General features: G+C 39.6%; 1 protein-coding gene and 1 pseudogene across 2 annotated transcripts; one reads left to right on the top strand and one right to left on the bottom strand.

Moving 5' to 3' along the window:
• Nucleotides 1-103,123: 103,123 nt before the first annotated feature.
• KLHL14 (kelch like family member 14) lies at nt 103,124-203,502 on the bottom strand (the record flags this gene model as incomplete). The annotated part of the gene is made up of 9 exons (XM_079717449.1): nt 203,338-203,502; nt 200,981-201,952; nt 173,617-173,738; nt 124,578-124,667; nt 116,381-116,459; nt 108,962-109,152; nt 108,722-108,880; nt 105,557-105,714; nt 103,124-103,264 (listed from the first exon to the last, which is right to left on the bottom strand). Exons 2-9 carry the CDS (start codon nt 201,907-201,909, stop codon nt 103,124-103,126), a joined length of 1,869 nt encoding a protein of 622 aa, XP_079573575.1. The 5' UTR covers nt 201,910-201,952; nt 203,338-203,502.
• Nucleotides 203,503-265,658: 62,156 nt separating this feature from the next.
• LOC307062074 (large ribosomal subunit protein P1-like) lies at nt 265,659-266,038 on the top strand (annotated as a pseudogene). Its single transcript has one exon. The product of its transcript is annotated as a large ribosomal subunit protein P1-like (transcript).
• Nucleotides 266,039-288,358: the final 22,320 nt, after the last annotated feature.

Here is a 288,358-nt window from a genome sequence, read left to right on the forward strand (position 1 = left end):
TCCCTCCAAAATTCACATTAACCTAGGCTTAAAAGGAGTTTTACTGCTGTCACAGAATAGTATCTCTGGTTTTGCCTCTAATCCTCCATGTAAACCAGCTTTACCTTTAAAGGGACCATCTCCTACATTTTGGTCCATTACCTATACTTCCTTTGTAAGTCTAATTCTTCTTAATCAGTCTTTCTCTGAAGATAATTCCTATCTCTTTGGGTATTAAAAAACAAAGCAAATACCAAAAACAATGTACATCATAAGATTTCATCAATAAAATTGATTCTAGCTTCTGTTAAAAAAAAAAAGTCCTCCAGTAAAGTATTAATTCCTGTCTATATTTCTTGCATGCTTTAAAGACAATTTCTAGGCATTTTGCTTCTTTGTATACAATTGTGAATGAATTTTTTTTCTGTTCCTGTTTCTGATTATTGCCTTCATAGAGAAAAACTGGGTTTATATCTTAAATCTAGTACATCATTAAATTACGTTATATTTATTAGTTCTAATAGCTGCTCAGTTAATTATTTTAGATATTTTTAGATGGATAATTATATAATCTGTGTAATGATACTATTGTCTCCTTTTGTTTGTTTGTTTTTGCATGGTGTAAAAGTTTATTAATGGTATGAAATCCCCAACACACATACATTAAGATTATATGATGCTGATCAGGGAGCAAAACATATTCCTCCTTAGTCTCATTTCCTCTTCCCTGTCACAAGTAAAAGGAAAGCAACTGGAGAGGCATATATAACATGGTAGAGCTCTCCATATTATTATGGTATTTGTGGCATTTTAAAAAATGTTGGTTGTGATGAAATTGTATGCACTATTGATTCAAGCTTTAGAAGAAAAGAAATCCTCCTGTGGGATGTTAGGACATTAAATTGGGGGTGTCTGAGAGGGAAGGACAATATTATCTGAGGTCGGGCATGGTCATGTGTCATGAACAGTTGTCTTATATCTGGCAGTCACTCAACAAAGAGTGGTTGAGAGTGTGAGTTCTGAAGTAGTATTCTGTACTATCTATTGTCTCCTTTTGAATAAATATTGGAATATGGGTGTGCAGCAAATAATGTGGAATAGAAGTATTATTAGCTGGCATTATCATTCAGCTCATAATTTTAATGTGAATGCTTCCAATATTTCACTTTTAAGTAATACGTTTGTGATATATTTCTGTATTATAGCCTTTGTCAATTTTAGTAAGTTGCTTCTATTTCTAGTACTCTGTAAGTTTCAATCAGAATAAGTGCTTAATTTACAAAGTGCTTTTGGAATTTAGCAAGATCATTTTATGTAATTTCATTTGTAATATGTTATTATAGTGAATGACCTGAAAACATTTCCTTATATTAAATCATTTTTCTATTCTGTGGTTAAACATAGTTGAATCATAAATAGTACTTTTTAATAAATTGTGGAAGTTAATTTGCTACAGTTTTAGTTAGGATTTTCATAAGTTATTTTGATAAATAGGATATTTTTGGTATTCTCATTCACCTGGAATTGGAATCAGAATTATACTATTCTCAGGGAATGAGGTAGGAAAGCTTCCATAGTTTTCTATGTTTTGGAACAATTTAAATAATATAAGGATTATGTTTTTTTAATTGATAGAAATTACCTGTAACTGAACCCAAGACTTATGCATTTTACAGGAATAGAAATTTGACCAACTTTTACATTTCTTCTCTGATTGTTGATCTGTTGAGTTTTATGGTTCTTTTTGAGTTGTTAATAGTTTGTATTTTCTTTAAAAATGGTGTCTTCTACATAAATTTTCAACTGGGGGGTATATTTCTGCATGCTTCCCTTTTTTATTTCAAGCATTTCTCTATATTTGTATTTATTTACCCTTTCACATTCTTATTGTTTTTTCTAATTTGTATTTTCTTCCTTCTTTTCCTAATAATGTGAATATATTTGTAAAAGGCATACATAATTGATCTTTTATTTATTTTATTTTTTAAAATTAATTTTTATTGGAGTGTGGTTGCTTTACAATGTTGTGTTAGCTTCCACTGCACAACAAAATGAATCAGTCATACACATACAGACATCCCCTCCTTTTTGGACTTCCCTCCCATTTAGGTTACAGTGCATTAAGTAGAGTTCCCTGTGCTATACAGTATGTTCCCATCAGCTGTCTATTTTATACGTAGTATTAATAATGTATATGTGTCAATCCCAGTCTCCCAATTCCTCTCACCCCACCCTTTCCCTCCTTGGTATCCATACATTTGTTCTCTACCTCTGTGTCTTTATTTCTTCTTTGCAAATAAGACCATCTATACCATTTTTCTAGATTCCATATATATGCATTATTATACAATATTTGCTTTTCTCTTTCTGACTTACTTCACTCTGTATGACACATAATTGATCTTTTAAAAGAACCAGCTTTTTGTTTTTCTGATCAAGTTTACTTAAAAAAGTTTCCTGTATCATTAAATTATCTCTTTACTATGAATTCCTTCATTTACTTTCTTTAGGGTTATAGGTTATTCTCTTTTTATCTTCTTGGACTGAATATTTAACTTCTTTATTTTCAAAGTCTTTTATTTTCTAACAAATTTAGATCACATTTTTCTCTTTGTCCACATCGTACATGTTTGGATCTGTGTGCTTTTATTTATTTTTTAAAATTTCTAAATAAATTGCAGTTCAGTCTTGATTTCCTCTTTAAGAATTCTTTAGGTATTGTTTGAAATATTACTAGTGACTGAATTTGTTAATTTTTAATTTTACTGCAAATGTGGCTTACATGACTCCTGTAATTTTTACTTGAGTGGAATTTATTTACATTTTATTTGTGGGCTAATAACGTTTTTTTTTACTACAGTAAAAACATTGAATGTGCTATCTACCCTTTTAACAATTTTTTAAGTGTACAATATCATATTGTTAAATATATGTACAATGTTGTAAAGCGGATTTCTAGAATGTACTCATATTGTATAACTGAAGCTTTATTCCCATTGAATAACAACTCTCTATCTCCTTTCCCCCATCCTCTGGTAACCACCATTCGACTCTCTGCTTTTATGAGTTTGACTATTTTAGGCACTTCACATCAGTGGAATCATGCAGTATTTGTCCTTCTGTGACTGGATTATGTCACTTGGCATAATGTCCTCCAGGTTCAACCAAGTTGTATCATAATTCAGGATTTCCTTCTTTCTAAGGCTGAATAATATTCCATTGTATATATATATCACATTTTCTTTACACATTCAGTGGATATTTAGGTTGCTTCCATTTCCTTGTTATTGTGAATAATGCTGCAATGAACATGGGAGTGCAAATATCTCTTGGAGATCCTGATTTCAGACTAACAGATTTTTGAGTTTTGTAAATTTTATGGGTCTTTTGAAGAGCACCTGGAAGATGGAGAATGGAGATGGGGAAACTATGTAGAGAAAGTTTTGGGGGAGATAAGGAGCTCAGTTTTGGACATTAGTGTTTGAGATATCTCTTAAACATTCAAATGGAGCTGCAAAGTAAGCAGTTAGACATACAAGTCTGGAGCATGGTTTTGAAATCTGGCCTGGAAATACAGATTTGGGAGTCACCATCCTATGGATGACATTTAAAGCTACAAGATTAAATGAGCTCACCAAGGATGTGGGTGAAAACAGAGAGGGAAAGAAGATCAAGGACTGAGCCTTGGGTTTCTGCGACATTAAGAGATTGGAGGGAAGATGGGGAAGCCAACCAGAGAGACTGAAAAGTAGCTACCATTGAGGGAAAAGGAAAACTAAGAAACTGTGATGTTTAGAAGATTAATGTAGAAAGATTACCAAGAGGGAAGGAGAAATCAATAGTTCCAAACGCTGCTGATGGGTCAGGTAAGAAGAGAACTGATTATGGACCACTGGCTTTAGCAGTGAAGGAGTCACTGGTGACTTGACAAGCATATGCCTTGCTTCACACTTTGAGCCTGCCTAGGTGCTTTGCTATTTACCTCTGTAGCTAAATTACATTTAGCCAGCAGTTGGTAAATGTCTTAGTCTGCTCTGGCTGTTGTAACGAAATACCACAGACTGGGTAGCTTAAACAATAGACATTTGTTTTCTCACAGTTCTGGAGGCTTAAAGTTCAAGATCAGGGTTCAGCCAATTTGTTTTCTGATGAGGGCTCTCTTCCTGGCTTGCAGATGGCTGCCTTCTTGCTATGTCCTCACATGGCCTTTTTCAGTGTGTCTGGGGGTGAATGTGGCGCACTCTCTGGTGTCTCTTCTTATAAGGATACTAATTGTTTTGGATCAGGACCTCACCCTTTACGACCTCATTTAACCTTAATTATTTCCTTGGAGTTCCCATTCCCAAATACAGCTGCATTGGAAGTTGGAACTTCAACATATGAATTGTGGGGGGACACAAACTTTCAATCCATAACAGTAATCTATGGTCATGGGTCAAATCTGATTCACTGATTGTTTTTGTAAATAAAGTTTTATTGGAACACAGGAATGCTCATTTGTTTATGTGTTGTTTTGGCTACTTTCACACTACAATGGAAGAATTGAGTAATTGCAACAGAGACCTTACAACCCACAAAGCCTAAAGCATATATTTACTATCTGGTCCTTTACAGAAAAAATTTGCTGACCCCTGCATTTAGCTTGGCACATGCCTTACTTCCTCTGAGACTAGACTGATTACTCTTCTGAACTCCTGTGGTATTTATTTTCTGGTACAGTCATCTGATTCTTCTAATTCATTATCACATATTGTTATTTTTTAGGTGATGCTATCTTGCTTCCCAATTAGATTAAAATCTCTTCAAATGAAGAAATTCTGTGCTATTTTTTTTGTTTGTTTCCACCACAATGTTATACGCATGCACACAAAAAGATATAAAATAAATATCATTGATTTATTTATGTTATATATTTGCAGATTTCATTGCTTGATGTGCCCACAAATGAGAGATATTTTCCGAAGCTTGGCAGAACACACTCATCAGGATTCTAGATCCCTGGGGAGCAGGATCAGAATCTATAGTGACCTTGTTCATTTGGAGGAGAGATTGGAAACACAGACTTGAAGGATAGTGTTAATCTGCAGGAGAAATAAAAACAACCTTTTAAAACAACAAGAAGCCAAAAGCCAGGCTATGTGAAATATGCCAGAAAAGGCAATAATGGTGGAACAGAGGCTGGATCTGAGCCAGCCAAAAAGTGAGGTGGTTGAAAAGTAAAATTAATTCAAAGACAAACACAAGCAGAGCATACTGACACTGGAGAAAAGGTTTCCTTTGTACTTAACATAGTCAAATTCAAACCAATAAAATGTAGTCAGTGCGTATTTGCTTATGGCACCCTTCTAAAAAAATATGATTTCTGTTTTCCAGGCTTATAGGCTAAAAGAGGCAACATTCAGATTAGCTTCTACATAAAGAAGACTTGAAGTGTTTAATACAGAAGCTTAAGTACAAATAAAACGTTGTAATACTTTAGAAAAACTGTTCTGTTAATTTTTAAAAGTAACTTCAGTTCTCTCTTGTTTTTAATGACAGCCAAGCAGACTCTGGAGATGGAGGTGGGTTCAGAATCTGGCTGTTCTCACGGGCTGGAAGCCTGTGGATGAGCTATTTAGCAACTCTGATTCTTGGTTTCTTGATTTGAAAAATCAGGGGTGATCGCCACCCTGCAAAGCTGCCACTTTCAGACCAGGCTTGAGAGATTACATTTGCCAAAGTTACACTGCTCCTTATTCAGTGGCTCAGTTTCCTCATGTCTAGGAGCCTCTTTGCTCTTTAGAGTTTGTGATCACCTGGGTAGAGGCTGTTGCTTACAAGAGAACTTCAGAGTTTATTTGTGGTTGAAAAATACACAATGAAATGTTAAGGGAACCAGGAGGAAAATACGCGGTGAGGTAGTAAAACTTGATTAGCTCAAGTTCCTTCAATTCCTTTGTACTTTAAGTTGGGGGTATTGGGGACAGTGGGCTGCAAAGGGGACAGTAGTTGTTTATTTTTTAATTTTTTTGAGATGGTTTCTAACATTACTTCCAGCTCTAACATTTGATGATTCTCTAAGACCTGGAGCAAATTTAATTTTTCCTTGACACTGAGGGTTCTTGCACAAAAGACAGTGGCCAGCTTTAATACATCTTTCTTGAGCATTGAATTAGGGGAACCAGATTGTACAAAACCACTCATGATTTAGGTTAGAGATAAGGAAAACTTTCCAGACTGTGGGAATTGTTTACTGTTGTGAATTAACAAGGGAGGATGGGACATTCTAGCAGGATGGATTTCTTTCTTTCTTTTTTTTTTTTTTGCTTAGTACATACTCATTTGAATACATTTTCACAGAACAGGACGATACTGTGCATAATGTTTTGTGAACCAATTTATATTAACAAAGTCTGAACAATTTCCATGTCAATACATATATTTTGTAGCTGACATAACATTTAATTCTTTTATGTTTTTATCTAAGTGGTGTACATAATAAGAAAACAAACACACATAAGTCTTCCAACCAACATAAAAAAACATGTTTGGGGCATTATCAATATTACTGACATTAGCTCTGTATTCATACACAATTCCTATCCTAAATTTTTCTAGCAGGATGGATTTCTATCTCTCCCTGGACAGTGTAAGATTCTGCACGTGAAGACGAGGTTTCCAGTGGGCCACAGAGGGTGGGAGGAATGTGAGGTGGGGAAGCAGATGAAGAAATTAATGGCCTTTCTCTGCCAGCTGACTTGTAGTCCCGGGTTTCATGGAGTTAATGTTCCCTGGAGTGCAGGCCAAGCTTGGTGATGATCAGTGAGCAAACACAACTATCAATGTGCTTTGCATTGGGGCCCAACTAAACGGTTAAGGAAGGGATTAATTAGCACACAGAACAGACAGGCCTAAGTGTCAAAATTCCTGGTTCTTTTTTACCACTCTGGTTGAGAGGACAGTGAAATTCTGGAGGATGGTAATGTTCTAAAAGTGGTCAATCTGGAGGCTAACAAAACAAAACAGCCAATCCTCTCCCCCTCCACGCTCCCAAATAAAGCAAGCAGAGCATGTGGTGTGGTGACACCACAGGTGGAACACCGTCGCGCTGAGAGGGAGGACCTGGACATGCTGTGAGCGTCAGCATCGCAGGCTGTGCTGCCAGCCCTTTGAGAAAGGCCCCCCGCCCCGAATCCCCTCATGATGACGGCGGTTTTCTCAGATATATTTAGACCCGATAACCACTTTCATGTTTCTCTTCTAATCTTTATTTATTATTTTATTTTATTTAAATTTTATTTCCTACTGTCTCCAAGTTCAGTTTCTCTGTATTCAGCCTCATTGGCTGAGCTTCAATTTTTTGTTGTCGTTTGTATATTTTTTGCATGATGGGATTTTTTTATAGAAAAGATTGCATTATATCTCAAGGCATTCTTGTGGTGTATTATTTTGTTTGCATTTGTTCTCAGCCAATCTGATTTCTACTCGAAACTACTGTCGCCCCACTAGGGGGCCACAAGTGCCGTAGTCTGAGCCAGCCGTTGGCTGCTTTCCCAGCAGAGTGCTAGAAAGTTAAGACTGACACACACTTTAGGAAAGACAAAGTATCACTGTGACCATAGTGAGATGCAGATCCCTTTGTCCTGATACTGAAGCAATTGTATGGTCAGAAAAAGAGAAGACATTAAAAAAAACCCCAAAAGCTAAGCTTGCTATTTTAAATGTTGTTGGATACTTGAGAGCATTGTTTTCTTTCAGAAACAGAGAGGAAATTTTAGGAAAAGACTATTTGTCTAGGCAACGTGGTGTGGCCTTGTGAGATGCTTGAGAAAAGTTGCTCAAGGCTTTTAGGATTGGCTCATATGAAACTCTCCTGCGTCTATTCTCTCTCCATTTCGATTCGTCTGATCCACTACTGACAGATGAATCTTGCATAAAACTATGCTGTCATCACATCACTGCCTGTCTCAGGAATCACCAACCATTCCACATTATCTAGACACAAACTTCCAATCTTTCAGAGTAATAAGGACTCCTTTTAATATATAAATATAAGGAACAGTCACATGATATTTTTAAATTAATTCACTGTACTTTTTTTTTTTTTTTTTTTTTTTTTTTTTTTTTTTTTTTTTTTTTTGCTGTACGCGGGCCTCTCACTGCTGTGGCCTCTCCCGTTGCAGAGCACAGGCTCCGGACACACAGGCTCCGCGGCCATGGCTCGCGGGCCCAGCCGCTCCGCGGCATGTATTCACTGTACTTTTAAGTGAATTTGTATTTAAGTATTCACAACAATATCTACGTACTTTAAAAAAATGGTACAGGTGGGAGAAGGTATTTATTCCATCAGCTTATAATGATTGGCTCACCTCTGGATTCCTGAACCCTTTGAAATAACTCCAGGGTGCTATGAGCCTTGGGTCGGAAGTGTTAGCCTGGAGGACCACACTCTTAAGCAGTGCCAGGATGTTCTCTGATTCTGTCCATTCTCCTAGGGGGGAAGGCTTTCTGGGTATATCCTCCCTCCTGTAACCCCCTGGACCATTCTCCCTCACTTCTGTATTTCTAATCACTCCCCCCACCCCCTTTTTTTTTAAGAAGATGTTGGGGGTAGGAGTTTATTAATTAATTTATTTTTATTTTTGCTGTGTTGGGTCTTTGTTTCTGTGCGGGGGCTTTCTCTAGTTGTGGCAAGCAGGGGCCACTCCTCATCGCGGTGCGCGGGCCTCTCACTATCGCGGCCTCTCTTTTTGCGGAGCACAGGCTCCAGACGCGCAGGCTCAGTAGTTGTGGCTCTCAGGCCTAGTTGCTCCGCGGCATGTGGGATCCTCCCAGACCAGGGCTCGAACCCATGTCCCCTGAATTAGCAGGCAGATTCTCAACCACTGCGCCACCAGGGAAGCCCCTCTAATCACTCCCTTTTAATCGACACTTGCCTTGCAGCTCCCATATATGCTCAAGTATCAAGTTATTTAAAATATCCTCCCTAATTCGTAGCTCTGTCTCCTTCCCTTCATAACCACGGCTCCTCTCTGGGCCAGTAAACGCTCATTTGTTGAATTCCTATCCACACTTCAGTCTTACAGTCCCTGCTTTATTTCAGTCATTCATCATTTCACACTTGTCTCCAATTATACAAGATTTCGATATTATAAGTAACCTTACAATATTTTTATAATAGATATAACACATAAAAACTGTGTTAATGATAGAACCTGAGGATAGAGTCTTAAGCAAATAAACAAAAAGCTTTCATGGTGATATAATTTGTAAGAGTAAAAAAATAAACTGAAATTGAGCTCACTTGGTTTGTGGCTCCCTCCTGTTCTCTACCTGATGTCTGTGGGTAGCCTTGCCTGCATGGGGCTCCTATACCTTATTTTAATCTATGCTTTTCAAACCCACTTTGTCTTTAGCGCTCCAAAGAGGACCATCTTGGGAAAATGGAAGCTGCTTATAATCTACCAACTAGTAAAGAACAGCCTTTTCAATGATCAAAGTATATTTCTTATAATGCCGTTTCATTTTGGTAAAAGAAAAACAACAAAAAAGTTGTCATCTTTGTCCTTTAAATAGTAAATTCAACCTTGTCATTGTTCCTGGAATATAGTAGGTACTCTATATGTATGTATACCTTGTGGTATGGCAATCAATCAACAATTATTCTTTCAGTTCCTATCTCTTTCTTCATTTATTTGGTTATTCAACCAGTGATTATCAAGTGCTCACTGTGTGATGTGGACCAAGCACTTAGGGGATGATAATAAACAGGCTAAACATGGTTATGACCCTCAGGGGTGAACATTCTGGTGGGTGAGACAGATGAGTGATAGACAGTTATCATACAGTGAGGTGAGAGCTATGATAGAGGAAGGGCAGAGACTATGTGAGCACTTGGCAAAGTCCCTTAACTGAGGGGGGTGGAAGGGAGCTCAAGGAAGGCTTCCTGGAAGAGGTGACATCTAAACTCAAACATGAAGAAGGAGTAGGAAATTTAATTTAATTTAATTTGGAATGGCAGTCTCCGAAGAGTTAGTATGGCTTTGAGTCATAAGGCCACCTATTGAAAGCTTTAGAGATGTTGCTTGTGGTAGGAAAAAAAGATGGTGCTAGAAATGACTCAAGATTGCATGTGATGAGGAATATTGATTCTGATATTGATACCTTGGAAACAAGTAAACTTAATGAACTTTAATTTAAAAGTTCTTTTTAAAAATAAGTTTATTTATTTATTTTTGGCTGCATTGGGTTTTAGTTGTGGAGAAGGGGGGCTACTCTTCGTTGTGGTGTGGGGACTTATTGCGGTGGCTTCTCTTGTTGCGGAGCAGGGGCTCTAGGCGTGCGGGCTTCATTAGGGCACATGGGTTCAGTAGTTGTGGCTTGTGGGCTCTAGAGCACAGGCTCAGTAGTTGTGGCACACAGGCTTAGTTGCTCCGCGGCATGTGGGATCTTCCCGGACCAGGGATCGAACCCGTGTCCCCTGAAATGCCAGGCAGATTCTTAACAACTGCGCCACCAGGGAAGTCCCTGTAATTTAAAAGTTTAATTTCCGGGAATAGTGAGAAAAAATTCACTTTATTACAAACATCCCTGAAAAAGATTACCTTCTCTCTTCCTTATTCATGTAATTTGTGAATTAAAAGCAGTTTCGTCATTTTAATTTTAAAAGTTCAATAAATATTTGTTGAATGAGCAAGTCTTTTCTGTCTCCTTAGTATTTCTCAGATCTATAAATCTTGCTTCTCTCTATGTCATCCTTTAAAATTTTTTTTTAGAGCCCTTCAGGGTCTATCAGAAGACACTCTCAAGTGGTCACTCATGAAAGGGGCACAAAGGCTCATCAGGACACGGCCCCGCCAGCTTTCTGTCTCACCCCTCTGAGGTCCCCTCCAGCACACTTGCAGGCCTCCTAAGGTTCCCAGCTTTCTTGTCTCAGGATGTTGCATGTCCCCCCTCTGTCTGTAATGCCCATTTCCCCTTCCACCCCAGCCTTCAGAGCTCTTTTACTGTGCACCGACCTTGTCTCATCAAGGCCAGGTTAACTGTCCATGTATACAACTGCCCCTTAGAATCCCATCCAATTCCCTCCCAACAGCTCTCATTCCACTGCACTGTCCTTTGTTGCTTTCCTTTGTTAGACTGGAAGCTCATTAAAGGAGGGACTGTGTCCTGTTCATCACAGAACCCCCCGTGCCTAGCACAGTGCCTGGCAGATAGTAGACACTCAGTATATATTTGTTGAATTTCAGTAATTGGGCAACAAACTACATTTTCATGGGACTTTATTTACATCTATTATCACTTTGGCTTCTCAGTCCAGGCATACCTTGGAGATATTGCAGGTTCAGTTCCAGACCACCTCAATAAATTGAGTCACATGAATTCTTTTTGGTTTCCCAGTGCATATAAAAGTTATGTTTACACTAGTCTATTAAGTGTGCACTATGTCTAAAATAACAATGTACATACCTTAATTTAAAAATACCTTCTTGCTAAAAAAATGCTAAGAATCATCTGACAATGCAGAGTTGCTACAAACCTTCAGTTTGTGAAAAACACAAAATCTGTGAAGCACAATAAAGTGAGGTGTGCCAGTACCACTCTAGTACCTAAGTATCATTATCCCTATTTCACAGTGGGAACCTGGGCACAAACAGCCAGACTTCCATAGCTACTTTGTCCATAGCTTCACTCCCAAGTAAGAAGTTTTCATGGGTAATTCAGGAAGTGGTTACTTTCAAATATCTGGATGTCTTGATTGTGGCATCTTACAGAAATCAACTGTCACTTTCCCCCCTGATTATTCTAAAAATGCCAAACATATTATGATGTTAATTCTCTTGGGAATAGTCTGAAGCTGTGTCTACTGTCAGAGGGGGAAGGGTAGGAAACTCTTCTAAGGTGAAAGGATCCTCCACAAGCCTGTTCAAGCCAAACAGTCCAGGCCAAGTAAAATGAAATGGTGGTGAGATTTTGCCAGAATTTGAATATTACCTTATCTGTGAGCCACAAGCTCTGAGCAATTTGAAAGATAAAGCAACTACCTACCCACTAAAATAAATATGTGGTCTAAATAGTAATGAAATTGAAAAAAATCTAGAAAAAGATACAGTTAGTCAATCTGGCATTAGGCTCTTGATATATCTAACTAAAGCAGAAAAAGTTGCCATGCCCGGGGCTTCCCTGGTGGTGCAGTGGTTGAAAATCTGCCTGCCAATGCAGGGGACATGGATTCGAGCCCTGGTCTGGGAAGATCCCACATGCCGCGGAGCAGCTAGCCCCATGAGCCACAATTATTGAGCCTGCGCGTCTCGAGCCTGTGCTCCGCAACAGGAGAGGCCGCGATAATGAGAGGCCCGCGCACCGCGATGAGGAGTGGCCCCCACTTGCCGCCAACTAGAGAAAGCCCTCGCACAGAAACGAAGACCCAACACAGCCATAAATAAATAAATAAAATTAAAAAAAAAAAAAAAGCAAAAGAAATCTGAATGAAGTATGGTCTAAAAAAAAAAAAAAAAAAAAGTTGTCATGCCCGAGCTAACATATTTTGCGCTGGGGAGAGATCTATAGGTGATGATAATTTACATAAAGAAAACTGATTTAAAATTTCCCTTCAGAATTTGCCATTTTCCCTTCATATTCCCTTTGCTCCCTTTTTTTTTTTCCTTGCTGCGCTACCGCTTGTGGAATCTTTGTTCCCCTACTAGAGATCAAACCCACGCCCTCAGTGGTGAAAGCACAGAGCTCTAAACACTGGACTGCCAGGCCGTTCCCCCTTTCCTCCTCTTTATTATCCTTCCTCCCCCAACTCCTCTTTTTAAGTACTATGGACACCTCATATTCTCGGGCAGCTCCAGGACATGTCCGGTTTCTAAAGATGGTGCTGTGGCTCATTGTTTATTCTAGGGATAAATGACCCAATCTCTAATCTTCTGAGATATTTTAAAGATGATTGCTTAGAAAGGCCAATGCTTAACCCAAAGGAAGAAATCCCCTCAAAGTAGAAAGTAGATTACCAGGCACTTTGTTTTGACAGGCAAGGATGTTTTGGGGTCAGGAGACTTTCTTCTGCCCTTTCGCTTATACCATGTAAATAACAGGCTGTCCTGAGTATACATAAGGCAAGCTTTTTCTAGGGATATGAACACCCTCTACCAAAATTAAGACTAATCCAAGGTGGGTCACAATCTGGAGAGCTTCCTGAAAGCTGGAATACTACATAGAATTGACTACATTCAGGTTGATTCCAGTGTGGTTTAGGAAGTCTTGGATTAAATTAGTCAAGATGGAATCATTTAGATGGCCATTGAAATGATAAACTTTCCAGCTTCTCAAATCAGCTTCAATGGTAAGGAGTAGGGATTACATTAGCCTTTCATTTCAATACTGTTGAGTTCCTATGTGCTAAGATTTATTAGTGAGCAAATAAATGGTTAGGCAGCAAGTCTGTAATCCATCCTCTCAAAATAAGAGGGAGATGGCCCTGGGGAAAAAATAAGGTGACTTGGTCTAGTAATGGTAGAATTCTTCCAAACAAAATAATGGTATTTGCTAGCAGGAGAGTCCTTAACTGTGAAATGCTTTTAGCAGAATGAACCTGGTTGTCTGGGATTCCTTATGGTAAACCAATCTAGAATCTATGGATTATGGGAATGGCTTCTGGAAAATGTCACGTAAATAATGTAACTAACTGAGGGCAACATAGAAGTGCTTCATGACCAAAATGGCCCCTTCTGTGCAAGTGACTGGATCAAATACCTCACTTAGTGATATCACCTGGTAGATCTGGGCCCAGAGTGCATTCAACGTGGCAAAAACTATAACCTGGGGAGCTGAACTGATAGGGCTGAACCTGCTTTACTTCAGTCTTACTTATATCCTTATTATTAGTAAAGTTTGATACTGTGGGTTAGATATTTCTTTTGTGTGAGTCTGATGTGATAGTCTGACCTTTTGTGTTATCCCACCTAATCACTTTTGCTGGGATGTAATCAGTTGGTAGTGTTTTGGATTAGCTTTAGCTCCATTAACTGATTAGGCTTTTTACATCACTTTAGTGTACAACTTAACTCTATCACAGCTTCTCTTTTTGTGAAATGAGATTGATAAATACCCGTACCAGATTTATCCCACTTCCGGAGGGAAAACCTGTGAAAGTTCATCAAATAATTATTACAATGATGTTTGTTGTTTGGGGGTGGATCCTTAAAGGAAGGAGTAATGTAACATGAATTGAGTCATATTTTACTAGTGTTTAAGATCCCCAAGAGGAGGTTGGGCCCTGTGACCTAAATCTGACTCCATTTCATCTTTACTCTTCCATGCCAGGGCTCATTTTGGGAAATTTATAAAAACTGCCTCTTATAGAATAATTTATTTCTAAGAATTAAATGTCCTTCAACACACCCTATACTAGTCATTTTCCTAGAAAAGTAGGGCAGTAGAATTAAAGAACTCTAATGGTACCATGGTAAAAGAGGTAATTTAGTCCAATACTCATCCTTTTTGGATGTTGGAGCTAAAATTCAGGAAGGTTCTGGTACTTTCCAAAGCTTCTTACACAGCTATTGAAGTTACAGCTGGGTCTTGAACCTTCCTTCTGATTACAGAATTCGCCATCCTTTATCCTTTTGGGAATGCCTCCCTTCCCCTATTCTCACTTAATGTGGTTCTGAGGGGCTCCAAAGGTGGGTATGTGGCTAAAACCTAGTCAGTCAGAGTATTCCATCTACCTAAGGGTTCAGGGATGGATTGGAGACCCAAGTTGGGCCAATGAGAGTCACACTGGGACTTTTGCTGGAGCCAGTGGTGAAGAGGAGTTCTGTTCATGCTGACACTGCTCAATGGGGATAGCAGTGGATGTTCCTGGCGTCAGTGAGGGGGAGAACAGGCCTGACAATCAAGCACACACAGAATAAAGAGAGAGGGAAATGGGGAGAGAGAGAGAGAGAGAGAGAGAGAGAGAGAGAGAGAAACTGACCTTGTTAAGCCAGCTGAACTCTGATTTCTCCATTACATGAGGCAATGAATTCTCTTTTTGTTTAAGTGAATTTGATTTGAATTGCATTTCTAATATAGTAAGAACAGTTCTAACTTATACATTGTGTCTTATGATTTCAACTCCTATTACAGACATTTCTAACGTTTTTATTGGTATGAAAAATGTTCAGTTTTTCAAGAAGACACAATGTAACAGTACCTTTTTAACTGTGGATTCAAATATAACTTTTCAAGAACAAAGTAGATTCAGTCTCTCCAGCTGATCCTGGCAAGAGAATTCACCTCTACTCCGTTCCTGTATGGCTTTCTATTGTAAGAATTATGTGATTGATTTTCTCTGTTCCCATAACCACCCCACACTAGATTGGAAGCTTCCTGAGGACAGAGGCTGTGAATTTTCATCTTTGCATCTCTAGTAACCACTAAAAATAATATTGATAATGCCTAACACTTGTTGAGTGTTTACTGTGCGTGCCAGAAACAGATTAATATGTTTTATTTATTTAAGCCTCACAATAAACCTAGGAGGTGGGTACCATTTTATAGATGAGAAATGTACTCATGCTTGCAACTCATCAGTGGTGGAGCTGGGATTCAAGCCTACACAGTCTCTTAAACAGTGCCCTGCACTGCTTTTCCTGATGTGTAGTTTTGCTCTGTAAATACATGTTAAGTGAAAGAATAAATAGCTCTGACATTGCGATGGGAAACTTCTATGGTCCCAGTTTTACATTTGGGGAAACTGAGTCAGAATTGAGTGTAACTAAAGCCTGCACCTCTTAACTCCTACTGGGGCACTCGTTCCATTATCCAGTGCATACCTTTGGGTCAGAAATATAGGTAAGTATTTTAATTTGAAGTTCCAGGTAAGATTTTGTGTTTATCAGTATAACTAACATTTTTGCAATAGACTATCATCGTCTACAGTAAAACATTCAAAACAGTATCTTCTTATTTAATAAATAAAATATAAGAATAATAATGAGAAAACCACTTAAAATACAAAAATATTTCTAAGTATGTTCCCAAAGAATGAAGTAAAGAATTAATATGGTTGAGCAGTTCTCCATAAATAAAACAGGTGGTGGCATTACTTATGTTGCTATACATCATGTTAATAACTTGAAAATAAGCTAAACTGAATATAAACTATTTCTTTTATTTGTAATTTAGAAAGCCTAGAATAAGGGGCTCTGAGACAAAGATAGGCCATGTTCTACATGAAAGATTCCTGGAAACTGAAAAATAAGGTCTTTTAACATTTTGTGATATAACTGTTTTTCTTGGCTTAAGCGTAGGTTTTAAAAAATGGTGCTCATTGTTTTGCTTCTCGTTCTTTTATGCATGGACAACCATGCTGATGATGCATTCAGTTTCGGAGAATTTTCCAATTGAAAAAGTGCTCTGGAGAAGTTTAAGCGCCATGAATCACCCAAACCTCATCTAAGTCTCGTGAAGGCAGAGGCTGTGAAAGGCAGTCACAGAGGGAAGACGTATTGTAGTTGTGCTGCTTGATTCAACTAAATAGAAAAATATTTTGTAAAGACATGAGAATTTCAGGCATCTGACAGACTGGTAAGGATAAATGTCACATTCTGTCAGAAAGGCAAAAATGAGTGACCTGCCACTCACCCTCCCTCCTCCTCTTTTCTCTCTCACGAGGGGCAGACTTGGAATCCCAGTCTCAATTCTACATAAAACACAAACCAAAAGTCTCTTATTTACATTTAGGAAAGCACTGGAAATGCGAGGTGGCATTTTCCACCCTTAATTATTTCCTAATGGCTTTTGGACATTCAAACGGTTTGATCAGGTGAATAAATCAATACATTTTTCCAGGGTGAAGGAAATAGGTTGTTAATAATAATAATAATAATAATAATAATAATAATAGCAGCATCAGCAGCAAATGTTTTCTATTTAGCAGGTTGGCTGTCTCCATCCTCATCTGCCCAGGGAAGACCAAGAGAATAGAGTGGTAGAGCTTTTTCCCATTTGCCTGCCCTGTAAACTAGTATTTAATTCTGAATAGAGTACATATGTTACTCTTTCTCAATTATTAGGACATGGTAAATGTGTTGGATGCCTGGGTCCTCTTCTTCTCAACTTTACTAACCCTTAATATTTCTTTTAAAAATATTATCATGGGGCTTTGAAGTCTTTCTCTTCTCATGTCTCTGAGTCCTAGCTCCATTGAATGAGAATTCTCAGTCCGGGAAAATATCTAAATGGTGTGGGTGCTCTGATGGCCTCGTGAATCTCTCAATGGGAAGTTATATAGTGAGAGGTTTTACTTGTCTGTCCAACTTTCTCTGTATCCACTCTGTTCCCAGAAAAAAGGAAAATGTGGACAATGTGATCTGTTATGCATGTGACTTGAGGACAGATTTGCAGTCTTTTTTTTTTTTTTTTTTAGCATTTTCCTTCCTCCTCTACCCACCTAGGTAAGCAAAAACAGTGTCCAGGAGGATACTTTTGCGAAGCACCCAGTGCATTCTCCAGAATTTGGAAGGTACTTCTCTGAAGGGGTGTGTGTGTGTGTGTGTGTGTGTGTGTGTGTGTGTGTGTGTACAGGGCTATTCTGAGCACCAGATCACTGGGCAGGCTGAACTTTAGCCCTTTAAAACTCTAGTCCAGTATAGCCTTATCTCTTTAGAGCCACTCACTTTGGGGCTGAGTAGCCAATGGAGCAGCTAGTGAGCAGAGGCTGTCATACTTTGTCTTCCTCAGTCTGACAAGTACTAGCTCATTTTTTTGTTTTGTTTATTCCACAGGGGTTCTCTTGTTTGCCATTAACAGCTATTTCTTATTATCATCCCTTAATTCCTAGCAAGTGATCTTTTTTTTTTTTTTTTTGCGGTACGCGGGCCTCTCACTGTTGTGGCCTCTCCTGTCGCGGAGCACAGGCTCCAGATGCGCAGGCTCAGCGGCAATGGCTCACGGGCCCAGGCCCTCCACGGCATGTGGGATCTTCCCGGACCGGGTCACGAACCCGTGTCCCCTGCATCGGCAGGCGGACTCTCAACCACTGCGCCACCAGGGAAGCCGTATAGCAAGTAATTTGATTGTTTCCAAAGGACAAATAAAAATGGCATTACTTTAAAGGGTAAAGTAGGGACTGGAAGTTCAAATCCAAATTTTACTGGTTGTAGGCAATCATTGACCAGGTCAACGTGGCCTCGAGTCTACTTAGGTACCTTGACACCCTAAGCCTACCTAGATTCACCATTCGAATAAGTCTAAGTCCTACAGAGATATCTAAACATGAGCCAATAAACCCCTGGTTGAGGACCGATTACGTGCTGTGGGTACAGGCAATAAAAACGATGTTGGGACTGTTCCTCTGTAAGTTCTCCGCTGATTCTCTTGACCTTTCCTTTTTCTGACATGTATCTTCAGCACTAAATGGTGGTATGGCTGTACTACATACTGATGTGCAGATGTACTCCAAACTGCAAGCTTAATTTTCCTTTGCTAATGAACAAGTCACATCTCTTTCTAGAGTGTGCTACCGGTATGCCCCAACTGTGAAATGATTTAAGCAGTGATGGTTTGTTTACACAGCATCAATGTTACTCAGTTTCATGTATGTCAACTTTGTTTCCCCAGATAAAACTTCCTCTACTTTCCTGTTCCTGCTGTCCAGAGTTGGGAATACAACCTGCCTTTGCTAGATGCTTACTGAACAATGGGATTCTTCTAAATTGTTGTTTGTGCAACAAAGACACACATATCTTCCTTTGAGGATTTGGTTTTTAATAGTAATCGAACTTAGTGGATTATGAAATTGAGGGTCAAGATTGATGTACTAATAAAGGGGAGGGGCAAAAAGAGGTAGGAGAACCACAACTTACCTGAAAAGCCATAATGTGATAGGAAGAGCAAGCTGCATCAAGGGTCTGGTTCAACTTGAAGTGATGCCATTGATAGGCTATGAAGCCTCATCAAGTTGCTTCCTTTTTAAAGCTCTAAATTCCTCATTTGGGAATAGATATGATACCAGTCCTTATCTCACAGTGTGAGTTGTAAATGCAAAGCAAATGAAATAATGCCCCTGGAAATACTTCATAAAATGTAAAGTACACCACAAGTGAGGTGATTGTTATGACAGTTATTTTTGGAATGCTCTTAGTCTAATTGTTCTTTGACTCTCCTCTGCCTGAGAGAGATCCTTTGTATTTCTAATAAGAACTTGGGAGAATTCAAAGACGACTTCCAACTATAATTTTCCCCAATCCTCCTCACTAATATCTATTCCTTTCCCCTTCTATCTTATCTCTAAAAAAGTGAAACTCACATGAGCCTGTTTGTTTTCTTTCATTAAAGGTGAACTATGTGTTAGCATCAATAAGTGCAGTTGATTCCTTTTATTCACAATAATTATAATATGTTTTATAAAGTTGCCAAGAACACTAAATTAATGAATACTCTGTTGCTCCTAGGGGAAATAAGGGGTTAGGTTCCTGTGAGCCTCTGGTCACATTTTTGCTAACCCATTAATACATAACCTTGTTTTATATGTGTCTTTTTTTAGACACCTTATTTATTTAATATATAGTTGGTTCATTACCATTGAACTCATGGCCAATACCATTATAATTCATTCCTGAACAAAGCTTCTGTAACACATGTAATCTCTCTGTAAGGCATATCATAGCCTTCTTGTGTTTAGGAATACTAGACAGCACTATGATTCGGGGTTATTTTAAATAGTGAAATCATCAACAAAACACAAAAATGCAAAAAAAAAAAAATGTGGCCTTAGTAGACCACAAAAGGACACTTGTATATAACACGAGAGCTGGAACAAGAAGGCAGAGCATCTCCTTGTTTGGTCTCAACTGGGAATGTGCATGTTTTGACTCAGATTTTGTGCCACTGTGTACATGTCCACAAATGACCACAGAACTGTTGGGGCTACTGATTTTGAGGTGAATTTGCAGATACAAATCCACAAACCATAAGACTCAGCTGTATCTCTGGAGGGCAGAGTTAGGACTGACTGATGGAAATTACAGAAGAGCAGTTTTCAGATCACTTCCAAAAAAGTGTTCCCTGATAATTAGACAATTATAATTGCTCAGCAAGAGAACAAACTTGCCAGCGAACACCTAGCATTGTGCAGGTTCTAGAAGAAAGGGAGTGATTTAGACTGACCTGGGAAGAGAATATAGGTCCTGAGAGGAGGCCACATAGGCTGTAAGATGAGCCATGATTGAAGAAAGAATAGAAAAAAGCCAAATACAGTTACCATCGTGATTGATCGCTCCCTGAAATCCATCTACATTCTTTCATACCCAAAATGGAATTTCAATCAGGCCAATATATAGTGCTTAAAAAAAAAAAAACCAAGAAGCAGTGCTCTTTTAAATGGGAATATGTGCATAAGTGTCCTTTATTCTTGTAAGCTGTCAGATGTTAGAAGCCACAAGCAGCACTTAGTAGATTATAGAGCAGTGAGAGGAAAATGCTTAGAGTTAAGGAAAGGTTTTTGAACTGGAGGAATAACTTCTTCCGTAAATCATCAGAAGAGAAGACAGAGAGATCTCTGGTAAGAAGTCACTTTTAAAAATTCCTAACCAAAGCAGGAGGAGAGAGTGCATCTCCACGAAGGATTGAAGTATCCAGAGATCTCCATTAATGGGAAACAACTCATGTCCTTTTACTTACAAATAAATAACAAAATGATATCACCTCCTCCAAATAAAACTAACCATTTAATAATCAGACAATTTAAGAAAAATGCAGAAAAACCTGATGCTTAGGCTTAAAAAATATTTTTAAAGGTTAAGTTAGGGAGGAGAGGCTATAACCACCTTTAAGTGTTTTCTCCCCTCCAGTTCCTACAAAGAGGCTAGGGAAATTCCAGGGACATTCAGCTGAGAGCTGAGAATTTTTTTTTAAGCAGAGCCAAATAAAGTAGCAGTAAATCCCCTCATTTGTGCCCCAGTCTGGCTTGTCTTCTTGTGTCGGATGGTGGAGGTGCTCCTGTGGGCCTCATTCCCAGGCCCTTTTGCTGGGATTTTATGGATTCTGGGCTGGTGGGGACCGAGCTTATGTCCACTCATATGGCTGGGCTGGGTTTCTGATTTCTCCCCCTTCCTCCACTCACATCTCAGAGCAGACAGCTGGCAACTGTGCTGATTCTGTGAGGTTGAGGTCGTTTTGTTTTGTTTCATTTCCACATATGGAGAGTCTTTCTTGGGTCCCAGAAGGTAAATCCAGCTGCCCCATTTGCGGGGGTCTAGGACTCACCCCCTCCAGCCCCCAACATCTATTCCTGGTTTGGATGTCCCTGAGCTGTTCAGTTCAGTTTCTATTTATAACACTTTGCCTTTAAGTTCTGTTATTTCTGGAAGATGAGCTTTCTTTTTCTTGCTTTCAAGAGTAGCCAGGTATTAAGGAAAAGAATTTTTTATCTAGAAATTTTACATGTTCAGAAAAGGGACACGACGGCTTCCTGTTCCTGCCCCATCTGCCATAACGAACAGAAGTCAGAAAATGGTACTCCCAACCCAAACTGTTAATTTTGAAAAATGTCAAGCTTTCCCAACAATTGAACAAGTGGTTCAATGGCTACCCATGTACCCTTCACCTAGATTTATCCAATTGTTAACATGTTACCACTTTCCCTCTCTCTCTATGTATATTGATATTTTGCTGAAATATTTAAAAGTAAGTTGTAGATATCACACCACAAGTCATAAATACCTCAGCATACATTTCCTGAGAAGGACATTCTCCTTCATAACCACAGTACCGTTATCACAAAATTGACAATAATTCTTTGTATTCTACTATACAGCCCATTTTTTAACGTCCCTGATTATCAACCAATTATCCTTCATAGCTTTTTAAAAGGAAATCTAGATTCAATGCAAGTTCACCCATGGATTTAGTTGTTGTGACACTAATCTAGCTAAGTCTCTAGAGCAATCCCTCCAGCTTTTTATGTTTTTCGTGACACTGCTCTTTTGTAATAATCCAGGCCCACTGTCTTGCAAAATTTTTTTTTCTGATTATTTCTTCATGTTGAGATCTTTTTTATTGTCTTAAAATATACATAACATAAAATTGACCATTGTAACCATTTGTGAGTTTACCATTGTGAGTTCAGTGCATTAAGTACATTTATGCTGTTGTGCAACCATCACCACTAGCTATCTCCAGAACTTTTACCCCATTCTAAACTGAAATGCTAGACCCATTAAACACTAATTCCTCATTTTGTCCCAACCCAGCCCCTGAAAACCACTATTTTACTTTCTGTAAATTTGACTATGAATTTGACTATGACTGTAAATTTTTCTATGAATTTGACTATTCTAACCACTTCTTATAAGTGGAAACCAATAATCTAGTTCCCAGTTTAAGAACTTAGAAAAGAAAAGCAAAATAAATTCAAAGAAGATAGAAAGAAGGAAGTAACAAACATAGGAGCAAAAAAATCAGTGAATTGAAAACAGAAGACAATAGAGAAAATCAATGAAACAAAATTCTCATTCTCTGAAAGATCAATAAAAGAAATATCTCTAGCAAGTTTGAAAAAAAAAAAGCAGAAAGAAAACTCAAATTACTAATATCAGGAATGAAACAGTGGGTATCACTACAGACTCTGAAAGTTATCAAAAAGATAACAAGAGAATACCACAAAGAAACACGACACATATAAACTTAACAACTTACATGAAGTGGACTAATTGCTTGAAAGTGCAAATTACCATAATACCTAATATGAAATAGATAATTTGAATAACCCTATAACTATTGAAGAAATTGGATTTATAATTCAAAAACTCCTGAAAAAAGAATCTATAAGTCCAGGGACTTCCCCAGTTGTTAAGAAATGGGTAGAGCTGAGAGTGGAGGGAAAGGGAGAGGAGGGGAGTGGGTGTGGCCATGTGGGATCCTGGAAGTGATGTAAACATTCTAAACAATTTTTACTGTATCAATGTCAATGTCCTGGTTGTGATAATGTACTACAGTTTTGCAAAATGTTACCATTGAGGGAAACTGGATAAAGGGTACATGGGATCTCTATTATTTCTTACAACTGCATGTGAATGTACAATTGTCTCAATATAAAATATTTAATTAAAAGTTTATATTTGTAGATCCTACTCCCAGAGGTTCTGATTAAGTAAGTCTGTCAAGGGACCTAGGAGTCTGTACTTCCAGAATACCACATATGATTGGTGTATGTAGGGAGGCCATGGAGCTCACTCTGTGAAACACTATTCTATGCCATTTCAGTGGAAGTAGGTAAAAAATGTCCTTCTGATATTTCCAATTCAAATGTAACACCACAGTATCATTTTCTTTACCATCCTTTAGTTTATATTTTTATGTTTTTTTCCCTTACAGTGAAAATCTATATTCCTAATAACATTAATGAATTTCCTTATTTATTTTATCCTAAAATATACATAAAGCAATTAGAAAAATTATAATACCAATAGTACTCTAACAATGAGTCCACTAAGTAAAGCATAGGTTACTTTGTAGTTCTTTGTGTTTAGAGTATATTGTATAAAAGTTTATGGTCAGAATACTATGCTCAAAATTTACTTGAATTGATTCTTTCCTCTGTGAGCTTATTTTATTTTATTATTTAAACTCAATTTGATATAAATTTAGTCTCCTTTGTTTTTGTTTCTATCTAGAATAGCATGTACTTTTTTCATCCTTTTTGATTGAATTTATTTTTTAAATGTATAAAATGTTTACTTAATTAAAAATTCAAAATAATATAAAAAGGTATATTTAGTGAAGTCTCACTCCCATCCCCTTTTCTGACACCTCCTGTCTTCCACCCTCATTACAGGTCTTCAAAAGTATTAGTTTCTGGTTTATATTTCCTGTATTTCTCTTTGGCAAAAATTTAATGTATTCTCATCATATATATTCTTTATTTTAAATATTTTTATTACACAAAAAGTAACATGCTCTATACATTCGTTTGCATCTTGCTTTTTAAATTTAAAAATATATCATGAAGTATATCAGTTTATAGAAAAGATACATTCTTAATAAATATTTGATGATTGAAATCTGATGAATATTCTCTCAGGGACTTATGAAAAAAATACAGAAGGGTGAAATCCAAACATGTTGCATTGGAACTCTGAAGTATATTAGTTTATTCTCTGCTCTATTCCATAAAAATTTTAATACAGCTAACATACTATGGGATAAATTTTAAGAACAAGATAGTGTCCCTAAGCTATCGGGTATCCTTTGCTGGTAAAAGGTTTCATTTTAAAGCAAATGAATTTTACACAGTTTGCATTTCATTATTTTGCAAATATTCTAGGTTTTTTCTTCAAAATCTTCAAGCAAATCCTTCAAAATAATTTGTAGCCTACTATGTATAGGTTTGGGCTTGTGTTTAACTTGCGCCTTTGGGAGCATCTATCCCTGAGCAGTGAAATCTTTCCTCTTGTCATGAACTCCAGGGCAATCTCAAAATGCTTTTCATGGCTGACTTGTGTACTCTGGGGTCTCTACAGGCAGGATTGCTTCACAAGAGCCTTTTCAAGTAGCAGATCTCCTGGGAAAGCTTGATACCACTCACAGTTGGGGTGGTTAGAAAAGTAGTGGTAAAACCTGTAGAGAATCAGTTTTGGATATGCTTGCTTTGTTTCAGTTTTCAAAGCAAAAGAACCAGATCTTACCAGTTGGATGCAAAATGTGTGTCAATTAACAGGAATATACAACTGATCACTGTTACTTTAAAAAACCTTTGTACAGAGCAGGGAAAATATCAAAATGTCTATAAATTGCATCTTAGTTAAATTTACAGAGAGGAAACATAAAGAATGAAAAAAGACAGTGAAAATCAGGGATGTTACCCCACCTTGAACATCATTGTTCAATCATAGGACCTTGCTACTCATGTAACATGAGGATTCCATGATGCTTGCAGAGCCCACATGCAATGCTGAATATTTTCTGAGTAGACGTTCATAAACAAATACAGTAGTTTAACAATTATAATCGGGTAAAATAATGCTAGTGGCTGTTTTATATTGATGATCAATACAAATTTCTTTTTATCTCTTATTTTTTCTCTAGGATTTTACACTTCAGTCCTTTCCTACACTAGTATATTTTGGCTTCACATACATACATTTTGCAGCTAAAATCCATAGCACTACATTTAAGTTGTGCAAATGTGTTCAACTGCAGTCAGAATAAAGATATTTATTTGATAGGCATTTAAGTTAACCTATAAAGCAGTAGTGTGTGTGTGTGTGTGTTTAGCCAAGTGCTTTACATGCATCTCATTTACTCTCAAGTTTATCCTCAGATGAATAAACAGGCTTAGAGAGGTGAAATAACTTTTCCAAGAAGTTGGACACATATTAACACAGCTCATAAGAGGCTGTATGGAGATTCCAAATGCCTGAAGACAGCATCCTGAAAGCCCCAGGCAGGTCAAGCTGTCATATTCTTTAGAATATCAATTTTCTATTCTTTGCATGCTCATTATCATTATACAGGTCAAAGGGTAATTGTTTTTCAAATGTGTATATATAAATATAGCTAGTTCCAAGGGGCAAGCTGTGGGAGACTCAATCTCAATCAGTAGATCATGCAGCTCAATTTCCTTGGCCAAGCATGAAAGAAGAGGCCAGTGAAATAGCCTAGTTGATGGGAAAGCCAATGGACAAGAAATAGAAGTGATTCTCCTCCATCTTTCCTTACTAGAAAACTGTTCTAAAGTGCAGGATATATATATTCCAGGCAGGATGGCATCTTTTCCCCTATTCCAGTTACACTTGTTTCTGTTATAATTACAGATAACCACAAGTTATCGTGGTAGTTGTTCAAGCCATCAGCTCTCTCTCTTTTGTTGTGACATTATTTGCTGGAGATAATGAGTGGATAAGGACTAGAAACTAGCATATAGTACAATGTCTGAGACACACACCTAAAAAGCTATCTTCATGAGGCTGGAGCATGTGCTTGGGGGAATGGAAAGATGGATTCAACAGTTGGTAGCAGGAAATCCAGCCAGACAGATAAAGTTATTCAAGGTGTATAATGACAGGCAGCAGGTAGCAATCCTGGAAGTTGGTCTCTGCCAGGATGGTGCAGAAAAGGGTCATAAGTAAACTGAACAGAGCATCATGCCACAAGTTTTGAAGCAAGAGGTGTCAGACCTAGAGTCGTTTATTTCCTTACATGCTCATTAAGCATTAATTAAGTACCTTCTATGGGACAGCCACTATACTAAGTGTTATGAATATAAGATGAATAAAACATGGCCTCTTCCTCACAATCCAGTGATGGAAACAAAATCTAACAATTGCAATACAATGTGTTGTGTTAGAATATAGGTAAACGTGCAAACTTTTATGAGCCCGGGAGAAGGAACTGACAAAATCATACTGGAAAGACTTCACAAATGAGGCAAATAAGGTAAAAGTTGCCTGTTCCTTAAAAGGTTCATAGGATTTGGTTGGAAGAAGGAGAAACATTACAGATATAGGAACAGCTTATAAAAGGGTATTAAGAGAAAAAAATGTTTCTTGATTTGTAGAATGAAAACTACTTTTAGGGGATCAGCGTACAGATATGTCAGGGGAAGTGAAAAGGTATGTGACTGCAGTGATAACCATATAGGTGTTCATAAAATACTTTGAATATCATCATCCCCCAGCTGGTGGGGAGCCACTGAATGTTTTCATCACAGGATTAGCATTTGCTAGACATACGTTAACCATGAAACTGGTGATGTTAAAGCTCCAGGGTCCCTCTTACTTCACTCAGTCTGACAATCTCTAGGTCCATCTATGTTGCTGCAATTGGCATTATTTCATTCTTTTAATGGCTAATATTCCATTGTATATGTGTACCACATCTTCTTTATTCATTCTTCTGTAGATGGACATTTAGGTTGCTTCCATGTCTTGGCTATTGTAAACAGTGCTTCAGTGAACATTGGGGTACATGTATCCTTTTGGACTATGTGATATCACTTATATGCAGAATCTAAAAAGAAATGATACAAATGAACTTATTTACAAAACAGAAACAGACTCACAGACTTAGAGAAAGAACTTATGGTTACCAGGGGGGATGGGTGGAGGGAAGGGATAGTTAGGGAGTTTGGGACCGACATGTACACACTGCTATATTTAAAACGGATAACCAACAAGGACCTACTATATAGCAGAGGGAACTCTGCTCAATGTTATGTGGCAGCCTGGATGGGAGGGGAGTTTTGGGGAGAATGGATACATGTATATGTATGGCTTTGCTGTGCACCTGAAACTATCACACCATTGTTAATTGGCTATACTCCAATATAAAATAAAAAGTTAAAAAAAAAAGCCCCAGGGCCCCTCATTTGCATAGGTCTTTCCAGGACCTTGGGAAGATCCCAAGCAATGTGTCAATGGACATAGGTTTTTGCAAAATTTGAAGAATAAATCTTTTATTTTATAGAGTATTTTATAGAGGACCTTCTAAATGGGATCACCTTCAGGATCCACAAAGCCTGGATCTGCCCCTGGCATGACCTGTGACTCAGAAAGCTCTCCCTGACAATGAGTTGGAAGATGGAGTGGCGAAGAAGAGTCTGGAAGGAGGCTCTTGCAAAGGCCTGAGAGTTGTTGAGAACTGAACTAAGGCAATGTGGAGATGGTTGAGAGAAGGGGCAGGTTCTTAGGATGTAGAATCAACAGGATTTGTGACAGATGAATATGGGGATAAAGTGGATGGAAAGAATTCTTGGAAGATTCAGATTTTTTATGGGTGCCTAAAAGGATGGTGTTGCTGTAATTGCAAAATGGAAAATATATTTGAGGGCTGGAAAGATGCTGAATCGACTTCGGTAGGGGAGAGGATTCTGAAAGAGGGGTGTTCTGCAGTGATAAATACTGGAAAAAAAGATGGAGTAAAGTGAGAATTAAGGATTGTCTATTGAATTTTGTAATTAAGAAGTCTGTGGTTACCTTAAGAAAAAACGAGGAACAGATTCACTGGGTGCTGTGGGTGGAACCAGATGGGAGCAGGAAGCAGATTATCATCTTTCTTGTACCATTTACCAATTTCATGAGTTCAGCGGTAGGACTGTAGTTTCTTTGGGGGAGTGGGTGAGAGATGACCTATCAAATGAAAGACAGGTTCCAGTTCAAGAGGAGTGGAGGAGGTGGGCAGGCTGTGGGAAAGGGATTCAGCCACAGGAGAAACAAGCAGAGGCTCAGTAGTGGAGCTTGGGACTTTTGGAAGCAGAAGCCCAGTTACTGGCAGACAAGGTCCTAGAAAGACTAGAAGTTAGGCTGCGTTAACGCTGAAGGAGTCCAGTACTGCCATAAAATGCCCCAAGTCCCCCTGGATAAAGGTAACGTTGTCCGCAGAGTCCAGGGCATATCTAAGCCTGCAATTTTGGGGCAAGATTGCTCAGCGATATAGCAAGTGAGATGAAAGGATCAGGGAATCAGGAAGAGATAACCAGAAAGAATAATTTATGGTTGGGGAAGGGATGCAAGGCGGCCCCTCTTGCCTCCAGGTTCAGGAATCTGAAGTCAGCACTTTCTGAACTCAGAGGAGAGATTCAGGCCCATTGCCCTTTGTATTTCTACCAACAGTACCACAGTCTTTTGAATTTATCATGTGATCATTCTAACATTTCAGAGACAAAAAACTGAAGATTTTGCTATAAAGATTCCTAAGGGGAATCAAGAAAGACATAGTATTGGTTTGTGGACAATTCACTAAAGTACTCCTGGCAGCAAAAACCCAAAGAAACACAGCTGGAATCATTTTATGAATTGCAGGCAAATTGTAAGATTGAATTCAGTCAAGATAATTGGTTTATAAGTATGTCCTTTTCTCTTTCTCCTATTTGATATTATTAACATGAGGTCTTTTGAAATGTCAATAATTGAGATGTAATTTGATTTCTTTAATGAAATTGTTTAATATTTTGAGAATGTAAGAATAGCTTTTGAGCAGCAGCAGAGGATGACAGAAGTGAGGTCGGGGTGCTCAGCCTCCGAGGGCAAGGAAGGTATCTTCCATCTCTCCAGGATGACCCTGACGCCAGGGGACTCCCTTTGAAAGTCCTCTGTTTTAAGTTCCCCCGGCTGAATGTAAGAGGACTGCATGCCAAGGGCCATTCAGGAAACGTAAAGGGTATTAAAATAGGCAGCGATCCAATAGTATTGGATACCGTTCCCCTGCCCAGAGAATGCTAGGATTTAAGCAAAGCTGGAATCTGGAAAACAGATTGGACTGTCATAGCCCCGTAGCCTGGTATTTAAAGACCTCCACAATTTACTTTTTGCAAAAACACTGAATCAGATTCAACTCTGAATCATTTTCAACTTTTTTTTTTTTTAAAAAAAACACAAGTCTGAGTTTCTCTATCATGTAATTTATGAAGTTAAACTTTTGGAACCTGGAACCAAGTAGAGGATTTTATATTTATCCCTATTTAATGTGATCTTGTGATTTTGAACAGCACCGAGTTTCCAGGCTGTTCAGAACTTTTCGAATACTAATCCAACCATCTACTGACAGTGTGTTACCTGTTTCTCCCAGCTTTGTGCCATTTGCAAATACAATAATTATGCCATTGACACCTTCGTCCAGAAAACTGATTGAAAGTGTGGAGAGGACAGGGTTTGAGGACAAAGCTCTCTAAGCCCTAATTTCCTGTGGTTGACAACAATTAATTAATGGGGGAAATGGGAGGAAAACAACTTCTACGGAATATCTATCATGTATGTGATACTACCAATGATTTCTTGCATATATTAACACATTTAACCTTGAATCATGGTAACACAGTTAGCAAGTCCTGAACTTGATTTTTGATTCTACATCTCTCTAACTCCATGCTGTTACTAGTAAACCATATTGCCTCTAATTTATCAAAGTTCTTTACTTGGTTGTTCGGTCTCCTACCAATCCACCAAACTGTGTTTTCTTCCAGCCCAAATTTTGCATCTTGTCCATGAGGACACCAAGACAGGCTTTATTAAACATGTGGCTGAAATTCAAATACACTACTTGAATTTCTCTCAATCATGTTGAGACTAAGACAGTATTGGTTGCAGTTGTAAAGGAGATGAAAGAGGACAGCCTGAAGTGATAAGGTTTGATTTTTACACAAGATGGTACTTATATTTGGTTGGTTCCTTTTTTGATAAGAAATATATTGTATATGACACTTAAATATTAGAATAAATAGAAATGTGGTTTTTCATAATATGTGTAGTATCATGTAGCATGTTCTATAATTTTTCTACAGTTGCTTTTTTTTTAGAGTTTGGAAATTTGAGGATCCTGTTATAATGGGAATTCTGTGACATCTGAGGATATTCTCCTCAATACTTCCAGCTGTGGTGATAACAGGAAAAATAATAATAACATTTAAATGCTTATTCTGTATCAGACATTGTGTAAAATACTTTACGTGTTAGGTATCATATCACTTATATGCAATCCTTTGAAGTGCTTCCTATTATTATTTTCCTATTATTATTATTATAGATTGGGAAACAGACTGAGATGTTAAGTAATGTACCCAAGAGTTGTGGTTTGAACCCAGAAAGATGGGCTCCTTCAGTGCCCCTGGCTTTAGTCACTGCTGGGAGAGAATTGTCTAAAGATTTCTTGCATTTCTGTTTGTCTTGGGAGCAGAGGGACTGAATGTCTTGTTCTGAATTATCTTTTCAAGGAGTTTAAGTAATGAATAGCCTTAGGAGACACAGTGTCCCCCCCACAAAATAAAGGGCAGTTTTGTTTACTGGCCAGTATAATAAGATAATGTCTCTCTCTGGCCCAAAGTTTAAGCAGGCTTACTGTCCGCTATAAAAGATGCAGGTTCCCTAAGCTCAGAATTCCTCTCCTGTAATGCAACTCACTGTGTGTGCAGACGTCACCTGGCCCTCATAGCATCACCTTGTGGGAATGAGGGTAGGGTAACTGGTACAAATGCTGATCTTCTGGCTATTGCTATTACTGAGAGTAATAAAATCCTTTATCTCTGACCCAAGATTCTCATGTTTTATTCTACAAAACTGTAGCAAGCTCACCTGTTAGCTTGCTAGTAAGGTAAAAATTTCAGACCCTTCATGGTTCTTGACTGCCTCTATCTCAAGAGTATATGATTATCTCATCTATAGCCCAGCAACACTATCCAAAAAAATGTGACATTATAAGAGAGAGCTAGTTGCCTTCCAATGATCCAAACATCTTTGATGAGGTATTTCCCGGTAATAAAACCCTGGTCGTGGCCTCTCTTCTCCCTCTCTAAGATTAAAAATAAAACATATGAGAATCTGACTCTCCTTAGGTAGCCTAAAAGTGTAGTTCTGATTAAGAATATTTTGAAGCAGAGCTTCTAATTTAAGATTGCAGACTAGAAGGGCACTTTGCTGGGCTGCCTTTATTGGTTCCCTTAAGGGATGTGGACTCATTTTGATGGAAAAAATAAACACAGAGAAAAATCATCCAATCTGGTTTCATTATAACTGTAGAGCTTGACATGCATCTATCAACAGCAGACTGATCTAGTGTCAAGAGGGAGAGTATTTCTGGAAAAGAGCCATTCTGAAATAAATAACACTTGTTTGAGAAAATCTTAGATGTTTCTTGGAGAAACTACACTTTTGGTTACTCCTCAGCAAGAGAGGCCGCGATAGTGAGAGGCCCGTGCACCGCGATGAAGAGTGGCCCCCACTTGCCGCAACTAGAGAAAGCCCTCACACAGAAACGAAGACCCAACACAGCCAAAAATAAATAAATTAATTAATAAACTCCTACCCCCAACATCTTCTTAAAAAAAAAAAAAGCACTCTGTGTCTGAGAGATCCTGGTGATTTGACCTTGGACAAATAACTTAAAAAAAAAAAAAAGAGTAGTAGGTGCTTTGCTTACCCAAGGGCTCAAGCGTTAAAGACACCCAGTTTAAGCAGTCTAAGGTTGACAGTACTAACAAGAGGACATTCTGAAAAAGCACATCAGGACATGGCAATTGAGTCTGGCAGCCCTAGGAAGAAGCGCATTACTGTGGCTGGAGGTTTCTGGTACAGTGATCAGCAGTGAAATGATTAACAGTGTTGGCATTTAAGTGATCATAATTAGGTTTCAAAGTTAACAGGCCATTGAGATAAATAGTGGAAGTTCACACCTCTCTCAGTGCTATTGTTTATCAGACTGTCAAGCTGCAGATTCAGGAAGACAACATTAATGTGGCTTTGGACACTAATTGCCCAAAGCCAAGTTCCATCCACCTGCGAGGGTCCTTTGGGTATTTGTTCAACTAAAATGTCAGGGAATATGCAGTGCTGGGGTTCTGCATTGCCTATCAGCATACAGCATAGCACTGATATTTTGATGCATAGAAGGCAAATGATACAAGAATATGCTGTAATGTTTGGGAGGAATCTTCTGGTTTCATGGTATATTTTTGCCTCAGTTTCTCCTCTCAGATGGTAGTGAAACTGCTCACTTGGACAAAATGGTTTCTGAGAGAAATTTAATGATTTCAACAACAACAACAAAACCCTTTGCTCACATGAATTAGATTTCATAACCCATATTATTGTCCTAAAGGAGTTACAAGCACATTCCATCAATAGAAGAACATGGTGAGCATAATTAAATTAATTTTCATAGAATTCTGGACTGTTTGTTCACAGTTAAGTTTACACGCATGATTGTATGCTGCCTGAGCCTCAATAAGGGTGGAGACTGTACAGTTTACGTTTGCAAGGTATTAATTTTCTTTTTCAAAGGACATTCAGGGCTTCCCTGGTGGTGCAGTGGTTAAGAATCTGCCTGCCAATGCAGGGGACATGGGTTCGAGCCGTGGTCCTGGAAGATCCCACATGCCACGGAGCAACTAAGCCGTGTACCACAATTACTGAAGCCCACGCACCTAGAGCCCGAGCTCCGCAACACGAGAAGCCACCACAGTGAGAAGCCCGCGCACCGCAACAAAGAGTAGCCCCCTCTCGCTGCAACTAGAGAAAGCTGCACACAGCAACAAAGACCCAGTGCAGCCAAAAAAAACAAAAACAAAAACAAAAAACACCAAGACATTCAATAATTAAAGGCAGAAAAACTGGGGAAAAAGCACTCCCAAGCTTTAAAAAAAATAGTAGTGGTTGTCTTTTAATGAAACAAAATTTCATAAAAGACCAAATCATTGGTAGTTCATTATTGTTGTCAACATGAAATAATTTTTGAACATGGTTGAAAAAACTACACCATCAAATAAACTTAAGGAAAACTGAAGTTTAGAACTTCCCACTTCTTACCATTTCACCTTGAACAGAATTTTTCTTGTCTTTGTTTTTTTTTCTCCATCCCTCTACTGACAGGTTAGAAAATGGATCATGGCATTCCCTTTAACCGAGTGCTACCACTGGACTTAACAAAGAGATGAGGAGGGGACCCAAAGCATGAAAAGGCAGGAGAAAAGGAAAAGAAGAGAGGAAAAGAGAGGTAGAAAGGCAGAGTAGAAAAGAAGCACAGGAGCAAGAATGCATAATAGAAGAAGGGATTAAAATCAGATACACTGGAGAATAGGGAGGGATCATCAGTTACCTCAGGTGCTGGGACCATTGTTTTCTTACATCTCAATTAGAAACAGACATCTAGCTTCTGCTGCTTTGAAGGAGCACCGCCTGGGGAAACTTCATGAAAAGAATTACACCAGAAAGAAATGGCTGTAATCTTTCTGAAAGACTAGGAGATGTTTTCATTTCTTACTATTTTCCAACTGGTAAACCCTGAGGTTCTGAAGCCGGTCAGTAGAGGCTATTTCCACAGTCAACTGAAACAGGGTGGGCTGTAGGGGAGACCCAGACAGTCAGTGATGTCTCTCACTGTACCCTGGGGAAGAATCGTGTTTTCTTGTTGTGTAAATAGGAGTACACTAGGAACTCCCTGAGGCCAGGTGTTGTGCCTTATTAATTTTAACATCCTGCATCTAAACTCAAGGCCTAGTACATAGACTTTTTTTTAAGGGTAAAAGCAGAATTTATGACAGATGCTTTAAAATACATACATTAATCCTCATCTTTCTTTAGGAGAGATGAAAAGCCACTGGGTAACTATTATACTCATAATTTTCATATCACACATTCAAAAGTAATTTACATTTTTCAAAATGCTTCCACAGTACTTTTGGACCCCATTGGCTATCTTGCAATCTTAATACATGTCGGTGTCAAGGACAGGAAGAAAATGCACTCCGTAACATAAACCGTGATGTCACGGACAATTTTGTGTGTCAACTTGGCTAGGGTACAGCCAGTTATCCAATCAAACACTAATCTGTGTTGCTGTGAAGGTATTTTGTAGCTGTGACTAAAATTTATCATCAGTTACTTCAAGTATGGAAGTTTATTTTATATAATTTGGGTGGACCTGATCCAATCAGGCTTTACATGTAAAACAGGCTTCCCTGAGGAAGAAGAAATTCTCCTTGTGGATGGCAGCTCCAGCTCCTACCTGAGAGTTCCAGCCTGCCCTTCCCAATGGCCTGCCCTACAGATTTCCAACTTGCCTAGTCAGCCTCCATAAGTGCGTAAGCCAGTTACCTTCAATACAGTTCTTTCTTTAAAAAAAAAAAAAAGCTTTATTGAGATATCATTTACATACCATTTAAAATATACAGTTCAATGGTTTTGATTATTACATTATTAACTTTTAAAAATTGTGGTAAAATAGATATAACATGAAATTTGCTGTTTTAACCATTTTAAAGTGAACAATTTAGTGGCATTAATTACATTCACAGTACTGTGCAACCATCATCACTATTTCCAAAACTTTTTCATAACCCCCAAAACAGAAACTCTAGACATTAAGCAGTAACTTCCCATTCCCTCCTCCTCCCCAGCCCCTGGTAACCTCTAATCTACTTTCTGTCTATGGGAATTTGCCTATTCTAGATATTTCATATAGTAGAATCATACAAAATTTGTCATTTTGTGCCTGGCTTACTTTACTTTGCATAAATTTTCAAAGTTCATCCATGTTGCAGCATGTATCAGTACTTCATTCTTTTTTATGGCTGAACAATATTCCATTGTATGTATATACTGCATTTTGTTTATCTATTCGTCAGTTGATGGACACTTGGGTTGTTTTCATCTTTTGGCTCTTGTGAATAATGCTCCAATGAATATTGACACACAAATATCTGTTCAAATCCCTACTTTCAATTCCTTTTGGTAAATTCTGAGGGTCATATGGTAATTCTATACAATAAGTCTATATATCTATATCTATCCCATCTATCTGTTTATCTCTTCTACTGGTTCTCCTTCTTTGGTTGAACCTTCGCTGATACAAAGTCATGAGATGGGGGAAAGTGAGAGAAAGAGAGAACATGACACATTTGCAGAACTGAAAGTAATCTATGGCCATGTTTGCTATATTTGCTTCAGTTAAAATATGTTTTTAGATATAACAGACATAGTTAAAGCTCTTACAATCCCATTCTTCACTCCCTGTCTCCACCTCACCTCTCTAGGTAAAGAACATTCTACATCTGGTGTGTACCCTTCTGATCCATGTTTACACATTTTCAGATATGTGTAAATGAACATAAACTGCTGAGTATTATATTTTGAGTTTTAGAAATTTACATAAATTCTATAATACTTTATCTTTTTGTAACTTACTTTTTTCACTACTGTAATGTATAAGACATTCATACAAATTTATACACATAAATCTAATTCATTTATTTTAACTTCCGAATAGAATTCCATTGTAAAAATGCACCATTATTTTTCGTACCCTTCCTTATTCGTTCTAATTTTTCACTATTTCAAACAGTGCTAAATGGACCCTTTTGCTTTTTTTCCTTCTTGTGCAAAAATTTAACATATAATGAAAAATGGAATCTTTCTCTTTTATCTGTGTCTAACCTGATGTTTATGACATCCACTGAGTTTTTAATTCCAAAACTACTTTTTTTTTGAGAAGTTTTACTTGGCTCTTTTTTCAAATTCACCTTTCTTTTTTTATAAATTTAGTTATTTGTTTTTTTAATTTATTTTTGGCTCCATTGGGTCTTCTTTGCTGCACATAGGCTTTCTCTAGTTGTGGTGAGCGGGGACTACTCTTTGTTGCGGTGCGCGGGCTTCTCATTGCAGTGGCTTCTCTTGTTGCGGAGCATGGGCTCTAGGCACGCGGGCTTCCGTAGTTGTGGCTCACGGGCTCAGAGCGCAGGCTCAGTACTTGTGGCGCATGGGCTTAGTTGCTCCATGGCATGTGGGATCTTCCAGGACCAGGGCTCAAACCCGTGTCCCCTGCATTGGCAGGCGGATTCTTAACCATTGCGCCACCAGGGAAGCCCCCTCACCTTTCTTTATTTTACATATTTTCCTATCCTATCATTAGGCTATTTCCTTCACTCCATGTAAAGGCAATGGTATGAAAAAGAGAGAAGATATTTTAAAAAAGAAAGAAAGTAGTATTGGAAGGACTTGGTAACTGATTAAAGATAGGAAGTAAAGAAGAAAGAATACAAGATGAAACAATGAACATTTACTGAGCACTTAGCATGTGTTGGGCACTGGGCTAAATATATTACATGCATGAACTCATTCACGTTCCATGAAGTAAAAGATTTGGCCCTTGACAGCTTTGGGGCTGTTAAGAGTATCTTTGTTTACTGGGAGACCTTGGACTATGCCAGGTAGTCTGTGCTAACATGTGACTTATGGTGAGAGCTTTGGGCTACGTAGTATCAGTCTGACCCCTGGAGGGACTGGAGAGTAAGGTCAGCCATGCAGGTGGTTGGCCATGTCTATGTGACCAAACCTCATGAAAACCTCTGGACACCAAGGCTCAGGTGAGCTGCCCTGGTGGGCAATAGTTCATGGTTGTTACTACACATTGTTCCTGAGGGAAGTTAGGTGCTGTCTGTGTGACTTCTGGGAGAGGACAGCTAGAAGCTTCCTGCCTGGTCTTCCCTGGACTCTGCCCTATGTGCCTTTCCCTTTTGTTGATTTTAGTCGGTATCTTCCACTGTAATAAACTGTGATTGTGAATATCATGGCTTTTCTGAGTTCTGAGAGTTTCTCTAGCCAACTATTGAACCTGAGGGTGTTCTGGGGGGACTCTGGAATTGCATCCTCACAAAAACCTCTTCAGGTGGATATTATTATTTTCATTTTTATGGATGAGGACAAAGAAGTTCAAAGAAATTAAGACATGATGAAACTTCAATGCAAATAAAGACCTCCCTGATTCCTGTAGTTCCAATCCTAAACTTCCTAAGCTAAAGAATCCTATACTTCTGGCTTGGGTAACTGGGTACAATTCACCAAGAATGGGACTTGAGAAGGAATAGATTTGGGAGGAAGATGCTGAGTTTGTTTTTGTGGCAGTTGGATATATGAGCCTAGAGCTCAGAAACCAGGTTTGGGCTGGATATAGATTGAGGAGCATTAGGTGGATGTTGACATTACAGGAATGAATGTCGTCACCAAGCTTGAGTATATAAGGAGAAAAGAGAGAGACTGAGAACAGAATCCATGATCTACCAGTGTGGAAAGATGAGATTAAAAAAAGGAGACAGTAAAGGATACCAAAAAAGAACAGTCAGCAGGAAAGGAGGAAAACCAGGCAATTATGCCAAGAACACCAAGGGAGAAGAATGTAAAGAGGAAGGCACGGACAGTGGTGTCAAACTTATATAAGATAACAAGTAAATAGTGTCCATTGGGTTTGGAAACCAAGAAGCTGTGGCAGGAGCAATTTTACGTGAACAGTGGCGACAGAAGCAAGGCTTCAGTGGACGGAGTAGAAGGGAGTGTGGGCATGGCAATGGGAAGGTAGACAGCTTTCTTTTTCATCTGTATTGTCATGTGTCATTCCCTTGATTCTTGGGAATGTGACTTTTCATCTGCTGTGGGACTGTGGGCTCCTTCAGGGCACATAGCCTGTCTCTGATGCCTGGGTCTGGCCCAGTAATGAGTCCACTGCAGATGCAAGTTCCTATTTCATAAGAGTTGGTACGCTGAAGAGGGGAATCATGGGGGTGGTGGGCAAAGGGGATCATTCCTGGTGGGGTTCAGAGCACACCAGGGTGGGCAAGGTTCATGGGGTGCAGTCATGCTTGGGAGTTAAGCTCTGGGTCAGACAGACCTTGTCTCAGATCCTGGCTCTGGTACTTTCTGTGTAACTTTGAGCAACTCTTCTAAGCCTCCACTTCCTTATCTGTCCAAAAGGTATATTAGTTTGGCGGGTTGTCAGAACAAAATACCCGCAGACTGGGTGGCTTAAACAATAAGAATTTATTTTCCCACAGTTCTAGAGACTAGAGGTCCAGGATCAACATGCCGGCAGGTCTGATTTCTCCTGAGGCCTCTGCCCCTCTGCTTGCAGATGGCCGCCTTCTTGCTGTGTCCTCACATGGTCATCCCTCTGTCTGTGTTGCCTATGTTCTAATCACCTCTTCTTTTTTTTTTTTTTTGCGGTACGGGGGCCTCTCACTGTTGTGGCCTCTCCCGTTGTGGAGCACAGGCTCCGGACGCGCAGGCTCAGCAGCCATGGCTCACGGGCCCAGCCGCTCCACGGCATGTGGGATCTTCCCGGACCGGGTCACGAACCCGTGTCCCCTGCATCGGCAGGCGGACTCTCAACCACTGCGCCACCAGGGAAGCCCCTCTAATCACCTCTTCTTATACGGACACCAGAAACACTGGATTAGGGCCTACCCTAATGACCCCACTTTAACTTAATTACCTCTTTAAAGTCCCTGTCTCTAAAAATAGTCACATTCTGAGGTATTGGGGATTATGACTTCAATATATGAATTTGATGGGGACACAGTTCATAACAAAGAGGATAATCTTAAAAGCTATTGCATATGGGCTTCCCTGGTGGCGCAGTGGTTGAGAGTCCGCCTGCCGATGCAGGGGACACGGGTTCGTGCCCCGGTCTGGGAGGATCCCACGTGCCGCGGAGCGGCTGGGCCCGTGAGCCATGGCCACTGAGCCTGTGCTCCGGAGCCTGTGCTCCGCAAGGGGAGAGGCCACAACAGTGAGAGGCCCGCCTACCGCAAAAAAAAAAAAAAAAAAAAAAAAAAAAAAAGCTATTGCATATACTTTGGGGAAGAAGAATTGAGAAAATATATAGAACACATTTAGCACAGTACCTTAGTGACTACTAAATAAATGACCTAGAGAGAAGAAAACATGCAGACTGATCAAGGATATGCTTGCCTAGCTCTAGACGGAAGTAGAGAGGAAAACCCAAAGTTCATTTTCTGAGGCATTTCTCCTGGAACACAATCCCTGACCAAGCCCCTCACCTACAGGTGTGTCTCCTCTCAGCTCTGGTCCTGCCTACTTCCATTATGTCCCTCCTCTCATGACTGTTTTCCCCCATGATGATGAATTCTCCAAAGGCAGAGATTATGTCTATCTTGTCTGTATCATCAGTATAGAAACAGGACAACCTGCACAAACATATTTATTGAATAAATAAATGACTCTCAACATTTTTCTGAGATAATGCAGTGATTCCTCCCACCAGCCCATTTTTACAGCACTGGTGTACATAAAATAGCGAGGATTTAAGAAGACTAGAAACATTGCTTTGATTCATGGGTATTTTGAATCTGCTTTTATTCAATGAAGTTGCTGTTTAAGTTTCCCCCTTTGAGTAAAGGAAAACCTGATACATTTTCAGGGCACGCAATCCGTGTGCCGTTATGCTTTCTTAATATTTAGCTAGCTTTCTCTCTCTTTCTCCCCACTGCCCTGGAGCAAATGCTGAATTTTAATTTTGTCATTTTGTGTCTAAATTTTAGCTATAGCCTTTACACAGTTATGAATATGTCGACCCCCTCCCCCCAAAAAGAGAAACATCAAAACTCAAAACACGCTTTATGTAAATTTGCCTTCTCAACTTATGCACCTGAGTTCAATGAGGCTCAGAAGAACGGCTGCAATTTGGTTAATGTTTTCCTTCTGACACAGAATTTCAATTTGGAATTGTGTTTCTGCAAAGGCAGTACAATTTAGGAGGCTGACAATTTAGGAGGCCATTTAAGATGAGGCCTTCTCTATTAAGGGTGGTAGGAGGGCTTCTGCTGGAGGGATTAACTGGGCCAAAAGTTCACCAAGGTCAGAGGGCAACAAATGTCCTTGACACTGTAAAGGTCTGTTTGGAAATCTGAGAAGTATTCAGAGCCCCAGTTGTTTTTTTAATGCTGTTAATGGGAGACAGAGTGCTAATTAGTCAGATTCACTAAGTGGCTGAGTCATGCTGTAACCCTTCTTATAAAAGAAGTGCCCATTTTAAGATGCTAAATGAGGCCATAAAGGCAGCCAACCATGCCATTCCTGAAACATAAGAAAGAGGGTACCAATGAGGCTGTTAATGTAGCCAGTGAATTGAGTTTTGTGTGTGTATCTAAATCTATATGCATATCTGTCTATTTATCTATCTATCGATTGAGGAGTCACATCTAGGGCCTACTCTAATAAGCACTTAAATAAATCCTGTAATAAACTTAGGTTTCCAAGACATTTAATCAGATCAATTTATTCTTAAGGAAAATCCATGCACAATTTTTATTTGGAAAACAAAATCCTAAGGCTTAAGATTTAAACAATTTTCCTGAAAATTGTGGTTTTGGGATTATCAGTAGAGGGGCCAGAATGGTAGAGGCAGGTTCTGAGGCACATACAGGAATAAGACATGGGAATTTCAGGGTTTGGCCACACCCTCTTGGGAAGGTTATCTTAGCTGGGCTTTCTTAAGCTTTCTTCAGGGGAATTAAATTTCCAAGCTACCTATTTGCTTATTTTACAGCCTTTTGCCCCCTTCTCTCGGTTGGTTCAACGGTTACCCAAATAAAAGATTTTAACTAGAATTCCTTCCAGAGGTGTTGGTGGACAGCCCTGAATGGTGTTTGTTCTTCACAACTGGGACTGTGTTTCAGTTTCTCCTATTCCTGGCACAGTAGGATTGTTAACAGGAAAACCAATGCAGGGTTACTGGTGCCTACGGACTGGAAACAAAATACACAGGAGAACTTGAGAGAGCGTACCTCTGAGAGGATGAGCAAATCATCAGGTGTTGTCAATTCTCCCAGCACACTGACTAGTGACTGAGAAACCAATGGTTTTTGCTTGGGATGATCTAGGCTAAGGGTATGATTAAGAAATATTTTTCCTTCTTTCTCCCGCCGTATCTTTAACTCCCTCTTGGGAAAGGAAGTACTTTCATTTTGTCAAAAGCAAGAGAAGAAAAAAAGCATGGAGCTGGGACACGCTAGTTTTGGTGACAGTAGATGGTGGTGTGTGCCGTGGGAAGGTGTCTTCACGAAGGTGAACCCAGGAGACAGCCTGTGGTTGGTATCACTGCATCGACCTCCCGCACTGACCATGACTTGGCGTGGACCTGACCCTGCTTCAAGTTTCCTCTGATGGGAAAAGAATGCCTGGAGAGAAGATGAGCCTGAACTGGCACAACGGGGGGTGAAAACAAAACAAAACAGCAAAACACATTTGGCAAATTATATACTATGTCCTTGTATAAACCATTTGGATTCTATTTAGGGGTAAGTGAGGTTCTCAGTCAACATTATTTTGAGTAAAGGAATGATATACTCAAGTTTGAGAAAGATCATTTTAGCAGCCAGCAGAGCAAAGAGCTTGAAGCAGGGAACACAGAGGGAGGGAAACCAGTGGGGAGGTGGGGAGGTGTCCCTGGCCAGGGACTCTGACCAGGTGCCTGCTGTTACTTAAAGGGTGATGGCCTCCCCCCACAGCAGTACAGACATCACCTGGGAGCTTGTCAGAAATGCAGATCCATAGGCTCTGCCTGATGAGCATATCCAGATCTCTGGGGATGGGGTCCAGGAAACTCTTCACACACTCTCTAGTAGATTCTTTTTTTTTTTTTTTAAGTTTTCTATTATATTTATTTTAAATTGATACATACATCACACAGAAAGATGAAAATTATCCTCCAGTGCCATCTTTTCTATATATTCAGAATACAAAGGAAAGCACTACTTCAAAATAAAACAAAAAAAGATTTAAGTAAATTGCTATGTCTCTTTTAGCGTTTAAGAGGCCAACATTTCCTCTCTAGCTTAGAAAGTTCATGGTTAAGCTTGGGCATGGAGTTATTCAACAATGGATCAGTGGTTCTTAATAAGTCCTCCACCACACCCTGATGGGTGGCAACCCTCCATGGCCATATCAGCAATCTGTGATCCAAGAGTGAAATGTGTCTGGGTTAAAATCTCTAGTAGCTTCCTAATGCACGTTCAAGTTTGAGGATGCTTCTGGACAAGATACCATGGGGAAACGCCAAGTTCTTTGGTCACCTGCTTGTGTACCTGGACCCACCCCTGCATTCCTGCCCTGCAGACGCGTACTCTGCAGGGTTAACTTTCTATCTTTTTTTTTTTTTTTTTTAAATCAGTGTTGTTTTATTTATTTATGGCTGTGTTGGCTCTTCATTTCTGTGCGAGGGCTTTCTCTAGTTGCGGCAAGTGGGGGCCACTCCTCATCGTGGTGTGCAGGCCTCTGACTATCGCGGCCTTTCTTGTTGCAGAGCACAGGCTCCAGACGCGCAGGCTCAGTAATTGTGGCTCACGGGGCTAGTTGCTCCGCGGCATGTGGGATCTTCCCAGACCAGGGCTCGAACCCGTGTCCCCTGCATTGGCAGGCAGATTCTCAACCACTGCGCCACCAGGGAAGCCCTAACTTTCTATCTTGATGCGACAAGGGAATGCCTTTCAGCCTTCAGGGTTCCACTTGGAAAACCACAACTTCCAGGGAATAAATCAGGCCACCTGGGAATAGTTTAGTCCCTTTACTTGAGTGTTTCATCAGCTTTGATTCATCAGAGGATCTGGCCTGTATTGTAATAATAATCATTTTGATGACAACCAGCACTTGTTTAAGGGGGGATGGATGATGGCAGGGTATGGAGGACTTCAGTGTTGAGCAGCAATAAATCCTCTCTCTTTGTCTTCGTGGGCTAGGATAGTACTAATCATTTTCTTCCTTCCTTCCTCTCAGGGCTCAGCCTGGGCAGAAAAAAGCAGGCAGCAGCTTAGTGGGGGTGATCTCAGGGATACCACAAAGACCTCCAGGAAGGCCTAAAATCCTTCCTGTCTGCCAGTGTTCCCCATGTACTGGTCACTCTGATATTCTATTGCTTTCTTTTCCTATTGAAACCTTAGTTATTTAAACTATGAATTCCCTCTGAGTGGGTTGTAATTGAACAGTACCCTTTAAAAGACTTGGAGGAGGACCCCAAAAATCTTTATCTTAAAATATACATGTACTATAGTACCAACATTATATATATTATACTAATGCAAACATAACAATGAAAATATAAATGTATATAAATGATATTTTTCCCGACCCCCGATGGATTGGATGGCAAACCCTGCTTCACAGATTCCTGCTCTAAAATTGAAGGTCTGGGGACTTCCCTGGTGGCGCAGTGGTTGAGAATCTGCCTGCCAATGCAGGGGACATGGCTTCAAGCCCTTGTCCGGGAAGATCCCACATGCTGCGGAGCAACTAAGCCCGTGCACCACAACTACTGAGCCCGCGTGCTGCAAATACTGAGACTGTGCACCTAGAGCCCATGCTCCGCAACAAGAGAAGCCACCGCAGTGGGAAACCCGTGTACCTCAACGAAGAGTAGCCCCTGCTCACTGCAACTAGAGAAAGCCCGCCCACAGCAACGAAGACCCAGTGCAGCCAAAGATAAAAATAAAAATAAAATTGAAGGTCTTAATCTGGGGAAATCCATGAATGGGCTCCAAATGGTCAATCATCTCCCTGACGTGTACGCAAAATCGATAAGCATTTTTCTAGAGAGAAGGTAAACCTGTAGCTTTCTTAGAGGGGTTTTTAAACTCAAAGAGTATTATATAATCACAGGTAAAAGAAAGAAGAATCTACAAATAGGATTCTGCATGGGGTGGGGGAGAAAGACATGAATGGAAGAAATGGAGTTATTTAATGAGCAGCTGCTATAAATTAGATACTGTCTCTGAAACCCTGACTTACCTTCCCTCACTTGATTTTCACAAGTCTTGCTGAAGGAGCCATTGCTATGTCTGTTTTATAAATAGGCAAACTGGGACTCAGGGAAATTACATGATTTCCTCAGGTCTTAGCGGGAATGGGATGGATCTGGGATTCAAGGAGGTAGAACAATGGACACCTGGATTTAAAGGGCTTCAAACAGGGAGATTAGGGACCTCAAAGAGACACTTCCCTTCTGGTCTCTGAGAAAGGTGGAGTGCTCCCCTTACCCAAGGCCAACCCCTCCAGCTATGCCGTGGGTTCTTCCTTCTCCTGGCTCTTCTGGGCCTATCTCTATCAAGTATTCTCTCTCCTTTTTACACCTTCAGTCTCTCCTGCTGTCTTTCTTTTTTTTTTTTTTTGCGGTACGTGGGCCTCTCACTGTTGTGGCCTCTCCCGTTGCGGAGCACAGGCTCCGGATGCGCAGTCTCAGCTGCCATGGCTCACGGGCCCAGATGCTCCGCGGCATGTGGGATCTTCCCGGACTGGGGCACGAACCCGCGTCCCCTGCATCGGCAGATGGACTCCCAACCACTGTGCCACCAGGGAAGCCCCCCCTAGTACTTTTAAAGCACAACTCTGTTCCTATAGCTTTGGTGCAGCAACACCTTTGGTTAAAGTACAGATAATGAGATTTGTTGTCTACCTATCTTTCTCCTTCAATAGACCATGAAGGTCTGGAGTAGTATGTTATCTTGGTTCCCTGGGCCTGACAGAGAGCTGGGAACAAAGCACGGTAATGCACGTATGGTGAAGGAATGACTGGATTCCACTGTTGAAAATCACAAATCAAATTCCATGCTTTACAGGGTGAACAACTATCGTGGTATTCCCAGGGCTAATGGGTTTCTCAGAATGCAGAACTTTTAGCACTAAAGCTGGGCTGAATTCGTTGCCTTACGTCTTGACCTAATGGTCCAGACTCAGTATGATCTGGCCCCAAGAAGCTTTTCCAAGTCAACTGGCATTCGTTCCTTACAGACATCCTATGTTTCCAAGGAGAAAGAACAAAGCATGTCCTTGAAGTCCCCTGAAGATGGATCATTTGCTAAACCTGTGATGTGAATGCAGGGCCTCAAGCCAGGTATCATGAAAGGGGGGGTGGTTTGCTATTTTGGTTGCACTTGGTTCAGTTTGCCACTGGAGGTCGTGTGAGTGGAACTGACCCAGATGGTAAGGAACAGGGCTATTTGGATGGGGGTGGGGTGTAGGGAGTGGGATGGTTAGGAAGGAGTCTGGTGTGGTGCAGGAGTTCTCCCAGTGTGGTCCTTGGACCCGCAGCATCGGCCTCCCCTGGAAAGCTGTTAGAAATGCAAATTCTCAGGCCCTACCCCAGCCCTACGGAATCAGACATTCTGGGGGTGTGCCCAGAATTCAACAAGCCACCCAGGGCACTGTGATGCACACACAAATTTGAGGGCCACTGTCAGGTGAAATGAACACTTTAGAAGGATTCAGAAACCTGGATAGTTGGGCCAGTTGTCACAGATTATCCGTGAGATTGTGGGGCCTCCAAATCTCTAGGTATTAACTGAGGGGGGTGGAAGGGATGATCTCTGAAGTGTGAAGGAAAGTCCTTTCCCCCCAGTATCTCTAACTTCCTCTTACTATCCTATGAGCAACTATAATCCTGTAATCTCAGCCTGTGTCAAAACCTTGATTTAATTCATGTTTGCCCACTGCTCCTTGGATGGCTGTTGCTGTGCTGGGTGCTATCCTGGAGGGATGCTGTGAACTGACCTAAGCTGATTCGATCAGCCCTATAAAGGTCTTTGGGGACCATATTGGTAGCCTGGTCAGGGTGCTAGATCTCTTGGATTGGGACAACCGTGACACCAAGTTTTATTTTTCTTTCTTTCTTTTTTTTTGGCCAGCACACCCCACAGCTTTCAGGATCTTTGTTCCCCGACCAGGGATTGAACCCTGGCAGTGAAAGCCAGAGAATTCCCTAACACTGGACTGCCAGGGAATTCCTGACACCAAGTTTTAATGATAGCAAGGCTCAGACCAAATTCTGCCACCCATATAAACATTTTAAGTCAGGAGACACAAAGGAGTCATATAAGCTGTTCTATGAGCTTGAGAAAGTCCTAGCTCTGGGTCCCTTTGAGCAGCGGTCCCCAAACTTTTTGGTACCAGGGACCGGTTTCGTGGAAGACAGTTTTTCCATGGACGGGGGTGGGAGGGGGTTGGTTCAGGCGGTAATGTGAGCGATGGGGAGCGGCAGGTGAAGCTTCGCTCACTCCTACCCACTCACCTCCTGCTGGGCTACCCGGTTCCTAACGGGCTGCGGACCGATACTGGTCTGCAGTCCGGGTGTTGGGGACCCCTGCCTTTGAGTGTTCCGACAGCAACTTGCCCGGAGGGTTCACTAGAGGCAAAGAGGCAGTCATGGAGCAGCAGGACTCAACTAACATTCCAGCCAGATTCAGACGAGGAGCATCCTCAGAGCCAGCAGCTGCACCCAGGACAATTTCCGCATCAAGGCTCAGGCACAGCTCCTAATTGCACAGGCTCTCGGGCTCAATGGATTCTTAGCCCTGTTCACGCATGAGTGGGATGCCTGTGCAATATTTCAGTCAATACACACATCTTGATCACCACTCGTTTCACCAATGAAAAATCATTTCTCATATCCATTACTCTACAAAGAAAGCCTCTGGGGTTGATCATCCCTGAAGAGAGCTGAAGTGTTGCTAGAGCCTCATGTGGAGGGCAAAGTTTCCATTAGAGTCTTTCAAATTCTAACCACCCCCAGAGAGAGTCAATGAGGGTGCTGACCTTCCTCCCTCCAGCTAGATGAAAACTACCCAACAAATATTGTCTATGGGGGACTACACAGAGAAACATAATATTACAGATTTCATACCATATGAAAATGCTGTATTTTAAGGTCAGAAATTTCTGGTTGAGGTTGGTAATTTTATATGATTCAACCTAAAGACATAGTCCTTGAGCATCTCTGAATACCTAGTGCTATCTGTTTTTCTTACCCCATCTTTGCTGGTCTCCTTGAGTGCCCCACTGCATCTCCCCGCCAGACATTGACCTTGGTTCTCCACCTGAGATGGTTCCGTCTCAATCTTTTTTCTGCAAATGCCAATCTTATCTGAGATATCACCTTATACAAGGGGCTCTAGGCTCCTCACAAAAACCAGTGCCCTCCTAGGACATTTTAAATATGCTGTGCTAACTGCCTTCTGAGCACCATATTGTAAATCCTTTGTTAATTCCTTTGTCCTGGCCTGTAGGTTGTGAGCTCCCCGACAGCTGGGGCTGGACCTACCTAATTGCCAGGACGGAGCAGAAGGCAGCCAACAGTGCCTTATGCTCCACAGCATGTCTCCTTGAGAAGTTTTCTTGGGAGGGCAAATGAGCTTAACCTACATGACAATAATGTCCTCAGCGGACAATACAAGGCAGATTACAATTAGGTGCTAAATGTGGAGATATGGTCTGTAAGTGCCATAAGCAGTTAGGGATAGAAGACTGAAGGTGAAGCTGATGGAAAGCCAATCGAAGACATTTAGGAGATGGAGATTTGAGCACTTGTCTTAAGTTTCCTGGTCATAAGGGACTACGGAGGAGAACCCAGGCCACTCTGATTCACCCACGGGGCTCACCCTGGACCATTCTCTGTGGGACAATGAGGCTCCCATGAACCTGAGAGAGAACTCTCGGCATGACCAGATCTGTGCAAGGGTGACAAACAGAGGGATGGGGAAGGAATAACAATGGCAGTTACACCAATTAAAACAGAACTGATATCATCTGGGATCACTCAACCAATTAGCATACAATTTAGTGTAATAAGAAATCAGAGAGAAGAAGAGAGAGGGAGAGAATGAGAACACAAACATATGCACCTACCAAGAATAAGTGAGGAAGCAAAAGACCAAACCTGCTGGGTTTCAACGTTGGGTAGATCTCTCATTTGCCAGCAAGAATTCCACCCAAGAAGGAAGATGACTGTGTCCTAGCCATCTTGGAGTCCAGCATATTATCTATTGCAGATTTTGACATCTTACTTAGGCTCTTGCCAGTCTGATTTTAGGAAGAGTGTACATTATTTACATGAAAACAAATATGAGCTTTAGGAGGCATTTTTCCCCTGCGTGCAATTCCTACTAAAGAATTTACATTCTTCTAATTTGCTGCTTTACTGCATCACTTAGTATCCGCCTGAGATGAGCACAATGTCCTCAGCTGGGACGGTGCAGAAGAAATTTACCCTTTTTGCACTGAATCACTTGCTCTCCTCCTTGAAGCCACCAAATTCTTGCTCACTCGTAATGCCCTTTTCTAAGCACATGTATTGTTCTGCAGGTATCAGCTGATCCCCAAATCACGATGCAGGCTTGGGAAGACGTTTGATTTTAACATTTCATCCTGAGTGTCCTGTTGCTGTATTTTTCCTCCGATTGAAAGTGGCCTTTTTAATAACCAATGCAGAGGCATGTGTTTTATCGACGTTGCCACTGATGGATTCGTCTTTGGAATGGGGATTCTGAGTGAATTTTAGCAACACACAAATGTGAACACCATCTGGTGAGCTGTTTCCTGCAGAGTTAGGATAAACATCATGAATAGCATTAATGTAAACCACACGTATTAGTGGTACCCACCCTACCAGCTCAATGGACGTACAGACTGAAACTGAACCAGAAATGGTCTTAGGAAACCAAACATTGAACTCCTGTGTTCCTCTAGGAAAAGGAAGACAGATTTAGAAGCTTGGTTTAAACACATAGGATTTCTAACACCCACGCTTTTGCTTGTTGCATTTAGATATTTAGGACTAACAGCAGTCCAAGAGGCCAACTCTGAAGGCAGCTTTTCATGTGATTGTGGATGTCTGTCACTTGCCAGTTCTATTAAAACTGAAAGAAATACAAACAAATCATTGAAGGTCTTTGAGGCATTGTGGCCCCGTACATTTGCAGCTATGCCCATTGCACTTAACCTGAAAGAATATTGGCTCATGAAGAGTTTTTGTGTTTATCAAAGACAAATTGCAGAGGTGATGCTGATCTTCACTGGGACAGGGCAAAGGGCAATGGAGAGCCTTCTGGAATCACGTTAATGGAGACTGATCTTTGTAGCTGTGTTTTATTTTCAAATATCAGTAGGGAGCAAACTTCTTGGCTGTGTGGCTTTTGCTCAACAGTTTCTTGATATAATATGGTTTGGCTGGATTATTATAATTATAATCTATGGGGGCTGTATCCATGACGGCAACCTAGATTTTGAAGTCTTTTCCAAAGGGTTTTTTCTATCATTGGGTCTGTATCCTGCTGTTTAAATCCCTCACAGATGTAGGGAGATGGGAATAGGATATTCTTTGCTCTCCACTGTCTATCCCTGTCTGCCTTCTTATTTATTGTCTTTACTACGTGCCAGTTGTTGTGCTACTTGCTTTCCATTGTCCCTTCATTAGCACTGCTCCTATTTTGAATTCCACATCTCCTATTTAGTTGCCACTGTTGACCATGGCAAAGGGGACCTCCCATCCCTTTCTTGGTTTTACCACCTTCTCCCATTTTCCTTCTTCACACTAAGACCTCCCAATGTCTTGGTGACAAAATCCATGTTGATAAGATTGACCATGAGTTACTAATTGTTGATGCTGGATTAAAGGTATAAAGGGGTTCATTATACTATTTTTCTACTTTTATGTAAGCTTGAAATGAAAAGTTAAAACACTTCATGTTGATGACCCTTCCAAAATCCTAGACTTAGGGTTCTTGAATATGGTCTTTGCTTCCATTTCAGCTACCATGGGCAAGACCACATGCTGGACTTCAATATCACTTAGACTGTTTCTCCCCCAAGATCTCCAACCATGAAATTTCCTTATTTGGATTCACTTTCCACCTTGCCCACTACTACCCCATCTTTCCTACGAAGTTCATTATTGACCAACACCCAGATCTCAAATCCCCTTACTACTCTCAGTTCTTAGAATTCATTTGTTTTCATTTTGGCTTCAGTTAAGCTCCTGCCTAGCCTAGGTCCCTTGGATTGGACAATGAGATGATTCTCATACCACCACCCTAATTCAATACTCACTTGTCTTTATATGACACCTGTTCTTCCAATCTTCATCCATAGAAGCCCCACTACACATATTTTCTCCTGCTTACTTGCTAGCAAATATACTCCAGACCCCATTACCTGGGTACAGTCCATATGCCAGAAAGTAGCAAATATTATGGAATATATTATTATTATGGAATATTCCTTTATGGAATATCTTATGAGTTTCCATCATCCATTTATTTTTAACTCACATCTTAGCCATCCAGAGCAGCACTGTCTACTAGAACTATCTCTGAAGATTGAAATGTTTTCTGAATCACTACTGTTCAAAATGGCAGCCACAAACCACATGTCCTATCTATCAAGCACTTGAAATGTGACTAGTGAGATTGAGAAACTGAAATTTAACTGTATGAAGTTTCCATTGATTTAAATTTAAATAGCCACATGTAGCTAGTGGCTACCATGTTGGACAGCACGACTCCAGAGCTTTAGGGCATTTTTCTAATTTCAGCACCATTGTTGCTACCTGGAGAATCTTCCTACCAAGGTGGTATGTTCCCTTCTCACCGCAAGGGCAGCTCTTCTGTACTGTGGATACTTTCTCTCTTTCTGGTGCTTTTGTTGTTGTCCCTGGGGTAGCCTGACTTGATGCTGGGTACAGAGATCGAAAACTCTGGGTTGTTGGCCCCTGCCTAACTCTCTCCTTCTGCGAGGCCATCTTTCATGCTTTATTTCAGCACCAAATGCCTGGAATTCCATTGTCTGTTTCCTGAACCCCTGTAATGAAATGGCCTCTGGCTAGTTTCCTTGCCACCATCTAGGGTCCATTCTTCACCCAGAAGATAGAATGAATGTATTAAAATGAAATTCATACTTCCTTTTCTCCTCTTTTGCCACTTCAGGGGTGTTATGTATGCCTTAGCCTAAAATTCTCCCTTCTGCTTTTTGCAGAGCTGGCTCCCATCCTTAGAATCTCAGCTTAATTGACACCTTCTCAGAGAGGTCTTCTCTGACCTGTCTAAAAAACATCCTCATCTTACTGCCTGTCTCAGGCCCTGTTTTGTCCTTTGTAGCATTTATTGCAATTTGTTCCTCTTTTATTTGTTTGTTTAATTGTTTTCTCCTATACTATGAACAGTCTACATAGATAGGGATCACGGTAGTTTTTCCTTCCTCCCCATTGGATCTCTACTACTTAACATGGGATAGAGACTCAATAAAGAATTGTTGGATGAATTATTGAGTAATGTCCATTTTCTTCCTAAGGGAGCATGATAGGCTATCCTCTTCCTTCTTAAAGTCTGGTCCATGGACTGGCAGCATGGCACCACCTGGACTTTTGTTAGAAATGCAGAATTTCAGGCCCCACCCCAGACCCACTGTATCAGAGTTTGAGATGGAGCAGCGCTGTTCTACCAGACTGACTGGGAGAAGAGAGTGGGGCGCTTCCTGTCACTGTCCCCTGCGTTCCACCACTGGCCCCAGACCCATCTGTGGCCCTAGTAGTGGTTTTCTTTCTCTTCAAGGGGAATAAGAATGTCTCTCCAACAACAGAAATGTACAAAGTCTCCTGACTATTCCCGGAAGTGGGGATTTACATTTTTCACGTCTGTTTGTCAGCTGCGTGGGCTCATTTGAGGCTGGACTGCAGGGCTGTACTGAGGACAGAATTGCTGGTTGAAGTCCTGACGTGTTGCTCACTGGCTGTGTGAGATTGGGCGTATTACATAACCTCTCTGTGTCTACTCAGTACCTGCGTTAAAAACATAGCCAGGTGGTACACCAGACAATGGAATATTATTCAGCACTAAAAAAAAAAAAGAGCTATCAATACATTAAAAGACATGGAGAGGGCTTCCCTGGTGGCGCAGTGGTTGAGAGTCTGCCTGCCGATGCAGGGGTCGCGGGTTCCTGCCCCGGTCCGGGAGGATCCCACATGCTGGGCCCGTGAGCCATGGCCGCTGAGCCTGCACGTCTGGACCCTGTGCTCCGCAACAGGAGAGGCCACAATAGTGAGAGGCCCGCGTACCATCCCCCAAAAAAGAAAAAAGACATGGAGAACCTTAAATGCATATCCCGAAGTGAAAAAAGCCAATCTGAAAAGGCTACATAAGGTAGGATGCCAACTATATGCCATTCTGGAAAAGGCAAGACTAAGGGAGACAGTAAAATGATTGTTGGTTACCAGGGGATGGTGGGGAGGAGAGGGGTGAATGGGTGGAGAATTTTTAGGGCAGTTAAAATACTCTCTTTGATACTAAGATGAGCACATGTCATTTGTCCAAACCCATAGAATATGCACCAAGAATGGACCTTAATGTCAGTGTAAGTTCATGAGTTGTAGCACAGGTAGCACTCTGGTGGGGGATGTTGATAATGGAGGAGGCAGTGTGTATGTGTGTGGAGGTGGGGATATATAGGAAATTTCTGTATCTTCCTCTGGATTTTGCTGTGAACCTAAAACTCTTTTAAAAAAATTGCCTTAGTAAAAAACAAACAAACAAACATAGCCAGCATTTATAGAGTGCTTACAATGAGCCAGGCCCTGCACTAAGTGCTTTACTTCACTTCATACTTAACACTCACAAAACCCTATTAGATGCCTTTTTTTGATCACTGTAGTGTAGATGGAGATTTGGGGCTCCGAGAGATGGAGTACTTTGCACAAGGTTACATAGCTGGTAAATGGCTAAGCTGGAATTCAAACCCAGGGCTGCCTATCTCCAGACTCTGATCCTCTGGGACTGTGCAGCTCTGGGATGACAGTGCTTGGGGTTCTTGTGACATCCCAGTGAAAGAATAGTGTTGATAGACTGTGATTAAGTCTTGTGTAAATGCTAGTTATAATCTGGAGTGGAGACAAATGGCCATGTCCCTCAACACATGACCAGCTTGTACATATGGTCCTGGCTGGGAGTGTCTCAGCCAGCTACACCATCTCTGCTAGTGTCCAGACTTCTGGCTCTTCCCTGGGAGGTGCAAGACGTGGACTGCTGGGATGTACCCCTCTCCCTGGACTAGGGAGATGATCTAAATGAGAAGCAAAGGGAGGATTGCTCTTCTTCAGGTACTGCACACAAACCCAAGACCTGGACCCCTGCAGGATTCTAGCTGCTCTGTCGATCTGTTCCTTATAAGTAAGAGGAGAAGAACCAGAAAGTGCTCAGACCCCCAGAACCAAGATCACAAAATGCTCACTAGGTATCCTATTCTATGCACTTCCGTCATCTCTGCAAGCAACACAGAACAGAAAACTCATCCCCTTATTACACCTGGGGAACAGAACAGAAGTAGAAAGAGATGAAATCATTTGCCTAAGGTCATAGACTTCATCATGCTTAAGAGCAAGGACCAGGAACTTAAACATTTCTTTACTCCAAATTCAGAGCTTTCTCTAGCAGATGTGTCTGCCGAAAAAGCTGGCGTTTCAGTTCTTTTATGCTCAGTTCCATTTCAGCATTTCTTCTGATGTATGGTCCAAATTCTGCTTCAGTGCATCTTGCTCAAAACTCATTTCTTTGGTAAACCATCTTCTAATCTTATATGACCACAGGCTCTCCTTATATGGAAGTTCCTAAACAAGGTCTTTGAAAAATGACATCATAATCCTAAAAAGAAAGGAAGGAAATTGAAACCAATCTTTGTGACATACTGTTTTTATTTGGGTGCTTGTGCTATTTAGATGAAGGGGCTGCAGATAGGAACTATATCTTTTCCATGTTTTATACCATGCTTAATAAGTTCACAGAATATAATAAATGTTTCACAGGCCAATGAAAACTTCCAAAACACATAACCTAGTGGGGAGGTTGTAAAATTATTCGTGACTGACACTGATGAGAGGATCAGAGTTTTTACCCTACAGGGAGATGACACCTTGACACCCAGAGAATCTAGGAGTTATTCTTAGGAAAACCAGATACAGAGTATTTCAATAAAACCTATTTCCAGCATGAATGTTATTAAGATATGTACAAATGTGCATAATAATAAGGTGCTAATTTATGCCACTCTATGATATAACTAATAGTTGGTGCTTGTTACTTATCATATGATGCACTCATTTTTTTTTTTTTTTTTTGCGGTACATGGTCGTCTCACTGTTGTGGCCTCTCCCATTGTGGAGCATAGGCTCCGGACGCGCAGGCTCAGCAGCCATGGCTCACGGGCCCAGCCGCTCCGCGGCATGTGGGATCTTTCCGGACCGGGGCACAAACCCGTGTCCCCTGCATCGGCAGGCAGACTCTCAACCACTGCACCACCAGGGAAGCCCTGATGCACTCATTTTAATATGATTCTTCAAAGAGGATCAATAGTGCTGATAGAATGAGATAATATATGTGTAGGAGAGCATATGTATAGTAAATATCATATATGTGTAAATGATTATCTTAATAATGGAATCATTTCAGATGTCTGAACAACTGAATGAGCATTGTGGAATTATTGGAAAATGAAAGTTCAAAGATGCTGGACAAATAAAATTTGAAATTGAACCATCCACACTGTATGACAGTTATGTGGAGTGTCAGAGAAAAGATTATCTAGAGTGAGAGGAAGGAAAAAAGATTATCTGGAATAGGAGGGAGGAGAAAGTCCTTTAGCAGTTTTTGAACATTTGCTTCCTCAGTTTATCTGTTGCAATGTCCTGATAACAATTTTTATTGCAAATGAAACCATTTCCTAATGTGTGTATGTGTTACTGAAAGGCTTAGTGCTTATGTATCCTGTAATAGTCCAAGCATAGCTATAGAAGAGGGTGAATGAATACAGAGAAATTTGGGGTCAATAAAGGAGTGGGTACATAGCACCCTTGGGAAGTAGAGGCTGTGAGGGGCTCAAGTCCAGGTCAATGGTCAAGGCTGGTATGAGTGGGTGGGAGCAGACTGACCTGGAGGAAGGTGTCCTCAAGTAAGAGCGAGGCAGGGGGATGGCCTCTCATAGTCTTGTGAGAAAGACTTTTAAATTAATAAATGCAGGGCTTCCCTGGTGGCTCAGTGGTTGAGAGTCCATCTGCCGATGCAGGGGACATGGGTTTGTGCCCCGGTCCGGGAAGATCCCACATGCCGTGGAGCGGCTGGGCCCGTGAGCCATGGCCGCTGAGCCTGCGTGTCCGGAGCCTGTGCTCTGCAACGGGAGAGGCCACAACAGTGAGAGGCCCGCGTACCGCAAAAAAAAAAAAAAAAAAAAAAAAAAAAAAAAAAAAAAAAAAAAAAAAAAAAAAAGTTAATAAATGCAAAGTGCTAGGTGCTGTGATGATGATGATGAGGATGACTTTTTTGATCATTTATTGGGTATCAAGTGTATATTTTACCTGCATTTCTATGTATCGAAACACTTTATGTGAACACTCTGACAGATAGGAGTAATTACAGGATGCTTTGAAATCCCATAAGAGGGATTTCTAACCTAGTCTAGGAGGATTAGTTTAGGTTTGCAGGAGAAGATGAACATCTTAAATCAGAGTGGAGAGGAGATGGAAGTACAAGAGGGGAGAAGGGTGGAGAGAGGAGGGAATTCACGTGGCACATCAGAATGGCAAAAAGTTAAGCTCATTCCCTCTCTGCCAGACTTTAGTCCTTCTCGTCAGGGTTATCTATGAAGTAATCGCTGGCGAGAAAGTCATCCCGTATATAATCAGAAAAACTGAGTTCCCCCTCCAAAGCTGCACTTACTGTTTATGGTAGATATTGTTCTTGTTCACCAATATATCTGGTCTCCTCTCCAGTTGCATAGAAGATTAAATTTCCCTTATCCCCAAAGACATAGCCACGGATTTGCTTTGGCCAATGACTTGTGTACAGAATTGAATTGGGTGGAGGCACATAAACGTTGGTGTGCTGTTCGCCATACTCCTCTTTGTTTTATTGAACCAGATCATGTACAGCTGTAAGCAGGTGGAGCCTCTGTCAGTTTGGATCCTCACTCAGGGTCTGAGAAGGACTCCTGAGGGTCACCTTGACTCACAGCAAGTTTCGAGTGAGAAATAAATTTCTGTTCTGCTAAGTCGCTAAATTTTTGGGAGTGTTCATGAGTGCAACATAACATTTTCTGTACTGTTTGTCTTTTTTGCTGTTGAAAACATTTTTGTTTTTAGATTTGCATTTTGTTTTTGTGTCCTTTGACTCACTTTTACCATAAAGTATTGTCTATGGGCTCTTAATGGCATCTATATTTTTTGCTGGAATGAAATGACCTTTGAAAATAACATACTATTATTTAAAAATCTTATGGTGAATTTAAGATGGGGGTTTGAGTTAAGAATATAAGAAATGCTTCTATTAACGAAGTGAGAGAGTGGCATGGACTTATATATACTACCAAATGTAAAACAGATAGCTAGTGGGAAGCAGCCGCATAGCACAGGGAGATCAGCTCAGTGCTTTGTGACCACCTAGAGGGGTGGGATAGGGAGGGTGGGAGGGAGGAAGACACAAGAGGGAGGAGATATGGGGATATATGTATATGTATAGCTGATTCACTTTGTTATAAAGCAGAGACTAACACATGATTGTAAAGCAATTATACTCCAATAAAGATGCTAAAAAAATCCTATATGGGTAATATTCTGCGAAACATACTCAATACTGTACTATTACTGTCAATGTTTTGATGCTTGTTTTTTCTTTCTACTGGTGTAATACATTCTACATTTTCCCTATCATCACTAATTAAAGAGAACTTAATTTTCAGGTAGCATGACGTTCGTATATTTATTAGGAAACCAACTCCTTAAAAATGGTAGTTGTGGGTTAAATCCATATATCCTTCTGGAACTATTTTTCTTTTTACAGAGAATGTTTCCAGTACATTGCTAGACCTCACGGTTTGCGTTAATTAAAATATGCATTAATACACCTCACTGAAGCCAGAATTTCAATGTTAGACACTTTCGGATGGTATGAGAAAGTTGGACCCAAACTTACAAGTTTGGCCTAGTTTATTGCTTAGAGTCTGCTATCAGTTTTGTTTCCCAAAGTAATTCAAAGGCAAAGGTAAAACAGGTTAATAAAAATTCAGGTGCAACTACATTGGTAGACTAGATGATTAAGATGAGAGGCTGACCTGAAACAAGGGCAAAATTTCCAGTGAAATTCTGTTTATTATGTAATTTGCAAAGGATAAGGGGATCATAGTCTTTTCTGGGGTGTTTTAATTTGGAGACTCAGAAAAAAAGGGTAGGAGATTATAAGATTTCTTCCTGTAGAAGAGCTTGCTTCCCACCGAACAGAAAAGATTGCTCATTAGAGTTTTTTTTTTTCTTTCTTCCTTCTCTTCTTTTAAAGAAAAACAAAACAGTATTTTTATTGTAATATTTCATAGTATCTTATTGTAATTTGAAACATACCATGGGATTTATAGAGTGAGCTGCCACCCACTGATAACTTTTCAGAACCTAAAGGATTTTAATGAGATGTCTTAAAACCTTACTGTGACAGCATTTACATAAGAGCAGTATTATAATATGGTTATCCTCCTGGACCCAGAGAGTTTAGTTACTAAAGAGATAAAGTGATTTGTTTGCTTTATTGATGAGACTCATCTTACCTATAAGACAGTGTTCTATGACGATTCAAGGACAGTATTCAGAAAAATTTCCAATATATGTGTACATTCTTTTTTTTGTACCTGTTTGTGCCTTTTTGTACCATTTATTTGACTTCATTTTCTAATTTTTAAAATCTATTCCCCCCTTCCTTCCTTCATAGGCTGAAAGAATGGTCTTTGTTCTGAGTCTGTCTACACCTTTTTCTTCCAGATTCTGTTACGTTTCTGCACATAGTTCTTTATGTTTCTCTCACACCCCCTTCCCTGCCCTTTCCCCCCATTTCTTCTCCCCCCTGATGCGGTCCTGCCTGACGTCCACTATCATGCTTGTTCTGCCTCTTAGCTTCTTGGGGGAAATAGGATGAGATGTTTTAAACTTCCTTTGGCAGAAAGAGACATACTTTCTGATAATCCTTTCCCGACCCTTTGACTTAGCAGGTATTGGGACTTGTTTTAATATTTCCACAACCATTGTCATGCAGGTTACATCATCCAATCACCTCACCAAGTTGGGCTCTGAACAAAGAGATATAAAAAATGGGAATGATAAGACCTACCATGGCAAAACAATTTAACACCAGACTATTTCACATAGTGCATAACTTACTGCTATACACAAAGGTTAAATTACGTGGTAAGATAATTATAGGTTAAAAATTGTGCCTTAGAGATAATATGTGCAAAATAAAGTAGAATAAAGAGTGATTCACTTGAGAGCAGAATTACACCATTACCAGAAAAATTAAATTCTACACCTTGAGATTCAGCTTTCCCTTGTGGGATTCATCCTGAGTGCACTTGTTTCTCTTTCATTTGGTTTCTCTTTCCTGTTCAGTGTCCTCTGATAAATCACTGTCTTATTCAGGTAGTTTGCTAGCGGCGTCTTTGGCGCTCTGAGCAGGAAGTCACAGTCAAGGGCAGAAATTGGATCATCAAAGATGGAGAATTGGTGGTCTCCCCATTTCTCCTCCAGTGTTCATTTCCAGTACACTAGGTGGTCTGTAATAGCTACTTGGTGGAGTAGAATCAAAGGTTTTAGGCTTCTCCACAGGTTGGAGTGTGCACACACACACGTGGACAGCAATCTTTTACATGCAAATGCACGTATTCAATTACTTCAGGGTCTACGCATGTTTACCTTTCTGATTCATATATATATGAGCACACACATGATATCCTGTTACCAGACTTCTCTGTACAGGTAGAACACCTTGTATGTTTTCTTTTGTTTTCACCTTTGTAGATGACTTGTTTCATTAATGAACTGTCTCCATCAGCTTAATATGCACCAGGACAACAGAGCCAAGAATCCTCTCAAACAACTTCTATTAGGGTGTAGAATGTACTATAAAAGTGATGGTGAAAATTCGTTTATATTTCCTGAGCATAATACCAGCTGAAGTTGAAGGAAGGTGGTCTAGGATTGTATTGAGTGCAAAGGGAAAATGAGGTGGAGAAAAACTTGCCTTGGATAGGAATTTCCTTTTTTGTGTGGTGGTAGAAAGGGGATTAAGGAGGACTATGAGCACATTGATAGCTTACTTTTTTATTACAAAAATTTACCCACCTGATTTTTTATTATAGGAACATTCACAACTTATTTTTTTATTAGAAAAGTAGGGACTTCCTTGGTGGTGCAGTGGTTAAGAATCCACCTACCAATGCAGGTGACATGGGTTCCAGCCCTGGTCCGGGAAGATCCCACATGCCATGGAGAAGCTAAGCCCGTGCGCCACAACTACTGAGCATGCACTCTAGAGCCCGCGAGCCACAACTACTGAGCCCACGTGCCACAACTACTGAAGCCCACGGGCCTAGAGCCCGTGCTCCACAACAAGAGAAGCCACCGTGGTGAGAAGCCTGCGCAGCGCAACGAAGAGTAACCTCCTCTCGCCGCAACTAGAGAAAGCCCGCGCACAGCAACGAAGACCCAATGCAGCCAAAAATAAATAAAATTAAAAAAAAAAGAATAGTAAAACATACTTTATAGGAAAAAGAAATGCAAATCAGCACACCCAAAAATTCACCTCAGTTTAAAAATACATTGGGATTAGATCTGCACTGAAGGATCTGTGCCACCTATTAAGAGTAGTTATCCTTGGGGAGGGATTGCTAGTTCAGTAATTTCATTTTTATGGTTCCTTTGGAGAGAACCAGAGAGTTGCTTTAAAAATGCTGTTAAATTAGACCTGTGTGAGAGACAACTGTAAACTACTTGAAAAAGAAGAAAAACAACAAAAAATCTGTGAAAACCTAGAAATGTGAAAACCTAGAAATTAGAGAGAATGCTAATCATGTCCCAAGTTCTATAAGTTTTTTTTTCCCTTTAAAGAGCCAGACTGAAATGGTAGACAGCACTACATAGTGCTACTGGCATTTGATACTCAGAGAAGAGCCCATGGCTTTATAGCAGCAGATTATCAAATAAATGTGCATTTGTATATTTTACATTGTGATAAAATCTTTAAGGTACTTTGTATCTTTTTTTTAAACTTTAATTGACTGTTGGACCACTTGTCCTACTCTTTCTTTCCACCTTTCATTCTATAGAATAGTACAAAACATAATCTAATCAACCCGAGCAAACTTCATCACTTCTGGTTTTCTTAGACTTTCAGATTTTTTTTTAAGACTTTCAAATTTTTTAAAATTAGATTTTTTAAGGTAAGGTAACTGTAGATTTACATGCAGTTGTAAGAAATAATGCAGGTAAGCCCTGTGTCCTCTTTACCCAGTTTCCTGCCACGGCAACATCTCGGAAAACTATAGTAAAATATCACACAGGGTACTCATGATGATATAGTCAAGAAACAGAACATTTCACCCCCACAAGATCCCTTCTGTTCCTTCTTTTCTCCCACCCCATCTCCTCCTTAATTCCTGACAACCACTAATCTGTTCTCCATTCTTTTATTTTGTCATTTTAAGAATGTTATATAAATGGATTCATATAGTGTGTAACCTTTGGGGATTGGAATTTTTTCACTCAGCCTAATTCTCTGGAGAACCATTCAGGTTGGTGCATGTATCAAGAGTTCCTTCCTTCTTATTCCTGGGTAGTATTCCACGGTATGGATGTACTGCACTTTGTTTATCGTTCACCTATTGAGAGATATTTTGGCTATTTCCAGTACTGAGTTATTATGAATAAAGCTGCTGTAAGCATCAAATACAGATGTTTGTGTGAACATAATTTTTCATTTTTCTGGGATAAATGTCCAGGAGTATACTTGTTGTATTGTATGGCAGTTGATCACTTAGTTTTTCAGAAAGTGCTAAATTGTTTTCTAGAGTGGCTGTGCCTTTTCCCATTCCCACCAGGAAGGTATGAGTAATCCACACCCTTGCTAGCATTTGGTGATGCTGCTATTTTTAAATTTTAGCTATTCTGATACACGTGTAATGCTATCATTGTGGTTTTAATTTGTGTTTCTTTCATCGTTAATGATGTTGAGCATCTTTTCATGTGCTTATTTGCTATCCGTATGTCTGTTTGTGCCTTTTGCCCATTTTCTAATTGGGTTGTTTACATTTTTACTGTTGAGTTTTGAGAGTTTTTTATCCTGGATACTAGTCCTTTGTCAGATATGTGCTTTGTAAATATTTTTTCCCAACCTATACATTGTCTTATCATTCTCTGAACAAGGTCTCTTATGAAGAAAAGTTTTAAATTTTGATGAAGTCCAACTTAGCAATTTTTCTGTTTATATGTCATGCTTTTGGTGTCACATCTATGAACTCTTTACTTAATCCTGCATCCAAATATTTTCTCTTGTTTTTTTCCTAAAAGTTTTATTTTCTATTTAAGACCAGGATTCATTTTGGGTTAATTTTTATAGAAACTGTAAAACTTAGGTTGAGTTTCTTTCTTTCTTTCTTTTTTTCTGTGGATGTCCAATTGCTCCAGCACCATTTGTTGAAAAGGTGGTTTCTCCTCTATTTTTGCTTTTGTCCCTTTGTCAAGAATCAGTTGGGTGTATCTGTGTGAGTCACTTCTGGTCTCTCTGCTCTGTTCCACTCACCTATGTGTCTATACCTCAGCCAATACCACACAGTTTTCATTACTGTAGCTATATAATACATCTTGAAATTGGGTACATTCTTGCCTCCCTAAAATGGAAAAACTCAGTATTTTTTTCCTATGTAGGAAAAAATCCCAATTCTTCCCTGTGAGTCTTCTTTACTACTTACATAAAACCCTTTACTTGTGGTCATCGAATGTGTATTTCCCCACACCAAGCAATTCTCTGCAACACCAGCTGGTATCCTACAACTTAATTCAATTCTGACACAATCTACCTGGAGTTAGCATCAGATCCCACAGGTGAAGGGCTCAGACACCCAAGACGACCCCCACCACAGCCAGATGTCAGTCGCAAGCCTAGGTTTCTACCTGTGCTTCTGAGCAACCCGCTATAGATTGGAGGTGCCAATGATCCCCTCCTTGGGTTTGATTAATTTGCTAGAGCAGCTCACAGTACTCAGAGAAACACTTACTTATGTTTACCTGTTTATTAAAGGGTATGATAAAGAATACAGATGAATAGCTAGATGAAGAGATACATAGGGTGAGGTCTGGGAGTGTCCTGAGTACAGGAGCTTCTGTCCCTGTGGAGCTGGGGTGGGTCACCCGCCCAGTGTGGATGTGTTCACCAACCTGGAAACTCTCAGAACCTTTTATTATTGGGGTTTTATGGAGGTGTCATCATGTAGGCATGATGGATCATTTACTCCATTTTCAGCCCTTCTCCCTTCTCAAGAGAATGGGGGGCCAGGGCTGAAAATTTCAAGATTCTGGTCATGCTTGGTCTTTCTGGTGACTAGTTGCCAATTCAGGAGCCACCTAGGAGTCACCCAGAGTCTCCTCATTCAAAAAAAGATACTCTGGGCTTCCCTGGTGGCGCAGTGGTTGAGAGTCTGCCTGCCAATTCAGGGGACACGGGTTCATGTCCCGGTCCGGGAAGATCCCACATGCCGCGGAGCGGCTGGGCCTGTGAGCCATGGCCGCTGAGCCTGCGCATCCAGAGCCTGTGCTCCACAACGGGAGAGTCCACAACAGTGAGAGACCCTAGTACCGCAAAAAAAAAAAAAAAAAAAAAAAAAATAAGATGCTCCTAGTACTCTTACCACTTAGGAACTTCCAAGGATTTTAGGGGCCCTCTGTCAGGTACGGGGTCAAGGACAAGTATTAGAACAAGGGTTGCTCCAAGTGTTCTCATAACTTGGAAATTACAAAGGTTTTATGAGCTCCATGCCAAGAACCGGGGGCAGAGAACAATATATGTATTTTCTATTATCTCACACTCTCACTTTATTTTTCTTTTCAAAATAGTTTTGGCTATTTTAGCTATTTTGTCTTTTAATATAAACTTTAGAATAATCTTGTCTATATCTATAAATCATCTTGGAATTTTGATGGGAGTTGCATTGAACTGGTATGTCAATTTGGGGTAAGTGACATCTTTACTATGCTGAATCTTCTGATCCATGAACACACTATGTCTCGCCATTTATTTAGAACTTTGTTATCTTTCAACAGTGTTTTATAGTTTTCAGGCCTGTGTATGTTTTGTTAGATTTACACCTAGTATTTTATCTTTTTTGAGTGACTGCAAATGTATTTTTTTCTGTGTCCATGTGCTTACTGATGTTATAATATATAGAAAAAAAGTGTTTTTTTGTGTGTTTCTGTTGTGTCTTGTGACCTTGCAGAACACATTTATATATTCCAAAATTTTTTTCTTGTAGATTTTTGGAATTTTATATGTAGACAATCATGTTTGGTACAAATAAGACAATTGTATTTCTTCCATTCAGATCTATATGCCTTTCCGCCCCCTTTCTTGTCTTACTGCATTAGTTACAAATTTCAGCACTATGTTGAATAAGAGTGGTGAGAGTTGAAATCCTTGCATTGTTCTCAGTCTTAGGAGGGAAGCATTCAGTTTTTCACCATTAGTGGGTTTTTTGTTTTTGGTGTATTTTTTTTTTTTTCTGGTAGCTGTTCTTTCTTAAATTGAAGTTCTACTATGTCTATTTTTCTGAGAGTTTTTATTATTAATGATTGTTAAATTTTGTCAAATTCCTTTTCAGTTTCAGTTGATATGATCATATGTAGGATTACTGGTTGTTCTTTACCCTCCACTACTGAGAAGGAATTCATTCTTTAGGACCATGACATATATGGCTACTGCTATCTGCCCTGAAGCCAACGGTCCTGCAATATTGTCTGGTTATCAGGTCCTTGCAGGTCATTCTACATCTTTCTCAGGACACTTGCTATTCAGTTCTAACAGTGTTCTTTCAACTCCTTTTGCTTTTTAAGCTCTCTTGGGAGTATAGAAAAATCTAGAGGCTCTTCTACACAACTATGGGGCTAGGACTCTTTGGTGTTTATTGGGGTAGCATGGTAAGGGTGGAGAAACCAAAATTCTATTAAGAAGTCTCAATTCAGGCCTGTCCTTGATATGTGTGGGATATGAAGGCCTCATATTATAAGTCCAACTATACAAAAGCTATTAAAGCAACTATCAAATTCTTAAAGATATGTCCAACCTTCTTACCTTAATAAAATAACTCTATAATGACAAAAAATAAAAATATGCATAAAAATATGGTTTGTATATGACTGAAAGTCAACAAAATATCTAAGGTGGCTGAATTTAATTATTATTTTGCATATATGTGCATTTTATTGATGGACCAATGAGGTTTACATAAGTAATAAGATAAAGGCACACATAATTCATATATTAGTATATCTTTATTTCATAAAACTTGTTTTTTTGTATACTCATTTCAGCAAAATCACTAGTTAAGTTGTTATTACCAAGGTTTTCACATAATTTGTATTCTATTGATACCAAGGCTAAATTTTACAGTCTTTTCAAATGCATAGTGCTTCTCATGTAGTTTTTCATTAATTTCAATATGGATAAACTTTCTTCTGCTGAGACAATAGTAAATGAAATTATCAATAAAAAATTTTAAGGATATATTTATATGTCCACATTTCAGTGGAACCCTACCTTATATGCCGACAAAATAATAATTTGTAATATGCAATATTATTGCCATGTTTAAAGGTGATATATAAAATTTGTGTTTACTGCCTAATTGGATTGTTTTGCCCCTTGAAGTTTTGCCCCTTGAAGATACATATATATGCCTTCAAGGGGCAAAACTTCAAGAATTGAGTGCCAATCCTCTTTACTCAAAGGGGGAAAAATATATATATATGTATATGTTTTATACACATAAAATATAAAATCTCGAAGGATTGTTTCTGAAATTGTGGGAGTTGCTAGGCAAGTCTGAAATCCATATAGTAGGCTGTCAAGAAGAGCAGGCTGGAACTCTCCTGCACCAGCTGAAGATGAAATCCACAGGTGGAATCTCTTATTTTTCTTCTTCCTCCTTCTTTTCTTAGGGCATTTCAGCTGACTGAATCAAGTCCAGTCCAATATCTAGAATAATATTTCTTACTTAAAATAAATTGATTATAGACTTTAATTACATCTACAAGATACCTTCACAACAACACGTAGATTAGTGGTGGGATAACTGGGGTCTTCTTGTCCTCCATAATTTCATGAGCCAATTTCTATAATAAGTCTTCTCATATATATATTTCTCATCTTCGCTCTGTTTCTCTGGAGGACTCCAACTAGTACAGCACTTTTAAGAACGTATACATATTACATTTACTCTATAAAGTTTCTATGGAGTTATAGAGTACATTGCATCAAAACCCAACTTTGGGAGTAAATTCTATTAGTCCCATTCATCCATTTTCTCTGCCAATCTTGGAGCTCTACAAGGGAGACTCTGAGTTTTATTCATTTTTGTATTCCAAAGCTCATCACAGTCTTGCTGATAAAGGACAAATTCAAATTTCAATAAAAGAAAATGACCATAGTTAACATTTACTGAATGCCTAAAATATTCGAGGCAAAGTTCTAGGAACTTCATATATAGCCGACCCAGTGTCTTGGTTTGCTGGGACTGAGGGGTTTCTGAGATATGACACTTTGAGTGGTAAAACTGTAAAGATCCTAGGCAAATTGGGATGGTTCATCATCCTGTCACATGTAATAACTCCAAGCAAACTGTAGAGTAATTTACAGTCTTTAAACAATAAAACATTGCGGACTTATTATTGTCCTCAAATTACAAGAATACTGAGAAAAGCTCATTAGCTGTCCTTAGTCCCACTGAGTCTTCAGGTTTTCAGTAAATTCCTTACAGGCAGCAAGTTCTTTAAAAGTGCTTTTTTAAAAAAAAACCCCAAACTTTATTTTATATTGGAGTAGAGTTGATTAACAATGTTGTATTAGTTTCAGTTGTACAACAAAGTGATTCAGTTGTACATATACATATATCTATTCTTCTTCAAATTCTTTTCCCAATTAGGTTGTTACATGATATTGAGCAGAGTTCCCTGTGCTACGATAGAAATATGATATCGCTTATGTGCGGAATCTAAAAAAAAAATGATAGAAATGAACTTATTTACAAAACAGTAACAGACTCACAAACTTAGAGAACGAACTTATGGTTACGGGGGGTGGGGGAGAGTGGGGGAGGGCAGGCGGGAAAGATAGTTAGGGAGTTTGGGATTGACATGTACACACTGCTATATTTAAAACCAACTCAGTGCTTTGTGATGACCTAGATGGGTGGGATGGAGAGGGTGGGTGGGAGGGAGTTTCAAGAGGGAGGAGATATATGTATACATATAGCTTATTCAGTATGTTGTACAGCAGAAACTGACACAACATTGGAAAGCAACTATACTCCAACAAAAAAAATTTTTTTTAAAGGATAACCAACAAAGACCTACTGTAAAAGTACTTTTTAAAAAAAATTACAAAATCTGTGTTTTCCTCAAAACGTACAATAGGACAGGATTACAGAGCATTCTATTTCTATACTTGGGAATATAGTTACTATTGGTAGAGGTTTTTTGGGTTGTTTCATACATTATCTCATTTAACTCTGACAACAAATTTTGGGGGTAGAAATTACTATTCTCTTTTATAGATGAGGAAATGGAGGCTCAGAAGAGTAAAATAATCTACTTCAAGTCACAGACAAGTGGCAAGGAAATGAACAGTGCAATTGCAGCTCTTGCCCTTTCTAAGGCTGCACAAACTGTCTCTCAAATAATAGAGAAATCTGATGTGAAGAGGGAATGTCCAAACTGTATATGCCAGTGGTTCTCTAACCAGAATCCCACCTCCAGGCTTCACCAGGATAAAGAAAGGCACTGCTCTCTGGTCCCTAATCCAGTGGGGACACATATTAGGTTTTCCAAGGATGCTCTGGCTTTTTGCTCTGGAAGCAGGACAGGGCAGGCTCGGTGTTCTATAGAATGCACATACCTTTGGGTAGAAAGTAGAGATCTCAGCTTCCATTCAATCAACTGGCTCCAATTTCCATGAGTGTTTGGGGAGAAGTAAAGTGCCTCAGCGCTCTCTACTACAAATTCCCTTTCAAGGTCTCCCCCTAATTAATTCATAGTCTTTGCTTTCAGAAGTGTTTGAAGGTTATAAGTCACTGGACCCTTTTGCCTCCTCAGCAAGACCTCTGGGAATATGACCCTCACATAGAGAAGACGTGGTGTAACTTTCATGAAAACGTGCCACTCTGAGCTCCTGCTGCAGGGAGCTCACTTGACTGACAGCACCAGAGGCTGTGCTCTGAATCTGTCCCTGTTTGTGCCTAAGTCACGGCTCTCATGGACTACTCCCAGCCAACGACCATGTGTGTCAAGGGTACTGAGACAGGCCTGTTCCTATCAGGTGGGGAACTTTTCTGAAGAGTGGTGTTGGCTCCAGAACTTTCGACTGGCCTTCTTCAAACCTCAGAGGTTAGGTGGAGGCTGAGAATCTTCCTACCCAGCTTTCCTTTTTCCCTCCCCCCTTTACCACGGTCAGCCATGAAATCATTCTTAAGATTCCTCCTGTCTCCCCTGCTGCCTTCCCCTTTTCCCTAATAGGGCTTTTCCTCAATACATCTCTTTCACGTCTACACCTGTCTTGGTGGTGTTTGCTTCTCAGAGAACCTAAACTAACACATACAGGTACTGAATACCCACTGTCTTCAGTTTTGAGGACTTTTAGGCAAAATTCTAATCTGAGACAATAGGAAAAAATTGCATTTAATATCCTGCTACACATGCCATGGGTTCAAATTTTAGAGTATTTGATTTAATACCAGATATCTGAAAGCAAAGCATTTTTGGCGGTGGGGGGAGGTGAGTGGGATGGAGAGTATATTTGTATCAATAGAACATTTGAGGAAAAATCATTTAGTCTGGACAATTCCCCAGTTTTCTAGCTCGGTTTACTTGTATAAATGGAAACCATATGGGCCTAAAGAAAACCAAACAATAATAGAAGAGGGTTGTTTTGGGACTATGAAGGCAATTATGTGGCTTCTGAATTTATCTCTTTCTCTTACTAATGATGGTTTTGAATACAACCCTTCATCTCTCTGCATTATGCTGTCTTCATCTGAAAAGTATAAAATTTTTTCATTATACCCAAGAGAAAAATATTATCACTCCCATTTTGCAGATAATGAAACTAAGGCTGAGAGAGAAGAATTGAACTTGCCCAAGTTAACTCAGCTAGGAAATAATAGAATCAAGATTTGGATAGAAGTGTTGGTGGCTATAGTCTTTGCTCTTTTCATCCATTTAAAACCCTATTCAGTAATCTTTAATGTGTTTCCAATTATTTATTTATGGATTTATACACTTGAAATTAAAAGATAACACTTTGCCTAAAAGTACATTTTAACTGTGCATGGATTTTCTGTCAGTGAAAGGAACTACCTTATTGGACAATTGTAGTTTATTTTTCATTGGCTGCTTTACTGAGCCTCATCAAATGTATTTGCTTTGCAGAGCTGCAGTGGATTAATCCTGAATAAGTAATTTGGAAATGTTTTTATTCATTTCTATGGAAACCATCTATTTGGATTTTCATATATCAAGATCATAGAGATTTGTCCCAGTCCAATTGCAATCTTAGTTACAGCAGTGTCGGCTTACATATGAAGGGTATAGTTTTGCTCTGATGGCCCTTCAGAAATCTGTAATTGGTGTGGAACACTGACACTAACAGAATGTGTCTTATGAGGTCCTGTGAGTTAGGCTGCTGCAGATTAGTGGAATCTTTCTTGATGGAACAAGTCCTTTGGAATTTATTAACACTCTCTGCTTCGTCCATTAACTACTCACTTCTCACACACTCCATCTGGTCTTCCTTTGCTAGCGTTTCAAACCTGAATCTGAGACTTAATTGACATCCATGGTGATATATACCAGACATATTCCTTGGCTTTTTATCCCCAAACAGGACTTTTTTTTTTCACTTTGGGATAACAGTACTACTTTTATATATTTTACTTCTACAGAGTAAGCTTCTATCTCTTTATTCTCAGAATACTTTATCTTGCTTCCAGTGTTACTTTACTCCCTACCCACTCACCCCGCCAATGGTCTTAGGGCTTTTGGAGCCACAGTGTCTCTTTTCTTCTGCAGATTGCTGAGAGAGTTGTGTGTTTGTGTGGGGGTGGAGACTGGGGCTGTGCACGTGCAGACCACCTGGAGATTATGAACTGTATTTTAAGAAACAATACTGTGAGGGAGGACCTATAGGTCTAAGAATTACATTAGAATTTTAAGCCACAGATATGAATCCTGGGAGAGTGTAAAATGAATATGCAAGAAGACATGTCTATTATCTATTTATCTATCTATCTATTTTTTTTATCTATCATCTATCATGTCCATTTGCCTATTTATCATCTCTCTTTTTCTCTTTTTTCCTTTATTCTTTCATGTGCAATAATTTCTTAAATTTCTTAAAAACATTGATTAGCTACAACTGATTTATAATTTGTAAAACAGCATCTAATATGCCAAAATATTATCAACCCAGAAATACTAGGCTTTTAATGTAGAAAGAACTCATGCCCATTTACATGAGAACTTCGTTTATTCTGTTTTTTTTTTTTTAATTTTTATTACACCTACTGGTAGTATAGCTACATCACCTTTCTTCTGGTATATCCTTATATTTAAATTTTGTCTCCTGTTAGGATCATCAAATGAGTTATTTTTAAACCAGTCTGACAACCTTATTGTTTTACTTGGTGTATTTAGTCCATTTATCTTTAATGAAATTACTGATGTATTTGGTTTTATATCTCTCATCTTACTATTTGCTTCTAATTTGGTCTGCTTTATATTTTCTTTTCCCTCCTTTCTTGCTTTTTATAGAATTGATTAAATATTTTCAGTATTCCATTTTCCTCCTATTCATTTGTTAATTTTACAGTTATTATTATTATCATTAGTAGTTGTATAATGGTTAACCTAGAGACCACAACATGCCTTGACTTATTAAAATTATATTTTATCTCTTTCCTAATACTGCTGGAAACTTAGAACATTGAACTCTATTTACCACTCCCTCCTGTCTTTTGAATTATTCTTGTTATACATTTTAATTATCTATATATTTTAAATTTCACAATAATTCACAATTATTTTTTGTATGGTTAATACTCATTTATATTTACCCACATATGTATCCTTTTCTGGATTCTTAATTCTTGTTTTTTTCCATGTTTCCATCTGTGATCATTTTTTTTTCCTGAAAATCTCTCTTTGGTATTTTTTTTTAGCACAGACCCATGGTTAATAAACATCCTCAGTTTTTATTTGTCTGAAATTATCTATTGTTATTTTCAATTTTGAGGGAATTTTTTTTTAAGAGAGATAGAAATCTGAGTTGGCTTTTATTTTCTTTCAGCACTTTAAAAATGTTATTATAGGGGCTTCCCTGGTGGTGCAGGGGTTAAGAATCTGCCTGCCAATGCAGGGGACATGGGTTCAAGCCCTGGTCCGGAAATATCCCACATGATGCATAGCAACTAAGCCCATGTGCCACAACTAATGAGCCTGTGCTCTAGGGCCCGTGAGCCAAAACTACTGAGCCCATGTGCCACAACTACTGAGGCCTGCATGCCTATAGCCTGTGTTCTGCAACAAGAGAAGCCACCACAATCAGAAGCCCACACACTGCAACAAAGAGTAGCCCCTGCTCGCCACGACTAGAGAAAGCCCGTGTGCAGGAAAGAAGACCCAACACAGCCAAAAATAAATAAATAAATTTATTTTTTAAAAATGTTACTATAAAATATTTTGGTTTCCATCATTTCTGTTGAGAACTAAGGTGAAAGTCTCACCATCGATCCTTTGAAAACAATATAACTCTCTTCTCTAGCTGTTTTTAAGATACTTTGTCTTGGAGAACTTCAAGATAGTGGAGGAATAATATGTGGAGATCACCTTCCTCCCCACAAATACATCAGAAATACATCTACATGTGGAACAACTCCTACAGAACACCTACTGAACGCTGGCAGAAGACATCAGACTTCCCAAAGGGAAAGAAACTCCCCACGTACCTGGGTAGGGCAAAAGAAAAAGGAAAAAACAGAGACAAAAGAATAGGGATGGGAACTGCACCTCTGGGAGGGAGCTGTGAAGGAGGAAAAGTTCCCACACACTAGGAAGCCCCTTCACAGGCGGAGGCGGCAGGTGGGCAGGGGGGAAGCTTTGGAGCCATGGAGGAGAGTGCAGCAACAGGGGAGCAGAGGGCAAAGGGGAGAGATTCCCGCACAGTGGATCGGTGCCGACCAGCACTCACCAGCCTGAGAGGCTTGTCTGCTCACCCGCTGGGGTGGGTAGGGGCTGGGAGCTGAGGCTCAAGCTTTGGAGGTCAGATGCCAGGGAGAGGACTGGGGTTGGCTGCATGAAGACAGCCTGAAGGGGGCTAGTGTGCCACAACTAGCCAGGAGGGAGTCCAGAAAAGAGTGTGGAACTGCCGAAGAGGCAAGAGACCATTGTTTCAGAGCATCGCCTAAATGAGCTCCAGAGATGGGAGTGAGCCACGGCTATCAGCGTGGACACCAGAGACAGTCATGAGAAGCTAAGGCTGCTGGTGCAGCCACCATGAAGCCTGTGTGCAAGGTCACTATCCACACGTCCCCTCCCGGGAGCCTGTGCAGCCCGCCACTTCCAGGGTCCCGGTATCCAGGGTCCCGGGATCTGACTTCCAGGGTACCCCGGGAGAACACACAGTGCGCCTCAGGCTGGTGCAACATCACGCCGGCCTCTGCTGCCCGCAGGCTCACCCCGCACTCTGTACTCCTCCCTCCCCCCCGCCTGAGTGAGCCAGAGCCCCCTAATCAGCTGCTACTTTAACCCCATCCTGTCTGGGCGGGGAACACATGCCCACAGGCAAACTACATGTAAAGGCGGGACCAAATCCAAAGCTGAAGCCCAGGAGCTGTGCAAGGAAAGAAGAGAAAGGGAAATCTCTCCCAGAAGCCTTAGGAGCAGCGGATTAAATCTCCACAGTCAACTTGATGTACCCTGCATCTGTGGAATACATGAACACAATGAATCATCCCAAAATTGAGGCAGTGGACTTTGGGAGCAACTGTAGACTTGGGGTTTGCTTTCTGCATCTAATTTGTTTCTGGTATTATATTTATCTTAGTTTAGTATTTAGAGTTTATTATCATTGGTAGATCTGTTTATTCATTTGGTTGCTCTCTTCCTCCATTTTCTATATATAGGTATATATATATTTTTTCCTTTATCTCTTTTTCTGAGTGTGTATGTGTATGCTTCTTTGTGTGATTTTGTCTGTATAGCTTTGCTTTTACCATATGTCCTGTCTGTCTGTTTTTTGTTTTTGTTTGTTTGTATTGTTCTTAGTATAGCTTTTAGCACTTGTTATCATTGCTGGATTTGTTTTTTGGTTTGGTTGCTCTCTTATTTCTTTTCTTCTTTTATTACTTTTTAATTTTTAATAATTATTTTTTATTTAAAAATTTTTATTTTACTTTTTTCTTTCTTTCTTTCTTTCTTTTTCTCATTTTCTTCTGAGCCATGTGGCTGACAAGGTTTTAGTGCTCTGGGCGGGTGTCAGGCCTATGCCTCTGTGGTGGGAGATCCAAGTTCAGGACATTGGTCCACCAGAGACCTCCCAGCTCCACGTCATATCAAATGGTGAAAGGTCTCCCAGAGATCTCCATCTCAACGCTAAGACCCAGCTCCACTCAATGACCAGCAAGCTACAGTGCTGGACACCCTATGCCAAACAACTAGCAAGACAGGAACACAACCCCACCCATTAGCAGAGAGACTGCCTAAAATCATAATAAGGTCACAGACACCCCCAAAACACACTACCGGAAGCAGTCCTGCTCACCAGAAAGACAAGATCCAGACTCATCCACCAAACACAGGCACCAGTCCCCTCCACCAGGAAGGCTACACAACCCACCGAACCAACCTTAGCCACTGGGGGCAGACACCAAAAACAACGGGAACTACGAACCTGCAGACTGTAAAAAGGAGACCCAAAATACAGTAAGTTAAGCAAAATGAGAAGACAGAGAAACACAGAGCAGATGAAGGAACAAGGTAAAACCCCACCAGACCAAAAAATGAAGAGGAAATAGGCAGTCTACCTGAAAAAGAATTCAGAGTAACGATAGTAAAGGTGATCCAAAATCTTGGAAATAGAATGGAGAAAACACAAGAAACGTTCACATGACCTAGAAAAATTGAAGAGCAAACAATGATGAACAACCCTATAAAAGAAAAAAAAATTCTCTAGAAGGAATCAACAGCAGAATAACTGAGGCAGAAGAACGGAGAAGTGACCTGGAAGATAAAGTAGTGGGAATAATAACTGAAGAGCAGAATAAAGAAAAAAGAATGAAAAGAATTGTGGACAGTCTTAGAGACCTCTGGGACAACATTAAATGCACCAACATTCGAATTATAGGGGCCCCAGAAGAAGAAGAGAAGAAGAAAGGGACTGAGAACATATTTAAAGAGATTATAGTTGTAAACTTCCCTAATATGGGACAGGAAATAGTCAATCAAGTCCAGGAAGCACAGAGAGTCCTATACAGGACAGGAGAAATCCAAGGAGAAACACACCAAGACACATATTAATCAAACTATCAAAAATTAAATACAAAGAAAAAATATTAAGAGCAGCAAGGGAAAACAACAAATAACATACAAGGGAATCCCCATAAGGTTAACAGCTGATCTTTCAGCAGAAACTCTAAAAGCCAGAAGGGAGTGGCAGGACATATTTAAAGTGATGAAAGCGAAAAATCTACAACCAAGATTACTGTACCCAGCAAGGATATCATTCAGATTCAACGGATAAATTAAAACCTTTACAGACAAGGAGAAGATAATAGAATTCAGCACCACCAAACCAGCTTTACAACAAATGCAAAAGGAACTTCTCTAGGCAAGAAATACAAGAGAAGGAAAAGACCTACACTAACAAACACAAAACAATTAAGAAAAGGGTCATAGAAACATACATATCGATAAATACCTTAAATGTAAATGGATTAAATGCTCCAACCAAAGGTATAGACTGGCTGAATGGACACAAAAACAGGACCCGTATATATGCTGTCTCCAAGAGACCCACTTCAGACCTAGGGACACATACAGACTGAAAGTGAGGGGATCGAAAAAGATATTCCATGCAAATGGAAATCAAAAGAAAGCTGGAGTAGCAATTCTCATATCAGACAAAATAGACTTTAAAATAAAGAATGTTACAAGAGACAAAGAAGGACACTGCATACTGATCAAGGGATCGATCCAAGAAGAAGATACAACAATTGTAAATATTTATGCACCCAACATAGGAGCACCTCAATACATAAGGCAAATGCTAACAGCCATAAAAGGGGAAATCGACAGTAACACAATCATAGTAGGGGACTTTACCACTCTGCTTGCTCCAACGGACAGATCATCCAAAATGAAAATAAATAAGGAAACACAAGCTTTAAATGATACATTAACCAAGATGGACTTAATTGATATTTATAGGACATTCCATCCAAAAACAACAGAATACACTTTCTTCTCAAGGGCTCATGGAGCATTTTACAGGATAGATCATATCTTGGGTCACAAAGTCAAGCCTTGGTAAATTTAAGAAAATTGAAATCATATCAAGTATCTTTTCTGACCACAACGCTATGAGACCAGATATCAATTACGGGAAAAAATCTGTAAACAATACAAACACATAGAGGCCAAACAATACACTACTAAATAACCAAGAGATCACTGAAGAAATCAAAAAGGAAATTAAAAAATACTTAGAAACAAATGACAATGAAAACACTATGACACAAAGCCTATGGGATACAGCAAAAACAGTTCTAAGAGGGAAGTTTATAGCAATAAAATCCTACCTCAAGAAACAAGAAACATCACAAATAAACAACCTAACCTTACAGCTAAAGCAATTAGAGAAAGAAGAACAAAAAGCCCCAAAGTTAGCAGAAGGAAACAAGTCAGAAAGATCAGATCAGAAATAAATGAAAAAGAAATGAAGGAAACAATAGCAAAGATCAATAAAACTAAAAGCTGGTTCTTGGAGAAGATAAAAAAATTGATAAACCATTAGCCAGACTCATCAAGAAAAAATGGGAGAAGACTCAAATCAATAGAATTAGAAATGAAAAAGGAGAAGTAACAACTGACACTGCAGAAATACAAAGCATCATGAGAGATTACTACAAGCAACTATATGCCAATAAAATGGACAACCTGGAAGAAATGGACAAATTCTTAGAAAAGCACAGCTTTCCAAGACTGAACCAGGAAGAAATAGAAAATATAAACAGACCAATGAGAAGCACTGAAATTGAGACTGTGATTAAAAATCTTCCAACAAAAGCCCAGGACCAGATGGCTTCACAGGCAAATTGTATCAAACATTTAGTGAAGAGCTAACAGCTATCCTTCTCAAACTCTTCCAAAGTATAGCAGAGGGAGGAACACTCCCAAACTCATTCTACGAGGTCACCATCACCCTGATACCAAGACCAGACAAAGATGTCACAAAGAAAGAAAATTACAGACCAATATCACTGATGAACATAGATGCAAAAATCCTCAACAAAATACTAGCAAATGGAATCCAACAGCACATTAAAAGGATCATACACCATGATCAAGTGGGGTTTATCCCAGGAATGCAAGGATTCTTCAATATATGCAAATCAGTCAATGTGATAAACCGTATTAACAGATTGAAGGAGAAAAACCATATGATCATCTCAATAGATGCAGAAAAAGCTTTCAACAAAATTCAACACCATTTATGATAAAAAGCCTCCAGAAAGTAGGCATAGAGGGAACTTACCTCAACATAATAAAGGACATATATGACAAACCCACAGCCAACATCATTCTCAATGGTGATAAACTGAAACCATTTCCACTAAGATCAGGAAGAAGAAAAGGTTGTCCACTCTCACCACTATTATTCAACATAGTATTGGAAGTTTTAGCCACAGCATCCAGAGAAGAAAAAGAAATAAAAGGAATCCAAATCAGAAAAAAAGAAGTAAAGCTGTCACTGTTTGCAGATCACATGATACTATACACAGAATCTTAAAGATGCCACCAGAGCTAATCAATGACTTTGGTAAAGTTTCAGAATACAAAATTAATGCACAGAAATCTCTTGCATTCCTATACACTAATGATGAAAAATCTGAAAGAGAAATTAAGGAAACACTCCCATTTACCACTGCAACAAAAAGAATGAAATACCTAGGAATAAACCTACCTAAGGAGACAAAAGACCTGTATGCAGAAAACTAGAAGACACTGATGAAAGAAATTAAAGATGATACAAACAGATGGAGAGATATACCGTGTTCGTGGATTGCAAGGATCAACATTGTGAAAATAACTATATTACCCAAAGCAATCTACAGATTCAATGCAATCCCCATCAGTGGCATTGCAATTGGCATCAATGGCTTCCCTGGTGGCATAGTGGTAAAAGTACACTTGCCAATGCAGGGAACACAGGTTTGAGCCCTGGTCCGGAAACATGCCACATGCTACGGAGCAACTAAGCCTGTGCACCACAACTACTGAGCCTGCTCTCTAAAGTCTTCAATGCGCAACTACTGAGCCCGTGGGCCACAACTACCGAAGCCTGCATGCCTAGATCCCATGCTCGGCAACAAGAGAAGCCACTGCAATGAGAAGCCCGTGCACTGCAATGAAGAGTAGCCCCCGCCCTCCACAACTAGAGAAATCCCGCATACAGCAACAAAGACCCAGCACAGCCAAAAATAAATAAATTTATAAAAAAGAAAACAAAAACTACCAATGGCATTTTTCACAGAGCTAGAACAAAAAATTTCACAATTTGTATGGAAACACAAAAGACCCCGAATAGCCAAAGCAATCTTGAGAAAGGAAAATGGAGCTGGAGGAATCAGGCTCCCGGACTTCAGACTCTACTACAAAGTTACAGTAATCAAATCAGTATGGTACTGGCACAAAAACAGAAATATAGATCAATGGAACAGGATAGAAAGCCCAGAGATAAACCCACGTACATATGGGTACCTTATTTTTGATAAAGGAGACAAGAATATACAATGGAGAAAAGACAGCCTCTTCAATAAGTGGTGCTGGGAAAACTGGACAGCTACATGTAAAAGAATGAAATTAGAACACTCCCTAACACCATACACAAAAATAAGCTCAAAATCGATCAAAGAGCTAAATGTAAGGCCAGACACTATAAAACTCTTAGAGGAAAACATAGGCAGAACACTCTATGACATAAATCACAGCAATATCCTTTTGGACCCACCTCCTAGAGAAATGGAAATAAAAACAAAAATAAACAAATGGGACCTAATGAAACTTAAAGGATTTTGCACAGCAAAGGAAAACATAAAGAAGACAAAAAGACAACCCTCAGAATGGGAGAAAATATTTGCCAATGAAACAACTGGCAAAGGATTAATCTCCAAAATTTACAAGTAGCTCATGCAGCTCAATATCAAAAAAACAAACAACCCAATCCAAAAATGGACACAAGACCTAAACAGACATTTCTCCACAGAAGATATACAGATTGCCAACAAACACATGAAAGGATGCTCAACATCACTAATTGTTGGAGAAATGCAAATCAAAACTACAATGAGGTATCACCTCACACCAGTCACAATGGCCATCATCAAAAAATCTGCAAACAATAAATGCTGGAGAGGGTGTGGAGAAAAGGGAACCCTCTTGCACTGTTGGTGGGAATGTAAATTGATACAGCCACTATGGAGAACAGTATGGAGGTTCCTTAAGAAACTACAAATAGAACTACCATACGACCCAGCAATCCCACTACTGGACATATACCCTGAGAAAACCATAATTCAAAAAGAGTCATGTACCACAATGTTCATTGCAGCTCTATTTACAATAGTGAGGACAATGAAGCCACCTAAGTGTCCATCGATAGTTGAACGGATAAGGAAGATGTGGCACATATATACAATGAATATTATTCAGCCATAAAAAGAAATGAAACTGAGTTATTTGTGGTGAGGTGGATGGACCTAGAGTTTGTCATACAGAGTGAAGTAAGTCAGAAAGAGAAAAACAAATACCGCATGCTAACACGTATATGGAATCTAAAAAAAAAAAGAATTCTGAAGAACCTAGGGGCAGGACAGGAATAAAGATGCAGACGTAGAGAATGGACTTGAGGACATGGGGGCATGGAAGGGTAAGCTGGGATGAAGTGAGAGAGTGACATGCACCTATGTATACTACCAAGTGTAAAATAGATAGCTAATGGGAAGCAGCTGCATAGCACAGGGAGATCCACTTGGTGCTTTGTGATCACCTAAAGAGGTGGGATAGGGAGGGTGGGAGGGAGACGCGAGAGGGAGGAGATATGGGGATATATGTATATGTATAGCTGATTCACTTTGTTATAAAGCAGAAACTAACACACCATTGTAAAGCAATTATACTCCAATAAAAATGTTTAAAAAAAATAGAATGTGAAAACACTTTGCACCTTGTAAACCCTGAAGGAAAATACACATTCAGCTATTACGATGAAATGAGTAAATCCAACATCTAGCCTGGCAAAGATACATTAAAATCTGGCCTCAGCCTCACTTTCGAGTCACATTTTTCTTTGCTACTCTGTTCATTGAGCAATGTGAATCTTTGCTTTTCCACAAAAACAGCTATGCTTTTCCATCTTTGCCCTTTTGCTTGCACAATTTCTCCACAGAGAATGCCATTTCATGCTCCACACAATCTATTAAAATCCTGTCCTTCAAGGTCGCATTCAAACTTCACTGCCTTCATTAAGCCTTCATGATCACGACAGTCCTACGTGATGTTTTTCATCTGACTTCCTGTGGCTCTCCTACTTTATGTATTCCACACTACTTGTAAGATTTTATGTCTTACTCCCTTACTAGATTCAGTGTTCTTTGAAGGTAGAGATAATAAACAATGTCTGAAAAATCCATGAAGTCATGAAATATTTATTGAATAAAGGTACTATGTTTTTAAATTACTAAAATAATATCATCAAGTTATGGACATTTTAGGAAATACAAGGGGATGAAAGAAAATTACCTTTACTCCATCATGCAGCACAATAACTTTCCAAACTCTTCCCAGTCTTTTTCACTTGCACTTTTGCATTCTGTACAGCTGAACTTATATCTTTATCTCTTAAATTTTTAGCATTTCATGAACATGTTTCCATGTGACTAGGTAGTCTCTATGGTAATTTTTAATAACTTCATAGTATGCTAAACAAACATTCAAATATTGGCAAATTTTGATTTATGTACTTGTGTCACCTACAATCCTCAGACAGCATTCTTCTGTGTTCTTTCTGATTCCCTCCCACTAATTTCACTCCATAGTTCGTGCTCTACTCAACTATTAATATGGTTTCACCATAGCAAACTCTCTGAAATACATGAAAGCTCCTGGCTCTCCAGAGATATTGTTTATTCAGTCATCTCTGTTCCTTTTCCTCATTTAACATTTCTAGTGAGATTTCTGCAACTCCCCCCCACCGACCTCCAAGCTCTGCCAGAATAGTTGTGGTACATTGTACTCTCCTTGTGAAAGGACTTAGACCACCACCAAGATCTCACTTCAGGCCAGATGGCATTCATATAGTTTGGCAGGAAGTTCTTTACTTGTTCTTACAAGTTTGTCTTAAAAGCAATTCAGACTATTAAAACCAGCTGGGGTTGGATGCAATATTAAATTTATTCATTTATTTTCCAACATGATTGGCCATGTTAAACCAACTCTTAGGAATGAAAGAAAAGGAAAGAAAGAACTTTAAAGCCAAAGGCCCTTGAGGTTATGTGTCTGATGAGAAAATGTAAACCAAGTCTCCCTAGACCATCCCTAGGGTGGTCATCTCTTTTCTAAATCCTTAGAATTTTTACTATCTATACTGTTCACATAGCACCTATCACATATTTTATTATATTGATGATGTTGTATAATATTTATTATATTGATGATGTTGTATAATATATTTATGGATAGTTTAAAGTAATCCCCTTGGTGTAGAATAGACAATGCCTGAAATGGGATGTTTTCCCACAATGCTTTGCCCACTGTGGAGCTCAGTAAATGAGTAGTGGTTGATTTTAGAAGTATTAGAATCCCTGGAGTAGCAGAGTCATTTCTGACTCCGGAATTTTATGCTCATAATCTTGAAAATGTAAGTTGTACATGGATTTTCTCAAAGACTACTCTGACGGCTGCCAATAGGACAGACCCTGCAAATAGCCTTTGACTGTGTGTGCAAGCTAGTTGCCTTTGTCATGTTAACCATGTTTCCCTTATTTAATGACTGTGAAAGCAAGAATTTGTATGCAGAATTCTTTGTATAAAGACCTCACTATTATGAAATTCTTTGCCCCAGTACACAAATGGGATAGTACTGGTGTAATTTTGGCCCCCAGCTCAGAAAACATACACAAATATTGCTTCCTGAGTGATCTCTTCACAAGCAGCAAGGATGAGTATGTAGGAACTCTCTTGGTATCCCCAGAGCGTCATTACGTTTTATACTGTCAGTCTTTTGTTCATTTATTCCTTCCACTGTGGACAAAGCTCTGTGATGTTCCCTGGAAGAATATAAATATATGTAAGTAACTATAATGCAAGGTAGAAGTATGATAATGACATACAAATAAGGTGATGTGGGAACTCCAGAAAGGAAGAATTTATGTCCAACTAGGGGAATCAGGGAGTCAGACTGCGGCAGAGGAAGTATATAAAGTCAGTCCTGAAGAATAAGTAGAAAATAAACGGATTTGTTTTCAATTAATGTTTGTAAGATAATCCTTGAAAATGCAGTAAATAACAACTAAGCCAATTTCATATGGAAAACTACTAGATAAAAGATTTTATAATCATCTCTAGATTAGTGTATTGAATGGTGGTATAATTGATGAAGAAAATGAAAATGTGTGAGGGCAAGGACTTTACATGTTTAGAGAGAATGACTTAATCCACAGCAGGCCAAGACTTCCATATTTTTCAAGGCGTTAGAGAGCTATAAAAGCAATTAGGACTAGGTGAACTAAAGATCTAGAGAGGGAAGCAGCATTCTAAGGTGAGCTGATGAAGGCCAGTATTTTTTTTCTCTGGGGACATTTTCAAGTCCTGGCTATGCATTGATCAGCTTTGGCCCAGGCAGAGGACCAATCCTGTGTGAAAGAGAAGCCAGCTAACTTTAGCTGTCACACAGAACTGGTGTGATACAATGAAAACTTGAGGAGCCCTAAACACAGAGCCAACTTTCCCTGGAGGGAAATTTCTGGAGTTCTGGTGTGGTACAGGAGGATTAGGAACTAGGTCAAAACTTCTAGAAAGCAGGAAATTGTTCCCACAATCTCACAGCGCTTAGGAATTCAAGACTTGCCAGGTAAAGAGAACTGCTTCAAATACATGACTGCCCACCCCCTTAAGACATTTGCAAATTTTAAAGTTGTATGAGTTGGGAGGATAAAAAATTAAGTTGAAAAGTGCTAAAGGGAAGAGCTGAATTTTCCCTGGACTTCAGGGCCGAGGAGACAAAGAGCAGAGTCTCAGCCAAAAGCCTAGGAAGACCTGCACTAGGAAGATGGACCCCAGCCAAGCTTGGTCCATATTGAATTGAGATAGTCACCTCCGCATTCTATCTGCATAACAGAAAAAGAGGAAACCTGCTCTAATGGAAGATAAAATTATATCCAGTCACTACAGTACATTATTTAATACACAAAACAGTGTATTCAGTCAAAAATTCCTAGACTTGAGAAAAATAGAGCACCATATGCTTTATAACCAATAGAATAAAATACAATAGAAATAGACCTTCTATTGATCCAGATTTTTGAGTTAGCAAACAAATTACTATGATCAATATGTTAAATAAAATATAGGAAGGGTGAACAAAGTAAATGAAAGAATGGAGAATTTCACCAAAGTACTAGAATCTATTTTTTTAAATTTATGCTTTCCAGGAATTCCCTGGCTGTCCAGTGGTTAGGGCTCCATGCTTCTACTGCAGGGGGCATGGGTTCGATCCCTGGTAGGGGAACTAAGATCCTGCATGCTGTGCAGCCAAAAAAAAAAAAAAATAAATAAATAATTAAAATGTTTTAAAAAATAAATAAACTATGGTTATCAAAGGGAAAATGTTGAGGGGAGGGATAAATTAGGAGCTGGGGATTAACATATACATACTACTATATATAAAATAGATAATCAACAAGAACCTACTGTATAGCACAGGGAACTCTATTCAATACTCTGTAATAACCTACATGGGAAAAGAATGTGAAAAAGAATAGATATATGTATATGTATAACTAAATCACTTTGCTGTACACCTGAAACTAACACAACATTGTAAATCAACTATATTCCAATATAAAGTAAATATTTAAAAAAAAGAATCAAAAGTTTATTCTAAAACTAAAAAAATATTAATATCTTAAAATATGAACTCAGTGAATGGAGTTGACAGAAATTTAGACACAGCAGAACACAGGACTGAAAAACCTGAAGAGAGATTAATAGAAAATATTCAAAAGGAAGCACAAAGAGAAAAAAGAATAGGAAGAACATGCATATAATAAAGTGAAAGAGACTTCTGGTACATGCTTACAATGTCTAACATATGTATCATTACAGTCCCAGAAAGAAAGAGAGATGACAGAAAAGCCATATAGGGCTTCCCTGGTGGCGCAGTGGTTGAGGGTCCACCTGTCAATGCAGGGGACACGGGTTTGTGCCCCGGTCTGGGAAGATCCCACATGCCACGGAGCGGCTGGGCCTGTGAGCCATGGCTGTTGAGCCTGCACGTTCAGAGCCTGTGCTCCACAACGGGAGAGACCACAACAGTGAGAGGCCTGCGTACCGCAAAAAAAAAAAAAAAAGAAAAGCCATATAATAAGGTATATTGGCCAAGAATTTTCCAAAACTGTTAAACAATATCAACCCACAGTTTCAAGAAGCTCAACAAACTCCAAGCAGGATAAATAAAAAGAAAATGACACAGTACATTATACTAAAATTCCTGAAAACCAAAGATAAAAAATCCCTTTTTTTCATTGTATGATTTTCTTTTTCAAATTTCCTTTTCATTGAAGTATAGTTAATTTACAATGTTGCATTAGTTTTAGGTGTAAGCAAAGTGATTCAGTTTTACATACGTGTATATCTATTTCTTTCAGATTCTTTTCCCTTGTAGGTTATTACAAAGTATTGCGTCTAGTTCCCTGTGCTACATAGTAGGTCCTTGTTAGTTATCTATTTTATACAAAGACAAAGTAAACGTTTTTTTTTAACATCTTTATTGGAGTATAATTGCTTGACAATGGTGTGTTAGTTTCTGCTTTATAACAAAGTGAATCAGCTATACATATACATATATCCCCATATCTCCTGCCTCTTGCGTCTCCCTCCACCCTCCCTATCCCACCCCTCTAAGTGGTCACAAAGCACCAAGCTGATCTCCCTGTGCTATGTGGATGCTTCCCACTAGCTACCTATTTTACACTTGGTAGTATACATAAGTGCATGCCACTCTCTCACTTCATCCCAGCTTAACCTTCCCCCTCCCCATGTCCTCAAGTCCATTCTCTATGTCTGCATCTTTATTCCTGTCCTGCCCCTAGGTTCTTCAGAACCCCTTTTTTTTTCTAGATTCCATATATATGTGTTAGCATACGGTATTTGTTTTTCTCTTTCTGACTTACTTCACTCTGTATGACAGACTCTAGGTCCATCCACCTCACTACAAATAAATCAATTTCGTTTCATTTTATGGCTGAGTAAAATTCCATTGTATATATGTGCCACATCTTCTTTATCCATTCATCTGTCGATGGACACTTAAGTGGCTTCCATGTCCTGGCTATTGTAAATAAAGCTGCAATGAACATTGTGGTACATGACTCTTTTTGAATTATGGTTTTCTCAGGGTATATGCCCAGTAGTGGGATTGCTGGGTCGTATGGTAGTTCTATTTGTAGTTTCTTAAGGAACCTCCATACTGTTCTCCATAGTGGCTGTATCAATTTACATTCCCACCAACAGTGCAAGAGGGTTCCCTTTTCTCCACACCCTCTCCAGCATTTATTGTTTGCAGATTTTTTGATGATGGCCATTGTGACTGGTGTGAGGTGATACCTCATTGTAGTTTTGATTTGCATTTCTCCAACAATTAGTGATGTTGAGCATCCTTTCATGTGTTTGTTGGCAATCTGTATATCTTCTGTGGAGAAATATCTGTTTAGGTCTTGTGTCCATTTTTGGATTGGGTTGTTTGTTTTTTTGATATTGAGCTGCATGAGCTACTTGTAAATTTTGGAGATTAATCCTTTGCCAGTTGTTTCATTGGCAAATATTTTCTCCCATTCTGAGGGTTGTCTTTTTGTCTTTTTAATGTTTTCATTTACTGTGCAAAAGCCTTTAAGTTTCATTAGGTCCCATTTGTTTATTTTTGTTTTTATTTCCATTTCTCTAGGAGGTGGGTCCAAAAGGATATTGCTGTGATTTATGTCATAGAGTGTTCTGCCTATGTTTTCCTCTAAGAGTTTTATAGTGTCTGGCCTTACATTTAGCTCTTTGATCAATTTTGAGTTTATTTTTGTGTATGGTGTTAGGGAGTGTTCTAATTTCATTCTTTTACATGTAGCTGTCCAGTTTTCCCAGCACCACTTATTGAAGAGGCTGTCTTTTCTCCATTGTATATTCTTGCCTCCTTTATCAAAAATAAGGTGACCATATGTGCGTGGGTATATCTCTGGGCTTTCTATCCTGTTCGATTGATATATATTTCTGTTTTTGTGCCAGTACCATACTGTCTTGATTACTGTAGCTTTGTAGTAGTGTCTGAAGTCCAGGGGCCTGAGTCCTCCAGCTCTGTTTTCCTTTCTCAAGATTGCTTTGGCTATTCGGGTTCTTTTGTGTTTCCATACAAATTGTGAAATTTTTTGTTCTAGTTCTGTGAAAAATGCCATTGGTAGTTTTTTGTTTCTTTTTTATAAATTTATTTATTTTTGGCTGTGCTGGCTCTTTGTTGCAGTGTGCGGGATTTCTCTAGTTGTGGAGGGCGGGGGCTACTCTTCGTTGCAGTGCATGGGCTTCTCATTGCAATGGCTTCTCTTGTTGCCGAGCATGGGATCTAAGCATGCAGGCTTCAGTAGTTCTGGCCCATGGGCTCAGTAGTTGCAGATTGCAGGCTCTAGAGAGCAGGCTCAGTAGTTGTGGTACACAGGCTTAGTTGCTATGCAGTATGTGGTATCTTCCTGGACCAGGGCTCAAACCCGTGTTCCCTGCATTGGCAGGCAGATTTTTACCACTATGCCACCAGGGAAGCCATTGATGCCAATTGCAATGCCACTGATGGGGATTGCTTTGGGTAATATAGTCATTTTCACAATGTTGATCCTTGCAATCCACGAACATGGTATATCTCTCCATCTGTTTGTATCATCTTTAATTTCTTTCATCAGTGTCTTCTAGTTTTCTGCATACAGGTCTTTTGTCTCCTTAGGTAGGTTTATTCCTAGGTATTTCATTCTTTTTGTTGCAGTGGTAAATGGGAGTGTTTCCTTAATTTCTCTTTCAGATTTTTCATCATTAGTGTATAGGAATGCAAGAGATTTCTGTGCATTAATTTTGTATTCTGAAACTTTACCAAAGTCATTGATTAGCTCTGGTAGCATCTTTAGGATTCTCGATGTATAGTATCATGTGATCTGCAAACAGTGACAGCTTTACTTCTTTTTTTCTGATTTGGACTCCTTTTATTTCTTTTTCTTCTCTGATTGCTGTGGCTCAAACTTCCAATACTATGTTGAATAATAGTGGTGAGAATGGACAACCTTGTCTTGTTCCTGATCTTAGTGGAAATGGTTTCAGTTTATCACCATTGAGAATGATGTTGGTTGCGGGTTTATCATATATGGCCTTTATTATGTTGAGGTAAGTTCTTTCTATGCCTACTTTCTGGAGGCTTTTTATCATAAATGGTGTTGAATTTTGTCGAAATCTTTTTCTGCATCTATTGAGATGATCATATGGTTTTTCTCCTTCAATCTGTTAATATGGTTTATCACATTGACTGATTTGCATATATTGAAGAATCCTTGCATTCCTGGGATAAACCCCACTCGATCATGGTGTTTGATCCTTTTAACGTGCTGTTGGATTCTGTTTGCTAGTATTTTGTTGAGGATTTTTTTTTTTTTATTTTTTTTTTTTATTTTTTTTTTATTTTTATTTTTTGCTTTATCACAAATTTAATCAGTTATATGTATACATATGTTCCCATATCCCCTCCCTTTTGCGTCTCCCTCCCACCCTCCCTATCGCACCCCTCCAGGCGGTCACAAAGCACCGAGCTGATCTCCCTGTGCTATGCGGCTGCTTCCCACTAGCTATCTACCTTACGTTTGGTAGTGTATATATGTCCATGCCGCTCTTTCACTTTGTCACAGCTTACCCTTCCCCCTCCCCATATCCTCAAGTCCATTCTCTAGTAGGTCTGTGTCTTTATTCCTGTCTTACCCCTATGTTCTTCATGACCTTTTTTTTTCTTAAATTCCATATATATGTGTCAGCATACAGTATTTGTCTTTCTCTTTCTGACTTACTTCACTCTGTATGACAGACTCTAGGTCCATCCACCTCATTACAAATAGTTCAATTTCATTTCTTTTTATGGCTGAGTAATATTCCATTGTATGTATGTGCCACATCTTCTTTACCCATTCATCCGATGATGGATACTTAGGTTGTTTCCATCTCCGGGCTATTGTAAATAGGGCTGCTATGAACATTTTGGTACATGTCTCTTTTTGAATTATGGTTTTCTCAGGGTATATGCCCAGTAGTGGGATTGCAGGGTCATATGGTAGTTCTATTTGTAGTTTTTTAAGGAACCTCCATACCGTTCTCCATAGTGGCTGTACCAATTCACATTCCCACCAGCAGTGCAAGAGTGTTCCCTTTTTTCCACACCCTCTCCAGCATTTATTGTTTCTAGATTTTTTGATGATGGCCATTCTGACTGGTGTGAGATGATACCTCATTGTAGTTTTGATTTGCATTTCTCTAATTAGTAAAGATGTTGAGCATCCTTTCATGTGTTTGTTGGCAGTCTGTATATCTTCTGTGGAGAAATGTCTATTTAGGTCTTCTGCCCATTTTTGGATTGGGTTGTTTGTTTTTTTGTTATTGAGCTGCATGAGCTGCTTATAAATTTTGGAGATTAATCCTTTGTCAGTTGCTTCATTTGCAAATATTTTCTCCCATTCTGAGGGTTGTCTTTTGGTCTTGTTTATGGTTTCCTTTGCTGTGCAAAAGCTTTTAAGTTTCATTAGGTCCCATGTGTTTATTTTTGTCTTTATTTCCATTTCTCTAGGAGGTGGGTCAAAAAGGATCTTGCTGTGATTTATGTCATAGAGTGTTCTGCCTATGTTTTCCTCTAAGAGTTTGATAGTGTCTGGCCTTACATTTAGGTCTTTAATCCATTTTGAGCTTATTTTTGTGTATGGTGTTAGGGAGTGATCGAATCTCATACTTTTACATGTCCCTGTCCAGTTTTCCCAACACCACTTATTGAAGAGACTGTCCTTTCTCCACTGTACATTCCTGCCTCCTTTATCAAAGATAAGGTGACCATATGTCCGTGGGTTTATCTCTGGGCTTTCTATCCTGTTCCATTGATCTATCTTTCTGTTTCTGTGCCAGTACCATACTGTCTTGATTACTGCAGCTTTGTAGTATAGTCTGAAGTCAGGGAGCCTGATTCCTCCAGCTCCATTTTTCGTTCTCAAGATTGCTTTGGCTATTCGGGGTCTTTTGTGTTTCCATACAAATTGTGAAATTTTTTGTTCTAGTTCTGTGAAAAATGCCAGTGGTATTTTGATAGGGATTGCATTGAATCTGTAGATTGCTTTGGGTAGTAGAGTCATTTTCACAATGTTGATTCTTCCAATCCAAGAACATGGTACATCTCTCCATCTATTTGTATCATCTTTAATTTCTTTCATCAGTGTCTTATAATTTTCTGCATACAGGTCTTTTGTCTCCTTAGGTAGGTTTATTCCTAGATATTTTATTCTTTTTGTTGCAATGGTAAATGGGAGTGTTTCCTTGATTTCACTTTCAGATTTTTCATCATTAGTATATAGGAATGCCAGAGATTTCTGTGCATTAATTTTGTATCCTGCAACTTTACCAAATTCATTGATTAGCTCTAGTAGTTTTCTGGTAGCATCTTTAGGATTCTCTATGTATAGTATCATGTCATCTGCAAACAGTGACAGCTTTACTTCTTCTTTTCCAATTTGGATTCCTTTTATTTGCTTTTCTTCTCTGATTGCTGTGGCTAAAACTTCCAAAACTATGTTGAATAAGAGTGGTGAGAGTGGGCAACCTTGTCTTGTTCCTGATCTTAGTGGAAATGGTTTCAGTTTTTCACCATTGAGGACGATGCTGGCTGTGGGTTTGTCATATATGGCCTTTATTATGTTGAGGAAAGTTCCCTCTATGCCTACTTTCTGCAGGGTTTTTATCATGAATGGGTGTTGAATTTTGTCGAAAGCTTTCTCTGCATCTATTGAGATGATCATATGGTTTTTCTCCTTCAATTTGTTAATATGGTGTATCACGTTGATTGATTTGCGTATATTGAAGAATCCTTGCATTCCTGGGATAAACCCCACTTGATCATGGTGTATGATCCTTTTAATGTGCTGTTGGATTCTGTTTGCTAGTATTTTGTTGAGGATTTTTGCATCTATGTTCATCAGTGATATTGGCCTGTAGTTTTCTTTCTTTGTGACATCTTTGTCTGGTTTTGGTATCAAGGTGATGGTGGCCTCGTAGAATGAGTTTGGGAGTGTTCCTCCCTCTGCTATATTTTGGAAGAGTTTGAGAAGGATAGGCGTTAGCTCTTCTCTAAATGCTTGATAGAATTCGCCTGTGAAGCCATCTGGTCCTGGGCTTTTGTTTGTTGGAAGATTTTTTATCACAGTTTCAATTTCAGTGCTTGTGATTGGTCTGTTCATATGTTCTATTTCTTCCTGATTCAGTCTTGGCAGGTTGTGCATTTCTAAGAATTTGTCCATTTCTTCCAGGTTGTCCATTTTATTGGCATAGAGTTGCTTATAGTAATCTCTCACGATCTTTTGTATTTCTGCAGTGTCAGTTGTTACTTCTCCTTTTTCATTTCTAATTCTATTGATTTGAGTCTTCTCCCTTTTTTTCTTGATGAGTCTGGCTAATGGTTTATCAATTTTGTTTATCTTCTCAAAGAACCAGCTTTTAGTTTTATTGATCTTTGCTATTGTTTCCTTCATTTCTTTTTCATTTATTTCTGATCTGATTTTTATGATTTCTTTCCTTCTGCTAACTTTGGGATGTTTTTGTTCTTCTTTCTCTAATTGCTTTAGGTGCAAGGTTAGGTTGTTTAGTCGAGATATTTCCTGTTTCTTAAGGTGGGATTGTATTGCTATAAACTTCCCTCTTAGAACTGCTTTTGCTGCATCCCATAGGTTTTGGGTCGTCGTGTCTCCATTGTCATTTGTTTCTAGGTATTTTTTTATTTCCTCTTTGATTTCTTCAGTGATCACTTCGTTATTAAGTAATGTATTGTTTAGCCTCCATGTGTTTGTATTTTTTATAGCTCTTTTCCTGTAATTGATATCTAGTCTCATAGCATTGTGGTCAGAAAAGATACTTGATACAATTTCAATTTTCTTAAATTTACCAAGGCTTGATTTGTGACCCAAGATATGATCTATCCTGGAGAATGTTCCATGAGCACTTGAGAAAAATGTGTATTCTGTTGTTTTTGGATGGAATGTCCTATAAATATCAATTAAGTCCATCTTGTTTAATGTATCATTTAAAGCTTGTGTTTCCTTATTTATTTTCATTTTGGATGATCTGTCCATTGGTGAAAGTGGGGTGTTAAAGTCCCCTACTATGATTGTGTTACTGTCGATTTCTCCTTTTATGGCTGTTAGTGTTTGCCTTATGTATTGAGGTGCTCCTATGTTGGGTGCATAAATATTTACAATTGTTATATCTTCTTCTTGGATCGATCCCTTGATCATTATGTAGTGTCCTTCTTTGTCTCTTCTAGTAGTCTTTATTTTAAAGTCTATTTTGTCTGATATGAGAATTGCTACTCCAGCTTTCTTTTGGTTTCCATTTGCATGGAATATCTTTTTCCATCCCCTTACTTTCAGTCTGTATGTGTCTCTAGGTCTGAAGTGGGTCTCTTGTAGACAGCATATATATGGGTCTTGTTTTTGTATCCATTCAGCCAATCTGTGTCTTTTGGTGGGAGCGTTTAGTCCATTTACATTTAAGGTAATTATCGATATGTATGTTCCTATTCCCATTTTCTTAATTGTTTTGGGTTCGTTATTGTAGGTCTTTTCCTTCTGTTGTGTTTCTTGCCTAGAGAAGTTCCTTTAGCATTTGTTGTAAAGCTGGTTTGGTGGTGCTGAACTCTCTCAGCTTTTGCTTGTCTGTAAACGTTTTAATTTCTCCATCAAATCTGAATGAGATCCTTGCTGGGTAGAGTAATCTTGGTTGCAGGTTTCTCTCCTTCATCACTTTAATTATGTCCTGCCACTCCCTTCTGGCTTGTAGAGTTTCTGCTGAGAGATCAGCTGTTATCCTGATGGGGATTCCCTTGTGTGTTATTTGTTGTTTTTGCCTTGCTGCTTTTAATATGATTTCTTTGTGTTTAATTTTTGACAGTTTGATTAATATGTGTCTTGGCGTATTTCTCCTTGGATTTATTCTGTATGGGACTCTCTGTGCTTCTTGGACTTGATTAACTATTTCCTTTCCCATATTAGGGAAGTTTTCAACTATAATCTCTTCAAATATTTTCTCAGTCCCTTTCTTTTTCTCTTCTTCTTCTGGAACCCCTATAATTCGAATGTTGGTGCGTTTAATGTTGTCCCATAGGTCTCTGAGACTGTCCTCTGTTCTTTTCATTCTTTTCTCTTTATTTTGCTCTGCATTAGTTATTTCCACTATTTTATCTTCCACCTCACTTATCCGTTCTTCTGCCTCAGTTATTCTGCTATTGATCCCATCTAGAGTATTTTTCATTTCATTTATTGTGTTTTTAATCGATGCTTGATTCATCTTTAGTTCTACTAGGTCCTTGTTAACTGTTTCTTGCATTTTGTCTATTCTATTTCCAAGATTTTGGATCATCTTTACTATCATTATTCTGAATTCTTTTTCAGATAGACTGCCTATTACCTCTTCATTTGTTAGGTCTGGTGGGTTTTTATCTTGCTCCTTCTCCTGCTGTGTGTTTTTCTGTCTTCTCATTTTGCTTATGTTACTGTGTTTGGGGTCTCCTTTTTGCCGGCTGCAGGTTCGTAGTTCCTGTTGTTTTTGGTGTCTGTCCCCAGTGGCTAAGGTTGGTTTAGTGGGTTGTGTAGGTTTCCTGGTCGAGGGGACTAGTGCCTGTGTTCTGGTGGATGAGGCTGGATCTTGTCTTTCTGGTGGGCAGGTCCACGTCTGGTGGTGTGTTTTGGGGTGTCTGCAGACTTTTTATGATTTTAGGCCACCTCTCTGCTAATGGGTGGCGTTGTGTTCCTGTCTTGCTAGTTGTTTGGCATAGGGTGTCCAGCACTGTAGCTTGCTGGTCGTTGAGTGAAGCTGGGTGCTGGTGTTGAGATGGAGATCTCTGGAAGATTTTCGCCGTTTGATATTATGTGGAGCTGGGAGGTCTCTTGTGGACCAGTGTCCTGAAGTTGGCTCTCCCACCTCAGAGGCACAGTACTGACTCCTGGCTCCTCAATTTGGGATGATTTGTTGTCTATTCATGTATTCCACAGATGCAGGGTACATCAAGTTGATTGTGGAGCTTTAATCCGCTGCTTCTGAGGCTGCTGGGAGAGGTTTCCCTTTCTCTTCTTTGTTCTCACAGCTCCCGGGTCTCAGCTTTGGATTTGGCCCCGCCTCTGCGTGTAGGTCGCCGGAGGGCGTCTGTTCTTCGCTCAGACAGGAAAGGGTTAAAGGAGCAGCCTCTTCGGGAACTCTGGCTCACTCAGGCCGGGCGGGAGGGAGGGGCACGGAGTGCGGGGCGAGCCTGCAGCGGCAGAGGTCGGCGTGACGTTGCACCAGCCCGAGGCGCGCCGTGCGTTCTCCCAGGGAAGCCGCCCCTGGATCCCGGGACCCCGGCAGTGGCGGGCTGCTCAGGCTCCCGGAAGGGCGGTGTGGACAGTGACCTGCGCTCGCACACGGGCTTCTTGGCGGCGGCAGCAGCAGCCCCAGCGTCCCACGCCCGTCACTGGGCTCCGCGCTTTCAGTCGCGACTCGCGCCCGTCTGTGGAGCCCCTTTAAGCAGCGCTCTTAATCCCCTCTCCTCGCGCAGCAGGAAACCAAGAGGGAAGAACAAGTCTCTTGCCTCTTCGGCAGCTCCAGAGTTCTCCCGGACTCCCTCCCGGCTAGCTGTGGCACATTAGCCCCCCTCAGGCTGAGTTCTCGCCGCCAGCCCCAGTCCTCTCCCTGCGCTCTGACCGAAGCCCAAGCCTCAGCTTCCAGCGCCGCCCGCCCCGGCGGGCGAGCAGACAAGCCTCTCGGGCTGGTGAGTGCCGCTCGGCACCGATCCTCTGTGCGGGAATCTCTCCGCTTTGCCCTACCCAGGTATGTGGGGAGTTTCTTGCCTCTTGGGAGGTCTGGGGTCTTCTGCCAGCGCTCAGTAGGTGTTCTGTAGGAGTTGTTCCACGCGTAGCTGCATTTCTGGTGTATCCGTGAGGAGGAAGGTGATCTCCGCGTCTTACTCTTCCGCCATCTTACCCGGAAGTCTCCTTGTTGAGGATTTTTGCATCTATGTTCATCAGTGATATTGGTCTGTAATTTTCTTTCTTTGTGACATCTTTGTCTGGTCTTGGTATCAGGGTGATGGTGACCTCGTAGAATGAGTTTGGGAGTGTTCCTCCCTCTGCTATACTTTGGAAGAGTTTGAGAAGGATAGCTGTTAGCTCTTCACTAAATATTTGATACAATTTGCCTGTGAAGCCATCTGGTCCTGGGCTTTTGTTTGTTGGAAGATTTTTAATCACAGTCTCAATATCAGTGCTTCTCATTGGTCTGTTTATATTTTCTATTTCTTCCTGGTTCAGTCTTGGAAAGCTGTGCTTTTCTAAGAATTTGTCCATTTCTTCCAGGTTGTCCGCTTTATTGGCATATAGTTGCTTGTAGTAATCTCTCATGATGCTTTGTATTTCTGCAGTGTCAGTTGTTACTTCTCCTTTTTCATTTCTAATTCTATTGATTTGAGTCTTCTCCCATTTTTTCTTGATGAGTCTGGCTAATGGTTTATCAATTTTTTTATCTTCTCCAAGAACCAGCTTTTAGTTTTATTGATCTTTGCTATTGTTTCCTTCATTTCTTTTTCATTTATTTCTGATCTGATCTTTCTGACTTGTTTCCTTCTGCTAACTTTGGGGCTTTTTTGTTCTTCTTTCTCTAATTGCTTTAGGTGTAAGGTTAGGTTGTTTATTTGTGATGTTTCTTGTTTCTTGAGGCAGGATTATATTGCTATAAACTTCCCTCTTAGAACTGCTTTTGTTGCATACCATAGGTTTTGGGCCGTCGTGTTTTCATTGTCCTTTGTTTCTAGGTATTTTTTGATTTCCTATTTGATTTCTTCAGTGATCTCTTGGTTATTTAGTAGTGTATTGTTTAGCCGCCATGTGTTTGTATTGTTTACAGATTTTTATCTGTAATTGATATCTAGTCTCATAGCGTTGTGGTCAGAAAAGATACTTGATATGATTTCAACTTTCTTAAATTTACCAAGGCTTGACTTTGTGACCCAAGATATGATCTATCCTGGAAAATGCTCCATGATCCCTTGAGAAGTAAGTGTATTCTGTTGTTTTTGGATGGAATGTCCTATAAATATCAATTAAGTCCGTGTTGTTTAATGTTTCACTTAAAGCTTGTGTTTCCTTATTTATTTTCATTTTGGATGATCTGTCCATTGGTGCAAGTAGGGTGGTAAAGTCCCCTACTATGATTGTGTTACTGTCGATTTCCCCTTTTATGGCTGTTAGCATTTGCCTTATGTATTGAGGTGCTCCTATGTTGGGTGCATATATAATTTTTATACCTTCTTCTTGGATTGATCCCTTGATCATTATGTAGTGTCCTTTCTTGTCTCTTGTAACATTCTTTATTTTAAAGTCTAATTTATCTGATATGAGTATTGCTACTCCAGCTTTCTTTTGATTTCCCTTTGCATGGAATATCATTTTCCATCCCCTCACTTTCAGTTTGTATATGACCCTAGGTATGAAGTGGGTCTCTTGGAGACAGCATATATAGGGGTCTTGTTTTTGTATCCACTCAGCCAGTCTATGTCTTTTGGTTGGAGCTTTAATCCATTTACATTTAAGGTAGTTATCAATATGTATGTTCCTATTACCATTTTCTTCATTGTTTTGGGTTTGTTAGTGTAGGTCTTTTCCTTCTCTTGTATTTCTTGCCTAGAAAAGTTCCTTCATCATTTGTTGTAAAGCTGGTTTGGTGGTGCTGAATTCTCTTAGCTTTTGCTTGTCTGTAAAGGTTTTAATTTCTCCTTTGAGTTTGAATGAGATCCTTGCTGGGTACAGTAATCTTGGTTGTAGATTATTCGCTTTCATCACTTTAAATATGTCCTGCCACTCCCTCTGGCTTGCAGAGTTTCTGCTGAATGATCAGCTGTTAACCTTATGGGGATTCCCTTGTATGTTACTACTTGTTTTCCCTTGCTGCTTTTAATATTTTTTTCTTTGTATTTAATTTTTGATATTTTGAATAATATGTGTCTTGGCGTGTATCTCCTTGGATTTCTCCTGTCCTGTAAGGGACTCTCTGTGCTTCCTGGACTTGATTGACTATTTCCTGTCCCATATTAGGGAAGTTTACAACTATAATCTCTTCAAATATGTTCTCAGTCCCTTTCTTTCTCTCTTCTTCTTCTGGTGCCCCTGTAATTCAAATGTTGGTGCATTTAATGTTGTCCCAGAGGTCTCTAAGACTGTCCCTAATTCTTTTCATTCTTTTTTCTTTATTCTGCTCTGCAGTCGTTATTCCCACTATTTTATCTTCCAGGTCACTTATCCGTTCTTCTGCCTCAGTTATTCTGCTGTTGATTCCTTCTAGATAATTTTTTATTTCATTTATAGTGTTGTTCATCATTGTTTGTTTGCTCTTCAGTTTTTCTAGGTCCTCGTTACAGGTTTCTTGTATTTTCTCCATTCTATTTCCAAGATTTTGGATCACCTTTACTATCATTACTCTGAATTCTTTTTCAGGTAGACTGCCTATTTCCTCTTCATTTTTTTGGTCTGATGGGTTTTTACCTTGCTCCTTCATCTGCTCTGTGTTTCTCTGTCTTCTCATTTTGCTTAACTTACTATGTTTGGGGTCTCTTTTTTGCAGGCTGCGGGTTCGTCTTTCCCATTGTTTTTGGTGTCTGCCCCTAGACAGCAAAGGTTGGTTTGGTCAGTTATGTAGGCTTCCTGGTAGAGGGGACTGGTGCCTGTGTTCTGGTGGTTGAGGCTGGATCTTGTCTTTCTGGTGGGCAGGACTGTGTCCAGTGGTGTGTTTTGGGGTGTCTGTGACCTTATTATGATTTTAGGCAGCCTCTCTGCTAATGGGTGGGTTTGTGTTCCTGTCTTGCTAGTTGTTTGGCATAGGATGTCCAGCAGTGTAGCTTGCTGGTCATTGAGTGGAGCTGGGTCTTAGCGTTGAGATGGAGATCTCTGGGAGGGCTTTCACTGTGTTATTTTACTTGGAGCCGGGAGGCCTCTGGTGGACCAATGTCTTGAACTCAGATCTCCCACCACAGAGGCACAGGCCTGACACCCGGCCAGAGTACCAAGGCCCTGTCAGCCACACTGCTCAGAAGAAAATGTAGAAAAAAAGAAGGAAAGAAAGAAAAAAATAAAATAAATGCTTAAAATAAATAATAATTATTAAAATTTTTTTAAAATTAAAAAGTAATAAAAAAAGAAAAGAAAGAAGAGAGCAACCAAACCAAAAAAGAAATCCACTAGTGATTACAAGCACTAAAAACTATACTAAAAACAAAACAAACAAGCAAAATGAAGAAACGAAAAACAGACAGACAGAACCCTAGGACAAATGGTAAAAGCAAAGCTATACAGACAAAATCACACAAAGAAGCATACACATACACACTCACAGAAAGAAAAAAGGAAAAAAAATATATATCTGCATATAAAAAAAGGAGGAAGAGAGCAACCAAATGAATAAACAAATCTACCAATGATAATAAACTCTAAATACTAAATTAAGATAAACATAATACCAGAAACAAATTAGATGCAGAAAGCAAACCCCAAGTCTACAGTTGCTCCCAAAGTCCACTGCCTCAATTTTGGGATGATTTGTTGTGTATTCAGGTATTCCACAGATGCAGGGTACATCAAGTTGATTGTGGAGAGTTAATCTGCTGCTCCTGAGGCCGCTGGGAGAGATTTCCCTTTCTCTTCTTTGCTCGCACAGCTCCTGGGATTCAGCTTTGGATTTGGCCCCGCCTCTGTGTGTAAGTTGCCTGAGGGTATCTGTTCCCACCCAGACAGGACGGGGTTCAAGGAGCAGCTGATTAGGGGGCTCTGGCTCACTCAGGCTGGGGTGAGGGAGGGGTACGGAGTGCGGGGCAAGCGTGCGGGCAGCAGAGGCTGGCGTAATGTTGCACCAGCCTGAGGTGCGCCGTGTGTTCTCCCAGGGGACCCTGGAAGTGGGATCCCGGGACCCTGGATCCCAGGACCCTGGAAGTGGTGTGCTGCACAGGCTCCCGGGAGGGGAAGTGTGGATAGTGACCTGTGCTTGCACACAGGCTTCATGGTGGCTGCAGCAGCAGCCTTAGCATCTCATGACCGTCTCTGTTGTCCATGCTGTTAACCATGGCTTGCTCCCATCTGTGGAGCTCTTTTAGGTGGTGCTCTGAATTCCCTCTCCTCATGCACCCCGAAACAATGGTCTCTTGCTTCTTCAACAGGTCCAGACATTTTCCCGGATTCCTTCCCGGCTAGCTGTGGCGCACTAGCCCCCTTCAGGCTATCTTCATGCAGCCAACCCCAGTCCTCTCCCTGGCATCTGACCTCCAAAGCCTGAGTCTCAGCTCCCAGCCCCTACCCACCCCAGCGGGTGAGCAGTCAAGCCTCTCAGGCTGGTGAGTGCTGGTCAGCACTGATCCTCTGTGTGGGAATCTCTCCCCTTTGCCCTCTGCACCCCTGTTGCTGCACTCTCCTCCGTGGCTCCGAAGCTTCCCCCCTGCCCACCTGCCATCTCCACCAGTGAAGGGGCTTCCTAGTGTGTGGGAACTTTTCCTCCTTCACAGCTCCCTGCCAGAGGTGCAGGTCCCATCCCTATTCTTTTGTCTCTGATTTTTGTTTTTTCCTTTGCCCTCTCCAGGTAAGTGGGGAGTTTCTTGCCCTTTGGGAAGTCTGAGGTCTTCTGCCAGCTTTCAGTAGGTGTTCTGTAGGAGTTCCACATGTAGATGTATTTCTGATGTATTTGTGGGGAGGAAGGTGATCTCCACGTCTTACTCCTCCGCCAACTTGAAGGTCTCATCTCCACATTCTTTACATATGATTTTCCCAGTAATGTTTTGAAGATGAGATTATCACTCCATATACAGATGACAAAACTGAAGTTGGAGAGACTAAATGATTCCCCAAGGTCACAGAGCAAGTTCCTTCCCCTGCTCACTCTTCCCAGTGGTTCATTCAGAACAACAATATAGCATTTGCCATAATGCACCATCATTAACTGTTCACTTTCCCCTCCAACACATCCTATTTGCATTTGGAAATATCAGTCAATCTACCAGAAATTCCTATGAGACTTCAAATGATTAAGAAATTTATTTTGTGAGCAGGAGAGTATGGTGGTTTGAGGTGGCCTAAGAGTAAACCCTTAGTTTGAATCCTTGCTCTGCTACCTATGAGCTGTTTAACTTTATCAGATAGTTTACCCTTTCTGAGCATGTGTCCTTACCTTTCACATACAACTAACATTTACCGTATAGAGCTGTTTAAAGGAGTAAATAAGAAAACATGTATAAAATGCCTAGTAGAATGCCTGGCCCATAATAAACGTGAAGTTAGTGGAAGTGTTATGTTGTTTGTTATAATATTGTTGATATAACTTTGAATTCATAATTAAACCCTATTCCTTTATTCTTTTTCCCTAATTTAGTTCAATCACCTCCCAAATGGCCCAGATTTGAGGGACTTGATGGGAAGCCAGGAGCCTGCCTTCTCTGTAAATGTAGGATGCCTTCGTCCTGCAGCCAAATGTTCACTTTCCCTCCTGCCTATTGCCATATGTCATTTTTTTTGTACGTAGGGGATTTGGAAGGTCACAGAGGAAGAGTCCACTTAATAAGTGAAAAAATGGAAGGAGAGGTCACAATCAAGGATCACTTTGCCTGAAGTGATATAATTCCCCTGCGCCTGAATAGACAGTCTTAAATGTCAACTGACTCCAGCCATCTTGTTTTGAACATCTTCAGTGAGCTGAAAACACTAAGGTAATGCTGCTACTCGTGCTAGTGTTAAGAACTGACATTTACCAAGTCCTTAATATATGCTAGGCAACAGCCTGGAATAGAATGGAATAAGCCATTCAAGCTTCAATTTGTAGAAGACTTTTTCCTTAGTCCTATCCCATTGTGCTGCATTCTTGAAGCACATTATCAGGACCTATCTCTAGAACTGAACCCTGTGTTTTTGCACCAAATAGAGCCAGCCAATATCGCCATTAAGAAACCCCACCCAATATGTGGCCCATATTTAATGCTTGATGCAGAGCAGCACTTTACAGCTGTACAAATCAAACAGACTGACTACTTGGATATTTTCTTCTTCTTGTTTTTTTTTAAAATAAATTTATTTATTTATTTTTGGCTGCATTGGGTCTTGGTTGCTGTGTGTGGGCTTTTCTCTAGTTGTGGTGAGCGGGGCCTACTCTGTTGTGGTGCGTGGGCTTCTCATTGCGGTGGCTTCTCTTGTTGTGGAGCACAGGCTCTAGGTGCGTGGGCTTCAGTAGTTGTGGCACGTGAGCTCAGTAGTTGTGGCTTGAGGGCTCTAGAGCGCAGGCTCAGTAGTTGTGGTACACAGGCTTAGTTGCTCCGTGGCATGTGGGATCTTCCCTGACCAGGGCTCGAATCCGTGTCCCCTGCATTGGCAGGTGGATTCTTAACCACTATGCCACCAGGGAAGTCCTATTTTCTTCTTATATTGACCTTTCTTATTGCCATTTTTTTTTTAAGCTTTATTCTTTTTGTTTTTTTTTTTTTGCGGTACGCGGGCCTCTCACTGCTGTGGCCTCTCCCGCTGCGGGGCACAGGCTCCGGACGCGCAGGCTCAGCGGCCATGGCTCACAGGCCCAGCCGCTCCGCGGCATGTGGGATCTTCCCGGACAGGGGCACGAACCCGTGTCCCCTGCATTGGCAGGCGGTCTCTCAACCACTGCGCCACCAGGGAAGCCCCCTCAAGTGATTCTTGACTCAGTTTAATTGATCTGAATGAGTAAGATGTCAAGTCCCCCAAACTCAGATGAACCTGTGATAAAACCCACACAGCTTAGGATTTAGAATTGCTTTTTCAGGTGTGCAGACTCTCAGGCAGCTGTGTGGGGTGGAATGGGTCTTGCCATTTTATTTTCCACCGAAGTTCCAACATCCTCTAGGTCAGGCGCTTCTAGAAAGTCAGGCTTGATCAGTCATGGTCTTCCTCCTACCTCATCTATGGGAACTCAGTCTGTTAAGATACCCAGCAGTGTGTATTAATTGGCTTTGGTATGCTTTACCAATCTTATTTTAGCTGGTTTGCTTGTTCATTTAAAAATATTTTAACCTAGAGAACCAGATTTAATCAGAAGCCTGGCATTTACAGTGATGCCTTCTGGGATATGTTCAATAAATACTTACAATGTTAATAATGATGAGTTTGTTAAGTGATGTAAGTGTCAAGCAGCTGGGAAAATAGAAATTTGACCCTTACAGGGGAGAACAAACACAGGTACTAATTTTAAGACCACAGACACAGCCTAAGTAATTTAAAAATCTGTTCCTATACTCACTCCTCCAAGTTTAGCCAGTTATAGTTTAGTTATGAACTTAAAATAGGTGGTCCCTTGGGATTAGGAAAAAGCCAAGTATATTTGCTTAACTGATCATGATAACTGGTCAGCACTAGAGCTTTCGGGGCTTCACAGTATATGAAAGAAGTTCTGCAACAACTAGCCATTGGCTCAGGATAAGAAGCTACTATAGAGAAGGACCTTTTCTTCTATGCTACACTAGCATGGAGAGCTGAAGATTCAGTGGGCAAAAGAAACTCCATTACTCTTGCTTCTGTAGAATACTACAGAGGGTCAAATGACCCTCTATCAGTTTAATCATTAATAATGGAATATTTGGCTGGGAAGCGTTAAATTCTTTCTAGCTTTCAGGCTCTTTACCTGGAAGCTTGCCAAAACCTGCAGCCACGTGCCTCAGTTACTCCTATTGTCTTCCATAGCCCAGTCCTTTCCTTGCCCTGCACAGCTTCTTTTTCAGATTTCTAAAAAGAAAATAAAATGGAACACTATATATTTAGATAATTGACCTAATTAAATATGTAATTCATTTATCCTAAGTGTACAAGTATTGTTTAATGCATATGGTGCTTCTAACAATTTCTATAAATACTTGGTTATCAGATCTTAAGTATGCCTTATTGCAACACTCTTACAGTAGAAAAACCAGATTCAATTCATGATTTTTAACTCACAACACTTTTCTCTGAAACATTCCATAATTTTTAACATTGTTCATACTACATACATACTACATACTGCCAGGAAGCTAAATAAACTTGTAAAGTATATCTGCAGAATAAAAATATTTATGCATTTACCTATTACAAACCTTCAAACAATTTAATGGGTAGATTTATACACATGCTTTATAAGTCAGAATAGGAGAGACAGTTGAATTAGTACATAAAGTTTTTATTTAAAGTTTTCCCCTTCCAAGCAAGCTTCATTTACACATTCTAATACTGTACAAAATTTACATTCTCTGTGACTTATTTATTCACTTTTCACTTTCTAATAGTGTGTGCCTTTCTGAAATACAGAAAGCTTTACTTATAGTTCTCATAAATGCTTTTATTTATTTTGGCTAGAAATAAAAAATAAATGAAGAACAAGTCCAAGGAAAGCAAATACCCTTGTATAAATGGTGACTTTCAGAAGAAATGGGGACCGTTGACATTAAAGGTTTTGAAGGAGACCTTGTATTCTTCATGACGTCAGATGGGATTTTCTCACAAAGTACTGTAACTTTTCTTTTTTTCTATATACTCATATGCGATCAAGGAAAAAAGAAATGAAAGTTGATTGCACTGGATATATATATATACATATATATATATTTTTACAACGGATCCTTTGGATCTGAACATACAAATAAATACAAAAACAACAAAGATTGCACTTTACTGTAGAAATGGCATTGGATTCTAGTACACCCGTCCGTCTGGACATGCTCCACAGTGAAAACTTATCACGAAGACATTTTTAATCTGTGGCTTCCCTGTGAGGTTGTTTTTGAAAGACACACTTGTTGAGGGATTCAACAACATCTCTGGGTGATTCACAAAATATTTTAGGCTTTGATTTATTCCTAACTATTGTTGTGCCCGCTCTGAAGAGCTTGAAAAGCAAATCCGTGTTCCTGCTAGTTTTTCTCTTTTGATGGGCCGCATTGACACTGTCTCATGCTCTCCTGGCCTTCTGCTCTTAAACTCCTCATGCTTCTCAAGACAGCTAGCTATTGCTCGCTTAACTGAGCCCAGGCGTCTCTGGTGATAACAAAGAAATGTGATGAGTTGGGGGAAAGAAGGAGGGTCCGTCATGGGCTTTTCTAGAGACACATCTAGAGCTTTTTTTAGAGCTGAAGGTGAGGAAGAGGGGGAGATATTTTGTTAGGAGCTACGGTTTGCTCCTGAGGCTCTTCAAGTTGTGTGCTTTAGGGACAGAGAGAAAAGGGGACAGTTCTTAAGAGAAATCTGTCTTTTCGTCCCTGAATTTCCGAAAGCAATCATTCAGTTTTCGTTAGGGGTTAAGTTTGGGTCAGATGTGCTATTTACAGAATATTCAATATTGCATGACTGTCTTTGTCAGTCCTATATTTTTGAAGCAAAGACCAGGTATATTCATGACTTATATGCTGCTCCAAATGAGAAAGCGTGAGCCTCTATAAACTGAGTAGTGACACAGCGTATTTTGTCTTAATCTTTCGGATAAAACTGAGGACACAGAAATTATGACTCTGGCTAGCCTGGAACCTACAGGGCAGAAAGCAATTGCTACAAGAGCCAATATCTTTCTCTTCTACATTCCCACGAGGTGCTGATATGGGCAGAAGGTATACGAAATGAAGTTATATGGAAACAAAAATGTTCCTCTTTAATCTTTTATGATTTTCTATAACTGTGTTGCCTATGGAATCTGTGAAGTAGCCACAGGTTAGGAATATAGAATCAAGTGGGAATTTCTGTAATGCAGTGTGAGTATTTTGGTGGGTCAAATTTTGAATCATTCATGAACACAATATCCTCAAAACTTCAACATAGATCACATGCAGGTAGACTACAATGCACAATACTGATCTTAGGTCTCTCTGGGGGGCACTCTCCTGTATTTTATCTTTCTCCTTTTGAAAGTTGAGGTCCATGTGAGGAGTTTTTATAAAGCTGGGGCAAGTTAAAACCAGTCTGAAATGGAAGAGTCTGTCACCACAGGAAGTTCGGTGTAATCCGAGTTACAGACAGAGTACCTGTTCAAGGACAGGTCTTTTTCTTTTGTAGCTTCTTGTAAATCATCAGAAACCAAGAATGGAGTTTCGGCAGTTGTACCATTAGGATGTATTGTTCCTATTATAATAGGGATGTCCCTGTCATTGCTTCCTAGAATGTGATACTGTTCATTCCAGGGTTTCCTGGTGTTATTTGTTGTAAGGTACACAGGCAGGCAGGATAACTGTTGCACAGGCTGGGCCTGCCAGTGGTTCTGCTACGTCTCCTTCAAGTTCTGTCCAGCTGCCTTTTTCTGGACAATAGCATATTGTAGATGACTTGTAGGCTCCCTGGAATGGCAGAGCAGAGAGCCTTTAGAGAATTACCACAGCAAGCTTATTTATCACATTTACATTAGGAAGACAATATTTTTTCTCTGCTCTTGCTAAAAACTTCCAAATGAAAGCAATGGATTTTAAACCATTGTGCTCTAAGGGAAGATTTGGGATTGGCAAGATTTCAAAATCTGGGGTTTTGTATGTGTGTGTGACTAATAATAAAAGTCAAGCACCTACAACACCCAAATGATTTATAAATCCCTTATGATAACTTACCTCAAGTTGGAAATTATCCCTCTGGCTTAAGTTTAAAAAAAAGGAAAAATTTATCTTTTATATTCTTTTTTTTTTTTTTCACTGTTGTGGCCTCTCCCGTTGTGGAGCACAGGCTCCGGACGCGCAGGCTCAGCGGCCATGGCTCACGGGCCCAGCCGCTCCGCGGCACGTGGGATCCTCCCGGACCGGGGCACGAACCCGTGTCCCCTGCATCGACAGGTGGACTCTCAACCACTGCGCCACCAGGGAAGCCCTATCTTAAATATTCAAATAAAAGAAGTAAATTGGATTTTAGATTGTCACCTCACTTTTCCATTTTTATCTTACTACTATAGAGAATCAGAGATGGGGTTCAAAACCAGTTTAAAATAAACTGGAAATGAAGACATGCCAACTTCTTCACACATTGACGTATTTATTTTGAAAACGCCACATGAGAAATAAAAAATGTCTTTAATCTTGTTTCCTTTGTCAACCTCTGAGGCTAGTGCTTGCATAATATTTCCCTTCCTAAACCAAAGCAGTTTTGTTTTGACCATAGGCAAGAAACAAACAAAAATCCCAACCAACGTAATCGTTTTCTGAAAGTGTATTCCTGGTGTCTGGTTCCAAACATACATACTCTTGCAGCTATCAATTTCCACTAGCAAAAGAGCACATGTACCAATATCTAGTGATATATGTCAATACACATTCACTTCCAAATAACTAATAGCTTTTTAAAGCTCCTCCAAACTTTATCTAACAATCTTGTTGGATGCAAAAGAAATAAAACTAATTAATATTATTAAAATCCCAAATTAATCTTATAAAACCAACACATATAAATAGGAAAATATAGGAATGGTCATCATTTAAAAAGTGACTTGTAGACCATTAGACCCTATGTGTCCTCTGATGTGATGTTATTTGAATTACACAGCCACCTCCTTACGTGTTCTCACTAAAATAAATAAATAAATAGATAGATAGACAAATATATAAATAGATAAATAAATAAATGGTACATAAATAACAAAAGAATTTAAAACAGAGAAAAGCTGAACTTAAGTCCTTATCTCTAGCTTCCAGTCTATAGGAAATAGGGAGATAGAGGACTATTTTTAAATGACAACATAGGAAATCATTAGGCAATTCGAGAGCATCAGATATTCTATAAGATAACTGACCTTGTTTTTTCAACAAGACAATGGCATGGGACAGGAAGAGGGGCGGGAGTAATTCTCCAGATTGTAAGAGATGTATGAGATATAATAAACAAATACAAGTGAGAATTTTTGGATCCTGATTTGAACATATCAATTTGAAAAATACATTTTTATTCAAGTCAATGGGATAAACTTGAAAATGGATTGCATATAAAAGAATTATTGTTAATTTTATTCAGTGTGATAATGATAGTGTTTACATAAACAAGTGATTTTTTTTAGAGGAATACTGAAGCATTTAGGGTGAAATAACATGTCTAGAATTTGCTTCAGATTGATTCAACCAAAATTTTTTAAAGGGAGGATAGATGAAGTAAGTACTGCAAAGCACTGATGGATGTCAAAGTTGGATGGTGCTTTAACAAGGGCCCATTGACCCCTCAGTTTTTTTGTATGTTTAGAAATTTTCATCATAAAGAGAGAGGAAAGTGGAAAGCAATGGCAAATTACATAATCCTAAATAGAATTTGTGGGTAACTGAACAATTAATTTCCATTTTTTATGCTTAGCTGGTCAGAAACTTTTCACTCTCCCAAACAGTTTTAATAGAACATTTGTAAAAACCACTTCAGTCTTTTAGTTGGAAAGCATGGGGGTGGGAGGGAAGCAGAGACCTACCGCATTCTGCGATACAATTGACCAGATAGCAAGACAGCTCTACAGCGACCACACTGAGTCTATTTTACAGCTTAAAGCAATTTACTGCGTGCATATAAACATGTTACTCTTAAAAGGTACTTGTGTGGGTGGTAACACATTTGGAGAGAAACAAAAAGGAAGCACAAATAAAAAGGAGGAGGAGGTAAATGTGGACACTTACCATACTCCAGCTGTAGCCTCCCACAAGGTAAATGCTGTCATCTAGCACTGCACAGCCAGGACCACTGCGACCCTCCAAAATGGGAGTCTGTAGAATATTCCACTGGTCACCTTTTGGGTCATAGCATTCCACGAGCATTACATCAAGGTGGGAGAAACCTAAGTGACATAGCAAAATGGAATCACCAAAGAATAAACTCTCAGGGTCCCAATTTAAGGCTAGGGCTTCTTTTTGCAAAAGGACTAGGGCCAAGAAGTAGATAATTGTGTCTTTGAAGACACATGTGTAAGCTGACTGGTGAAATTGGGAGACATGTCAGAAAGACCTAAGAAACAGACAAACAAACAACCCTTCCCCCCCACTCCACCTCGCCACCGACACTCCAACCCTGTATGCTTTGGATTACTTTAAAGCAAAAATGCCTGGCTAGATGTCATTGGTAAAAGCTGATTTACCTTGGAGTATCAGTAAAGGTTTATTTAAACCTTATTTAAAAAGTTTAAAATAGTAATAGCTAAAGCAAGCATTTTTTTTTTTTTTTTGCGGTACGCGGGCCTCTCACTGTCGTGGCCTCTCCCGTTGTGGAGCACAGGCTCCGGACATGCAGGCTCAGCGGCCATGGCTCACGGGCCCAGCTGCTCCACAGCATGTGGGATCTTCCCAGACCGGGGCACGAACCCGTGTCCCCTGCATCAGCCGGCGGACTCTCAACCACTGTGCCACCAGGGGAGCCCTAAAGCAAGCATTTTATAGACTGCTTACAATAAGCTGGTTGTTTTCTAAGTGCTTTGTATAAAGGAGCTCATTTAACCCCCTCAAGCATCCTGTAGATACCATTATATTCATTTTATAGAGGAGAAACTGAGGAACAGAGGGAGTTAATGACCTGAGTTAGTCATACAGCCATTAGATAGGCTGAGATTTGAATCCGGGTGAACAGGCTTCAAAAGTCACACTTTTACAGACTAAACTTTATTGTTTTTCTTAAGTGAATATTCTGTTCTCTCAAAATCTTTTACTTTTTTCTTTTTTTTTTACAGTCTGACTATATGTATAAACAGCTGTGATGATGTGAATGGTTTCTAGTATCTACTAAGGATCCAGGTTTAGAGTAGGGGGCTATCGTCCTCTGAAAGACTTTTCCCACTTTTGATAAAATTTCTCAGTAGCTGGAGCAGTAACTAGGTTGCAGAGAACAACTCATTTCCCCAGACTCCACTGAAGCCCTGCCTTTCATTTAGGGAGTGAAAAATCCTTAATAGGAGATTCAGGGTCACCGAGCAGATCAAACCTTTAAGGATTTTTTTTTAAATTGTTAAACACATGCTATGGATGTTTGCTAGCTGACAATCACAACACATATGGTAAATTAGTCAACATATCAGTCTCTTCAAAGTAATTAAGGAGATAGACCAAAAATCAGAAAAATTTTTACTCTTGAAGTGGTGGACAGACTATTTCAGGCCACTACCTTTTTACATAAAATAAATCACATAAGGGAGCAACAGAGCAATGTGCTTACTGCGACCCTGTGATATAATCCTTTCCTTTAACATTAAGAGTTTGATGATAATTGTTGAAGCATTTATATGAAATGGGGATTTGGGCAAGTTTCCCTAGTGGCATCTATGAGGATATGTGTGCCTTCTCTGTATCGAGTACATACGTTGATTATAACCCTCACAATTACCAAGGAAAGGATAATTACCCCTTTTTTACAGACATGAGGTAAATGTCTAGAGTAAGATCACACAACTCTAAGTACATAACTGGGATTCAGACCCAGGCTTAGATGCAAAATCCATACTCTTTCCTCCTTTCACAATGTCTTCCTGAGCTAACCTAATTCTGATGTGCATGTGCTATTTTTCATTTAGGTTGTCATTACCTAAGTCTTTTCTGTCCAAGTATAAGCTTAAATACTAAAAGTTCCTAAAATATTAGGCATTCTTGTGCAAAAGAAATTAGTAGAAGTCATATTTTAATGCAGAAAGCTACAAAGTTAATATAAAATACGTTGATGTAAAGGAATGAATGGTGTATGGACTGAAATGAAAGAGCACCAGTGAAAGCAAAAAAGAATGAAAAGGGAAGAGTCTGAAGCAGTAAAGATAAATTCCCTTCCACTGAGGAGACCTCTAAGGTGAGAAGCAGATCTAGACCAGAATATTGACATTTCTGATTGAATATGAACTTGGAAATACTTACTTAAAAATTACACTTGTCCAATATTTATTACATTTAGGGGTAAATAGGTATTTTGAAAAAGAGAAAAAATGTCTATATCTAACTCATGGTTTAAGATGGGTATATGATTGGAAAATAAATGCACAGAATCGCCTTATGTGTCATACCCAGATGGCCTGTTTCTCATTTTGTTCAATTTCAAAGATCATGGACAGTCAGAGCTGGAAGAGATTTTAGAGAACAACTTGACCAACTTCTTCATTTTCAGATGAGAAAACTGAAGCTCAAAGCAGTTCAGTAATGTTCTCAGAATCATAGGTCTCTCCGCTTTCCTGTCAAATTCAGTGTTACACACATGCACACAAACTACAAAAAAGTTGCAGTCACATACATACACAAGGAGGGAAACAAGCCAAAATATGGCTCTAAAAAGACTATGCTTTAAATGTTACTGATTTAAAAAGCAAATGGAAGGAACTTGAGAATCATAGATGGTTTGATATTCAACTCTTCAAAGAAATAATTCTAAATTTAGACATGAAATTCTACTGTTTTCTTTAAGAAAAATCACATACACGCTTCTTTGTGCTTCTCTGACTAAAGTTCTTTATGATTATTACAAAAACAATTTTCTGGAAAAAATCCATTACTATAATTTTGGTGATAAGGAATAATTTATTTTACTGAATTCATTGTTACAACAAATCGTTTGTGCTTTTCAGTTATTAATGCTCTAGTTTTTTAAATTTTCTGTAGACATCATTATTCATTTCTTTAATGTATGTGGTAACTTCAAAATAATCCTATCTGCAGGAGAGCCAAAATAAGTGCTTGCCCAAGGGTACTGCTAATTTGCAAAGAGTAGATTTTATTTGGTCAACCTTTTTACTTGGTTAACTATGATTATCTAATGAGAAACCCCCTTAGCAAGAAACATGAGATGCAAATGTTATTGTGATTAAAAGAAAAAAAAAAGACCTTTTAAATGATTTCCTCCAATTGCATACAAGCGATCATTCATTACAGCCAAAGTGTGGATGGCACGTTTTGTGTTCATATCTTGTTTTCGAGCCCAGACATCCATGACGGGGTCATAGCAATATAGCCATGGGACATATTCTCCATTGTGTACCCCCCCTGTGAATTAAGCATAGACACACAAGTCAAGAAAATGCCTTGGAACTGAACTTTGTAACACAAAGTGGATGAATGACTTGCCTGAAATGTATATTTTCCCATTGTGCACTGCTCCCGCATGAGCTGCCAGAGGCTGTGGCAAAGGGGACACATAACGCCATTCATTTGTTTCTAGGTTATAGCACTCCACGCTGGACAAGTAGCCAGTTTCATTCCGTCCACCAATAACATATAAATGTTTGTCCAACCGACATGCGTAGAAACTGGCTCTTCTACAATGAAAAAAACCAAAAAACAAAACAACCCAATGTAAATCACAAAAGGAGCCCAGTCAGTCATGGGAAGTGAGGACAGCCTGTTTCAGAAAGGGGTGCAGACCTTTGGATATTACACATATAGCTCCCTTCTAAATCTGAGACCTTGTACAGCAACCATCTGCAGTGCCCATGCTGGTTAAGATTATTGATACTAAAGTCACAGTAGAGGAGAAATTCACAAACTCTTTGTTTCAGCTCTTTTTATCTTGCTTTTTATACACTGTTAAAGTGTTCACTAATGTTTGGGATATTTGGTACCTTTTAAGGATATCACAGCTCAGTAAGACAAAGTGAAAAATGAGGTAGATAATGCAACAATAATAAATTATCTTGACATTCACTTTCTTTATGGTCCTTCAAGGGTCATTGTTCCCAATTTATAAGAGAACTACATCATCAAAATTTTTCTTCAATTATCATTTTTTTCTTTTTTCCTCCCAGTATGACTGCAAACAGAGAAACTTTTTCAACTGAATATAGTGTTGAAATCTTGCTCTTATATAACCCATATTAGGAATTTCATCTATGTAGCTTTTGGTGTTGATTCTTATGAACCTATAACGTTATTTTAAAGTCTCTTTTCAAGAGAGACTATTTATTAAGTTATCCCACCTTCCATCAAAGGCAAAAGACATGCAAGCTGTGTTGAAAGGACTGGAGACAGGGAGGCCAGTTCTGAGGGAGAATATAATCTAGGAGTGAGAGATTGAGGACTTGAATTAGAATTTTAGTAGAAGACATGAAAAGAGGTGATGCAAGATATTTTAAAGGAGGATGTAAGGCTTAGTTACTAATAATATATGAGAGCTGAGGGAGAAAAGAGGTTGGAAGAGGACTCAAAGATTTGGAGTTAGGATGACTAGGTTGAAATCTTAAGCAAGTCTTTGACCTTTTGTTTCTTTTTTTCTCATTCATGCTACTGGAATAATAATATTTCATAAGGAAAACATATGGTTCAATACTGAAAAAGTACAATCGTGAAGTGCCAAGCCCCTCAGAGAACATAATTTATGTTTATTGAATTAATGGTCTTTATAAAAATTGATGCCAAGACTCTTGGGCAATGTCAACAGCAAAATGAGGAGCTCTAGAGGTTTTAAATCAGGTAAACCTATATTGTTTGGAGATTTTCCAAGTTGTGTTTACTAAGTGTCAAAACCTCTGGGAAGCAGTATATAGCATCTTGATGAACAGTTTGTTCTCTGGAATCAGATTGCCTGGCTATATGACTTATTGGGTGTGTGGGCTTTGACATGTTACTTAACCCCCTCAGCCTCAGATTGCTCATCTGTAACATAGAGATTATGATGGTACCTTCCTCATGGGGTTATTTGTGAACACATGCGTAAAATGCTTGTCATAGTGTCCAACATTTTGTTCATGCTCAGGAGCTATCAGTTGATATTATTTGGGTAAAAAGGTTTTAAAAATCAGCTATCAGGATGTTTGCATATAAACTTTTCTGAATAGTATTTTAAGTGATGACTGAATTCTTTAGTGTTTTTATATAATTTATACCATAAATGTATGGCATATGTTATGGATGGTGATATATGAAGTTTTATTTTATTTTTTCCAGCTTTACTGAGGTATAATTGACAAAACTGTAATACACGTAAAGGGTACAATGTGATGATTTGATTTGTGCATACACTGTAAAATGATTTTCACGATCAAATTAATTAACACATCCACCAGCTCATGTAGTAACATTTTTTCTTGTGAGAACACTTAAGATCTACTCTCTCAGCAAATTTAAAGTGAACAATACAGTATTATTAACTATAGTTACCATGCTGCACATTAGATCCTCAGAATTTACTTATCTTATAATTGAAAGTTTGTACCCTTTGACCAATCTCTCCCCACTTTCCCCACCCTGATCCCCTGGCAACCACCATTCTAATCTGTTTCTTTAAGTTTGACTTTTAAAATAAGATTCCACATATAAGTGATATCGTACAGTATTTGTCTCTCTCAGTCTGGCATTTCACTTAGCATGATCACCTTCAGTTTCATCCATGTTTGTCATACACATGGCAGGATTTCCTTCTTTTCTATGGCAGAATAATATTCCATTAAATATATTCACCACATTTTCTTTATCTATTTATCTGTCAACAGACACTTAGGTTGTTTCCATATCTTGGCTCTTGTGAATAATGCTGCAATGAACATGGGAGTGCAGATATCTCTTCAAGTTACTGATTTTGGTTCCTTTGGATACAGTATATGTGAAAGTGGGATTGCTAGATCGTAAGGTTCAGTTTTTCTGGATAGTCCTAGAATTGTTAGCATCATTGATAGTTTGAGAGTAATATTTTGGCAATGGTTTTTTTTCCTATATTTTCTTGATGGTTTTGAAAGACATATGTGTTGTGCAAAACACAGAAAGATGATGAAAGGAAAAAGAGAGAAGGATAAAAGTAGGAAGGAGAATAAAGAGCAAGTGAGATAGATTTCATTAAATAAGGGTTGTTGTTATTCTGGGCCCTTGTCTTCTGAGGGATATATGAAGCTCTGAAATTGTAAAAAGAATTTTTAAATAAAATGTCATATATTATATATATATATGTATATATGTGCATTTTTTGGAATATGTTTGGTGAAAGATTTTGGGGGGAAGTTTTTAATCATATTATTAAGGGGATTAATAACATAAAAAAATTGGGATTTCCTGGTGTAAAGAAGTAAGAACTCATCTAAATATAAAATTAGTTTTAATAACAATAGCAAAATTAAGTGCACACAGATGGACCACTGGTTCCTTCCATTTCTCCAACCAGATTTCAATTGCTCTCTTATTGAATATGATAGGTCAAGGTTATTTTACTAGCACTTTTACCTTCTCAAGTTAAAATATTTGATTGAAAAGACTGACTCATGTCTACAAAAATCTTTACTAAAGTAACACAGATATTTCTTTGCATCGTTGACACCAGGGTAGATCAGTATCCCTCTTCCATATGATTCTATGACAGGTTTTGGAGCGTCTGAAATAATTAATTTACTAATTTTACTAATAGGCCATATTTAGTGGGCCAATCCCATAGTTTGGACCATGTGGGTAATGTACTATATTCTGAGTTCTTCTATGTATTATGTACCATATTCTGGTTTAGAAGAGAAAAATGTTAGTCATGACAGGTATGAAAATCCTCTATTTAATGAAGTTTAGATAGTGGAGAATAAGAGAAAGATCTTCTTTTGGCAGTGTGAACTCCTTTTATCTTGTCTAAAGTTGTTTTCTCACTCTTTCTGTTCTGGTTCCTTCCTTCCTCTCTTAACCCGAGGGAGCCTGTCGGAACTCTATTTTTAGCCCAGGCATTCCTAATCTGATGCTCCGTGTACTCCTAGCTTTATCCACACAGTGTCACTGTTAGGTTCTGAACGGGGGGAAAAAAACAATCAGTAGGTTTCACTTCCTGACTAAAAGTGCATTTTTATGCAGAAATTTTAATAGCGAAGGTTCTGAGTCTCTGATTTATTCCCTTGCATGCCCAAAGTGAGAATTCACGAAATGCATTATAGAAACACTGGATAGTTAATGGTCTATCAGCAACTGTGAACATTTGCTCGAGGCTAAAATTTTACGTACCAGATCTCTCCTGGGAATGCTCCCTGCCCCACCTACCCACACGAAAAGCACACCTGATTAGGCTGTTTTATTTTGGGGAAAAAGGAAGCTCAAGATTATTGAAGATTTTTTAATGGAATTACACTATTTGTATTACAAATTGTTCTTCTCTCCCTCCTCCACCCCTCCACCCCCTGTCCCAATGCCAGAGAGGAAATTCAATGAATTGAGATAAGTTTAAAAAGACTACCAATGACCTCTACAAATATATTTTGAACCTGTGTATTGTAGAGATCTTTAAAAGTTCTTTCTGACCCGTAGGTCAGAAAACTGAAATTGTATCTCAGTTTCAACTTTTGACTTCTACAATCAGGTTAAAAACAACAGATTTTTTAAAACACAATATTGTCTCCAATTGTTTCTCGTAAGGCTGCTAGAAACACAGTATTTAAATTTGGAAACATCTTTGTTGTATGTGCTTCCAGCTTTTCACCTAGTTTGCGAAACTTAAACTTTGTTACTGGTGCTCTCCAAATGGCTTTTTCTCTCCCTCCCTCCCTTCTTTTTCTTTTCTGTTTCCAAGACTAGCTAGGGGGTAATATCTCCACAAGAATAATACCTAAAATGTCTACTTTTTTTGAAAACAGCATTAAAGTCACCAAAGCATTTTTATTGATCCAAGTGTTCATTTTTGCCCTCTTCTTACTGAAGAATCAAATCCTAAATCTGAGACCAAAACAACTCATCAGCTTTACATTTATCTTTGTACTTTTGTCTAATCACTTCTGTCAGTAACCTCATAGGCAGCAGGCATACAATTCATGATTGACCTATGGTTGAATAAGCCTGGAGGTCACGTGCCCATTTCTCTGCTGAACTGGGAGGGTGTACTGAACTTTTATTATATTCTTTTGGAAGCTCTGATCAGGTAAGATAATCCTAGGAATTTGCCCAGCCAGCTCTGTTAAGAGTGGGTGACCCCAGAGGTGGCTTTCAATGTTTCTATTATTCTCAATCAGTTTAGTAACTTCTCAGCATAATAACTTCTCAGCAGTTAGGGAACAGCTAATGGAAGGAGGGAGGTGGGAAACTTCTGGTGAGTTTGACTCATGATCTATACAATGAAAAATTAACTCAATTAAATGTCTCAAGAAACCTCTTTTCTGATCTGAAGAGTATTTCATATATTTTAGATTTTTTTCCCTTCTTTGTTTAATCACCAATTAAACCATGCTGGTAGCTAACTGTACTTGCTATGTTGAATGCAAGCTCGGCAATGACAGAAAAATTTCATTTTAAGTTATGGATTGCTGCCTAGGTCAACCAACCCATAGGAGATATGGAGCTAGAAGATTGACTGGGCATTTGTGAGATCTGCCTTTTCCCATTCAGCTCTGGAAGGAGCTCTTTATTTGGTCTATCGAGCTGATTGTTCTAAATCTAAAAAAAAACTTCTTTTACTAGAGACCTGACATGATATACCATAATGACTTCGAAAGAAACGTTAAACAGTCCATCCTGTCAATGGTGGCTGCCGGGCGCCGACAGACCATGGCAGGTCTTTTTATCAGGTCAATGAGCTGCTAAAAATTGTCTAAGTAGGACCCTGCCATGATAGGCCATAGTGCCTCAGAGGAAGTCATTATAGAATATCAAGTAAACAATACACATTTTAAAAAATTACTAATTAGGTTTTGCAGCAATACTTCTCATCCTTAGGGGCTCTACAGTGAGATAATTGACCGCGACGTGAGTTATGCCTCCCAAACCCAAGGCGTGAAGGTTAATTATCGTGGTGAACAGCCCCCAGCAAAGGCGACCATAGTGATGAGATGCTGACATTTCAAACATGTTATTGATGTGTATTTTTAAAATGTTTTTTTAATAAAATCTTTTGGAATAGTTTTGATTAAAGGGTAAAGTGATGCAGCTACAATGACAGCAACTAGAAAATAACCCCAAAAGGAGAGAAACAAGGTACTTTGGAGAAAGACATCAGGAGAGGCTTTTATACATACATGTATACACAACAGGAGGATTGAGAAGTTTGTCAGGATATTGATTGACTCAGAATAATTTCTTGAGGTACCTTGCAACTAGACATTCCTAACAGTGTCTATGGTCCTTAGACTATATTGTGCCTCATCATTTTCAATGTATAGCTTTTAGTCTCCTGAAAGAGAGTTTTAATATGCTTATATGGAATGGGAAGTTAGATATTGTTTCTTTATAGCAGAGATTCATACTCTCTTTCTGTAGTAATGTACCTTTTTGAGGAATGGTATGATGTGAAAATTTCCTTTTAACTTTGAATTTATGATTTAGGATTTAACTTGATCTCAGTGTAATCTGATTGAATGTTTAAAGAAGGAGATGTTAAGGTTATGAAGGAAATAAGAAAGAAAATTATTTCTTAGTCCAATTGAGAAGAGGAAACAGGTTGTAGCTTATCGTTACTATTATATTGGAAAATTTGCTCAAGAGGATGTTGAGATATTATTTGAAAAGAACCAAGTGTTCAAACATTAGTATGTGAATTTACATGTGTATATTAAGAAATGGTGTCCTGCCTAAGTAACAGTCAGGAGAACTGAATATGTATAAACATAGTTGCCTTATTGTCCTTTGATACAAGGAGAACTGGGTTAGATAAACACTGCATACATTAAAAATGAGGGGACACTTTGCAAAACTCTTTTTTTTGTAAGCTGACAAATCTATTGATTTTGAATGTATGATGGGGAGATATTTGAGGAGGTAAATGCAATGAATTTGAGATTGTGAGACCTGAAAACTTCAATATTGAAATTTCTGCATCAAAGTATATACATATCATTGTGAGAATGGTGTTTTATATTTCAATGATAAGATTTAAATATATTATAACTAAGAAGAGTGGAATAGCCAGTGAAATTGTAGCTCTGCTTGTCAAAAAGAAAACAAAAACAATTCAACGTGGAAAAGGAAGACAAGTCATGGAGGGCATTATGCTAAGTGAAATAAGTCAGACAGAGAAAGACAAATACTGTATGATATCATGTATATGTGGAATCCAAAAAATACAACAAACTATTGAATATAACAAAAAAGCAGCAGACTCCCAGATATAGAGAACAAACTAGTGGTTACCAATTGGGAGAGGGAAGGGGGGAGGGGCAAGATAGGGGTAGGGGATCAAGAGGTACAAACTATTAGGTATAAAATAAGTTACAAGAATATATTGTACAACACAGGGAATATAGCCAATATTTTATAACTATAAATGGAGTATAACCTTTAAAAATTGTGAATCATTATATTGTACACATATATTGTATAGAAACTATACTTCAATAAAAAAGTGAACTTTAACTAGTAACAAAAAAAGGAAGACAAGTCATACAAATTTTTTCTTCCTCCATTGGGACAAATAATTGACTTCTTTGATTATTTTTTCCATTGAGTTAATAAGGCAGTTAGTCTAAGTTGGCCAGGCCAGGTTTTGTATTTGACTCCTGTGACTTTCACTGGCTCTGTTTAGCGTACCTTATCATGGAAAACCATTCAGCATCCTTGCTTCCAGCAAAGCAGCCACAAATGTTTCAGACCTAAGAAATAGACACTTACCTTTCTTGCATGGGTGGAAGTTGTATCCAGCTATTAAATCGGGGATCATATCTGCTGACAAAATTTGTACTGTGTTTTCCTGTAAAAATATATTTGAGACACTTAAAACTTAAATTCTTTTGTTGTTTTGCACATTTAAAAGTATTTTATAAGATGCCTCTGTTCTCAGGTTTAACAGATGAATTAAGTAGAGGGACTATCTAACACAGTATGAGAAGTGATAAGTCAGAAGAAAAATTTATGTGCCCCTTCAAACGTTTTTCCTTTTTTTCTTCTTTTCTCCTCCACTTTTTCTGTGGGGTGGGGATGAGTTGGAATAAAAATAAATCAACCATAATAATAAAAGCAAGTATGTTTATCAGACTAGTTTTATCCCAAAGTTAGGGTAAAATTTCTGTATTTTGGTGTTTATAGGTTTTAAAAACATGAAGTTATTGTCTATACATAATCAGTTCCAGAGACTAACTTGTGTGATATCTCTGGATAGAACCTTTTTCTAAATGATCCAAGAATTCTAGCAGTGGAAGAGTCTACTCTGTCTCCAGGGAAACAATAGCAATCACTACAATAAGAGTTTGCATTAGGAAATCAGTTGTAGGCTATGACTGTCATGCAAGTTCTGTTTGTGCATTTGGGGAAAGCACAGTTGCTGTGATGTATCACAAGTACATTTACTGAAATGGGAAACATGCGTCCTCAGAGCTGGTTAACCAGCTTATCTCCTCTGTTGAGCCTAAGAAACACAGTAATGCCTCCAAGGTATTAAAATGAATCTTGTTTTACATACAGATTGACACCAAAGCAAGAAATAGGAGCAAAAGTGTGTATTCCATTTTCTGTGAAGCAACTGAGATGACAATCATCTAAAGCACCTGAAGTTTTAACTCTAAAAGTCTGTTTTTCATTAATGTATGTGTAACTAACCATTGAAATATAGGTACCAAACTTCACCACAGGAATAAACAGATAGGATTGTATGTATGTGTGTGTGTGTGTGTGTGTGTGTGTGTACATGCACTCACATGGGCATGTATACACAACACAATTATTAATTGCAAGAATATATATTGAGTGCTCACTATGTGTCTTATGTGTTCTAGGTTCTGGGAATATGTTGGTAAACAAGAAAGACAAAGTCCTCGTTCTTGTAAATAAATAAACACAGACTTGTAAATAAATACATATATAATAATGCTATATTTTCTTTACCAAATGCCAGAAAGAAAAATAAAGCAGGGATTGATAGAGGGGAAGCCGGTTTCAGTAGGATGGTCACCTGCTCACAGATATCTTCTGCAAGCCATGCAAATATCTGCAGAATTAGCATCTCAGGCAGTGGGGAAGGTGAGTATAAAGTCCCTGGGCTGGCCATGCATTCAAAACCAGCAAGAATGCTGGGGTGACTTGGACAGAAGTCGAAGTATATCAAGGTCCAGACATGGTGTGTCTTGTGGACTGGTGTCAAATTTCATCTTTTGTCATAAGACAATTAGGAAGTCACTGGAAAATTTTGAGCAAATGAGAAACATGGCCTAATTTACCTCTTATCATGATCACTCTGGCTGTTGTGTAAAAAACTAGACCATACAAGGGCTGCTCTGGAAGTGGGGGACCTGTCACGAGGCCATCGCAACAGTCAAGGCAAGAGCTGGCTTGAGTGGAGGTGGAGGCAAGATATGGTCAAATTTGGGATCTATTCTATGGGCACAGCCAATAAAATTTTCTGATAGATTGAGCACTGGTATAAGAAAAAGTGAGTAATTAAAGACGACTGCTAGGTTTTTAGCGAGAGGAACTGGATGGAAGGTCATGCAATTTCCCAAGGTGGGGAAGACCAGGCAGGGGTAGTTGGGGGGTTAGGGAGAGAAGCCATGAGTTCTGTTTTGGACTTAACCTTGAGAGGACTATCGGATCTCAAAGCATAAGTGGCTGGTAGGCCACTGGCTAAATGAGGCTGCAGGTGCAAATTTTGGAGTCATTAGTCAAGAGATATTGTTTAAAATCAAAGAACAAGATGAAACTCTTTAGGGAAAGGGTATGGAAATGGAAGATAATGAGTGCTGGAATTGAGCCCTGGGGGAGAAGAAGAAAAACTAGCAAAGAAAAGGAATTGTCAGAAGCAGGAGGAAAAGTATGGTGGTATTTAGAAGCCACGTCAAATAGTGTTTCAAAAAGAGGAGTGAGCAACAGAGAACTGACCATAGGATTTGGAAACATGAGGGTTGGTGGTGACCATGACAAGCATTGTTTCAGTGGACAGGAGGGCATGAAAGCCTGAGTGGGGACGCCTCAGGAGAGACTAAGATGTAAGAAAGCAGAGGCAAGAGGATAAGCAATGCTTCTTAGGACTTTTGACATAAAAAGAAGATTATAGCAGGAAGATGCAGCATCGAGAGGAAATTTTATTTAGTTCTTGGTTGTGTTTTTCAATTCAGAGGTACTCCAAAGTCCTTGAGTAGGCAAAAGGGAATGAGGAATAGGCTTTAAGTTGGAGCAGAAACAGTAATAAGGGAGATATGTTTTATCTAAAATATATGGGTAGCTATGGATTTGGTAGCAGCAAGATGCAGATTTTATCTTTTGATTGCTCCTGTCCTCCTTGGACTAAGAAGCAAGGCTATCAGCTGAGAGTGAGGAGGGAGGTTTTGGAGAAAGGTATGTGAGGAGAGAGAAGGTGTGAAATAACTAACTCAGAGGGTGGAAGAGTGCATTGACCAGGGAAACTTAGTGGAGTTGGCTAGTAGCCAGCATGGTTCATTAGTAGCCAGCATGGCCGTATGGTTTTCTATGTCCACATTTAGTTGCTCAGGGGGAGGGGAGAGGTGGAAGAAAGTTGGGTTTAACCAGGACCAGGGCTTTACCAGGCAAGCATAATAGGAGAGAAGGACACGAGGGCTGCAGGCGTATGCACTAATGTGATTATAAGGATGGGCAACAGAATATAAGCTCAGTAAGGAGGGAAGTAAGGGCATGAGGGGATGATGGACAATGAAAAAGTGGTAGGGTAGAGTGAAGGAGGTGGCATTTCCAGGATAACAGTGGGTAGCTGCCACATAAAGGGGCAGCAGGTGGTAAAATCTGAAGACATCCTTTAAAGTGGTGAGTTTTAAGAATGTGGGAGTGGCAATGAAGAAGATGTAGAAAAGCTCTCGGCCTCCAATAATGTGAAATATAAGGGTGGGGGTGGGGAACAGAACATAGTCCCCATTGAAAAGGGTGGCTGGGAAAACAGTCCCCTCAGAGAATAGCCAGGTTTTGATTAGAAAAGAAGCTGAAGGGACCATTTAGGGAAGAGTTTAAGGATTATAGTGATCTTGTTGATGTGAGATCATGAGTTCCAAGGATTGCATGGGAGGGTTTGGATGGCCTGGTTGGGTGGTAAGTCAAGTTTTATTTGGGGATTACAGAAAGAGTTGAGGATTGCAGAAAGAGTTAAGAGTGCCAGGAGTGAGTATGACCCAAAAGACTTGGATCCCACAAAGGGAGGCTCCAACCCAAGGAAGGATGATGTCTAGAGTTGGTTTATAAGAAAGTTTTTGTAGAATTTGCAATCATCTCCCTGTAGAAAAAAGCCATTCTTGATAGTCAGGTTTCAAGGTTAATTCCCAAATGTATCTGAAGATCAGTGTTGTTAAGAAGAATGTAGAATATACACACCATGTATAAAAGTGTTTCTCTGTGAAGTTTGGTTTAGAATTTCCATTTAGAGGAAGACATCTGCCTCCTTTCAGCAATGGGACAGATGCCTTCACATGCTGAGCACTGGTGGTGGAAATCGGCTATTTGCTTTGCTTATTGTTGGTAATGCCAGTGGCCTTCACTCAGAGAAAAGGCTAAGCAGGGACTGGTGTGATTTCGATGGAAGATGAAGAAAGGGTTTCCAGAGGCAGAGTCAATGGTGTGAAAAAAGGGCAAGGATGGAGGATGGGAAGATAAAAAGAAGAAAAGTGTTCTAAAGTTGGCAAAGGATGTGCAGAGGGGATAATAAATCTCAGAAGGAATGAGTGTAGTAGAGTGAGGAAAGTGAGATAAAATGGGGACATTCATTTCTTCCTTGTGGCTTCCATTGACACTACTTAGAAGCTTGCGTGGGGTAGCCACATGCAATGGAATTTTGGAATACTCTTCACTCCTTTAGTTTCTTCTCATCTTTTCCATTTTCTTCTAACCCTTCCTCCACTTCTTCCCTTTTTTGATGATGTCCTGTCACCAGACCCTGTTGTTGACTATCATTTGGGAGATAGGTAAAATGGGGCAGGGGCGGCAGTTTTCAGCCAGTGGTGGAGGGGAAGGAAGCAGGAAGACAGGGAAATCCCCCGCGGGCAGTTTTTTTGGGAGTCAATCATCAGTAAGTGACAAATGTAAATTGGTTCTCTGTAAGTTGGGGCACTGAAGGAATATATGCATGTATATTAGCATATTACAATGCAGTCTATCACTAATGACAAGAAGGGAGTTAATAGGAGTTAATATCTATAGCTGAGTAGGAAAAAAATGTATGTATCCTGCTTATATTTCCAGTAACTCATATGTTTTATGATTTCAAATTTTGGTCCTGTAATCAAGATAATCAGTAAATAAAATTATATTTGTATTTTATGAGTACATATTTGTGTTTTATGAGCATGTATTGAAATGTACATTTTTGTATTTCATTCAAAGACATGCATCTCAGGCACCAATTTCATAAGAACTAAAGTTTAACTTAAGATTTCATCTTTGGAACTGATGTATACATAACATTTAAACTCATAGATTTTTAATTTTTCCTCCCTGTCAGTAGTGAAATTAAAGCATGTTGTATATTATTATAGGATTGCTGTTCTTTTTTTTTTTGTGTGTGTTACGCGGGCCTCTCACCATTGTGGCCTCTCCCGTCGCGGAGCACAGGCTCCGGACGCGCAGGCTCAGCGGCCATGGGTCCAGCTGCTCCGCGGCATGTGGGATCCTCCCAGACCAGGGCACGAACCCGTGTCCCCTGCATTGGCAGGCAGACTGTCAACCACTGTGCCACCAGGGAAGCCCAGGATTGCTGTTCTTTATAAGTTTTGGTATTAACTGCTTCCTTTTTAGTTGTATGAGGTATTACAAAATGAAAATCCTATATTTTTGAGATGATGGTGTCCCTTCATGGTTTTCTAAATGGGGAATAATGAAGAGCTCTTTGGAAGCCAGTAAGAGCCACTGTCCATGGTGATACAATACTGATTTAATTTCACAAGATCAAAGGCAAATGCACAATTGTTTAATATCTAATTAAATACATATGTTTATGTGAGGTGGGGAGTGTGATACACTGGTTAAAGGCTGAGGCTCTGGAGTCAGACAGGCCTACGTTGGAATCACTCATCTTCTTGCAAGCTGTGTGTCCTGGCAAGTTGTTTAAACTCTTAGGGCTTAGACTCCTCATAGTAAAACTAGAGCAATCATGCAACAGGCCTCATAGGACGGTCGTGAGGATTAAGTGAAATGATGCAGATGAGTGCTTAGCAAAGTTCCTGGGAAATAATGAGTACTCAATAAATACTACGACTAATACCAAAATGGTCAGCTGTGGTTAACCAGATGGATGGAATATGAAGCTCCATGGAAACCATTTAAGGGATGGTGGTGGATGTGTGTTTTGGTACCTAGCTGAGATACTTTTACCAGATTGGTACACCTGTTCCCTACCTGATGCTTGTTGGTTGTTCATGGTCACAGCTGCTCCCTCTCTAGAGAACTGCCCTCAGCTGAACTGGCCACTTCACTGCTCACCCTCACCCCCACCTGGGGGAAGGCCTCAGCCAATGACTGATTGGTTGACATGAGGTACAAAAGACTGGCCTGCTTGCCTCACAGTGTGACCAGTTATCCTCTGCTTAGGAGATGCTAATCAGTGGCTCATCAGCATTTACCCAGATCTATACTAAATGATCTCAAAAGCGAAACAAGTCAGGGACGGAATGACTCAGATTTGCAGGTGGAACTCCCAAAGTTCTAAATAAGGGTCTTACAGAAAGAGAGTTGTGAGCTGCTAGGCCCATATGGAGACTAAAAGTAAACAATATATAGTAATTAAAGTTTTACTAAAGTTCAATTTTGAGCCTCCTGGCGGCTAAAGCAAAAGAGACACATTAAATCATATGATTGGCGTTAGAAGTAATTGTTCAAAGCACACCATGCCTCGGTACTTTGGTTTGACAAGGACTTGTCACGCAGGTCTTCACATAGAGCACACTGAGTGGTGGCAGTGAAAGGTGCCCCCGCAGGAAATGCAATGCTGTGCTTTCTGTAGTCTTTTCTCACAGCATATTTGTTGAGGGCTTTAAACTGAATCACTGCTCCTCTCAGGGGTCGGGGGGGGAGGCAAATCAGTGAGGTCCAGTGGCGTAGTTTTATGGGAATCTGAATTAGCTCAACGATAAAATCTCGATTCTCTAGACTAGAGGAAGGAATATGTCCCTTACACTCGCCCCTGATCCCCCCAGCCATCCTCTCGGTTGTGTGTCTGATAGAAGTTGAACAGTAAGCAGTGGCGGGTTATTTTGGGCAGGGGTGGGGGTGCAGGGGTACACCCAGGGAGCAGGTTTTCTGTGTTGATGATTAAGGTCTGTCTCACAGGAATGGGAGGTTCATAGTGATTTGTGAAAACTGAGTTGTCGCCCCAAGACTGGTCTTTTAGCAGAGGCTTATCCCACGTGGGAACGGAGGTGGGCTGAGAGAGCACCATCATTAGAAACAGGACTTTCCATGGGACTTCCCTGGTGGTCCAGTGGTTAAGACTCTGCGCTTCCACTGCAAGGAGTGTGGGTTCTATCCCTGGACAGGGAACTAAGATCTCATATTCCGCGCGGTGCGACCAAAAAAAAAAAAAAAAGCAAAGAAACAGGACTTTCCAGCCTTCTCTTGTCATGTGTTAGTTTTCATCTGGCCTTCAAGAAAACAAACAAACAAAACCCCCAAAACGAAGTTCTGCAGATTCTTTTTTAGATAAACCTGCTGGCTGTGTACTGTTTCCTTACAAACGCTCTATTCTGTTCAAATCACTTCCTCGGAAGAAGAGATTAAACAGGAAATAGAGAGTTTACAGTGGGTTGTATATTGGCCAGGGTTTTTGTTTTGTTTTGTTTTAATATATCAAATCAGTCATTGCAAAGATAAGTTAGAGGAGAGATATTACATATTTTTGTTCCTGATCCAAATCTGTTTCTCCCAAAGCCCCGGAACCATCTTTCCAAAACTGAAAGATATGAACCAACAAAGCTGATCTTGAGAAAGAATGTCCCCTTTTCTTCAAAGAAATGTTCTTGGAGGGTGGCCTGGGTTGTTTTCCTTTAAGATTTTCTAGGGTGAACAGATGTAACAATTTTCTATAATTTGCCTTTGTGCAGATGCTGAAAGAGAACATTCACCATAAAATATATGCAGTTTATGTAATTTCAGCTGGCTGTTCTGGGGTTTTAAAGCAAAAATGTGTACCTGCAAGCTGTTTATGGTTTCTCACTCATAATGATCTCTGTTACACAGAAGGCTACAACTGCAACCCCTCCTTCACGTGCAAGATTTCCAAAAATATCTTGATAATTTTGTGTGTTCTGCAAGGCGCAGTGTTCTCCCTACATTAGGCTTGGGAAGTGTATTCAAATGTTGCCTTTCTCTTTGTGATACAATTATGAAGTAATTGCATCAACAGGGAAGATGGTGGATAATCTGTGGACAAAGCCCTTGCAGGAGATGCAGCAGCCAGAACAGGTGTCAAGTAATGAACGCTGCAAAGGAACTTCAGCTCAGGTCATGTACAGCGCGACAGCAGATAACGCTTATTTATTGAAACTGCATATTATTATCCTGATAAAATGGGAGAAAAGTGGTGGAGAAGGTGGTGAGAATTCTTAATAGTTGTCGCTTGCTACCTCCCTTGAGGGAGTCTGGGCTTACGCTGGTGGCATTTCTCAGGGGATGGATCAGGAGAGGGGCTGGGCGTCACGGTGAAGCCAAATCCCCAGACAGTCCATGAGTGAATGCACTGCTGCGTGTGTCCCCTGCCAGCTCAATTGTGGACCCTCCCTCTGTCAGCCCACTTCACCGACTACTTCGTTTGTCCCTGCTGCACAGAAATATGTTTTCCACGGTAATTACAAAATGGACTGCCGCTGGCACCTCTCATCACACACAGACTTGTTGAGCACCTACTGTTAAGTGGTTCAATAGTTACCATTAGGGTTCCATTGGTCCTCTCCGCCCAACACAAACAGGAAGTTTTCCACCTCCACAACGCAGTGATGGGCACTGTTGTATGGCATAACTGGAATTGAGAAAAAAAAAAGACGTATAAAATCTTCCATCTTCGGACTTGATACCTTGGCTCACTAGTTATGTGATTTCCCCAAAATGTATAAAACGTGAGACTAAGTCAGAAGGAAGAAAAGCACATAGACAAGCAGAGTGGGGCACCCACCAATCCACGGTGGCTCAGCGGTGTGTTCCCAGCAATTGCCAACCCCACCCCTTTTGATTAATTTTACATAATGTTATTCTGCAAATTAGTCAAGAACAACCTGTCGGGCTGCTTTCAATTCTTAAGTCCTCCTCATCTGCCTGATGATGGGGATCATGCAGTCTACAACCATGACGGACACTCCCAAATGGTCAGGGCTGGGGCTTACTTCTTGGAAGAAAGAACCCAGCATCCACTTGGAGCCATTAAGCTGCTCTGCCCAAACTTGGCTTGCTGGCAATCTTTCCATAAACAGACTCAGGGTGCTTGGTTGCTTTCTATTCCACAGCAATGAGCAAGCTGAATTTCCATACAGTTTTAAGTTTTTAAATTAAGGTCCTGCTGATTTAATGCCTTCTCCAAATGTATACGCTTAATTTCCTGTACAATGTCATTAGCAGCACAATCACACATTTTCTATCTATCTGCTTAAGAGCTCTTCTGGAACAAAGATAAAAACTGTCAGGAACATCATAAATATCCATTCCCCTCGTCTTGCCCTGCTCTGCCCTAAATGTGGTGGCTGTGAGGAGGGCGGCGTGATTCAGAAACCCACCAAAGGTTTCGCTGGATCTGTTCTCATTTACATTTTCTTTGGGGACACACACAACGAGAATAGGACACCCCTGTCGCCCCGTGTGCAGTGCAGTGTTAGTCTCTGCTATTATTACATCATATGGTGAATGTAAACTTACACAGCATTTAGTTATCATATCACAGGCAGTGGTTTGGGCCCAGTGACACCAGTAGGAAAAATGATGTCCTTGTTCAGCTCATCATATGGGCACCTTAAATCTAGGTGAGGACAAATGGGGAGGTGATATGCATGTTCAGGCAGGGAACTTATTGCTTGACACGGATCAACAGAGCATTTAAGAAACCAGTGCAGTGGGAAATCAATATGAGTCAGGGCCAGCGCGTACTCTGTACTCCTTTGCCAATGGAGAGAGAGAGAGAGAGAGAGAGACAGAGAGAGAGAGAAACGAGCCTATCTTATACCCAATTTACTTTGGATGATATATAACTCATTTCACTTTGTTTTTATTATCTTTTTTCTCAGAATGCACTTATGCTGGCTAAGATATGTAAACAAAAATAAGGAGAAACAGGCATAGCTTTGAAACCTGTAACACAGCTTCCAAAAGAGCAAATCAGGTCGTTTAAGCTTCATATTAAAAGATCTTAGGGGGCTTCCCTGGTGGCGCAGTGGTTGAGAGTCCGCCTGCCGATGCAGGGGACGTGGGTTCGTGCCCCGGTCTGGGAGGATCCCACGTGCCGCGGAGCGGCTGGGCCCGTGAGCCGTGGCCGCTGAGCCTGCACGTCCGGAGCCTGTGCTCCGCAACGGGAGAGGCCACAGCAGTGAGAGGCCCGCGTACCGCAAAAAAAAAAAAGATTTTAAGAATTTTCATTATTTTATTATGTATTCACTTTTACTGTGAATATTCACTATTTTCGAACTTATAGCCACGAGGGAGAAGACATTGGTGTGGAAACCCTGGATTTCTGGGATCATGTAGAAAGTGGGTGTGCCGTGGATTTGCGTGGCCCATGAATTAGGTCAATTGATGTAGGGAGTCACCTCGGCAACGTCCTTCTGCCCGTCACCCCTTAGTTATCTCTTTGGAAAATGCTTTTAACCATATAGCTCCTGCAGGCATCACTTCTCAGAGTCCATTGGGGCAGAGTATATGTTGAGTTCATGCAGCAACTAAAATTGGGTGACTGGATACGTTTTGAACATCTGTTTTTCTTTTCTTAAATTAACTCATCATTGTTTGGATTATACCAAACACAAAACTATGCTACCCATATATTATGTATAGTGTGTATTTTGTGAACAGCCTGGTGCTACTCTGGTTTATCACAAGGCCATCTGGGCAGTAAACTTACAGCATTGTCACCTGTAAGCATATACTCATAGGAGACATGCGTGTAGGAACAGCGGTCACTGATACAACCAACTTACTTTATGACTACCAGTCTTCCAATATTTATTTAAAATTTTTGGTCAGTTCAATTTTATAAGTAATTTTATAAGTAATAAAAAAGTAATAAATTTTATAAGTAATTTTTATAAGTAATAAAAAATCGTATTATCTTCTTTTTAACCGGAAGTCCAGCTTTATAATAAAGCACAGACTCTGAAAATAGAACAACAGTTGTGTTTTGTTCTTGTCATTTACTTGCTCCCATTCAGTCAGAAATTAAGTGAAGAAAAGATTCTTAAGCCTCTTTCTCATTTGATTACCCCTATTGTTATGCTTTATGCAAACAAATGAAACTATTGCACTAAACTAACTATTGAAACCTTCAAAATACGAGAAGGTCTTTGAAATGCTAATATAAAGGCTGCTTGAAGATATTCTCATTTATCTACCCATTTTTACTCTTGTTTTAAAACCTTGTATGCTATATTTCTTGGCTCTTTCAGCATTTTCATTCCTGAATTGTTGTCTTTTCTGATTTATTACTGTGAATTGAGAGGCTATAAATATACACAAATAACTTTTTGGGATTATTCTGAATGTAAAACGCTCCAAATCTATTAGAAAAAAATCAATATGAAATCAATGTTTGAGTTTTACAAAAGACCTCATTTCTTTGACTTCTGATTAAACCTGAACGAAAGCAAAATAAAGAGGGCAGTGATCAAGAGAAAACATCTGCTTAAAATGGCACTGGGTACCGCAATTATCGATTATCTTTTAAATAACAAGGAAGACATGCCCTCTCCCTTCCAGATTTCTCTAGGGATGCACGCTGGCCTCGCCCTCACAAGCAGGTACCGGAGGAGAAGTTTGTACTCCCTGTTCATATACAGCCCGGTGTGAGTTTTCAGCGTGTCAGTCAGTGAGTTACAGGGAAAGGGTAAAGAGAAGCTAATCAGGATGAAATGAGATTAAAGGCTGTCTAATTTTACAGCAACTGTGATCCATCAGCCACTGTGAAAGTGACAGTGGAAATGAATGATGGAGACAGACAGGTGGGGCTGTACATTTCACTGATTTATCCTCAAATGCACTGGGCCTTATTTTATTGAGTGAACATGACCGCATTTATCACGACTGTCATCTAAACCCACTTCCCTCCATTTAAAAAGGTCACTTTACTCACAGGGAGTAGGAGAGAGGCACTTTCAAATCAGATTTAAAGTCTAATAACACGTGTTCATAAGGCCCTTTGTGAAAGTTCTCAACTTTATTAAACAAACTCGAAGTGCTAGAAGGAAAGGGGAAAAAAAGCCAGAAAACTGAAAAGGAAGAAACCTTTGGTCATCCGAGGGAGCATATTCATTTAGTCTCTAAGTTTGAAGCAATTTGTACCATTTTTGCCTTTCCCACTCCAAATACCTGCTATTCTATTCTAGTCTGGGAAATTCAATAAAACATTTACATTTAATATTTTTAATTAAGAAAGTAGGAAGCAGGCCATCCTTGGAGAGGGTACTAAGTCATAGTATTTACTCTGCCGAATGACTAATCATCATACACTCAATAGATGTTAGCCATTGTTACAAGCTGAATCTCTGCCACAATTCACTTACATACCTGTTAATTGTTTTCCCATAATTTTAAGGCCACAAAAATCTCAGTGACACAAATTCTTTTACCCCTCCCTGTACAGTGACATGAAATGTACTGGCATGGTGTGCACAAAATTGGTCTTTGTGGATATGAAAATGAAGAGTCAAACTCTCAGAGTATTTTGTGTTACTTTTCACAATAGGAACCACCATTTACCAAACATTTACTATGTGCCAGGCATTGTGCAGGTGCTATATACATATGCGTATATGTAATTATATTTATATATAGTTACCTATATTATATCTCTGAAAATATAACAGCACTTATGATTCATTCTTACTCGCTCCTAATCAGGCAGAAATTACATGAAGGAAATAATATATGATATTATAATACATGATAAAATATAATACATGATAAAATATATCTATATTTTATTTGCCTATATCTCTCATTTAATATAACTAACTATTAGGGAGGCATTGGTCATTCATTTTATTTCTGTAAGAAATACTGAGGCCTTGAGAGGTTAAGTCACTTGTTGAAGGTCAGATTCAGCTAATGAATGGCAGAGATAGAGTCCAAACACAGGGATATCTGGATCCCAACCCATGCTCTCATCCATTTCACTCTACTGATTTTCTTTTTTTTTTTTTTTTTTTTTTTTTTTTTTTTTTTTTTTTTGTGGTACGCGGGCCTCTCACTGTTGTGGCCTCTCCCGTTGCGGAGCACAGGCTCCGGATGCACAGGCTCAGCAGCCATGGCTCACGGGCCCAGCCGCTCCGCGGTATATGGGATCCTCCCAGACCGGGGCACGAACCCGTATCCCCTGCATCGGCAGGCGGACTCTCAACCACTGCGCCACCAGGGAGGCCCTCTACTGATTTTCAATAGGTATGTTCATCCGACCAGCAAGTAATTACCGAGTACCTGTGTGTTCAATGATGGTGTTCTTGAAATTTCTGTATAATTTTTTGTTATTGAATCACATTTTAAATGTTTCTTATTTTCATATTTAAAAAAATCCGTAATAAAGCAAGTGGACATTCCTTTACATTTTTTTCTATAAATCCACATATTCAAATAGTGGATTTTCTTAAAGTAAGACACATTCACATGTATTTGATGGAGCCAGAAAAACACTGACCAAATCAGCTAGTTAAGGATGGGTAGAGTCTATTGGCAGAGGGTTTTTATTTATTTGTTGAACAGTGAGGGCATATTTCAACCTGGCAAGCAGATTCAAAGTATCTTGGGCACAGAGGCCCTTTTCCTGGCATATAAAATGTGCAGGGGTCTTGCTGCATTTACAAAGGACTTGTTCTGCTTAAGATCCACACTCCTGTTTCCTCCCATATTTTATATCTAAGGAATATATATACCCCTTCCAACAGAAAGTATAGGTATCCTTTGCAACCACAGATTTGCATGAACATCCAAACAAGATTGCATAGGGCTATGGCAAGTTTATAGGATTGCTAAATACATGGCTGTTGAATGTTTATCATTTCAAGTAACATTTATGAGGGCCTTGATTTCCTTTTGGCTTCAAATACATAAACTTACAAAACTGTCAAATATGACATAATTTTTTGGAAAAAGTAATTAATGCCCATGTTTTGTAAAAATACAGTCTTATAAAAAATAATGATATACAGGAACAATAAGTTTTCCTCTTATGCCTCTCAGCCTTGCATTTCCCTACTGCAGAAGCTATCCCTGTTATTGTGTTCTTGGATTTTTCTTCCAGAGAGATTATATATACAGGTCATTTTTTTTTAATACAATTGACACAGCATTCTATGGGCACACTGTTTAGTACCTTGCTTTTTTTGCACTCAAGAATACATTCATTTATTCATTCCTCACCAATCAAAGACCTGTTCAGCTGCTACTGTATGCCAGGCAAGGTTCTACCTGCTGGGGAGGTCATGACAACATCAAGGAACGTTCTAGTCAGGGGAAGCATGTAATAAACATGGACACAAATAAATAGGCACTTTTGTTTCAAATGATAAGTGCAATGAAGAAAAGTAAAGCTGGGTCCAAGGAGGGGAAGGGACAGGGTGAGGAATTTTGAGAGTAGTCAGGGAGGGCTTTCTGAACAGATGACTTCTGAGCAGAGAATTGACAGAAGTGAGCAAGGGAGCCATGCAGGGGTAGTGGTAGGCATAGATGCAGGAATAGCAAGTGCCAAGGCCCTGGGGCACAGGTGTGGAGTGTAGCAAGAACAGCAAGAAGACCAAGAGCAGAAGGATCTGAGAGGAGGTCTCGGAGGGAGACCGAGGCCATATCTGTGCAATGGTGCAGTCTTGGTCGGAGGATGACACTCAGATTGTCTACCAGCCCATTCTTTTCAACAGCCATACACTGTTTCATCTGATGGGTGTCCTATAATGTGCCCCATCCCCTTCTGATGGCCATTTATTAATTCACTCAGCAAACATTTACTAAACACTCATTATGTGCAGATTCTTTTCTGGTTGCTGGTAATAAAGCAATGAATGAAGCTGACAGCGTCCCTGCTCTCCGAGACCTAAATGACAGGGAAAAGAAGAATGTAAACTAATACACAGTGGAATGCACAGGAACACAGCCAGGCGATGACAGACAATGTAAAAAGGAAAAAACAGGACAGTGTGTTAGAGAGTGAGTGCCTGGCTATCGCTCTAGCTGAGGTGGTCAGGGAAGGCCTCTCTGGGGACTGGCATTGAAGGTAAATTTTGAAGGGTGAGAAAGGGCCATTGCGAGAAAATAAGGGGAAGGGATCCATGCAGAGACCCTGAAGCATGAATGAGCTGGATGTGCCTGAGCAGCCCAGAGAAAGCCTCTGTGTCTAGAGCACCGAGGGTGAGGGCTAGAGAGGCATGAGAGAAGTCAGGAAGCAGGCAGAGGCTAGGTAGATGGGTCTTTAGAAGCCAGGATAAGTGGTGTCGATTTTATTCTTAGCATGGAAAGGCATTGGAGGGGTTTTAGCAGCAGCAGGACATGATCTGATTTATGTTTTAAAAATATCACTCTGGCTCCTAGGGATGTTGTAGGAGTGAAAGAGGGAAAAGAGGAGGATCAAGCAGGGCGCCCCTCCTGTGGTCCAGATGAGGGATGATGGAGGCTGGATGAGGTAGGGGCGCTGGGGCTGGAGGGAAGGGGATGTGTTGAAGGTTGCTGCTGTTACAAACAGTGCTCTGCCGAGTGTCCTCATGGGTCCACAACACGCATACACGTGCATTTATCTGTAGGATTAATTCCTCCAAGTGAAATCTCTGGGCCCAAGGATGGGTGCGTTTTACATTTTAATGGATATCATCACATCATACCCCTTTTTATATCTGTACCTTTGCCAACACGGTAGGTGAACAACTGGTGTCTAGTTAAAATTTAAATCTCCATTCATCTGTGATAGAGGTTGAGCATCTTTCCATATGTTTCAAATCCATTTGTATGGTATACATTTTTCTGTTGGTTTTTGACTTATTGATATCATAAGTTGCCTATAGTTACGTGATTGCTGTTCTTAAAGTGTTCTTTTCTATAGAATTATCTAAACTGGCAAAATAAATGATATTTTGGAAGCATGGTATTGCTAGAATATATATTTGTGCAATATTTACTCATTAAAACAAATTCAAATAGTAATTACATGCTGTTGAAAACAAATATAACCTGAAAGAAAGGTGCCTCAGTCTAATGACATTGAAAGAGTATTTCTTGCCATAGGATTGTAGAGAAATTTTTTTCTTACATTTTCTTCCATTTTATAGTAAGTATAATTGAGAAACATAAATGTTTAAAAATTTACTAGTTTAATCCTACCATCTTGTCTTTCTGCAAAGATCTAGAAATTTGGCCAGTGCTTCTCTGGAGGTAGAAACAGACACATAGTCAAACATTTTACAAGAAGCAAGTGCTTGATACATATTATTGAATAAATAATGCACAGAAAAGGCTCTGTTACTTTTTTCTCTGTTGTATATGGATGGTTACTATCCCTGTAAGCTGCAAATAAATGGAAATGTTTTGTGCATTTGGGAATGACTTGATCATTATGGACAGTGAGTCTGGAAAACCAAATCCCATAAGAAATTCACATGGTCTGAATCCAGTGATGAGTTGGTGAAGGTTCTGAATTAACCCCAAGGTGGCCAACACCTTCTCCTCACTCCCAACTTATTCTGCACACACAGAGCTGGGTTCCCACAGTCCCACTGGAGACAAAGCTGTTGAAGTGAGTTCGAAATGTATAAATCTGAAAAAAAGTGCCCATGCGTTAGGTTTTGGAGGCTATGCAAGAACAAGAGAGTTTGCTTCTCTTTCATAACACAAAATTGTATCTAAGGGAGAGTTTTCCTGATGAGTATTGCTTTGTGACTCTGTCCTCTGTGCCACTATTGTAGTAAATGCATGCCTTTACCCTATACTTGCCAAATCATGATACAGTGTATTAAAATCATCTGTCCTTTGTGTGTCACGCCCTAAAGGATCTGTAAGCTCCTTGAGTCCAGACTGTGTCATTTCTATAGCTTTATGCCCACCACAATGCCCAGTACATAAGATAGTAGAGCCTTAGTCATCGCTACAGCTTTTATGCCTAATACAGTAATTAGAAATATTAATGAATCAATAAATGTTAGTAGCATGAATGAGTGAATGCTAACTAAGAGAGACTGTGGCATTTACTTCTTTGGAAGGTGTAAAAAATGTACGGGTACCAGAAGATGTGAAGGAGGGAAGAAGTGAAAGAAAGGGAAGAAAGGGAGAAAGATATATGCCTTAGATCAGGATTCTATGGCATCTAGGATGGATGTCACCCTATATGCAATACATGTGTTAAACAAAGGAGGTTTGTAAGTTCTTCAAAGACTGTGACATATTTCTTTAGGATCTATCATAGGCCTAATTGTGCCAAGGTCAAAGGTTTTCAATAAATCCTTGTTGATTTACAGTTTTAGCTCTGAGCACTTAAATGGAGGGAAATGCTAACAACCAGCGGAGGCTGAGGGGACTTAAAATAAGACTTCTATTAGCTGTTCAAGCAAAACTCACTTTTCAAATTACGACTCTATTATTATAATGCGGTGTACCAACTATTTTATTTTGTTTAGTTCTTGATATGTTAGTTAGAATTTTTTTTTTTGCGGTACGCGGGCCTCTCACTGTTGTGGCCTCTCCTGTTGCGGAGCACAGGCTCCGGACATGCAGGCTCAGTGGCCATGGCTCACAGGCCTAGCCGCTCCGCGGCATGTGGGATCTTCCCAAACCGGGGCACGAACCCGTGTCCCCTGAATCGGCAGGCGGACTCTCAACCACTGGGCCACCAGGGAAGCCTCCTCCTCCTGTTTTTTAAAGTGTGTTTTCAGAGACACATTGCTAGTGCTTTGATGTTTGTCCTTTCCTAAGTGCCAATACAGTCAGTGTGTTCCTGATCATGCCCTGGGGGAGTGAGAAATTGCACTTTTCATTGTTCTACACCTAAAAAGCCTCAGTAAAAAAAAAAAAAAAATCAACTCTGTAAATGAATTAAAGTAGTAGATCAACTCATATTATTTAAACGTGTGAAAATAAGATCCTTGACAAAGGTCAAAGGAGCCAGTACTACTTATACTGTGAATGATATGGCAACAGGATAGCAAAAATGATTGTAAAACAGCTTAAATTCTCTTAGATGATGGCCCCATAGTTACTGACGGCGGGAAGAAGGAAATGGATATGGTTCGTAGAATGAGGATTTGTAAAGAAGCATTTTCTGATGTAGATCACACATACTCAGTATTGGAAAGTGAACTCTAGTGGTTCACTTTAAAATCCAGGAGACAGCAAAAGAATCTACCAACCTCTTCATTCACTTTTTCATTCAAAAATTTGTATTGAGGAATTAGTTACTGTGCTAAACTCTGGGACACCATTCCTATATTTCAGAGCTCACAGTGCAGAGAGAAAGAGAATGTGTAAACAGAGAAATAGAATACACAGTGTTCTAGAAGAACAACAATGGAAGCACCAGGGAGGAAGCGACTGTAACTTCAGGGAGAAAGTGACACTTAAGATAAATCATAAAAAGACGGGATTTTCCAGGTTGTCACAGCAGCAAAAGTCATTATCAGTAAAAGGAACATGGATTCAACAAATGCTTATTGAGCTCCTACTATGTGCCAGATCTTAGGCTAAGTTCTAGGGATATATTTTAATTGGATTATTTTTATAAAAATGATTATTAAAATTAGATCAATTTCCAAAATGTCCTTAACACTATGATCACTATACTATATCCGCTATTATGTTAAGGCCAGAGAAAATGTGTTTGGGGAACATGAGAGCAAATAAAAAGGGCGGACTCTTACTTCCACTGTCCTTTTGGGCAGCCTACTCCTCGACTCAAATTCCCTCTGGAGCACTCTCTCCTTAGACAACAAGCAGTCATGGCCTCTACCCTAATTGAATTTCTCCTGATATTTGGAGCCACCTGATGGTTCTGGAAGCGGTTGGTAGGATTATCAGAACAGTGAGCAATACCATCGTCCCTTTCAGACCACCCCTCATGGCATCTGCGCTTGCAGTTTCAGTACGTCATTGTGCTATTGCACTTATTTGATTTCAAAGGACATTTCGTTGCAAAGATCCAGAAGGATTTGTTATATACTCCTCCACGGTCATTTCATGGTGTATGCATGTGTGCCTTCCCATGAACCCATGTGTATGTGTTGGATCTGGGAAGCACGAGGGCAGGAGGGCCAGGCAATGAAGACTGCACTGAGTCAGTAGCTTATAACACACAGGGGAAATGAAAGTGCCATCCATGATCTTAGGGGATGAGCCCCTGGTCTTGGCCATGACAAGGCACCTAGAACCATCTCTTTTTTTTTTTTTTTTTTAATGTTGGGGGTAGGAGTTTATTAATTAATTAATTTATTTTTGCTGTGTTGGGTCTTCGTTTCTGTGCGAGGGCTTTCTCTAGTTGTGGCAAGCGGGGGCCACTCTTCATTGCGGTGCGCGGGCCTCTCACTATCGTGGCCTCTCTTGCTGCGGAGCACAGGCTCCAGACTCACAGGCTCAGTAGTTGTGGCTCACGGGCCTAGTTGCTCCGCGGCATGTGGGATCCTCCCAGACCAGGGCTCGAACCCGTGTCCCCTGCATTAGCAGGCAGATTCTCAACCACTGCACCACCAGGGAAGCCCCTAGAACCATCTCTTGAGAAAGTTCTGAAATCTGTATTGCTGGAAAAAGTAGACAACTTTTTGGAGCTGTGCAGATCCAAACAGGGAAACATAGGCAATATGATGAATAGTGAAGTTCCATTTTCTCTTTTTTTGGCACCATTTTTTACTGGTAAAGCTAGATAGTCATTGAATGTTAAGTGATATTTACTTATGAATATACTTATGAACGTTCATGACTATTTGGCACTTTTCTTGTCTTAGAATTTAGGTTGAGACCCTAAGGCTGAAGCTAATCTAAAGAGTTGTGTCAGGCCTTTTGGCGGGTAAGTGCTGCATGAACCAGCCTCTGGGAGATTGACCATCTAAGTTCTTGTTACTCAAAGTACGTTGCATGGACCTGCAGCATCAACCTCACCCGGGGGATAATTAGCAATGCAGAATCTCAAGGACCCCCCTGGACAGCCTGAGTCAGACTGCATGTTACAGACCCCATGGGTACTCTAAAGTCTGAGCATCCCTGAGCTAGGACAGGCTGGTCCAGACCACCTGCATTGGAATCACCTGGGCCCCATCCCAGACTCCTGGGTCCTAGGCCTGACCTTCTGAGTCTGAATTTCTAAGGTTAGGTCCAGGAACCTGAAATTTCAGTATGCTTCTGAGATTATTCTTAGGCACATCGACAGTCACACTAATCCCAAAAAGACTTGGTCCAGTCATGTTTAAATTGGGTCAGAAAAACTGAACTCCTTAAACTGTTTTGGTAAATTACTTCCTTCCGTTTCTATGGGAAGCAACACTTTTGTAAGTCAATGTCTGGCAGATAGTTGGTGCTCAATAAATGTAGCTTTGTTTAAAAAAAAAAAAAAAAAAAGGTCTGTGCCAGGCCATTGATGTCAGACTTTCTAAAAGTGGTTCCTAATCTGTGTCTCACTGGTCATGTGATTGTGCACACACACGAGTGCACACACACACACATTTTGCCTACATATACAATGATGTGGAAGACTATTAGTGGGTAGGGATTTTTTTTTTTTTAAGAGAGTGGTTGTGGGAGACTGTGGAACCACTGGGCATTTTCCATCCACGGGGGAACAGAATTCTCCTCCCATCCTCCACCCCAAAAACAAAAGCAAAGGCTAGTGGAAGAATCTTGGGCCAGATGTTTCCGTGCTTCCTGGGGCTTGGCCAGCAAAAGGAGAAGTCACGACAAGAGGCTGGTGGGAGCCGTCTGTGATGGGAGTGTGAAGGGAGACAGCGGGGGCAGACGTGGCCTGCATTTCTGGGTTTGGTGGAACAATAGCACCCAGCACCTCCCTGTGGGCTGAGTTGTGGGTTTGTTTGGTTAGAACTGCCATGAAAGGACCCCCCCACACAAGAAGATTAATTGCTAGTTCAAGATGACCTTAACAGAAGCTATGTGGTAGACAGTGGGAAGTCTTCAGAAAAAGGTTCACAGCAGAGCCCATAAAGACAGCTCATGGGAAAACAAAGTCAGCTTTACTGCATTTACCTCCTGAAAGCCAGGTTCTAAAAACACCAGGCAAATAAGAGCTTTTCTCCCTTTGCCTTCCCCTCCTCCAGCTCTATCTCTGGTTGAACCAGACTACTTGCATGGCTGATTTCCATCCAAGGGTGGGTCAGCCTTTCTTACCCTCATGTCAACGTCAGTGTGCAGGAAAGATTTAACACAGCAGGCCTGAAACCGCTATCCTTAGAAAGGCCTGGCCTTTCCTAGAAAGCTTGGACTTTGGCTGATGTTAAGGGACTTAGATTTCAAGAGTGTTCCCACATCCTTAACTAAGAGTGGCTGTCTGTGCCCAAGTTGTACAAAAAATGGGATTTATGCTGAGCGCCTGCTTTTCTTCTGGGAGTATGGAGTCTTGGTGTGTGCTAGGCAGATGTCTACCTAACCAGCCCTCAATAAAATCTTTGGGTACTTAGCCTCTGATGAACTCCTCTGGTAGACAACATTTCACAGGTGTTGTCACAATCGGACACTGGAGGAAATAAATGCATCCTGCGTGACGCCACTGGGAGAGGACCCTTGGAAGCTTGAGCCTGGTTTCCTCTGGACTTTGCTCCATGCACCCTTTCTCTTTGCTGATTTGCCTTATACTTCCCCCCTGTAATAACTCATAGCTGTGAGTATGACTACATGCTGGTCCTGTTGGTTCTCCTAGTAAATCACTGAACTTGGGGGTCAATAGGAGACAGAGAAACTTCAAGTGTATTTAGAGAACAAGGTTTCTATTGAACATCCCAAGATATCTGGGGCTGCTTTAAGCACTTCCTGAGGTGTAGCCACAGGGAAAGATGAGACATCCAATAGAGAGGCTTTGGAAAATCTGTGGTTGGAAAAAAATGAAGTTGTTTTTGGTTGGCTCCATACGTGAAGCTCTTTCAATAAACTGATCGTGGATATACGTATGCATGACATGACTGCTTCTGGACTCTGGGTAAGCATGGGCTCCACATTTCCTCTGGTTGGAATCATGTGCAAATCGCCTGAGAATCCGCTAGTGCTCAACACTGTCTCATCATAGGTACTAGAGGCTTTATTGGATTATTTAACACTATGGCCCTTTTTATTTTCTTGGGAAATGTGCAGTCACTATATTACTTGAAACACTAATACAGACACATAGGAGACCATCTGTCAGGAGTATACAGTGGTCCAGGAGCTTTGTGGCAGAGAAATCCTGAGAAAGGAGCAGTCACTGGGCCTTGGCTCCGTCAGGTAGCAATGCACAATCTTCAATCTCTCCCTAGCCATTACATCCTTCTGCTGTCTTCACAGGGTGCTTTGCCTTATCCCTTTTTTAAAAAAAACAAAAAACAAAAAACAAAACACAGAAAATGCAAACTTCTTTATCCCGCTGCTCCTTCCAGGTATCCTTAGAGCACCCCATCCCCTGGGCTCATAATCACAGTGCCGGGAACAGTGAGCGATTGGTCTTGAGATGGTCCCATGACCCAGCCAGGCCCTTCAGCGGGGGTTGCACCCTTGCGCTGACAAGAAGAAACCTTTCCTTTCTGACCACAGATCCTGGAGCTGCTTGGGGCAATGGAGAAGCAGGTCTGAGCAAAGAGAAGTGAGGAGAAATGAGAGGAGAGGAGGAGTGAGGAGAAGTGAGATCACAGTTTTGAAATTTTTTTTCTGCATCATCCATAAGGCCAGTCCCTGCCCTCCTGGTTATGTGGCCCATGTATCCGTTTCCCCACTGGACTTTTATGAAAGCCCCCTAACAGTCTCCTTGCTTTCATTCTTGTCCCCTTTTGGCTTAACCTTCACAGAGCTCTTAGAATGATCCTTCAAAAACCAAATCAGATGAGGACATTCACTTCTTGTCAGTCCTTTCCTTGCTTGCCATCTACCTTAAATAAACTTTAAAGTTTTCAGAATGGCCTACGAGGACCATATGGCCTGGCTGTTGGCCACCTTTCCAACTGCCTTTCCTACCACTGTCCCCTCCCCAGTGGTGCTCCGGTCATATTCCTTCCTTGGGAATCTCCCCAACATCCCAAACACATTCCTGGTTGAGGGACTTTGCACTAGCTATCCTCTGCCTCCTATGGTCTTCCTTTGTGTATTCCCATGGCTCACTCCTTCACTTTACTTCACTTTACTCCCTCTACTAGAAAGGGAGATCTTCTCTGACAATCCCATTTAAAAAGCATCCTTGTACAGCAAAGTAAATCAGTTATACGTATACATATATCCACTCCTTTTTAGATTTCCTTCCCATTTAGCTCACCACAGATCATGGAGTAGAGTTCGCTGTGCTGTACAGTAGGTTCTCATTAGTTATCTATTTTATACAGAGTAGTGTACATATGTCAACTCCAATCTCCCAATTCGTCCAACCGTCCCTTCCCCCCTTGGTAACCGTAAGTTTGTTCTTTACATCTGTGACTCTATTTCTGCTTTACCAGTAAGTTCACCTGTACCATTTTTTCTAGATTCCACATGTAAGTGAAATAGTTAAGCAAGTATACTCCAATAAAAATTAATAAAAAAGAAAAAGAAATAAATAAATAACCCTTTAACCCAAAGACCAAGTTGGAGTGGATCTGAGATTTGTCTCCCACTCCCTTGCTTGGTGCCCTGCAAATAAATTCTGACTTTGCCACAAAAAAACAATAGTAAAAAAATAAAAAGCCTGCCCTTTCATTCACCACTCCTTCACCCTGCTGTACTATTCTTAACAGTTCTTAACTGTTCAACAGATCTTTTGTTTATAAAATATTTTCATACTAATATATTAGCTGCGTAGGTAGGCAATATACTAATATATTAGCCATGTGGCTGCATGACTGACTTGCTCACCACTGAACCCCTAAGTGCTTTGAAAAGTGTTTTGCACACAGAAAGCTCCCGATAAATATTTGTTAAGTTGATGACAAAATAGTGAAGTTATATTGAATTGGATTTCTGTAACTTGCAACCAATACTTTTAAATTTCAGATGGAGAAAGTAAAGTAATTTAGTTAAGGTAGACTAACAATGTAATAAGCATGTGGCTTTAGCTCCTAGGTTCAATATTGGAGACTTATGTGCAATTTGCCTTTTAAAATGGAAGACAGTAGAGTGTCATACAGATCTAGGTTTGATATCATTTAACTGTGTGAGTTTAGAAGTCATGGTTTTCTTCATCAGTAAGATGTGGATCATAATATCTACCTCATAGGGCTATTGGAAGAATTCAGTTAAATTGGATAACTTAGGGAATGCACCAGGCTCATTACAGACAAACTATAAAAGTTAGTTCTTTTATCGTCCCCTTTCCTTTGTTCCTCCTTCAAATATTCTTACATTGTTTTACTTTACAAAGGACAAAAACAATCTGCAACAAGCAAAATTCCTTCACTTGCAATATTAACTGGTTGACAAAAGCATGAAATTGGTAAAGCATGGATTTGATATGGAATGGACTTTAAAACATAGTTTTGGCTTATTGGAGTAGAAATGTATGGTCCCCAAAAGATTCACATTTGGATTGTGGCTAGGATGAAGTGACACAGGTCCCCATATTATCAAGAGGTATGTTGATGATCCTTATGTGGTTTAAACTAACTTCTTAACAACACATGTTTTGTGAAGATAAGAGATTTCATTTAGTTTTTACTTAATATATATCAGACACCTACTGTGTGCTGTGTATAAAACAGGGAAGAATCCAGGGGCTCATGTCCAATGGAGGAAAAATTTATGTGTACATGAAAATATAATGCAAAGTAGACTGTAGTTAATGACATAAGTCCAAAGTACAGAGAAGGATGAGGCAGATGAAGAGTAATTTTTTTAGTTGTCTTGGAAAATAAGAGCTAAAAGGAGATTTGTGATGGGTCCTTGAAGGAAGGATGGGAGATGGACTGATGGAGATGGGCTCAGGGAATTCCAGTCAATGCCATCTGTGTGCATAGAGGCATGGTGGCTGGGGAACTGTTAGGGAGCTTTGTGGGGCTGGAGTGTAAAGTAAGATTTGAAAAGCAATGGGATGTAAAGTTGGGAAAGTAGTGCGAGAGAAGGTCAGGAAGGTCCTTGAATACCAAACAGTAAATGACTCTCAGTAGAGAGGCCGTGAAGGTTTCAGGAGGGCAGTAAAGCCTTAACCAAGTGAACAGGGGATAGATCCTGTGCTTAGATGGTGCTAACATTCTTTCATCACCTGCGTAATGATTCTACTAAAGTAAAGACAAGACATCATCTTAAAGATCATAAACACAACAAAAAAGAGAAAGGTCTAGAGGGAGAAAAAAGCAGACTATAAGCACCTTTAAGTGTCGACCCAGAGAAGGTAAAACATAACCACATGTAAAGGCTAAGAGGTGAAGACAAGGAAAGAGGGAGACATCAAGAGGGGAAAAAAAGACCGTTAACTAAAACATGACAATGGATATATGGATTATTTGTGGAGAAGGACTAAGCAAGAACATTTTTATAATAACATAGGGGAAGAAGAGAGGGAGTAGTCCTAATAACTAAAAAATTAGATATTATTGTAAACAAGACTGTCCTTCAAACACAGTGTCCATGTCGATGTGGATTCTCCTTCCCTTCCAGTTGATAAAATGGGGAGTAGCATTATGTCTACCCCACAGAATAATAACTACTCTAAGCATTGTTACTCTATAATGTATGAACCACTGTTTAGCTCTTACTCTCCAATAAAATAGCCAATGAGTTGTTGTCTTCCCTCAGGAAAAGCATCTGAGCATCAAAGGCTAGTAGTGAGGCCTAAATCCATTACCTTCCTCTTTTCCACTGTCCCTCATACCCCATAGCCCTCATGTCCTTACTTCCTTCCTGACTCAGCTTAGATTTCAATGTTCACCTTGTAATAATTTCCTGGCACACACTCTCAACTCTCTTGCTCCGTTCTCCGTTCTTCACACTTGTGTAGAAAACCCAAATCTTGGTTATATCCAGCCCCACACAACTGCATGTGGCTGGTGATATTTATACTATCATTTAAAATTCATGTTATTGTTGCCTGAAATTCCTACTGTGTTCCCCTATACCATTTATTATCCCATCAAGGGTTAACAAACTACTGTCTAAGGGCCAAATTGGGCCCGCCACATGTTTTTGTAAATAAAGTTTTATTGAAACACAGCCATGGCCATCAGTTTACATTTTATCTACTGCTGTTTCCTTGCTGCAATGGCAGATTTAAATAGTTGCGACAGAGACCTAATGGCCTGCAAAGGATGAAATATTTACCACCTTGCCCTTTAAAGAAAAAGTTTTCTGACCTTTGTCCTAAATGACTACTCCATACCTTGTTCTCTCTCCTCAGCTCTCTTAACATCTGCTCCCTGATTTACTTTTAGCTGATAACCTTGTTTTCTATTTCACTGAGAATATAGAACATTTAGAAAAGAACTCCCGCAGGCTCCCAGCATTGTACCTACCAAATTACCTGCATCAGTATTATCTATACTTGCCTTTCCTTTTGTTATTAAGGATGGATGGACCATCCGCACTTATTTCTAAAGTCAAGCCCTCCGTTTGTGTCCCATTCCCTCTTGACTATTCAAGGATATTTTTCTGAGCAATTTTATCATGTCTTGTGTCTTTAATTTTTTCCCTCTTTATCAGATCTCTCCTATCAGCAGAGAAACATGCTGATATGTTGCCACCTTAAAAAAAAGTTCTTGAATCAATATCCTTGTTTTCTTCCCTATCCCATTTCTCTGTTTTCTCTTACATAAATAATTCTCAGAAGAGTTGTCTTTACTGAAGGTTTCCAATTTCCCCCCCCCCCATTTTCACGTAAGCTTTTTCAATTAGGCTTTTAGCGTCATCATTTCATGGAAACAGCTGTTGTTAACATCCATGTTGCTCAAACCAATGTCATTTCCCAGCGCTCATCTCATGAGATCTCTTCGCAGCATTTAGCACAGATCACTCTCTACCTGTGTCCTTCTGGGAGACCATTCTCTCTGGATCCTCCTCTACCTGACTGCTGTTCTCTAGTTTGACTCGTGGCTGGCTGCTTCTCATCAACTCAATCTGTAAACGTCGGCATGCCCCCAGAGCTTGGCCTCGAAATCTCTTCTCACCTCCATCACTCACTGTCTCGGAGATCTTCCAGCCACATGACTTTAAAAACCTCAATACAGCTCCACTTGGGTACCAAATGGACTCTCCAACTCAACATGCCTCCAAACAAACCCCTGGCTTTCCCATCCAAACATTTCCACCTAAGTCAGTGTCAACTCTAACCTTCCACTTGCTCAGGACAAAAACTTTAGTAGAAGAATCCTTTATTCTTTTCTTTCTCTTATAGTATGCTTGATAAAAATAAATTGTTCATTTCTCATGGGATAAAAGATATCCTTTTAGACTTTTTCTTTGCCTACTCATAAATACATAAAAATGGTATGCATATGATATATATGCTTTCCTAATCTGCTCTTTTCACCTGTAAATGGTATTTTCATTTTCAAAACAGTATAGATATTCATTGGTCATTTTTAATAGTGGTATGCTATATTTTCTGGTATGGATAAACTAAAAGTTACTCAGCGACCCCTAATTGTTGAACACCTGAGTTTGGTTCTTATTAATTGTTCTTATAAACAATACTGATGTGAATATCTTTGAACATGTGAATGATTATTTCCTTAGAACAAATCTCAGAAGTAGCACTGCTGAAGTCAGGACCATTCTGTTTCTTAAAAGTCTATCTTTTATGTAATTTACATATAACTGTATAAAAATAAATAAATGCATTTTCTGGATTCCTAGATGAGCATGATATACTAATCTATATAGATGAAAATCACGTAACAAATAAACTACTGATAATTTAGTAATGTTCTTTTACCAATTACATTTGAATTGCAGTTGTGAATCCAGTGTATGTAAAAGACATTGTACATTTGATTTTTAGAAAATGTGCCTTGTGACTGTGGATTCAAGGTTCTGTGGTAGTTGCATGGCTCCCCAGGAGTTCATAGACTGGCAACCACAGCTTTGGTAGATGATTTAGAGAAGCAATTCACTTAGCATATGATCATAAATGGAACCTATTTCCTCTCCCATCCAAGTTGATCACTTCTTGACATAACAGTTTTACAGTAGGAATATTAATTCTGGTACTAAACAGGCAAGTAAAAAGTTCTCATTAAAGCAGAGTGATTACACATATGTAGTCAGAATAGAGTAGGATTTTAACTGTGGGCTATTTAAATTAACTTCCTTGATCGAATCTTTTTATGTGCTGTGAGGGCTTCCCTCTGGAATTCATGGCAACCCCTTCAGCGTTCCTCAGGCACTTGGAGAAATGTGGAAGTCAGTCTGCTGATTGTCATTGGCTGCACTCTGCTCAAAAGCCTTTCTTGCACTGCTGCAAGTTTGAACCAAGCCACTAGATGGTGTACACTGTTCTTTGCTTGCTCCCCAGAAAAAGCATCAAGAACTATGCTCAGTTATGGCTCTAAGTAAGACCAACGAAAACAAAGAGGAAAACTACAACGGTAAGACAAGATTTGGGGGATCTCTTTAAAACTCTGGTGTCCTTTTTTTTTTTTCTCTGATGCAGACCATGCTGATTTAGAGAATAATATAAACGTATTTCCTTTACTCCATTTCTCCTAAGTAATTCCAAATATTTGAGCTGGACAAAATCTCTCATTCTCTAGCTATTCATGGTAACCTACTTTTGAACTTCATACTTCAGTGCGGAAAGCAATCTAAATAGTTTATTTTCTCTTTTAGAGACTCATATGGACAAATACTTAGCAGAGACATCCTATGCCGATATTGTTAAAGACAGATTTTTTAAATAGACCAGATTTTCCAATAACTTAAAAGATCTGCAGGTAAGTCCTTTAATACAGTAAAAGTTGCTTTCAGTTAAGAAGCAAACATTTTAGTGAAGAAGTTGAAAGAATAAAAAAGTCATCTTCCTTACCTTAAAGTAATCCCCCAGATTTTATAAATAACATGTGCATTTAAACTATGGATGATCCTTTTTGGATTAAGTAGTTTCACCACATTTTCTACCCTTTCTTGTCATATTAACCATCTTGCCATATTAAACATAAGGCACAGTAATTCTTGCTTTCAGCCTAGGAAGGTAGACATTTATTTTAGTTATTTATTTTTGTTTCATATTTAGACCTTTTGTCTCAAAAGGTCTTATGTGAATCACAGCCCCTCATCTCAAGTGGTAGTTAACTTTCTGAATCCTTAATAGTCAAAGATGACTGTAGCAAATCAATATGATCATCCTTTGTGGGGAAATATCATTCAAACCAACTGGGGTCTTTGAGCTGACAAAAACTGTTCCAAGTTCATTTCCACTACACAATAATGAGATGCAAAAATGTCTGTATGCGCACCGTCAGTTGGAAAATCGAAAAAGTCAGTGAAATTACAAAAAGGCTTTAATGGTGTTTCTGAAAACAGACATAATTTTATGTTCTCATTTTTTGAATTACATTTCACTTGACATTTAGAAGTAATTTTAATGGAAAATTTTTTATTAACTTAGAAACAAGAATTCTTGGACTCTAATGATAAATGATGACTCTATTTTAAAAATAGAGTCAACTCATGATTATTCAATGACCAGTGGTCTGGTTCCTATATTATTCTAATATTATTATTTCTTCTGTTACCTCCTTGCTGCCTGCTCTTTGGTTATTTAATTCTTCAGAGAGTAGGTAAAGCCAAAGGACAGTGGTAAATACAAATAAATCAATCATGTATCAGCTATGAAAAAAGTCTGATTTTGTGTGTGTGTGTGTGTGTGCGTGTGCGTGTGCATGGTGAGGAAAGGGGATGATAAGGTTAAAATTTTACAAATTGTGAGATTTGTAGTTTGCCTGAATTCTAACAATCAATTTTATCCCTTTACTGATACAATTAATATTTAGAAATTGTTTTTTTTTACATTATGTTTTGTATCTAGTTTATATTTTTAGTATTTTTCAGATACTGCTTTTGTAGATATAAACCTTTTTCATTAGGACTCCTAAAAGCTTTAGGTTTAATTTCTTATTATTTACATATTCTTATTCACCCTGCTGTCCTCATCTGCTAGTCTAGGCTGGGCCTGTAAGAGTAAGGCCAACTCTGATTGAGACTGAAGTGCCCTCTCTCTCCAAACTGGCTTTCCTAATTAACGATGGTCAAGGTATTAGATCAATAGCTCCAAAACGTCTCATGCAACATGTTGTATATATGGGTCACAGTAAACGAATGCACTGAGTATTTTGGTTCTATTTGGCCCATTTTTAATACATGAAAAAGTATAATCAGTTCCTGTCATTGTTGTATTATGGGCAGTCTTAAGGAAAAAATAATTGTTACAACTGCAGTTTGATGATAGATTTAAGTAAATACATTGAACTGGAAAGAAAACTTGTGGAAGTGAGAAGGACAAGGAGAAGAAATTCCTCATGGTTGCCTGAAACTCAGGCTATAGCATTCACATTTCCTCATGGGAGCCAGATGATGAACTGTAGAATTAGTCTACAATTCAGACGAAACACTGCAGGCAAAACAAAGGGCTACTACAAGACTCCCAGCTTTTCTTCCTTTATCTGCTCCTGAAAAGTTGGTATTCATGCATTCCTTCATTTATGTACTCAACAAATATTTATTTATTGAACTCTATGCTATGCCAGGCGTTGGACATACATAACCCTATTTTCTTAGAGTCATTAGTTCTTTTTTTACTCCATCTCTTCTTCCTTTCAGATCTCAATTTGCTGACATGCTGACTTCAGAATTTGTATTTCCAGCCTTTTCTCCTCTGTCATATAGACCAATATTTTCCAGTCCTTCCTGGATAACTTCCCTTAAATCTCTCTCAGTCTTTAATTCTTCCTTCCTTCATTGATACATTCACCAAATATTTATTGAACAATTACAACGTACCAGGCACAAAGCTGAATACGATGGATAGAGACACCACAACTCAATGTTTAAGACTCAACTTAGTCCATCCTTCTCTAAACTTGAATCTTCTTGGTTTCCTCTTTTGAGCAAAGGCATCAACTCAATTTAGCCCATCAAGCCAGACTGTCTCTTACTTCCTGGTGTCCAGCATTACCAAGCAAAGTTTAACTCTACTTAGGAAATGAGTTTTAATTTTGCCATTCTTTCATTGTTTTCATAGCCATTGCTGTAAATCAGGCCCTAATGATCCCTTGCCTGGGTTATGTAATAAATGGTTACCCTGTCTCCAACCTCTCCTTTTCTCATTTACCCTAAATTAACTTTTAAAACACAGATTTAATTATGTTATTACCCTGCTCAAAGATTTCTGGTGACTCCCCACTGACTATAGAATAAGATCTAAATGGTTGTCACCTGACCCTTTATACCTGCTCTCAACCCACTTTTCAGCAGTTCCCAACTCTTTGCAATTTCCTAAGTTTAAAATGCAATGTCACACTCTGCTTTTGTTTATGTTGTTCTCTCTCTGCCTGGAGTAATAAGAACTCATCATATTTGTATGTCACTTTCCAGTTTATAAGGATTTTTCCCATGCACCTTCCATGAGGTAGGCAGGGCTCATTTCCCAGAATTTAAAACCGAAAGAGCCAGGGCTCTGAACATGTAAATAATTTACTGAGGGTCTTATGATTAGCAGGAGAGCCCAGATACTAAGCATCAATGGGCCCTAGCACCAAAAAGCAGACTAGATTGAGGTGTAGCATTTTTACTGAATAAAATGAATTTGAGGCATAGGTTTCCCTCTGTATATGGTGTCATATATTTTATCTAAGAGCAACTTTTCCACAGAGTCAGTTCTTAAATTCCATATATCTCTGGACTTATTATACTTATCAGAGTTTAAAAAATAATTTCAACATTTTATAGTCACTATGGTCAGTGCCATCCTATTTTCAATCTTTGTGTATTTTTACAGTGATATAAAATATACTCACAATATTGGTACAGCCTAGCTTTCACGAACATTTTGTAAAAATAGCGCCTGCAAGTTTCATCAAAATGTGCTACAGTGTGGTGGAAACACACTATTTCAACAGATATTTAGCAGTACCTGTTTTAATAAACACTTCATAAGAAAGAATACATTTTCAAAGCTTGCCCACAATGTTTGAACTTGAACTATAAATAAGACATGTGTATAACCCATAAATCTACTCTTCGAAGACCAGAATGAATTGGAATTTCTCTCATCATTAACAACTATAAGCACCTTGGGGCCTCACTGTATAACATTTTATGTATATCTCAAATAATCTGATGTAACTCTCATCCAAATTGATCACTGGAGGAATAAGATGTGAAGCTAAACTGGCTTTGATGTCTGTCAGTTTATTGATTTCCAGGGATGCTTAAGCTGCTATTGTAGTTTAGGTACCACTCAGTCATTTCTTCAATGATTATTATATGTACTTGACACAATGGCTATAAAGAAACATAAGGCACAGTAATTCTTGCTTTCAGCCTAGAAAGGTAGACAGTTATTTTATTTATTTATTTTTGTTTCACATTTAGACCTTTTAATTTTGTCTCAAATATATTAATACAAATATTTCAAAAAAAGTCTAATGTATTTTACATCCCCCACTTTTATAGATATTGTTGACTTAACTTTTTTGCTTTTAGAAGATACTTCATATTAAAATAAATATATTTGGAAGATTAGAAAACATGAAGTATATATATATATACCCTTTGTGTATATATATATATATATATATATATATATATATATATATATATATATATATATACCATGAGCTGTGTCTCATGACTGGGTTTTCTCTTTTTTTTTAATTTAATTTAATTTAATATTGGAGTATAGTTGATTTACAATGTTGTGTTAGTTTCAAGTGCACAGCAAAGTGATTCATTTATACATATACATATATATATTCTTTTTCAAATTCCTTTCCCATTTAGGTTATTACAGAATATTAAGTAGAGTTCCCTGTGCTATACAGTAGGTCCTTGTTGATTATCTATTTTATATATGGCAGTGTGTATATGTTAATCCCAAACTCCTAATTTATCTCCCCCTCCCCAAGAAGTTAGACATTTAAACAACTACAACACAAACAAACAATAAGCTCTCTAAGGTAGGTCTGGGCAGGGAACTGTGACAACACAGAGGAGAAATCAATTATTTATTAGAGGTGGGTCAGAAAGCGCCTGCTCAGAAGGACATTTATGGCCAGGTTGGTGTACTGCTATGTGCTCCCTTAGCAATCTTTACCTACTTTTATTCTGACCTAGCACATTATAGAGAACTGAGTCATGTATGTTTCCTGGGAAAACTGTGGCAACCTTAATAATATGGGCCATGTCCTATTTGTATCCTAAGTTCCAAGCACAAAGCTTGAAACAGAGCAAGAGCTGCACAATTGTAATGTGCAGTTAGAACTGAAGAGCATTCCATGCAGAAGAAAGGGCATGAGCAATCGCCTAAGTGTCAGAAATGCTACATCTCAGGGATCTGCATGTAGTTTGGAAAAGCTGGAGGAAAGGTGTGGGACGGGACAATGAGCATAAAGTGAATCCAGGGAGGCAGGCTTTAGAAACCCTGCTGAGGAGTTGGAGCTCATCTTTTGGGAATCTACTTTCTGGAATTTGCAAAAGATTTTATGTTAGGGATCGACAAGGTGAATTGAGATGAAGAAATAGATTAAAGTGGATACAGAAGATAAACATCACAACACTTGTTGACAAGATGAAGAAAGGACTGGAGGAGAGGGACTAGTCAGGGATGACACCTGGGTTTTCAGGTTGGGGAGATGAAGATGCCATTCACCGCAATAGAGACCAACAAAGACAATGGGTTCGAAGGCAAGATAACGATTTTAAGGCCAAGTGGAGATGTTCAGGAGGCAGTTGGAAATATAGCAGTTGGTTTCAAGAGAGAGCTCTGGGAAGAAAATACAGATAAGGGTTAGGGTTAGTGTTAGGATTAATGGCCCATCATGAACTGTTACAGATGCCATGGGGCAGGAAGGGTGTTCAGGATGAGAAGAGGGCTCAGGATGATGTTCTTCCAAACACCAGTACTTACAGAGTAACTAAAAAAAGAAGCATCCAGGATTACTGAGAAAACACATTTTTCACAAAGTTACATTTTCAGAGTAAAAAGATGACTTAACCAGACAGACACAATTTTCATCGAGATGAAGGGCATATTAGAAGTACTAGGGCTTCCCTGGTGGCGCAGTGGTTGAGAGTCCGCCTGCCGATGCAGGGGACACGGGTTCGTGCTCTGGTCCGGGAAGATCCCACATGCCGCGGAGTGGCTGGGCCCGTGAGCCATGGCTGCTGAGCCTGCGCGTCTGGAGCCTGTGCTCCGCAAGGGGAGAGACCACAACAGTGAGAGGCCCGCGTACCGCAAAAAAAAAAAAAAAAAAAAAGAAGTACTAGAAGTACAGAATGGATGCTCTCTGAACCAGAAGTCATTGCCAAATAAACACGCCATGACTTCAAGACCAGGCCCACCAAGCTTCCTCATGTATGAACAGTGTTAATAATTGTCATGACTCTCCTCTTCCTCAGGTTCTTCCTCTTCCCCTTCTTTGGAAGCGCTTGTGTTTAAAGATCATCCCCTTCACATTAGTCTTATTAACTGGAAATATGGGAGAATGGTGAGATGGCACAGTGGCAAGAGGAAAAGTACAGTTGTAGAGAACAAAGCATGTTCTCTAGAGAGAAGGCTCTTTACTCCCGTGTGGGCCAGGCGTGTGCTGCTGCTCTGAGGCTGGTGATTTCCAAGCCACTCTAAAAACTATACCCTCTGTTCCACGACTCTGGACACTTAGATGACATGAGGAGGCAGGGGACAACCAAAGTGGCAAAGTCACACTTAAAACCCTGCCGAGAGGAAAGCTGGGCATTTCTTAGTACAACTGACCCTTGAACAACGCAGAGCATTCATCCAAGCGTTGGATCTAAGCATCCAACGCAGAGCATTCATACAAAGGGCCGACTGATTTATAGTCGGCCCTTTGTATCCGTGATTCCTCTGCATCTGGGAATTCAACCAAACACTATGGTGTAGTACTGTAATATTTACTACTGAAAAATATGCACACATAAGTGGATCCACACAGTTCAAATCCACGTTGTTCAAGGGTCAACTGTAGTCTGCAGAGTGACGCACCCCTTGGGCTTTTAGAGAGGCACAGGGATGCCCCAGTTGTCTGCCAGCCCTGAAGCCCTGGTACCATAAATCATCAGAAACTGTATAGGTAAGAGGTAAACCATATATTTAAGGGATAAAGGAGAGGGAAAAAATGGCTTTCAAACTAGATTTATATTGAAGTTAATAATACTCATTAAAAATGATGCATTATTGACATCTACATTCCCTGAGCATTTGTTCAGGCTTGATGCCTTTGAAATTTACATTTTCACCTGTTTTCTATTCACTTCAGGAAAGGGTTCCTCTCCCCCAACCCTGACACATTTGTTTTAAACGGATTTTTAATCAAACTCTTCTTTTTGGCATGGCTGATCTTCCTCAGTTGCCGACCTGAAAATCTCTGTGTGATGAAAGTGTTAGAACGCTTAGTGCTCCAGTGGACACAAGTTTGGGGACACCTTCTCCAGAAGTCTCCTTCTGCTTTCAGATCTCAAGCACAGTGAACCCACTTGCCTGATTCACCCATTTTAAATCCACAAATACCCATCTGACCTTGAAAAACATTGTGACTCTCCCACAGGACACTCCCGACAATGGCTTTTCCTTCAGCATTTAGTGCAATCGGAGGCCCCAACTCAAACCTATGCCATCCCTCAGATATGTAGGGCCTTTTTTTTTTTTTTTTGCGGTACGCGGGCCTCTCACTGTTGTGGCCTCTCCCGTTGCGGAGCACAGGCTCCGGACGTGCAGGCTCAGCGGCCATGGCTCACGGGTCCAGCCGCTCCACGGCATGTGGGATCCTCCCGGACTGGGGCACGAACCCCTGTCCCCTGCATCGGCAGGCGGACTGTCAACCACTGAGCCACCAGGGAAGCCTGAGGGCCTTTTTTTGATCAGAAACAAGGCTCAAGTCTAATGCAATATGACCAACAATGACAAAAAAGAGAGAGATATGTAACCAAAAGGAACCGGGGACCATGGAGAGAAGCAGTAGAGTCGCAGGGCAGTGCTCTGTACACAAGGAACTCACAGAGCTCAACAGGGATCTATGCTATTGAAGACAGTGGTCTGAGTTCTCACCTCAAACACACTGCTGAAGGTGAGTCAATCCACGAATTTTCACTTCATCACATTAATGTGTGCAAAGCATAACACTGTACCATGGAGACTGTCTTCAACATGGCAAAGAGAATTGCAAGAAAGAAGAAAAGTCATCCATCTTTGAAAAGTCAAACAAATATTCACGGTCATTCTTACTATGGGGGATGGACTTAGGATAATACAGATTACAGGCTTGACCTGTAACTGGTGTGCAGGCTTGGTGGTACCATGTCACTATCTCCTTGCTACCTGCCTCCACTCCAATTTGTTTACTTGGTAGTGGGCCAGTTTGACCCAGAAGAAAATATAATACAGCTCAGGTTTTAAGGAACTCTGGTAAGCCACACTAAGTATTACAGTTCCAAAGAACTGAAAATATCTGTATTTTCACATTGTCAATCGAAGGGTTTGGTGTCTAAGAAAAGGTGGCTTATGAATAGTGAATGCTGAGCATCTTCTGATTGCCCTGCAGATCCACTCTCCACCCCAGTGAGCCTGCTTAGTTCTTCCGGCTGCTGATGCTACTGACCACATCTCAGGGCTCCCTTTTCTCTGGCTTCTGGCTGGATTAGGTTTCATAAGACTGAGGGAAGGAGAAGAGAAAGGTCAGGGTATTTCTTTCCCTAGCTTTCTTCTTCTGGGTCAGTGTGGGCTGCCTTCCTTGTTTGAATAAAGTGTTTATTAGATGGTCATCTCAACACAGCCCTCTGTTTCTTGTTCTGGAAACTTTTCCCTCCCCTAGCCTTTCAGCCCTAAGAGTGGTGACAGTGCCTCACTGTGTTAGCACTGAGGGATGGGGAAGGAGGTAAACTACTCCTTGAGGTGTTCTTAACCATTGCCCACATCTCTCTAAGTAACTCACTCATAATTAAACATCTTCTGTTTCCTATGTTATTCACCAAATATGCTTTAGCTTTAATATGGCACCTGTGAGTTCTCACCGCTGCATTATTTGCAATCAAGGAATTAATTATTTTTCTATTCAAAATGGTTTGAGTGAATTAAAAGCTTCTGATATATACTTTTCTAAATAATCCAGTTGGAAAAAAAATACCATGCTAAAAAGAGTTCAAATAATGTCAGTTACAGGTCAAAGAACTCCTAATAAGGTTTCATGGAACATGGCTTAATAGAAAGAACACTAAACTAAATTAGGTCAGAACCCACGGGTTTGAGTCACAGATTCATCAATTATTACATGACCTTGACAGGTCACTTAACTGCTCTGAACTTTAGTTTTCTCATATGTCAAACAGTGATACTAATTCCTGTCCTGTTTATCTCACATTGTTATTGTGGGGGACCCAGTGAATGATAGACTTGAAAGCGCTTTCCAGTTGTGAGGACTAGATAGGGATATAACCCAGAGTGGTTATGAGGATATAATTTATCCAATAAATAAGCACATAAAGTTCCATTATCCTAGAAAGCCCTCAACCCATGTCCATTCTTATCCTTAAAATCACAGCGACAAGATAAAAGCAGTGCAATGTCGAGTTTAAGAGGCAGGCCCTGAAGCCAACTGTTTGGGTTCATTAATTTGGCTCCACCACGAACAAGCTTGGACATGCTCCTTGACTTGGTTGCCTCAACAATAAAATGGGGATAATAATGATCTCAACCTTACATTGTTACTGTGAGTATTAAATGAGATAATCCGTGTAAAGCAGCAATCCCCAACCTTTTTGGCACCAGGGACCAGTTTCGTGGAAGACAATTTTTCCACAGACTGGGGTGGCGTGTGGTTTCAGGATGATTCAAGTGTGTTACATTTATTGTGCACTTTATTTCTATTATTATTACACTGTACTATATAATGAAAGAATTATACAACTCACCATAACGCTGACTGGAAGCGGAGCTCAGGCAGTAATGGGTGCAATGGGGAGCGGCTGTAAATACAGATAAAGCTATGCTTGCTCACCCGCTGCTCACCTCCTGCTGTGCAGCCCAGTTCCTAACAGGCCACAGACCAGTGCTGGTCTGTGGCCCGGGAGTTGGGGACCCCTGGTGTAAAGCATGAAGCACAATGCCTCACACATAGAAGTTCTCTATCTACATTAGCCTCAGCCATGAGATGGAGAGAGAGCCCCTCAATAGAGACAGGGTCAGAGAGGGTGCAGCATCCAGCTTTTGGAGTGAAAATTTCATGCCTTGGAATATTAACTCAGATATTTACTAACTGTAAGTTTGAACAAGTTATTTAGTCTTTCTAAGCTTTAGCTTTTTAAAATATTCATCAGGATAATTATATCTGCCTTAAAATGGAATCTTGTGAGCACCAAATAAGAGGTATGTAATGTGCTTAACACAATGCTGGATACATACCTCTTACCACAGAGAGGTATGTGATGTGCTTAACACAAAATGGAATCTTGTGAGCACCAAATAAGAGGTATGTAATGTGCTTAACACAAGTGCTCAATTAAAATGGTCATTATCATTTTGGTGTTGCTAAAATCAAAACTCCCCTTCCTTGTCTTTTTATCCCTTACTTCTTTTGCATGAAGAGTCCACAAAGAGGCTGGTTTACATAACAAGTATTTGCAAGTTCAAAGACAGGTAAGCAGAAAAACCTAACTACACATATTTAAGGGCTGGACATACCTTTGAAAGGCTGACGTCTCAGTGCAAGCAGCGTATGACCTCCTGGAGGACCCCATAGCTAATGAGCCAAAGTTTAGCTACTTTTGGTACTTGCCTGTGGCCCTGGCAAATGTGAGTTAATCTCCTGATTTAGCATTTGTCCTGTGTTTGTGGGGCATGTCCTGTGAAATAGGCAGGGGAATGGAGGTAATTAACAAAGTAAATATAATGTCTGCCCCCATGTTGCTGGCTGAGAGAAAGTGCTTCATTTATGTTCAGAACAGAGTCTGTCTCAAAGTTAAATATAAAGGTCACAAAATATTCCCTGAGTTTCAGTATGTCTTGTGATTTAACGGTGTGATCTCTGGAGGGAAACTACCTGAGTTCAAATCTTGGCTTTGCTTTTTACTCCTGGTGTTAGACAAGTTATCTTACCTGTTTATGCCATGGTTCCTCCTCTATAAAATGGGAGTCATAGTAGAACTTGCATCATTGGATTGATTGTTGTGAGGATTAAATGAGCTAATATATATAAATGGCTTAGTCAGGACAATAAATGTTAGTCATGCTTACCGTGATAAGTATTGTCTTATTACAAAGTGGTGTGATTTGTGAATAAAATAGACATGTCCTTAGATTAGAGGGCAAGTGTAGGCAAACTATGCATGCAGGTCATATCCAGGTCTCCACCTATTTTTATAAATAAAGCTTTATTGGAACACAGCTTCACTTATTCATTTACTTATTGTCTATGGCTGTTTTCATGCTACATTGGTAGTTGAGTAGTTGAGATGGAGATCTTATGGCTACATAGCCCCGAATATTTTCTACCTGGCTCTTTATGAAAAAAGTTTGCTGATTCCTGGATAGAAAACTACTACTAACATATTTTTCTCAGAAGGAAAAGTTGGCATAGAAAACATTTATTCTGGGGAAATATGTTTATAGCGTTTGCACTCTGTCAAGTGACATATTATACACCGCAAACAATTGTAACTCAGAAGACCTTGGAAGGTACTGCTTTGTGCTCTCCTTGCCCCCATCAGTTCTGCTTAAGGAAGCAACATGCATGAGGATGATTCTACTAACCTACTTTCAGCAGAACAAATGTCCTGTTATTTTCCAGTAATGTTAATGGATATGCGCCCTTCCAGCCTCTCTTTTCAATGGACTTCCATTATCAATAGTCATATATGCTTATACAGAGCTGGCTGGGGTGCAGCCTGTGGTTTGGGAAAAAAAATACCCTCTATACGAACCCAGGTGAACTGTAAAGGGAATTCAACTCTCACCCCTGGCTTTTCTCAGACCTGATAGAATCAGACATTGGCTATCATATTTGTAAATGACTGAACTTTATTTGGTAAAAGGAACAAAAGCTGCTTCTTAAAAAGACAAGCATTTTCTGTTTCTGTTTCTTTAAAAAAAAAAACAAACAAACAGAATATGTCTACAAATAATAAATGCTAGAGAGGATGTGGAGAAAAAGAAACCCCCTACACTGTTGGTGGGAATGTAAATCGGTGCAGCCACTATGGAGAACAGTATGGAGGTTCCTTAAAAAACTAAAAATAGAACTACCATGTCATCCAGCAATCCTACTCCTAGGCATATATCCGGAGAAAACTCTAATTCAAAAAGACACATGCACACCAATGTTCATATCAGCACTATTTACAATAGTCAAGACATGGAGGCAACCTAAATGTCCATCGACAGATGAATGGATAAAGAAGATGTGGTACATATATACAATGGAATATTACTCAGCCACAAAAAAGAATGAAATAATTTCATTTGCAGCAACATGGATGGACCTAGAGAGTATCATTCTAAGTGAAGTAAGTCAGACAGAGAAAGACAAATATCATATGATATCGCTTATATGTGGAATCTAAGAAAATGATACAAACATACTTATTTACAAATCAGAAATAGACTCACAGACATAAAGAACAAAGTTATGGTTACCGAAGGGGGCAATGGGGGAGGGAGGGGTAAATTAGGAGTTTGGGATTAAAATATACAGACTACTATATATAAAATTGATAACCAACAAGGACCTACTGTATAGCACAGGGAACTATACTCAATAATTTGTAATAACCTATAATGGAAAAGAATCTAAAAAAGAATATATATAAATGTATATATATAACTGAATCACTTTGCTGTATACCTGAAACTAACACAACATTGCAAATCAACTATATTTCAATAAAAATTAAACAAAAAAATTTCTATTGGGGAACAGAAATTATTAACAAATGTTTCATGTTCAAAAGGATGTTGATCTCAGAAGAGGTAATGTGGTTAATACTGTGAAAAAATCCAGAATAAAAACTTTTAGTTATAAAATAAAATAAAATAAAATAAAATAAACAGAATATGGAAAATTTAGAAATTTTCCAAAGGTCAAGAAAGGTTATTCCCTCCAATGAAAGTGTTGGGTAGTGCCACGCTTCTGGCTTCATCTTGTACCCACGTCCACTCAAGCTTTTCAGTTCAGGGCTGAAACCAGCTGGAGCAAGACATGGAAGCTGAATCCCCAATGCTGAGATTAGCAAATGAAATGGACGTTAGAGATACATATAAATTATGAGGAACATTGTGGATTATTTTCCGAATTAGATCAGGAAACCTATTTACATGTATATGTGACAAACACAATACAGGATATCCAACCTTGCAAATTTAATAATAAGATTGAAAACAAGTAACCATTACACTTCTCCTTAATTCATCTGCACATACATCTTTTGATTATCACTCAGGTGGGGAAAATGATTTGGGTTTTTGACAAGAATAAAGACAAAAAAAGGATGCCTTATCATTTTTTTTTGTTTGTTTTTTGCGATACGCGGGCCTCTCACTGTTGTGGTCTCTACCGTTGCAGAGCACAGGCTCTGGAGGCGCAGGCTCAGCGGCCATGGCTCATGGGCCCAGCCGCTCCGTGACATGTGGGATCTTCCCAGACCGGGGCACGAACCCGTGTCCCCTGCATCGGCAGGCGGACTCTCAACCACTGCGCCACCAGGGAAGCCCCTGCCTTATCATTTTTTAAAAAAATGAAAGCTCTAACGTGGAACAAGTAATTTAATCCTAGGAAATTTTATGTACACACAAAAGCAGCTACTGATATTTGGTAAAGTTAATGACTTCGGTAATGAAAAACTTCAAGCAAATTTATGAATGAACAGGAAACGAAGATCTGAGATTTACCAACATACCCAGACTGAGGAATACCTCGGCATCATTAGTTCGAGATAAATCAGACAACCGACCCAAGACAGCAAAATGCACGGCTTTCCCCTCTTTAGGCAACTGTATTTTGCCACACAGCCCTTACAATTGTAATTGCAAGTGAGAAGGTATACACAGAAAGTAGTGGAAGGAACTGCAAGGCCCCAGGAAGTGAAAATCACCTCTTTCTAAAATAATTTTCACCTACAAATAACCCAGTATGTACCATATTCTTTCTTCAATCTTCAATTAACAACAAAGGGGTAGTGGAAGTTTCAACAAAGAAACATGCATATTTAGGATATTAATATATTCCGTTTGTGCAGAGAATATTCCATTTTATCCTGCATAAAATGCTGAAGTCTAGTCTTGCTTCACCTTTAACTATTTTTACGATTTGCTCTCTGTCATTACTATAGTAATGAGAAACAGAAAACAGTGCCGGCTCTGGAGCTCTATTTGGGTACACATTTTGGCTCTGCCATTTACCATCTGTGTGACCTTGAGCAAATGACTTAATGTTTCTGTGCCTCCATTTCTGCATCTGAAGTAGAAACAATCATAGCGCCTAATACCATAGAGTGTAAATGCGAGTGAAGTGCCTAGAATGTGTGCCTTGCACACAGCAAGTGTTTAATAGCTCTTTGCTTTGTTATATTTTTTCCTGATGTGTGTCATTTGCCAACTATAGTGAGTTGAACTGTGTCCCCCAAAAAGATATGCTTAAATTCTAACCACCAGAAGCAACCTGTGAATGTAACTTATTTGGAAACAGGGTCTTTGCAGATATAATCAAGTTAAGATGAGGTCATACCGGATTAGGGTGGACCCTAAAGCCAGTGACAGATGTCTTTATAAGAGAAAGGAGAGGAAGATTTAGACACAGAGACACAGAGGAGTGACACAGGGAAAAAGGCCAGGTGAAGACAGGGCAGAGATTGCAGTGATGAAACTACAAACCAAAGAAGACCAAAGATTGCCAGGAGCCACCAGAAGCTAAGAAGAAGCAAGGAAGCATTATTCCCCTAGAGTCTTTGGAGGGATCATGGTCCTGCTGACACTTAGATTTTGGCATTCTAGCCTCCAGACCTGTGAGAGAATAAATTTTTATTGTTTTAAGCCATCCCGTTTTTGGTACTTTGTTATGGCAGCCCCAGGAAATGAATATAGCAGGTAACCTCGATGAAAAAGTGGGACTTCCCTGGTGGTCCAGTGGTGAAGAATCCACCTTCCAATGCAGAGGATGCAGGTTCGATCCCTGGTTGGGGAACTAAGATCCCACATGCTTCGGGGCAACTATGCCCGCACACCGCAACTACTGAGCCCCTGCGCTCTGGAGCCCACACGCCACAACATAGAGAGCCTGTGCACCACAACCAGAGAGCTTGTGTGCCGTAGTGAAAGATCCCACATGCCGCAACTAAGACCTGACACAGCCAAATAAATAAAATAAATAAAAATTTTAAAAAACCCCATAACTCCTCAAGGAAAATCCTTGAACAATTAAAAAACAAAAACCAAAAACAAAAAGTGGGGATTTCTAGGAAAGAATGAGGTGAGATCCCAGCACCTAGAAGAGAGCTCACAAGTGGTTCATTGGGTGTTCTTTGAATTTAGTTATTTCATGGAGTCACCGATTTTTTCACCTTGCTTAAAGGGGAATAGGTTTGGGCCAGCAGACAGCTCTCCTAAGTGACTGTGACCACATCACACAACTTTATCTAGAGCTGTGCTGTTGATATAGAAGCCACTTGTCACAAAGAGTTATCTAAGTTTAAATTCATCAACATGAACTAAAATTAGAAATTCTGTTTCTCAGTTGTATGAGCCATATTTAAAGTGCTCTATAGCCATATGGGGCTAGTGGCTACCATATTGTATTGAGAAGATATAGAACATTTCCATCATTGCATAAAGTTCCATTAGACAGCATTAGATGATATTTGTATTGTAATAGGATTTATTCAGCAGGCAAGTAAAACAAGCAGACAGTTTGTGTAGAAAAAAGAAAGTGTCATATTCTTATATTACGGGTAAGCAACTCCATTTTTTAAGGAAAAAAGAAAAAGTGAATATGGAATAATTGATACTTGGATAGCTGCTCACAGGAAGTCTCACTTGTGAATGGCCTATTGTTTTCTTCTTAAGGTCACCTACACCACTGCTTTTCTGTAATTTGGACAAAGGATATTGTATTCAATTTTTGTACACTGAAAATTAGTACCACAGAAAACTAGCCTATGTCCGATGCCAGGCATCACTATGGAAAAATATGGCTTACTTTACCTGCATCTGGTTGAGATACACCTCGTATAGAATCGGTTAATTTTTTGGTCCCTTAATACTGTGAAGGAGGTAAATGCTACAAAGTGACAAATGAGATCAAGAAATCTGTGAGCTACAATCTCTCTCCTCCTCTTCAGATCTAATCATATAGATGAATAAATTGCTATAAAAATACCAAAAATAAAACTAAAAACAGTGACTGAATCGTTTTTTTTAATCTCATGTACTCTGTGTTCAAGTAGCAAGAAATTTAATTCCAGTCCAACCAGTCTCCTGTGATTTTTTTTTCCCCTTTCATCTAAGATATTTTTAATGCTCAGAGGTGTTATAATAGAAAAGCATGTATTTTTGCCTGGTTTATACCCATCATCCTTACCATTACAACAAGACAAAAGCATTAAAGTAAAATTAATCATGTCAAAAGACTTTAGCAAAAACAAGTGAGACCATGCGTAAAGCATCGCTTTGTCTAGTGTGAAGTCACGCTCTGATTAAAAACATATAATGAAAGTGAAAGTGATACATCATTGCCTTAGCAGTAGGATTTTCTGAAAGTGCTTTGTGGTTCTCAACATAAAAATGTGGCAAGATTTTCGTCTTTGAAACTCACAATGATTATTGTTCTAGCTAAATAACTGGAATTCAATCTTAAAATTTTTTCTTTAAAGAAATTAAGACTTAAGGACCAAATAAGGCATGTCAGTAGGATTAATAATTAGCACACACTGTAAGCAGTAGTTTGCCTTGACATCCAGACACAGAGATAAGAAAGTATCTGCTCAACACTCCCCTTTTACAAAACCATCTGTAGTGCCAGCTAAATACAGACAGGCCCTTCAGGTATCTTCTATGAAGCATAACTGTTTGCTTCATCGAAAGCAATATCATTAATAAATACTAAGGTATGGTCATAGTATGATCATTACCCAGTAATGGAGTCATTTTTTATATGATACACAAAACCAAAAATTCTAACTGGCCAGATAGTCACAAAATATAGATTTAGTTCCTTGACACCACCATAGAGTCATGTTGTGAGTCTGAAAAGGAACAGTTTGCTAATTTGCACTCTTCCTTAATTACTCCTTTATTTTGATGGAGTTATTTGCATATAATAATCACTGCCCTAGGTTTTCATTTTTTTGTTGTTGTAATTTTGAAAGTCATTTCAATTCCTTTTTTATCATCTCTCTCAATGATAAAAACCATCCTATTCAATGGGAATTATGTGTATCTATAGGATTTATATCTATATTTGTTTTTGTATAACTATATTATAGATGCATACCAGCTGACATATAATGAACAGTATAACTAGTAAAAATTACATAAACTAGGACATATTTAAACTATTTGAGAGGAGTCCAAATTAGAAAAATTTCCTCTCAAATGCATTATAATAATATTTGGAGTGTACTTTAAAACTTTTCCTTTAATGTAGAGGCATCCAATCTTCTGTGAATAAAGATCAGTCCCGACAATAAAGTCACATTGATACAGGAAGAGATAGAAAGATGCATGCGTCAACTACAACTTCTGACTGATAACTGCTCATAGGAGGAGTGAGAATACTTTGCATGAAGAAGAGTGAACCAAACATTTGTTGAACATAAGGGTGCACTGTTGTAATCATTAGGGCTATTGAATAAATATTTTGATTATCCTTCTGAGAGCTTGGGAGGGTTGCATTTCTCCGCCTACTTTGAAGTTAGGTGTGGCCATGTGATTTGTTTTTACCAATAGAATATGTTAATTCAGGCCAGAAGCTTAAAGAGTCAGTGTGAAATTTTTCTCTGCTCTGCCTTGGCAACCGGAATGAGGCAAATAGTGGAATTTCCATCAATCTGAGTACCAGAGGAGGAGAAATGGAATACAGACCTAGGTAACTTACCACAGACATGTGACATGAAAAGAAATAAATCTTTACTTATATAAGCCACTAAGATTTGGGGATTGTTGTTATGACTGCCTAACCTAGCCTAGCCTCTAAAAGATATAGGCATTGGTTCTAAGAGGGCCCAGTGGCTGATGACAAGGAAACTGATCCTGGAAGGTGGAAAGATGGAAATGCACATCATGGTATGGAAAACCACTAGGTAAAAACTGTTGTTTGCTTTTACTTGGATGGTTAATCAGTTATTTAATAAACTTCCACCTCCAAGGGAAGAGGTTGGAAAACAGAATGTTGATAGTGTGTATTGGTTGCTGTTGGCTGTGCTTGGCAAGATCTGCAAAGAAGAGGTGATCTCACAAAAAACATCGGCCTATTTATAAGTAGGAGTGAAAGAAATAGTCTCAAAATCTAGGAGCGTGCAGCATTGGAAGAAGCAATGTTTTTCAGTCTCATCTGGGAAAAGATGAAATTGAAAAGAATTTTGAGCAAAAAAAGTAAATTAAAAGTCAGTTTCTGAGGGTTGGGATGAATTGGGAGATTGGGATCGACACATTCACACTATTAATGTTATGTATAAAATAGATAACTAATGAGAACTTACTGAATTGCACAGGGAACTTTAGTCAGTGCTCTGTGATGACCTAAAAGGGAAGGGAATCCAAAAAAGAGGGGATATATGTATACGTATAGCTGATTCACTTTGCTGTACAGTAGAAACTAACACAACATTGTAAAGCAACTATACTCCAATAAAAATTTAAAAAAACAACTCAGCTTCTGTCCATCAACAGAAGAATGGATAAAGAAGATGTGGTACATATATACAATGGAATATTACTCAGCCATCAAAAAGAACAAAATAATGCCATTTGCAGCAACATGGATGGACCTAGAGATTGTCATACGGAGTGAAGTAAGTCAGATAGAGAAAGACAAATAACATATGATATTGCTTATAGTGGAATCTAAATAAGGGGTACAAATGAACTTACCTACAAAACAGAAACAGAGTTATAGATGTAGCAAACAAACTTATGGTTACCAGAGGGTAAGGGTGGGGAGGGACAAACTGGGAGATTGGGATTGACATATTGACAAACTACTATATATAAAATAGATAACTAATAAGTACCTACTGTATAGCACAGGAAACTCTACTCAATACTCTGTAATGGCCTACATGGGAAAAGAATCTAAAAAAGAGTGGATATATGTATATGTATAACTGATTCACTTTGCTGTACACCTGAAACTAACACAACATTGTAAATCAACTATACTCCAATAAAATTTTTTTAAAAACCTCAGCTTACTGACAAAGAAAATAAAAGTACGGCTTTTGGAGTTCAGAGTTTTTCAGCACGAGTCACCAGTTCTCCTTGCTTGGCCCTCCAATAAACCTTTCTCTGCTCCGAACTCCAAAAAAAAAAAAACCAGAAAAAGTATTGCTTTCACAGTAATTTTACCACCTTAGAGTATCTTAGAAGAAAGTTTCAATGAAAGGAGAGACACCCAGTAAACTCTTCTAACTCAGGGAAAAGAGTAAAAAGGGAGCTTTCCGAGCAGAGCCAGGTAGATAGACAAATATATAGAGTATTAGGGAGGGAGAGAAAAGAGAGAAGAGAAAAATGGCTATAAGAAAACAAAGGAAAAAGCAATATAAGAAGTATATCAGAAAAGTGCATATGGTCACTAGCCATGGAGTAGATGGAAATATAAATATAAGAAGACAGCTAAGTTTTTTAGAGGATGAATTACCAAAAGATTCACCAGTCTGGACTACAAGAGCCTGTGACAATTAGAGACTTAAAATAACCATTGTCCCCTAAATGTCTTAGCCATGAAATGTACTTAGAAAACTCTTCCACTCCTAGGAAGTGTACAATCCTCAGGTTCACTTCAGATAAGAAAGATAATGAAAAAAGAAGAATCTTCCAAACAGTGGATCCATGGCCATGGAGAACAAAGGCTGATGAGCAGAATTAGGGAGGACTCTCATCAAGGAACACAACTTTGCATAGGCACCCTTCCAAATGTCTGTTTGGTGGGATTGCTAAATTGCTATGCTCTTTCTAAATTAAAGAGTTTGCTGTGTTCCTACTGTCCCTAATCTATCACTGTGCATTTTGTGTTAGGGAGCCAGATAATTTGTCTCTTTATTTGGTTTCCAGATCAAGAGGAGTCTCAAATGAACCCTGTGACTGAGCAGAAATGACAAATGTCATTTTTAATTGCCAGTGCAAGATGCTTGCAGCTCATTTTTTCCTCTGCTGTGCTGATGGTAGAAATGCCTGTTAAGGTAGAGCCTCATATGCCTGGATCCCTGAATGACTCAGACATCCTCTGCCAACCTGTGCTGGCATTTAGCATGAGTTAGAACTAAGTTTTTTGTTGGTTTAAGATGTTGGAGTTGTTTGTTACCACAGCATAATCTAGCCCATCCCAACTGATACACATAGCTTCATGCTAGAAATAGAAATTTCATCCTGAGTCAAAAGTGTGTCTTCTTCAGATGGCCAAGAGGCACATGAAAAGATGCTCAATATTGCTAATTATTAGAGAAATGCAAATAAAAACTACAATGAGGTACCACCTCACACTGGTCAGGATGGCCATCATTAAATGTCTACAAATAATAAATACTGAAGAGGGTGTGGAGAAAAGGGAACCCTCCTACACTGTTGGTAGGAATGTAGGTTGTTGCAGCCACTATAGAAAACAGTATGGGGATTCCTAAAAAAGTAAAAATGGAGTTGCCATATGATCCAGCAATCCCACTCCTGGGCATATACCCAGAAAAAACTATAATTAAAAAATATACATGCACCCCTATGTTCATAGCAGCACTATTTACAATAGCCAAGACATGGAAACAACCTCAATGTCCATCAACAGATGAATGAATAAAGAAGATGTGGTATATATATACAATGGAATACTACTCAGCCATAAAAAGAATGAAATAATGCTATTTGCAGCAACATAGATGGACCGAGAGATTACCATACTAAGTGAAGTAAGTCAGAAAGAGAAAGACAAATACCATATGATATCACTTACATGTGAAATCTAAAATACAACACAAATGAACATATTTATGAAACAAAAACAGACTCAGACATAGAGAACAGGCTTGTGGTTGCCAAAAAGGAGGTGGGTAAGGAGGGAAGGATTGGGAGTGTGGGATTAGCAGGTGTGAACTATTATATATAGGATGGATAAACAACAAGGTCCTACTGTATAGCACAGGGAACTATATTCAATATCCTGTAATAAACCATAATGGAAAAGAATATGAAAAAGAATATATATAACTGAGTCACTTTGCTGTACAGCAGAAATTAACACAACAGTGTAAATCAACTATACTTCAATAAAATTTAAAAATATATATGTAATTAGATTAAAAAATAAAATGTATAACTGTTACAAAAAGAAAAAGTGTGTCTCCTTCCTCAAACCTTTGATGATAGGAGCAGAAGACAAGATTCACTTCTTTTTGGTTATAAAACAATACAAAATGGAGTCAAATAAAATAAAAATGTATCAAGGGGCTTCCCTGGTGGCACAGTGGTTAAGAATCTGCCTGCCAATGCAGGGGACACGGGTCTGAGCCCTGGTCCAGGAAGATCCCACATGCCGTGTACCAATTAAGCCCATGCGCCACAACTACTGAGCCTGCGTTCTAGAGCCCGAGCCACAACTACTGAAGCCGGCATGCCTAAAGCCTGTGCTCCGCAACAAGAGAAGCTGCTGCAGAGAGAAGGCTGCGTACCACAACGAAGAGTAGCCCCTGCTCACCGCAACTAGAGAAAAGCCCACATGCAGCAACGAAGACACAACATAGCCAAAAATAAAATAAAATAAATAAATAAATTTTAAAAAATGTATAAGGGAACAACTATATTACAGATGCTGAGCCCAGAACTTTATTGTATTCTTTTATTTAATATTCACGATAAATCTAAGAGGTGAGTATAATTATATTCACAGTGCAGATGAGAAGGATCAGAGAGGAAGTAGCATGACCAAAGGCTCATGGTCAACAATGTCTGGGGGTATATTTCCATTTAGATCTGTCTGTCCTGAGAGATGTTGCTCTGTGTGTGTGTGTGCGTGTCTGTGTGTAGTTTCATTCTTGCCACTGCTTCTGAGACAGATTTAAAATGTCAAGAAATCTTCATTGAATTATGGCTTGTCAGTAATCTTACATGCAAATTTCATCACTTACACGTCTTAATTTGCAGTTTAGTTCATAAACCAATATTATATTCTTGACCTCTAGGAATAGAATATTTATTCAATTAACCTGTACTAGTTCTACTCTCTGAACGTGGAACTAATCCAAGTGCATTGGATCCATTTAGATTTTCATGGGTGCAATGGGTCGGCACAGATTAAATCCCATTCATCTGCTTGGAGTCTTGACTAACAGCACTTGTTGGTCAGACAGACTGGTGTGGTACGCGAGGCAGTACTGTTTGAGAGAAACACAGAGACCAGTGTTCTATTCCTCATCCTGCCACAAAATCATCATGGGACTCTGGGTACGACACCTCTGCTCTTTCAGTCATTTAAAGTAAAAACCAAAATTGTGAATGTGCCATAGAAGTGCTTCCATGGTCTGGTTTCTGCTAATGTCTTTAACCATATGTCATATCTTTCTCCCCTTCACTCTTTGAGTTCAGCCATGCACCTTCTTCCTACAGGGTCTTAGGACTTACTTTTAACTAACCGGAAGCAATCATCTCTCATATCTTTACCTGAGCATCTGGCTACCTCTGTCTCATCCTTCAGTTCTCAGCTCAAGTGTTACTTCTTTGGTGATATCGTCCATGACTCCTACACTAGATCTCGTCTCTCCATTACACGACTTTATATATTTTATACACTTCCTTCAGAGCACTATCACATTTTGCTATTATATATTGCTATCTGGAATTATTTACTAATGCTGATTCCCCCACTAAATCCTAAGCTTGGTGAACACATGATGCTATTTTCTCTGACTCAGTATTGTTTCTTCTGTATCTAGGACAATGCCTGCTACATAGAAGGTATCACTTATATTTGTTAAATGAATGAAATTAATGTGTAAAATGAGAGGGTTGGGTGAGAAGATCATTTAACCTTTCAGTGCTCACATTCAACGGTTTGCTGGACTTCGCCTGCAATTTGCCTAGGATTGACACAGAGCAAATCCAAGCAACCCGTATCACTCATACCTCCTTCACGCCAGATTCAGTAGCAAATACCACAGCTGGTGTGTAAAGAAGGCATCAGAATTATTGGTACTCATGCTGTTCTCTGGAGAAAAAGCAATTGCCATATTCAAGGGAGGTATATATAAATAAGAAATAAAGTCAACTGGTTTTTCTAGTCACCCAACTTACTTGAAATACAGTATATGGAGTGACCACCACACATTTTTTTTAAAAAAATCTATGAAGAATCCACTAATGCACTGGTGCATGAATACAGAGCAGCAAATAATTCAAAATATATAGCAATGTGCAGCCATGGATACCAAATTAGAATTGAGCTCACTGAAGGTAAAATTAGATGCTAACATATTTTAAAAGTCCAAACACAATTCTCTCTCCTTCTTCTTTGTCCAATGTCCTGGAAACAATTACTCCATGAATTGAAATTCAAAGTTCCAAGCTAAGAGAGAAGAACTGCCATGCTATTTTTTAAAACCTTTAGATCACTGTGTTTTCACTAACACCAAAAATAAAAATGAGAGGGGGGCTTCCCTGGTGGCGCAGTGGTTGAGAGTCCGCCTGCCGATGCAGGGGACGCGGGTTCGTGCCGCAGTCCGGGAAGATCCCACATGCCGCGGAGCGGCTGGGCCCGTGAGCCATGGCCGCTGAGCATGCGCGTCCGGAGCCTCTGCTCCGCAACGGGAGAGGCCACAACAGTGAGGGGCCCGCGTACCAAAAAAAAAAAAAAGAGAGAGAGGGGTATGTCTACTCTCAATTGAACCTACCTTAGGAATTCCTTGAAACGGTCCCATACAATAGGTCTCTTGGCTAACTCACCAGCCCCACCACATACCTCCCCAACCTCAGGCTCTCCTATAGATACACAGATTCATTTCAGTTTCTAGAAGGCCCCAAGTCTCTCTTGCCTTTTGGCACTCCCAGTACTGGACCCTTTTATTAAAATACTTTATCACCCACCTCGTTGCATCAATAATTCCTACCCGTTTTTTCCAGCTTTACAGAAGGTCACTTTTAGGAAAGCCTCCCTAACCTCCCACGTTTAGATGAAGGGCCCTTTTTGTGCTCCCATAGCAGCCAAGCTTCCCCTGTCTATCCCTCAGCACACTCTTACTGTAATTGCTTCCTCTGGTTTTTGGAAGGAGAGATGATCACATTCTACTTTACCACCCAACACAGAGTGGGTATGCAGTAATTGCTTCCTACATAAAGGAATAAGGTCTGTAGTTAAGTCTAAATTCTTCCCAGGCATTTTGAGTCATTCTGGAAGCACATAGTTGTTTTCTGAGGTTCTCCTGCAATGACAAGTGCACTATCTACAGACCCTACCTATCTGTCTAGAAATTAAATTAAATTAAACAATTTGTGGGTTTTGGTTCTTGGTAATAAAGATCATATGAATAGAGGAAACCTACAGGGATAAAACCCTCAATTAAGCTTACTTTTTATTTCTTTCAAAACAAATTATAAGAAATGATTGTTTTCGACTAACTTGCCTTTCCTCTCAATATAACCTCAAAGAACAGAAATGAACTGAAATCAAGAAACAGAAGACCAAGAAAAAAGTCTGATCAAAACTGTCAATGTGCAGGCTTATTATTCCCTGAATAACCAGCAATTAAACCATTCTCCACTGCTCAAATATCAGATAAACATCAAATCTATATTTATCTTTTGGCACTGAAGTTCAATGTCTCAGATAAGATGTGTTTTCTCAATAGTCTTTCTTCAACATTTATGGAAAGTATATATATTTTTAAAAATGAAGAGTCCACCAGCCTCTGATCTTTGTTACTCTCCTAAAAGAAATCGATGATGTCCAGTCCCGGGACCGTTCCTGTGTGGTGGATGGGATCAAGTTCACGGTCCTCCATGAACCAGAGAAGACAACCCAGGAAACCTCTGCACAATGGTTTCTTTTATTTTCTATGAATGAAAAAATACAAGTCCCCAAATCCTTGCACTACCAAGCAAAAAACAGAATTGTAAATTGAAAGGAAGAGGAAAAAAGGCATTTCCCCCTCCCTCTAATGAAGGGAACTGCAAGTGGCCAAAACAAGGAACACACATTTCTAACCTAGCTCTTCTAGTTTTTATTCTAACCTTATTAAAGGGAACTCCTCAGCAGCACATGGAGAGATAAATCTATATTTTGAAATCCTTTTTCCTGGTATTGTTCACAGAAAACATTAAGAAGCAACTAATAAGTAGAATCTCTTATCTGAAATGTAGGAAAAAGGAAGTCAATTTCCAGGAAACACTTTACTGACCAGTAAAGAACGTGGTCAGTGGGGAACCCAAATAGAATAGACAGCCCCTCTGTACTGTCTCCTGGGAAGGAAGGTAAGCTGCTTCCACACGAGGACTTCATAAAAACTTTGATGTGTCAGTCATATGCTATGAAAGTACATACTAGCCATGGGAACTGTTTTGTTTGATCTTTAAACGAAGGATTTAGGACCTGCAAAGTGCAAGAGGCATGCTTTTTGCATTGGCCATTTTAGTATTCATGTCTCCTGTACTGCTTCCTAATAGGTTAAGAATGAAATGGCAGACTGCGTGCAGGAGTGAGAAATGCAAGAAAAGCAGTACTGTAAAATAAAAATGAACAAAAGTGCATTTCAACTTCCCTTTCATTATTAACAGTCAAGAGAACAATGCCAATACTTAACATTTCACATTTACAAAAGGACCTACCGTCATTTTTACAGGGTATTTCTCAGTACTTTGCTGATAGAGGCTGGGGAATCTGTTACTATTCTTAATATTAATTCTATAATGTTAAACAAGTGATTTTTTTCCAAAGAGGAGGATAAAAATGAAGGTTGTGTTAGTATGTTACTAAGTCTTTTCAGTGAGAATAGTCATCCCCTTTGCTGTTTGGGTAGACCAAGCCACTGGTTAGCTGACTGTTGAATTCTGTTTTCTTTATGTTAGGTAGAACCATTTTTTCACCTCCACTCACCTCCACTCCATTCAATTTCTTGTTATTTGTGGACCCCTTATATAGTGTTTCTAAAACATAAATAACATAACAGAATAAGAGCTAAAGAAAATTATGACTGACTTTCCTTTTAATTCTTCTTGGTTTTATTACATGTGTAAGTGGTGTGGCACCCATAAGTGGGCAGCTGTGCTCCTGCCCGTGGATGGCACCCTTCTAAAAGCAGCATGTCTGTGAGACAGGATGGAAAATATTTGCTCAAGCCAAGTGGGTAAAGGATTCTAAGATTCAGAGGCTCTAGCTAATCTCAGGTTTTAGGTTTTTGCTGGTTAGCTTATTTGTTAGTTTTTATGGAGAGAGTCATTCAGTAAACGAGCAGACGCCACACCAGGAACTGTTTCCTAGTATTAATTGTCATCCTCAACTCCCTGCCAATTAGCTTGGCAGTTCTTCGGGGTCAAAAAAAAAAAAAAAATGACCATGGGAAGCTCTGCAATCCCTAATGTTTCATTGGATTTGGAGAGAATTTGGATACTTTCTTATTCCAATAAGAAACATTTCTTCATTTATTATTAGATGGGCCAAAGAGTGTGGAAATTGATCAATTACCTGACTTATTTATTCAGTTTAGCCAAATAAGATGCCTTAATTAAAAAATACAAACCAGAAGCAGAAATCATCCAAATAAACTGTCTATATTTCTCCAATAAACCTAAAAAATATGCTTTCACTTGGGACCATGTAGTCACAGCCCAGCAAGTAATAAACTCTATTTTTTAAAGTACAAGCCAAGTGAAATGAAGAGTACAAGTAGAGTAGACATTTATTTCAAAGCTGTGAGCTGCCTGAGTATAGGAAAAAAGATTCAAGATCTTTGAAAATGTTTCCATTATTTGAACTTTTCTATACATTAATGTCTTTATTTCCTCCAATTTCAAATTTGATGAATGGAGTCAACAGAAACCCATCTATCTTTACTTCTTAGTCTGCAGATGACTACATTCAACATATAAAAACTAGAGAAAATGGTCTCCCTACTGAAGCAGTGGGTATTTGTGTTGTGTCTGTTAAAATGTAATTTGTCTCCCCTCTTCCTGGAGAGCTTGAGTTGACTGAGGCCTCCAAGGTATAAAGGTACATACAGTTCTTACACTAATATAGGTAACAGTGTTACAACAATAGCAATAGTATCTGCAATTTACTGAGTTCCTGCTATGTGCTAGATGATTTACAAACACAATTTTATTTTAAAAGTACTCAAAGGATGCTGTAGAATGAAGAAACCATGACTCAGGACATGTATATGACTTGCTCAAGGTCACAGATGTGGGTTCGAAGCCAGGTCTGACTGACTCAAGTTCATGCTTTCTTACTACATCTTGCTAAGTAAAGAGTTAAATCAGGCAATATGAAAAAATGAAGTAGGGTGACCCCATGTTCCAGTCTATACCCGTTGCCCCAGCATAATTAACAGATCCCCATTTCATGCTCTAAAGTCTCCTAGGTTGAACAATAAATTGGATGATCACCCTGTCTCTGAACAAGGCTTGAAATGAGCCTAAGACTTTTCTTAGGTATTGTTCATAATGCTTTAATTAATCTTTTTGCCTTTAACGTAGGGCTTCAAACCACTAGAAAATTGGACCTTGCCTGATGTATTTGGGAGAAGAGATGGATTTGTGAGTGAATACCATTTATCGCTTGGGTGTAATATCTCCCTGCCCCTTGGCCTCTGTTTCTCTGTCATCTCTCATCAAGAATCTCTTGTTCTTCCTCTTTCCTCTCTCCTCCTCTCCATATCCATGTCTACTTCTGTGTAGGTTTTCTCTATTGATCAAGTGTCAGAAAATTGATTCTTTGGTTTTACTTTAGCTTGAGTTTCTGACGAATCTTGAAAATACAGCTTGCTCAACTCATTCAGATGTTTAAACCACTATGAATGGTATTTTTGTCAAAAAGAGAATAAAAATCATTTGAAGGCATCTCTAACTTATTTTCCTTTCTTCCTTCCTAATCTGGCTTCTACTCTCCATCACTTCGTTACTACAACCAGAGTGTATAGGTGTCCAGGGAGCTTTCTCATTGCAGTTCCTGGACGATGCTACTGCAGGTTTCGCTGGGGTAAGCCAGCTCCAAAATGTATTATTTCAAGCACCGCCTCACATGTCTTTGCTCCTCTCCTGCATTTATGGGCAAACTGTTGTCCTGTTTCTGTTATTTTAAAGGGCTTTCAGTAGGAGGAGAGGAAATGACTTTTTAAAAAATCTGCTAAAATATATAACTGCTTAAAAGACACATGCAATAAGAAAATCTAACTTTCACTTTTGTCGGTTTTAAATGTATGGCTTTGATTTATGGATCAAAATTGCTCATTTATTGTTTTATCTACACAGCTCTGGGCAATTTTGACAGTTAAAATTTAGTTTTATTGACCAGTGCAGCCACGGTCAATAAAGGGGACCGGTGCACACAGCCCGCTGCACTCAAGAAACGATGATTTTTGATTCCATGACCGAGTCAGATTGGGAATCATAACCGATGTAACAATAAGTTCCAAATCTCAGTGCCCAAGGCAAGAGGTTTGCTGTAAAACACAATCACCCTTTAAGGAGGGGAGGAGAAGAATCTTGGGTGGAAGTTTCAAGCACAATTTAATGCAGCAGGGAGAGGTCCTGGGTATATCTGTCCATCTGAACAGTGGAGCAATGGAAGGGAATGGTTCTCTAAAGACCCGGGGCCACAGATTAAAGGTTAATGAGGAAAGATGCCTAAAAAGCAAAATGAACATTAGTTACAGAGACAATGAACATTAGTTACAGAGACAATGAACTAAACAATCATTTTGACATGAGAAAATTTACTAGTGCTATTAACCAAGCTTTCCCTTTTCCAAGAGCAAAACCATAATGGAAGAATTTCTTTTGGTCTTCCCTCCCCCTCTGTGGCAACACACACAGAAACACCAACTCAAGTGCACTGATTTTAGGCCAGTTTTAATTTAGGCCTCTTCCACTACCAAATCGGTCACTCTGCAATGTTAATTTAGTCTTTTACTTTAAATCCCCTGTGATACATAAACACACCTCCAAAGGGTAACAAATCAATAAAATGTCTAATTTGATTAACCATGTTTTCAAATTCATCAAGATAGCTCTAACCTGAAATAAATAGGTGGGTAAATAAACAAAGAAAGGCACTCACTTGTGAGGATTTTCCATGTCTTCTTTTCATCATCATAGTACTGAACCAAATTGCTGGGGAGCCGGTCCGGCCCAGGAGGCAATCCACCAACCAACAACAGCATTTTCTTGTTAGAGCGAATTCTTCACCCAAAACAAAAGAGGAGATGAATAACCACATTATTGTAGAGCCTCTTTAGTGGCAACAAAATCATAACCATCAAAAGAATGTTCCCTGCTTGCAGATTTCTATTTCATTTTTTTCCTGTTTCTTCTCCCATTCATGTCTCAACCATTTTTTTTGAACCAAGCAGAAAAATGATCAGAAGCACGGCATATCCCCATACTCAAGGAATAATAAGCTCCTTTTATGCAATTTGTTAGCGGTACATTCTAGAATGACCTTTTTCTTATATTATCCCTTTAAATCATCACTCTTTACAGCTGAGTACACATGAAATGCTCTGGAGTTGTACTAAGGTTACGCATTAAAGTTGCATGTCAAAAATCGTATTAGTCAAAATCATTATTATAAACCATTCTCCACTCAAAGAACCTTGAAAAAATTAAGGTTATGCAGAGACTTTGTGAGCCAACTCTTTAATCACCCAGCGAACTTCAAATACCAGTTTGGTACAATTAGTAGCACAGGGCTAACTGGGGTGGGTTCACCAGCACGAACAGGACTTTTTGTTTAATTTATCTGAGACTTCTGCCTTCATCCTCTTCCCAGCTCCTCCTCCCCCTCCCCCCATCCCAGGGCACCAGGGGCAACACAGCAGCACCAATTGGTAAAAATGAGACTGTGAGGTTGTTTTGAGCCTCCCCAGAGTGGAGCCCTGCCAACGCTTGCCACTGATCCAGCGGCATGAACTTGCTCAGCTGTGCAAAGTCACTCTAATTCCCTCCCTCTGTTTTTCTACCTTCTCCCCCCAGGGGGCAACCACTGAAAGGAGTGACTACCCACCCATCAAGAGCTGGCAATTCGCTGCTATTAACCGTGACTGTGATTCCCAGTCTGCCTGGCAGTTCCTGAGAACAGGCCTGCAATGTCTCATATGCAGTAAAAGCTATAAGATGCACCCTGGCCGGCACACTCGACCTGATGGATGTATGACCCTCGGGAACAGTAATGGATTGAGCTCACTTGCGATTGGACGGAGGAGGGGAGACCCAGCCCCCTACAAGGGCCCTGCTGACTTAACGGTTGCTTTACATATAATTGAAACTTTCGTTCACCTGAAAGGCTGAAGGTGGTGGTGGAAGAAACGAAACAACCATGAGTAAAGGAAAAAGTCAGTAAATGTAAAAGGGTTCCTCTTAAATTTGATCACCACCCACAGCGTGGCTCAGAATCTATTATTACATATTCAGCCGGTCGTTCTGATTCAAGGACGCTTGGCGAAGTATGCCCTAGTGGAGAAGCACTGTTTGTTGGTTAAGAACCTAACATTCGGAGAGTTAACTGAAGACAGTTAATGACATTTCCATGGGAAGGAAGGGAACAAGAGAATTCCTTTAATGAAACTCTGGTGCCATAGAATGCCTCGTATATGCCTCAGCAGAAAAAAATACTTTCTGGAAAACCTCCTATCAGGGACTCATGCATAGGGGGAGCTGTACTTGTAGAAGAATGTTCAATGTGATATCAGCTTGCTATATTAATTTTGCCACAAACAAAAATACTCGACTTCTTTGAAGCTGAAGTACTTTAGAACTGTATCTATATGCCTTATAGATCAGTAGTTGGGAAACAAAAACAATACAATAGCAAAGAGCTCCATATTTTGAGGATGTCAACGATTGGGGTGGTTTGTTGACAGGGGTTAAGAAAATTCAGTGCAGTAAGTACCTCTCTTTTATTTGCAAACAATACATAATTCATGTGCCATATAATCTCCTAAATGCCTGGTTACAGAACTAATATAAGACATTTTTTTCCTGTAGGTTTTTTCCTGTAGGTTTACTCAAATAATCAAGTATAAGTTAAGATGAAAGCCTCTATATTTTTACATGGCTGTCAGTTTCCACGTGTAGACAGACCTGTTCAATGGGAAGTCACGATTCTGTGGCTTTCGTGATCTGACACATGTATGTGCTCTAGACTGAAGGTGGGGACAGATGGACCGTATCTACCGGTTAGACATAGAGGCAAGGACTCATTGGAATGGTGGTATGACCGAAGCAATGTAATTAAATCTTTGTTTTAATATTTAAATAAATGTACTGCTTTTAAAATGTGTTTCATGAGTGACAAAGGGAGATAAACGCATTGGCTCAAATATGTTTGTAAGGGCGTTTCATTCATTGATAAGGCCAGTTTCCCTGGACCAATCCCATTGGTGATTTTCACCACCTCCTTAGATGGACCGTCTCTGCAGATGAGGAGCAGATTGACAGTCTTTGTCCTTTGTGCCCAAAGAGCCAGTCATTGCCATTTGTCCCCTAAGAACTGGACTGAGATTACCGATACATAAACCACTGATCAACTGGCAAATCGTAACAACTTCCACCCTGCCAGCAAAGACACTGTTTAAAGGTTAGCTGGCATAGCAGCTATGAGAGACTTCACGTCAACTAGGACAAGTCTCTAAACCACCCAGCCCTCCTGAAGAATTACATGGAAGTAAAGTAAATCCCAGCTCCCCTCATTGGCTGTGTGTTTTCTGTAAAGGAGCAGTTCTCCTAGTACATTACATTTGGCCTTCTTGGTGAGTGAAGACACATTCTAAAGCTTTTGCACTATTATATTTATATCAACATTCATTCATTTTATGGCTTTCTTACTTGCAATATTTTGTTTCTAGAGTTTAGTGTTACTCAATGTTCCAACCCGGTATTAATATTATTTAATTCTAAATAAAGCTTAAAACTCTACCTTGTGAAGGTGAAGCACATAGAAAGCAAAAACAGGATAAAGCACGTGAGAAGTAGCATAGTACAGAAGAAAGAACACATAAAATAACAAAACACATTTAAGTGATTTTCTCACCATTTTCTCCATTGACTCTCAAAACAGCCTTACATCATAGGTATAGTTCCATTTTATAGAAAAGTGAGAAAGTTCTTATAGTCAAATAAAGTGGCAGAAACAGTGTTCAGACCTAGACTTTCTAACTTTACCAGGTCCATGATCTTTTTAAAATTCAAATTTATTTAAAATTTTTTAATTTTACCATAAATTCTGGTTAAGACCCAGGTGACCTGGATTCTAGGGCTGATTTTGCTATTCAGCAGAGTGACTTTGTATAATTTACTTGGCTTCTTGGAGCCTACGTTTTCTCATCTTTAAATAGAGGAGTAATATCTGATCTGCATCTTCAGAGGATTGTCATGAGAATTATGTAAAACAATGAAGTGAAAAGTTCTATGTAAACTCTAAGGTAAATTATTATTAATTTATCTTTAGTATTGACAATACGCTGTGGGCTTTATTTCATTATGCCAAACCTGATTAGTTAAAAAAGAAAAGTAGTATTTTTCACAGAGATACTTGTTGAGTTCATATATATAAATACAAGTTAATTAAGAGGGTTTCACTACCTACCTGTTATCTTATAATTGTATGTTCTTAGAAAATTATCATTTTAATTATATTGGCTATTTTGAGCCTTGTTATAAGAAAATATACATCAGACATCATGTAAAACGGTGAACATTTCTGGATCCAAATAAAGAGACCTATTAGAGATTACTCTACATTTCTTATTTCTTAAGAATAAAACAAATGAGAAAAACCAGCACATATTTTACTTTGATATAAATGCAATGTCAACTATTCAATTACTCCTAGAAACTAATACATGTGAATAATTCCTGTGGAAAAGCTTCCATTCTTTTTACAGTGTGCAATTATAATAGTGACAATGACAATAATGACAGATAATAATGAATGCATATTGGATATCGAAACCTCTGATTATCATGCCATTTATTTGATGTGTGTGAACTTCAATTTGAAAACACCATGAAAAAAGATACCTTGTGAACTAGAAAAGTAAAATTAGAAGAATCTGAATTAACTTGCTGAAGGGGGTTTCAATTATTCTCTTCTAAACAATTCCAGTGGAGCCTTACAGGTTTAATTTTAGATTAGGCAAAATCTACAATATTGCAATAATTAGAGTTCCTTCATATGGCAACATAGTATACTTTTTAGAAGCTCTTTACACAGGAAGCCAATTTAGCCAAAATTAATCTGTTCTCTTTAAGTCTGTTAATATTTTAAAAATACTCCTTTTTACTCCTCATCTTAGCACCACTTAGACCAAAGTAATATATTTAAGAGTTAAATAATTAGAGAAACTTAAAGAGCTGAGTATATTGTGATTAATAATATTATTTAGATGCCTTTGGGTCCCTAGATTCTTGCAAAGAAAAATATAAGGTTAAAAAGGCGATGGAATTTGAAGGTCTCCTTTGTTCCAGCTCAGTAATTGCCCAACATTTACCATGTGTCACATTTGTGCGTGTGTGTGCGTGTGTATGCGTGTGCGCTCGCGCGCATAGGTACTTTGGTTCCAGGGATGAATGATTGAAGGATAACCTAAAACCTCCTGGTGTAAACAAATTTTTCATCATACTGGTGTTCTAAGTATGGTAAAGTCTCATTTATTTATATTTCAGTGATTTGGAACTTCAATAATTGGGAAACAGGCCAGATAAAGTTTTCCTTCCCAGGATACATATAAAAATTTTTTATTAACTAGATTGCAAGAAGCATTTTAACCAATTTAAGAAATCAGCTGGTCTGCTGGCACTTTAGAGCCACCCATGTACATTTAGGCTACGTTCAGTTTGCAGATAACAAATCATTATTTATTTATTAAAGAAAATGTTCTGCAATATTCTTAAGAATCATTAAGTCAGAGAGTTAGAAGAGAACTTTGAGGTCATCTCGTTCAGGGATTTCCAAGTCTGGCAAGTCATCAAAATCATCTGAGGGGATTAAAAAATTAAGATTCTTGAGATAGATTCTTAGGTCCCAATTCCCGGAGATTATGATTCAGTGGGATGAAGCCTTAAAAATCAATAATGTTTCACAGTTTTCTGGTTGATTCTGACACACAGCCAGACTTGAGGCCACTGATTTGGTCCAGTTCTCTACATAATGTAGAAATCCTTTCAACAGTTTTTTTTTATAAGTATTCTTATTAATTTGGAAATTTATAATGAAATGGACCTTAGTTTTTCAAATGCACTCTGTTGTGGAAAGTTGTTGGATAGTTGTGTTAGATTGATTTTTTTCTCCTTATGCTGAGCTGAGAATCTGCCAAAGTCTTTCAGAGAAAAAGAGCAAGGTGCTGTCATGGCAGCACCTCCGATAATGGCAGATAGTTGCTATATGTCTTCTCTTTAGCATGTTGAAAATTTCCATTTCTTTCTGAAAAAAATTCCATTTTCCTTATTAAAAATGTACTCAATATACCTTATTAGAACTGTACACAATATAACAAATATGATATTGATATGTGATGTGATGTATTTTTTTAAGGCTTTTTAAAAATCACAATGGTCTTTCAGCTGTCACAGTGCAGTGCTGGTTCCTGTACAGCTTCCAGCTGACTACAAATACAGATTGTTTTTAAAAAACCAACCCAGGTTGTCAAGTCAGGCGTTTCCCTCTCCTATATTTCTACTAGTTAAATAATTTAAATATCAATGCATTACCCTTTTTAAATGCTTTTATATCCTCTATTGATTGAGACACTGTGTTTCAATTAATTTATCATTTAGCAATTATTAATTGAGTTTCTACTATGTTCCAGTTTCTACTATGTTCTAAACACTAAAGGTCACGGTGCAAACAAGAGGAATAAATTCCCTGTTCTTCATGGCAGTTACTTCCATTCTAATAGGGATATCTACTGGAAATATCACAATTCTCCAAGCAGGACAGCCTGGTTGTTAAGAGTGTAGGTCTCACAATTGGGGTGAGACTTTTGGCTTCAGCTCTTCTGAGATGAGTGACCTTGGGCTAGCTTCTTTGTCCTCTTGAATCTCGTTTGTAAAACTGGGATAAGAATAGACCTAAGGCATAGGTTTGTTTAATCTTCAGGATTAAAAAAAATATATGCAAAGCATTTACAGCAGTGCTAATTAAATGCTGTCTATCACCATCCTCCTCCTCCTCTCATCGCCATCATCCTCAGTATAGCTATTCCTTTGTGTAATCTGCAGGTTTGATAAGCGAGTAGCCCATGTCCCCATCCAAATTGTATTACTTAGAAGTAATAGCACCACATTTCCATGGTTTAGATATTTTAGTCATCCCAACTCGTTCTCTCTGAAATGATACATAAATACTGGGATTTTTACTCTGTAATTACCCATATATGGTCTTCAGAGGAGTACTGTCATTTTTTTTTTTAAACAAAAATGTAACGGAAAAACTAAGCAGTTTTGAAGGGGCACTGTAAATGGAGGTAGATAATAATTATTCCCTCTTTTAAAGGCCGAGTTAATTTTAATTTGAGAATCAGCCAGACCTGGACTGAAGTTCTCTTTTTACCACTTCATACGTTTATGTACTTGGGCTGGTATTCAACCTCTTGAAGCCTCAGTTGCCTCATCTGTAAAGTGGGAATGTTGTGAGGGTTAAATGAAGTCATTTAAGCATAATTTGGAAAAGAAATGGCTGCAACTCATAAACAAAATCACCTCCTAGAGCTAGTCTCTTCAACCAACGAAAGGCACTTTGTGCTGCTGTTGCCTTTAAAGATGAATGTCTCTGCACAGTGAGGGGAGACAAAAATCTGATGCTCTCGGGACTTCCCTGGTGGTGCAGTGGTTAAGAATCCACCTACCAATGCAGGGGACACGGGTTCAAGCCCTGGTCCGGGAAGATCCCACATGTCGCAGAGCAACTAAGCCCGTGCGCCACAACTACTGAGCCTTCGCTCTAGAACCCTCAAGCCACAACTACTGAAGCCCGCACGCCTAGAGCCCGTGCTCCGTCACAAGAGAAGCCACCACAGTGAGAAGCCTGCTCATCACAACGAAGAGTAGCCCCCGCTCGCCGCAACTAGAGAAAGCCCGCGCACAGCAAAGAAGACCCAACGCAGCCAAAAATAAATAAGTAAATAAATAAATAAATGTATAAAAACAAACAAACAAACAAAAAACTGATGCTCCCAACATGATCCAGTAGGGAGAGGCTGGAGAAGACTGGAAGAAGTTACGCCTCTTTCCCACGACTTTCCAACTTCAGTGAACTTTGCTAACCCTATGATGGCTTAGCATTTTATACAAGTGGTGAGTGAATGGGCAATTTCACATCTGGTGGTACAGCAGTGGTGTTTGGTAGTGATCCGGAGGCAGGGAAATTCGGGAAGATGTAAAGCCCTGGGGATTCGCAGAGACAAAGACAGGTTTTGGATTTCCACAGGCCTTTGGATTGAAGGGGTTTGCAACAATTTTACCAGATTTTTTACCAGAACTGAAAAGCCACCAGCTGACATCTGAGTTGCATATGGAAAATATGTATGTAGTTCCCATAGTAATCAATCGATAAATGACAATGATTATTGTTATGCATAATTATTAAGCTTACAAAGCACTCATTTGAAAATCCATCTTTGGAATTTTGGCAGTTTCTTTTACTGTTTAGAAGCCTTTTCAGGTACCATAGGTGCACTGTTTATAAACAGTCAGAATGTTTACTGCACAAGCAAGTTTAACAAAAATATAAAACCACTGGGCTTCCTACAATGGCATTGGTCTAGATCTCATTCATAAATTCAACCCACTCATTCTTGGCTGCCATCTCTCTCTGTTAAGGAAGTCCCCAAACCTTATGATATCCAACTCTCCAAACTGTATGGTAATCTTGACTCTTCTCTCATTTTCCTGCTATAGTCAATGTTATACCAAATCCTATGAATTCTAGAGCTGTAACATGTACACACTGCTACATTTAAAACAGATAATCAACAAGGACCTACTGTATAGCACAGGGAACTCTGCTCAGTATTCTGTAACAACCTAATTGGGAAAAGAATTTGAAAAAGAATAGATACATGTATATGTATAACTGAATCACTCTGTTGTACACCTGAACCTAACACAGCATTGTTAATCAACTATACTCCAATATATAAAAAAAATATATCTCTTCATTTCAACCAAACTGCCAGTAGCCTGATTCAGCTGGGTTGACTTTCTCTTGAGCTGTTGTAATAGTGATGTCCTTGCTTTGTGAGCTTCTGCTCCCATCTAATTTACCCTACATGCTTTATCAAATGAATTTCAGCAAAGCCTGACATTAATGATCAATTACTTCAGTCCTCTTTTTATAAACTATCAAAGAATTCCCCATTACTTATCCTTGATAAAATGCACATATCCTCTACATTATAGCCTCCTTTTTCTCTCTTTGTCTCTGTCTCTCTCTCTTTGTCTCTCTCAAACACTCTCTCTCTCTTTCTCTGTCATAGGTAAGTGCCTTGCTTGAGACTCTTTTCACAGATAAAACAGTTTCTGAGTTAAGAGCTGAAAAACTTGAAAGAGGAATTTCAGATGGAAACTGCTTAGACCATGGGGAAAAAGTAAACAGAGAAAGATCCCAAATCAGTACCCAAGAGGAGACTTTCCAGATCAGCTAGCCTTCCCTAAACTTCCAGCTAGAAGGGTACCCAAAAGTCCCCAGAGGAGAGCTGCTACCCCTTTCTTAAATTTTTCCAGAGAAGTAAACTTCCTGGAGAACTTGTTCCAGCTGATTTGCTGTTGTATTTAGTTTTTTTTTTTTTTTTTATCATAGCTGTTCTTGGTAATTACACAGCAGCTTTCATCAGAAGAGCCTTTAAATAGACCTGGTAATGCCTCTCCAAGGTAGGTAAACATAAAGTATCATTATCCCCATTTAACAGATGAAAGAATAGAGGAAAAAGGGTTTGGGCACCTTTTCCAGTGCCTCAGGATGGGTATTATTTCTTCCATTTCACAGAGGAAATGTCTCTAGGGCTTTCGTACACAACCCTTCTGTGATTCTCAGGAATGGCTGAAAATGTCTTTGCTTCCATCTTCTGACACTTTTTCTCCCACCAGGAGTCTGGCTGTTTGGTGACTGGAGAATGGTCAGTCATATACAGTATTTAGTTTTCCTAAAATGGAAGTAACTTTAAGATTCATTTGATCATAAAGGCAACACAGGCTCACTGAGAAAAATTCTAAGTATAGTTAAACACAAAAAGGACTTAGTACTACATAGGTACTCAGTAAATGCTTGTTGTAGGAATGAAGAAATGATGAATAAAAGAACGAACTGGTGAGAAGAGTCAAAGTCATTTGCAATTCCACTAATCCAGATATATGTCATTACAGATTCTTATCATCCTTTTTTTTTCCTCATCTGTTTTAAGGTCCAGTCAGTGGGTGTGGTGATGGGGGTGTCAAAAGGCAAAAGGGAAAGAGGAAAAGCCATGTTTCTGAACCAAAATGTGGAAGAGTCAGAGGGTGACATATTGGAGAACAGACAGTCTTGTTGATTAACCCCCAAATCCAACCTGCTACCTAGGATCAGTGTTGTCCCCCAGAATGGGCGCTACCCACGATAGAGGGAAGTTTACCAAATTTCAGTTATTAGCACAATACAGGACTTTAAGAATCTTTGCCATATCCGTATATTATTTACTTAATATTTTATTTAAAACTGATCACTTTAAAATGCTTAATCCCAGTCTGTTCTAGTCTTTCCCAATGGTGGCTGCTCTTTAGAACCACCTGGGAGAGCTTTTATAAAATATTTAGGGTTGGGGCGCCTCTCAGAGATTCTGATTTCATGATCTACTGTGGGACCCAGCATCGGTGCTTTTTAAAAATCTTTTTAAGCTTTCTGTGTGATTCTAATATACATCCGGTATTGAGAATCATTGTTCTAGCAATTATATTTATGAATCATGGGCTTCATGGGTTAACTGTGTTTTATCTCTAATACATGTTAAAATATAGTAATACCTAACAATTAAAATAAATTTAAAAATGGTTTCTCGGGGGCTTCCCTGGTGGCGCAGTGGTTGACAGTCCGCCTGCCGATGCAGGGGACACGGGTTCGTGCCCCGGTCTGGGAAGATCCCACATGCCGCGGAGCGGCTGGACCCGTGAGCCATGGCCGCTGAGCCTGCGCGTCTGGAGCCTGTGCTCCGCAACGGGAGAGGCCACAACAGTGAGGGGCCCGCGTACCGCAAAAAAAAAAAAAAAAAAAAAAAAAAAATGGTTTCTCGGGTACCATCTGAAATGGTCTCACATTCTACCAGTGGCAGGTAAACCATAGTTGAGGACACACTATAGTAAATGGAAGAAACCAGGACTTTAAAATCTTGAACCTTAGTCACATTCTGAAAACCTGTGACTCTGAAAACCTAGTCACATTCCAACTTGGCCCCTTCTTATAGGTTTGACCATGAGAAGCTCAACATGTTGAATGACTGGAGCTTTGCATGTTACCATTGTAATGAACCATCTTCCCACCCCTTCACTTCTCACCCCAGCCCCTGTAGCATACTAGTACATTCTTCCACAATTCTTCACTGACACATACTGAACTCAGAATGTCACTGGGTCCTCCAGCATGCAGGTGGGGTAGTTTGCTGATGTTTTTGCCACATTTCTCTGAACACCAAAGCTGTAGACTGGTTCATGATGGCAGAGGCAGATATGACAAAAGTGTCTTAAGGTCCTCATCTGAATCCATGAAATGTAAGCCTCCCCAAGGCTTAGTTCATAAGCCAGAATGGGTCTATCTTTATATTGTACATAGCATTTCACACTTTACTCCTGGTCCTTTGTTTCAGGAGGAAAAATGGCTTCCAGCCAACCTTATACTCACTGCATTTCCACATCCCCCTCTCTTCCCAACCTCCTAGATGAAAGCTTCCTTTGGTAACTAGAGTAGTTGAATATCTTCTTTGCTTGATTACCTATATAATCTCTAATTCTAATACCTAGTACATAGTGACTTTCTGAGGAGCATGAATTGCAATGGGAATAGCATCTCATTAATCCTCCCTATTCCTGGGAGGATGTTGTGTGGGAAGTATGACCTCTTCGACTAATCCTCCTGCCTCCAAGTGGGACTCGGGGTCTCCCTACTCACTAGCACAGATGCTACCCAACATGCTAGCAGGGACACCAACGTTTGTGTAATAGGAAAAAACTCTTCTTCTTGCTCAAGAGAGAAGTGGTTCTGTGCAGCCTGTCACCAAGGAGCTATTCAAGCTCTGTGTAGCCTAGTGATGAAAAGTGATAAAGCATCACTCTCATGCCAGTGATGGACTCCTAAGTAATGCCTGCGTTTAAACCCCTAATAAAGGCCAATTATTAGACTATGCTCCCTCTTGAGAACCAATCTCATTATTGAAACTTCTCTCTCTCTCCCTCCCATCTGGCTGCCTTTCTGAAGAGAAAAGAGTGACTTCCTGACCTGGGGAAATGTTGGTACCTGCTGCACAAGACAAAGTGCAGAAAGACACAAGATCACATGATGACGCTGAAAATCCAAGTTCAGGATGTTTCATACCTCCCACTGAAATTACTTGTGTCTTACAGTTCAAGACCTAACAGTAAAAATGAATCTTGAACAAAATCATGTTCCCCAAACAGAAGTTCAGCCATTCAGGATGAGGGGACAATGGCCTGATGACACCTCATGGGTCTAGAGACTGATTTTATCCATTCCTCTAACTCCAGGGAAAGATTTCTCATGGGGAAAGTAGGAAGCTCGCTCTGAGTAACAAGAGCCAGCCTCCTGCCAGGCAGGCTGTTGCCAGTTGGAGCGACACTGCAGGAGTGGTCATGCAGAGAGACAGGGAGAAAAGTTAGTTAGTAACTGAATGTATTACCCCATGCTTCTCTTGGAATATTCATGGCAATAAATAGGTATCCATTTTCAAGAAAAGGGAGTTGTAGCTGATACCCTCTACATGGGCCCAGAATTTATTTTTAGGGGAAGAATAATGTTATGAAATCATCCTGGGATTAAGATAAATGAAAGTTATCCTTATTTTGGGGGTAGAGAAGCCGTGAGGGACTGAGGCAAGCCTGGGGTGTGAGATGTGGAGACGATGAGGTGTGGCTTGTGGGATGAGTTTAGGGACACCCCGCTGCGGTGGGTGAAATAGGAATTTCTTATCCTCCTCTTCTTTTCCTCTCTCTCCCTGTGGGGAGCCAGTTCTTTCTGTTCTTTGCTGCTTCACCAACCCTGGAGGGGCTAAGTGATAAAGGAAACCCTGGCTCGAGGGATCTGCAGGATCTAGGAGGCTCTCCAACGTCCCCCCAAGGAAGGGGAATTTGCAGAAGCCACTGAAACTCACCGATCACCCAATCCCTGACACTGTGCTTTTCAATCATCAGATCTCTGACAGGCAGAAACAAATTATTCTGGGAAAATTCACCACATTCTCTGAAGCTGAATTGCGGACTCTATACTGTGTGGCTTGAATTATCCTGAAAATTCTCCAGCGCAGTAGGTACCCAAATTTCATCACAGGAAACAAATCCCCTAGAGTCCGGTAATTCCAATAACTTTCCCTAAGACTCATTTCCCTTTTTCTCATGTCAGTGAATCTGATTTCTTTTAATTTTGCAACAAATTTTCCTTAAACTTATCTTCCAGTAAATCACAATCAGTATTTTCTTCCATCGTCCATAGATACGTAGCAAATTGGAAAACAGAAGCATCTGTTTAGTCTTGTGATTTTCACAGTGTGGTCCCCAAATCACCCAGGAAGTTGCTAAATATGCAGGTTCCTGGGTCCACATTCCAGATCAATCTATTTAGAATCTCTGGGTAGGACTAGGGAAGATATGTTTCAATCAAAAAGCTCTATGGTTGATTCTTCAAAGAACTACTGATCTAGGCAAGATTTTATGGGGTTGAGGAAAGCAGATCTGTACTTTTTTTTTCTCTTCTAAGTTTGTATTATTGGAGGATCTATCAACACATTGCTGACTTGGATAATTGCTCATCTGCCTAGATAATTTTGCCTGTATAGATCTAGTTGAAAAGTAACATTTCAGTTAGTGCCTCGAACCTGTTTTATAATTCCTTGTGTTCTATTCTTGGCCCTTGTTTTGGACTGGATGGTGTTGCCTCCAAATTCTTATGTTGAAGCCCTAACTCCCAATGTGACTGTGTTTGGGGATAAGGCTTTTAGGAGGTAGTTAAGGTGAAATGAGGTCATAAGGGTGGGGCCCACATCTAATAGAACTGGTGTCCTTATAAGAAGAGGAAGAGACACCAGAGTTTCCCTTCTTCTTCTCCTCACCCCACCCCCCAGCTCTGCATACAGAGGACAGGCCATGTGAGCACACAGTGAGAAGGCAGCTGTCTGAAAACCAGGAAGAGAGGCCTCACCAGAAACCAGCCCTGCTGGATCTTGATCTTGGACTTCCAGCCTCTAGAACTGTGAGAAAACAAATTTCAGTTGTTTAAATTACCTAGTCCATATTTATTCTGTTATGGCAGCTCGAGTGGACTAATACAGTCCTTAACAGAATAATCCAGCCAACAGCAACACAGGGCAGAACAATGCCAATGACTCTCACACTTATTTTTGGGAACTGACACTTGAGAAGGAGGCTTCAATGGTCAAAACCTGCATGACTGCTTTAAGAAAGGATCGTCTTAATTTCACCACACAACAGCTGTATTTTATAGCAGCCAACCGACCACTCACCGTATGGAGAATCTGGAATATGGGAGGCAGACCCCTTATCTCCTCCTCTGCTTGGTGCTCGGCTACTTACATATGCAGTAAATGTTAATGGTTAACAATGTTCCAATGAAGGGAGGGCAACCAGGAGGGATAAGAACAGATATGGATAAAGGAGAGAAGTGATTCCCATAAGCTTTTGTGGCAGACTCTAATTAGTGTCTGTAAAGCTATAGACATACATTTCTTTGTGCTTTCAGACATTTTAAACGTTTCTCATGTTCTGAGATTCTAAAGTTTCCTTGCCATAAAAAATGGGAAGCACTCTCCAGAAAAATCTTTCTGAGGTGAGATTATTCTTTCTAGGTCAAAAAGACTATTGTGTTCTGGAACCTGGGCTCTCAGTTTGACTAGGCTGATGCAAGACGTGAGGGGCTTCTTCCTGTACAGGGGGTGACCCTTCCTTGGAATGGATTTTTGCTTGCTGCTGGTTTTGTTTGCTGCTTCCTAACTCTGGAGCAATCACAGACCTTGAGTTTGAGTGCAACAAAGTAGTGTTTAACTATTTGTTTTGCTTGGTCTGCTTTCTCTTTCCAAGTTTTGAATATAAGAATGTCTGAGGGCTTCCCTGGTGGCGCAGTGGTTGAGAGTCCGCCTGCCAATGCAGGGGACACGGGTTCTTGCCCTGGTCAGGGAAGATCCCACATGCCATGGAGCAGCTGGGCCCGTGAGCCATGGCCGCTGAGCCTGTGCATCCGGAGCCTGTGCTCCGCAACAGGAGAGGCCACAACAGTGAGAGGCCCACGTACAGCAAAAAAAAAAAAAAAAAAAAAAAAAATGTCTGAGTGACAGATGAAGTTTATTGGGCTTCTCAGGGTTCTGAACTGACTACCCTGAATTAGGTATCTTCTCTATGATTCTGCCGAGGGAAGAAGGTGCCTGCCTTCTAAACACACAAAGTGACTAATTTAGGCAATTATCTGCTTACCTGGGATCTGTTGGTAGTGCTACTAAAACCTATGAAGTTATCACATGCTTTTAATAACACTTTGTCCCTTTGAATAGCCAGATAAGAAATCCACGTTAAAATTTCTACTGCTTTGCACTCAGATCTATCATGGTGGCCTGAAGTCTTCTTTGTCGTGTAATAGACATGTAAATCTTTTAACAGAAAGCAAGAATTTGATTGTTCAAAGAGATTCATAATCAAAATAGAAATTGTTCCGTCTGGAAGCATAAACATTAAGCTTAGGAAATGATTTTCTGAACATTCTGCCATATCCATACACTCAAAGCAAGAGTTAGTGAAGTAACCTATGGGAATTCCCTGGCAGTCCAGTGGTTAGGGCTCCACGCTTCCACTGCCGTGGGCCTGGGTTCGATCCCTGGTCAGGGAACTAAGATCCCACATGCTGCACAGTGCAGCCAAAAATAAATAAATAAATTAAAAACTAAAAAAAAAAAAAAAAAGAGTCAGTGAAGTAACCTAACCTACTTAGAGTAGTAAAAGTAATTTCCTGTCAAGAGCAGTAGATATTTTTTGTCCCTAAGGAAAATTGCAAGGACACTGTAGCAAAGGAAGATGAAACCGGACAAGTTATTCTCATGATGAATTTAGCTTTTCCATGTCAAAAACTGCCTTGGTGATAGAGAAGCCTTCAGTTGAATGTCAGCCATGACTGAAAATCCTGGGCTGTGCTGTTTCCTGCTGACCCCCACAAGGAACACTTTTGCATCCCCTTTCAAATAAGAGCATCTGTTTTTCAGGTTTTATTAAAAATTTTCTTCTTCTTCTTCAGTGGTTCTTATGAGTCATCACTGTCTTGGCAGTCAAAGAATTTTACCTCATTTCCCTAAAATAATTACTGTATAAACATAGCTTGAATAAAAATTTCTGATATGCCTTTAAGACAATGTAAATAAATAACTTGAGTAATAAATATTTTTCTTTGAATAAAAGATTTGCTACACCAAGTGCAGACTACCACTTGAGGAATATAATGCCTAAATCAACATAAAGCCAAAATAATCACATGAAGAAGAAAACAAACAACATCAACCACAGATAGTTTCCTCTGCCACACTAAAAACCAAGAATTTTAATAAGACATATGTGCCTTATAAAAGTATCTAGAGAATTTTCCACTGTACATGTGCATGCATTTGATTTTCATTTTTGTCAAATGGAACACCCAATTCCTGCAGAAGGTGGCCCCAGCTGTGATCTAGGAACCATAAGAAGCCCTCCTAAAAATGCCAAAAAGACTCTTACGACGCAATAAGAAAAAGAAAATAACCAAACTAAAAATGGCCAAAGGATTTGAAAAAAACTTTTCTCCAAAAAATATACAAGTGGGTAATAAACACACAAAAAGATGTTCAGCTTTATGAGCCATTAGGGAAATGCAAATCACAGTGAGATAGCACGTTGCATCCACTAGGATGGCTACAGTCAAAAAGGCGGTATTAAGTGTGGGCGCGGATGTGGAGAAATTGGAGCCTTTATACACTGCTAGTGAGAGTGCAGTGCAGATGCTTTGGAAAACATTCTGACGGTTCCTCAAAAAGCTAAACATTTGTTCAGTGTTAACTGATACCATAAGACCCAGCAATTCCACTCCTAGGTATGTATCTAAGAGAAATGAAAACATATGTTCACACAAAAACTTGTACATAAATGCTCATAGCAGCATTATTCATAATAGCAAAAAGTGGAAACAAACCAAATGTCCACCCACTAATGGATAAAGTGTGGTTTATCCATACAATGGAATATTATTGAGCCATAAAAAGGAATGAAGTACTGTTACATGCTACAACATAGATGAACTTTGAAAACTTATGCTACATGAAAGGAGCCAGCTCCAAAGACCATATATTGCATGATGCCATATTCCATATGAAATGTCCAGAATAAGAAAATCTATGGATTTATGGAGACAGAAAGTAGATTAGTGGTTGCCTACACCTGCAAGGGGCAGGGGCAGACGGGGGCTGATTGCTAATAGGTATGGGGTCCTTTTGGAGGGGGTGGTAAAAATGTTCTAAAATTAATTGTGGTGATGGTGGCAAACACTGTGAATATTCTAAAGCTCCTTGGATTGTACACTTGAAAGGGTGAATTGTGTTGGATGTAAATTACACCTCAAAAAAGCTGTTCAACCTGAATCCACAAAGGCTTTTCTAACTTTTCCAATTGCTGACATGGATAGAACAGGGAATGGATCAGACTCAGGACTGGCCTCAGCTCTGTAGTTTACTCAAAGGTGGATAAAACGGCCACTGTCAGCTAAACCTTATCACCTATCAGAGTAGCACTTGGGACCCAGACTGTGAGAATCCGGCCCTTGAATGAACATCCTGTACGGAATTAGGAGTCCTAACAAGTGAACAGAAAGGCAAATTGTATATAAACAGAACTATTCCTATAAGAATAAAAGCTATCAATGATTAAGTGTTTACCGTCTGGTACTGTGTTAAGTGTAGTACATACATTCTTCCAACATTCAGAATTGCCCTGATGAGGTGGGTATCATTATCTACATTTCAGAGGTAAGCAATCTGAAAACAGACTAAGTAAATTCCCCCAAAGAGAGCCAGCTTTTAAGTGGTCAAGGTGGGATTTGACCTGCATCTGTCTGAATTTTAGATCTTAATTACTATGCTATAGAACTGTTTAAGATATTTGCACTATAACATAACAGTTTTATCTGTACCTCCTATTATGTCATAGTCTCTTTCTCTCCATACCTATATCTCCTAGCTTTACTCTGTAGTCTGTACCTACAGATGTTATTCTGGAGTGAACCCTTGTGAAAACCTTAAGACAGGGAGTTTACAGGAATTGCCACTGACAGTAGTGGTACAGTTGTCATAGTAACCAATCCACCAAATTGGTCCCTGCTAGGAGGCTCACACTTCTGCCTCTATAACACACCAGTGTTGGCTGGGATCTCTCACAGTCTCCATGGCCCCCTGTTCATGCATATGGGGTAGGAAGTGCTGAGGTCCTGGTGTGCATCCTAAAGCATTCAAGTTCTTCCTTCGAAGTTTCCCTCTCTGACTCACAGATTTTCCATGCCCTCTTCTAATCCTTTCCATTTGCCCAGGATGTTCCGGTGTGCTTGGTTCTGAGGGGTGCTAAACATCAGGGCCAGGCAGAGTCTGCTGCTTTGTTCTAAGCAGGATTTACAAAATACGACTATTTTTCTTTCTGGCGAAAAATGGACCCTCCCAACCCAGGAATTCCTCACTTAGTGCCAGACTGTGAATCTTTGACTGTCCCGGCCCCACCCACACGCAAAATAGACCTTTAGCTGATAAAAACACCTCTCAGAAGGCACCGTACAGAAAATTTCAAGCTGGCAGCCCGCAGTACGCAGTGTCGGGGGCTACGCATGCAGACACGCAAACGCATCCGTCCCTCTGCATCTTTCAACGATGCCTCTACATTTTCAAGGACTCTTTTCTTTTCTAACCTAGGTCTTCTCTCTTCGTCCTCCTCTCCATTTCACTGGCCTCGTCTGTCTTCAGAGGCACCTGAAGGCACATAAGGCAGGGAAGTGAAACCGACTGTAATTCTTCAGTTCACTTCTCTGCAGCCTCCAGTGAGCCAGCCTCCATACGGTGGCCCAGCTGAGCTCAGAGGAAGCTCCGGTCCCTGCGCAGGTGTAACTTACCAACCCGCTCGCAGGCGCTGTGGGAGCAGAGAGCCAGACGCGGACGCCAGAGGCTCTGCGAGCGGCAGCAAACGAAGCCCTACATCGAATGTATGAGATTAAAAAGAGGAGGGACTCTCCTCTGTGAAAGGAAGACATGGAGACTCTTATACCTAAAAAGGCCATCATTTTCAGGAATGAAATATAAATTGCTGAGAGCAATCAAAAATTCTGATTTTCCCACTTCCTTCTGATGACCTTGTGTTCACCTTCGGGTCCCTCCAACTTCACTCTTAGGTCCTTAGAAGTCTGACTATTTCTATGCTATCAGTGAAATCACAAATATGTTCAAGAGTTTTCCAGACGGGCAAAAACTTATTCAGGTAACTTTGCTTAGTGTATCTTTTAAAATTAAAAAGAAATCAATTACAACTAGCACTTTCTGTTTGGAGTTTTTTCACGTTCTGAGCTGATCCTTACCAAAACCCCAGGAAGGTGAACTATAATTCTTAACCCATTTTACTGATTTGGGACTCAGCTAAAGTAGAGCTAAGATACACATTTAGGTTTACGAATTCAAAGGCGGCAGTGTTTCCAATATAGATTGATCATTTACTCCGTTCAAGTATAAAAGCACGCTGATTTTTCCATATGGAATTCATCCATGCAGTGGATAATCCTTGGCAGAGCCCACAACTTCTGCTATGATTTGGACAACCCTCTCTGCACAATCTCTAGCCACACACACCTCCATTCAGCCCCTGGAAGGTACCGAACTCTTTGCTGCCTAGTGTTCACGCACGTACTCCTTTCTCAGCTTGTGCCTTCCTCACCTGAAGACCCTGCCTTCCCCCAGACCCACTACTCTGGATATCTCATCTCTCAAAGTTCATCTTAAACCTCTTCTGTAGAGAAAGAACTCTTTGGCCACTCCGACAAGGTTACAGCACTGTGTTATACCGTTTCCCAGCAAATGGCACTTTTCCAATCTATAGCATGTATTACCAGTGTGATTAATCTGTGTACTTATTTACTTTTTCCTTATATGGTAAACCACATGAAGTCACGAATGTGTCTGCCTTCTTCACTCTGTATCTCAGAGCATAGCACAGAGTTTGGTGTGTTATACATGTTCAGTATAAGTTTGGGGGATATTCCATGGTAGAACTTCTTGTTAGTGGTAAATTCGATGCATCACCCCAAATTCCCACCGTGGGCGTGGCACGGCCATGGACATGGGTTTAGAAAATCTGCCCAAGGTCATGAAGGTCCCCTTGTTTCTCAGGTCTGCTGCCAGCTCTAATTATACTGAGAATCAAGATTTACAAAGAACACAGTTACATTTTCATCTCCTCCTGTTGGCATAACAGACTGCCCCTTTAAACCCTGATGCTTCTGAAGCTACTGCATTATCTAGCACAAGAACAAAGAGTTATTTATAAAACATCTTAACTCAGATTACAAATATATAATTATTGAACGGAATCAAATTATAGGAGTGAAGGGTCCATGACTGACCATTATTTTCTTGTTGAAAATTTTTTTCTTTTGAGGAAAAGAGTTTTTTTTCCCTTTTAGTGGAACTTTGTCTGTAACTCTGCAAATTATATGTTCACTATGTAGTGACTTAAATGCTTCTTAATTTGTGCTTATTAGTCCAACAAATATTGAGCATCTACTCTCCAAGCTCTAGAATTTTCTTGCCCATCCTCCTTTACTACTAGTTCTTTTTTTCTCTTTTTCCTGCGTCACGCGGGCCCCCCACCGCCGTGGCCTCCCCCGTCGCGGAGCGCAGTCTCCGGACACGCAGGCCCAGCGGCCATGGCTCATGGGCCCAGCCGCTCCGCGGCATGTGGGATCTTCCCGGACCGGGGCACGAACCCGTGTCCCCTGCATCGGCAGGCGGACCCTCAACCACTGCACCACCAGGGAAGCCCTCTTTTCTTTTCTTTTTCAGATGGTTTATATCTTAATAATTTCTTTGATTTCCCATATTCCCTTGCATTTTTTGTTACTGCTGCTTTGTCTTCTTTTTCTTTTTTACTTCCCTTTGATTTATTTTTTCTCTATCACAAATATTTTCTATTTTCATTTCCCAACTACAATAAGCTTTCTCTAGTGCCTTTCTGCTTTACTTCTAATGTTGCAAATAGTTCTAACCTGATTGTCATTAATATTTGAGAGTAAATAAGCCCTTTTGATATTTACAGTAAAACAGACGTATTCACTATATGTTACAACCGAGAGTCCTTCCCCTGGTTAACTCACTGTCCTGCCCATATCATAACAGTGCTTATTTGTTTGGTTTTCTTTTTTAAGAGAAATCATCATTAGTAATTCATGCATCAAGAATTATCTTGGATGTTAATGGAAATGACATAGCACTGAATATATTTTCTGAAATTCCAAATGAATGACAGAAGGCATAAACACTACAGTGTAGCGAATGTTAAAATGATTTTCTTGAAACAAAAGATAAACAGAATAAAATTTCAATTAGAGTAATCTTATTTTCTGTTATTAAAACATACGAATATTTTAATAATTCTGGCTTCTACCTGTTGTATTTATCACCTGTAAGTATCACCAATGTGAAGCGCTTTCTCTTGTCTTCACAGAAACAAAGCTGATAGCTCCTCTAGGACTCCAGTGCACAGAAATCTAGGGGGCTGGGGGGAATCTCTTGGTTCCAATACAAGCTCCAAGGCTTTGTTTTGGTTTGTTTTATTTTCACAATTATTTTTCAAAGTTAAGCTGAAAAGTTTTTATTTTTATTGATTTATTTAAAATATATTGGCTCATCTTATTTTTAGTAAGTCAGTATCATAGTGATAAATCTCAGCAATCTCATTATTTAGCCCCTTAATCTCAGAACTAATAATTGAGTATGGTAGACCAGTAGGAAAAAATCTGGGCTTTCTACTATCTTCCTCTCACTCTTCTTCATTGGTTGGGTGGTTTGAAGATGCGTTAGAGGGTTGGAACTTTTAATCACTACTGTGCTGTGGTAAAACAAAGATATGGGAGGTGTAGATTGGAGTTTACTTTTCACAGAGGCCATATTTACAATATGCACTCATAATAAGAGACTATTCTTCAGATGATGACAATTGACTCCCAACTCAACATTATTCAGATAATTGGACAACTTACTTATTTTCTCTGAGCCTCAACTGTCTAATATTTTAAAAGACTGAAAGGACTAGAAAGAATGTAAGTAATATGTCAAGCTCACTCATGGTAGGTGCTCAATTAGTGATAGGTACCATTATTACTGGCAAATAGCAGTTGTGTGCGTGTATGTGTGTGTGTATGTAATCATCTTTAAAATTACCTCCATTTTTATCTTTCATTGGCTTTGTCAATTCACATGAAACTGAAACAAATCCTAAGTGTCCACCACAATTATATTTAAGACCAATACCCATTCATACTGAACTCACACTTTGGGGTCAAGTCCAGGCACTTGATCTAGTTGGGGAGATAGACACATAAGCCAAACCTACAGCAGCACGCACGCTCCTCCAGAGGTTACCTACTTTGGAGAGGGCAGGGAGGCTCTATAGACATACTCAATCACTTAGAAGTCAGGAATCCTGCCAAGAATGCCCTTTGATCACAGCAGCTGGAGATACAGGTTGGCATTTAGAAAAATAATTGTTCACATGTTCATTCATATGTCTAGATTCGTTTATTCGATACGTACATGTCAGTCTCAGAAAGCAGTGTGTTAAATGTACCTGGCTCCTCTACTTTCCTCCTGGAAATCATTAAAATACCAGATCAATGATATTAAAGCCTATTCTGAATAATGACCAATCTATGTTAGTTGGTTCTATATCTGGTATGTTGGAAAAAAATGAGCAACACATTCACTGTTTTAATTAATCACCATTTACCTTCCTGGGGTTGCTATTCAAATTCTTAAGTCTTACTACAGAAAGCTGCAATTTTAACTTAGCATGGTAGAATTATTTAGATTTGAATTCCTTCCAAACAGAAGCAAGAAGACCAGAGGGATTCTTTCCACTAGAATAAGGGCAATATTTTATGTCCATTTTGTTCACTGATGTATCCCAAGTGCCTAAAATGGGTTTTGGCAAACTATGACTCACAGAACAAATCCAGCTTGCCTCCTGTTTTTATACAGCTCCCCCCCAACACAAAATGGTTTTTAGATTTCAAATGGTGGAAAAGAATCAAAAGAAGAATAATATTTCATAACATGTGAAAATTACATGAAATTTCAATGCTCACAAATGAAGTTTTATTGTAACGTAGCCACGCTCATTCATTTACATATTGTCCCTGGCTGTGTTTGTGCTACCAAGGAAGAGTGAAGTAGCTGCAACAGAGTTAGTGTGACCCTGAAGCCAAGTATAATTACTATTTGACCTTTTACAGACCTTTTACAGAAACAAAAAAGCTGACCTTTGGTCCAGAATAATACATCTCCTTAACTTCTTTTAAAGTCAGATACACTAAAATTTAACCCTCACAAATGTCTTTCCAAAAAGGAAGTCTTAAACCTACATATAACTCTAGGGTCAATCGCCAGATTATATGATGGAATAGAGAGGCTCATAGTAAGAAGCAGAACACCATGGATGAGAACACGGACTCAAGAGCCACAACTGCTTGGGCTCAGACTTGGGCTCTACCACTTACCAGCTGTGCAACCATGGGCAAAATGCTTAACTTCTCTGTGCATCAGTTTTTCCATGCATAAAATGAAACAAATGATGGTACCCATCCCTTAGGGTTATTATGAGCATTAAATAACTTAATATTTGTAAAACGCTTAGAATATCACCTGGTATGAAGTAACTGTTGTAAGTAAAGTAACATTTTTCACTGTATTTTTAAGATAAGAAAGTTGAGATACTTAGAAATTAGCTAAGGTAATGAGTGAGCCTCAATGTGTTCATAAGTATGGGGAAAAAAAACAAAGATGAGTTAAAATTTAAACATGTCCACTATTGTCTGTAAGTCCTCTGAGCCAATGCAATGCACTAATATCTACTCTAATTGCTTTTTGATTGTAGGATATAACTATTTGGCTCCCATTTCTGTGATATAATTTTGTAATCAATGGTCCTGTTTTAGATAATAAACAAATCGTATTCTGAATGGTTGAGTGACTTCTGATACAAAATCTAACTACCTAACAAGTTCTTATCTGAGGGTATCAAATTGACATAAAGGGAAATCACAATTTAGAGGATGCGTGGACACAAGATTAGTTTGCTTTGTTAAGGTTGTTATTCAGGTCTTAGGAAGGGAATCAATAGAAAATATTGTCCTACGTTTAAAGAAACATTTTCTAAGCACCAAAACCAGGAATCAAAACTGTGCCTTAAGGAATTCTAATGGCTTTTTATTCACTGCAAGTCATTTTAGCAAATAGATAATTAGTATTTCTGATGTTTAAATAGATTTTTACATTAATTTATATGAAATCTTTAAAGAGACTGTTTTGCAGAAAGTGAAATCTTTATAAGGTAGCCTTTTATCGTCTATAAAATATAATCTCTTCAAAATTACACTTCAATACAGGCCTGTATACAGGACTGTAATAGCTGGTGATTAAATATTTTAAAAATATAATTATTTTTATGAATGCTTTTCTATTACAGGTGTTCTCCTGGAGGAGGTTCAGTGGACTTTTGTTATGTGCAATAGCAACATAGGCTGGAGAACTTTTGGTAAAATGTAACACTGAGGCTTTCTTATTTTATAATTTTAGTTCCTTCGACTTTCACTAAACGTTTATTTAACTGTTACATTGTGGGAGGTGCAATGAAAATGTAAAAGAGAAGTTAATTAAGCCAGTCCAATTTGATTTATTTGGGACAATTACTAAATTATGCATAAAAATTTTTTAAATACAAATAAAAAAACTTTTTGGGTTACTTAAGCTAAACTTATACCACAAGTCTTTTGATATTTACTTTTTAATGCATTAAATGTTGCATGTCATGTCACTTTATTAAATTTTTTCACTTTAGAAGCCTTTAATAATGACTTTCCCAGAAACTTTTTCAAAACTTATTTCTTAAGTGTCCCATTTCTTGCAATAAAGCAATATGAAAATAAGAAATAAGACTTCAAAATATTTTAATTTTTGTCCATCCAAGTCCTGTGGTCTTAAATTAGTTATGTATATACTTTAATATAAGATAATAAGTCTATTATTTTTTAATATCCTTAATGCTTAGTTTGCTAAAGTAAAATATGAATCTGAGTATAAATGTCATAATCAGAAAAACTAAATAACTAGGACAAAAATTAAATTAATTTCCATATTTACAAAGTCTCTATGCTTGGTTTGCTTTATTTTTCTAGACTTAATAAAAATTCAAAATTACTCAATAATTTAAAAAAATATTTAAAATATTGTTATATTAATAGCCCCACATTCTATAGATAACATGTACTCTTAAACAAGTAAATTCCTTCTGAAGTTATTCTATATGCTTGTATTTTGAACTTATTCCAACAGACTGGCCAATTTAAATTTTCCCACTCCTTCTCTGAATTTGAGGAGCTCTTTCATATTTAGACTACAGGTGGATAAAAAGTAATAAATACAATGCCCTTCCATTCAATTGTCTTCAATAAAGGTGATGCAATTTCAAAAACAATCGTTTAACACACTTATCCCTCTGTTAGCCTACATGTAAGGCTGAGAGAACATTTTTATATTGCTCTGATGCTATAACAAATGGGCTGATATCATACTATTGGTTGCAACTTACAGCATTTTTGTCTACATTTAAGTTAAGATCTTGGTAGTTATTCTTGCATTCTTTCTGTGAATTAAAATTAGAATAATGTAATTAGTCCCTAAAATTAAAATGCTTCAGTTACTAATAATGGAACAAAGTCTAAATTGTATTACTTTGAGATCAACAATAGGTTCACATGAACTATTTTCCGTATCTTCCGCTTTTAAAGGAAAATACAGCTTTCTTCCTATTGCAGAAGTATCAGATTCTTGCAGCATCCATGACACTTGTAAGCATTCAGTGGTCAGACGCCACTACATATCCTTCAAATGATATGGCCCAGTGAAGCTGGACGGTGTCGTCACGGAGCCAGGCAGCCTAGTATCTCAGCCATCCACCAGGACAGAGCCAGCAGGCCCCAGCTGGCATGCTGAATCCAGACTAAGGTGGGAAATGGATTTTGCATTTTGAAAGTCAACTCTTCCAACACTGAAACCTAGGACATATTTATCAGGTAAAAGTGCAATGAGGACTTCAAGCTTATTTATTGGATCAAATTTATAATGCTTATTTCCCCAAATTACCCTTAGAACAAGTTAAATCTTAATTTTGTTATCCTTCTGGGTTTCTGAATTTATACTAGATTGTACATTTAAAAAATATGAATAAATGTATGTTCAGGACTATAACTTAATAGTATGATACATGCTAAGTTAAGTATATTTGTAAGTCATTTATAAGTCACAAAAGTTAAAATAACAGAATATTGATCACCAATGTTCCTTGGTGTGGTAACATTTGCCTGTCACATTAAGCTTACCATCTTGATCTTTAGGCAAACTGGAACTCTTACAAAATAAAAATACATTCCATGTTCTTGTCGCTTGGACTCCTGTGTTCACTATTCAAGCACATGAGTTTGGATCCTCATTGTGTTATTGTCTTAACTGTCATGTTCTGACACTACAATTCATTTCTTGCAAATAGTAGAAAAATCAACTTAAAAGATTTCTAAGTTCAAGATTTCCCATGCCTCCCGTGGGCCTCACCTGAATACAAGTGCTCCCTAAACAACTGTAGAGAATATCTTCCAGTTTCCTAAAAGTTTAGTTACCTAGGTCTGGTAAGAACATCATGATGGAAAAAATAAACATTTAATTCCATAAGGCTGCAGAAAGTGGACCCCATGTTTAAGACATCGTTCTGAGTGGGAAAAGGCCATGGTGGATTCTTAAACCATGTACTTTCTAACGTAGCACTTAGGTGGATTAGACTGGGAGAGCCTGGCATCTGGAATCATGATGTTTTATCATGAGAAACTGAGAAGATACTGCTTCTCTCTTCTAAAAAGAGAAAGCAACCCTCTGCTAGGACTCATTAAAAAAGGCGTTTAAAATTGGAGCCAATAAAACATGATTGTCAATTCCAACAGTCTTTTTTTTTTTTTTTAATCTCAGCAGCATTTTTCAAAGGCATTATTTTTCTCTCCACTTTGACAGGAAATCCCACGTTCAATACACACAGGGGACACATTCCAAATAGCAACAACAACAACAATAACAACTCTCCAACTTCTTTGTGACTTCAGAGCAGGCGCACAGACCTAACTGCAGCTAGATGACCTTCCCCTCCTCTCAGTTTTCAACTGTGCTTCCCTTTGACATGGGAACTACTAGGCAGGATTCACTCTGACACCCCGAATCCTCTTGCTTTGCTGTAAGGAAAGGTTTTGCTTTTTCACAAGATAGAAAAGTTTGCCTGGGTATGGGGATGCCAGAATTTCTAACAGCAACCCTAAAAGACAAAGCCTTTCAGAGCTCTAAGCAAACCCCAGTCGCTGAAAAACAGAAAATAACTTGAGTGTCAGAATGAATGAAAGCTTTCCTCCTCGAGCATCGCCTAGCACTTCTGCTTGCCCAAGGCAGGAAAGAGGGGGACGGGGGTGGGGACTTCTCATCACAGAACCCTTTTTCTTAAGCAAGCATATTTTGAGATGTATAGGGAAGCCTGGATAAAAAAAGGGCTCCAAAGCTGTACCTCTAACTGCCTGGCCTTTGACCCCACCTGCCTGTCAGTTTCAGCCCGCAAGTCCCACATCTCCGGCTCTGGGGATATTGAGAACGTGGGCTTTCTAGCGCTTGGGGATGCTGTGAGGCCAGTTTCCTGTTGACCTTTCAGGGACTCCGAAATCAACTTTCCCCACACAGTCTGAATTGTTTGTTTTCGGTTGTTTTCAGCCTGCCTGAGCCTCCAGCCCAGCCCACCCCTATCCCCCTCCTGCCTGCCCCCTCCCCTCCCTCCGGCCTCTCGCCTCCCCCGCCGCCACCCGCCCCCCCTTTGTTGTCTCATACCTGCTGGCCAGGCTCTGCCTGCAGTGCTGCCTGAAGGGCATCAGGTGGTAGTTCATGGCGTCCAGCAGCAGCTTCTGGCAGACAGGGTCGGTGCGCATGAAATCCACTGACTGGACCCGCTCCACCAGCTCGGGGGCCGGGATGAGCGCGAAGCGAAGGCGCTTCATGAGGTCGGGCGCGTACTGCATGCGGGTCTCGCGGTCGTGCTCCAGCCACAGCACGGACATCTGGAAGAGCGCCAGCTCCGACTCCACGGGGGGCGGCAGCGAGTCCAGCAGGGCGCGCATCTCCTCGAAGTTGAGCAGCAGCACATCCTCCACCAGGTACTTGTTGGCCAGCTTCTTGGTCTCCTCCAGGCCGTGCAGTGCGGCGATCTTGCACACTTGCTTGTAGTTCTGCACCGAGATCTGGTCGTTGAGGAACTGCACGCAGAGCTTGGTGACCTGGGGGATGTGCAGGATCTTGCTGACCGACAGCACCTCCTCCACCGTGTCCAGGGAGAGGGTCACGTTGGCCGTGTAGAGGTACTCGAGCACCAGGCGCAGCCCAATGGACGAACAGCCCTGCAGCACCAGGTTGTTGATGGCCCGAGGACTGGTCAGCAGCTTGTCGTCGGGGGAGGAGGAAGGAGTCCCCGGCTCCTCCTGCGGTGGCGGCGGCTGTTGCTGCGGCGGCTGCTGGTCCTTGGGGGGCCCCAGACCGTCCTGGCCGCCGACCCCTCCCCCGAGAGGGGGGTGACTGGAGAAAAGCGATCGGAAGTACTGCGAGCAGGAGGCCAGCACGGCCTTGTGGCAGTGGAACTGCTGGCCCTGGGCCGTCAGGGTCACGTCGCAAAACAGCTGCTTCCTCCACAGCAGATTGAGGCCGTGCAGCAGGTTGTCGCTGTGGCTGGGGTCGAAGGTGGAGGTCCGGTCCCCGGATCTGGACATGGCGAGCTGACTCGGCGCACCTGGCTTTAAACCCTCCTCCGACCTGGCAGACAGGGGTGGGGGATGGGAGGAAGGGGAGAAGGGTAGTGGAGGGGGTGGGGTGTGGTCGGCGTGGGGACGGGTGTGGAGGGGAGGGGAGGGGAGGGCGAAGAACCACAATCAGTGCTCAGCTTGGCCTCCGGACCCCGACCCTCGGAGGAGGTCTGAAGGCGCTGGATCCGTGAGCGCCACCAGAAGGGCCCTGTCTGGGGTCCGGGCGCCCGTTCTGCTCCCTACTACGCCTCCCGCCACCGCCCACACACTTCGTCCCCCACTTTCCTAAAACCACCCGGGCTCGGCTCTTGGCAGCGACAGCGGTGGCAGCAGCGACGGCAAAGTGGCGGCTGAGGCCGAGACACCCCGTGGGCTCGTGTCCATGCCGGGCCGGGGCGGGGAGAGGCCGGGGAGTGGAGAGCCGGGGGGGGGGGCCCGAGAGCGCAGAGGCGACCGTCGGCGGAGCTTCCAGGTCAACTCGCGCCCGCAGCTTTGCTTTTCGCAGTTGGTCCAGTTTGGGGGGGTGGGAACGGGGACACGACAGGCGTGCGGGAGGGCGATATTTAGCCCTCCAAAAGCTGGGGACCCCTTCGATTAGCCGTGCTGCCCCGAGAAACTCCTAGACTAATAGTCTGAGGGAGCAGATAAAGCCCTTTCTTCTCCCGGGAAAGTGCAGCGGAGCGCGGTGAGGACCAGCTCAGTGGACTCGGCAGAGGCGGTCGCTGTCCTTATCAATTCTAGCTCATTTCCCTCACCCCGGCCCTGCCTGCTTCCCTGCTTCGCAAACTGTTGGCTTCCCAGTCACCGCTCAGTTTTGCTAATTTTCCAGAGACGCCTTTAAACCTGGCAGGAGAATCCCCCCAGCCCCAGACCCCCTCTCCCCCGCCCTCCCCCACCCCCTGCATTTCAAAGCGCGGAAGTTCGGGCGTGTATCTCCCCTTCCCCCGCGGGGCGGCACCGAGGAAGATGAGGAGGAAGGAAGTGGAGCTACTGGGGTGGGTTTAGAGCAAGAGCCGGGAGGCCCGGTGGGATTCGTGTGGACGGTTCTCCCTCCCAGGCACTGGGCGCAGTGGCTTTAACTCCTGTAACTATGAGAAGTTCAAGTTAACTGGCAGGTGTTGGGGGAGGGGCTGGGGGCTATCCGATGGGGGCGGGGGGCGCAGTACGGCGTGGGATCTCTGCATCCAGCGTTGCCGCCTAAGCCGCAGCTTCCTTCAGAGCCCCTCGGTACAGCCCCCCCGAGACCCCCCAGTCGGGCACCCCGACTCCCCCGGCCCTGGAACTACTTGTGTAAAAAGTCTGAGCCGCCCGCATCCAGGCAGAGGAGGGCAGGATGGGGTGGGGTGGGGGGGCGCGGCGAGATCGATGCGCCAGGTCCTTAACGTGTAATTGCACCTTCTAGGGCTGAGCAGAAAGGGACCCTTTGCCCACACCCCGCCCACGCGCCCGCCAGCCCGGGAGAGCCGCCGCCGCCGCCGCCCGGCTCAGAGGGATCCCGCCGGACCTGCCCCTTCCACTGCGGCTCACTCTGCCCTGCCTGGCGCCAGTCCTGGATCGCCGGCTTCCTATTTCCACCGGACTGGGCTCCTCTCGACTCACTTTATCATCCCGTTCCAGGTGGACCCTAATCTCCCGCGAGCTCCCTCCCCCGGCAGCATCCCCCCCCCCACCCCCAAAGCTCTGGCTCTCCTGAAACATCTCCCAGAGTCTCTCCCTTTAAGTGGACTCGGTCATACCTCCCTCTCGCTCTCCCCGCTTCGTTATCTTCCCCCCCCCACCCCATCTTTTCCTATTCCCCTTCCTTCTTGCTCTCCTCCTTTGCCTTCTCCCCTCATCTGCTTATTTCTTGCAATAGGAGTTTTATTCTTTATGAGCGTTTGCCACACAATCACCCCCCCACCCCTCTGAAAGACTCCCTTCCCGTCCCTCCCCACCCGGCCAACAACCCAAAAGACAGAACAAAATACACACACAAGGCAGACACAAGGCCAGAAACTTACCTGCTTTCAACCAGCTGCAAAGTCAAGGCTCACTTAAGCTCCCCCCAAAAATCAATTGTCCTTCCTTTTTAAAGGTTTGCTCTCTCCTTGGGAGGGGGAAAACACCTTCTGGTTCCCAACTCCGGGCAGTCACTCTTTACAATTTATTTTGTCGTACATCATTTGATCACCATGAATTAGCAACAGCAAGAAAATGTAGGAGAGGGAGAAAAGAGAGAAAGAGAGAGGGAGAGAGAGAGGGAGAGAGGGGAGAGAGAGAGAGAGGGAGCAGAGCTTTCTGCAAGAGAAGAAGAAGAAAAAATGTACGTGTGACAAATTATGCTACCAAGAAACAACACATCATTATCCTTGGGCCTGGGGCTCAGTGAGTCGTAACGAGAGTAATAGGAAATCCACGGTTGGGGAGAGAAACGGTCGTGCTTGGCCAGTAGAGAGAGACCATACAGGGGGATGGATGCTGGAGAGACTCGCAAAATTATGGCTCAAGGCTATTGTAAAAATTGTCGAGCGTAAATGACTGCGATTTCAAACATCTTTGGAAGAAAGAAGGGGAAAAAGCGAGCCCCCCCTCCCTCCCTCTCCCTCTCTCTCCCTCTCTCTTCTCTCTCTCTATAAAGAACCGTCAAGTTTTAGTGCGCATTGCTAATTAGTCAATTTCTCTCTGCCTTCACAGGCTGGCGACTTCGCTGCTGAGCTGAAACTGCTAATTTCTGTGACCAGCTTTTTTCTTAGCTGTGATCTGGATGAATGAGTAGCTGTCTCACAGAGATGACAAAAATAAACTCTAATCCCCCCCAAAATTTCCACTACGTCTTTCTCATGCATAGATTTATGATCTTCAAGCGCTCTGTGCAATATGCAAACTTTTTGTGTCTGTGTGTGTGCTGTTGTTTCCAGATTTCACTACATTGGTATGCTGCTTTTCCCTTTCACCTCCCCCTCACCTCTCACACTATGAAATGCAGAAACCATCTGATCTCAAAGTATGCCAAGATGCCACTTTATATAGTGTCTTGGTATCTGGGGTTTGAGGCTAACTTGGAAGTCAGGAGCCCTTGCCTAAGAGGTGAGTGGCTAAGTGTACAACGGCGGGTGGGGGAAGTAGACAGAATAGAGGACAGCCTTTTGCTTTACATTTGTTTCCCTGCACCATTCAAGCTTTATGATCTTGTTGGAAAACATATTTTCTCTGGTTATACAACCATCTCTGAACTTCTCTGTCAGCTCTTCAACAGTAAGGATTCAGAAGTCACAATTTTTTTTTTTTTTTTTTTTTACTGGAAGATTAAGCTTATTGTCAGATGTGCCTTTCAATTAGGAGTCTTTGATTTGCAGGAGCTAGAATCAAGTGCTAGGAAAGCCAGCTGCAATTTCACAAATATAACCTTTAAACTTTGGAGCTCATCTGATATATAAGGTTGGCCACAGAGAGCTCACATTTTTGACCCTGCTTAGCATGCAAAACGAACCCCAGCATGACTCTGGAATTTTTGCTGTACCAGAGATTCATGTGCATTTTGGTAGAGGACATGTTCTCTAGACTTACCTCATGATGTATTGCACCCTTACATTTATAGCCCTGCATTTTGGTTGTCAATGGGGGCTGGAGGTATCCAAGAAAGAAGGAAAAAAAAAAAAGCAGAAAAAAGAAGGTATGCCCTTGAATAAAATGAACATGGAAGAAAGCTGGACTTGAGTTAGATTGAGTTTTGTTTGCTATTAAATATATGAACATGATTCATTCTAATTGATATGTGCTCTGATTAGTAAACTTATTAACACATCAGCTCATTGAAAGCCTGCCTTTTTACCTTCCCCTTTGATTGGTGAGAGGTGCAAAGACACCTGCTTAAGGGAGGGGGAAACCTGAAAATTCTTTGGTTCAGAAATCGGGAATTCCCCATTTAAAATGATCACCATTAACATGCACATGGGATATTTACTCTTGAATAGATGAGGAAGGATCATACCGAAGCGTTTATCCTTCACAAAGGCCTTTCTCTATCAAGGTCTTAGATTATCTGAGGGTTTAAGACTACTTTATTCAGATCTTGCTGAGATGCTGCATTCTCATATTCATATTTATAATAAAAAGCCCCAATACATGATAAAATAATAGAAAAGGACTTTCTGATAAGAGCAGGGGAAGGAAAGAGAACAGATCATCCAAATCTTCTGGCCCTCCTATGTTTGTTTTGTTTTTTTAATTTCTCTTATTTAGGTCTTGAACAGGAGGACTGTGTGACTGTAATATAACACCTTTTGGGGGTTCTGTTTCATTAGCAGGTAAAGCTATCAAGTGTGTGAAGTGTCACCAAACTCTCTGACACGCAAAGTATAATTTTATGGTACGCTTTTGCTGTTGATCTTTTATGAGCTTCCAATGGAGTATTTGGAACTAAACCCAAAGGTGAATAAGAGTATTGATCACTTAAATTATTGCCATCTTTCCATTTTATCCTAAAGGAATTAGGAATTAAGGTTGTTTTGTAGACCTCGCAGTATCTTAGTTTTGAATTTATATATATATGTATATATATTTACTGATAGGATATATTGATATTAATATATAATTATGATTACTAGGACCTTTGCTCTTTTCAAACAATATAAAAGCCACATTTCAAAAATTTTAACTACCTCTAATTGTAATGCTTATTTAACAACCTGGACAGAAGGGATGGGGGACCGGTTGGGGGGTTGTAATTCTAAAACAGCTGTTAAAATGAAGAGGTTAGGCTGTTTTCTTCTCGATTTTAAAGTTACACTATTTGAGAATGTTTAACATTCAGAGAAAATTTACAGTTATGGCTATTTTGTAAGCAATTAAAAAAAGAATATTGATAATAAAAAAAATCCGTTCTTAATCTGTGCGTAAACCAGTGTTTATATCATATAAATTACATACCTCCAATATCTTGCCCTGGCTTTGACTGAAATTATCGCAGAACTCACAAATGATATGACACTATTTACAATAAATCCCGTTATGAAAGATTCAATTTTGCAGCAATCGGACGCTAGCTACTAAGCATTTGTAAGTATTTGAATTTTATCTTACTTCACTGTTCAACGTACAGAAATTGCATCTGTGTGTTTGATCTGTCCTGCTGAGCTCTACCAGCAGCTTGCATCTCTGCCACTATTGTTTTTAAAATGGCAGGAGGGACGTGACTAGTCAAGAGCACTCAGCGGGATGGATTTCACATGGCCTGAGAGGAGCCAGGATTGTCTTATAAAAAAAATTAATTATGATCATGTAGTCATGTAATTCAAACAGTCTTCATACTTTGACAGAATTATCAGATTTATTCATCAGTGAATCTGCATTTAAACTATGTACAGTGGAAAGATGCTGAAACTGCTGGCACTGAGCAGTCTTAACGAGAGCTGCCACCAGCTCTGAGCAGGCTGGTCAGCCTTCAGGGTGACAGGGACCCAGGTGAATCTGTGGTTCAGGTTGCTCAGGACCATCTCACCGGACTGGGTGAGCTTAATTTTATCTTCAGAGCAGTTCAAGAAGCGTTTTGCTGCCTAACGGGAAGGGACAGCCACATTGAAACTTTACTCCTCTGGTTCTTGACTTTTCTGCTTAAGATTTATGAGTTCTCCTCCAATCATATCAATATCAAAGCCTGGCCTCCCCGTGTGTCTTTCAGTTAGCAAATACTACTTCCCATGGCCTGACCTTTCAGATTGCCACCATTGTAAAATGGGTGGACGAAGAGAGGTATTGTTCCATTTTACAATGAAATGGAGGATGGAAGGACCTGTTGGCTCCCCAAAGCCAGGGAGTGGCAAAACCCAGACAAAACTTGCAGGTTTCTAGTGTTTTATTTTAAATCTTGGGTAGATGTGGCCTGAGATAGCACAAAGCATCAGCATCAAGAAGCTTTCTGAAGAACAAAAAATCTGAAATAACAATAAAAGTCAAGAAATAGTGCTATTGACTAGCACTTAGTCAAAAGCCAGTGTTTTGCTATTGCCACCGGGTCAAATCCAACTCCTTGGCCAGCATCCTGGTTTCCCAGGATCTAGTTCTAATGCTTCTGGGAAGTCTGTTGTTAGCTGTTTTCTGAACACAACCCGCTTTCACACCACAGTGCCAACGCTTAGGTTGTGTTCTTATCAGAGGCCTTGGTTCTCTACGTATAGAAACCGCACGTAGTTCTTAAGATTCAACTCAGACTTCTTTCCAAGGCGAAACTTCTGGCAACTTCAAGCAGACTAATAATAGCTAATACTTTTTGAGCTTATTACTTGTGTGGTGGACACTAGTCTAAATCATTTAGGTGTTTTATTTTCTTAATCCTCTTGCTAATCCTATGAGAATTTGGTAGATTGTAAGAATGGCCCCAGTCTCCATCCTTCCCCATATAAACACCCCATTATAATGTGGCTTGGTTGCTCTTCGCATCAAGAGTGGAGTCTATTTCCCCACCCTTTGAATGTGAGCTGGTCTTGTGACTTGCTTTGACCAATAGAATCAGCCAGAAATGACTTTGTGCTGGCTCCAAGTCTGAGCCTCAGGAGGCCTTGTATAATTCAACTCTCCCTCTCTGAACCCTGCCAGCTGCTATGTGCAAAAGCCCAGGTTAGCCTGTGGCAGATGAGATACCACAAGGACCAAGCCATTGCCCAGCTGACCTGATAACTGAACTCAGCTGTGTGACTGAACTTAGCCGAGGCGGAAGAACTAACACACCCCGAATTACTGACCCACAGAACACTGAGCTAAATAAATGGCTGCCGTTTCAAGCTATTTGCTTTGGGGGTGATATGTTCCATAGTAAAATTAGCTGATAAAGAAAGGTTTTATTACTGTCATTTTACCAATGAACAAAATGAGTTGCAGAGAAATCAAGTAAAATTTTCAGGGTCACACAGCATTTCAAAGGTAGAGCTGAGATTCAGACCCCACAATCTGACTCCAGAGATGAAACAGTCTGCTACACCGGCCACAGAAGAAATGCCTGCCTCCTGTGACCTACATTCATTCATTCATCAAGCATATATCAAGTATTTATTATATACCAGACAATGTGGTAAACACTGAAGATACAATGATGAATAAAACTGCATTCTTGCCCTCGAGGGGCTAACATTCTAATGGAGGAGACAGGTAGGTAAATTACACACAGCACGTGAGTAATTACATTGTGATAATTGCTCTAATAAGGGTATGTGTAATGAACTGGAGCAGAAAGGAGCAGGTTCCTAACTTTCTTATAGCACTTATTATCTGTAATATTCTTTTCACATTTATTATTTACTTCTTTGTATTATTAGTCGCTTATTTAAGAAAATATGTTTTATGATCTCAGCTAGATTATAAGTTCCTAGGGTAGAAAGAGCCTAGTGCCTGGTAAAATTTCCCATGCAGACTGACTCTGTATCTTGCCCATAGTAGTTATTCAATAAATATGTTGATGGACTATGAAAGGTAAATTTTCAGATTTATCAGGGTAACTGCAGAAAGAACAAGGAGGTATGTTATAATCAGAGACTGTGTTTGGCATTTGACTAAAGCGGTATTATTCAATTCTTTGATTATATTGGCCTATTATCTAAAAATGAATAAAAGTCTTTATAATATTGTGAAGTAAACAATTTACTGTTCACAGCACATAGATAAGAGTTTGATGGGACCTCAGTGAGTGCTTCCCTCAAATCTCACCTATGGCAACCATCACTCAGCAAAGTGCTCTAAATCCTTGAAGAGAGCCGCTACTTGTATGGAAATATTAAACTACTAAGCGTACATAGCACAGAACCATATTTCTAAGCCTGGACTCTGGAAGCAGATCACCTGCATTTGAATCCTAGCTCTTCCTCTTTCCATCTGTGTGACCTTGGGCAAATAATCTCTCTCTGCCCAGTTTCCCTATCTTGAGGATCAAGATAGTTGCAGCACTGCCCTCCTAGGGTTTTATGATGCTTAAATTTTTGTAAATATTTGTAAAAGTGCTTAGAACAGTTCCAGACACATAGCGAGTGTCATGTGAATGTTTGTTAAATAAAAAATAAACATATGAAGCTAAAGATTTTTTTCTTTTTCGGCTTCCTTTTTCTTTTCTGCACACTATGTCTAGTGCTCAACAAATATTGGATGGAGGAAGGAGTAAAGACATCTACTTTTCTCAAGGGTGCAATGATTCATGATGCTGTTCAAGAAGCAACTGGTCACTTTAACGAAATAACCTCTATTTTTTTTTTTTTTAGTTTATTTATTATTTTTGCTGTGTTGGGCCTTCGTTTCTGTGCGAGGGCTTTCTCTGGTTGTGGAAAAGGGGACCACTCTTCATCGCGGTGCGCGGGCCTCTCACTATCGCGGCCTCTCTTGTTGCGGAGCACAGGCTCCAGACGCGCAGGCTCAGTAGTTGTGGCTCACGGGCCTAGTTGCTCCGTGGCATGTGGGATCTTCCCAGACCAGGGCTCGAACCCGTGTCCCCTGCATTAGCAGGCAGATTCTCAACCACTGTGCCACCAGGGAAGCCCCTAGAACCTCTGTTTTTGACTTTTCATTTTAGATATTTTATGTTACAGCTTGTTTACCTATAGGTTTAAAAGTCATCTTTCTTTTATCTTTGGGGACATTTGGCATTTCACATACATGTCTTGAGTAACTGAGATTCTTAAAAAGTAAGGATATTTATTATTACTGATAGTTTAATGATAGATGGCAGAATATATTCCTGATTCTGAAAAGCAGCTCTTTGGCGATAGTTCTTCAAGCCAGTGACTGAGATGAGAGAGGATGTTGTTGCACTTCAGCTTCTGTCTTTTTTTTTTTTTTAATTGGAGTATAGTTGATTTACAATGTTGTGTTACTTTCTGCTGTACAGCAAAGTGAATAAGTCATGCATATACATATTTCCACTCTTTTTTAGATTCTTTTCCCATATAGATCATTACAGAATATTGAGTAGAGTTTCCTGTGCTGTACAGTAGGTCCTTATTATAGCTTCTGTCTTTGATGTTACCTGTGACTCTGGACAAATCACTGTTCTTCTCCAGGTCTCAATTTCCCCATATATGGAGAGAGAGAGCATTTGGAGAGAGGTAGTATTTCCTTCATTTAACTACTGTATAGGTTTGTGCTGAGGGGAAGTGGCTAGAGTGAATGGTCCCCAAGAACAATTGGGAACATTCTTAGTGACTTGTGGAATGAGATGACGATTTAGATAATAGAAGAAGAAAAATCTTTTTTGTTCCCTGAAAACGGCCCAGAGGCTTGGGGCCAGAGGTATTTACCCAGTCATCTTTGTGGAAGTAGTCAAATGCAAACAACAAATCCAAAATTGAAAGTATTTTGAGTGTATCAACAGAAATTATATTAGATACATTCACAAATAAATGCTTTTTTAAAATTCAAACAGAAAGTCACAAAAATTATAAACATCCTCATCAGTTCACTCAGTCCCATGTAATTAATTTTTTTTTCATCTTGATCTTTTGTTAGCACTTTTATGAATTCATCAGTTTTCCATTAGAGTTCTGAAAATGCTTATTCATTTAGTTCAGCAGTACAGTCAGTTACCAGAAACCTGTACTTGTCAGAGTCTTTTCCATGAATTCCTTGAAGACGAAACCCTTTTATAATAAATGCTTTTATATGCATCAAAATTTTCAAACAGTTGGAATTTATGGGAAAGTATTTGTTTTACTGTAGAAATGCCCTATTCCGAATGTTCATTAAAGAAAGGCGTGGAACTCTTTCCTTATAAGCAAGACAATGCACCTTTATCATAAAGAGTTATCATCCAGATTTGCAAATTATCCTAATCACCTTCTCCACCCTCAAATTTTTCTTTTATTTGTGGCAATATTTTTTCTTTCTCTTACTGATTCTTAAAAAAGAAGGTAAGTATTGCTGTGTTGCAATATTCACCAGCCCGTTGATTTTTTTTATAGTTAATAGAGAAAAATGACCTAAGTTTTTTAGTCAAATACTTATATGCCTAATCATTAATTATCAATGTATCATTACAAGGACATACTATCTTGACTGAGGTCCAGTTTTCCTTAGAGATGACCTGTTTATACCTTGAAATATCTGTTTATTTCTGCTCTCAGCTTCTTTGATTAGTGCAAATTTTCCCAATTTTTCAATTTTTAGAATAATATTTCTCTGTTGCTCTGTCTTATCCCTTTCTCCATATCCTCTTTACTCTTCTATGCCTTCTCAGTATACCCAATCCTATTTTTAATTATATTACGTTTTATAATACAATATTTCATAGTATTTCAGTAAAATTTCAAATTGTTCAAATTCTATGAATTAATAGTTTTATTGTTGAAGAACTGTCTGACAGTTTGGATAAATTTTGGGAGTCGGCTGGCTTAGGTGACAAATAATTAAAGAATTCTGCTGGGTATTTCATTTTATTTTATTTTTTAAAGACAACTGACTACCTAATGGATATATTTTCTCAAAATCTGATAGTAACAGGCAGCCACTGCTAATACAACCTGATAAATCTGAATTGGAATCTTTTCATTTTGTCTTTACATCTTATTGGGCTCACCAATAGGACTGATTTAAATTCTCTGTGGGGACTTCAATCCCATCTGCAAGAATATTTTGTCCAGTTTTATCTCATTTTATGTGAATGAAGTCCATAGTTTACTCAAATTTCCTTAGTTTTTACCTAATGTCCTTTTTCTGTTCCAAGATCCCATCTAGGATAAACACATTACATTAAGTTGTCATATTTCCTTAGGCTCCTTTTGGCTATATAGTTTCTCACACTTTCCTTGTTTTTGATGACCTTGAAAGTTTTTAGGGACACTGATCAGATAATTTGTAGAATGTTTCTCAATTGGGAGTTGTCTGATGTTCTTCTCATGATAATACTGTGGTTGTGGGTTTTGGGAAGGAGGACCACAGAGGTAAAGCCCCATTTTAATCACAGAATATCTAGTTGATGTTAAACCTTATCACCTGGCTGAGGTGGCATTTGCAGTAAAGGTACTCTTTATTTTTTACTCCTCTTTCCGTAAAGAGGATGTAAGTTTTATTCACAGCCCACACTTAAGGAGTGGAGAGTTTAGCTCCAGCTCCTTGAGGGTGGAGCATCTACACAAAAGATTTGAGATTTGTCTGCAAGGGAGATTTGTCCATTCTCCTGTATCTATTTATTTTTCTTTATTTAGTCATTTATTTATATCAGTATGGGCTCATGGATATTTATTTTGTACTTTGGGTTATAATCCAATACTACTATATTTATTTTGCTGCTGGAACTGTTCAGCGTTGGCCATTGGCAAGTCTTTCTGTTGGCTTCTATATTCCTTGACATACTCCCATCGTTACCTTCCTCCCCCACTCCTCCCTCCCTTCCTTCTTTCCTTCCTTCCTTCCTGGAATGGCAAAATACTGCATGCTCATCTTGTTTATTTCATCCCCCAGTCCTAGAATCAACAATTTCTCCCAGGAACCATGCTTGCCTTTTTGGAGACTGGTGTTAGGAACAAAGATCTGGACATTAGATTGATAGTTGATACTGGGGTGTTTCTTTTAGACATTCTCAGCTGACAGAGCAAGCTGTATGTACACATCTATACATGTTTCTATATGTAGCCATCTGTATCTATATTAAGCTCAACATGAGTTCATACTGTTGTCCCTAACTCTAATCCACTAACAGCCAAACTAATTTTAACTAAAATGGTTTATGTGGGGAAAACATGAGGAGAAGGAAGAACAGGCAAAACAGTGTCCCTGCTTTGGGGTAGATGAGACCAGAGATGATACTAAACTACACTGAACTCCCAAAGGATGTAAACAAGGGCTCCAATGGAGGAAGAAACTATTAATACATCCTTTAGTAACAATTTTCAGATTTACTATTAATAGGGTTATACTTCAAACATTTTTAGGGTAACATGCAGCAAAGGAATACTTTGCAACAGAAGTCCAATATCTTTTCAGTTGGACTTTTCGAAGTCCAATATCTTTTCAATAGGAGAGATGTCAGGATTCTGTAGCCTGAGAGGGAGACTTCAAACACAGCTCTATTGAGAGGAGGCTATAAGACAAAGCATCCCAGCCTAGTCCGACCTTGCTTCTCTAGGCCTTTGATCCTGATGACCACTGGAAGTTCCTATAAGAGGGGTGGTGAGGGGTGGTTGGAGCTACAGTTCACCTAATAGTTCAATGTCCCATAGGAATAGTAGGAAAGAACATGGGACTTGGAATAGAAAGAAATGGACTTGAGGGTCACCTCCACCATTTGTTAGTAATATAAATATCTTAATATCTCTAAACCTTGGTTTTCTCATTTGTAAAATAAGATAATAATTTCTATAATATTTATTTTTTAGGGGCAGTGTAATGATCAAGAAAGCTAACATACGTGAAAGTAATTTGTGAACTGAAAAAACAATGCAAAAAGTATTCTTATTTATATTCTTCGCAGGAGGAGATCACACATATATAGGTAGTTGCAGGTGATATAGCATGGTGGTCAAGAAAGTGAATTCTGGAAAGAGATTGCTTAGGTTAAAATCCCAATGGCCCAGTTTACTAATTGTGTAAAGTTGGTCAAGAAACAATTTCACTGAGATTCAGTTTTCTCCTAGATAAATGAGATTCATTTATCCCATAAACTCATTGTGGGAATTTGGTGGGAGAATGTCTCATACATGGAAAACACTCAATATCAGTTTGGTGAACCCCAAATAATTAATTCACAAGAGAACTGAGAAATAAAGCTATCCCCATGTTAACTTTCCGTGGATTTTAGTTTAATCATCTATGGAGTGGGGAGGGGGTTTGCACAGTTGCTAACTTCCTTTTTAGCTCTAAACCTCAAATTCTGAATCTCTATTTCCTTGGAATGCTGATTGAGGCATGGGAAATGCACTCCCAGCTCATAATGCAGAACCTGGGTAAATTTCTTGAAGTAAGTTAGAGGGATTGGCCCCTCAATTTAGCTATGATGCATTCCCCCCACTTCAGCGATCAGAGAAGGCTACAGTTGGAAAGGCCCTCACTTACACAGGCCCCTTCCAAATCTCTGGGAGGGGCCTTGGCAATGTGTAAAATCTGCAAAAACAAGACATTTTAATTGCAATCAGTTGATTGCTATTTCCACTTTGACTTTCCCTCATGTCAGATGGTATTGGAGGGACCTTGAACATTTTTGAGAGATGGTGAAAGGGAAGGTGATCCAGGAATTTAGTGCAGATTGAGGTAGTAGGATGTATTTATGTGTTCACAATTACAGATGTTCCTCCACTTACAGTGGGGCTATGTCCCAATAAATCCATCATAAATTGAAAATACCGTAAGTTGAAAATGCATTTAATACACTTAACCTACCAAATATCACAGCTTAGCCTGGCCTCATGCTCAGGACACTTACACCAGTTAACAGTTGGGCAAAATCATCTAACACAGAGCCTACGTTATAATAAAATGTTGAATATCTCATGTAAGGTATTCACTACAGTGCTAAAAGTGAAAAACAGAGTGGGTGTCTGGGTAGAGCATGGTGTATGTGTATTGGTTGTTCACCCTTGTGGTCACGTGGCCGACTGGGAGCTGCAGCTCACTGTCTCTGCCCAGCATCACAAGAGTGTATCTTACTAAATATCGCTAGTCTGGGAAAAGATGAAAATTCAAAATTTGAAGTAAGATTTCTACTGGGGCTTCCCTGGTGGCGCAATGGTTGGGAGTCCACCTGCCAATGCAGGGGACGTGGGTTCGTGCCCTGGTCCGGGAGGATCCCACGTGCTGCAGAGCGGCTGGGCCCTTAGGCCATGGCCGCTGAGGCTGTGCGTCCGGAGCCTGTGCTCCACAGCAGGAGAGGCCACAGCAGTGAGAGGCCCGCGTACCGCAAAAAAAAAAAAAAAAAAAAAAAAAAAAAAGATTTCTACTGAATGCATGTTGCTTTTGTATCACTGTAAGTTAGAAAAATAGTAAGTCATCGAAAAATTAAGTCGAACCAACATAAGTCAGGGATTGTCTGCACTTCCAAGTGGTTGCTAGCCCCCCGCAGTGAAAGAAGGACCAACAGAAATACTCTGACTTCCCACGGTGCTGACTCACAAAAAATAGAGATAAGAAGATGTAGGAATGGAAGTTATATTATCATATGAGTGTGTACTATTGCAACAGTTCCTGAAGAACGTGGAGGTATTTAAGATGGTTCTCTGCACAAGAAAATTTGAAATCTTACAGCTCATATATGAAAGAACTTATGGAGCTTCTCTCAAATATGCATATCACCCACACATACAAGTTGGGAAGCTGAAAGAATTTTCTAAGCTACAACAATAAAAAACCCAAATTTTGATCAATCATGTTAAAAGAAAGACTAGAAAGACTAATTGATTTTTTTTTTCTCTAGAAAATAGTGTTACAAAAACTTTGCCATCATGCTAATTGAAGACTATGAAGCCAAAATTTCAGGGAAAAGAGTATTAGGAAGGTGTGTATTTGTCAGTTATTTAGTTAACATTATGTGATTTTCATGGATTATTTATGTTTGTGGTATTGCTAGCTTTTTAATATTTGTAATTTTATGCACTAGAGAATGTGTATCTGCTCCTGTATGTACCCCACATTTGCTTCTTTGAGGATCCTGCCAAGTCTCTTAGAAGAGGCGGTGGGAGTAGATGGATTTCTCTGATGTACAAAGATGCAGGACTGAATTTAGATTTCCTTTTAGATCCTTTGTATTTCAGGAATCTTCTCCATGAAACGAAGAGTTAAGCCTCTCACAGCTTCTTTCTGTTTGTACAGCTCCTTCCCTACTGGCTTTAGAAGAAGCTGGTGGCTCCCAAGGGCTCAGCTTGCTACCTGGAGCCACTCAGGCAATTGACTTGGACTTGTTTGTTCCAGTTGTGCTGATGGATTCCACTATGCATTCATCATTCATTCATTCATCAGCAAAATATTTACTGTTATGTGTAAGGTGACCTCTGCACTCATATATTTTTTCCTTAGAACAAATGCTTTGAGGTTTGTGCAACGGAAGAACTGGCACTGTATGAAAATTTGATTATTTGATTATTTAAGCACATTGTCACTTATCGATATGGGTCTGAAATCTGCAGAAATTTAGAAACTCTTCTGGTATCTTACCTCCTAACCTGGCTTTTCTTGAAATCATACAGATGCCTGATAGCAATTTAGCAATCTCTACCCCAAATATCTTTATTCCAATGGCAGAATCTGAGGGTGTATTTGTGCTAAATGAATCTCCTAATAAAAATGCAATTTATTAACGTGATTTAAAAACTGCCAAATTATTTTGGAAAATAATGTATTGTTGATCAAAACATCTGAATCACAATTTAAGTGGTCAAGTTCTCTATTCCAGGGTAGACATGGTGATTTTGTATGTATGTATGCATGCATGCATGCACATATATATGTGCACACATATATGCATTCATGTGTACATGTGAATTTCATATTTACATACATATACATCTAAATACATAGATATACATATATAGTATATCTAATTACTCTACATGTGCCCTTTGTAAAACTTAAGAATTACTGTACCCATCCTCAGAGGGAATAAGCTATTAAAATATGGTTTAGGACCAACTTAATAGCTTTATTAGAGAAAGAAATATTACCTGTGTCCTATGACCTACGTGGATTTTACTATTTAGGAATACATACACTCGTTTGCTCAGTGGCTTTGTATATTTCCCAAGAGTAGGGCACCAGGTGGTAGGTGCCAACACTAAGCAAAAAATTTGCTCTCCCCTATAAATATTTCAAAGGGGACAACATCAGTCCCCAGTATCCAAATTCTTGTCCAGCTCTGCCCCTAAGCAGGGAGTGAAGGCATATGCTTTAGGTGAGGGACTATCAGAGCCCATCTCTGGCATCCAGGCAGCAAATAGTGGCAAATGAGTCTGAGCTGTGGATCAGCTGGAGGGTAATTGATCATTCTACCCTCTAACCACAGCAGGTGACATCAACCTGTTATCACAATAGCCTAGTCAAAAATGAACAGGAGGTTGTGCCTGTCTCCCAGAATCCCCTCCACGTTGGAGGTGCTCTCCTGTTCACTCTTCCATATACCCTACTGAGAAGATACACAGCTCTACCATGAGGGCCCAAGGGTAACAAATAATTTCTGAAGTTATAGCTTACTGTAAGCTTTCATGCACTTACTCTTCTGAAGAAAATGAATTTACTACATAGAATCACACTCCTCTTAAAATATCCCTGGCTCTCCACAACCTACAGATATATAACAAGCCCAAAAGTACTGATGGACACTGATATATTAAACCATTTCCCCAAAATACCTACAGTGTTTTCATATGAAACAGAAAAAAATCACTAAAGCTATGGTTTGCCAGACAATTACTTTGTCAAATCTCAAGAAATTGCATAATAAATTGTATACATGCATCAAACATGAACAGCAGAGTGTAACAAGCTATGTCTTTCCAGTCCACTTGCTCTTTCATCCAAACAGCAGCTTTTGTTTTCAAGAACAATTCTATATCCCTTTTGAAGGCTTTCATAAAACATGGCTATACATTTATCTATCAAACTAAGTAGAAATAATTGAAACACTTAATATGCACAGTAATAGGGAAACACATGAATAACTTCATTATTAATGTCTATCGATTATTTATGTTTTCAAATAGGCAAATGTAGCTGCTAGTATTTTGATCATGTAAATCTCTGTGTATTTTGGTTTTACCGGTTTATTGGCAAATTTGCAATCCACATTATGGGCATTTTTATTGCTTTACACACTTACTTGACATGTACATAACTGAGGTCAGTTTACCAACTGACTAGTGTTTACTCAATTTGATTACTATGTTACATTTCTGAGCTTAGTTTTCCAAAGGGAAAATTAACTGTACAAGGAAGCCCAGTAAATCTTTACTTAAAAATTCCAAACTTTAGATTGATTTCAGCAGTGAGTTTGTATTGATCTCCAAATCTTTGCGTTCCTAACTAAAAACTAATCTTTATTTCACCTTTTAGTGACTGCAGTCATAAATATGCTCACTCCTACCAATGTAGAGTGGATTAATGGTTATTGGAGATTGGGGCTTCCAACTGAGTCTGGGAAACCTTAACCTTTGGAGGACAACAAGAAGGCACTTACCCCTTGTCAGCTATAATCCGTAGGTCCATTTTTGACATTTACCTGAGTGTTAAAGAGGAAGCAGAGCAAGGACCGGGGAATAAAGCTCTAGAGATTCTGCTTGGCTATTAATCACTCACTGTTAGATTGACTGCTGTGCCTGATCCAGCTACTTCCGGCCATCAGAGTCACCAAAAGGCATGGTCCTTCCACTCCACTTTGGAGCCCAGGTAAACTCCTCCTGGGGAAGACTTTTACCGCCTACCTTTGAGGAGGGGCTTATTGCGTTGTTAAAACCCGTCTGTTATTATTCTTCCAACTTTGCTGTACCGATGGAGCAAACATTTTGGGAAGTGTGTCCAACCCATTTGCAAGATCTAATTATAGAGAATAAAAGAGTGAAAAGGGAACGGAACAGAATTTGTTATCAAGGGGTGATCAGTAACATTCCAGGCAGTGGCGGACAGATGGCTGACAAATGGTAAGGAAGCTGTAAAGCTGGGTTTCTCAAAGCATGGTCCTTGGTACCTCTTGAATCACAATAACCGAATTAGAGTGTGAACTTAGAATCTCCTGGGCACCAGCATCCCAGACTTCAGCAAGAACTCCAACAACATGTTGCCCAAGTGTGACACCCACAGTTGTAATGTGGGTGTGTTTTACCCCTTTATCACTTTCTGTGGTGGAAAGTAAAAATTTTGATTTTCTTGGACCTGATGGCAGACATTACTATTAGGTAACCCAATATCCATATTTTTCTTTCTATTTAATAATGAAGCCTTAATTTTCACCTAAGCTCCTTGTTGCCCAGGTATCATTTCCCAGCCTTCCTCACAGCTAGGCGCAGGAGGGGCTTTTGCGTAGCGCTTATAAAATGTCTCCTTTAAAAATGGGAACATGCCCTTTTTCTTCCTTTTCTCCAATCTGTCACCTAAAATGTGCCTATATTAGCTGGAGCCTCAGCAGCACATCCTGGACCCTGACGACAAGACTGGATTGGTGGGTCAGAGAGCTTGCCAGGGTCTGGGTCCCTGATGGTTTCATGCAACCACCACACTGGTCCTTGACTGCATATGACTGGACCTTTTTTACATGACACAATAAAACCTGAGTGTTTAATCCCTTACTGGGAAAGGGGAGCCACTGTAATTCACAGCTGAACGAGATTACTAACGTACAGACACCATTTAAGACTATGGGTTAACTTCAGACAGAATCCTCCCACTGCAGATGATCCCAACTTTCCCCCCAAAGCGTTATTTTTGACTGTGAGGGTGAAAACTGTGTCTGAACAGAACAGTGACTGTTATGTTTTTGAGCTCTGGAGTCAGAGGGGTACTCCTAGTCCTGCTTCGAATTTCAGAAAGGTATGTGTGTTCCTGCCTCTTGTCCACAGAAAGGTGATAGGTTTGCAGTGGCTAGGTGGCCACAGGGGTTCGAAGGAGGGTGGCAGCCCCAAGGACAGACATGTGTGCAAGAATCTAGATTGCCTGTTAAAGCAATTGATTACTTAGTGGTGCCCTCCATGCTCCATGAAGCTAACCTTTATCAGACTTAAGGCCAAGACTATTACATATGGATGAAATGCAATGTCTTAAGGACATTCGAAGCTTACTTAAAGTGTCCCTTTTACCTTGAGAAGAAGAGATTGTATTTCTTTCCTCCCATTAATGTTTTTATTTTTTGTTTCCAAATGTGATGCTATCAAGTCATTATCTTTGAGTAGTTATAGCATTTCCAACACTTACTGTCAAGACTCTTTAAGATAGCGTGCAAATACAGCAGGCAACGTAAGATTCTCTTTCCTTCACCGATGCTGGCTCAGTTATTGAAATCATTTATTAGAGGGTTTTTTCCGTTTCCCTTTTCTCGCTCATTCTGCTATAAATGCAGTTAAAACTTTTAACATGCTTACCTTTATAGATACATTGATTAATGGGATGGCTATAGATCCACTTGCAGGATAATTTGTTATTAAATTTCACATCCAACATCCAGTGTGACCCTGGTTATGTTAGAACAGGGATTCTCAAAGTGTGGTCCCTGGGCCAGCAGCACCAACATCACCTGAGAACTTGTTAGAAATGCAAATTCTTGGACTCCATCCCAGACCCACTGAATCAGAAACCCTGGAGGTGGGGCTCAGCAATTGGTGTTTTTACAAGCCTTCTAGGTAATTCTGATGCTCATTCAAGTTTGAGAATGAGTGTTTCAGAGTAAGTAAGTCTAGTCATATCTTCAAATCCACACACCAAGAATGCTTAAAAGTTAATATTCCTTAATGTTTCCTCACAAGTGAAATCTTAGAGGGACGCCTACATGTTGGCTGGTAAAATAATATTATTTAATGAATGAACATCTAAATGAATAATATTTAAGTGTGATTTGCCAATGAATTAGGGGGAAAAATCTATGGAATATTAGGCCAAACCAATTTGAATGGAGAGGAAACTTAATGAAAAACACTCCCATTTTCTAATTATATATTAGACACTAAGACATTTGACAAAGGTTAATACTCACTGACTTACAGACGCACTCGAGACTGACTTATTGTCTTCATTTTAATAGAAACACAAACTCAAGATAGCTATGGGTCATACTCATGAGGCCAATCTTCTTTCTGTGTTATTATTAACTACTATTAGATGGGAGAGTATAATTTTTCAAGAACATAAATATAATATTTAGGAATTTGTTTAAACATAAATATAATATTTAGGAATTTGTTTAAGTGATCCTTAAATCCATTTCTAAACTATAATCTAAGTTAGGATATTATGCTCCATTAGTTTACTGAATATGGCTTAAATAGTATTTAAAAAAATTTTATATTAAAATTAAAAATTATCTTTAGAAAATGGGAGAAAATAAAACAAAGAACCTCTTTAAAACAACCTAACACCTAGATAAGTGCTAAGTTTATTAAACTTAGCACTTATTGGCATTAGCCAAATACTTTTACTAATATTCCAGGATTGTCACTCTAACCAAATATTTCAGGGTTTGATAATAGTCTCCCTTAGCTCTGAGACTTTTAAAAAATAGCATCAATCCTAAGACTCTTAATCTTTTTGTAAGCTTTCCAAAAAGAGCAAATCCCAAACACAGTGTTTTGAAGCAAACTTCTGATAAAGAATTTGGAGCATTTTCAATAAGAATAACTTAAAATTAAATTCCCAAGAGTGTGCTTTAGTGGAAAAGATTCAAGCTTTGGAGTTAGAAAACTAGGCTTGAGATCCACCTCTGTAATTGACTAGCTCTAAGGCCAAGTTATGTATCGCACTGAGCCTCAGTTTCCTCATCTGTAAATTGGGAGTGATATTAATACCTGCCTCATAGAGTTTTTGTTAATATCAGACAGAACTATGTGTGTTGATTTTCCAGCCTAGAGACTGGCAAATAGAAAGTCCTTGATATAGACTATCTCTCATTATTATGAAAGAAAATGCAAATGTACATGAAATAATTGGTAAAACATAAAAGAATGCATAAACGTTGGTTGATATTTTTGCCAGAAACAAAGTAAAACAATTATAGTTAGAGGATCACACCAAGCACACATTTGGGAAATTCAAACCAGTTTGACTACATGACTTTCTTCAGTTGGTGCACTAAAGACTCACACCAAATCTGAGGAAATACCAAGGTCCTCCACTAACTGATAGGAGAGAAAGCATTCATTACACAATTCCCTAGTAATTCCAAAGAAGTGTTCTTGAATTCTGGTATGCTAAAAGACAAGTAACTAAACAGGCACATCCAGATAGCCTACAAGTCTTTCAGCAACATGACTGTGGCATTGAGTTTTTTAAGAGAAAAATAAAGATGACAAAGAAAGTGAGTGACAGTGTCCAAATATGATCTTGCCTTAGGTTCTTAGGTAATTTCCACATCACCATTCTCTACTTCCCCTAAAGGAACAATAATAAAATAAGGGTAAACTGGTATCACCCTGGAAGACAACTGCCCCAATATCCTTCAACTCAGTGAACCCTAGTCTTTCCTAAACACTTCCGAAGTGTAGTGTGCTGGGATTTTAAAGATGAAGGAAATACAGTATCTGCGCTCGAACTGTTCAGTAATCCAACTCTGCAGGACTTAAGAGAAGGACAGGTAATTGTTGAACTGAGTAATTATTGAAAGTAATCAGGCGAGTGAGAATAGCAGACAAAGCACCAGCTGAAATACACTCACCTAGAGGAACTTTCATGACAAACTTATACAGTTATGCACACCTTATAAATAATACCACAAGTAAACCAGTCAGAGAAGGCTCAAAGGCAAGGATGCAGAGCTTCTAACAGCTCTGAGGGCCTCAAGTTTTTTGTAGTTATAAACACAAGACATTATTTGTATACAGCAGCAGTTCTTAAAATGTGATCCATAGACCCTTGGGGGTGCCAGAAATACTTTCAGAGAGTTCATGAGGTCAAAACTATTTTTATAATAATACAAAGATGTTATCTTCATGTTTTTCTGTGTTAACATTTGTACTGATGGTGGAAAAGCAATGTGGGTAAAACTGCTGGTGTCTTGAATCAAGGCAGTGACAACAAACTGAAATCATAGTTATTATATTCTTAAATGCTATGTACTTCCAGTCTTAAAATATTGTCAGTTTCACTTAAGAACATATTTGATAAAGCAACAAAAATATTAATTTTATTGGATCTTCACCTTTAATACATATTGTTTAAATAATATGCATGACAAAATGGGAAGTTCTCCTGTATAGCAAAGTATAATGATTGTCCTAAGGAAAAGTTCTTGTGCAACTGTTTGAGTTACAAGCTAAACTAGACATTTTTTTCATGGAATGTGACTCGACTTGAAAGAATGATTGACAGGTATTTTCAGACTTGGATATATGGCAGAAATTCTCTAGACAATGAATTTCGAGAAAAGCAACTGACAGTATTTATTGCCAAGGATGAAATTTGAGCTTTCCAGTGAAAAATAAAATCTTGCAAAACCTGTATTCACCACCATGAACTTGATTTAAACACTTATCTAATGCAATTGGTTGTACTATTAATGGATAATATTTTTAAAAATATTGTATAATGATATATGTCAACATTTAGAAACTTTGTATAATTCAGTGAGGTAATATTTTCCCAATACAAATGTTTGATGACACAGAATCATACATGGGTAAAGGATTCATGAAAAATTTGAGGCAGACCAATGGATTTTAATGTACCAGAATACAAAAGTTAATTAGTATGACTTCATACACTGCAACTGATTATAGGGAGATATCACTTGCTGAGTTTTGATGTAATATGAAAAAAGAATATCTAAAATTAGCTGAAATGGCTACAAAAATGCCCTCTCTTTTATAACTACATGTCTGTCTGGGTCTGGATTTTCATATGTTCCTATCAGAGCAACATATTACAACAAACTGAACGCAGAAGCAGGCATAAGAATCTGGTTGTCATCTATTAAGCCAGACATTAACATGATTTGCAAACATATACAAAAATGCCACAGTTCTCACTAATTTTCATTTGTTTTGGATAATACAGTTACTTTTCCTAAATTGTGATTTATTCTAACATGTAACAGGCTTATCATTTTAAATGAATTACAAATATATTTTTGAAGTGTCTGCTTTTTCATTTCTGGTTATCAATAGGTGTAAATCATGTAACTAAAAATCTCTTTGGAGTACTCAATATTTTTTAAAGAGTGTACAAGTTTCCTGAAGAAAAATGTGTGAGAATCACTAATGTGGAGTATAAGAAAATGACTCTTGGTAAACATTTTGATTTCTCACTCACACTGTCTGAGGAAGATCTCACAATCATGGCCAAATGTCACATTTGAGCACGAAAGAAAAAGGTTAACATTGCTGTGTTGAATGTCATTGGGGATCCCTGTGGATGATGGTGGGGATCATTAATGGACTTCCTGAAGATTCACAAGAAGTGACTCTCCCTACAAGCAAGTCCCTCTGGTAGAATTCTCAGGGCATTTATTCTCTGAAGGCCAAAATACTTCTAGCACTGGAGCATAAGGTACTTTGATTTTGTGATACCCCAGGATGTAAAAAAAATGATCTCAGTGGATGATTATTTTTTAAAAAAACTTTGCTTCAAATAATTTTACTTTGCTTTAGTTTTTCAAAAGTTTATAAAGAGTGAGCTTATGATTTTTTTTATAGATGTGTGTGTGTATGTGTGTATGTGTGTGTGTGTGTGTAAATATGGTGTCTAAAATTTACTAGCTGAGGGGTATGGACCTTTAAAACATTAAAAGGCATTCCAGGGCTTCCCTGGTGGCGCAGTGGTTGAGAGTCCGCCTGCCGATGCAGGGGACACAGATTCGTGCCCCAGTCCGGGAAGATCCCACATGCTGCGGAGCGGCTGGGCCCGTGAGCCATGACCGCTGAGCCTGTGCTCCGCAGCGGGAGAGGCCACAACGAGAGGCCTGCGTACAGTGGAAAAAAAAAAAAAAAAAAAAAAAAAGGCATTCCATAGCTGTAGGGACAATGCTCATGATAAGAACCAATATAATCATAACTCTAGCTCACTTGTTACACTTTCCCTTCAATTCTAGCCACTTTATTCTTCTGTTTTTCCTCTCCCTTCCCAGCGAGGTTCTCGCTCGGTACCCTTATTGTAATTGACTCCCCCACGCTCTGTCCCTTTTTATTAAGCACCAGAATGTCAGCTAGGTAGCCAAACGATGTTACTGAACTCTGCACGGAGCATCGCACACACTCATATTTAAAGGTATCCATGAGCAAGGGAAGCCTCGTGCTGAGCCAGGAGTAGGTCACAAGGAGTCAGAAAGCCTCTCTTTTTGTCAGTCCCTACAGATGCCCGCATTTCCTCTTAGAACAAAATCCCTTCAGTTTCAGGTTGAAAACACGGGGGAAAATGCAAATACCTTCAATGTGGTAATAGAGCGTTTGTATCCTACTGTGAATGAAGAGCTCCAGGATCTGTTCAGCAGGGATCCGGAAGGAGAGGCTGGCAGAGGTTCCTCCCATGGGGAAGGGAGCTGAAGGATGAGAGGGCCCGAAACACCAACATTAGTTTCCCCAGGAGTCCATGTAGGGTGGTGGCAGGCGTGCTGCCAGCTAGACCTGGGTTTGAATCCCTGTCCTCCCACTCACTTACCAGCTGGGTGACTTGAGGAGATCTACTTAGTCTCATGTAGCATCAACCTCCTCATGGCATAAATGAGGACAATTGTACCTCCCTCGCAGGGCTGAGTGAAGATTCGGTGAGTGCAAACGTGTGACATGCCTGGAACACAGTAGGTGTCCAATACATGCCAATTTTCTTTCCTTATTTTATCGGTTTTCATGCATGTTTTGAGATTTGTTACCTTTTAAACGGACAAATGGACCCATTTTTCAGGGACCAACCGGACATTTTCTAAACCCTTCCCCATGCCCCTAATGAGTTTACCTGTTTTAAGATGTCTCACAGTATCTAACAGAGACCGCTATCAAAAGCTTTCTTTTTTAAAAAAGGCAAAGAATAGAGTGTTCATTCTCTTCTCCCGTCTTCATGGTCAGTTGTGTCTTCCAGAAATTCCAAGAAGTTAGTGAGGCCTGACCTTCCTCTTTTTCTTCTTCCTTTTTGTAAAGCATGCCAGCAATCTTTAATCATGCTGCGATTTCTAAATGCCACCCAGGTTTGCTCCTGAAGCATTTTCAAACAAAGATTTAACCCACAGACACACAAATAGCTGATGTACTTTCCGGAGACTCAGAAGCATTTTGTTTTGCAAGAATTAATATTTGTTAGTTTTCTCTTTTTATTTCCATATTTATTTCTAGAGAGAAACATTTCCTTTTGTTATAGATTTTCATAAAAATTCAGTCCTAATTATAGGGAGTTTTTGGTACTGACTTTTGTTGGGGTGATTAACACACAAAGCATTTTAGAACATTTTTTTTTTCTAAAAGAAAAAGAGTAGAGGGACTTCCCTGGTGGTGCAGTGGTTAAGAATCTGCCTGCCAATTCAGGGGACATGGGTTCGAGCCCTGGTCCGGGAAGATCCCACGTGCTGCGGAGCAGCTAAGCCCGTGCGCCACAGCTACTGAGCCCACGTGCCACAACTACTGAAGCCTATGATCCTAGAGCCTGTGTTCTGCAACAAGAGAAGCCACTGCAATGAGAAGCCCGTGCACCGCAACAAAGAATAGCCCCCATTTGCGGCAACTAGAGAAAGCCCATAGGCAGCAATGAAGACCCAACGCAGCCAAAAATAAATAAATTTATTTTTTTTAAAAAAAGAGTAGATATGTAAAGTGCACAGAGTTGACCTATTAGCTGCTTCCTAGGTCACCCAGTTTTCACCTGATTAAAACTAATTTGCTGGAAAAGTTCACTGTTTGAAATGAGAAGATTTGGAAAGGAAGATTAGTAAAGAGAAAATAAGCTGAAATATTGCTCTAAATACTATTGGAGATCATGCTGTTGACCCACCTTCCTAAATGTTTAAAGCTAGCCATCCAGTCACTCTGACGGAAGATGAGGGCAGTTAAGAGAGTTAGAGCCAGACAAATGCATGTGGACACAGCCAAGACGAAAACATCCAACAGCCAACTGCCAAAAAGTCTAGAGCACGGGCTTTCATCAGAAATGCGAGGAGACCTTAGAAAAGCAAAGTTCCCAACAGATTGTTTCTTTGCAGTGACATTTCTCTGCCCTACCTGCTTTGATGTAGTGATGATGATACCAGAAGTGATGGTGAAAAAAGACAACAGTACAGTTCCCAAGGGCGGTCTTAGGATGAGTAATATGGTAAATTGAGCTGCAAAATAAATGCAATAATCCCAGAGACATATAGGAAGTAAAAAATGGCGAAAGCACCACTTAAAAGAGTTCTCTATGTTTGAATGGTATTTGTTCCTTGGTTGACAAAAAATCTGGATCCTTTTATCTGATAAAATATTTACAAGAAGTTCTTTACTGTTGAGACCCAGGGGTGTCTTGTCCATTTACAAGAAGCTCTTTACTGTTGAGACCCAGGGGTGTCTTGTCCATTTTGCCTTACATACCCCTCCTTTCCTGAGCGATGGTCAGATGAAAATGCTGGAGTGAACTGAGACGATGTACGATGCACGATAAAACAAAAACATTCAATGTGGCATTCAATGATGAAGATATAATCAGCTGGACCTGGTGCCTGATGTGGTCAATTTCTTTTGCATTTTCTCCTACCTTAGATTTCTGTTTTAGTGATTTACTTCCATTCCTTTCAGATCCCCAGTGCATGCAGTGGAAATCCTCCTTAAGCATTCCTCTTTCTCTTTTTTCCCTCCCAATATATTGCATGCTTCCTTTACCCTGTGAGAAATAGGTCTGGCTGTTTTGAGGTGGCTTTCCCAAAGCATAGTGGGAATATCTTGTTCTTTGTTGAACTTCTTACAAGGTTTCCTCTTCATCACGCCCAACGTGCTGTTTGCAAAACATACCACAAATAACCATCCATCACTTTACCTCGTCGTATCATTGCACCTTATTTCTTCTCCTCTAGGTGAGTGAAAATTATGATCTGACTGAGACCATAATCATTGCTGATCAGTACTTGGCCTCCTACAGAGGTCCATGCAAGCACATGGGCTTTTTGTAAGATGCCTCTGAGCAGATATCAGACGGAGCTCCCTCCCCCATCACCTTCTCGCTGCTGAAAAACTTAATAACTTGGTATTGTTCAGCGAGTCACTCAAGCGAGCAGAGTGGAATTCTACCTGTTCCTCAAGGTAAAGTATCTGCTAGGCTGCTGCAAAGACTGTTAGGCATTCATAGCTCTTTCTACGTGTTAAACGCTCATGGTTAGGTGAATGCAAACCTTGAGTGAAAGCTTGGTAACTTCCTGTGTTTGTCTGAAATCATGCACAAATGAAGCCAGTGTGCAAAGAAGAGCTCAACAAATACATTCCTCTTTTTCGGTGGCCATTTTCTAACTCTATTTTTTTTTCCACCAGGAGAGAAATGACCTGGAAACAGATTAGACACACAAGGAGCTGAAAACTTTAAAGTAAACTTTCACAAATGCTACTACACAGTTTCATAAATGATCACTAAAGGTTTTTTTCAAACATTGGTTGTAATTTCTACTAGGTGTCACAACCCAGTGAGCCATTAAAAGTGAACCGGCTCACTGAACCGAACTGAACAGATGGAATTCCACCCTTGCTCTGCTTGAAAGGCTCCACAAGCAATACAAAGTCTTCTTTTAAGTCCCCTCCTCTGTAGTTGCTTACCTCACCAATGCAAACACGTGGGGAGCTCTCAGGATGGAACATGGCCCCTCAGCTCTTTGTTCGGTTGTGTGGTATTTTTGTTCAAGCAGAAGGGAAGGCAGTCCATTTTGAAACCCTCAGGGACACCCCCATCATTTTCAAAGTCCCAATGTTATTTTCCATTTGTTTCCAAGTGTATGTTAGTAGTTGAATGTTTTGTTCTCTTTTAATGCTGCCCTGAGTTGTCATTCACTTTAATCTGTGCAGATACAGATATACCTTGAAAGACCGTGTGTGTGTGTGTGTGTGTGTGTGTGTGTGTGTGAGTGTGTGTGAGAGAGAGAGAATAGGCCTGAACAACATGGACTATTGTGTTACTCTCTTCGCCTGACTTTATTCTTTTCAGGAACTGCAGATGAATGCCAGACCACAAGACAGATTTCAGTCCTTTCTTGGCTTCTAAAATCCTGACAGCACAGGGAAGGGAAACTGATATAGATGGTTATAGACATGCATTGCTAATCAAAGTGCCAAAGATCCTCTTAGGGGACCAAGAGATCAAAAGGCTGTTTGCAGTCAATTCATTAAGCATTAGCCAATCAATTAGTTAATTCAATATATATGTATGAGGGCTAACTAGTGTCAGGCATTATACTGCACGTTGTGTGGGAGCTAAAACGGAACAAAGTTCAAGTCTCTGTTTTCCCGGAGACTGTAATTTAGGAGCAATAAGCCCGTCAGAGACAATTATGCATTTGAAAATACATGCCATCCAAGTGGCTCCTTGATTTCTATACTCTGTTCCCCTTCCTATTTTGACTCATAACTGGTGCCATGGTCTGTTGACACATGATCAGCATGTCAATATCTTCAGCATTGGGATTTTGTAGATACGTTCATTTTCAAGGCTTATGTTTTGTAAAGCTTTAAACTTTTTTTGCTTCTTTGAATATCAGACCATTTCTTCAAAGCATGTTCTAATAGTGTTCGGGAGACAATGGACCAGAGATAAAGCCAGAGGGGCCAGGATTGGGAGTTTGGGTAGGCACAAAAGGTACTGGCAGGTGGATTGTTGATTAATTCCAGAGAGGTCAGCTGAGGGAGATATTTGCAAGTAAGAGGACCAGAAACCAGGGAGACAGGCATTAGGGATCAGATACTGAGGTTAGGATTCCGGAACACACAAGGTCAGGGGGTGAAAAAGAAGTTTTTGGCAACATGGGGTCATGAGTCCAGGTCAAAACCCCTCAACAACAAGAGATTAGGAGCCATTCAAAAGGTCTGAATAATAGGCATAGGATATAAACAGAAAGCATGAGTTTGATGTTGAATGATCCTGTGGCTCTCAGTCCTTCACATGGCTCTGAACTAAGACTAGAGCTGGTTAAAGGGACAGGCTTGTCTGAGTCTGCAAGAAGATAGTTTCTGGATTAGATGAAGGATAGGGCAGAGAATTAAGTATTAAAATACAGTCTTGGAAAGCTGTTGGCAAATCTGGATTTCTGAGTTTATATATTCCTATACTAAACCTCGCAAAGCCATGGTTTCTTTAAGTGTAAAATAAGAATGACACCTATTTCAGGGTGCAAAATATTCAACATTGAAAAATAATAGAGGCAAAATTATTATTTGTTCACATTATTTTTATTATCACAATCCTCATTAATACCGACCTGGATTTTTTATTCAGGAATTTTATCCCTTTCCCTTTCAGAATGCAATATTATATTATACAAAGTTAATAGCTTGACTATTCCCATTGATTTTTTTCTTCCCAGTGACTCAATCTCCTTTCAGGAAGTCTTTGCTTGTTTTGTTTATTAGGCCTGATAAGCAGCAATAACACTTATGAGGAAATGTATTGAAATATCCTATATAAAATACATATTTATAATATATTTAAAAACCCTGTATAAAATCTTTCTAAGCTCACACTCAGAGTTGCTCATCTAGTAACATTGATTGAAGGTCCAGGAGTTAGACTGTAAGTCTAGGGAGAGCAAATCTAAATCCTTCTCTATCTTGTTCTAAGTATGACTCATCATGGGGCAAACATTTTACATTGTCACCTACCCCAACACCACACAAAAATGAGTTCTTAAAGGATTCTGTATATTTCCTATATGGAAATAGAGTTAATAAGGTTTTCTTTTGTGTGTGTAGTTAGGACTTAAAATAATGGATTTTCACTGTGGAATAGTTTAGAAAATATTTTAATTTAAATATTATTTTAACTACTCCCCATGAGTTGTTATGGAAAAAACAACCATATGTGGAAGACTCCTGAGGCAGAAACTGATGAATACCATTACAAAGGAAAAAAATCAGTTTTCTTCCCTGTTCATACTGGGCTTCCATAACACTTTCTTTAAAATATTAAAATAACATCAAATAAAGGGCAAGAGCCTTGCTTTCTAGCCCAGATCGGAGCCTGCATTTTCATAAGCTCTTGAGAAATACTTTTGAATGTGACTTTCTCTTTTTCCATCATGTTTGCTTGCATTCTCATTCTTGCTGCTTATTCCTTCCCACTGCCAGATCTTCAATAACATTGCTCAAGCCCAATTCTGAACCCTTACTTATTTATATTGCCTATATGTTAGTGTCACATGGAGTGTGAGATTAACTTGGATCCTGGTGACAAAAGGCATTGTCCTAAAAGCTACCATTAGTCTGTGACTGGCTCCACAATCAGACAAAATAACAAAATTCATTCATCTATTGATTAACTAAGGTTATCTCAGAATTTTATGCTTTTACTTGGGGGACAATGGAGCTGTAGTAAACTGGTTCCATGGGCATTTTCTCAGTGCTTGATGTGGGGTTGGCAATATCTTTACACTTGTAGATTTTCCCCACCCCACGGGCTTTGGGCTGAAGGGCAGAGTAGTGAGAAGTCTTATGTCTCCTTTCAGGATTGGTGCAGGCATTGCAAGGTCTAAGAGTGGATGGACACTTAGGAAGGAAGGAGCCAGGTGTACTATGCTCAAGCCACACTCTACTGTGCAGAGTTCCTTCCTCAACACATCTTACAGTATCTTAGCCCCATGCTGTCATCGCTGGAATGCCTACTTCTAATCCCTCATTTGCTTCCTTCAAGTTCAGATATTGTCTCCCTTGCAACACTTTCTCACGCACCTATTTGCTTCAGCTCTGAACAAATTTAATTGCACATTTCTCTGTACTTTCGTAGCAGTTATTTATGAATCTGTCTCCTCCACTCATCCGTGAGCCTCTTCACAAGAGGTTCTATCTAATCTTATTCATCTTTGGAAGGCAGAGTGAGTTGGTGGTTAAGAATATGGACTCTGGAGTTAGAAGCTTTGGGTGAAACTTCCGCTTCTCCACTTACTGCGTGAGAAGATGTTTAGCAACTCTGAGTCATAGTTTCGATATCTGTAAAATGGCTGTTTGTTACACTATGGAAGTTGCTTTCATAATTTAAAAAAATCCATGTAAAATACTTGGTACGTAGTAAGCCCTCAAGTACCATGACCACTGATGGATTATATTATTTTATATACTTAGTGTTCAGCAGTGTCTGGCTCACAGCAAGGCTGCAGTACATGTTCTATTTCCCTTAACTCATGTCATCCTTAGACCGCATGGTAAAAAATTATGACTTCAAGAGGCAGCTTATATATTTCTTTCACTAAAGGATGGGAGGGACTGAGGATGGAAACTTTCTGTGGAAGACAGTGAAAAGGAAATGAAAACTGAAGCACTAAAACCTGAACTCATTTTTAACATTGCCAAGAGTATCACCAAGCTAAGAGATCGGGGAGTTACAGACCCTCAGTTCCAACTTTTGGTTGGCTTCTCATTCACTATATGAATCTAGAATCATCTTTTGACATTTTTTTTGTAGCTCTGTTTTAATACACATAAAACTGATACTCAGTGCTAACTTGCCTTCTCTAGATGTAAAGCAAGCAGAGCACAACACTCAGCCAACTTTATTATCAGTCTCCTCCTGCTCTTACAGCAGGGAAACTGAGATACAAGTCTGGGGACTTGATCAAGGTCACAGTCAGTGGCAGAACAAAATTAAAATTCATGTTCCCAGAGTCCTTTCCATGCCATTGCTTCACCTACTGACCCATGGTGCTCTACCAAGAAATACTTCTGATTAAGTGAACTTTCAGGTTTCAATAACACAAAACCTTGGCAAGGACTTTAGGTAACAAGCTCATATCATATACTCCAGTTACTTTTTGGCAAGAACTGGTTGTCTCATATATACGTTGAGTTAATTGCCTCGTACAGGCCAACACAAGAAAATGGTGTGTTTTCAAGGTTGAAACAAGAGTACAAGAGCTTAATAAAGTCTTTGTTTGAAAAATAAGGAGGGCAAATGACAGACACCTTCCTTATAGACTGTACAGTCCACTATCAGGAACCACAACCGTTTTTGGTCACTGCTGTGGTTTCAGAGCCTAGCACAGTGCCTGCATATGATATATGTTCAATTGATATGGAATAAATGAGTGAACGAATACCTCAATGGAATTGAGGAAATTCCATTTCCTCAGTGGAAACCTCAATACTTCAAGTGTAGTTGAATAACTTCCCATACTTTGATGCAATATTACCCTAAACTAATATGGTGGATTTTCCTATATCCAGTGTTTTTAAAAAAATTTGGTGTGCGTATATGTAATAGGATGTTAAAATTTTTGAGCAAGTTTTCACAAGACAATAGATGTGGCACAGCAAAGTGAGGTGCTGGATCAAAATGTGTGTGCTTTAAAGCAGGAGGTTAAGAGCTGGTTTCACAGACTTGGAGCTTGACACTAGGGGGACACTGACCCACATGGAGAACGTAACAGTGTTAAGAGAAAGGAAAGGAGAGAGCACTTTGAGGACTGTTTCTCAGAGAACACTGCATTGACAGCCTCCTCTTCCCCTAAGGGAAGGCGGCTGGAGACGTACCTGTCCTCACACAGAGTAAGGAAGAATGTCAAGGATCACTTGGTGAGCTTGTGATCCTTCCTCTGATTTTGACCCCAGAGTGGACAGAGTCTGATTTCAGCCCAGGAAATCAGGGAGTAGATAAGATGTGTTAGAAAGATGGTTGAGCAACTGTCTCTGTTGCATCCAGAAAGTAATTTCTCTCTCTTGCCAGAAGTTCAAAGAGGCAAACCCCAGGGACCAGAGACAGATTTGATGTACGAATGACCTGATGTACGAATGTACTGAAGCCATTTTATGTCTTGGGAAAGAAACTGGCTTAGAAGAGGCAATGGGGCTCCAGCAGAGAAAAATCTCTATGGAATGGACCATCTGAGAACTGGGGCCCAGGTGGGGCATTAGGGGAGGGCAGTTCAAGGTGAAGCATAAACTAGAGATAGAGTTGGAGGGGGCCGGTAGGGGACTTGCCAAATTTAGCTACTATAACCTCCATGAGAGAAGGAGTGAGCTTAGACATCTTCCAGACACAGGTAACATAAAGTAGCATAAAGTCAGGTTATAGCAATACCAATTCACGAAAGAAACTTCCCTGTCACCTTTCTGCTTTCTAACCCCCTATGTGGCAACCCAGGAGGGGTTAGAAACCATAGCCAATGAGCAGGGCAGGAGGAGTAGAAGAATGATTCTGGACAAAGAAGAAGAGTGTGCTGCCCTCTAGGTGGCAGGCAGCTCTCCTGAAACTGGCCCAGCTGGTGGACGGGAGAGAATTTAACCCTAAATCAAGTTCAGAATTTTGCTAATTACCAGCTGTGAGCATCTGACTATTGATTTGAGACTCTTTTGAACCTAAGGTTAATTTAAAAGCATCTATTTCTAAATAGTAAACACAAAAGTAAAGGGACGTTTTGAAGAGGGAATTTAATGGCGGGGGAAACTTTCCCCCATTACGTACATTTTAAAGAGGGAGGGGAGATTAAAATAAAGTTACATTTGGGTTATACCTCATAAGCTGAGCATGGTAAAAATAGCAGATAGAGTTCTCTTGACTTCATTTTGTATGTCCTTTTGTAAGCTTGGACAGAGCCTTCATATTAAAAATATACAATTTTGTTAGCACCCATGGGGACGCTGCCTACATTTTAAGGGCACAGATCTGGGGAGGCGGCCATGGTTTACCAGCCCTACTCCCTGGATGCCAGATTAGTAAGAACACGTCAGTCTGGCTGGAATCAGAAGAAATGGCTTGAAAGAGAATTAGAAATCATTTGGTCTTACCCATCTAATGCCTGCATTTTCTCCATTATACACTGGGAAAAAAAAAAAAAGGCCAATCCACTGATGATCTTATTTTGTATTTTAGAGATACCCTAAGCTGGATTAGTGTCTACCAGCTGGTGAAAAGCACTTCCTATATTGCAATTCGTGCATATGTTTTATTCTCTCAAGATTTCTCAAGTCCATTTCTACTCCTCCATCTTTCCCACTGGCCCATCAGACTTTAAGAGTTGACCTGGCAATGGAGATACTATTATCTTGGTAGAAGTAAGAAGAAAGCGAGAAGGGACAACTAATGTCTGATACACTGTTGGTCATGGAAACGAAGGGGGATCAAGGGAGTGGAAGTGATGTTTATTGAGCAGCTACCCAATGCTGTGTGCCATGCAAGTGCTTTCACACGACTGAGCTGACTTTCTGTGAACAATAGTTCCATTAAAGTAGATATTATTGGGGCTTCCCTGGTGGCACGGTGGTTGAGAGCCCGCCTGCCGATGCAGGGGACACGGGTTCATGCCCCGGTCCAGGAAGATCCCACATGCCGCGGAGCGGCTGGGCCCGTGACCCATGGCCGCTGAGCCTGCGCGTCTGGAACCTGTGCTCCGCAACGGGAGAGGCCACAACAGTGAGAGGCCCGCGTACCACACACACACACAAAAAGTAGGTATTATTGTACATACATTAGATAGAAAATGAGAGAAGTGACTTGCTTAGCATCGTGAATTCAGGACAGTCATATCCAAAATCCCTGTTCTTTCTGCAATCCTATACAGCTTCCTTTGAAACTACATTTTAAAATACATTTTTGAATTTTGCTTGTGACTTCTCTCTTTCTTTTTAATCTCCAGACTCTAATCCCATATCAAAGCTGATAGTATTTTTAAATAATGAAGTTGTTTTTGATTTCCATTACTACATTTTTATGAGACTACATTAACTTCTGTTGTTAGAATTGAATTTCAGGATAGCAAATGTCATATGTTCTTTCTCAGCACTGTATACCTTTCCATTATAGTACACAACCGTTGATTCCAATCAACTTTTTTTTTAACTCATTCCACATTTCCAATATTTTTATATTTCTATTACCATTCACAAATATTCTCAGAAGTATGTTCCAATCTGGTGATATTATGATAACTTTCCCCTAGGGGTTTATTAGCTTCCATGTTGCAGTATTCATTTCACCTATTTTCATTTCCTTGGACTAAGTCCAGAATAGCCCCTGGTCCTGTTGATTGCTTCACAAGCTATGTGAGGGAACATTTTTGCAATGCACTCAGAGACAAGCATCCATTTGATTCCATTCCTGTGATCTATCAGTCATTGTCAGGGGATTGAAATTACATCACATTGACTACTTTTATTTCTCTAAAGCCCCCCCATTTTTTTCCTGCTCATTTCCTAGCTTTCTGTTATAGGAAAACATATCTCTTCACATTAATAGCTGTTTTTATGAATTTGACTCGTTTATAGACAAGTGGCCTTTCTATGTGGCATGACTTTTTTTTTTTTTTAACCAACTGGACCAGGAATCCCAACTTGAGCCCATATAGCATTTACCAAGATTTTGACATGTCTCTGAAGATAGAGCTGCCAAAAGCTGGGCTGTTGCCCTCTAGGATAAACTAACTCTTAGGAAAGAACTCCTCCTGAGGAGGCTCAAGGGCAATAGGTAAATTTCAAGTCAGAGGAGAAAATCCTAATATGGCAATTGTGCTTGTCATGTGAAGGGTCCAGTAGGCTGACCACCAGGACATAAACCTGAGTCCTTAGGGTTGAGGGACATGGAAAAAGAAGACCAAGGGAAAATAAAACGTGCAATTTCTCCACTTCTAAGGGATGATAAAAACACAGGGTATAAGTAGCATTGATATTAGTGGCCATGGTGTTGACTGCCATATGGTGAAGGAGGAGAAGTTGTACTGTCCTAGAAGTGGCAGCGCTGGAGAGAGCAGTACAGTGGGGCTGACAGTGGTGGCTGTGATAACAGCAGTGTCTCAGTGTCCTTTTAGAGCTCTCAAAATTGGATACTTGAAACACTGTCACATGTATTGGCATCAGTGATGGCAGAGCTTCTGATGGGTAGCAATGAAGCTGGAGGTGATGCCATTATAACACTATAAGCCTTTGAGAAAGGGGGAGGACTGGACATCCTGATAGCCCAATGAGACATTACCTGGCAATTTCCAGAACTATTTGCTAGCTTGAGCAGAGAGGGTAACATTCCTGAAAAGCAGGTGGTGTGGAGTTGGAGAAATACTGTTTTGTAGCTTTTGTGACCATTTTATTAGCCCCAGGCTGATATGGCCTAAGAAACACAAGAAAGAATAAGAGTAACCTCAATGAGAAGTAACACTATGTTCCAGGTGCTGTTTCATTCCTCACAACAATACTATGAGGCGATACTAGAGGTGACACTGTTATTGCCCCCATTTTAGAGATGATACATTTGAGATACTGAGAAATCAAGTAACTTTTCCAAGTTCATATAAGGAGTAAGTGCTGATCTTCAATACAACTTAGGAAGTCTAGCTCCAAAGCTATACTTTTAGCGATCTTAAGACACTGTGGGACCTCATTACTTTAGTCTCAAGATGTAAATACAATTTTAATATGATTTTTGAAGATTTTTTTGAGGGCTAGTGAAATTCCTTTAAGAAAAACAATCAAAATTCAAGATCGGAAAAGGTATATTAAATTAAAGAAGAAATATTGCATTTAATAACTAATATACTTTTATTATAAAATAAGATTCTTTCTCCTCCTGTTTATCTTAGCCTCCCAATTATGTTGCATTTTTTTCTCGCATTTCTTTTAGATTTTTCTTTCTCTTACTGTTGCCACTGCCCTAGACCAGACCCTCATCACATCATGGCTGGACAATTACAATGATGCCCCCAAAAGATACCCTGACTCTTCTCTCACTTCTCCAGTTTACTTAATACTGCATTAGATAAATGTTACTAAAACAGCAACCACTTGTAACCTGTTCAGAAGTATTTGTTGGCTCTGAGTAGCTAGAAAATAAATCCTATACTTTTTAGCCTGGAGTACATACATCTTCCCTATATGTTTCCTTAGCTCAAAATACTCCCCCCCCCAAAGTGGTCCCCAAACATATCCTTGGTACTTTTCATCTGCTGGAATTACAGCAAAGTACACTCATACTGCAAGACGTGTTCAAAGCTTACACCTTTTGTAAAATTCCACTCAATTAGAGCCTCCTGGCACTTACTATATCTCTGTGTGAATTGCTATAAAAAGACCTCTGCTCTCTGCTCCGAAGCAGGCTGCAGGAGGGCAGAGGGCTTGGTGAGCAGAGCTGGGTTGGATTTCAGCTGCCCCGTCCCCAATCCACCTGGGCTTTTCATGCAGAACACAAATGTTCTTCCACAAATGGTGGCCCTGTCTACCGTCTCCCCCCAGCCCCCCAGAAAGGGCCCACCCTGCCCCCAATTCCTAAAGCAGTGATTGCCTCTACAATTCATTAGGCAATTAATCACGTATTATTTGGTGACATCTCTTCAACTGTGGTTTTAAAAATTCTTTTATCAATATTTTAATGTTTAATGTGTTACTGTCTTAACTCCTCAGAATATTCCGTCTTGAGGGCAGGATTAATATAGTATATTTCTTTGTGGTTCTCAGAATATACAACACAGTGTCTTATGTTGTAGGAACTCAAACATGATGTTTGTTGATTTTACTTGAATTGTTTTTATGCAAATACACATAGCTAATTACAAATGAAGCATGAATTTGTTGGGATTAATGATCAACAATTGGCTGTCCATCCTAAGCTGAAAAAGATAACGTTTCCACCAACACACATACACACACACACACACACATGCACACACCCCACAGTTGTACTTTATTTTTATTATTTATCTTTTACATTTTGGTTTATTGAATTATACACAACTGCAAGTAGAGAGAATTATTCTTGTTCTTTGGTTTACATTGAATGCCATATGGCTGTTCATTATAGTTAGGCTTTTCAACATAATTATTTTGCCAACAACTATTTATAAACTCAAAGTACTTCAGGGGAAACAAAGATGAAAACATTTCAGTCTCTGCCGTCAATAAGATTTAATTCTGAGTGGAAGAAAACATTCATTAACAAATACAATGTTAGTAAAACAGATGCAAGTTCCATAAAAGCAGTATAGGAAATGTGAATTAGGTGTTTGGAGAAGCCAAGAAGCTCTAGCATTTGCCTTTGGACTGGAGCTTGCAGTAGGGCAAACAGGTTAATGCAGTCCTATTGGTTTGAAAGGAGCACTCCAGGCAGAGGCAAGGTGTGGAAAAATGAAAGTTGAAGAAGTGTCCTCGGAATCACAAAATTTTTTGTTTGGTGTAAAGTATCCTTGTGTACCACCTTCACAATGCCACATCTATGGCTCCCACTCCCTACATATCTAATTTCTGCGGTCTGCCTGAAGTGGATTATCACAGAATTACCAGTTTCAAACCTCAGTAATGATACCTGTAAAATCAGAGGCATTATGTGCTAGTTATATATTTTCTAATACTCACTGTGCTCTAGAAGGAAAATCTCCAGATGGAAAGAGATGGCTATAACATTGATGCTTAAGTTTCCCTTAAGAAATTCCCTTTCAATTTTTCTCACTTGAACCAAATTTTTTCATCACCTAAGCCAGACTTGGGAGTATTCTGCAATACTATTGAAAAAAACTAAACAATCTTGTATTTTTCACTCACTTTAGCACAGCTAAAGGGGACTGGAATTTTTCTAAAGGAATGTTATTTCAAAAGGGTGTGAGTGGTATTTCTGCCTCTGGTTATAACAGATTACTTTGTAATAAAATAGCCCTCCTCCAGGTACAAGTAGAAAGGTTGGAAGGAGCTTTAAAAATCTCTGATTGGAGGGAGTAATCCCAAATTGGAGGGTTAGAGTTATTGTTAGGGCTAGGGTTAGCTACCAAGGCTGTCATTACTTGAGGGACCACTAACTCAGGGAGAAGGAAGTGCCTCAAGGTTATCCCAATATTTTGTGCTAATACATTTCCTCTCAATGCATATGCCAATCCATAGGTGGGGTGGGCTTGAGAGCTGAGAAACTGAGCAGAGTTTCTGGCAGTTTTACAACACTGAGGAGATGAAAATTAGAGTTCAGGGCTATGAGGGCAGCCAGAACTTAAGCAAAGTCCTGAAGAGAAGTGACATTTCCTAAATTATGGGCATCAACTAAGAAGTTGAAAAGCCAAGAAGAAACCTTCAGCTAAGAGGATGGGAAGCCAAGTAGACTTTCAGCAGTCTTGTGGTCCTGGGGAAACAAAATTAAAATTCAGGGCCCACCAAGAAAGCAGGACCTAGGAAACATGCTAGTTTTTCAGTTGAGACCCCTTAAGTCTACACTCTATCAGTAGAGGTAAAAAAATTTAGTTTTCACAAAAGTAGAAATTCAGCTTCAATTCAGCTCCATCCGAACTTGGATTAGTGTAAACCACCCCTAGTCTCACTGCTTACCAGAAGCAAACGTAAATCATTTATTTAGGAGATGACATCATTCAGAGTTTCAAACTATCATGCACAATGTCTGGTATTCCACAACAAGGACGACAAATTGCCAAGAAGGAAAATACCAGGAGAAAACACCAAGTTGCAGAAAACCAAGAGAAAACAATAAGCAAAATAGAAAGACTGACAGGTGATTCAGATAATGAGAATTCAGGACATGGACTTTAAAATAACTGTGATTATAATACTGTGCCAGTTAACCAAAAAGGAAAAAAAAGGTAGAGTGGCTATATTAATATCAGACAAAGTGGACTTTAGGATAAATATACTAGGGAGACTTCACAATGAGAGGATCAATTCACCAGGAAGAAATAAGAGTTCCAATTTGTATGTGTCAGATAGCAAAATCTCAAGTTAGGTAAAGCCAATTTAACAAAATTAAAAGGAGAAATTGACACTTCTATAATCATAGTGATAGATTCAAACACATTTCTTTTAATAACTGAGAGAGCAAGCATGAAGAAAACTTAGTGGAGATATAGAAAGTTTGACTAACACGATGAACACTCTTAACCTAGTTGACTTAAATAGAACACAGCTCAAAGCAACTGTAGAATATACTTTTTTTTAAGTTCATGTAGAACACTTACCAAAATGGAACATATGTTGAGCCATAAAGAAAAACTCAATTAAATCTAAAAGTCTGAAAATATATAGGATATATTCTATAGTTAACACTTAAGTATCATACACTTAAAATTTGTTAAGAGTGTAGATATAATGTTAAGTGTTCTTACCACAAAAACAAAAAAGCAAAGGACAGCAGGAAACTTTTGGAGGTAGAAGATTATATTTATAACCTTGACTGTGATGATGATTTCATGGGTGTGTACATAGATCCAAACTCACTAAATTATTTACATTAAATATGCCCATTTTTTTATATCAAGTATACCTTGATAAAGTTGTGTTAAAATAAGAAAATCTCCAATTGTTTAGAAATTTTAAAATTCCCTTTGATAATTCACAAGGAAATACTTAAAGTGGAAATTAGAAAACATTTTTAACTTGATAATACAAATATGATATATTAAAACTTGTGGATTGCAGTTAAAGCTGTGATGAGAGGGAAATTTTAGTCTTAAATTCATACTATAGAAAAGAGGAAAGGTTACAAAGCAATGATCTGAGCACCTATTTCAAGAAGTTATGAAAAGATTGACAAATAAAACGTAAATAACACAGAGAAGATAAAGATGACAGACAGGAAACAAATGTACAAATCAAGAAATCAAAGAAGCAAAAGGTTGGGTATTTGAAAGACTAATAAAATTGATAAAATCCTAGCAAGATTGATCAAAAGAAAAAAAATGGAGAATAAACTCAAACTATCAAAATAGCATTGCAGATATTACCCCATTTTGCCTTCAGACATTAAAAATATAATAAGATATGTTAAGAAAAATGTAAAGTAATGAATTTGAATACTCATATAGAATGGACAAATCCTTTGAGAAACACAATTTAATAAACCTGATGTAAGAAGAAATAGAAAAGTTAAACAGTCCTATATTTACTACAGCCACTAAATCTAAAAAAAAAAATCTTTTCACAAAGAAATGTCAGAACAAGACGACTTTGTCAGTAAATTCTTTCTTACATTTACAGAAGAAATAGGATCACTTTTACACAAAAATAGGAGAAAAACCCTCTCAATTACTTTTTGCTACAACAGCAATAATTCCAGCAGATGTTTAAGACAGCTGTATGACTTTGTGAGACAGGAATTTCTCAAAAGTCTCTTCAAGAACAAAGGATCCTCCCGGGATTTCCTTTATATTTTTCTCTCTATAAACTTTTATTTTTTTTGAACTGCAGTCTTTACCTGCCAGAAGCAAGAGTAAATCTTCTCTGGAAGAAGATAACACCAAGAGCTTCAAAGTATCTCTATCATAAGCCAGAGTAACCTTGATACCAAAACTTGATAAAATCTTTACAAGACAGGAAAATTGCAGACCCATCTTTTTCATTATCAGAGGTGCAAAGATCCTAAAGAAATGATTGACAACTTAAATTCTATGACACTTAAAACGATAATACATCAGTACAAATTAGTATATTCCTGGCATAGAAGATTGGCTTAATGTTTTAAAATCAATTTTAGCAATAACAAAATAAAATTATATTATCATTGCAATGGATGTATAAAACGATCTGATAAAATTCAACATCATTTATGACAAAAACTCATATCAAACCAAGAGTAAAATGAAATTTCCTTATTTTGATAAAATCTACATTAAATATCATAATTAAAAATGAAATGCTTTCCCTGCTGATATCAGAATAAGACAACACTGCACATTATTATCATATCTATTCAACTTTCTACTAAAAGTTTTAGCCACCGTAAATGGGAAAAAATAGTATAAATATTAAAGAAAAGAAATAAAATTGTCATTTTTTACAGGACAGTGTAAGCATTCAGAACATATAAAATACTTTAAAAATAAAGTATTAGAATAAATAAATGAATTTAGTTAGGTAATTAGTATAAGCTCAATATAAAAAAATCAGCTGTATTCCTATATACTAGAAAATACTGTTTAAAAAAGTTTTAAAGAAAAGATATTATTTACAATAGTGTTGAGTCAAATACCTTTACCTAAGTCTAAGGAAAGATGTAAGAAATCTACACTGAAAATCATAAAACATGGAGAGAAATTAAAGATTTAACCACGTGAATAGAGATATTATAGTTAAGAATTACAAGAGTCAATATCACTAAATTGTCAGTTTTCTCCAAATTGGCTTATAAATTTAAAGCAATCAAGTCAAAATTCCAGTAGGTTTTTTTAGGGGGTGGAAATCAACAAGCTGATTCTAAAATGTATATGAAAGTGCAAAGATGTAGGAATAGTAAGAGAAAATAAATCATAAAGAACAAAATTGGAATACATATGGTGCTACGTATCAAGACCTAATTATGGTAGCTTCATAATGAGACAGTGTGAAATTGACATAAAGGTTGACCCTTAAACCAAGAGCACAGAATAGAATCCAGAAAAAACTCTACATTCTCTTGACAACATGTGGTCTCTTGATTTGTGACATTTGGTGACCCTGAGACTGTGGAGAAAGAATGTTATTCCTATAATAGTTCTAGATTGACTGGGTATCATCTTGATCCCCATTTAATACCATAAATCAGTGATTCTCGGTGGGAGTGATTTTGGCCTCCCTACACCCAAGGACATCCAGAAATGTCTGGAGACATTATTGTCACGAGTGAGTGGGGGAGTGTTACTGGCATCTAGTGGGTACAGATCAGGGATGCTGCTAAACATCCTACGATGCATAGTATAGTCCCAAACAGCAAAGAATCATCTTCTTCAAAACGTCAGTAGGGCCAACACTGAGAAACTCTGTCTTAAACAAAAATCAATCTCAGGAGGATTATGAGTTTAAATATGAGAACATATTAAAGTTTCTTGAGGGTAACAAGTAAGAAGATATTTATGACCTTGGGGTTGGTAAAGATTTCTTAAACATGACACAAAAAAACAGAAAGCAAAATATTGATAAATGAGATTACAATTTATCAAAACATATCACCAACATAGTAAAATGTTAAGCCAAAGAGGAGAAGATATTTGTAGTATGTATAACCAGCAAAGTACTTCCATTGAGAATATATAAGCATTGTTCATGAACCAAGAAGAAAAAAAGAGACAACCCAGTGGAAAAAATGGGCAAAAGAATTAAACCCATACTTCATAGTAGACAGTACCCACTTGACAATACATGTATGAGAAAGTGTCCAACATCATTAGTCATTAAGGAAATTAAAATTAAAACTACTGTGAAATAACCATACATACCAGAAAGGCAAAAATTAAAAAGAGTGAGAAATGAAATGTTGATTAAACTGTGGAGCTACTGGAATTTTCATATACTGCTGATGGGAAGGTAAATTGGGATGACCTCTTTGGAAAGCCATTGTGAGTATCTACTAAAACTGAATATGTTCATACCCATGTGACTTAATTCCATTCCAACAGAAATGCATACCTATATTCACTAAAAGATGTGTGTATACATGCATATACTTATATATACACATACAGGTATAGTATATATGTATCTATATATGTATGAATGCTTATAGCAGCATTTTTAATACTGATTCATAACAGTTCAAAATTAGTAACAACCCACTAGTCTAGCAAAAACAAAATAAATAAATAAACTCTTGTATATTCACACAGTAGAATTCCTCACAGCAGTGAAAATAAACCATTGTTATATGCAATTACATGAATAAAGCTCATAAACAATGCTGAATGAAAGAAGTCAGACACAGGGGGTACACGTATCGTATATTATTTCATGTACATAAAGTTGAAAATCAGGCAAAACTAATATATGTCTTCTAGGTCAGGATGGAGGTACCTTTGGAGGGGAAGTTAGGGACAAGTACCAAGAAAAGGTCCATGGAGGGCTTCTGGAGTGAGGTGATATTTATTTCTCTATCTGGATGGTGTGTTCCTTGTACATAAATTCACTGAGCTACACAATTATGATTTGTACAGTCTTCTTATATCTGTATTGATAAAAATGTGTTTTTGAAAAAATGTATAAGAGTGGGTGGGGTGAGGGAAAATTGATGTAGAAATAAAATATACATTTAAAAATGCATATTAACATATGAGCTTTCAAGATAAAGATTTTGGCTCCCAAGTTTCCAGTACAAAACACTAGAGAATTATAGTTGTTTCCTCAAATTTTCTTATTATAAAATAAGTTGGCCCCAACTATTAGGTGTTCCTTTCTTACCAAGTTTCCCTAGTTATTATTTTTTTTTAGTGTGTATTTGTTTTTTGTTTTTTGAAACATCTTTATTGGAGTATAATTGCTTTACAATGGTCTGTTAGTTTCTGCTTTATAACAAAGTGAGTCAGCTATACATATACATATATCCCCATATCTCCTCCCTCTTGCGTCTCCCTCCCACCCTCCCTATCCCACCTCTCTAGGTGGTCACAGAGCACCGAGCTGATTTCCCTGTGCTATGCGGCTGCTTCCCACTAGCTATCTATTTTACATTTGGTAGTGTATATATGTCCATGCCACTCTCTCATTTCGTCCCAGCTTACCCTTCCCCCTCCCGGTGTCCTCAAGTCCATTCTCTATGTCTGCGTCTTTATTCCTGTCCTGCCCCTAGGTTCTTCAGAAACTTTTTTTTTTTTTAGATTCCATATATATGTATTAGCATATGGTATTTGTTTTTCTCTTTCTGACTTACTTCACTCTGTATGACAGACTCTAGGTCCATCCACGTTTTAAAAATATTAGTATGGGTCTGAATTAGACAACCTTTCTTTCTCTTTTCCCTCCCTCAAATTATTCTACCCTGCCCTCAGGGCTGAGTCAGAGCTGTTGAACCAGAGTGTTGAGAGATTTGTCTTGTCTTGCCCAATATTTTCCTCCTGAGAGGGCCATTGGCAGAGCGGGGGACTCTGCCCTCGGAGATTACACACCTGAGTGGCAGGGGAATGTCACATTCCCTTTTTTCAGGATACAACTTGGCATTTATTAGTAATTTCAGGGTGCCTAACAACAGATGATTTCCAATATATACTGTTTCTGCTGAACAGTTGTATTAATTTTTTTCATCAGTGCCCATCTATGTGACCTCCACAAAGTAAATTTGCTGTTAAATATGTAACCTTTTCATTGAGAATCGTTACTGTATTTGGTTCTTTTCTTTTATGCAATAGTCACATTATTTCAAGATATGTTAAACACAGTGCTTCTAATTCACTAAAGAAACTCATTATTTTAGAGAATATAATCTTTTGAAATTAACAAGGCTACTAATAATACAGTCAAGTTAAATCCTATGTACTTTCCTAAACTGTTGGATGGCAAAATTTAGGGTCATTAGGGTCTGTTTTAGTTATCTATAGGCTCAAATTGAGTTTTCAAAACTATACTATGAATTTTAAAATTATATAATATATAACTATATATAATATATAACCATATATATATATATATAACTTTAAAATTCTGCTTCTAGATGGGACCTTTTTGAGACACTACAGTTTATTTTTATTTAAAAAAAGGATTCTTTTTTTTCAGATCTCCTTTCCAGAGAAAAATGGAAAGATCATGGGAGGAACCTTTGTACCTTAAAATTGCCTTTTGAGAAACTCCTGTCTCGAGATGACATACTGTTGTTTTAAACAAGTCCTGCTGGAATTATTGCTGCTGGTGCAGATGGCAGAGAAGGACTGTCCCTGAGGATGAAATAGTGCTCACTTTCTTCACTGCAGATGGAGTTGTGAACGCTGTAGGGAAACAGGACAGAGTGAGGGACAGAGGTATAAACAGAAGTGAATATTCAACTTTTTTATAAGGTTGCACACTGTATTTGCACTATATTTCTTGCACACTGTACTGCAATTGCAGAAGGACTCCAGAAAGATAGTATTTCATCGTATGGACTTATTACTCTGCATACACAGAAGCACTTGGAAATAAGGGAAATCAGATCACGCTCTGAGAATCAAGTTACAAAATCGGTGCACGTGGAATGAAGCGCAGGCGGTCACTCATTCTCATGTCCGAGGGAGCTTCCCAAGATGCTGCTTTACCTGTTCTCTGAGTGCATATCCCAGATCCCTCTACCCTGGCCTCCTCATTGGCTACCATGCACTTACCTCTTCCATGACTGCCTCTCATCGGACAGTGCATCTGCTAATGACTGCTAACTTCATTGGAGGTTACAGTTGCCATCATCAGCCCATCCTTAGGGGAGGATCATGGTTTTATTCTGTACCATATTGGGCACAGGCCCTGCCCCAATTTCCTATAGTATAACATTTACAAATACTGTGATGTAAATTGAATGAGGTGTTGCTTAACTCTTAGGAATAAAGGAATGGGGGTAAAATATGGGGAAGAATTCACAACTTGATCCTAAGCCCAGACTCACTCCAGGTGAAGTTTAGGTGTGGTCCGCCTTTCTCTCCCAGGCTACTGCCGGGGGTGCCAGGGGTCACTCATGTCCATCCACATCCTGACTGGCCCAGTAACTGCCCAGTCTAGGGTCTAACCTACCCTGACACCCACTGCCTGACACCTCTAATACAGTCATTTCCTCTGCATTTTTTCTCTGCATTTTTTCGAAACACTGGTTGTGAAAGACTGGGCTTAAACCGCTCCCTTCCACACACCTCTCTTTCTAGATCCTTCCTCGAAGATTGCAGTATAGCATTTTCAGTATATTTCAGTGTTTTTTTCTCAAACACGTCCATACTGCTCATGACAGTTTCCAGTCATGATTATTTTATGTTTGTTTCTTTTAATGGGCTTTCATCACTGTAATATATATATATATATATATATATATATATTTTTTTTTTTTTTTTTTTTTGCGGTACGCGGGCCTCTCACTGCTGTGGCCTCTCCCGTTGCGGAGCACAGGCTCTGGACGCGCAGGCTCAGCGGCCATGGCTCACGGGCCCACCCGCTCCGCGGCACATGAGATCCTCCCAGACCGGGGCACGAACCCGTGTCCCCTGCATTGGCAGGCGGGCTCTCAACCAATGAGCCACCAGGGAAGCCCATCACTAATATTTTAAAATTTCTCTTCAATTTCTTTCTTATTTTTCTTCCAGCTCAGTTTTAGTTGATCTTTGTTTTAGTTTATAATCTCTTATTTGAACACTTGTAGCTTTTTTTTTTTGACTCCTCTTTTGTTTTTTAAAAGACATAATGCTATCTCTAATTTTATTTAGCTTGTGGTATTTTAGCTCTTCCATTTCCTTGATTGATTTGTTTTTTGAGGTTATTCTTTGAGTGCCTTTTGCTTATATTGTTTCTTATTTTTTGTAGTTTCTATGCCTATGTTCCATACTGTCTCCTGTCTGATTCTTAGCTCATATTTGAATGGATTCTAATATTTGCTATCAAATATTCTAAGCAGGGCAGAGATTGAGGATGGAATAAAGGCAGGGGGACAGGGGAGCATGAGGTAGGATAACTCACAACTTCTGTCCAGATTTTCTTTTACAAATAACCGTTTGTCAAATAAGTTATATCCTTTTCCTGATGGCTTGTTTCTCACTTGATTTTTTTACCTTTCATGACATTGCTTCCTCACATTTCACCTCACACTGTCCCCTGGATAGTTGTCCAGGATGTTGACAATCAAAATGATGAGTAGGATAATTCCTCTTTCATTACAGCCTTCCTAGGGCTCCCTGACACATCAATGGGATGTGCCCTGGTGCTCCTAGATCATATCTCCTTATTCAAACACCCACTTGATTAGTATTTGGGGATATGGTTTTTTTTTTTTTTTGCGGTACGCGGGCCTCTCACTGTTGTGGCTTCTCCCGTTGCGGAGCACAGGCTCCGAACACACAGGCTCAGCAGCCATGGCTCACGGGCCCAGCCACTCCGCGGCATGTGGGATCCTCCCGAACCGGGGCACGAACCCGTGTCCCCTGCATCGGCAGGCGGACTCTCAACCACTGCACCACCAGGGAAGCCTGGGGATGTGGTTATTCTTGATCAATTGATTAATTTAATAAAACTCAGTTGACACAATATTTGGCAGGGACATTTCGTATTTTGGGCTTTGGCCCTGGTACTATTTCCTTGTTTCAATGAAGATTAATTTCTTCCTTTTTATTATTTAGTAATAAATAGGTGCCTTTACTCTGGCATCTTGTCCCAGATTATATGTTTTAAAATGAGGTTTCATTGATGTTTTAGAGGAAAAACAAACAGAAGATCAACATGGAGAATAAGATACATCTCCTTAACCTGGATTATCCTCATGTCTTGTAGCCGGCTGCCCTGTGCCTCGCTCCAAGCCGACCTTGCAGACAGCACGTGCCATCCACTGAAAGAATTCACTCTGTCCTTCCATATCACTGCCGGTCCCCACCCCCAAGCACTGCCCCAAACCTCTCTAGGTTCATATTTAGTATGAACAGCAAAAGAAGACATCCATTCCTTTCAGAGAGCAGCCTTGTCTAGACATGTAGGTTTGTGGTTTAGCCTGAAAGTTCAACAAGGCAAACATAAAATAATGTAATGTTGAGAGATCTCCAAATTTCTTGGTTATTCATTTGCTTCCAAATTTCCATATTGCATAAAGAAAAAAAGAAGAAGGAATGACTTTCCAGGAATGGAAGGACAAAGAAAGGACAATCAGAAGGGCAAGTTTTATTAGGGCTCACCAGGCCCTGCCCATGGGAGGTGCCCTCTTCAATGAAGTAGCTACTTTGTCTCTTCCTTAAATAGCCTTCTGCAACCCCTATCAGAACTAATGCTATTAAACTTCAGAATCATATGCCCACTTATTCTGATTCCATACAAATCTTTTCATAATTTGATTTCCTATGTGCTTTGTCTATAGGGAAAATATGTGCTTGTTTAGCACTATTGATATTAAAGTTTTCTTTGGCAGTTAACCTTCTCCTTATAAATTAAAAATAAAAATTCAGATTTTACAAGTAAATCTGTTAGTAGCTTTGATGCATGCTTTAGCATCCCAAAGTTAGGTGGCCTCTAGAATAAAGATAAGGTGAAATTTTGGAGGATGCAAGGCTGATGACAGCCCCTGGACTGTGGTCAATGCACCAAGGACATGCACCTGAAGGGGGTCAGTCCTGGAAGCGAGACATGCTTCCCTGGAGAGGCTGCTTCTGCATGACAGGGGATTTTCATTTGAGCCCCCAAAGTGTACATATTGCCTACCTAAAGGAAACACCGATCTGACACATCCAAACACTGGTAAAATTAGACCCATTTAATGAATCTATTGTTACAACTCAGCCTTACAAACAACTCCAAGAAGCTTCCAAGCCCAAAATAATTTTAACCAATATACCATTTCAAAGAGGTCAAAGCTTTGAAAAATTACATCACAGTTCACCAAGTAGAAATAAGTTCTCATCCTGGGAAGGTTAAGTAAGTGTTTATGTATAAGATTAGTTTCACTTATTTAGATGAGTGTCAAATATAAGATATCCTAGGATATTTTAAATTTTGGCAAAACTTGAAATAATTTCCTAGCTTTTATAAAAATAATCTTTTTACCCTTACTGAAATAAGAAGGAACCCCATATAATGAGCATTTTCTATGTGCAAGGGAGTAAGATCAGTGATTAATATACCTTACCTCATTTAATTTGTACAACTGCCTGATTAGTTAAGATATTGTACCATTTTACAGGTGAGGAGATTGAGGCATTAAAAATTTGTGGCTTAGCGAAAGTCATACAAGTAATATATTATAGAGCCAGAATTATAATAACCTAGGTCTGTGCCCCCACTGGAGAAGAAATAAATGATAATTATTACTGTGCTAATGTTTTCTAGCCAGAGACCACCAGGAACACACCTGTAGTTGAAGTTTGGGTTTATCACTCCTTGCATGAAGGGAGAACACATGCCATGGGGAACCGTAGGGGGTCTTAGTAAGGGGATTAGAAAGAGCCTATTAGAGGACTTGGGGGTTGGTTGGATGATTTGGGAAGGGGTCCAAGGAGGCTGGAGTTCACTCTGGACAGGATAGAAAGCGGGAGTCATTCTATAATTGGGTATCTCAATTAATCTTATCTACAGGAAGGGTACCCTGGGTCAGGATAGAGCCATAATGGTTGGTAAAGAAGTAACAGTCATTCACATTAGCCTATACAGGGGGATGTTTGGTATTTCGTGGGTGGCACGGTGACCTTGCTTTCATCTGTATTCAGCCAAAATTATGAAGTGGCCTTGTTTGATCTAAGTGACCTTGTCTGATTATGGTTCTGTGAGATAATCTATGTTTAACAGAAGAATATATAAACTCATAGCCTGGCTGTGAGCACCAAGCCAGCTTCAAACAATGCTGAGTCCTCGCTGTAAGTGTCAGACAAGTTCCTGGATGTTTCTTGATTTCTCTTCTAAGACCATGATATGATAGCAGAGTGATAACTGTAGCTGAGCTGTGAAATTATGAAACCAAGGATTCTCTGGCTGTTGGCTAAAAGGGTCTTGAGGCTTTGGGTGCTTCTAAATGGGAAGTTGAGGCACAGGCAATGCAGTTGTGATAGGGCTGCTCACAGGACGTGGTTTCTGAGAAAGACATGAGGAGAGAGAGAAGAGGAGAAAGACAGAGAGAGAGGAGAGAGATGACATTCAAGATGGAAGCTGCAATCTGTCAAAAGCCCATCTCATCCCATCCCATTTGCCATATTCTATTCATTAGAAATGTGTCACTAAGTTCATCCCACACGTCAAAGGGAAGGGAATTAACCTTCAACTCCTGAAAGGAGGAGTATCAAAGAACTTGTGAACATATTTTTTTAATCCCCCAAAGTACGTTTATTGTTTTAGTCATTATTGTCCCATGAAATTTTCTACTATGTTCTATTAAGACATATTTCATGTTCTTTATATTATCATTAAGACAAATTGCATATTACTCATTTTAACTTAATGAAGTTTACTTAAGTGCACTTAATGAGAGAGACAGAGAGAGAGAGAGAGAGAGAGAGAGACAGACAGAAGTAATACCTATTTAAATAGTGCAGGGGAAAGGAAATACAATGCATGTTGCTTAATTGGATTCAAGTTCAAATTAACTAACTACAGAAAGTATTTTGAGTATACTAAAGGAAATTTGAATACGGACTGGATGTTAGATGATATTAAGAAGTTATAAATTCTGCTGGTGTGATAATAAAATTGGGCCATTAAAGAAAATTCCCTCTTTTGAAAGAGATACTGAAGTTTTTTGGGTAAAATACAGTATCTGTAATTTATTTTGCATTTTCAATCCCCCTCTCAAAAAAGGTAAAGCAAATATGCCAAGATTAATGTCTTTCACAACTTAGTAAATGTTGCATAGATGTTCAGTATACTATTCTTTCTACTCTTCTCTGTTTCAATTTTTAAAAATAATAACAAGTAAAAATAAAACCAAAAATCCCCCCAACACACCAGCGCAGATGAGCCTGTCTCCACTCAGACCACAGGCAGGGAGTGAGGAAAAGTAGAGTATGGGCTTTGCTTTCGGTTGTCCTCTTGCCTTGTTGAGAGAAACTCTATTACAAAAGGATATTTTACGTGGAAATGCTATTATAATATCCTACTATACGTTTGCATATACAAAATTATTTGTATTATACTTTATGGGCTACTTTAGGGATTTTGGAAAACTACTTTGACCTCATCTGAGTTTTGCCTGTTAGGATATGCGATTAGAACCGAGCCTGAAGTGACCGACCTCACAGGGGTGTTGCCACCCAAAGCTCGTGTGGTTTTTGTCTGTACATTCCAGGCAATGACCACCCAGGATGCCCTCTGGTTCTTGGCTTATGTGATCCAGTCTGGTGCAGTGGGTTAGAATGTATGGAAAAGGACAACATCCAAGTTGGGACAGTGTCAAAGTAATAGCTTGAGCTTCACAATGTTTGTAGCTTAAATCTCCCACGTTGGAGATTTATCATTGAGTCCTTCCAGCTATGGGAATAGATTTGCCAGGTATCAGCGTTTGACACTGGCAGTGTGGGTTGCGGAGGCTGAGTATATTGGAAGAGTCGAGGCTGCTGGAGAAAAGTGTGACAGGGTTGGGAGGAACGGCAGGGAGGAGACGGCCTGGAATGGAGTGGAGAAGGAAAGCCGATTGCAGTTGAGGATGGAGTCAGAGACCACTGTGAATCTAGGGTCAGAAAAAATCTGTTGTCTAGATGAAGAATTAAATAGAGCAAAGACAATGGTTGCCCGAACTCCAGGTTTCACTCATAAAACGACCTGAGGTAGGTCTGCAGTTACTGAGTGAAGGAAACCTTGTGTCTAATTGATCCTTTTGAACATTTACCTGTAGCGATGGAATTAAAACATGATCTGTGCAGCACTCCTGCTGAAATGCTTCGAGTGTGCAGTGAACGGGGGGAGGGGGCATCGGATCCCACGCCCCCTCCCGCCAAGGCGACATTCAAATCTGTCATAACCACCGTCTGAATTCCATCGTGGAGGGAACCCGTTCCATCTGTTTGTCACGATGGCCCATTTGCAGCCAAGTGGATTTAAGCCCTTTAAAAATGATTTCCTCTCAAAAGCCCTTTCTTTGTGTGTGTGATTTCCCAATAAGTCTCAGATGGAAGTTCACCTCACCGGCGTTGCCACTTAGCAACTAACCCTCTGTTTAAATTATGCTTCAAAATGCTGCACATGACAAAGCTGATTCTCATTCATTTTCCAAACGCCATAATATTCACCAGAATCTTGCAGTGGCCTTGCCCCCTCTGCAGTGCTCCCCTTGGATTTTTATCAGTGTCTGTCAGAGACCCAGGGTTCAAACTACTGGAGATCCAGATGACATCTGGCTACCCAGCTCCCCGGAATAGTGGCTGCAGTGCTTATCAGTGCATTATTCATCAAAACTGATGATGCAAGGTACAGCATGCTGTCTGCAGTTCAGTGTATGAGTAGAAAGGGGTTGGCAGAAACGCCTGGTGTTCTGTGAGCAGCATGTAATCAATAGTCTGGGTGCTTATTCACTTCGTGTTGATGACTATTCCCTCTGGTACATTGCTGTATATTTTTGGGTTCACTGTACTACCAGCTGTGCAATTTTTCTTCCTCCTCTGTTCCTCCTATCAGCCCTGATACAGCACAACCTATTTGTATGATGGGTGTCAAATCCAATAATCTAATGACCAAAAACAGGGCAGCAGGCATGGGCGAAAAGAGTCCAATCTGCTAATATCCACGTGTACTCGGTAATAAAATCAAATGAGCTGCACTTAAATTCAGACTTTCTGCTACTTGACTCAGATGAAACAGTACTAGTCCTCCCCTGTGCTCCATCTCAAATGACAAACAAATCACTGGCATCCCCCTTCCATTTTATCCTCTAAGTGTGTGTATGTGTGTGCTGCAGTTTGTAAATCCTATTCCCTCTGAGTAGAGGAACTTAGTTCCCTCTGTTAATGACAAATGCTCAGCACTGTCAAGGGACTGCAGAATCTGAGAGGTCACACCTCAGCCCCTTCCTTCACTGCTGATGTTATTAGGAATTGTACAGAATGTGCTCAAATCAATACTGCAATCCATCCAGTTACATCTGAGATGAAGAAATTAATTTTCACTTGCAAGTTAAGGAGCAGTTATCCATCTTGTACAGTTTTAAAAATGTGATTATTTATTATTATTAAGAGAAAAGGTATCTGTCTTTTTTTTTTTTTTTTTTTTTTTTTTTGCGGTACACGGGCCTCTCACTGTTGTGGCCTCACCCGTTGCAGAGCACAGGCTCCAGACGTGCAGGCTCAGTGGCCATGACTCACGGGCCCAGCTGCTCTGCGGCATGTGGGATCTTCCTGGACCGGGGCACGAACCTGTATCCTCTGCATTGGCAGGCGGACTCTCAACCACTGCACCACCAGGGAAACCCTATCTGTCTTTTTTAAGATGTAGAAAAATATAGATATCCAAATGGAAAAAGCTAGTTTTAAATGTTCAAATCAGCCCCAAATTTTAGTCAACTTCTCAGCAATCACCACAGAAGTTCTTTAAGATTTAATATTCTCTGTGAGTTCGTGTTCTTAAGAGCTCCTGTCTCAGGCAGCAGTGAAGCTTATGGTCTGGTAGGTGATTTGAAGACTGGACGGCCGTGGCCAGTGTGCACCGTGGTGTTGGTCCATGTCCGAGGTTTGATAGCTGTGTCCATCATTTTTGTCAGGATGGGTGATCACTGTGGGTCAAAACCATGGTCACTAAGACATTAACTGGTCTCCTGAATCTTCACACATTTTCATCAATAAAAAAAAAAAAGAATTCTTTATTTTTAGGATGAGTGAGTCTGGTTAGACCAATTCCTAGTCATCAGTGGTATTATGTGGATGCAGTTAAGACCTCAAGTGGGAATTCCAAATTCTGGGACTTGCTTTAGATGTAGCCCCGTAGCCATGCTGCATACATATGAATGACATCCACCTCTTGACAAAATGAATCTCTCTGGTTCCTGGGTCCTGCCCTGAAATGCCACTTAAAATGGGCAAATGCGCAGACAATATAGCATCCTGTGGCACAGCTGTGGGCAGGATTGGAATAAAAGAGGCAATCATTACAGTAGTTACTGAGGTCACAAAATTCAATTTTGGATAGTGTGATAGTTACCTCATGGGGCTATCTCAATTCAGACAGCCTGGGTTCAAATCCTGCCATTTCCTAGGGCTGAAGTCACTGGTAAAGTGAATTAACCTCTCTGTTGTTCAGTTCCATTCCATGCTAAATGTGAATAATAACATTTCCCAGGTCATAGGGTTATTGCAAGGAGTATAAATTGAGATAGATCACGTAAAGGATTAACAAGCACCTGGCACCTAGAAAGTGATCAATGAAAGTTAGCCTTTATTACCAATGACCAGCAAGCTAAGACCTGGTAGTATTGTTTCCATTCAAGTCTACTCAACTACAACTGCATTGGTGAACATCTAACACGTTCAAGGCACTGTCCTGTGTGTTGAGGGGTAAAAATATGATGAAAATACGGCTCTAGCCTCCAGTTGTTTAGGATTGATGGGGTGGAGTTAGACACATATACACCTGACAGCAATGAGGGTACAACTGAAGCACAGACCACATCCACAAACCATGAGGATAGGGAGGAAATTCTATTGTTCTTATTTGAGGTGGGGAGGAGGGTGGTCCAGGTGATCACTGGAGCTGGTCCTGGAAGTACAAGTAAGAATTTAAGGAGGGGTTGGGAGTGTGAGGGGATATTCTGATGCAATATCATAAATAGGGAAATGAAAAGTTGTGGGGATTGTAGAGAATGGTCTTATTTAACTAGGAGCATGCATGACAGGAAGAGAAGAGCATGAACTCTGGAGTTGTTGGCTCAACCTGTATTTGGCTCTGCCTTTATTCCTTGGCTGTGTGACATGGAACCTCACCATATGTGAAACATATAAACCCTGTTTAGATGTACACCGATGATGATAATAATCATATGTACCCCATAGTATCGTAGGGATTTATGGGAATAAGATATGTAAAGCACTGGGTTTGTGAAAGCCAACAGTAAATATTTCCTTTGGGGGCAGAGAGTGGGAGGTTCTTCACCATTGTTTAGTATAGCTCATCTGGCAGCTGGAGCTCCCCAGTGTTTTGAGGTTTAGGGAAAGTTGACTTAAGCCTCAAATCCACTTTCTGTTGTGTCTGTGCATCGCTAGGTCACTCCTGGCTTTGAGCCCTCTGAGCTTCCTCTAACTATCTTTCATGCTCTTGCTTCTCTTCCAGAAGCAACCCTTGTCCCTCTGAGAACAGCTGGATGGATTGGCCCAGGCAGAAGGAAAAGCAGACGCAAAGACCCTGAGGTAAGTGTGAGCTTCACTTACTCAAAGAAGAGCAAGGAAGTCCTAGGGCTAGAACAAGTGGGGAAAAGAGACAGTGACCGGAGATGCAGTCAGAGTAGTCGTCAGGGCACAGATAATGGAAAGCACCATAGACCATTGCAAGGACTTCAGATTTTATCCAGAATGAAAAGACAAGTCTTTCTTTGAAGAGTTTTGGTAAAGGGAGTGAGATGATATATCTTATGCCTAAAAGGACCACTCTGGCAGCAAGAAAGGAAAATAGATTGAAGAGGCAAAAGAAGCAGGGAGACCACTCAGGAGACTCTTGAAATAACCCAGGTGAGAGCTGATGGTGGTTTGGGCTAGGGTTGTAATGGTGGACATGGTTAGAAATGCTCTAGGGAGAGGTGAGATGATTCATTCATGGATAGAATACAAAGGTGAGAAAGAAGAGTCAAGGGCAAGTCCACAATTTTTGACCAGAGCAACTAGAGGATAGAGGTACTGTTTACCAAGTGGGAAAGGACTGAAGGAGGAACAGGTTTGGGGGAGGGAAAATCAAGAGTTCTGCTTTGGACATGTTAAGTCTGAGATGTCTTTTCCTATTAATCATCCATCAAATGGAGATGTCGAGCAAATACTGGAATACATGATTTTAGAATCTGGGGCGAGGTTAGGGCTCAAGAATAAATTTGGAAATGCATTATCCTCTGCTGTTAGATGAAAACATTACATTTATAGCTCAAAATTATGGAAATAACATGGATTTAATTTCTGACAAAGAGGAAAAAAATTTCTTCTGAGTCAATTTGCCTTCAACACCATCAAGTACCCTGCGGGGCCTAGGGATCAGGGCCCAGGGAGCCAGGCCAGCTCTGTGTATTGGCCTGTGTGAGGTCCTGAGGATCCTGAGGGCCGACAGCAATGAAGGTCATGCACACAGACCCAGCCGGGAAAGAGGGAAGCAGAAACCAAACTGCTCCAGAATACATCCAGAGGAAACAAGCAAAACTCACCTTCCTCTATTTTCTGTTTTATATCACTGAGCAATTTGATTAAAACAAATCAGCAGGACAAAGCTTTTCTGTGGGGAGACAAAAATCAATGAGAAGAATCAAGGTTGAGTAAATGTCCTATGGATATGCAGGGGAGAGAATACAATTTCCAGAATAAGAAGGGAACGCGTGAGAATTAGTTGTTTCTAAACACAAAGTTACTTTTACTTTCATTTAGTGCTTTCAATGGGTTTGAGGGGGTGGGTCACATCTGTGGAGAAACAGTCCATGACCTGAGAAGGTTTCAAAAGTGTTTATGATATGTTTTTTGACTTGATAAGATGTGGAAATTTTTCACAAAGGAATTTCTTTATGAAAGTAATTGGGTAAGTCATTGGGAAAGAGTACACATCCAAATTAAAGTTGGCAGCAGAAATGCAGTGACCTGATTGGCTGTCATCAATTTCAGCCCATGCAATCACACTGGAAAAGAATCAATGCCTGTAAGTGAAAGCCATCCTGGGGCACCACTCAGCCATCCCTTCAAGGGAAGACCTGCTACAAGGAGCGCGAGTAGCCAACAGCCTCTGTGTGTAGGTGACCTTGGGATCTGCCTCAGCTTTTAAGCCAATGCGGAGCACTTGCACGGCAGCCCTCAGCAGGCCACTGAGCAAAACAATGGTGAAGGGCTTGTGATCTCTGGAGAGCGGGATCTCTCCCACTGATCTCTGGGAGATTATTGTCCTGCAACTTCTTGTTGACTGACCAAGGCTTCCTCAGAGCTGCCCCACAGCCTGAGGTTCTCTGACTCTCCTTCCTTCCCTTGTATTTCCACAGGCATCAGACCTACATTAGAGTCTGAAAGTTTTCTCTAACTGCTCTTGTTCCTTTCCCCCTTTATCTGTAACAGGCATTATCCCCAATTAATATCTTGCATTTCTAGCTCTGTCTGAGGATCTGCTGCTGGAAAGACTCAACTGACATACCATGTCACCCTTTATTTCGTTGTATCGGGAACTTGCGGAGAATATATGGGAAAACAATTTCTAAAAACCTACTTTTATTATTTTTTATTTACTCATATATTCCCCATTTACACCAATTTCTGCTTTATATAAAGGTGTGACATACTCTGTGATATTCCTTGCCGCCAATCCCTGATTAACAGGTTTCTGCTCTGGTTGGATCATATGTACTCTTTCTAAGAGAGAATTTAGCATGTTTTGAAAGAATGCTAACATTTTGGGAGAATTGACACTAACAAATATGTACATTATTCAAAAGGCAAAATCTCCTCTGACAGCTAAAAAATTGTAAACTGGTATCAACTATTTTCCAATTTTCCTTGCAGTTGGCTGACACAGAATTGTTCTATCACATATAAATGGTCTCTAATTATAACAGATTTAGGGAAGAATGACTGTGATGGAAAATCTGAAAACAATTGGGACCAAGTTGAGATGGGCTGAATCAAACTGAAAGCTTCCTCAGATGAGCATCCTAGTATGTTTTGAGCAAAGTGTTCATTTTCAGTGCATCCTTCTCATCTATAACTCCTTAGTGCCATGTGTGGTTTCTGTATGAGAAAGTCTGTGAAATCAATTATCTATCTTTCTTTCTTATTTTACTGCCAAACAGAACCCTGACATGGGTTTTGGATCATGAGCCCATGACTACGTGGACCTTGGCCAATTCACCCAAGCTTTTAGGGTCTCCCTTCCACGTGTATGGGAGGAAGGGGTTGAACCAGAAATTCACTATGATCACTTTCAGCTCCTAATGTCTATCATTTTATGGAACGAAAAAGGAATAAAATATGCCTAAAGTCATCTTCCTGTGCTACTTCTCCTTCTCTAAAAAACAAAACACTAAAACATATTCAGTTTTTCAAAGACATTTTTGCTTTATTCAAACCCCTTCCCCCGCTTTGCGGGATGATCTTGACAAATTTCAGAGGAATTGAGAAGACCAATTTCCAGATCATCTGGAGTAATTAATTCCAGTGGCTGGAGTTAATTATGATGAGGCAATTCATAAAGTATACAGTAGAAAAACAGCAGCAATTGATGAGACTTCATCTGCAGTGGGATTTGTTTTTTCAAAGGCATTCTTCTGGCAACACATTTCAAAGTTAAACGTGTGCTTCAATGGTGGGAAAACAGTTTATGAGGTTATCATTAGGTATGGGTATGAATTATGTGCAAACGGCCTTATGTATATTTTTGCAGATATGATACAGACCTAATTGGTGTATTACATGGGGGAATTAATGACTATAGCAGAGACCTCAATTCCATCATGTTTTTTATGTGGAAACTATGCTTATTTACAAAAAAAAAAAATCCATTAGTAAAAATGGCATGATATTGTGAAATAATATTAGCATCAATATGAAAAATTAACAGGAACATATTCAGTATAAAAATGACAATTTGGGAAGCACTCTCAAATCTGTATTATAAAAATAAAGAATTTGAAATAATGCAATAACATAATGTATTTCTGTTTTATGATTCTGATAGTAAAGCACTTAGGTTCCACTTTCATGGTTTATGCTGTTATCAGAACCCCCTGATATAATTAGATGGCCTTATTTTGGATAATTACTTATATTTTCTTATTGCATAGCAAAAATCCCACTGGTGAGAAAAACCCTCAATATCTAAAATCTAAGAGCTATGTTGCTGAAATAAGCGTGAGAGCCTGAAATCAAGTTCATTCACAAGAAAGGAGCCAGGATTTTTGTAAGCTGATTAATAATGATAATACCACTCCCTTGTATTTTCAAATTTTTTATTAGTTTAAAAATTGATTTTACTTTCATAATCTCTCTCATGTTATTCTCCTAATGTCCCTGTGAGGTAGCTGCTATTGTTCCCATTTTGTAGATGGAAAAGTTTATGGTTGTATTAAATGGTAGAGCAGAGACTCGAACATTTATCATGCTACTCAACAACTCCATTCTACTCACAACCCTGGAAATTACAAGCAAAACCATCTAGCTAAGAAACAGCACGTGTATACGGTGTGCTTTGTAATATTGTGTTTAAAAGCTGATTATTAAAATATATTCCTGACCCTTTCTCAGAAATGCCAATACTTCACTTTTTACCTTAAGGCTGGGTACCTGAGTTTTAAGGCAGGTTTTGTTGTTAACTGGCTTTGAATCCTTAACCAAACAGCTTACCCTCTCTGAAAAGAGGGGACTAAAGTCTCCTAGATCTAAAGCACTTGATTCAAATTTTGTTAAACTAAAATAAATGAAATCCTGATTAACTGACCATGTCATTGTCACTTATATCACCATATTGTAGTGGTGATAGGTTGCAATCAATGGCTCAGAAAGATTTCTTCTATAAGAACAAGCTCAAATAAGCTTGCATAAGACATTTCCTTTGAAAATTATTATATCTGAAAAGTTTTTTCTCTAAAATATCTTATATGAATAAGGCAAAACTTAACCTACTTTGTTAAAAAAAAGAAAGAAACAGAAGAAAAATTCACAAATGGAGATTAGCTTAACAGTGTCTTAACAATTTTTTATTCTTTACTGATTTAGGTACCAGACTACAGAAATGTTTTAATTATTGTGAGCAGGAAAACAATCTCACTGGTCTTTTGACATTAATATAAGCATGTTGGCTCACATATGCTGTGCTAAGTGTATAGAATGGTCTAAAAATGGAACAAATATACTTGCAACTGAGAAGGTGAATGGAGCTAAAAAATCAAAATAATTGTTAAAATGCTGGCCATGCCTGATGAAAATATGAATTTGAAATGAATTTCCAACTTTATTATAAATAGAAGCATTTGAATTTTGCTTAGCATCTTTGTGGCATTTCAGATAAAAAGTTGTCAGCCAAAACACTGCTATTGTAAATGTATTTCAGTTCAAGTTACATATGCTGTTGATCCTTGAACAATGCAGGGGTTAGGGGCACTGACCACCCGGGCAATGGAAAATCCACATATAAGTTATGGTTGACCCTTGCGTCCACAGTTCCACATCTGTAGATTCAACCCACCACAAACCCGTGTAGTACTGTAGTACTTACTACTGAAAAAAAATCCACATATAAGTGGACCTGCTCAGTTCAAACCCATGTTGTTCAAGGGTCAACTGTATTTCTTGTCTTATACATTTCCAATAAGTTCTCCCCAACTTCCTTCCCCACAAAAAACGTCCCAATGGTAGCTATTGTTTGTTATGGATCCAGCATTATAAGTATTATTTACTTTTATCTTCTAAACAACTGTGTAAGTGAGGTGTTGTTATCTCAATTTTGCATATAAGGAAAATGAGTTCAGTAGTAAATCCTGGTATACCTGCTTCACAAGGCAAGTTGGTTTGATTAACCACAAAACTTTCTGTCCATTTTGTAGCCAATTGCTGTAGCATTCTATGCACCTATGTGCTAGGAAATATGAATACTACTGTGGTGGAAATTTCTATGTGGTGGTTTTTCTGGAACATAAGAAAATTCTGGGAGTGATCATGAGTAGTCCTCAGAAATAATCATTTTCCCCCTAAGAGGACAATTCCTTGATGCTTGGGGAAAGGCATCAGTTTTCTAAACTGATGTGCCTTTGTGTTGGGTTATGTATCTGTATCTCTGTCCATTGGCAGAATTTTTTTGGGCTTCCCCTTGCTTCCCAGCACATGATCAATTTTTCATGGGAAGAGGCATGACCTAGGACATTTGCCTATTTTATATATAGAATTATAAAGATAACGATACCCTCTAGCAAATGAGGAAAGCTGTGAGGTGTAAATGCCTGTGTCTCCAATTAATTCAGAGAATTCCCTCCAAGGGAGGGACTTATTTTGCATTTGAACTCCAAAACACCTTTCAAGATTGTTAAATTTAACACCAGCCTGAAAATCCCAATCATGCTGGAGATCAGTTAACTGCTTCCAGTGTTCTACTAGCTCCCCTTTAAGGTGTTTGCATTTTAGAGTAAGTAATTTGGCCTTTACCACATTTGCACCAAATAAAAACACATTATTGTTTTGTATGATAGTAAGTTGACTTATAATACTCAAATTCACTGAAAGCTTGCTCCTTGACTTTCTTATCTGAGCTAATAGTCAATATCATCCTTTTCCCTCTTTACCAGTTTCAAATCTCAGCTTGTCTTCCTCTGTACACTTGTTTTATTTGAATTCTTTCTTTCCATGACACAATTGCTTTCCTCATTCCCACATTGGGATTTAAATGCTCTGATACTCCCCTGTTACATATTTCAAACCAACTTTCTCATACTGCATCAAAATTAATTCCTTGACTACTTGATTATCTAATTATTTGCCATTAACTTTAATAGTTTAAAATAATAGTCTCTTATGACAACAATCGATGTTTATGGTAGAAGATTTATACAATTAGATAAGGGGTAAAGAGAAAATAAGAAACACTGCAGCATCATCAACCAGAAATAACCTGTGTTATGGTATATAGTTTTTCTTTATTTCCATGGATATTCTTATTTACAAATATTACAATAATGAATCATGCTGTATAAACTGTTTTGTAATCTTTCCCCACAATATAACATGAATATATTTCTATCTTCCTAAATGTTATTTTTCAATCTTCTTCAAAATGATTTTATAATTTCCCATTATATGGGTATACACAGTTTATTCAACCTATTCCCTAATGTTGGGCTGGAGGTTCTATCCATGTTTTTGGTTATTGTAAACAAGTATATTGATAAACAACCTTGGTAAATAAATCTTTGTTACATCTATAATCATTTTCTTAGGGTGAATTCTTAGAGGAAGAATTACTAGGTCATAGTTTGTACACAATTTTAGGATTAAAAAATGGATATATTTTTCCAAAGTTACATCCAGCATAGCTCTACCAATTTATACTCCTTAAGCTTATTGATGATTCCTGCATCATTATCCCTGAATATTATCAATTTTAAAGTACATTTTCTAGGTAAAAACTCACTGATTCAATCAGCTTTTATTTGACTAGCTGAAATAATTGAAATTAAAACTTTTTCCTGGTCTATCTTTTTTTTGTTTTTTAAAAATATTTATTTATTTATTTACCTTTGGCTGCACTGGGTCTTCTTCGCTGTGCATGGGCTTTCTCTAGTTGCGGCGAACGGGGCTACTCTTTGTTGTGGTGTGCGGACTTCCAATTGCGTTGGCTTCTCTTGTTGCGGAGCACGGTCTCTAGGTGCGCGGGCTGCAGTAGTTGTGGCTCCAGAGCTCTAGAGCGCAGGCTCAGTAGTTGTGGCGCATGGGCTTAGTTGCTCCGGGGCATGTGGGATCTTCCTGGACCAGGGCTCAAACCCTTGTCCCCTGCATTGGCAGGCGAATTCTTAACCACTGCACCACCACAGAAGCCTCTCCTGGTCTATCTTTAGTTGTGTGTGTATGTGTTTTACTGCCAGTTCATGTTCTTTGCTCATTTGTTTATTGGAATACATGCTCTTTTTTAAAAATTAATTTTTAAGAACCCTCCATATATTAAAGATAGTAAAATCTAAATGTCACATATGTTATAAATATTTTTCCAGTTTAAAAGGTCTTTCAATTATTTTGTTTCAGACAGTTCAAAAATGTGTGGAGTTTACCTTTACCTTTAAAGTATTTGTTGCTTTGATATCACAGTTATCAACACATTTCAACCCTAATATTGAATGCATTTTCAACTACAACACAGTTTCTAGTATTTCTATGATTTTACTTAAAAATTTAGATTTGCACTATTTAAAAGAGTGAAGGATCTAACAACAGGTTAGGAAGATACTAGAGGGAGAGGCAGAGGAATCCCCCTTACCACTCTCCACTTCCAGGCTCCCAGGCTGGTAGATCTGGTTTGATTGTGGTGAGACAATGATCTTATAGGAGGTCAGGGTTAGACTCACCTTGTAGGGTCACCTGGAAAGAAATATCAGCATCTGGAGAGGAAGTGACAAAGAAGGGAGGTGAAAGCCTGGTGAGCACAACTTTGCCTGCTCCTGTGCTTTAGTGCATGGATGCTGTCCATCAACGGCATTCCTTTAAGGATCCTCTCACATTCTCCATATTGTGTTGAGTTCCATCCAAACTGAGTGTGAAGACCACACTTTCCAATGGCCCCACTTTGGAAGAGAGGAAGGGGCCTGACACCCAGAGGTATGAAGTGGTATGGAAAGAAAAACAAGATGTGACTTGGCCAGGGTAAATCCACCCAGGACCATCTGTTTGCAGTGTGTGTCCCCTTAAACATCTTCTCAGGCAAGAACCCAAACCGTCCTATTTAAAAAGGCTTACTTGCCTTTCCTCAGCTGCCTCTAAGGTGCTCAGTCCTTCCAAGGAAGCAAAGGCCACTTTTGGGGTGAGGCCCTCACTTCATCCAGTGACTAGCACCATGCCCGGTGGCCCCACCTAGCACTTGCCCGCACCATGGCCTCCGTCTTGGAGCTGGCGTGCATCTACTCAGCCCTCATCCTGCACGGCGATGAGGTGACAGTCACGGAGGATAAGATAAATGTCCTCATTAAAGCAGCTGGTGTAAATGTTGAACATCTCTGGCCAGGCTTGTTTGCAAAGGCTTTGGCCAATGTCAACATTGGGATCCTCATGCGCAATGTGGGGACTGGTGGGCTTGCCCCAGCAGCTGGTGCTGCCCCAGCAGGAGGTCCTGCCCCCTCCATCACTGCTGCCCTAGCTGAGGAGAAGAAAGCAGAAGCAAAGAAAGAAGAATCTGAAGAGTCTTATGATGGCATGCACTTTGGTCTTTTTGACTAAACCTCTTTAGTAACAGGGTCAATAAGAAGCTGAACTTTTGCTGCTGTTGGTCTTACTGCTATAAATAAATAAATAGGCTTTCCCAGAATTCTTAGCAGGAAATTTCTGTTTATATATTATTGGTCAGGAGTGTGTAACAGGAACACCTCTCACTACTGGAGAGGCTGGGAATGCAAGTTTTTATATGGGCACGTTGGCACCCTTAATCCAATTAGCATTCTCTTAGTAAAGGAAGGAGAGATAAGCTGGATGGAAAATAACAGTCTCTATTATTAATGGGGGAAAATTTGAGAAACAATTCAAATAAAATGTGAACATTCTAAATAATAATATGCTGGGCTTCCCTGGTGGCGCAGTGGTTGGGAGTCCGCCTGCCGATGCAGGGGACACGGGTTCGTGTCCCGGTCCGGGAGGATCCCACATGCCGCGGAGCGGCTGGGCCCATGAGCCATGGCTGCTGAGCCTGCATGTCCGGAGCCTGTGCTCCGCAGTGGGAGAGGCCACGGCAGTTAGAGGCCCACGTACCGCAAATAATAATAATAATAATAATAATAATATGCTGAGTAGAATAACAGTTATCTACTTTATTACTTCATAGGGTTATTGTGAGTATTAAATGAGAGAAGGCTCAAGAAGTCTTACCCACAATTATTATACATTTAATTTAAATGAGGTAATGCCTATAACGTGTTGCACAGAGCAAAGGCTCAAAAAATATTAGCTGTGGTTCTTTGCTGTTATGAAAACGTTTCATTCTCTGTGATTCTTTACGTCTGCTTCATAAATGATATGAATACAATTCTATGCAGAGGTTTTTATTTCCTGTCTACATGATGATCACAAGTTTAACCTTAAGGGAGATGGCAGTGCTTTCCAATCATGTCGCATAAAACATCACTTATGAAGAATGTTTTGGGAAGCTGTAGCAGATGATAATATTTATCTGCCTTACTGTAATGCTTTATTTTATAACAGGTTGATTCATGAAGGTTTGTTGGAGTCAGGATTGCTATAGTGAACATCCAATGTTTGTGAGACTATTTGAGAATACTTGGTTAATATCAACTGTCTTATATTCAAAAGGCATAAAAAGAATAATGAGTAAAGCATACTTTCAAAAAACTGCTGTGACTTAGAATTATAGGATCATTGAATTTTTGAGCTGGGAGGATTTTAGAGGGGAAACTGAGGCTGGGAGTGTGTAGAGTGAATAAGTGGATTGGAGAAGTTCACACATAGGTGATATCATCTATTATATCTTGTCTCATGAAGTCATATCAAGTAGAACATAAAAACCCTTTGCAAGTGATAGTGCTTATGCTATGCTTTATTTTTCTGGTGTAATTGGTATTATAATAGTTTAGTTGTGATTTCCACTATAGCAATGAAAAATGTATAGTCTTTGTTGGGTGAATTGATAAAAAAATAATGACATGATATCAATAGCTAGGATATAGGGCTGATTTTATATCTGCTGTCTCAACTCTGACTTTATGAGATTCTACTCCTCACTTTTCTTTCAATTAAAATGGCAGGAGAACATTTACTTTCCCTTATTTCTTGGACTTATTATCTAGAGGTAAGAATCCGAGAGATAAGACTAAAGAATGATTTCATTGTGACTTCATTTTAGAACCAATGGCACTTTGCAAATGGCTGTGACATTAGCAGATAATTTAACCATCCCAAACTTTGCTATCCTTACATATAAAAGTAGTACCTACCTCATCATGTTGTTGAAGCTTAAATGAGGTAATATGCTTAAAGACTTTAAAGAATACCTACATCGTGTGCATTCACTATTATTATGAGGAGTAGAATTATAACTGGCACCTGTCTAATACATACAAGAGATTTTGTTGAATTGAAAAGCAATGGATTTGCCACAGAAGTCCTCATGTTCTGGGGAAGTAGCTATTTTATTACTGTCTAATCTTTCAAAAATCTTCTTGGCTTCAAGCACAATTTCTCTCTCAAATCCAGTTTTTGGTGGGGATTCTCAATATGTGGGTGTTAGTAGAACACACCCTCATGGCATTTGTAAGAGCACAACTTACAAAGGACCACTGTAGCCTGCAGATCACTGATAAAAACAGCTGGAGCTGACATCTGTGCCTTACAAACCTTTTCAAATCATAAGAAAAACGGCCTTATTTCATAGCCACAGTACGAGTTTCAACTCATGTATAGGAAAGATGTCTGGGAAACCTGATAATGCTGGGCACATAAAATGAAGGCCTTGTCCTTTAATTCCATGTTGGGAAGCACCAATGAAAGGACATAAAATGTGCACTTAACACTTCCCTAAGTAAGCATGGATTTCACAGTTACAGGTTGATTGTAATTTGGCAAATTTGTGAGCTTTTAATGATTCTCGCCACTTTCAAATGACAAGTAGGAGTATGTTTGAAATTGATCACTCTGATTTATAGTCATAAAGGTAACAGGATAAGTCAGAAGACCTAAGGCAGGACTCTCTTTCTAAAATGCATTTTGTCTCTGTTTCCTTTGGCCAGCCTGTAATTGCTAATGAGCTCTTCTGTCAGTTAGAAGTCACAGGTCCCGTGACAGGTTTTCCTATATGATTTTCATCAAATGCTTCGGAATCCTGGGGCAGAAAGAAATTATGTAAATATAAGTTTTTATTACTATTGCGTTTTTATTACTTTTCTCCTCTGGTTTTTATTGCCTCATATAATACAGGTAAATATGGAGATCCCACGTGGAGATGGGGGTTTCTGATCTCGTGCTTCTGCTCTCATGCTTTGTATTCAATCCGTGTTAATTATCCATGATTTCTTAGGCAAAGAGAGGAACGCAGACTCCATGCTGTCTGCAACTACTTCAGTCATTCCTTTACTGCCCATGACACCATGTGAGACCTGCAGATGCTAATCAATCTCTCCCTGCACCAGCTCAAACAAAAAATGTTAACCATATGCAACTTCAACCTGTTTATCCTTAAGCAATGCAAAGCCATGCAGAGCTACAGACGGGCAGTGGGGGAGAGCACAGAGCTGACACTTCACTCAGGGTTGCTTTGTGAAACAGAAGAGCTTGGAGTCATAAGAATTTAGGGCAGGGATAGTTGAGTTGGGCTCCTTTCTTCCAGCTTTTCTCACTGATAAAGACAAGGGCTCCTCAGAAATTCTCTTCATCCGAGTAGAATTGATGAACAACTACTTAAATATTAGCTCCTGGAGTTCAGATTTGGAGGTTCTTTTGAGGACTGTGGATTCTGAACGCCTAAATACTCTCCAGCGTGATCTGTTAGCTACTGGTAAGAACTGAGACATTCACCAGGAAAAAAAAGAAGAGGAGTTTTAATTAACGTTAGCTCACTTTGTTTAATCTGAATGATAATTTTCTGTTGGACATTATTTTGGGGTGCAGATCTTTTCAAAGCTCTCTTCATCTTGGTAGCTAATGTTTCTTAGTACTTTCTTTAAAAATCCCAGCAGATTATTAAATACAGTAAATTTAAAGGGCATTGGGAAATATAAATCAGAAAGTAGAAAAAAGATTCAAAATGGTATTTGAATATACGTTACAATCTCAGTCTCTTTTTTCTTCAAAATAAGCTTATTTATTCACTTATTTAATGTTTCTCCTTCCTTGAACTGTAAAACAATATGTTCATACTAAAGAGTATTTTGGAAAAAGAAAACAATGTTCTACCAATCCAACATGTTATTTCCATTTCTCTTTATGGTTCTACAAGTTTTGCATATTCTCTTTAAGACTTTATTCCTTTGCAAACTCCTTATCCTTAAGATATTTGTAACCTGAGGGACCCAAACAGATCTGGCAAGGTAAGCTCAGGGAAGTCTTTCTAAACATCTGGAAAAAAGAATCATACAAATATTAAAGACAGTGAATTAGATCATAATTCTGCATTTTCGTGAAAAGAAATTGGACATTTTCTAGATAAATCCAGTGTGTATTTGTGATCTATTTTCAGTTATCCCACGTGCTCACATCCCTATAGATTATGGTATGTGAGTGCCAAACTGAATCTAAATTAAATGAACCTGTACCTCTGCCCCAGAAACAACTTTGTCAATCAGCACTATTAATTCATCTTTAGTGGCTTGAACCCTGAACACAACAGACAGATGGAAATGAAAATACAAAGAGAAGATACAGTACTTACTTAGGACAGAGTACCCATATCTCAATATATACTCCTGGAATGTGTGGCTAAAAGCCCAGTTATGGAGTCAGACTGTTCAGAACACCAGCATCTCCACTCAATAGTACTAGTACTATGACCTTGGGCAAGTTACATAACTTCTCTGAGAATCAGGTTTATAGTCTGTAAAATTCGGGTAATATTAGGATCCAATGCATTGGGCTGGTGTGAAGAGTAAATGAGTCAATGGATGTAAAAATGTCCAGCACAGAGTCAGGCAAGCATATTATTACTGTTGTTATACTTAGTGTTTCACATTGTCACCACTTTCCAAATAGTGTGCAGAGTATTGTTCACAGCTAAATTCAAACTGGTAGTCATCAACATATAAAAAGGATTATACACAATGTTCAAATGGAGTTTAACCCAGGAATGCAAGGTTGGCTTAGCATCTGAAAATGAATCAGTGTAACACAATCATGTTAGTAGGATATAGAACAAAAATTATATGATTATCTTAAGGGATGTAGGAAAAGCTTTTGACAAAATCCGACATCCTTTCATGATAAAAATATTCAACCAACTAGCAGTAGAAAGAAACTTCTTCAACCTGATAAAAGGCATCTAGGAAAAATCCACTGCTAATATACTTCTGGTAAATGATAGTATGATTTCCCCTAAAATTAAAAATAAGGATGTCTGCTCTCACCGCTTCAATTTAACATTGTACTAGAGGTCCTAGACTGGGCAATTAGTGAGAATAAGAAAAAAATGGCATACAGATTTTAAAAGAAGAAATAAAACTATCTCTGTTCATAGATGGCATGATCTTATAGAGAAAATCCTGAGGAATCCACAGTAAAAATATTAAAACTAATAAATGAGTTCAGCAAGGTTGCAGGACAGAAGATCATTATATAAAGATCAGTGGTTTTTCTATATATTAGCAATGAGCAATCTGAAAATGAAATTAAGAAAACAATTCCACTTATAATGGTATCATAAATAATAAAATACTTAGGAATAAATTTAACAAAAGAAGTACAAGATGTGTACCCTGAAAATTGAAAAATATTGTTGAAAGAAATGAAAGCAAATCTCAATAAATGGAAAGATATTTTATGTTTACAAATTGGAAGACTTAGTATTGTTAAGATGGCAATACAACCCAAACTGATCTACAGATTCGACACAATCCACATCAAAATCTCAGCTGTGTTTTCTGCAGTATTTGACAAGTAGATCTTAAGATTCATATGAAAACAAAAGAGACCCAAACAATTTTGAGAATGAAGAACAAAACTGGAGGACTCACACTTGCTAATTTCAAAATTTATTACAAAGCTACAGTAACCAAAACCATGTGGTACTGGCATAAGAATGGACATATAGATGAATGGAATGAAACTTAGATAGAAATAAACCCTAATTATAAAAAGATTTGCATAGACATTTCTTCAAAGAAGATCTACAAGTGGCCAATAAGCACATGAAGAGATGCTCTACTTCACTATTCATTAAGGAAATACAAATAAAAACCACAATCAGATGCCACTTCACATTCACTAGAATTGCTAAAAAAATGACAATAAAAAGTGTTGGTGAGGTTGTGGAGAAACTGGAGCCCTTATACACAACTGGTATCATAAAATAGTACAGCCATTTTGAAAAACTGTTTGGCATTTTCTTAACACTTTAAACCGTATGGATTGCCATTTCACTCCTTGGAATACCACCTAGAGAAATGAAAATTTATGTCTACAAAAATACACAAATGTTCATAAAAGCATTATTTAAAATAGCCAAAAAGTTAAAACAATCCAAATGTCCTTCAATTGATAAATAGATAAACAAGATGTGTTATAGCCACACAAAGGAATATTATTGGTGACAGAAAGGAATGAAATATTAATCTATGCTATAGCATGGATGAACCTTGAAAACATTATGCTAACTGAAAGAAGCCAGACACAAAAGGCCAAATATTGTATGATTCCATTTATAAAAAATGTCCAGAATAGGCAAGCCCATAAAGACAGAAAGTGATTAATGGTTGCCAGCAGCTGGGGAAGAGAGAAAGGCAAGTGACCGTTAAGGGGTATGGAGTTTCTTTTTGAGACAATAAAAATGTTTTAAAAGTAGAGTGTGATGATGGCTACACATCTCTGAATATACTAAATACACTAAATATTTTATATACTAAACATATTGTACTAAAACTCCCTGAATTGTATACTTTAATGGGGTGAATTATATTTTATGTGAACTATACTCAATAAAGCTGTCATAAAACAAACAACAACATCAAAAACACTGGTTATAAGTTTTCCCTTATTTTTGTCTGTGCCCTTCTATTTTATTTTTGCCAACAGTTTTATTTTTTTAATTTTTATTATTTAAGTCTGTGGAGTCCTGGGGAAATCTCCAGTGACTACTCCTTAAGAATAGTGTAACATCCTCCAGTGAATTCATTCCCAAGAGTCAACAGTTTCACTTGGCTTCTGAAATTTATCAAGGCAACTTGTCAATGTTATTGCTTATCCTGCTTAATCACAGAGCTAAGGGCAAGCTGAGATTTGCCATATTAGTGTTTCTGATTTTTTTTTTGTTAAACAATCTGTGGTCAGTCAAAGAAAAAAAAAACTTTTATGGCAAGATCTTAGCATGAACACTTCAGTGCCCTAAACCTCAGTGAACATAGGCCAGGCTGACCAAAGAAGGATATAGGTTTCATGGGGGGACTCGATATTAAATGGTACTGTATAATCTGGTGGTAACTTGTCCTAGGTCCACACAAGGTTTTTCAGCCAGAAAACACAGAGCAGACTCCTATCAGAATGCTTATTTAAATTATTCTAATATGGCTTTCAGAACTAAGGAGATTGATATTTCTGAAGCTAAGAAATTAACTAGAAGCCTCATAAGAAAAAAGTGCCTGTTGTTTTACAGAAAGAGGAGGATACTTCTTCGTATAGACAAGGTAAAATATTTCCCTGATGCTATGCATTAGCTCGAATTCATTAATTGACCAGTCATTTATACTGTAATCATTAAATTACAGAATACTTTCATTATATTCACTACCTGTAAATAAATATTTATGAGTAGCTGCTCTGTTAGGCATTATTTTATTTGAAACCAAATCAAAGCAACATATTCTCAGATTTGTTATTTGTCAGTAAGGAAGTCTTAGAAAAAAATCAGAAAATGTTTAAAATCAAAATCACAGGTATAGATCAGAGACAGTTGTGTGACCATACTATTTCCTCTCTCTCTAGGTTACTTCTAAAAAGACAATAAAGGGATAAAACAGACTTATAAGAGCAAAGATAAAAGGAGAGAAGAGAGCAGTGGAGGAGGTATCTTAATATATTAAGAAAATGTCTTTTGATGGGGTTATGAGCATGGAAAAAACTAAAACCTAAAGGTCTTGCAGTGGTGAATAGTAACAAAAAGTGAACTGATTTGCATTTTAGAACCTCTAGGGGACTTGGGACTTGGAGTTCCCAGGTTAGTGCAGGGCATGGCTGAAGATAGTACCGAAAGTCAGGGGTGGTTAGAAATATATTAACAGTGTCAGATCCCAGGAGTAACCCCTTAGTAGAGTCAACGTCCTTCACCCTCTCATTGATCAGGTGGAGGACTGTGAGCTATTCTCTGAATAAAGGGGAAGGGGAACCTCTGGACTCAAGAATAATGTTTGCTAATCAACAATCTTGCCTAATGACATAAAATGTCCAAACACACTTTAGTACATGAATCTTAAGTATAAACAGAAACTGAGATAAGTGTAACTCCATTTTTTATGAAAATCTAAAGGACAGAAATTTAAAAAATAAAACAACAAAAAAATAAACTTGAAATAGGGATGATCCTGGGAAGAGAAGAAAATACACAACATCAACCAACTAACCAATCAACTACCACCACAACCACCATCACCACCAAAAAATAGAAATAAGAAACAAAGCTGCCCAATGAATATCCTCAGAAATGAAAAGGAGAATAATGAAGTAGCTATAAACAAGGTGAAACATATCTAGAAGAAGAATTAAAGATAAAATCATGAAATATCTTCAAGGTAGGATAAAAAGATCAAGAATGGGAAAATAAGAAAAAAATATATAAAGGATCAATCTAAAAGAAGAAGATGGTAGAGAAAGCAGAGCAGATTAATCAGGAAAAAGACAATTTCTCTGCCCTGAAGAACATGAGATTCAAGGCACTCAGCACAATGGATGGAAACAAAATCACCATATTGGGCAAAGCGATGGGAATGGCAGAGCTCCAGGGATGGAAAGACTTCAAATTCTTTGTATATTCACATAATTTTCAACCCAGAATTCTCTACCCAATCAAATCACCCATCAAGAGAATAACCAATCACTGTTGTTCCATTTCTAGTGCATCTCCTGTGTATCTTGTTAAAAAATTAATTAGTTAGTTAGTTTTAAGCAAACTACAAGAGGATATGCTTTGGCAGAACCAAGAAGTAATTGAAGAAAAAGGAGACATAGGGCTCAGGGACAAAAATGTACATTTAATGAGAATTGGGAAGGGAAATCCCAGGATGCTGTCTGTGTCATAGACCTAAAGAGCAATCAGACTCAGAATGAAGAAAAAAAACTAAAGGTTGTAGGAAGAAAATTCCCAGAAAAAATGGTGGGGCAGGGTGAAAAGGGATGCTAGAGTTTGAGCATTTAAAAAAATATATAACTAGTTACAAATGTATGGTGGTTTCAAAGGAGTAGCGGAAATTTTTTTTAATCCATTTATTTCTAAAAATCTATTTAGGTAAAAGACAAAGGCAAAAATAAATTCCAGAAAGGGACAATTGTATAAGAAAGGAAATGTAATCATAATAATTATTTCACTCTGCAGTATGTAGTAATGTGAACACTGATTTTTGGTTTAACTATTTTTTGTTTTAATTTTATCAAAAAGGGAAGAAGTGGTAGGTATCAGAAAGTCAAAAGTGATAGACAAAGACATATCACCTTAGCAAATTATTTATAAATATAGATGTGGGGCTTCCCTGGTGGTGCAGTGGTTAAGAATCCATCTGCCAATGCAGGGGACACAGGTTCAAGCCGTGGTCTGGGAAGATCCCATGTGCCGTGGAGCAACTAAGCCCATGCACCACAACTACTGAGCCTGTGCTCTAGAGTCCGCGAGCCACAACTACTGAGCTCGCGTGCCACAACTACTGAAGCCCGCGCGCCTAGAGCCCATGCTCCGCAACAAGAGAAGCCACCGCAATGAGAAGCCTGCGCACCGCACCAAAGAGTGGCCCCCGTTGGCTGCAACTAGAGAAAGCCCGCATGCAGCAATGAAGACCCAACGCAGCCAAAACCAACCAAACAAACAAAAAATATATATAGATGTGAATGCCAAGAACAGCAGGTAAAAGATAGAATGACTGTTTTTAAGGAGAACTGGGGAGAGGTAGGGCAAGTTTCTGCTGGTTTTTATTAAAACTCATTTAGTATTATTATTGGATTAAAATATATAACAATATTAATAGATTTGTTTGGACACTGAAAAAATAAAAGCTCATAAAAGTCTAAAAAAGATCATGAAGAAAATTTTAACTTGCAAAGCTGTATAGAATTAAGGTAAAAAAAAAATCCAAAAAACTGATTAGACAGATTTTGTCTCAAGCTGATCATTCCTTTTAATATGGTACATGGTGAACCGTCTTATTACCCTAACTGCACTTAACAGACTTGGGCCACATGAGAGACAGAGAAAAAAGATCTATATTAACTAAAGCATGACCACAGTGAAATGCTTTTTCCCAAGCCCTACCTCTATGGAGTATTTTAAAGCCAAGGTCATCTCAAATGCTTTCAAGTGCTTCCCTGCATCTCTCCCCAATAGGTTCCTGTTACCTCAAGACCCTCACATTCAACTACAATCCCTCTCCCTTGCTTATTCTGCTCCACTGACCTCTGTAGCTTCTTGAAAAGGCCGGCATGATGTTGCCTCAGGGTCTTTGCATCTGTGGCTTCCTTCTGCGGGGAACACTCTTTCCTTGGATATCCATGGGGCTTGCCACCTGACCTCATCTAAGTGCCATTTTTTGTGACCATCCTATTTAAAATCACAAGTCCCCCTCTCAGAGGCATTCCCATCCTCATTTCTTGCTTTATTTTCTTTATAACATTTACTACTTATTTTACTAGTTGTTTTTGGTTAATTGTCCATCTCCTTCAACTAAAATGTATGCTCCATACGGACAGGTGTTTTTATCTGTTTCATTTAGTGTTATATCCCTAGAACAGTGCCTGTCACATAATAGGCACTCTGTACAGATTTGTTAAATGAATGATGGTGAATTTTCCCTTTTCTTATCAAAGAAGAGGCAGCAAAGCTACCACCGGAAGTTTCTGTTTGGTATCTATTCAATTTACTATGAAGAGATTTGTGTTTGATTGTCTGAAGAAATTGAAGGGAAAGATATATAATGTTGCATGAATCTGTCCTTATAAAAGCTACCACAAAATGGCTTCAGTTAAAAATAAAATTGACAAATGATTAGTCTACATTATACTTTTTTAGTTTACATCAATTTTTTTTCAGTTTTGAGAAAGACATTATGAAATTGGTTAAGACACTTCAGATTTGGCCAGTGCATCTAACAGTAGTCATACATATGTTATTCTTTTCTACCCCTCTTCTTAAGATATAATGCTGGCAATTTTTGATCCATTCTTTCACGTAAGCCAATTTTATAGTTTAAGATACACGCAAAATACTGAATCTGACTATAACGTTAGTCTAATTAAAAATGTCGGGCTTCCCTGGTGGCGCAGTGGTTGAGAGTCCTCCTGCCGATGCAGGGGACACGGGTTCGTGCCCCGGTCCGGGAAGATCCCACATACTGCGGAGCGGCTGGGCCCGTGAGCCATGGCCGCTGAGCCTGCGCGTCCGGAGCCTGTGCTCCACAACGGGAGAGGCCACAACAGTGAGAGCCCCAATTAGCTAAAAAAAAAAAAAAAAAAAAAAGTCCCCATTGACATTTTTTAACGTTTGATTTTTTTCTTGTTATGGTTAAAATCTCTGATGTGCAACTTCTTTTTACCACTTAATATATCATGATGGTTTAAATAAGTACTAGACCAAAATAGTGACAATACTTTATGGGGAATTTAACAAATATTAAACTAAAAATGTTAATGTGGCTTTTTTAGTACTCAATGGGCTATACAACTTCAAATATAATAGTTCAATAACACAACATAACAAAAAAAATCATAGAGAGACAATAAGGACACATTATATCCTATACCTGGAGGTCCAGAGATTGGGAGGAACCCTGAGGGTTGGGGCAGAGATGTCCGTAGAACCTAGATTCCTTCCATCTTTCTGCTCTAGCATTCTCAGCATAAAGTGCTTTTCTCGTTAAGATAACAGATTCAAACCTAGCCCAATTATACTAAACACCACCTCCCTTCAACCTCTGTAAGAAAGTTCCATCTCATGTAGCTTCCTCCTGATTAGAGTTGTACCTGGATAGGCAGCCCTTCCAAGTACTGTTAGGTGAGCATCCCTAGATCAGAATTCCCAAAGAGGCAGTTTACAGAGAGGTGGGGAACATGTGTGGTAGATTTAGTCTGCCAGAGTTCAAATATTGGACCTACTGCTCATTTACCTTGTTATCTTGAGAAATTAACTTCTCTGTGTCTTAGGCTCCTTATTTGTAAAGGAAGATAAGAGAACCTTGCTCAAATACATTTTTTTTTTTTTTTTTTTTTTTTGTGGTACGCGGGCCTCTCACTGTTGTGGCCTCTCCCGTTGCAGAGCACAGGCTCCGGAAGCACAGGCTCAGCAGCCATGGCTCACGGGCCCAGCCGCTCCGCGGCATGTGGGATCTTCCCGGACCGGGGCACGAACCTGTGTCCCCTGCATCGGTAGGCGGACTCTCAACCACTACGCCACCAGGGAAGCCCTCAAATACATTTTAAGTGTTTAAAACTATGCCTGGCCAATGATAAGTGCTCAATAAATGTGAGCTCTCATTATTTGCCAGTTATGATAGATTTCCCAAGTTCAATATCAAATTGAGATTTGGTCATTTTCTGGACAATACAGGCCATAGTTCAGGCCCAAATCATTACTTCCTCAATTATCTGGAGCTTTTAGGAATCAGGCATTTCATTTGTTTAATTATTCAAGGTAATACAATATACCTTGTCATTGAGTTAGTGATGAGGTTAAAGCTATGGTATAAAGATTTATAGATACCTGGTAGACAAATTGATTGAGGCTATACCTAGAAGAGATACCTAATGAAACCATCAGGCAGTCACACACTGTTCAACCCTACTACAAAGTTATGATACTTGTAGGTCCCATGGACAGATTGACTTTGGAGGAAGTTTTATATTGTTTGGTATTTCAGGCAATACCTGATTAAATTTCTCGCATGTACGCATATCTGAATATGTGTCTTTGAATATTCACGTACAAGTAGAAAAAGGAGTGAGAGAGAAAGTAACAGACTGTAAGACAAAGATTATTGTTATTACAGACTTTATCAGTTAAAGATCTGGAGAGAACTACAACAGGCTAAAATATTTATACAAAACCTCTGGAGCAATGGATTTTTTAGAGGCAATCCTGATCAAAGCAGCTTTGTCTTTTTAATTTATTTTTTCTTTTTAAAGTCCTCCACTTGCTGTTCTTGTTCCTTGGATACAGAAGTGGAGCTGATTTTACAAATGAGGATTGTTCCTATGTTTTTTAAAAGCTACTGGAAAATAAGTCAGATTCTCTGCAGTTGACACTAGAGCTTTCTTGAAAACAAACCCACCTGTCTGTCCCTGATGAAGTAACTTTTCAAGCACTTTCTCTTCATCATAAAAGTGAAAGATGATGTTATTATTACATTTAATTATCAGGCTATCTGCTCCCTGTTTCTATAAGAACAGAGAACAGGGTATTCATCTTGAGAGTACCATTTTGTTTTTAATAAAAAGAAAAGTTTCTTTTTAAACGTTTTGGTAGATCCTTATATATACAGCCTTAAAACCATTCACTTGCTGCTGCTGCTCTGGGAAATCCCCCGAAACCTAAGGCAGTGTGAAAATGGGAAGAAGCTTGTATTTTTTTAAAGCAGGTGGGTGATTGTTTTGGTCACCTTTATTCTGTGATCATGGAGAGAGAATATCGCTTCCCTCCACCCTATCTCCCCAAAAGATTCTAAGAAAACAGTTTGGGGTCACTTCTCACGGGACAGCAGCTACCCAAGCCCTCTTCATTCTTACAAGATGGATATTAGCAACCTAGAAGGTTGTGAAAGTGTGTTTACTTTCAGTCTGGGGCAAAAAGGAGGGACAGCCATACACGATCTGTATATGTGTGTGTGCATGTACATGGATGGATTCAGATGACCTCTGTGTGTGTATGTGTGTGTGTGTGTGTAGAGATCAGATACAGAATTTGCCATGGCCTTTGTTAATCAGCAAATAAGCTGTGCCCATTTCGACATTCTATCAGAATTCTGAATTTCTGGTTAAATATCCCTCTGCCTGAACATGTCTGTCGGAAATCACTGCCTTTGCTAATGCCAGGGGTCATTAAGTGTACAGGGAAGGAGGCCAGGCAGAGATGCTCTTCCTTTTCTTAAATGAGCAAGGGTTAGTGCAGAATACTGTGGGATGAGCAAGTTGTATACAATCCCAGCAACTCCGGTGCCCCTCCTGGGGACTGCGAAATTCTCTGCCACTGTGAAGTGGCTTAGAAATGAGCCAACAAAGAAGTCCATTGACTTTAACATGAGTATGCTTGAATCACACAGAAGACAAGAATAAATCACCTTACCAATGTGTCTGGTGTAATTTTCTCATCTCCTTCCAGTTCCCCCACCCCCTCCCCTTTTGTTCTTTGTGGCTGTTTTTGTTATCAGCAGCATCTTTGCAAAGTCGCCTTTCCCGGATTTTTCTAAGGGTGACTAGGGTGGGAGCTAAGTGCTGCGGCCATCTGAATCTTTTAAAAGCCGCCTAAGAAATATTTAAGAACCTGCTCTAGGAGGAACAGCTCTCCCAGGCATAATTTTTGGTGCTGGTTGCAGCAGGGAGCGTATGCTGGGAGGAAAGTATTATTTTTCTAAATAGAAGGTGTCAGATGGTCACGCAATGTGACTGCATGTTCGAGATCACCGCCTCCCATCTGCAATTTGTGACGTGTGAAAGATTCTGCCCAAATGTGCTCACCAACTGGAAATCCTCGACACTTTTTTTCCTTATCAGGAGAGACCAAGATAACCAATGGTTTACAGATCAGGGATCCTATCAAATTAATATCACTGTAGGATAAAATCTGTTTTAAATACAACTCCTAAACTCCAGCAAAGTTAACTAGTACAAATAAGTTCATTCATCTGATTAAGAATGGATGCTCAGAAAACAACAATAAAATGAAATCTGCTTATCACTGTACCTCACTTCAAAAATAGGCTGGTTATGAAAGGGGACCTATTTTTCCTTACTAATTAATACTGACCATCCCCAGGACGGAAGGAAAGCATTTTTGAACCAGGGTCGGCTTTTCCTGGCCTTATACGCCTCTGAGTCACTTTCCAATTAACCACAGCAAAACTCAGAAAGGATGGACTATTTAGCCTTTGCCTAAATAGGGGTTCCATGTTTGGAACTGAACTTGAATCTTTGAGATTTGTTTATTCTTGGCTAGGCATAATTCCCAGCTTCTCAGATAAAAGGGTCATAAAAAGGCTCATAAGGTGCTTCGGACATCAAACAGCTCATACAAAACAATATCTTGATGAGTTAAGTGCAAGTGAATCAGAAACATAATGGGCTAAAATTCCCTTGCTGTGCACAGGAGTTCATGGCTCGAGGAGAAAAGTGCTTGGCTTTGCAAAGCACACCTTGGCTTTCATTTCCACCAAACAGTTGGGTGGGGAGTTTCTATGTTTGGCCTCAGAGATGGATTTCCTTTGCTTTGCCGAATTCTCACCTTATGGACTACAGAAAGGGAAGGTCTTCCTGGGGTTTTGTTTCTCATCTGTGTCAATGGCAGAAGGAGAAAGAGCTAGAAGGACAGAAACCCTCAGGTGAGCGCGAAAGCCCTATTCATCCCCACATCATTTTATATTGTATATTTTGCATCACAAAGCTCTTCACAATCAGTGACAGAATATAGAGGGATTACAAATTCAAGAAGTGTATCACTATCACCTTTTTCTGAAGATGCTGCTGCAGCAGAGCTGGCATAGGCAGTCGTGAAGGTCTGAAATCCTTTGTGCTCAGCCTCCAGTCGGAGCTCCAGAGGCATTTGGTGTGACACTTTCTCCCAGGAGAAGAGCTCTAAACCCCACTTCTGCATCAGAGAGCAACGTGGGCTGATCCCTCCTCACTCAGACCATCCTGCTGGGCTTTTTACAGGGTGACCCCCGTAGACCACGTACAAACAAAAACAACAACAAGGGCTTCCCTGGTGGCGCAGTGGTTGAGAGTCCACCTGCCGATGCAGGGGACACGGGTTCATGCCCTGGTCCGGGAAGATCCCACATGCCACAGAGTGGCTGGGCCTGTGAGCCATGGCCACTGAGCCTTCGCATCTGGAGACTGTGCTCCGCAACGAGAGAGGCCACAACAGTGAGAGGCCCACGTACCGCAAAAAAAAAAAAAAAAAAAGAAAAAAGAAAACAACAACAACAAAACAAAAAGGCAGTGATATGAAAAAGAATATGGCAAAACATATCTGATTTCATTGAAGGGAGAGAGCATATGCCTAACAGGAAGCTGTCCCCAAGTGACACATCAGTAAAGGAATAATGAACAGACAACATCAAGCCTTAACTCAAGGATGGCCCTTTGTATTGATTCTCGGGATTCTTTTATCAGTAGAACCCTTCCCTGTGCTCTCTGATCACAGAGAGATCCTCCTCTGAACTCATTCACCAAGTATTGTGTCTGCAGACGGTTTGGCAATTAACCATCTTCTGGTGCTGGCTTGAATGGGTAGTCAATAATTTTTCAGTGGGCTGGACCATTTCATACATTTTGACTTAATTTTCTATTTCAGTTGGAGGTTTCTTGAGGCAAGGGCTTGGCCTTATTTATCTTTTATTTCCTTATTGGAGTAGGGGAAGGATGCCAACTTTGTGCCAGGCACTAACTACTTCACTGCATATACCTGTAGGTAGAGGCCAGGCAATCGATTCTGAGATGCTGTCTCATGTCCACGCCACAGGGTAAGTGGTAGAGCCACAATTCGAATCCTGACTGTTGACAAAGCCCTTCCTTAGATGATAAACATGGCAGATAGGAACTAAGCAATTGATTTCTTTTTTGTTTGTTTGTTTTGCGGTACATGGGCCTCTCACTGTTGTGACCTCTCCCGTTGTGGAGCACAGGCTCCGGATGCGCAGGCTCAGCGGCCATGGCTCACGGGCCCAGCCGCTCTGTGTCATGTGGGATCTTCCCGGACCCGGGGCACGAACCCGTGTCCCCTGCATCGGCAGGTGGACTCTCAACCACTGCGCCACCAGGGAAGCCCAGCAATTGACTTCTGATTTAACCACACACACACAAAACACAGTGAGAATTCTCATGACTGTGTTCATTCTTTTGTTTCAGAGTGAGAATTCCTTTAACATCTCTGTGCCCCAGAAGCCCTGTCTTTGCTTCCTCCCCCAGGGAAGAGATGGCACATGTAGTAGCTACCCACGTTCTGACAGAAGTTGACGGCTGTGGAGTCTGGCATTTGCCATCGGATGAGGGATGTGGTGTCCAGCACTTCCTGTTGCTGAACTTCCCTCATCAGCAGTTGCACCACAAAGGATTTATTCTTGAGGTTACAGGTACTTCTCCACCCTGGCTGCAGTACCCTGCCCAGCAATCTGTCTTGATCCTGGTCAGAGCGCATCTTCAGAGTAAGAGCTTGGGTGTTTGTTTCTTCTTTCATGCTGTGATGCTTTGGTGGGGAGGGGACTGCTGGTGATGGACATGAGATTTTAGGTGGGCATGTGATAAAGACAGCGGAGCAGCACGTTAGATATGAGTCCAAGCCCTGGCCTGAATCCAAGTTCAGAGTTTTCAGGGTCCACTGAAACAATGGGAGCTGTTGTTTACATCTTCCCGCCTACTGTTTCAGAGACACTGTGTCTCCTGAGCCCCAAGATACTCCAACCGACCTTGCCAAACTCTCAGAAACTCAACACAGAGGATGATGAGCTGATGTTTCAGACATACAGAAGCCACCTCTATAAGCTTAATGCCCTCTTGCCTATGGAAGTCTTGTCTATGCCTGATCCGTGATAGGCCTTCGTGATAAAGAGGAAGGCCCACCATGGCTCCCAGAGGGGCTCACCTCCCTGCTAATGGGGACTGCCAGAACTTTTTACTTGACCCCCTCCTCTCCTTTTGATAGTTTTTGATGGTTGCGACAGGGGAGAAGGCAGGAAGAGGAACAGTTTCTCAACCACAGAGTCCGCATTCACCCCATCAACTGTTGCACGTAATTCTTCTGGACATTTATTTTTTTGCTCCCTTCTTTCTATCTCCTTGGAGATTCTGGTTACTCTTTCAACAGGAGTGCTGGTGGTGGCATTTATTGGGGGTCATATAGAATCAGTGCTTCTTTAAAGAAAGAGGCTGAGTAGTTACTAAGTCCAAACCACGGGGCAGAGACAAGGGACGGAAACAGGAGAGAAAGAACGGGCGCTACTGGAAGAAAATAGGTTTCCCCCATTTCCTCTGTCTCTTTAGAATCTTCAGAACTTTGCCAGAACTTAAAATATTGGTATTCCTTTGTCGCTAGGCCTTATCTCTTTTCATTTTACATACCCTTCCTGACAGATTTCATTGCTTCAATTATCTTGTTTTTTCCCTCCTGATTTCCAAATATATACCTTTTAGTTCACACTTCCTTCCTTGAGCTGCACCTGGCAGTTGACAGCCTCACTTGGATTTCTCAGAGGCATCTCAAAATCACTATGTCAAAAACTGACCTCATTATCCACCCCCCCCCCCGCAAACCTGCTTCCCTACGTATCCTGTCTTAGAAAATGGAAGGAGTTGGAAAGCTGATAGCGTTAAAAAGCATGAGGTTTTGTGGTTAGACTTCCCTCTCTATTTCCCCATCCCCACAACCAGCCAATCACCAAATCCTAATTCCACTCCTTAAATATCTCTCAAATCCACCTACTTCTCCCAAGTCTCTTTTGGATGGATATTTTAAAGGGCTGAATAACTCCTACTCACAAAGATGTCCACATCTTAATCCTCAGAACCTATGAGCGTGTCACTTTACATGGCCAAAGGGACTTTGCAGATGTGATTAAAAATTCTGAGACAGATTATCCTGAAGTATCTGGGTAGGCCCAATATATTCACAAGTCTTTATAAGAAGGAGGCAGGAGGGCCAGAGAGAGGAAGAGATGTGATGACAAAAGCAGAGATGAGAGTGAGGTGAGGTCACGAGTCAAGGAACACAGGAAGCTTCTAGAAGCTGGAAAAAGCAAGGAAATGGGTTCTCTCTCTAGAACCTCCAGAAGGCATGCAGCACTGCTTACCCATTTTAGATTTCTGAACTTCAGAACTGTGTGAGAAGAAATTCATGTGGTTTTCAGCCTCTAAGTTTGTATTCATTTGTTACAGCAGCAACAGAAAACTAATACAGGCCTCAATGGTTTTCCCTCTCTCCAGTTATGCCCCCTTCTAACCTATTTCCCACAAGGTAGCCAGAGGAAGTGTTCCAAGACACAAATCTGATCATAGCCGTTCCAAGCACAGGAATGCCGTGTGCTAGAATACATCTCTTTTTCTTATTTTTAGCTCCTTCTCATCCACATTCCGGGGCATGCCACAATCCTAAATGCAGCAGCATGGGGTGTTTTCCCTTGACCATAAACATCTTTGGAAGGCATGAGATGTCCACTCCGTTTTAGGACTAAACCTACACTGATCACAAAATGGTGCCTGTGCTAAAGCATCTGTAAGCAGAGAAAAGGAACAGAGAAACTCATAGCATGATCATGCTCAGGGTGATTCTGTGACAGTCTTTGGGGTTTCTACCTTGTTTGGGGCCAGACCTTTGAGGATTGCTTTCTTTTCCGCTCCTCTTTCATCCATGAAGTGGAAGGAGGGGGTGAAGGAATCTAAGAGCCCCAGGAAACCTGAGATTTGGTGTCCACATAGGAGTAGGCCAGGAGATAAGTAACTGGGAGGATAGTCCCTGTACAGTTGAGAAGATGGTGGGGAAGATAAACAGATGTCAGAAGCTAAGGTGGGTTCTGTATAGATTGCTTGGAATATTAGAGCCTAAAATGAATTCATTTCCTGAACATTTCTCTGATACCCTGCATGCAGTTGATAAGAGTAAGACATTGTGGTGATGGATGGTTTGGGTCCATACCTCTCCCTTTAATGATAAGAGAGGATTAAGGAGAATCTTGCCTTATAGTCCACCCCCCCTCCAATTTTTTTTCCAACCTTGTAAGATCAGCTCACAAGATCTTTTTTGTCTGATTTCTGCTTATTATTCTCAAGTATTCTCTCGCCACTCTTCCATTTTCCCCATCCTCAAAAATCGATCAAATGTGCAATTCTCTCTACTCCACAGTTTCAGATTGGACATCATGTCTTCTAATGCCAAGTTTGGCTTGTATATTATTTAGCAGTATATGCCCACCCCTACGGAGGGAGTTGTTATACTGTATTTGAATCATGTTTTCCTTTTCTGTCATTCTCACTAGACTTTATTTATTTATTTTTAGGCCCATTGGCATGGCATGTGGGATCTTAGTTCCCCGACCAGGGATTGAACCCATGCCCCCTGCATTGGAAGCACAGAGTCTTAACCACTGGACTGCCAGGGAAGTCCCCTCACTAGACTTTAAACACCTCCAAGGGTAGGGACTGTGGCTTTCTCATTGACATATCAAGCCCTATTACCTGGGGAATGTTCACTAAATATCTGCAGAATAAATAAATGCATTAATGCATGGAAGTAGGCCAGGCTATGGGAGACAGGGTGGTATGACAGCAGGCTGGGGACAGGGCTCTAATATGCTAAATAGAGTGAGTGGAAAGGAAGCCTGAGTAACCAAGTTCCTAGAGTTAGACCCTCTATATTTTGCACAAAGGTTGAGCTCTTGCCTTCCAAGGTTATGTATTTTGTTACTCTTCATTGAAATAATTTGACCCTCACTTGCATGCCCTTGATTCACGTGTGTCCTGTTTCTCCTTTTAGTTAATAAATGACTCAAGGACAGGAATTTATGCTTTATGCTGTCTTTGAAAGTCTATTCCAGTATTGTTGTGATTTGCTCACTGGATATATACAATGATGGTTCATGATGAATGTGTTCAAGGCCCAGTAGAAACCCTTAAACCAACTCCTGTGCTTTGGAAGATCATCCATTGCTAATCTTGATGCTTGATCCCTTGTTAATCTTGATGCTTCTTTGAGACTGTCACATGTGGACCTTCTCTGTACCTTGGAGTCTTCTGGCAGGTCATATACCTTATGGTTTACATTTACAGAATTCCTGTAGTTCTTTCCTCATTGTTAGATACAGCAACAAAACATTTGTAGTCTTTCTGATTGCTCTTGCTTTTGAAATGAAATGGTCTTTATATATTTTTTTCTGGTGCCCTAAACATTGAGATTTTCAATATGTATTATTAATGCCAGTGCTATAATGTTTGTGACTGTAGTGCTTCACACTGCTGAGGGCCTAAATACACTAAATATTCCTGCTTCCTGGGTATTGCTTCCAAGAGAAATTAGAGAGGATAAAGGATTTGGATTTTATTCCTTATTAGATGCAATATTGTCAAGAGTGAAAGAATATCACAGCTAGAAGAACTCTGCCCTAGAAGCACTGAGTTCTAGGACAGTTTCTATCACCATTCAGCTATGCAACGTTGGGATAACTGTCACTCCACTTCTCTTGGATTCTGTTTCCTCACTAAAAAATTAAAGTACTAGCCCCTTTCCAGTTCTAACAGTTTATGATGAAGATAATTATAATGCAATATACGTAATACTTGTCCTGTATTAGATAGGGGTAGAAAACTGCATTAGATTGCTATGCCCAATGATGCCTTCTGAAAAGATGATCCTACATAGTAAAATATAGGAGCCCTAATGCAATACTGGGGCTATAATACTCTTATGATAAAAATTGAAGCTATAATCCAAATAAGTTCCTGTAAATAGGAAAGAGGCATCTACTCAGAGAACAAAAGAAAGCCAATTTCTCAGAACTATTTCCTGTAAGATTAGAACACTCTGAACTCAATTTACTATTGAGAACAGACTTTTAAATCAAAAAAATGCATACCCATGTGAATTAATGCACCTCTTCTGACCCAATGTGAACACTGCAAAAGCCACAATATGCTGGTTTCTCCCTAAGGCCCTGACTCTCTTAAATATTATTTAGTAGATGCAACTTGGTAAGCTTATCACAATCTTGAACCTAAGTCTGCAGTGATTCTCTTGTTCTTAATCTTTGGGCATTTGGCATTGTCGTTGATCCCAAAAGAAGACATTGTTACATCTATAAGTCAAGGTAGAGATTGAAGGAGGCTTCCAATACACAGGGCAGATGGTGAGATGTCATGGTGAAGTCGATTCAACATCCACATGGATTAGGTCTGATGCCACTGAAGCCCTGTAAGAGCTTTCAGGAAGGTAAGGGTGCTTGAAAACTGCTCAGTGAGAGAGAAAATGTCAACACACATTGAAAAGACCATTTCAAGGTCTTTGGTGGAAATTATTTGATCAGTGGGAGTGTTTTCAACTCCATCCCACAACTCCCAATCAGTGGCAATCTCAAAATCCTTCCAACTCTTTATGAGGTGAGGAAAGCCATCAAGCAGATGAAAACCAACAAGGCATCTGGAGCTGATGGAATCCCTGCTGAAATCTTCACATCGGCTGAGGAAAATGCACACTATGGCTCCATGCTCTCATCTTGAAGCTTGAGAATGATGAAGAAATTCCAGATGACATCACTGATGCTGCAGTTGTGACCATTTTGAGGCAATGGCACAAAGATAATTGGAAAAAGAACACCCTCACTCCTCTCTCTCAGGAAAGTTCTTGCTGAAAGTGTCCATGCCACTTTTGGAAAGGCAATCGATAACTGAAAAATGTTTATTATTTTACTTCAGTTGTTTGGTACGGAATTTTCTTTTCTTTTCTTTTTT

The sequence above is a fragment of the Hyperoodon ampullatus genome (genome assembly GCF_949752795.1).
Source record: "Hyperoodon ampullatus genome assembly, chromosome: 13".
Taxonomy (NCBI): Eukaryota; Metazoa; Chordata; class Mammalia; order Artiodactyla; family Ziphiidae; genus Hyperoodon; species Hyperoodon ampullatus.